Genomic DNA, 227,876 nt, shown 5'->3' with positions numbered 1-227,876 from the left:
TCAAGGATCATCAGAAAGAAGATATCTAAGGTAAAACTATTAAAAACTAGCCGCGTTTCGTCTAGCACACCTTCATTCTCTCCACGACTGCGCGCGTTCCCTAAACTCAAACTTAACGTAAGAATCAGCACAGTCGGTGATTGTTGTAAAATGCAGTCTTTACTGTTGCTAAATTGCAGTAAATGTTTGAAAATTATTATCAACGTTTAAAACGTTGAAAGCACAATAATCCGCGCAAGAGACGTTGTTCCTCAGGCTGAATTGCGGCGCGCGCTTCAAAACGGATCGCAAATAGACAAACAAATTAGGCTACACGTTGGGCTTCAGGTGCACGTCCAAAAGATCAAATACACACAATAGTATGTTAAAATGACCGGACTAGACTGTGTTTAGCTACTTAAATGCAGTTTATATCGGAAGTGTACATGAACAGCTGGGAGAAAATCCGATGTGTGTTAATATCTATTGTCTTAAAGTGACAGCAGTCACCTTCTGACAATTATGCCATCAGTGTTAATCAAACAACAAAATGCAAAGAGAAAATTACTCACAGCACTTCTTCTGAATATAGTTAGCTTTAATGAGAGTTAAATCTATTAATTTATACTGTGAAAACCATGCAGTGTTATTTTACATTTGGTTACTTTACTTAGATTTCTTTTATAGGCTAGGTCTATATTACTTACATGAACACAAGAACAAATGAAAGCACTTTATTTAATTTGTGTCTTTGTTTTATTGTATTTGGCAGTTTGTTTCTTTGTTCATGTTCTTACTGTATCTTATATAAAACACCAAAAATGCCAGACACTATATAATATAAAGCAAAGTTAATTCAGATTATTTTATATATATATATATATATATATATATATATATATTATATATCAAAAAGTACCGATAAGAATACCGTTAAAGTACCGGATCGATAAGCAGTATCGGTAAGAGTAGTAATACCGTTAAATCCTTAACGATACCCATCCCTAATCATAACACAATAATACAAACAATAATCAATCAACTTCTAATATCTCTAAAATATTGAAGTCCAAAATATAAGTATTATTATAGGAAAATGTTAGTAACAATCTTATCAAACCTTAGTATAATCTTAATAAAAGTTTAGTAATCTTAATCCAATCCAAATATAATGTTAATCAAAAGTTTATGTTGAGCCACTATCGAGAGATGTCAAATAGTGACTGAAAATACAGAGGAAGCAGGGCCCTTCTTTATACCCAAAACCAGACATCATTAAACCACAAAAGCTATTAAAGTGAATCAAAAATAATACAGCTGTCTCTGCACTTCACAAGTACAAAGTACAGTCTGACAAAGGATTAGATGGACAAACGAGGTATCCGTTCTTCTTTTCGTGGAAATCAAATACATCTGTGAAGACAAAGACCTATTATAATACATTTTGGCCCTTGTACTGGTTACGTGCGTCTACTTTTTCCTTTCAGAAGATATTTGTACTTTAACACTCTAGCATTTGCATATGCCAAAAGGAGCTTCCAGAAAGTGTGTACGTGTGCAGCAAACTTAGAAAAACATACCAGTCAGGAATGAAGCCCTTAACAGACTTTTTCATAAAAGAAACCGTGCACATTTACCATAAAATCTTAAAACAATAACTGATTATAATATTATTGATTAAATTATTGATCATGGACTTTTTCATTTTGAATCTTCACTCAAAAATATATTATTTCTATAAAAATCTGATTGAAATGTAAAAACATAAACATTAATCATAAACATTAATCTTCTCTTCGCCCGCATCAAAAACCCAGACCTGAACCGCACTGAACCCTTCCAGGAAACACATCAACTGACTGTCAAGCCCCTTACCCAACATCACAAGTTGCAACATGCAAAGATGCCCTAGAATTTGGTTATTATTGCCTGGAAGGGCAACATGTGGAACCTCATGACCTCATGTAGTGACAGCTTTATAGCCACTGGGGGGCGCAATGTTGTGTGGCTGCAAGCGTGGGTGAGGTGGGGGGGGGGGTCTTTTAGATTTGTTTTCTCATTAGCCTTCAGGCAACAAAAAAGCAGCTACTTATGACTACTAACTGTTTTTCTGAAAATAATATTCAGAAAATATTTTCCAGTGTGGAAAATAATATTCTTAATATTCAATATTAAGATTGGAAAATCTTAAAAAAAAAAAAAAAAAAAATCTTTTCCAACAGTTCAGGTACATTATGTCTAATATGTAGGCCTATACACTAGCGTTCAAAAAGTTGGGGTCAGCAAAATTTCATAATCAACATGTATGCAATAAATCAAAAGTGTTAATAAAGACAGTGTTAAAATAAGTTATATTACAAACAAAAATGCTGTTCTTTCGAGCTTTCTATTTATTAAAAATCCTGGGAAATATATCACAGTTGCAACATATGAAGCAGCACAACTTTTTTCAACATTGATAATCAGAAATGTTTCTTGAGCTGCAAATCAGCATTTTAGAAAGATTTCTGAAGGATCATGTGACACTGAAGACTGGAGTAATGATGCTAAAAAATTCAGCTTTGCATAACTAAGTTACATTTTAAAATATATTTAAATAGAAATACTTTTTTTCACATGTCCATCAGATATATTCTCAAATCAACTGTTTCTTTCTTGACCATACATTTCTTCTATACCTACAGGACTGTTCTTATAAAAGCATTGTATAACCCCATTTTGTTACGGCCTGGTTGCAACAGAGATGAAACTGGATTCAAGTGCAGCAGTCTTTATTGCAAAGAAAATCAAACTAACAGAAATACTCAGGTTTCTCAGGAAGATGAAAACAAGAACAAGGACAACCAGCCCAAAGTAACACATACACAGTACAAGGGTACACATAGACATAGACAGGGTACAGACGACAGACACTGAACAGGACTAAACAACACCGGGCTTAAATACACAGCAAACAAGAGAGGGTAAATTAACAAGACACACCTGAACCAAACTAACTCAATCAGTAACCAAGGATGCAAACAGGCAGGGGACAGACGAAGTCTGAACTACAGTCAAACCAAAAATTATTCAGACACTAGATATAATTTTTTATATTTTTTACTAGTGGGTGCAGGACACTATAGTTCATTTATGTAAGTGAGGATAACAAAATAAAGTAAATTGTGACATATGATACCCAAAACTTGGACTACCAGTAAAATTGATAAAAAATTTGGAACCAAAAATTATTGGTTTAACTGTAATTAACACAGAGACAGCAAAACACTAGAACAGAACTACACACACAAATCAAAACACATGAACACGTGACCTCCACCTCTCAGCAGGCACTTCCTCGTGCCATAATGCATCCGATGGGTGGGGCGGCTTTGGAAGAACAGGACACCTCCAGGGCAGTGCCAGCAGTTCAAGGAGCCAGAGTGGCGCCGACAGTTCAGGGATCCAGGGAGATGCAGACAGCACAAGGACCCAAAGAGTGCAGGCAGCTTAGGGACGGCCTCCTTGGCCGTGTATGGGAGAACGGGCAGCTCAGGGAATCAGGGAGGATCGGCCTCCCTGGCCTTAATCCTGAAGCTGGGCTTGGCCACTGTGGCTGGGGATGTATAGTGTATAAAGTAAAACATTTTCTTGGGAGGAGCTATGAGGTTGTGAACCAGAGCAGACTCTGGAGTGGGCTCAGGGGCTGGAGCTGACACTGGAGCAGACTCGGGCTGGAGTCATCACTGGAGAGCATTCTGGAGCGGGCTCAGGGGCTGGAGCCGGGTCTGGAGCCAACACTGGAGCAGACTCAGGGGTTCGAGCTGACACTGGAGCAGACTCAGGGGCTGGAGTGGATGTATGTGTGGCCCCTGCCAGAGCCATTATGGAGAGTGCAATGCCCTCTGGGCTGAGTTCTGGGGCCGTAGCGGACACTGGAGAGCATTCTGGAGCAAACTCTGAAGAACACACTGGAATGAACTCTGGAGAACATAGTGGAGCGGACTCTGAAGAACATAGTGGAGCGGACTCTGAAGAACATACTGGAGAGGACTCTAGACTGAACTCAGGGGCTGGAGCCATCACTGGATCTCTGGAACAAACTCTGGAGCGTGCTTGGGATTCGGGGACCAGAGAGGAAAAGATTTCATCAGAGCCCCTCAGATGGAAACAATAGCAGGATCCACCACTTTCGCTCCCAGGTCGGCAGTGTTTGAAAACCATCTTTCTGGCTCGTGGGAGGACTGGAATTGGATCAGGGAATGGAGCGGGATCTTGGAATGACTTTATACAGAGGTAAACGTATTCCCTCCAAGTGTAGCCTCTCATCTCTGGTAAGTCCAATTTTTGGTCACCCTGTGCACCAACCCAATAGATGGTCTTTAGGCTGGTATCATCCAGTTTTGAGAACTCATCCAACTTACAGAATCTGAGGGAGTATTCTCGGAGAGGAAGTCAATGAATGTCAATGAAGGTTGCTGCTAAATCCATTGTTCAGTTTAGGTTCTATCATTCTGTCACGGTCTGGTTGCAGCAGAGAAGAAACAGGATTCAAGTGGTAGTTATGTTACATATGAAACTGAAGCTTCAAAAAATGAATCAAAACACATGAATGTGAACCATTTTCAGAAAAGTTTGGACATTTTGTAAAATGAAATAAAATAAAGAATCTGTGATTTGTTAATTCTCTTTAACTTTTATTTAACTGACAAAAGTTTTCACTGACCAACTTAAGTGTATTTTGTAAATATAAACAAATTTAGATTTTGATGGCTGCAACACACTCCAAAAAGTTGGGACAAAGTCATGTTTACGACTGTGTCACATCACCTTTGCTTTTAATTACACTTTTTAATTTTTCAGGAATTGAGGATACTGTTGTATTTTTGCAAGTGTAATTTTTACCCAATCTTGGCTGATGCAAGACAGCTGTCAACAGTCCGTGGTCTTCATTGTCTGATTCTCCTTTTCATGATGGGCCATAAATTTTCAATAATAGACAGATCTGGACTGCAGGCATGTGCAGAATGAGGCCTGGCATTGTCTTGCTTCCCAGGAAAGACATCTTCTTCATGGGAGTATATGTCTCTGTACAATCCCAATATATGCCTCCATGTCAGTGATTCCTTCACACATATGCAAGTCATGCAGTTGCACTGATTCACGCCAGTACCATGACAGATGTTTGCTTTTGCTCCTGTCACTGATAAAAGTCTGGATAGTCCTTTTCATCTTTAGGACTGAGAATGCAATGTCTGTTTTTCTCAAAAATAAGCTGAAACGTGAACTCATCTGACCACAGCACACTTTCCACTGTGTTTTAGACCATCTGAGATGAGCTCGGGCACAGAGAACTTGCCACCATCTCTGCAGAGAATCGATGTATAGCTTTCTCCTTGCGTAACAGAGATTCAAGTTTCATTTCTTGATGCAGAAGCAGACTATGTTTTCAGACTGTCAAAGGATTAGTTCACCCAAAAATGAAATAATAACTAATAAAAAATGAATAGTGACTTTTTTTTTTAACAATTTCTTCTCTCACCTGTCATTCTCCTCACTGTTGATGTAGTGAATGCAGTGCAGCGCTTCGTGTTCTGCATCTGGATTTCCTGAATCTTTTCACAATATTATGTATAGTAGATGGTGAAAAAACTAAATACTTTGCAATCTTGCATTAAGAAATGTGATTTTTGAACTGTTTGACAATTCTTTCATGAAATTTGGCAAAAAGTGGTGAGCCAATGACCCATCTTTGCTTGCAAAGACTGAGCCATTGGTGGATGTCCCTTTTATACCCAAACACGATACCCTCACCTATATTACTAATTCACCTGCTTACTGTGGACGGTTTCAAAACCGTTTAGTGTGAAAACACTGGAAAACTTTTCTTTCTACTTTTGTCAGAAAAAGTTTGAGAGAATTAAGAAATCACAGATTCTTGATTTGATTGCATTTTACAAAATGTCCCAATGGAGTTGTAATTTCTGATCATGCACCAGTTGAGCTGGAGCTTCAGATTCCATATCAACCACCTAAACATTGCCAATGACATCTTAATCTGAGTCTCCTTACTGACAAGGATTTTATTGACTTTATCTCTTCCAATACATCCAGTTTTTCCAGAAATTAACTCAACACCGGGCATGTCATATACCCAGAAATGCTATTTGCATGGTCTAATACTTTCTTATTCCTCTCATAAAACCCGAGAGGAAGAGACATGTTTAGAAACTGTCTGATTCTGAAATGGATACCCAATATATTTCAGATCCATCCCTCTTTTGAAATTTTTGATAAACAGCCATTTTTACAAACAGAATACAATATATTATCAATCAACGAGGCAGAAAAAATGATTTTGTTGACTCAGCACAGGGTTTATGAGCCTAGTGATTAGACAGGGAGATTGCTTGCTTTACCAGATTCATGAGGCTGAAGTCTCTCGCATGATATCCACCACTTAGACTTCAGTCAGGAGCCATCACTGTGGACTTCAAAGAAATAATATTCACAATTCAAAAAGTACACCTCGGAATCCCCACCCAGACCTCCCATATGGACACTTTTCTAAATGGTATTTTCCACCATTAATAAGGAGTCATGTTGCCCTAGAGCAGAGGTCTCCAAACTCAGTCCAGGAGGGCCACTGTCCTACAAAGTTTAGCTCCAACCAGCTCCAACACACCTGCTTGAAAGTTTACTGCATGCCTAGTGAGACCTTGATCAGGTGTGTTTAATTGGGGTTGGAGTTAAACTTTGCAGGACAGCAGCCCTCCAGGACCAAGTTTGGAGACCTCTTCTCTAAAGAAAGATATTCAAATTGAAGAAATTGGGGAATCTATTGCCTCTATGAAATCTGGCAAGGCCCCATGCAGGGCCAGAAGGTTTATCGGCTAAATTCTGTAAGGTATTTTCAAATTTGCTATGCCCAATTTTGCATTTAGTTTTTCAGAAAGTCTTCAGAACTGCACCTTTAGCCTTTATCAAGCAAATATTTCATTGGTTCTAAAGAAAGACAAGAATCCTCTATAATGAATTGTGATTATAAACTTTTAGCCAAACTGCTGTCCCTTCAACTTGAGAACTTTAGTGGCAAATAACGTTAACCATTCAAACTGGTTTTATTCGGGATATTCTTTCGTTAATACAGTGGTGTGAAAAAGTGCTTGCCCCCTTCCTGATTTTTTTTTTTTGTTTTGCGTGTTTGTCACACTTTAATGTTTCAGATCATCAAACAAATTTAAATATGAATCAAAGATAAGTAAATACATAAGTAAACACAACATGCAGTTTTTAAATGAAGGTTTTTATTATGAATGGAAAACAAAATCCAAACCCACATGGCCCTCTGTGAAAAAGTGCTTGCCCCCTAAACCTAATAACTGGTTGGGCCACCCTTAGCAGCAACAACTGCAATCAAGCATTTGCGATAACTTGCAATGAGTCTGTTACAGCACTGTGGAGGAATTTTGGCCCACTGATCTTTGCAGAATTGTTGTAATTCAGCCACATTGGAGGGTTTTCGAGCATGAAACGCTTTTTTAAGGTCATGCCACAGCATCTCAATAGGATTGAGGTCAGGACTTTGACTAAGCCCCTCCAAAGTCTTCATTTTGTTTTTCTTCAGCCACATGCTGGTGTGTTTTGGATTATTGTCCTGCTGCAGAACCCAAGTTCACTTCAGCTTGAGGTCACGAACAGATGGCCGGACATTGTCCTTCAGGAGTTTTTGGTAGACAGCAGAATTCATGGTTCCATTTATCACAGCAAGTTTTCCAGGTCCTAAAGCAGCAAAACAGCCCCAGACCATCACACTACCACCACCATATTTTACTGTTGGTATGATGTTCTTTTTCTGAAATGCTGTGTTACTTTTACGCCAGATGTAATGGGACACACACCTTCCAAAAAGTTCAACTTTTGTCTCGTCAGTCCACAGAGTATTTTCCTAAAAGTCTCGGGGATCATCAAGATGTTTCCTGGCAAAACTGAGACGAGCCTTTATATTCTTTTTGCTCAGCAGTGGTTTTCATCTTGGAACTCTGCCATGCAGGCCATTTTTGCCCAGTCTCTTTCTTATGGTGGGGTCATGAACACTGACCTTAACTGAGGCAAGTGAGGCCTGCAGTTCTTTGGATGTTGTTGTGGGATCTTTTGTGACCTCTTGGACAAGTCGTCGCTGTGCTCTTGGGGTAATTTTGGTCAGCCGGCCATTTCTGGGAAGATTCACCACTGTTCCATGATTTTCGCCATTTGTGGATAATGGCTCTCACTGTGGTTCGCTAGAGTCCCAAAGCTTTAGAAATGGCTTTATAACCTTTTCCAGACTGATAGATCTCAATTACTTTCCTTCTCATTTGTTCCTGAATTTCTTTGGATCTCAACATGATGTGTAGCTTTTGAGGATCTTTTGGTCCACTTTGTCAGGCAGGTCCTATTTAAGTGATTTCTTGATTGCGAACAGGTGTGGGAGTAATCAGGCCTGGGTGTGGCTAAAGAAACTGAACTCAGGTGTGATAAACCACAGTTATATTTTAACAGCAGGGGGCAAGCACTTTTTCACACAGGGCCATGTGGGTTTGGATTTTGTTTTCCCTTCATAATAAAACCCTTCATTTAAAAACTGCATGTTCGTTTATTTGTGTTATCTTTGATTCATGTTTAAATTTGTTTGATGATCTGAAACATTAAAGTATGACAAACATGCAAAAAAAAAAAAAAAAAAAAAAAAAAAAAATCAGGAAGGGGGCAAGCACTTTTTCACACCACTGTATTAGGTGTCTTTTTAATATTTTGTATTGTCCCCATTCAAACAATCCAGAAGTTGTATTGTTACTTGACGCTGAAAAGGCATTTGACTGTGTTGAATGGAACTATTTATTTCAGGTTTTAGGAAAATTTGTATTTGGCCCTATTGTATTTGTCTATTTGCAGCGTTTCAAACTGCAACAGGGCACAACACAGGGCTATCCTATCTTTCCACTATTATTTGAGATAGCTATTGAGCCCCTCACTATCGCCCTACAGGTCAGTGGTATATTTCATACAGGTATTGTGTAGAAGGTTTTTCTATATGCAAGCGATCTTTTATTTTTTCATCTGATCCTCTTCAATTCCTCAAACCCTTTCAATTCTAGAATCTTTTAGTGTTGAACTTTTATTAAAGTGAATGCTCACATTGAATGCTTCTTCCATTCAGATTTCATATTCAAACTTTCCATTCAAGGTTGTTAGCAATCGTTTTAATTATTTGGGGGTCCAGGTCACCCGAAAACACCTGACTTGTTGTAAGGCCAACTTTACAGCATGACTTGCCACTTCCAATGGGTTCTGGAAGCTACTTCTTGCTCCCTGGCAACTTTAACATCCATCCTATGTGCACCCACTCCCTTTAAGCCGACACTTTAGTTAAAAACTTTGCTGTTAAACATTCAAAAAAGACCTAGTCTCAGCTTCATCTCATAAGGACTTTAGTTTTACAGCATACGTACCTTTTTTGCTCGATGGGGCCTTAGTTCATGGCTTAGTTACAGTTGGCCAACTATATAGATAATACATTTGCATCCTTTATTTAACTTCAAGAGAAATTTGACTTACCCAGCTCTCACTTAGATACTTTTAGATATGGAACTTTATAAGCAGTTTCCTAATTTCCCCTTGTTGCCGCCTCAGAATATTCTTGAGGATATATTAGAACATCATGAATCCATGAATGGGGCGACCTTAAATCTTAGAGATCTTACAAGGCTACATAAGCATAAGCAGCCATACAAACCACCACTTCCCAGCCTTTTCCTCACCAACGCAAGATCCATCGCAAATAAAATGGATGAATTGAGACTACTGGCTGCAACAAACTTTGCCGGCAGGGAGTGTTGCATTTTCTCATTACTGAAACCTGATTACATTCATCCATTCTGGATTCACGGTACAACGTCATGATAGGACCAGTGACTCCGGTAAAAGCAGGGGAGGGGGACTATGTGTGTACGTTCATAACAACTGGTGAACTAACATATTGACTGTAACCACTGCTCCCCGGACCTGGCGTGTGTGACTATTAAATGCAGGTCTTTTTACCTTCCGATGGAGTTTACTGTGGTCATGATAACTGTCGTATAAATTCCACCGGATGCTAACGCTAACTTGGCTCTCGGACACTTGTATAGCAGCATTAGCTTACAGCAGAGCATGTTTCCTGACGCCGTGCACATAATTGCGGGGGATTTCAATCATGCAGATTTTAAAGCAGATTCACCATTTTAGTTTTTAATGTTCATAAATTTCAGCAACACGTAAAGTGCGCTACCAGAGGAGCTAACATACTGGACAAGGTCTATACTAACATAAAACTGGGCTACAGAGCTATACCATTACCACACCTGGGTCGGTCTGACCTTATGTCCCTGCTCTTAATCCCGGCATACACCCCCCTCAGGAAAACTGCTCTTACCACCTCTAGGACTGTTAAAACCTGGCCAGATGGAGCCTCTCAGCAGATGCAGGACTGCTTTGACAGAACCAAGTGGGATATTTTTGAAGTGTTTACAGATACTGTCTTGTGTTACATAAAGAACTGCACATACATTGTCACAGTGGACAAACACATCCGGGCCTATCCCAATCGGAAACCCTAGATGAACAGGGAGGTCCAGTGGCTGCTAAAGCAAAGAAACATTGCCTTTAGGTCTGGCGACAGGGCTCTCTATAGCACGGCCTGAGTCAATCTGAAAAGAGGCATCAGAAGAGCCAAGGTTGACTACAGGAAGAGGATTGATGACCATCTGGACAACAACCATGGATCGCGGAAGTGGGGGGGCTGCCCAGGCCTGGGTTACTTTTTGAGATCTGGTACAAATATGGCATATACAAAAAATAAATAAATAAATAAATAAATAAATAAATAAATATATATAAAATATACAGTGGGTACGGAAAGTATTCAGACCCCCTTAAATTTTCCACTCTTTGTTATATTGCAGCCATTTGCTAAAATCAGCACCCCATATTGACAGAAAATCACAGAATTGTTGACATTTTTGAAGATTTATTAAGTCTTTTTGGGAAAGATGCAACAAGTTTTTCACACCTGGATTTGGGGATCCTCTGCCATTCCTCCTTGCAGATCCTCTCCAGTTCTGTCAGGATGGATGGTAAACGTTGGTGGACAGCCATTTTTAGGTCTCTCCAGAGATGCTCAATTGGGTTTAAGTCAGGGCTCTGGCTGGGCCATTCAAGAACAGTCACGGAGTTGTTGTGAAGCCACTTCTTCGTTATTTTAGCTGTGTGCTTAGGGTCATTGTCTTGTTGGAAGGTAAACCTTCGGCCCAGTCTGAGGTCCTGAGCACTCTGGAGAAGGTTTTCGTCCAGGATATCCCTTCATCTTTCCCTCGATTGCAACTAGTCGTCCTGTCCATGCAGCTGTTGGGACTGTACTGGACAGGTGATGAGCAGTGCCTGGTTTTCTCCACACATACCACTTAGAATTAAGGCCAAAAAGTTCTGTCTTGGTCTCATCAGACCAGAGAATATTATTTCTCACCATCTTGGAGTCCTTCAGGTGTTTTTTAGCAAACTCCATGCGGGCTTTCATGTGTCTTGCACTGAGGAGAGGCTTCCGTCGGGCCACTCTGCCATAAAGCCCCGACTAGTGGAGGGCTGCGGTGATGGTTGACTTTCTACAACTTTCTCCCATCTCCTGACTGCATCTCTGGAGCTCAGCCACAGTGGTCTTTGGGTTCTTCTTTACCTCTCTCACCAAGGCTCTTCTCCCCCGATAGCTCAGTTTGGCCAGATGGCCAGCTCTAGGAAGGGTTCTGGTCGTCCCAAACGTCTTCCATTTAAGGATTATGGAGGCTACTGTGCTCTTAGGAACCTTACGTGCAGCAGAATTTTTTTTTGTAACCTTGATTTTTTTGTAACCTTAATGCCAATTCATCATGTTAATTGAGAAAGAGGCACTTATGATTTAGAACAAACAATTATAAGCAAATTATATACGTCTGAAGAACTTACCAGTAACACAAAGAGGACAAAGAACACATAGGAGAAAAAGTATATTGGTCCAAGTACCCTGTTTGCCCTGTCAATGGCATCATAATCGAAATCTCCAAGGATGATTCGAAACTGTGTGAAACTGCAGAGTGGAGAAATAAAGAAAAAAAAATTAACAGTAACACTTTACAATAAGGTTCATTACTTAAACATTAGTTAATGTATTAACTTTCATGAACTAACCATGAGCAATACATTTGTTACTGTATTTACTAATCTTCGTTAACGTTAGTTAATGAAAATGCAGTTCATTGTTTATGTTAGTTCACAGTGCACAAACTAATGTTAACAAGATGTATGTATTAGTAAATGTTAGTAATGTAATGTATTAGTAATGTATTAGTAATTAGTAATGTATTAGTAAATGTTGAAATTAACATTAACAAAGATTAAGAAATGCTGTTCATTATTAGTTCATGTTAACTAATGTAGTTAAATAATGTTAATGAATGAACCTTATCCATAAAAGATTTTATGTATCAATTTTTTTATTGAAATTATAGTTTTATCAGAAATTAATGTTTTGACTGCCTTAAGAATAAATTATGATATATAATATGATAAAAAAAGATCTGTGCCTTGCCACAATTCTGTCTCTGAGCTCTTCAGGCAGTTCCTTTGACCTCATGATTCTCATTTGCTCTGACATGCACTGTGGCTTTCCTAATCAAGTCCAGTCAGCATAATCAAACACAGCTGGACTCAAATGAAGGTGTAGAATCATCTCAAGGATGATCAGAAGAAATGGACAGCACCTGAGTTAAAAATGTGAGTGTCACATCAAAGGGTCTGAATACTTAGGACCATGTGATATTTCAGTTTTTCTTTTTTAATAAATCTGCAAAAATTGCATTTTCTGTCAATATGGGGTGCTGTGTGTACATTAATGAGGAAAAAAATGAACTTAAATGACTTTAGAAAATGGCTGCAATATAACAAAGAGTGAAAAATTTAAGGGGGTCTGAATACTTTCCGTACCCACTGTATATATATATATATATATATATATATATATATATATATATATATATATATACACATATACACACACACACATGCACATATATATCAAAAATAAAGCATATAATATATACCTTGCATCAAACATATACTCGTATTACTAGTGTTTTTAATGTTAAAGTGTACGTTAATAAACATAAAAAAATAGGTAAAGCGCCATTGGTTCATTCAGCCCACGCTCGTTTAAGAGCCACCAATCAGCGTGTATGTTTTGTCTAGAATGAGTCAAGCCATTTATATGCTATTTCAGTTTTCCCGTGGTTGTAAATTATAATTGCGCTGAAATATGAAGAGACATCGGCCAATTTCTGATTAATTTATAAGTAAGCAGACCAGGGACACTAATCCAACAAATGACAGCTCTGTTAACCCTTCGACTTCTGAGGATGCAGTTCATCTGGATGCCACATCTATCCCGGTTGATCTCCCTCACTTGACTCCAACTATCTTGTCTATTCCTACAACCAGCAGGGCCGAAATCCACTGCTCAGGTGAGTGCTGCAGGGATCTTTCAAGATCTAATCAACCTATAAATCCTACTGTACTGAGTCAAACTACAAAGATACAGGGAACCGGCTCTGCACAAAAAAACCCCAAAAACGGTCAGTTCAACCACAATGGCTTTTGGTCAATCAATGGACTGGCACTAAATAAGAAATTTGAACCTGAATTTGCCATGCAAGGTTTCCATAATTAGAAACATGCTTTAATGTCATTCAGGGAACATACAAAAAGCAAACATCATAGAGAATGTCTGGCTCAGACTTTTGTCTCACAGCAACCTAGTGTGGCAGTACAGCTAGACTCCCAGTTAAAAGCAAAGCAGAGATTCTGTCAAGAGATGCTAACAAAACAACTAACCTCTCTCAGCTTTCTGATGGGCCAAGGCATTGCTATAGATCAGGGATGGGGAACGTTGATCCTGGAGGGTCATTGTCCTGCAGAGTTTAGCTCCAACCCTAATTAAACATGCCTGAAAGCTAATCAAGGTCTTCAGGACTACTAAAGTTACAGGCAGGTGAGTGTTTTTTTCAGGGTTGGAGCTAAACTCTGCAGGACAATGGCCCTCCAGGATCAACGTTCCCCACCCCTGCTATAGATGGTCAGGAAAGCGGTAACTTTTACAAGTTAATGTTGCTCAGGTCTGATGACTGCTCTGACATTAAACGCTGGCTCAGTGAGAAGAATTATATGTTCCATGACATAATCAACGAGATGATGAATATAATTTCACTCGATGTACTACGAACGGTTTTGTCTCCCATTCGTGACGGCTTTTATGCAATACTCGCGGATGAAACTAAAGACATTTCCAACAAAGAACAACTTGTGACTTCGCTTCGCTGGGTGGACGACACATACAAAATTCGAGGGGATTTCATAGGACTTTTTGATTTGCCAAAAATCGATGCTCACACAATTTTCAGTGTAATTAATGACATTTTGATCCGCTGCAATACAATGTCCGATTTGTGCAGAGGACAGGCATACGACGGCGCAACGAACATGTCCGGTCACCTGAGAGGCATCGCTGCAAGCTTTAAAGAGCGCAATCCCGCGGCTCTACATGTGCATTGTTTAGCGCGTTGCTTAAATATATGCCTTCAAGACACTGGGAAAAAATGTAAGCTGATACGAGATGCAGTGGATATTGTGCAAGAAGTGATTCACTTGATCAAACAGTCTCCAAAACGAAATCATGCATTCAAAGCATTAAAAAAGGAAATAAGACCCAACACTCAAAACCTGAGAACCTCTGTCCAACGCGATGGACTGCACACACTGCTGCAGTGAAATCAACCATTGACAATTATTCTGTTCTGGTAACCCTAACGACAGAAATCACAGAAGAATCCCATGATGAATGTGATAGGAAAGCTGCAGGCATTTTGGTCCACCTACAAAGATTTAACACATATTTCGGTATGCGTCTTACTTACATGATTTCCTCTCCAACCGAACCGTTATCCAAGACATTACAAACAACTGACGTGACACTACAAGATGCTCAAACTGCAGTTGCGATCACACAAAGTTTTATTCAACGGCAAAGGTCTCATGATGTTTTTTTACATCAGTGACAGAGGCATCCAAGGATTTGACAGAAGCTCCCAGGTTGCCAAGGCAACAGAAACTGCCTCAAAACCTTGGCGGAAACAACAATGAGCATGAATTTCAAAGTCCTTCATAATATTTCAGACAACAGTATTTTGAGGACTTGGACTTAATTGTGAACTTGGTCGTCGTTTTGATCAGAAAGACTTTAAGGTTGTGGTGGACTTGGAGAAACTCCTTTTCACAGCTTCCTCTGGGGAAGAGATGACTCTCCAGCCTTTTATAACATATTTGTACGCAGCGGATTTTGATTTTGAGAATTTATGTGCACAGTTGAGCATGTTGCCAGACATTATCAAGGCGGCCGGCATTCAAGATAAGTCTGGAATATCAGTAAGGTTCATCAGTGAGGCTATGAATACTGTCTCTGGTTTGAAAACATTACTATCAGAAGTGCACAAACTACTGAAACTGTTTTTCACAATTTCTGTCACAACAGTATCAGCTGAAAGATCATTCTCAACACTAAGGCTACATCTACACGAAGCCGGAGCTTACCCTATCCGATCTTTTTTTTCCCCTCATCTCAAGAAATATCTGCGTCCACACGCAACCACTGAAACGACTCAAAACGATGTAGTATACATGCCAGACCATCATGTGGCACTGTAATTCTGCCACAGAGATACACTTAAAGCAGCGAATAAGACTTGGAGCATGGGCATAAACCTTGCGCACTGTATACAAACTATAGTAAAGCTTAGAAATAACACTTTATTTTGGCTCAGTAGCTTCTGCAGCACGAACACAAACATCTAGAGTTTGCTATTGTTGTTGTTGCTGTTTTGTGCTGTTAGTGGCATCTGACTAGGGTCGACACGTGGGGTGATGACATCATCGTTGCACAAAATATATGGATTGGGTGTCCACGAAAACACAAAGACAGTGTTTTCAGATTTATCCACTCTGGGACCCGGTTTCAAAAAATAGCAGTTTCACCTTCTGAAAACGCCGGATCCGTGTGGAGGAAAGCCTATCCCATACAAAATTTGCGCGTAGACATGATTATCGTTGCAGAAGAATTCATCCAGCGTAATGAGAGATGCAGACTATTTTTTTGGGAAGTTTGAGGAGCGCTAAGAAAGTCTTAATATATTTTGTAACATTTTCACAAGTAGGCCTATTGCTTTTGTTGTGATAGTTAGATTTGCTGCTATGCGTGATAATGCAATATGTATAGTGGGTTAAAATTAGGGCCCCCCTTTCTTTTGATACGTTCCATGATCCATGACAGCAACAACAGCAGGCAGGGGTGGCAGGCAGTTCAGCATCTCACCAACTTCAGGTCCGGCCTCGGAGCTGCTGAGGGTGACGCCTCGCTGGCAGAGGAGCTGAACCTCGTCTTTGCCCGCTTTGAGGTGGAATCACATGATACAGCCATACAGCAATATATAAAAGTTCACCCTCTCTGTGAAGCATGAGGTGTGGCACACATTGAGGGCCATCAACCCCAGAAAGGCTGCAGGCCCTGATGGTATCTCAGGACGTGTTCTGAAAGACTGTGCAGACCAGTTGGCTGGGATCTTTACTAGAATCTTTAACAAGTCCCTATCCCTGTCTGTTGTACCACCATGCCTTAAATCGTCCACTATAGTCCCTCTATATTCACCCCTGTGGTGAAGTGCTTCGAAAAACTGGTAGACAAATTCTATCATTTCTACCCCCCATCTTTGATCCACATCAGTTTGCCTACAGGGCAAATAGGTGCACGGGGGACGCTGTAGCTCTTCACACTGTGTTGACCCACCTGGAACTACGCTCGGCTCCTCTTTGTGGACTACAGCTCTGCGTTCAACACCATCCTCCCCCACACACTGGTGTGTAAATTGTTGGACCTGGGTCTGCCAAACTCCACATGTCTTTGGATCAAAGACTTCCTGACAGGACGCACACAGAGGGTCAGAGCAGGCCCCCACAGCTCCCCCCAGGGCTATGTGTTAAGCCCCCTGCTCTACACCTATGACTGCACACCTTTCCACTCCAGCAACACCTTCATCAAATTTGGATCTCAGGGGGTGATGAGACGGCCTACCTGGACGATGTGAAGCGGCTGTCAGTGTGGTGCAGAGACAACCTGATCCTAAACACATCAAAGACAAAGGAGTTAGTCATTGATTTCAGGAGGAAAAAAACAGACATTCAATCCATATTCATTGACGGGGACAGTGTGGAGAGGGTCACAGACTTCTGTTTCCTGGTAGTTTGTATTGAGAAGGACCTGACCTGGGGCATGAACACCACAGAATTAGTGAAGAAGGCACAGCAGAGACTCTACTTTCTGAGAGTCCTTAAGAAGAACAACATCGCCCAGAGTCTGCTGGTTTCCTTCTACTGCTCCACCACAGATAGAGAGTATTCTCACTTACTGCCTCTGCATGTGGTTTTCCAGCTGCACTGCGGTGTACAAAAAACAGCTTCAGAGGGTCATCAGGACTGCAGAGGAAATCATCGGGTGCCCTCTCCCAACCTTGGAGGATCTACACTGTTCCCGCTGCCTCAAAAGAGCTTACAGCATCATAAAGGACACATCTCATCCAGGTCACTCTTTTCAATCTGCTGCCATCAGGCAGAAGGTACAGATCCATTAAAACAAGGACAAACTGACTCAAAAACAGTTTTTATCCAATAGCTGTACAAGCTCTAAATACCACCTAACATAATGTTACATTATATATGTAAGAAGGGATTTTGCAATCATATGTTCCAGTTTCACTGTGCAATAAGGTTTTCACCCCTTGCTATAGGGGCTCTGTGACATTCTGATGTGTAATATACTCTTTTTCCAAAAATATTTATATTTCTTTCTATTCTGCACATTCTATACATATCCATTTTTTATTTTTATTTTACATTGCACTGGTTTACTGTATATATGTCATATTTGCACTGGTTACATTTGTTTAAATTGTACATTTTCATATGTGTGTGCACTTTTGAATGAGACTAAATTTCGTTGTACTGATGACAATAAAGTAATAAATTAAATTAAATGAATTAGCAACTTAACTGCACTCTTTTTGGCCATGTTCCAAATTGTCTTTACCAGAATCTGTCATACTAACCACACTGCAGGCTGATAGTGTAGCTTTAGCATTCATTAGCTAGATGACTCATTCTCATGAAATGGAAGTCAGTAGTTCCCCCCTACCTATCGCCAATGGGTTTTTGACTCTCAACACGCTTTTAAAATGTAAAAGTTTAGATTATGTTTCTTTGTCATTGCAAATCTGTTTTTGAGAGTTTGGTGCCCTTTCCTGGAATAATTACTCAATTTATAATATAGGAAACAAGACATATAATGACTTATAATGCTCTTGTCCTCATACCTGGGTGGTGTGTGTGGTTGATAAAAGTGAGATTTGAAACACCTTGAATGAGTCTGAAACAAGGTGCATAGCTTATTTAGAGAGGCATTTATTTAATATTTATAAATGTATACATTTTCCAACAAAATCAAAGCATTTTTCATAAAAAGGGAGGGAAGACGTTTACATTTATACATTTAGAAGATGCTTTTATCCAAAGCAACTTACAAAAGAACAAAGAACTCATCAAAGAGCCAACAACCGCTGTACAATGTCAGGTTTATTAGACAACTAGATTAGGAAACCAGCAAAAGAAGAGTAGAAATGCATATTTTACTACTATACAATACATATAAGTAAATATAGTCACCAAGTAAAAGAGCAGCTCTTGGTCACAAAACATATCTGATGAATCCTGGTCTGGAGAAGTAGTATTCACATCAGTCAGTCCATCAAACATGGCACTGCAGGAGCTTCTCACCATTATTTACTTCATCCGATATGGACTTTCCATTATTAGGATAATAAAACCATGACAGTTTATGATGACTTGAATGAATGGAAATGAATAGACATATCTTCATTTAAATCACATTTGAGACATGTGCAAAGTCTATAAGGAGGTGTGTTTCTCCACACTGGTCGTCAACCATGCAATCCATACCCTGCTCCCTTAATCAGACTCTAATTTAGGGCATGTAAGAGATTTTGGGTGTATATATCAGCAGATACTCACAGTCATGTAATGATCTAATGCAGTCATCTCATTTTGTTCTCTGCTTCAGTTTCAACTTCAGGTGTTCCGGGTTTATTCTTGTAATGACATTAACTAACTAAGCAGGATTCAAAGAAAAATATCCAAAAGATATCCAGGGTTCCTACACATTTTGACTAACAAATTTCCATGACTTTTCCAATTATATAGAACAACCACTTACCTGGCGAATTCCACAGTGACTGTTTTTTCTTACTGATTCTGATTCCAGGAGACATAGACACCAAGATGATTACATTTGGATATGGATGGAGGAAGAAACAGATGGACATAATCAAGAAAGGTTAACATGAATGTAGATCACATTAAAATGGACATCGACCCCTGGTTTCCTAGACCAGGCTTAAGCCTAGTCCCAGACTAAAATGCATGTTTGAGCTGGTTTAAGTGAAAGTAACTTGCACTGATATATCTTAAAATATGTCAGTACCATTGTTTTGTCTCAAGATGCACACCAGTAATGTTTTTTTCCCTAAGGCGCATTTATAAAAGCTACTTAAATGTCCTTATTAAACTAAGCCCTGTCCTCTAACCCTAAGACCTGTGAAACCAGGCCCAGACTTTTAAATCAATGACTACAAACAGACTTTACCGATAACATCAAGAAAAAAATAAGCAGGCACCACCCTGTGTGAACTTCTCTCTAGTCTAGCGGCGTTAAGAGGCTTGATGTGTGTCAATTATCTCATGTAGTCTGTGATGGAAATTTCTTTGATGGAGAAAAATTTCACATCATTTTAAGTGTAGTGAAGGGGGGTTTATGGGAGATCGGAAATCTTATGATTCTTTTGTTAGTTTGCTCAATCCCCGTTTCATGTTCTTAAAGGGATAGTTTACCCCAAAATGAAAATTCTGTCATTAATTACTCACCCTCATGTGGTCCCACACCCTTAAGACCTTCGTTCATCTTCGGAACACAAATTAAGATATTTGATGAAATTCAAGTGTTGCTGAAGCACATATCAACCTAGCAACGTCATTGCACCTTTTGAGGTCCAGAAAGGAATTAAAGAAATCGTTAAAATAGTCCATGTGACTGCAGTGTTTCAACCTTAACGTCTTATGTCTTTGAAACCTTTCTGTATTCAATGATGTTGCTGCCTATGTGTGGTTCAGACCCTTGGATTTCATCAAAAATATATTAATTTGTGTTTTGAAGATACTAAACAAAGGTCTTACAGGTTTGAAACGACATGAGGGTGAGTACTTGATTTTTGGTGAACTAACCCTTTAACAGTTACATGCTTGTATTGAAGTCTGAAATGCTGAAATATATGGTCATTAAGCAGTCTATAACTTGTTTTATGATTAAGCAGTCTAGACATTTTGTGATTAACGATGGGAAGTGATCATCTGTTATTTTTATATATCCTATAAATGTGGGTGCATTTCTCTGTTCAAGAAGTTGCTTTGTTTCCATGGCTAAGCAGACTCCTGGCAGTTTCTCCAAATTTAGTATTATTTTTCTTTTAAAAGTATTTACAATCTTTATGTTGGAATGTAAATACCATAAAAGCTCAACAAGTACGCAATATCAACAATGAGTGAAACCAATCACTAGTACAGATTTTAGCACAAAATTAAAAACAACCCCCTGTGGTACACATACCATTTGGATTTCACTGACCTAAAGCATTAGAAATCGTTGGCACTATTGAGAGACTACTTTTCTAACAGACCCAGAGTGATTTGTGGAATGCATTTAATTATTGTAAAATGTGTTAAATGGAGCTGATGCTTCCAGGTAGCTAAATTTACATTACATATAAAATTAAAAAAAAAAAAAATCATGCAAGGGGAGGTATAGGTAACTTTCTTGAAAATCACATGTGTATGATACAAAGCAAAGTTCACTCCTTACCAAAAGACAACAGTAAGGTAAGGTGATTAAATTGTCTCGTCTTTATTTGTCATTAAACTAAATGTATAAAACAGAACAAGTAAAAACTCAAACAAGTAAAAGTCTAACATTCTTGCAAAATATTTCTGTAATTTGTATGTATCGAAAAGAAATCTGATTTACTTTAATTCGACATAAGCTGTATAACAATACATTCTGAAGTTACAAAAAACAAAAACATCAACAAAAGACATGGCACTGTACAAGTTGACAGCTGCAATAGCTGAACAAAACAAAGGACCATTTAAGGAATTTCCTCATCTCAAACTGATGGGTTAGATGTCTCTGTCTTATTAGTTTCACGCTCCCATTTCTCCAAAAAAGCCTGTAGGTTGAGATTGAAGATATCAATGCCCTTCCCAGAGAGGTGAACCCCATCTGGTCTGTAGTGTCCCAAAGTGGGTTTTATGTTGCTGTGGCTCAAAGCAGAGCCACCCAGTTCCGGCATCATTTTTTGTATGCTGTCATTAATGGCCATACGAATGATGTCCATTTCTTTGCTATCTTCTGTACCCCTCCAGGACTGTCGTGAAAGGATGCTGGACCACACCAGCAGGCACTGGGGGAATATGCTCTTCAATGAGGTCATATCTTTCTTCACAGTCTCAAAAAAGGCTTCTGGAGCAGTTGTGCTTATGTCATTTCCACCCAAGTGGATTATAAGCACATCAGGTTTGGGCCAGTTGTCTTTGAGCTGGTGCAGCAAAGGTACAAGCTGTTGCCACGTCATGCCCTGCACGCCCTTCCACCAGATGCGCACACAGTTTGGGTGCATGCCCAACTGCACTCCATACTCAGGGGAAGTAGCCCTCTTCTCAGCCCAAAACACAAGAGAGTGGCCACATATCCACACATTCTTTATCTCACTGGGGGAACTTTTACCTGTAAATATGTTACAATATAGGGTGTACATTAACCTCAATAGGCTTGATCAAGTGAACATTTGTTTTTGTTTTTTTTTAAAAAGATGGTCCATAATCTAACATCATTTCAAGACCTACCAAGGGATATTTATAACAGAAGACCTGTTCCTAATCCTGACAATCCTCATCTAATTTTGGCAAATAAGTTGACAAACAATAAAGAGATGTAAAGTATCATTTATCTTATCTGCCATCTGATCTGCATCTATTGTTTTGCGAGAACACACGTCTACACTGGAAGCGACTGGGTCGAGTCGGCTTGAGATTGTCTAATCTAGAAGCAGTGTTGAAGCTGATGCCCCAACTATGCACTAAATCATGGGTAAACCAACAACAAAAAATTGACTTAGCATGAGATATTTTAGAATAGCAATTTGTTTTACATAATGCTACTTTTGATACAACTGCATTTACATATGGAAAGAAATCAACAAACCACAACTTTGAAGTAAAGGTGAGTTCACATTAGCAAAATTTCGCAGCTCACACAGAAGTCACTTTCAAACCAAGAAGCTTTCTGCGAAATTTGTGGAAATACTTCACCTTCACCTGATCATGTGGATTCCTATTGAAATTACTGTATTTCACCGGCAAAAATTCTCAAAGCAATGGTACATGCGGGTGCACCCTAAAATAAATGCACTGCAAAAACTTTTAGACATTATAATAATGATTTTAAATAACACAAAAAAATATAGTGTTAAAAGTGAAGAAAAAAAAAAGGAAAGAGAAACAGGGCAACTGTCAACGGAAAGTGCACCCCAACATGCGTTAACAGAGACTTCCGGTGTAGACACGGAATATATTCCAACCAATCTACTTCTAATGCGCACATCCAGTGTAGAGAAAGTTTCCAGCTTGCTCTCTGAAAAAAATCAAATACTTTAAAACATAAAACCACTATTTAAAAAAAACTACTACCATTGTTTTCACAAATTCATCAAGATTCTAATTTTATAGTCTGCTATTAAAAAAAGAATCCAATCATTTCAACCATGGATCCCAGAATGCGTCAAGCCATTATAACACTATTTCAGTTTTTCCTGGTGTGAATAAAAATCCAACAAATGACGACTCTACTAACCCCTGACTTCTGATGATGTAGTTCATCTGGATGCCACATCTAGCACCTATTTGCATTTTGACAAGTATTGATTTTGTTGTGATAGTAGGATAGTAGGGCTGGGACAATACATCGAATCTCCATACGAAGAATCTGGAGTGATTCTCTCTCAGATCGATTCTGAGCTTATTTTCTAAACAGCAGATGGCACTACTTTATGTGCTTTAGAAACACTCGTATACTGCCTGCTTCCAATTTCTTTACACACACTACTTAAACCTAGAATAATCATTCATAAATTTCGAAAAGGTTGAAGGGAATTACAAATCTTGCATCATAAAAGCATTCTGAGCCAAGGTGCAAGTATATTTAACCACTTACATGACAAGCGCTGTCCAGCATTCTTCTTCATGACAGTTTGAGAGTGAGCGGTTAAAAACTAGCCTAGAGCGCCATCTGGTGTTAAAACTAAGCTCAGAATTGATTAGAGAGCGAGAAAAAAAAAAAAAAATCAATCCAGATTTCTTGTATTGTTCGAGAATCGATGTATCGTCCCAGCACTATAAGATAGCTATGCTAATTTATGTTAGATGTGTATACGATAATGCCATAAAATTGTCTTGTTCTGGCGGGTTAAAATTATTATTCCCAGATCTCCAAAGTACTGTTTCCTAAACTCATGACAAAGGACTAGGTTAGGGCTAAGTACATCATGATCTCATACTGTCCCCAATATCATCTAAGAACTACCTGAACTACCTGAAGTTTTCTTGGGAATAAAAGTACTGGTCTGGATGACTAATTTTTTTGCAAGACAAGACTTAGAAAATAAAAAATAAAAAATAAACTATGCAGGTAATTACATCTGAAGCTCAATAAATAATAAAGAAGTCAATAAATGCCTGAACCTAAAGACTGGAAATACTAATACCTGTAGCTGAATTCCGATTTTGTCCACGTGCTCGCTGGGCTTCCATTTGCTGCTCTTTCTTCAGCTTCATTCTCTGGTTAAACTGTTCAAGCTGCCCAGAGCACAATTATATAAGAACAAAACTCTCACTGACAAAATTGTGCTAAAACAATCAGCAGATTCATCACAGGTTCCAAATGTTACAGGTGCCTTTATAAGCTGAAGACAATTAGCTCAATACAACATTGTCCTTGAATAGCTTCCGATATTTGCCACATCACAGAATTACAAAGTACGACATGAGTATAAAATTAACTATAACATGGATATTAAGGATCACCGAACAAAGGATTCCACATGTGAGAAGTTTGAAGAAAGATGTCATACCCGTTTCTTCTGCTTAGCCTTGATGTCGTCTTCTGTAATGGTAGCAACCTGTTTACTCTTGGCTTCCTCCGATGTACTTTTTGCTTGATTGTCCTCTGTAGGCTCTATGCTAACAAGTGCCCTGGCAGGCCCTGCATTAACTGTTTCAACTGTCTGGACTGTTTCTATTGTTTTGAGGCATCTAACAGGCTTTGTTGGGACTTGCTTAGCTGCTTTGTTATCGTAGGAAGCGCCCATTGAGGAGAGGTGGAGAGGGTTGTGAGTAGGTGGAGGACCATAAGAATATGGCATGGAGAGGTGAGGCGGCACACAATATGGATTGGCCATTTGTGCAGTGTACGAACCATAAGTAGCCATCATTTGCGGAGGCAATGCTTGGAGACCACTAGCATAACCTAGATTAGGGGATGGAGGTACAGTGCCATAAGGGTACAGACCAGGGGCCACACCCCAGAACTGCTGATCACTGCTTTGATATTGTGAATATTGTGAAGCTGAAAAGGTGGGAACATTGGAAGTTTGGGCATACTGGGAACTATCTGGTTGAACTGTGGTTAAACCGGTCACTGGTTGGAACGAAACTTGAGAAGCTGCGGTCAGCTCAGATGAAGTTTTGAAAGGATCTTGTTCGTCTATTGCTGGTTTCAAATTCACTACAGTTCTCTTAATGCTAGTTAGGTCTACTTCTTCCACTTTGGTCTGGTCTTTATATTTTACAGAGTCCTTATAGCTCATGTAAACCTTGCGATTCGAGGACTGAGCTGGGGAAACAGATCGGACACCTTCAGAGTCTGAGGAATCTGCCCTACTACTACTACCCCTGTGCTCAGATTGGCTCACTGATCGCTCCCTTCTTTGGTCAAAGGAGTGAGAAGATGCACTATGAGGTTTTCTCATCTTGCCATACAACCGCTCTTGTGTCCTGTCTGCTAATTTGCTAACTTCTGCTGTGTCTAGTTGAAGTCCTATTGTCTGAAGAAGACTCTGAATCTTTTCAAAGTTCTCTGACTTTCTGTCTTTATCTTCATTGCTTTCTTCAGACTGCTGACGAGCTAAGCTTTTGTCAAAACTACTATCAGGCATCTCTCTGTCCTCTACACAAGAAAGCAGGACATTTGGATTGACTTTCTGGTACTCAACAGACTGACTACGCTCCCTATACAGATTGTGATCAGTGTAATGTTCGTGCTCTGTTGCATATGGATCAGTACCCTCTTCATACTGATTCCATTGCTCAGAAAACCGATTTGGATCTTTATGCATGCTCCAATTTTCTGAAACCATTGGATGCCCATATGGACTTTTCTTTTCAGCTTTCGCAGTAGGGTCTACACCATACTTCATTCCAACAAGTTGAGAAAAGCCACTACCATCTTGAACAGCTCTTTCATGAGGCAAGAGGTCATCTTTGATAGGGTCATTCAAACGGGTTTCAATCTTCACAGCGTGTTTAACTCGTTCTGGGCCAGAATGTTTACCCATAAAGGAAGGCGGATCATTGTCTTCATCTTCCTTAAAAGGATCATATATCTCATCCATGAAGGGTATGTTTCTATCTAATTGTGGTTGAGTGGGTTTCTTGGTGTTCATTGAAGCCAGATCCTTTCTTGCCTCTTGAAACAATGAGTTAACGACACTGGTGTCAGCCTTGTTCAGAGCACTAAGGAAGCGTTCCATTTGAGTTGTAACACTGCGATTTTGACCTGATGGTGAAGTCTGACTCGTGGAAGGGTTACTGCTATGGGGATGGTCATGAGGCTGGCGAGATGTTGCCCTCTGTTGGTCATCATGAGAATTGTTACCTTTGGACAAGTTGGAAGATTTCTGGTCATGCAAAGACATTGAACTGGAGGCTTGTGCGAGTGGCTTTGGGATTGCTAACTTGTTAAAAGGAGGCGATCCAGTCACTTGTGAGGCTGCTGAAGACTCATTTATGAACTGCTTGAAAAAGGCAAAAGTACTATGATGAATGGGCTGTGGATTTAGGGACCTGTTAAATGGTGAAGCTGTTGGCATCTGAGAAAGTATCTTTGCAAAAGTAGAATCATCCTGACATGGTTGACCATATTCATCAACTGAGGTTGTGTCACTCTGCAAAGATACAAATAATAATACAAATAAAAAAAATACAAATAATTTTTTCACAAATTGTGTTGTGACAGGTAGCTTTTCCTTAAAACATCATGCTCGCTCTGGCTTCCGATAGTGCTTTTCCACCATTGAGCCAAAAGGTTACTGCTGATGAATCACACCAGTTTCCATTGAGGTGTACGTGACCTGCCATGATTTTGCACATCACTAAAGCTTTTCCACCAACATGTTTCTCCTGTGAAGAGTACAGTTGGCTAAACATGTTGAAAAGTTAATACATGGAATGGTTTGCAATGGTACCATTCTGAGCCGGGTTGGAAATGCTGCTGGTACCAAACTCATCATGCTCAGAACTGTTTAGCCAGATGGTGGAAAAGCGCTTCAAAAGTACTTTTTAAATCAGAGCTTGAAATCAGAGCACCATAGCTGGTGGGATGCATAACCTGGCAAACTACCAGCAACTATTCAGCTACCATGTCAGCTACGTCACCACCTTAAGCCGTTTTTTTTCCACCAAGGAGTGCTAATCTTTATAATATCCTTTACAATGAACAAACCTGAGAGCTGTGAATCTCTGAGCGTTTCTTCAAAATGGACTTTTTCGGTTGAACATCAGGTTTTATTTCAGAGCTCCATAAGTTCCCTTTAGACATTACAAATTTGTCATCTGTGTGCGTGTCAAACTCATATTCCGCTTCCACTTCTGGCACTTCCTGAACAACTTTGACCTTCTGTTCCAAGGCAAATATCGCTCTTTTGCGTGCTATGGACTCACTGAGTTCTTCTAATTGCTTCTTTTTTCTAATCAATTCTGGATCCTCAATCTGAGGTAAAGATATCTTCTCAGACCATGCAGTGTTCAAAGTCCTCTCAGAATTACTTTCAAATGTAGAGCAGCCAGGTGTATTTGAGCCAAAAGCACTAGTCTGTTGACGGTATCCTATATCCATCTCTTGACTCTCACTCTTTATAAATGGAGCAGTAGTTTCCTTGCTTGCAGAAGCCTTAAAGAATATAAGAGAGACAGTGAGATGCAAGAGAAATTAAGATACAAAACAAAAGCTAGGAGTCCAAGTAAAAAACAAACCTGAGATTGAGGATCAGTGTGAGGTTCAGACTGTTTCTTCAAGATGGACTTCACCGGTTTTAGGTCAGGCATCCACACATTTTCACGATGTACATGTTGATAATCAAAAGTTGTAACTCCACTTTTTCCCTCTACCTCAACCCCAGGTTCAATTTTCTTTGCATTCTGCTCCATAGCAACAATAGCTTTCTTGCGTGCAATCATCTCGTTGAGTTCCATTAGCTCTCTCTTTTTTCTCAATAATTCTTCATCTACATTATCAGGGCTTTTAGCTCTGTTTTTGTTGCTGGAATCTTTACTACTGCTTTGTTTTGCATAGCGATCATATCTGTCGGCTGGGCTGCGGCTTCTCTTCCTGGCACTTTGGGTGCTCCTTTCTCTGCTTCTGCTGCGACTGCAACTCCGTCGGTATCTCTCCGAGCGCTCTTTGCTACGACTGCGACTGCGTTTGTGCCTGTATCGACTGTCCCTCCTCTCACGGCTGGAACTTCGGTATCTGTTGTGGTAGCTCCTGCTTCTGTCTCGGCTCCGGCTTCTGCTGCGACTATATCTGCGTCTGCCACTTTCTCTGCTTCTGCTCCTGCTTCGACTATACCTACGTCGACTATTTTCCCTGCTTCTGCTCCGCGCTCTATCACCTTTAGATGTGGTCCTTTCTTGTTTAATTTCACTTTGCTTCTTCAGATCTTTTACAGATGACAAAGATGGAGATGCCTTGTCTTTTCCCTTGTTTGGCTTGCTAAAGATCAAGAAATTGTTAAGACAAATCGCATAAAAATGTATTAAATGTTACAACACATGGACAACATAATATTTAAAAAAAATAAAACTGAAAAGTGGAAGATCTACAATGGAAAACCTTAAATATACATTCTATATAGATAACTAGCAAAATTAAATGTAATTAATTACAATACACAAGTATTGAATTAAATGTTTAAACAACTTTTTTTATTGGAAATACTTAATATGTAAACTATATATACAGAATTACAGAAGATAAAAGTAAAGCTGATGAAATGGCGAATTAGTTTTGAGGCACATTTCTCCATTGTGACCAAACATTTCACTTCTACCCATCTATGACAAAAAGGAGACTTATTGTTTTACTGTCAGACTTATTCTCAATGTAACTATGTTCTAATGAAGTACTCCTTTAGAACAACTGTGCACTAATGGGCTAAACTGACCTACTTACTCATGATTTACTTACTCTACATCCATCGATTCACTGCTTTTGTCCTCTGTTTTGACCTCTGCCTTGATTTGTTCTTTTGGATCCTTCAGCAATTTGATGGTCATTTTCTTCTGCAGGCAGCCAAGCAAATGCGGTAGAACTCACATTTAGGGATCAACCAAACCATGGAAAGTTACTAAACTGATAAACCATATATTGTATAAACTAGGGGTTGCACTGACTAGTCGATTCGTTCTGATACTAGTCATTATTCTGCCACATGAACTGGGATCTTTGCCAATTAGTAGTGGATCTACTTGAGTTGCGCTTATTCCTTACATGGTGACAGCAAGAGGAAGATTAACCTGTCACAGACAAATATATTTTAGAATCAAGCAAAAGTGAAAACAATGAACCCTGATCATTCATAAAGTACCAAACACATAAGATGGTCTTTGTTTAAATAAGCCAAAATTATTGCGAACTACACTGAAGCTACCCGTGTTGCACAGAGGCTAAAAGAAACTAAGCAACGTGTTTTTGACCACTGATGCTGCACAGTGTATTTTGATTCATTAGGTATTGACCCACCAATTTTTTTTGGATGACTAGTAAAATGAGTAGTCATGCAAACCCTAGTATATAAATCTTTCAACAACAACAAAACAAAAAAACTCATGTACTGCACCTTCTCTTTTACCCCAAAAGCCTCTAATTTTGGTGCCGATGTGAAGACACTTTCATTCAGTCTCCTTATTCTAACAGCGTGATTTCCCCCTTCAGCTGCTTCATTCTTCAAAAAGTATAGCAATTAGATCAAAAACTGGATTGACAGATCAGTATCCAAAATGTATCCTTTACTTTTCCAGCAAAAGCCAGAACTACAAGTAACAAAATACTGGGCAGGAAAAAATTTAGTAGTTACAAAAAGTCCATGAACAAAATTTGTTACTGTAATAACAGTAATAATGTAATACAGCAGAAGTCATGATGTTTCAGCGGCTGAGAACTTACCGGTACTAACGTAAATTCAACCTTCTCATACAAAGTGAGTTTGGTGTCCTCCATAACCTCATTTATGTCAAAAAATAGCTGCGGGTCCTGTTGTGTCTTGATGAACCCAAAATTATCATCCAGCTTTACAACAAGCCCCTAATAGATAAAAGCATGTCATAAGCAAAATTAAATCTTGAATTAGAAATATCTAATATCATATTTTAAAGATTAGCTGTGGCAAAACACAGCATCTGTTCCTCACTGGTTCTGGTTCTTTGGCAAATGCTAAAATGTAGGGATGCACCAAAATTTAAAATTACAAAAATGCCATTACCTTCATTTTTGGTTTTGTGGTGAAAAAGAAAATAGGCCAAAATATTTGCCAAAAATATGAACAATAATCATTGCTTTCACAGATCTCATTTCAGAAACTGACATGGAGAGGAAAAAAAGCATGCACAAGAAATTATTTTACATTGGACAGTTTAAATCCCAGAGCTACTGAAAAAGAGCTCATGTTTACATGTGTACACAGTCTGATATGTGAATTCAAACAACAAGTGTGATTCGTTCAATCACACTGTTGAGGGTCTATGAGAAATATCATTCAAACGTCTGTTTAGCTACAATGCTCAAATCTTCAAAAAATGCACTGTAAAAACACACTGATGACCTTCAAAGAGCCAGTACCCGGTACTACTGGTACTGCAGAAAGGCAGACATCATTACATCTTTACATTTTTTAATATTGACATGGTACCAAAATATAAGTACGTTTGAAAACACTAGTCTGAGATGCCGGAGATGTTGAAGCAAGCAAAGAATCTGCGATCATTAAAGGTCCCGTTTTTCGTGGTTTTTTGAAGCTTTGATTGTGTTTATTTGTTATTTTATTTTGTTATTTTGTTTCGCGTGTAAAAAAACACAGTATTTTTCACATAATTTACTTATCTGTATACCGCTGTTTCCACTGTCATAAAAACGGGCTGATGACTTCCTTGTTCTATGAAGTCCCTCCTTCAGAAATACGTAACGAGTTCTGATTGTGCCAGCGGTTCCTGTGTTGTGATTCGACAGCAGCTTAGCGCTCCTTGCCCGGAAAGGTCACGCCTCTTACCATAACGTGGAGATGCACGCGCTCAGTGTTATTGTAAACATGTCTTTAATTTTACCCTATCAATTTGAGCCGGAATCAGACCCGGTGATTGGACTGCGGGATGAAAATAACAGCGTTTCGACGACATGGCGACAAACACACTCTACAAACGCAACTCGTGTATTCCTGTGGGCGGAGGTTAGTCAAAAAACTGTTTTAGTGACGTCATTAAAGAAGGAAGTAGAGGGATGTAGTCCAAACTGGCCGTTCGATGTAGGCGACTTCTGTTAAATAAAATATCTCGCTTGGCATTGAACTTTGAGCTTTAAAATTTTACAGATTTTATTTATACTCTAACAACAACATTACACACTAACTAAAGTTTGAAACATGGGATCACGAAGAACGGGACCTTTAAAAATCTCAGGGTGTTTTCTGAGGTGGGTAGAGGTGTAACCCTGGCCAAATCTTCCTATGGACCTCTATCATCAATGATGTCCTCATAATAGCGATTAGCTACATCAGTCTGTGTATTATAACTCAGATTCACTGCCTCTGAAAAGTGCTTTGTGTGCGAGTACAGCGCTATTCACATGCAACTAATTACTATTAACCATGGACACATTGAGACTGGTCAACGAGTAAAACGAGTGAACAAATTAATAAATTGTGGGAACAAATTCTTAAAGGATTAGTTCACTTTAAAATGAAAATTAACCCAAGCTTAACTCACCCCCAAACCATTCTAGGTGTATATGACTTTCTTCGTTCTGATGAACACAATCAGAGTTATATTAATAAATATCCTGACTAGGGATGTCAATTTACACAAATTCCCATGATCAATCGTCGTTTAAATTAACGATCAATTAATCGATTAATCGTCAGCCTTAATACTGCAATATGCATCAACTGCAGTGGCTTATAGTCAACAGCATGACAGGGTGTGCAAATGCTGCTTAAAATGCCATGTTCCTCACCAAATGAATGAGAAGGGTTTTAATCTAATTAAAGGGCTAGTAGGATTGTAAAATTAGTTGATGTGATTGATCATTCATTAAATTACTTGCTGCCTCAGATGCGTGCTTGTCAGAATGTGTACTCCTATTGTGGATGCAAACCCAATGAATTCACAACGATTTGTTAAAATAGTGTTCTCATTAATGTTATGTAATATGACAGTCCCGATCATAGTTATTATTAGTTGTGCATTGATGTTTGAGCTGCGCATGCTGATGCACTGAATGAACACCGGTAAACTGTAAGCTGAAGGTGATCACGGCACGCGTTCTTAACCAAATGCATCCAACATGAGATAAATCAGATATAGATAGGCCTTCACAAAATAAACAATATTACAACTTACATTTGCACAAAACAAAAGGCTGCGAATGCACACGCAAATTACAGTCATGATGAAGGTGCAACTCTAGCTGTAAAATGGTCTGAAACATAACTCCAGCTTTATAATGGCAGTGAATGGGGCAACAAGCTTGAAGCTTAAGAAAGTGCATCCATCCATCATAAACGTACTCCACACGGCTCCGGGGGGTTAATATGGGCCTTCAGAAGGTGTAGGAAGTAGCGTAAGCGTTTTAAAAAGTGAGAGTTTTACACTTTCTTCATAAGTTGAATACAGAAGGCGTAGGACGTAGTGTAAGTGTTTTGAACTGCGAGAGTTTTAAACTTTGTAAGTTGAATATGGAAGATGGTCTGGCGGAAGCTAGATATTTTATTTTTAGTAAATTATGGGGTAATTTTCATTTTAAAGTGAACTAATCTTTTAATTTGTGGCCACAATTGAACTACAATGAGTGAATGAATTAAAAAATCATGGGAACGAATTTTCAAGTCAAAATGTTTGATACACACTGCTATAATAGCTTGAAAAAATAATTCTATCTTTCGTAGAACTGATAGTTACTCCAAAGCATAATTAAAAAAAGTTATGATCTTAATTTCAGTGCATTCCCTACACCCTGTTTGCTATCAATTAATGGAACTTCTTTGCCTATAACTATAATGTCCTAATATTATAACCAATGATGCAACTATGCAAGCCTAGGGATACTTTCATCTTTTAAAAAGCTAGATGCACCATGCTAACCTAAGACCAAATGTGCGTCTCAATCAGCTCCCTGGTTCAATAGCCTGATTAGGGCACTGATAAGGGAGTTGGCCACATTTATGCAATATACTGATTCACGACCTAGGAAGCTAGGGAGCTGATTGAGAAGCAGGGCAAGATATGGTACAGCTGCTAATCAACTCTTGTGCCTACTTCAAAACAACTACCTAAATGTTGTATAAACTTAACATCTTGTGCCAAATCACCATGGATAAAAACAATATAAAAACACCCACTATCTTTCGTTGCTCTTCAGAGTCTGTCTGGAAAGTTTCTGGCAGGATCTCTACATTGACAGCCCACTCCTCCTTGGTTACGTTGTTGGTGGAAATGTTGAACTGGACCTTGTCACCGATCATCATGGTGGCCTTTGTGATCATGTCACCTGACCTAAACGATAACCGTTTCTCAGTGCCCTCCACTGTGGTGACCAGAAGGCCCAAAGGGAGCTCTTGCTTGTCCATCTGCTAAAAAAATAAATAAATAATAATAATATAAAAAAAATAATAATAGGAACACAACTGCTATAAAAAAAAAATAATGCCATGATCAAGGTATAAAAAAGACGACATTAAAACCTCCCACACTGGTTCTATAAATAATTACAAAACGTTCCATGAATCTCTTCAATGCAACATGCAGAGCTCAAGGGACTTTCCAAAAACCCTCTAATGCTCTCAAAACTACTAGACTAACAAAACAGCATTTTTTTTTTTACATGCATTTCTGGATGAATGCATCTCTCCATGCATTACATTCTCATTTTGTTGTGAATGAGCACTCAGTTCTGAAAACAGCAGCTTGTCCCTGAAGGGAGGATGTGTCACAAAGAGGGATGATTTGTTTATCATTCACAGAATATGTTCATGTTTATGTTTTATACATATATATATCATTTACATACATGCGTGTGAATCAATATTTTTGGAAAAATGTACTTCTTAATGTATGTTGTTTTCTTTTTCTTTCTCTTATGTTTCAAGCCTAATCTGCTTTCGGTAGCCAAATGCTGTGAGAAACAACTAGTGAATAATACTCCTTTCTGTAGTCAAGGTCAAGGTCTTGGAAGAGTCTAGGGAGCCAGATAAAATGCTTCCAAATACAAAAACATTTACGTACACAAGGTAGTAGGGCTGGGTTTAAAAAAAAAAAAAAAAAAAGAACATTTTTTATTTTTTATTTTAATCAATTCTCATTTTGAAGAAATGATATTGAGTCTCCAATCCCAAGAATCAATATTTCAGTCTATGCCGTTTTCAGTGAACGAACAGAGTTTTGTAGCGCACATCCCATCCAATAAATCGCAATAAGCTTTGTTACTTCCAGAAATCCTACACATTTTCAATTTCAAAATTCCATACTTTTCCAGACTCAAATTTCCAAACCTCTCTAGATGTCCCAGACCCTATTTAAACAGTTCATTATACAGTATTATATCTGGTATATAGTAAAATCTAGGGCTGCAAGTTTTATCGCACAATATGAAAAATAACATTGAACTTAAACGCGATTATCGCTTAAACGTGACTATGAAATTGCAAAGGCTATATTTCAGAAAACTGAATAGGGGAAACAGTCTGGAAACACAAATATTTTTCCATACTCTATTTTCCTTTTTTTCCAGACCTGGAAAAAACAATCAAATTACATACTTTTCCAGACTTTTCCAAACTGCGTAGGAACCCTGTACTTCTGATATGAAACAAAGTCTCAGATTTCAAATTCTGTCCATTTTAAGTAAATACCATTTTGATGCTATTCATTGTGGCGTGACAGATTGCTGTAGCGCCTCAGTTCAAGCGATGCAGCAGCACAAAGTGCACGTGAACTGATCGTCTAAGAGATCAACTCGTTAGTCATCACCCGACCACTATAATGAGATTGATTCATTAAATAATAACCTTTAATGTTAACGTGATGTACCAACTGGGGTTCCCTGCATAGTTTACAGCATTTTTTTTTTCTTGAGGAAATTTGCCATGTACTGTACCTGATAGGCACCAATTAAGCAATACTGAATCAAAAGATCGTAATCGAAATCAAATCGAATTGTGAAATTTGTGTCAATACCCAGCTCTATAAGGTAGGCATATTATTGGAAGTCATTGAAGACCAAGATGGATGAAGATGAACTGGAAGTGGTAAAAGAATGTGGGAGGCCTTATGGTAAAATCTATCCAAATCTATCACCTATTCATGCGGTTTTAGAGATTTAAGATTTAAAGAGTGATATAACAACATTACGTTATTCCTTATCTGATTCTTACTCCAGAACAAAATTTAAATATATTTTTTTAAAAAGTAAATAGTTAAATAAGCTACTTTTTTCCCCCTTCAGTTTCTTGTGTACAGGTTGCGTGATTGTGAAAGCCTACCTCCTTTTCTTGGGTTGGGCTTTTCTTTGGGGCGATTTTGGCAATCATCCCCTCATATTTCTCACTGCTTACATCGGAGAAAGCTGACTCTTGAGAACCAGCCTCCATGGTCACAGGCCTCCACTGCAGATGAAGTGTGAATGTGATTTAGAAGAAAGTGAAAGTTTTAATGAGCACAACAATTTCCTAAAGTTATCTACAACAAGGACAACTATGAGCCTTTTATTAGTCTAAAATACCTTGTCTTTGCCAGGTGTGCCAGATGCGTTGTCCTTTAAGCCAGAAATATTTTCAGTGCCTCTTGCTTGTTGATTAAAGGTCACAGAGCCCTCAGGCAGCTTTTTGAGTCGGACAGCCTTCTTTGTGTCATTCACCTTCAACACACAGCATTTGTATGTTATGAAGCTTTGAATACAATCAAAAACAAAGCCAAAGTGTCGTACTGGTGAAACAAAGAGCCTAATAATTTCACTCACAGTCAAAACCGTGAGCTCCACTTCATCCATGACATTCAGCTCATCATCTGATAAATGGTCAGCAGCAGAAGCCGTCAGGTTATTATGGTTCTTTGTCATGATTGTCAGGGTTCCATCGCTCTTGTTCATGACCACACCCTGTGATTAAAAAATTATACATTTATTATGTTTTCAGAAGAAAATTTAAGTAGTGTTTGTCTGTGCAAAACTCAGGGCCATGATGCTAGGGTGTTCTGGGTGTTAACCAGGCTGACACTAATGTCTTTTTAATACTGTGGTCTCTAGACATGGCTTAGGTCTCTCCTTCAATGTAAATCTACATAACATCACATTTTTATTCTCTGCTAGACTAATATGGTAAGCCTGACCACCACAGAAAAGTAAAGTACACACATCTCCTCAACAAGCTAGATGATTTAGGATCATTCATGTCTAGCACAAAGGTGCAGGATGATACTTACACTGCCGGTTAGGGCTGCAACAAATGATTATTTTGATAATCGATTAATCTAACGATTATTGGAGCGATTAATCAACTAATCATTGATTAATCAGTATGCTTTGTTCGATTATTTAACAATTAGTTAAAATATTGGGTTATACTTTAACTAATAAATAAAACAAGGAAATCACTTCAGCTTTTGAAAGTGTTTTTTTTTTTTTTTTATTCGTTAAACTGGTACTGTTTTATTAAGACTGGGAACTTTTTTAATAAGTAAAAATATCCAATATGTAATATTGTGCATATTCTTTTGGAAATTCTACTCTCACCTGGATAAGATTAAAGAGGCATTTGAATTATACTACAAATCCCTATATTCACAACAGACACAGGTAAATATTGATTCAATTAAAACATTTTTAGACCCTCTCGACCTTCTTTCTATTGGACGGCATCAAAATAACCTTTTAACGAAAGAAATTACACAGGAGAAACTAGATAAGGCATTAATTAATCTTAAGAATACTAAAATGCCTGGTAATGATGGTTTGCCTTCAGAGTGGTTCAAAACATTTAAAAGAGATTTCACCACTTCTTATTTCATCATTTAATTGGACCCTTAAAGAAGCAGTTATTCCTCCTTCTTGGAGAGAAGTGATTATCTCAATTATACCCAAAGAAGGAAAGGACAAAACCCTGTGTAGTTCATATAGACCAATATCAGTTTTGAATGTAGACTACAAGTTATTTGCCTCCATTTTAGTGAAAAGACTTGAGACATTTCTGCCTGATTTGATAGATGTAAATCAAACAGGGTTTATTAGAAGACATCAGACTCATGATAATATTAGAAGAACGCTTCATAACCTTAATTGTATGAAGCTTTGTGTTAATACTTTGAAAAAGTTCATAAATAAAGGTATAGAAAAAAATAAGAATGCTTCATATAATACAACAAATCCAAAAAGATCATACTAAAGCAACTTTAGTTAGCTTGGACGCGGAAAAGGCACTTGATTGTGTGAATTGGGTATATTTATTTCAGGTTCTACTGAGGTTTGGCTTTTCAGAAAACTCAGTTAGAAGTTTCCAATCCCTGTATTTCAGACCCAAAGCTAGGATTAAAATAAATGGTGGCCTTACTAAAAAGATCAACTTGTAAAGGGGAACACGACAGGGATGTCCCCTTTCTCCCTTGTTATTTGCAATTTATATTCAGCCTCTGGCCCAGGCAATAAGGGAAAGTAACACAATTGGAGGGATTATTGTCAATAAAGTAGAACATAAAATAGCGTTATATGCAACGATGTGTTAATTTATCTTTCTAATCCAGGCATATCACTTCTTAAGCTATTTGATTCTCTTGAAGAGTATGGATGGTTCTCAGCGTATAAACTAAACAAAGAAAACTCAAACATTGTGATTTGGTTTCAATACAATAAAAGAACTTAGACAAAGATTAAATATTAATTGGAATCAAAAATCAATTAAGTATCTGGGTGTATGTTTAACTCAAGATTTAACAAAGTTATATAAAATTAACTACAATATAATCAATAGAAAAATTAAAGAAGATCTTAAGCGTTGGTCTTCTCTACCACACCTGGATTTTAATTCAAGAATTGAAAGTATAAAAATAAACATACCCCCGAGACTGTTACATCTCTTCCAATCTCTCCCTGTGGAAATACCACCTAAGCAGTTTCAAGAATGGGATAAACAAATCTCGAGATTCATTTGGAATGGAAGCAAACCAAGAATTAGATATAAATCATTGCAACTGGATAAAAGTAAGGGTGGCATGTCACTCCCCAATTTGAAAGATTATTATTATGCCGCCCAGCTGAGACCATTGATGTGTTGATGTGATTTAAAGGTGGAGACGAAGTGGAAGGAAATAGAAAATTAGTTTCAAGGGATACCAGTTCAAGCTCTAATAGGTAAAAAAAAATCTAATTTTCAAAACCAAAACCAATATGTTAATCCATTAACACAATTTACTTTAAATATGGTGGTTTACTATGGTAAAGGAACTTCACTTGGAGAAACAAATCAGGATTTTGAATTGGGTGGCGTACAATCCAGATTTTAAACCAGGGACAATGGATCATAGGTTTACGCAATATATTTATTTAGGAATTTCTGCACTATGTACAATTATAAACAATGGTAATATGGAGAGTTTTCAAACTTTAAAAGACAAGTTTGGTCTTGTAAATCAAGACCTATTTAGATATTTACAGGTTCGTCAGTATTATTTGAAAGAAATAAAGGACAATGCTGAGATTAATCAGATTGTGCAGGTTATCATACAGGCATATAAGAAAGGTACAAGTAAGACTGTATCCAAACTATATAAAGTGATAAGTAATTCAAGGAATCATTCAATAGAATATATAAGATTAAAATGGGAAAAAGAGGTTGGCATTTCCTTATTACCTGATCAATGGAATAAAATATGCACTATTCCACATACCTCAACAAGCTCAAGAATATGGCGTGAGTTTTGTTGGAAAAATCTGACTCGTTTATCATCACACCAAGACTTAAGGAATTACAAACAAGAACCTCTCACCCATGCTGGAGGAGCTGTGGGGTAGAAAAACCCCATCATACACATATTTTTTGGCAATGTCCAAAGATGAATGGTTTTTGGGAAGCTGTATGCTCTACTATTAATAGTTGTCACAGTTCCTGTGTGTCCCGGACTCCATTTCCCATAATCCTCCTGTTCTCCACACCTGCACTCACTTCCCTTGTCTTCTCCCCATCATCACGGATCACCTGCACCTGGACTTCATCATCACTCCCTTTATAATGGACTCACTCCCTTCACTCCTCGTCTGTTCTTATGTTTGCATATGTGTTTGGTTGTTGTATTACTCCTTCGTGTTAATAAATACCCTTTGTTTGTGCAAGTCCGTGAACGCCTTTTCTCTGCAGCACCAAACTGTAACAGAAGAACAGACCAAAACCGACTGGATTTCCACAAACCAAGGATGGATTTTCTCATTCATTTCTCCGAGGCTCCTGCTCCTCCTATGCCTCCCACTCCAATGTCAGTGGCGGATCGGCTCATTGGACTGTTGCAGTTTGGACGTTCGCTGGAGAGGTATGTGGAGGAGTTTGTTGAGTTATCTTATTTGACAAACTGGTCAGATGCTTGTTTAATCGCCCTGTTTCTGGATGGACTGGATGAGAGCACTATCCTTTCTAATGAACCTGACGATTATGTTTCCTTAAACGATACTATTAATTTAATCTTGTATTTAAATGACTCCAAATTCGTTGTTGAAGAGGTTCAGGATTATAAGTGCAAATCTCGTCCAGTCCTCCCCGAAACACGGGTGGCCTGGCCAGTTTGTCAAGCTCCGGCTTCCTCCACATGCCCCTCCAGTGAATTGTTCCCCTGTGTCCTGCTGGACCCTCATACCTCCGCTGGGGCCAGAGGGCCAAAGAAGAGGAGGAGGAAAAAGAAGCCGGCCAGTCTCAAACCCGCTCCAGTCTCCACCGCCAAGAAAGCCTCTCCAATCCCCGCTGAGCCCGCTCCAGTTCCTGTGGGGGTTTTAATAGTGTTTGAGGGGATGGACTGGACCCCTCTTCAAGCCGCCGAGCCCACAGCTCCAGTCTCTGCCTCCGAGCCCGCAGCTCCAGTCTCTGCCTCCGAGCCCGCAGCTCCAGTCTCTGCCTCCGAGCCCGCAGCTCCAGTCTCTGCCTCCGAGCCCGCAGCTCCAGTCTCTGCCTCCGAGCCCGCAGCTCCAGTCTCTGCCTCCGAGCCCGCAGCTCCAGTCTCTGCCTCCGAGCCCGCAGCTCCAGTCTCTGCCTCCGAGCCCGCAGCTCCAGTCTCTGCCGCCGAGCCCTCTGCTCCAACCACTACCACTGCCCACGAGCCCACTCCAGCCCATGCATCCACTCCATGCCACGGACCAATTAAGCATTCCCTAAACCTCCCCACGTCTCCTGACCCGCCATGGCAACCCTCGTCTCCAGACCCACCACGGCCTGCTGCAGCTCCTGACCCTCCATGGCCGCCCACGGCCCCTGACCCGCCATGGCTCATGGATCCACCCTGGAGACCTCCACTCCAGTCCGCTCCTCTCCCTGCACCTGCATGAGGTCTCCAGGGCGCCCACCCCGCGCGCCTACCAGGAGGGGGAGGTACTGTCAGAGTTCCCGTGTGTCCCAGACTCCATTTCCCATAATCCTCCTGTTCTCCACACCTGCACGCACTTCCCTCGTCTTCTCCCCATCATCACGGATCACCTGCACCTGGACTCCATCACTCCCTTTATAATGGACTCACTCCCTTCACTCCTCCTCTGTTCTTATGTTGGCATATGTGTTTGGTCGTTATATTACTCCTTCGTGTTAATAAATACCCTTTGTTTGTGGAAGTCCGTGAATGCCTCTTCTCTGCAGCACCAAACCGTAACAATAGTGTTTTCACTCTACATATACCAAAATCATTTTCTGTTTTATATTTGGGAGATATTCCAGATGAGGTTGGACAAGGTGACAAATATTTAAGATTTTACTGGCAACAAGTAAAAAGGCAATAACCCGAAAATGGTACAAAGTAGACCCACCTACGAGAGAAGACTGGCTTCAAATAGTAACAGAGGTTAGAGAAATAGAAAAAAAAAAAAAAAATCACATATACTTCGGCTACAAATGAAAATCTTTGAGAGCAAATGGTGGAAATGGTTAATATGTTCCTCTGTGGTTTAGATGATTGTGTATATAAATGTTTACAGATATAAGGTTCTGGTGAAATGACTAAAAGGTTTACATATACTTTATGACAACCTTTTGATGTTCCTTAAGGTTTATATGTAATGTATGGCAACCTTTGTAACACCCTTGCTTTTCCCTTTTTTTTTTTTTTTTTCTCCTTTCCATTTGGGTTCTTCTGTTCTCAGTAACAAAAAAATAATAAGTATTAAAAGAAAATGCTCCTCTCTAGATTCTTTCTTTTTTTTATGACTATACTTTTTGAAGTTCATTCATATAGTTCGTGCTGTAACAGCAGAAAAGAGGAGATAATAATAGGTTCACCTGCCGCTTGACCTGAGGTGCTACAGTGATCTGTCACTACACATTAAAGAGTGCCAAAACCACATGTATTGTTTGAATCTCGTAATAAAATTGACAGAATTTAAAAGCTGAGACTTTGTTTCATATCAAAAGTAACCTGATCTGTCTTATCTGTCGGCACGTTGTCTGTCCTCTTTGCTCTGCGATGTATCTTTCACTGCGTGAGAAAATGGACGTGTGGCGTGAGAACAGTGAGTATGAATGAGAGTTTGTGGCCCTGCATGACAACATTTATTGTAGTTATGCTAAATGTTATGTTTGTTATGTTTAATGCCATGTTAAACTCCCACATTTTACGAGTTCGACTTTGTTTGCACTATGCACTCCGAAACACTGTGTCTTCTTCTATTGGATTCGATCCGGGAGAGTTCAATTTGCAGTATTGCGCTACAGCGCCCCGCGTTATTATAGACCATTAAATAGGTCATTCGAGATGAAAAGACTATTCGACAGCAAAAATATTTGTCGACAATTTTTTACTGTCAACAATGTCGACTAATCATTTCAGCCCTATCGCATACAATGATATACAAAATAATTTAAAAAATTTAATTTGTACCAGCTGGTTAGGACAAAAACTCTGAATAACATGGAAAAGACACCCTTTATCACCAGACATGTCACGTCACGACTGGTTAAGAAATGGTGTTAGGGTGAATAAAAACATAGCACAAATTTACATGTAACAACAAAAGGAAAAAAGCCAAACAAATATACACGTGTTTACCTTATGAACCCTACTATGCTTGGCACAGTAAAACAATCTATATATTATATATACACAATACACTCAACGCTTCATTTAGATTTAATGTCATGGTTCAACACATTTCCTCTTGCTCTCAAGTTAACTCTAACTTCCTGTTTTCAATTTGCTCTCAGTAGCATGTGTTGTCGAGTAAGACACAGACACCTACACAGACATTCACACTATTAATAGACACACACACTATTTTCCTTTAAAAATGTCAATGTTACTGTGGTCCAAACAGACGCCTCTAAAACCTTTGCCATTCCTTACACGGGCATTTAAGTAGAACATTTTTCAGCATCATACAGATACAGAGACAATGCTCAATTTGTTCAGTATGGATTTTCCTGGATAAAATAAAAAGTAATGAGCAATTACAAGTGCACAGTGAGCATATATAATTCAACAGTCCTACACTGTCACAGACAAACCTAGAAAAAAGGTCAGTGGGATATGATGGGATACTTACCATCTCCCTGATTTCTTTGGTGAGCTGAAAAGTGTCTGGTGTTTTAGGTTTGATGTTTGTGGCTCTTTGTTCCTTGGTAATAACATTTGTCAGCAACTGGAACTCCACACGATCATACAGTAGCAGAGTTATATCGGTGTCCGCTTTTCCAAAGGGCAGTTTAATGGGATCCGTAGAGATAATGGTCCTGATGCAGCCAGGATTAACTTCCTTGACATTGCCCTAATCAAATACATAAAGAAAAAGATTTTTAATGCTTCACTCACATACTTCATGTTTTATAACAACTCTATTAGGGGTGTAACGTTTCGGTAAATAATAAAAAAATAAATAAAAAAATTGAACGGTTCATCTTAAATCTGACGACGCATCTATAATATGGTTTGTTGAAAATAATGCGTAAAACAGACCGAGTACGGCTAATGTATGTTTCTGAAGACGGATACGGATTCTGGCTTCCAACAGTGATCAACAAAACATGGACAAAAGAGAACCATATTGAAACTGAGACCCTAAAACCGTGATAAAAACCAAAGCATAAGTAATTTGAACTGTTACACCCCTAAACTATACAACAGGACATTGTTACCATGACACATTAAAGCAGTGGCTCTCAAAGCAACCCCTGTGGTACACGAAAATTATTTTGTCTATCGACATGAAATTCATAACTCTTTGTCGGCAGAGTCTGAGGTGATACGATTCGGTTTTGGTGAAAATTGGACGAATGGTCTAGAAGGAGTTCGAAAAAGTAGGTTTTGAAAGAAACTCAAAAACGGCAGACAGGAAGTTTGGCCAAATATGGCAAAATATGTTCTCGGCATGACCCAAGGAATCTATTGAGAGCATTTCATTAAAATAGACTAAGTTAATCAAAAGTTGTTAGCTTTTTTGTAAATTTCATTATAACTTTTCACCGCAAGGTGGCCCTGCCCTGAAACTTTTTGAGTACTGTCAGGGCATAGTGCCGAAGACACATAGTGAGTTTCGTAGCAATGCGATAATATGTTCATAAAATACAGCATTTTATGGCTAAATTCAAAATGGCTAGCGCAAAATGGCTGATATGGGTTGGATATCATTTGAGATGGATATCACTCGACTCATCATGATGCCCCGATTCTAACAAGACCATTTTTATGCTTTTTGGACAAATCGTTCCGAAGTTATAAGCCAAAAAACAAAAACAAAAAGTTTTTTGTATCTCCAGACCAGTAGGTGGCGCTATGCCGAAATGCAGCATGTTACCTCAAGACAGTGCTATATAGAATTTGTTTGCAGATATTTCAAAAATGGTTTGACAAATCGACTTGAATTCCACTTTTTCCCCCCACTTTTTGTCAGCATGGTCTGAAGATAATCTGGTTATTTTCAATTTTCATGAAAATCGGAGCAATAGCCTAGCAGGAATTCGAAAAAGTAGGTTTTTCAGAAAATTCAAAATTACAGGGAAATTTTCATGATGGAAAATGATCACGTCATAGGGTGCAATCTAATCATCTTGTGCTAAGAAATCATAGGAAAAAAAGAATTGTTTCTAACCCTTATGAGTCAAAAGATGGACAGGTGGTGGCGCAAGAGGCATTAAGTTAGAGACTCCAAATTTGCTATGGTGACAGTTCAGACTGTCCTCTATCTGTGTGCTAAATCTCACAAATTTTTACCATACGGTTCTATGGGCTGCCATAGACTTACAGAGCGGAAGAAGAATAATAATAACACCACCAAATATTACAACAGATGCCTACACACCTTCAGTGCTTGGCCCCTAATTAAATCTGTTAATCTATATAATATTATATAATATAATATGTCTATATAATATAATATGTATCTATATAATATATAATGATCGCGTCTCTTCAGAAAACTTGGATTAAACTGCTCGATTTATTTTATAATCTCTTTTGGCATTTTGGGTAATAGACTTCCAATGGAGGGAAAGAAATCTTTCAGATTTCATTAAAAACATCTTTATTTGTGTTTTGAAGATGAACAAAAGTCTTAATGGGTTTAGAACAACATGAGGGTGAGTAAATGATGACAGAATTTTCATTTTTAAGTGAACTATCCCTTTAAGTATAATGTATGTCATTATGGACAGATGGAACAACTTGATAGATGAAATTAAATTTAAACTAGTGAAATTTCTAAAACTACAACAACCCTGGCCTTGATGAACTTCTACTGCATGTTGTTGAAGGAATTAAAACATTCAGACATTCTCAATCCTTTCTTATCTAACTCACCAAGGCCAGCAGCAGTCAGTCACCCACACACACACACATACATGCACAAGAGAGAAAAAAACTGGCCTGTTCAGCACATTTGTTAATTTATGAATACACTGTTAAAAAAAGATTGTACATGAGGTGATGACAGTTGATATGAGTACTGCTTCAATATGTTAATTGATATTACTTATAATTGATGTACTTGTTAAAGTCATTTTGTCCCTGAAGTTGTGATTGTGGGTCGAGGCTGCTTAGAGTTCCCACTCACTGTTTCTGCTTTTCACTCAAGGCCAACACACACACACACACACACATACACACACACATACACACACACATACACACCTGCAGAACTCCCTCAATGCTCAGCACTCTAACACTTCCTCCCCTGAAAAGCTCTCATATTTCTATTCTCAGTACACAAGTGCATTAATATTGAATAGTGAGATTAATACTTTTATTAGATGGTTTACTTTTATCTATCTTTACTAGGGATGTCAATTTACATAAATTCCCATAATCGATCATTGCTAAAATTAACCAACAATTAATCGTTAACCTTAACCTCTTTAATCTGAAGCGAGGGGTGCTACTAAAGGTATCATGTTACTTAACCACTTACATAACAAAACAGGTGTCGTTTTAAAGCTTAGAAGCTTGACTTTACAGTGAATATAGGGAATGTGACCAACACTTATCAAGTGCTTTTAAATTTGCTGACATATTAAAAGTGCTCTACTTTCATAGTGGGGAAAAAATAACCGCTTTACATGAAAATGTGATCTGTAAAATCCTTGTACATAAAATCCATGTCATATATCGTTGAAAACGTCTCAAATAGAAGAATACAAGCTTATTTGTTTCAGTTAGAGACCAAACTATTCCAAGTATCTGTATGAAATATTGCCGCTGACGCACATGTTGTAAACAGTATAAACATGATGCTTTTGTGCCACGTTTATTCATGATTAATAATGCATTGCATAATTTGTGCTTATACAAACATAACCACGAGTGAATCGCATTCAATTAATATAAATGGAAAATTTTTTTGTTTGCAATTTCAAGTATTTACATAAGGCAAGTGCGCTATGAAACTGACAGTTGTTTAAACAGATTTTGTAATGACTAGTCAACTAGTCTAAAATTAAGAAACCAGTAACAAATTAGAACATTGTGTGTACATGTGATTCATTTAAAATACTTAATTTATTATTTCAGTATCCAAATATGATAAATCCCACAGAAAAAAGGGTTTATATTTGTGACATGCTGTCTTTGCATTTGATCACTGCACATTATAAACAAGACAAAAATTAGCTGAACAATCATTAGCCAATACAAACATATTTATAGGAAACATATGACAATGAATAGACAGGACCAATAAGCAAAACTAATCACTTATTCTAAAAAGAATATCAAGTATAAGTTAGCCGAGTCCGACATATAACAAGGGGTTGTGTTAACGGTAAAGCATCCGTCATTTAATGAATTTAAATAACACGGATGGATAATACAAAATGCTTTCTGACACTGACAGAAAAAACACAAGCATGAACAAAATTTAAAATTTTACAATTACCTTCTCTCTCTCTGTGTGTATGTGTGTGTGTGTGTGTGTGTGTGTGTGTGTGTGTGTGTGTGTGTGTGTGTGTGTGTGTGTGTGTGTGTGTGTGTGTGTTTACAAGTGTTTGTGAGAGTGTTCGCGCAGCACTGAGACAACGGTACTTTTTAATCCATAAGTAACTAATGTGCTAGTTTTCATTCAAAATAAATATGTAACATAATTAGGTACTTTAGTAAACAATAACAATCCATGCTTTAACTTAATTCAATATTTCAACTTTTCAACTTTCCACATTGGTGTGTGTGAGACGTGTGTAGGTAGCTGCTCAACGCTGCTGCCTGCCTGCTGTCTGACCTACGCTCGGAGCTTCGTGGAGTTTATCCTAAATCCTTCTCTTTATTCCTATTCACATAATATAACTTTCTTATTTTTCACTAGATTACTTAACCTATTGCATAGTATTACTAAACGGAACGATTTATTACTAGCAATCCACCAGCGTAATCACCTAGTGTTAGCCATAGCCTGCTAGCTACCGTCTACTTTCTTTTTTCCTCTAAACCAACCTTCCTTGTCGATTTAATGGCGGATTTATCAGATGTATGTTATTCTGATCTGTCCTCGCCAGATCGGGAAGCTGTGGAGACGTTGCTGCCCGGCATTCATCGATCCACCGCGAGGTACAGCGTCCCGCACATCACCCTTGCCCCAGGCACCGGCAAGTGACCGAGACATCCAGCCAGCGAGTCCCGTGTGCGTTGCAGTTTTTCGGACGGCGTTCATCAAACACACGGTCAGTCATGTCCGACGATTATCATGTGTATTAAATGCAACATGTACAGCTTAGCTCTTTCTGTCAGCAGTGAGACTTACACATGTGATAAATGCAGGGATATTGTCAGGCTGACAGAGAGAATCTCAGAATTAGAGACACGCATCCAAACTTTAATTGAGGATAGTGAGAATGAAAGGGCCTTAGATACTGCTTTGGATGCGACTAGCCTAGTAAACACTGCACATTCGGTTCCGGTTGTAGAAGCCACGCAGCAGGCTAACTGGGTGACTGTGAGGCGGCATAATGGCAAGAACAAACACCACTCTTCCGTTCCGATTAGAACATCAAACAGGTTCTCCCCACTCAGTGACGCACCCACTGAGAATCCTGTTGAAAGTGCCCAAGTTATTGGCGATTCTATTACACGGAACGTGAAAATAGAGACACCAGCCACCATAGTCACATGTTTGCCGGGGGCCAGAGCACCTGACATCAAAGCAAATTTAAAAGTGCTGGCTAATGCTAAACGTAAATATTCTAAAATCATTATCCACGTCGGCACAAATGATGTTCGACTTCGCCAGTCGGAGATCACTAAAATTAACATTAAAGAGGTGTGTGAACTCACAAATTCAATGTCAGCAGAAGTAATTTGTTCTGGCCCTCTTCCTGTTCGTCGGAGTGATGAGATAGTTAGCAGGTTATCATCACTCAATGGCTGGCTGTCTAAGTGGTGTCCGCAGAATAATATAGGTTTCATAGACAATTGGAAAAGCTTTTGGGGCAGACCTGATCTGTTGAAAAGAGATGGTATTCATCCCTCCCGGGATGGTGCTGCTCTTCTATCTAGAAATTTGGCAAATAGTCTTAGAGCTGAAACATGACAAACCAGGGCCCAGATCAGGACGCAGACAAACTGGCTAAACCGACCGTCTGCTAGCCGCCTCACATCACAGAACTCAAATAATTCACAGCACATAGAAACTCTTTCACCTAGATATTATCACATAGAGACTGTGTCTGTACCTCGAACTAGTAAATACAAAAAACTTCCGAAACCTTTTAAGGGTAAAAATTTAATTGATGTTCAAAAAATGAAAATCACAGATAAATCAGATAAACAAATGATAAAGCTTGGGTTACTGAATATTAGATCTATTTCTTCAAAAGCACTTATTGTAAATGAAATTATCACAGATAATAAACTAGACTTGCTGTGTTTGACAGAAACCTGGCTAAAACCAGACGATTACATTACTTTAAATGAGTCTAGTCCTCAAGGTTATGATTATCGACACAATCCTCGACAGAAAGGCAAAGGGGGAGGTGTTGCTGTAATTTATAGTAATATATTCAGAATCATTCAAAAGAATTTCAAATATAATTCCTTTGAAGTGATGGTGCTTTATGTAACATTATGTGAGTTGACATTTGTGCTGGCTACTGTATACAGGCCACCAGGGCACCATAATGACTTTATCAAAGAATTTGCTGATTTTATATCAGAGTTAGTACTGGCTGCGGATAAAGTCCTTGTTGTTGGTGATTTTAATATCCATGTAGATAATAATAAAGACGCATTTGGATTGGCATTTGCAGACATTTTAAACTCTATTGGAGTTAGACAACACGTGTCAGGACCCACTCATTGTCGTAATCATACCCTAGATCTAATACTGTCGCATGGAATTGATATTGATGCTGTTGAAATTCTACAGCAGAGCGATGATATATCAGATCATTATTTAGTCTCGTGTATAATACAATTAGCCAAGGCTACAAAACCACCACCCAGCCATAAATATCGTAGAACCATCACGTCTACCACTAAAGATTGCTTTATAAATAATCTCCCCGAGCAGTTTCATCGCCTTAGTATACCTGACAACTTAGAAGAACTCGATGCTGCAACAGAAACTATTGGCTCTCTCTTTTCCAGCACATTAGATGCAGTCGCTCCTTTACGTCTAAAGAAGATTAAGGAAACTAATCCAACGCCGTGGTATGATGAGCACACTCGGGCTCTAAAACGAGCTGTGAGAAAAGCTGAACGTAGTTGGAAGAAAACAAAACTAGAAGTTTTTCGCCTTTCGTGGAAAGAAAAAATGATTGAGTACAGAACGACTATAAGAAATACTAGATCTACTTATTTTTCAAATCTCTTAATAGAAAACAAACATAATCCTAGGTATTTATTTGACACAGTGGCTAAATTAACTAGAAACAGAGATTCAACTGCTGACGTTTCCATAGAGCACAGCAGTAATGACTTTATGAACTTCTTTACTTGCAAGATAGATAATATTAGAGAGAAAATTAAAAACATGCAACCGTCCACAGTTTCGCTTCAGACAGTGCACTGTAGTGTCCCTGAGGTAAAACTAGAATCATTCGCCGCTATAGGAGAGGAAGAATTATCTAAACTTATCAAATCATCAAAATCCACGACATGTATGTTAGACCCAATGCCGACTAAACTACTGAAAGAAATGCTTCCAGAGGTCGTAGGTCCACTTCTTGATATAATTAATTCATCCTTAACACTAGGATACGTGCCAAAAACCTTTAAGCAGGCTATTATTAAACCTCTTATTAAAAAACCTCAACTAGATCCGAGAGATTTAGTAAATTACAGGCCAATCTCGAATCTACCTTTTCTGTCAAAGATACTAGAAAAGGCAGTTTCAACACAACTGTGCTCCTTTTTAGAAAGAAATGGAATCTGTGAGGATTTCCAGTCAGGATTTAGACCATACCATAGTACTGAGACTGCTCTCGTTAGAGTTACAAACGATCTACTCTTATCATCCGATCGTGGCTGTATTTCTCTATTAGTGTTATTAGATCTCAGTGCTGCTTTTGACACTATCGATCACAACATTCTTTTAAAAAGACTTGAAAACTATATTGGCATTAGTGGAATTGCTTTGGCATGGTTCAAATCGTACTTATCTGACCGTTATCAGTCTGTAGTAGTTAATGAAGAGATGTCGTATCGATCACAAGTTCAATATGGAGTACCACAAGGCTCAGTACTAGGACCGTTGCTTTTCACTCTGTAATTAGATAATTAGGAAGCATGGTGTTAGTTTTCACTGCTACGCTGACGATACTCAGCTCTATATTTCCTCGCGCCCTGACGAAACCTACAAATTCACAAAACTAACAGAATGCATAGCTGACATTAAAAACTGGATGACAAGAAATTTCTTATTATTAAATTCAGAAAAAACTGATATCCTAATCTTTGGACCAAAAACTTCCTCACGAAAAAACCTTGAATACTCTCTAACACTTGACGGGTGCTCCATTAAACCTTCGTCCTCAGTTAGGAACCTGGGTGTGCTCTTCGATACCAATCTTTCATTTGAAAGTCATGTTTCTAGTATCTGTAAAACCGCCTTCTTCCATCTAAAAAATATATCTAAATTACGACATATGCTCTCAATGACAAATGCGGAACAGTTGGTTCATGCATTCATGACCTCAAGACTAGATTATTGTAACGCTCTACTGGGTGGTTGTTCTGCTCGGCTTTTAAACAGACTACAGTTGGTCCAAAATGCGGCAGCTAGAGTTCTTACTAGAACCAGAAAGTATGACCATATTAGCCCAGTTCTGTCAACATTACATTGGCTCCCTATTAAACATCGTATAGATTTTAAAATCTTGCTACTTACTTATAAAGCTCTAAATGGTTTAGCTCCCCAGTACCTAAGTGAGCTCTTAATGCATTATAGTCCTTCACGTTTATTGCGATCTCAGAATTCAGGCCAGTTGATAATACCCAGAATATCAAAATCAACTGAAGGCGGCAGATCCTTTTCCTATTTAGCACCTAAACTCTGGAACAATCTTCCTAGCATTGTTCGGGAAGCAGACACACTCTGTCAGTTTAAATCTAGACTAAAAACACATCTCTTTGCTCTTGCATACACATAACACATTATCAATACATTAACATTTTTCAAATCCGTTAAAGGATTGTTACGCTGCAATAATTAGGTCGGCCGGAACCGAGAACATTTCCTATAACACTAGATATACCTGTACATCAGAATAAGAATGGCATCTACGCTAATATCTGTCTCTCTGCTTATCCTGAGGTTTGCCGGGTGCTGGATCCAGGCCGTATCCAGATCAGATGGAGAACCTGTGTCTGGACCTGACTACAACGTAGCCCAGGAGACAATGGGCCTACAGATCCAGTTCTGGCTGCATCTATAATTCAGATTTTTAATCCCCGTATCCGCTTACATATATTTATATATAATCTATTTTTAATCTCTAGAATAAAAATGTATAATTCAGATTTTGATCTCCATATCCATTTACATATATTATATATATCTTCCAAGGGGTTTTTTCCCTCCTAGGACTTTTTTCCCCAGTGTTAACACGCTGGGTTTTTCTCCTAGGGGGTTTTTTCCACCCCTGGGAGTCAGCCGACATTGGCTTAATGTAGCACCATCTTGTATACGTTACATATTACCACGCTTGTTTGTACAGCTTATTTTTAACCACTTCCCTTTTTTCTGTGCTTCTAATATGTAAAGCTGCTTTGAAACAATTACCAATTGTAAAAGCGCTATATAAATAAATTTGACTTGACTTGACATCCACCCCAACCTGTTTAAAGTCAATTCTGAGAATTCTTTCTAAACACTTTATAAATGTTACAAATGTATTGCTGAAACACATTACAAAGTCTGTGAATTGTGTAATGCTTAATTGTGAAGTTAGAGCGTTAAACAGTTTTTCACCAAGTCTCTGCTCAGGATTTTTTGGGCGGAGCTAAAACGGGGGTCTGATGACGCACTTGGACCCCGAGCATAGCCCCTCCCCTAACACTATATAACTGTCGATGACGCACCGAGCGTGGCGCCGCCTCTAACTCTACAGCGGTTCACTCGCTCAATCTCAAGTGTCATTACAGTTATACAGCCCTTTGCACATTTAGCTAGTAATGCCTTCGTCACGCAAATGCATATTACATGGTTGTTTTAATATACAATATGCTCGGTCTCCTTATTTAAATTTCCTAAAACGATGATATGAAGGATTCTAAAGTGATCGTTCTACACCGGATAATTTTACAAACTTTCATCAGACAGCTGGGATTCACAGATAATCCGCTGTTTTTGGTGAATGTGACTGTACAGACCCCGCCTCGGCCTTCCTACCGTCCCACCGATAACCGATGATATATGGGGCCGGACAGAGTCTCTCCCGCCCCGGCCTTCAGCCTCCCGTCTCGCGGCGCCGTCATTTGTCGACTCGACAACAGTCGGCAGTTCGTGCCCACCAATGAGTGTAAGTTGCTGAGTTTGCTTATGTTATAATTAGTAGGTAGTCCACAGTAACTCTACTAAAATTTGCAACCCTCTAAAAATGATTCTTTTTATATGCATCAGTATGTTTGACTCATTAGACAAGTAAGTTGAGGCTGCAGCTCTCGCGAGTGGGTGTGGTTTCAGTGCCGACAGCGGACACGCCCCCAGCGTTTGAGAGCAGAGAGCGCTGCCTATTTTTTCGAGATTTTGATAACTTATTTCATTTACTTGCAGATTTTTTTAATCATTTAAATTTGGCTGGGTGGTTAATAACACATTTTTCTGCGGTGTGACAAACTCAGAACACATACTTTAAAATGACTTTACAGAGACTTTAAAAAGTACCATGACTACTGTACTGTCCTCAGTAAGACAGCGGGAGTGGATAGGGGGTAGAGCGGGATTTTGTGTTGCTGTCGATTTGCAGTCTTTTTTTAATGATAGGCCCAACACATTTGTCAATCATCCTCGCTTGCTATTTGGGGAATGAACACAGCACTATGATTGGTCGAACTCTTCTTCTTTTTGATTTGAGTACTGCGCTTACAAAGGCATCACCAGGTTTTTGCATAGTTTAGAGTGACAAATTGTACCAGCGTACCTTGAGGTCAAATGCATACCCACTATGCAAAATGAGTACAGGTTGGTAGGTCTACTTTTTGAAAACGACGCTTCAAATAATGACTGTATCGTTTGCATTGTTTTGCCACTAGGTGGCAACAAATGAATGTTAAAAATGTGTTTGTCATCGAATCATTTATTCAAGAGAATGTAGTACTGTAATGTATGATCATGCTTCTAATCTTCTAAGCATAAAACGAAAGCAGATGGTGACCCTTAGATACCATGGATAGATAACTTGCCCCATCTTCCATTTCTTGATTGGACAAAAAGTACTAATGTGACTTTTACTCACATCAGGAAGGGTTGTGATAACTACGCCTTCATACACCGTACTGTCAATGTCATCTGTTCCTCCTGGTGCCACTTTCACGTCAACTGCACATTCTTTTCCCTGACATTACAAGCAGTTTTAAGTACAAAAATTAGAACATTTTCAACACACTAAATGCTTCAAATGAATTCTGGTATTTTATCACATATATAAACACTTACCAGATTTTTCACTACTGTGAAATGCACTTTAACCCCAGGCACCAAGTGAGCTCGGTTTCCAAAAAAGGCATCAAAAACAAAAGAGAATTTCTTCAAATCCTCCCGTTCAATGAAACCACAATTATTCTGAGGGGAAATGAAAAACAGTGCTATCAAAATGTTTGATAATCAAAAAGCAAGAAATAAATTCATTTAAATAAACGTAGCACAAGAGTCATTTTAAATGGTTTTAAATGTTACTCAGAAAATAATGGATTAAAAAAAAAGCATCCTAAAACATATAATTCCAGTCCTGACTTCTGATTGGTCAGCAAAGATTTTCAGCTGGAAGGTACTAAACTAAACCCAACGTGATAAGATTCCGTCCACACCACATGACAATATTCAACATTATTCAAAATACATAATCAGAGACTTATACAATATTTGTCATGTAATATATTTTTTTGTGGTTACAGAGTTCATAGTTTGGATGTTCTTGTTTCCTTTAACAGGTAAATTATGCATTGCTTTCATTACGGCTATTAACATCATGCACAATGATACTAAAATTAAACCATTTTAATATAATACAAAACGTGTTTTGTGTTGCATATTGCCTGTCACAGCGGGTTAGGACAAAAACTCAGCGCGGTTTAGCATCCCATCTGGTAAGACACACTGACATGTTCACCACATTATTCATTATTAATGTTACACTAATAACTTACAATATCATTAATACTTACGCCAATAAATGAAATGACTCCCAATGAGCGTCCACGAGGAGTGCTGAAACAAAAACACATATGGCAGTTTACTTCTTCAGTTTACAACCTCTCCTCTCTCAGAACCACTGTCAATTTTCCAGCAAAAAAAAAGTATGACTATAAATTACTTTGCAGATATATTCTTGAATGTTGATATCTTTGATGCCATTGATTTAGGAGGTTCAGTCTTTGCCGGCTGATCTTTTTTCTTCGGAGGTTGGGGTGGAAATGCTTTTCCAGGAGGAGGCATGCTCTGAAATAAAAAGCACTGCATTTCCACAAGCTCATACAAACAAAAGCAATAATTTAGCACTGAATTGAATACAAGAGTGAACTTACAACGGCATTGAACACCTCAGGTGGTGGCTGCACTGGACCCGGGCCCCGGAAATCTAGTGGAGGTCCAGCAAACCCTCCTCTCTCTCCAAATGCATGATTGCCCTTATTTACATGAAACAAAAAAAATATTTGCTTAATTCTACATTAAAGTCAACTAGAAAATAAAATTGACAACTGTTTTTAATGGAATATTGCAGTGTTTATTATAAATGATTAGTCTGTGACCATATGTTTGGGTTGCTTAAGTTAAAATGTTCATCTGGGACTGGGTCATGTGCCATTTCACCATATTTGTAACGCAAGTCATTTATAAGCCTACGCAAACAGGATAATACATCAATTTCTAAATATGCAAATTGTTGTTCATCGCGATTTCAAAATAATAGTTTAAACCCTCGCTCTGAGTTGAAGTTGCCAAATATTAAGGATTAAGTGGACATTTTAATTAAATGTTGTTTGGCCAATAATAAACAAGGATCTGATCTGCTGTAAAGTGTAACAACAACAATCACTAGGCCATTGGCACCCTCTGTAGGCATTTGTTGTTATACATAATGTACATAAGTTGATTACATTTATATTATGCATATTATATAATGTATTTTAACAGTGTTGTTCAATAAAACCATACAATTATTTGCTTTCGATACTTTATTTGAAGCAATTATTATTGCCTCATTGTTATGCATTTTAAGTCATTTTAAAGGCTACTGTTCACTTAAAAACTGTTCACTGTCTATTTACAAAAAAAAAACATGATCCGATTAATTGTCAAAATAATTGAATGATTTACCGAAATAATTGTTAGTCACAGACTAAGATTAGTTAAAACATTTCAAAATGCACCTGCGTTGTTTTGCGTTTTGTGACTTTCAGTCGAATAAAATACTTTTTCCAGTCATACATTTCATCATTGAAGATTTCTTAAAAATATTGTAAAAATATTGTCTTGTTTTCGTGGATGCACTCATGTATCATCTTGTCTCGAGAGCTAATTTGTTACACCCCTTGTGGGCATCATTATATCTTAAAAACTCACGTGACCTCATAATCTTTAATCAAAATAACTTCCCTTCCCTCTTGTAGCAACATCTCTTCTCTGATTAAGTGTTTAATGGCATGAGGGCGACAAATAGCAAACCACAACCATCAATGATCCAATCAATCCCTAATGGACAAAAAGTCCCGCCCCATGTTTTTTTCTTGTTTTTTCACTCTGATATCTGTCACAACAGGGAAGAAAAGAACTTCAGTTTCATGCCAACTTTAAGCTATTTTAAAATCTCAGTACCAGTGTTGGGGAAAGTTACTTTTAAAAGTAATGTATTACAAAATTGCGTTACTCCCTTAAAAAAAAAAAAGTAATTAGGTTAATTAGTTATTTTTTATGTAAAGTTGCGTTACTTTTTCTCTTCTTAGCTGGGCTTGCTTGCTTGTTTTTTAATACATTATATTTATAAGTTTACATATTTACATTACATGATTTAACATATTTAATTATTGCAGGTTTGCATAATATTCTGAGTTTGCACTTCATTGTTTTTATTCATTTTGACGAATACAAACTAACTTAATCGACATATTTATAATATAGACTTTTCCATACTTAAATATAGTTGCATTTTAAATTTTAGATTGAGTGTTCCTCACATGTCACATTACATAATCATATTTGGAGGTCCATGCAGTGGCATATAAAAGATTGAAAACCCCTGGGCTAAATAACTATTCTGAAAAACTCTTTCTGAAGTCATTCAGTAACTTTGTGTGAATCGTTAAAGAAACTTAAGCATTAAAGGGATAGTTCTCCCAAAAATGAAAATAATGTCAGAATTTACTTACCCTGAAGTTGTTCCAAACCTGTATGAATTTCTTTCTTCTGCTGAACCCAAAAGGAGATATTTTGAAGAATGTCTGTAACCAAACAACTGATGGACCCAAGTTTACTTCCATAGTATTTTTTTTTTTTTTTTTTTCCATGGGTCCATCAACTGTTTTCTTGAAAAGGCCAAAGTCTAACTGAGCCTACTCTTTCTACTTTGGAGAACATCACACTAAACTGTTTGAAAGGAAGAGGTCAGTTTGTTGCTAAATCTAAAGAATCATTTAAGGATAGACTTCAAGCATGGCGGTCTGATCTGCAGGCTGAAATAACTGAGGAAGAATGGCAAACAGCATGCTTGGAAGCCCAAACTCAGACAATGAACACCCACTTGAGATTGCTTCAGTATAAATGGTTAAAGGTGTTATAGAGGATGTTTTCGACGACTGAGAAACCAAAGACTGTTAGTGAGTTTTTGAAATGAGCGCATGCAGAAGAACAACCCCCCCTCCTTCACAGCTCATTTCAAGGGAACGCCTCCCAAAACTCGTGCACGAGTATTGGAACACGAGTGTTTGTTTACCACCTGCATTCGCTGTGTCTGTTAGTGGATTCATTATGTCGGACTCACCGCAGGTAACTCATAATCTGCAGTTGTTACTCCTGACAAAAACATTGCATGCAGCGCCTGAGGAAAGTTACTGGAGCGCGCACGTCTCTCACAAGGAACGTAATGGCAGTGATTGACAAGCCAGATTGGCTGATGTTTTTAAGGCCCTACCTCGTGCACAGATGATGTATATTGATGTTATTACTTTCAGTGCACCTAATAGTCTTTTATCAGTTAGTAAAGACAGTTTCAAGTAATACTGCAAAAATGTATAAAACAAAACATCCTCTATAACACCTCTAAGTAGACAATATATTACTCCAGTTAAATTACATCATTTCAACCCTAATATTCCTGATATGTGTTATAAATGTAAACAAGAGAAGGGAACTTTATTGCACTAAAGTTAATTGCTTTTGGGTTAAAATATTGAATATCATAAGCCAAATCATTGGTAAAAGAACTCCTCTTGATCCAAAGCTGTGTATATTGCATATCTGCCCTCTGAATTTTAAAATCACCAAACATGAGCGATTATTGTTGATTCTCTATTTGCTAGAAGCTAAACATGTAATAGCGTGTACTTGGAAAAAAGAAGAAAGTCCTAGCGTGTCTCAATGAATAAAGGGGATGACCTCACACCTTGCTTTATAAAAGGTTACCTATTTTCTGAAAAAAAAAAAAAAAAAAAAACTTTATACCTTTTGGTCCATCTGGAAAGAGTTCTATGACTTTTTGGAGAGTCTAGATGGTGACTCCTTTGTGAAATTGATGGACATTGAGAGTACAGAGACAAATATGTTATTGCTGTTTTTTTTTTTTTGTTGTTGTTGTTTTTGTTTGGTTTTTTTAGTCTTTTTTTTTTACTATTATTAGTAGTTTAAAAGGTACAATATGTAATAATTTTGTCCGCTAGAGGTCGCTAGAAGCCCATTCAAAACAAAGGCGTAGCTTGATGACGCCAAGTTTGAGTGCGGAATCTTGGGACATGTGGTCTCCATCTCAACAGACGGTGCAAAAGAATAGGGATTGGAGTTGGGAAGAACTCATGTTCATGGATTAGATTATTAACGATACTGTAGTATGAAACAGAGCAGGAGCGAGTGTTGTGGAAGCTGAACGAGGAGCTGGAGCGATTGCGCAACACGCCTCACGAGCAGCAGAACTTTTATTATAACACAGTCGCCGGCACCGCTTCTGCTTTTACGGTTATGAGTATGAGGTAACGCAGCTCTGTTTATCATATTAGATACATTCGAGTGTGTTGATGTTATAACTTTACTCTGTGCGTTCTCTCGGCGGCTGCTGTGAGAAACTGTTACACACTGCAGGAGATCGATTTTAGAATATCATATTAAATGCTGGATGGCTTGTGTTGATAAATGTCATGCAATTAATTTTAAAACGTATTGTATGATGGAGAAAATTCTGTATTACTGTTACTAAAAATAAAGCTGCATCTGATTATGGTATGTTAGCTACTTGACAAAAGTGTTTTTCCTCTGAGGCATGGTAAAGCATGTTAAATCGAAAAAAAGACTAAATGTGTTGAGCTATATAACAATAATTAGTTTTCTGTCTATAAATATATCAAAACAGTTGTTCCCTTGTCTATTAAAACATGTAATATATTAAAGCATCTTTGGTGTTTTCATGGTTTCTACAAAATAAAACCGGAAACCAAGGGTAGTGCGGGTATGACGCAATTGACAGGCGACTCCTCACACGTCCCGGAGCCTTGGTTAAAATTGCAATTTTCTCACGATTTACAAATAGTTGGAAAAATCTGGGATATTTTAAGTACTTAAGTGAACAAAATATATAACACTGGCCTAGTGGTTTTTGGATATTTTACTGCAAAAATATTACATATTGCACCTTTAATTTCTTCTTCCTTTATTTGATCTATTTATAATAGAAAATGTAAAATGTTGTTTAAACGTGTTATAATTTTTGATAAATAAAATGGTTAAAAAAACCTGTTTTCTTCAAAATATCATCTTTGGTGTTCAGCAGAAGAAAGAAATTCAGGTTTGGAACAACTTGAGGATGAGTAAATGACAGAATTTTCATTTTTGGGTGAACTATCCCTTTAATGATTCGATCACAATCTGAATCAGAATCCAGATCCAAACACTTGGTTTACATTATTACGAAGTGATTGACCCAACAGCAGCTAGCGCGACAGTGTTAAACCACATTTCGAGACAAAAACATCAATGACAAATAAGGACGATCAAAACTTACATGTACATCCATCTGTGGCACAAAATGCGGGTCTCTTGGACCATACTGCTCCATTTGGTCGAATCCAGGGTTCATCCTGTGGAAACCCGGACCGCCTTCAAACTCAGACGGGTGGAAGTTCGGGGGTCTTCCCATAAACTCAGACGGGCAGAAGTCTGGAGGTCGTTCACAAAACTCTGGAGAACGGAAACGCGGTCCACATTCAAGCTCTGGATGGTAAAACCGCGGTTCTGGTGGTCTGTTCCCAAACTCTGAATGATGCTGGAAACGTGGATCAGGACCATCAAAAGGAGGGCGGAACTCATGTCTGTCAGGATAATCCATCGGGTGGAAAGGCTCATCGTGCATCATGAATCCCTGTGTTTCATGCATAAACCGTCTATCCCCCTCCATGTTATCCATCATCATCATTCTGGGGTTTGGGGGCCCGAAGTCGCAATGGGGCCCAGGAAACCTCTGTCCAGGTGGGCCCATGGGGCGGACAGGAGCAGGACCGCGAAAACCGCCGTGAGAAGGAGGAGGGGGTCTGGGTGGAGGAGGTCCTGGTGCTGCGGGACGCATGCCATGCTGTGGTCCAGGTGTTGGAGCATTCCCATTTCCTTTCGAACGCTTACGGTTTTTCCCCATTTTCCGACAGTTGGTGACTACTGAACTGCTCAGTGACGCACAGCAGCCACAAGTTGCTCAGTGAGCGGCTAGCGGGCCAGACGAACCGTGTCACCACCGCGTTAATTTGCGCACATAACCATTCAGATATAATACTGTTTACGCCGCTTCGACGCAAACTATTAAAATAATAAAACTGTTTTAATACATTTGATTTGAGTTATGAGCCACTCACTTGACGCAAACTACGTTCAACTATCCGCTGCACGCGCGCACTCACTTCACCATCACCATGAGCACAAACAATCCAAATGGCCAGCGGATGTGACGCAGCAGATTCAAAATAAGAGTGCATAAATAAACAAGAAAGTCATTATAACTCTACAGTATTGACAAAACCAAAGTTAATTTTAAATGGTCTTGAACTGATTGATAAAAAATGCAAGAACAAACATATTTATACTATTTTCCAAAAACAAAATAAAATAACACCTAGAGGAAAACTCTATTATTGATCATATTAATTGGAAGGCTGCTTGGTTAATCCCCTTTAAATATTATATCAATAACAAAACTAAAGAAATACATTTTAAAATTTTACATACCATCTACTCTGTTAAATCAATAATTTCAAGATACTCTGATATTGATGATTTGCTCCTTTTGCAAAAATGAGAAAGAAGTGTTAACACATTAATTTTTTGATTGTAAAATTACCCAACATTTTTGGAAGGAAATGGCAGAATTTATTTTTAATCTAGTAAATGATAAATACTGTTTTTCTTGAAAGGATATTATTGTGTACTATGAAAACAATGTTAACAAAGGTCTTGAATACATTGTTAACTTACTCATATTGCCGGCAAAATTTTATAGGCCTATACATAAACAAAAATGCTTAAATTCATCCCCAATGTTTAAGGTATTTTAGTGGAATTTGATTGTTTTATATCTTCTCTGAAATTGTTAAAAAACAAAAAAGTCATTAACATGCTTAAAATATTATGATTTTATTTTCGGATCCCTTGTTACTAATTAATGTCGCATTTTGTATTGCATTGCATTGTATTGTCTTATGCTATGTTTGTAAAATTGTTCTATTTTCATTAAAAAAAAATAAACAAGAAAGTAGTAATGTAAAACTGACTCTCATTTTGTTAACAAAAATATTATTTTAATGGGTAATTTAACGACTTTCACCTCCATGGGAAATGTGCTTTTGTTCAATAGATTAGTTAAGTTTCTTCTGTTCACTATTGAACCATACTTTCCTTATTGTTTGATTTGCAATCATTTATATAGTTTAAATATAGCTTAAATATGTTTTTTTTTTTTAATTCTGAATATTAATTTTAAATAGAGTTTATTTTCGTTAAACATTTTTTTTCTTCATAACTCCATGTGGTTACTATGATGGTGACACATGCAGAATCCAGCCACCAAAACGACTATGAAATCATTGTCTTCTTCAGTTTTTGTGACAGTTTAGAGATGGATACTAACTCATATGCTGTAAGTGACAATTACCTGCGCTATAAAGCACCATTTTAAAAGGGAATATGCAATATATAGACAGTAAATTTATTACTAGGAGTTAAGCAGCCCTGGTCTGGCAAGTGAAGGGGAGAAATTATAAAAGGTTTAGAATCATTTAAGGAATATGTGGAAGTGATATGGTGAAACAAGACCAGTTTTGGGCAAGCTACTTAGAAATTATAGCTTTAGCTTACTACTTCACAAAAATTGTCTCAGAGAAAATAAATATTTCAATATAAGTTACATGATTGACAAAAGTTTGTTATATTTAAGCCTTTAGGCAAAAAGGCAGATGTAATCAGACTGAATGCATGAGTGCCATACAGTTCAACATCTCCAAAAGACGTGTTTTTACAATCAAAGAAAATAATCATTATACCATAATGATGATGATGATACTTTAATATATGCCATGCTACTCAATAGTCAGCAAATTCATGTACCATGCTATTTACATATTGAGGACTCAGAGTAATACTAATTTAAACATACATATAGCTACAATTATCAGGGTCCAAGCACCATGTGGTCTTCAGGTGTCTCTAAGGAATTATTACATTAAATTATATTGAAAGAGATAAATAATGTTGTCTCTTCGTTTTAATTAGACAGCAATACTTTCAGCTGTAAGTAAATGTTTTAAATGTCATGGCATGCCCCTATATAATACAATAATTTATCTATAAATATATAATTTTCATTCAGGGGACCTACACTATCAGTACACCTGATAAGAAGTCTGTGTACAAAAGGGGTTCCAAAAGGGGCTTTCACTGTGATGCCATGGAACCATTTTGGGTTCCTCAAAGAACCTTTCTGTGAACAGTTCTTAAAGAACAATTTTTTCTTAAAATCTGAAGAATCTTTGGAAAGACTCCATGGATGTTAAAGGTTCTTCATGGAACCATCGATGCCAATAAAGAACCTGTGTTTTTAAGAATGTATGTGTAATGAAATTTGTAATAGCAAAGACATTGCAATATTTATTCATTTTACAGACCTGTAGAAAACTTACTTCAAATAAGTAGAAAAAATACTTTCCCTTATTCAAGTACTATAACTAAATTTTGCCCTGATTTGACAATATTCAATCTTGTGGAACAGCAAATATTCAGTGACTCCTGCTGACATGATCTGAGGCTTTAACAGTCTTGCAGTTTTTCATACATCACTTCAAACTTGATGTTCACACATGAACCTGTTTGTGATGTTCACTGAGTTATTGAAACTGGTTCATAAATCATCACACATTTTAATCTTACAAAACATGAATTAAAATAGCCTAAATATTTAATCAAGAAAATCTGCCCTTTGGGAATCTGTTTGTAGTATTACTTTATTTTTGTAAACTCAACTTTAAAAAAACACAAGCTTGTTCTGTTTGAATCTGCAGGGTTAATTATCTTTTTTGAGCATTATCTCAGGTAGAGTTCATTAAGAGACACGCCCTAATTTGACACCTATATAAATGAAGATCAGGTGGGTGGTTTGGTGTGGCTGTGGAGGTGATTTCTTTTAAAAAGGCAACAGTTAATAACTTTTGGAAGCTTAGTTTGTGTTTTATATTTCCAGAGTTTAAACGCTCTGAATTAGTTCCTACTTGCTGTGATACTTGAGCACAATGGTGAGTTTATTGATTGTCATCTTCACTGTGGTACTGCTTAACTACTTCATTGCAGTTGTGATTATTGTTTGTGCTTGTTTTGGTCAAACCAGAGGGAGTGCATCTCCATACATATTGGTCAAGCAGGTATCCAGATGGGTAACTCTTGCTGGGAGCTGTATTGTTTGGAGCATGGCTTCCAGCCAGATGGGACCATCGTTGGTGATGGAAGCTCATTGGCTGACTCCTCTTTTGGCACTTTCTTCAGTGAAACTGGTGCTGGGAAGTATGTTCCTCGTGCAGTGTTTATTGATCTGGAGCCGACAGTTGTTGGTGAGACTGAACTCAATTCAGGCTTTTTATCTTTATTCATATTCAAGACTCCTACTGCTTTGTCCATTGTAGCTTTATATTATCTCTTTGATTTGAAATGCAGATGAGATCCGTAATGGACACTATCGACAGCTGTACCACCCTGAGCAGCTCATCAGTGGCAAGGAGGATGCTGCCAATAATTATGCTCGTGGTCACTATACCATTGGCAAAGAGATCGTAGACTCTGTGCTCGATCGGATGCGCAAAATGGTGAGTTGAGCAATGGTGAGCACTACTAATGTCCACTACAAATGAACTAGTAGTGCAAAGTAGAACTTTGCCATTGCACAATATTCATTAGATAAAATGTTCTTCACACTACTTTTTTTTTTTTTTTTTTTTTTTTCTAAGAGCTATTCACTGAAAAGTTCTTGGGGAACCCAGAATGGTTTTTCTGTGGCATTTATTGTGGACATTTGACCCTTTAAAGTCCTTTGCAGGATTACTGGCTGTATTTAAAAACCCACCTCTCCCTCTGATTCCTCTCTAGGCGGACCAGTGCACCGGTTTGCAGGGGTTCCTGATCTTCCACAGTTTTGGTGGAGGAACAGGCTCTGGTTTCACATCTCTGCTGATGGAGCGACTGTCTGTCGACTACGGTAAAAAGTCGAAGTTGGAGTTCTCTGTGTATCCTGCCCCTCAAGTCAGCACAGCTGTGGTTGAGCCCTACAACTCGATCCTTACGACCCACACCACTCTCGAGCACTCGGACTGCTCCTTCATGGTTGATAATGAAGCCATCTTTGACATCTGTAAACGAAACCTCGATATCGAGCGTCCCTCATACACTAACCTGAACAGGCTCATCGCCCAGATCGTGTCCTCCATTACGGCGTCACTGCGCTTTGACGGTGCGCTAAACGTTGACCTCACAGAGTTCCAGACCAACCTGGTCCCGTACCCTCGCATTCACTTTCCATTGGTCACCTACTCCCCCATCATTTCGGCCGAAAAGGCCTACCATGAGCAGCTCTCTGTACCGGAAATCACAAATGCCTGCTTTGAGCCAGCAAACCAGATGGTGAAGTGTGACCCTCGCCGTGGAAAGGTACATGGCCTGTTGTTTGCTTTACCGTGGTGACGTGGTTCCAAAAGACGTCAACGCCGCCATAGCCAACATCAAGACACGGCGCTCCATCCAGTTTGTAGACTGGTGTCCCACTGGTTTTAAGGTGGGAATCAACTACCAGCCGCCGACCGTCGTGCCAGGAGGGGATCTGGCCAAAGTGCAGAGAGCTGTCTGCATGCTAAGCAACACCACCGCCATTGCAGAGGCATGGGGTCGCCTGGACCACAAGTTCGACCTGATGTATGCCAAGAGGGCTTTTGTTCACTGGTATGTGGGTGAAGGGATGGAGGAAGGGGAGTTCTCGGAGGCTCGGGAAGACATGGCTGCCTTAGAGAAAGACTATGAGGAGGTTGGTGCTGATTCCACTGAAGACTGTGGGGAGGATGAAGAAGAATATTGAAGATGATAAATGTACTTGTAATCTGAGTAAATAAAACTTAAGCATTTGAAAACTTTTTGGTTCTGTGACTAGTTTCGCCTTCATAACCTTGCTCAAATGTGGTTTAGTTGGGGTTGATTGTGTCCTTGGGCATTTAGGGATCATTTGAGCCACAGTTCAGCTGAAATTTCATTTCGGAGTAGCGAAGGATTCATGTGAGATTGGTTTGGTTTAAACACAATTACTAATGTAACAATCACTCGCTTGCTTATGGTGTCTAACTGCTTCAAACAGCCTCTGTAAAATGTGAACGATTCCAAAAATATGCTCAAATTTAAGGTAAACCCTAAATTTACTATGCTGGAAGAGACAAAAAGGTGCATGATATTTGTAAGACTTATGAAACTGATCAGTGTAACTTGAAGCTTGCTGGATACTATGGAGGCCAAGATAACTGAAGACATCTAAATTGCTCCTACAGTGCTGCAGTATCATTATCAGGGCCTGTCTTGAAACTGTCCATAATTCCACAAATGGCATGAGTATCCAAATGCAGAAACCAAATGTTTAAATGTTTCCAAGTTACCAAATCCAATACTAGAGTAAAAGTCTTAGGCCTGGTTTCACAGACAGGGCTTTGATTAAGCTAGAATTAGGCCTTCATTCAATTGGCTTTTAATGTGCCTTAGAAAAAGTGGGTCAATACCACTGTTTTGTCTCTAAATGTACATTAGTAAGTTTTGTCCATGCAAGTTCCCTTCAGTTAAAATGGCTCAAACATGCATTTTTGTCTGGAACTAGGCTTAAGCCTTGTCTTTGAAACCAGGGGTTAGAGTATCTGATTTTAATAGTATTTCCCCCAGTTTTACAGATGAGGCTCAAACCTAGTCTTGTAGCCAATCAGCAGTAAGGGGTGTATCCACTTATGATGGGGGAGGAGAGAGTAAGCAAGAGGAAGATTTGGGTTGCATTCCAGTTTGTTTTTTAAATGCCCTTCCCTTGCTAACTTCCCTCAGTCTCTTTGGCTGCTTCTGAAAACCTAGGTAGCTGTCTTGCTGCCTCGCTGTCTTATAAGAGAATGACTTGTATGGCAGCGTTTATGCATGAAGGCACCTCATGAAACTGATTTCGGACAGACTTCTGAGGCAGCCTAACAGTTTAATGATCTATAGCAATATAGCGTGAGCTTTGGTGAGAACTAAACAAATATTTAATTATTACAGTAGTAATTTTTCAATAGAAATGATATCAAAATTGGAATATGTTGGTCAAAATCGTACATTTATACACAAACTGAGCAGCAAATGCAACTTTCGGATGCCATCTTTATGTTTCTAGCTCAACTGTCACAGAATGGAAAGCACAGGATTGTGGGATATCAAAGGCAGCTAAGGATACATCCATGCTTCCTTCAAAAATCGATTTTAGGAAGGTATCTCATGAGACAGGAAGTGAAGCTAACATTGGATTCGGACGTGCCTTGATGCCTTACTACCTTGAAATGTGTCCTCAGAAGGCAGCAATTTCCAGTTTTCAGACGCAGCCTTTGACTCGGATGTACGTCATTGCTTACGTTGCACGAGTGCCCACTACTGGTGGAACCTTTGCAATGGGCTGAACTGGAACGTCCTAAGCCCGTGATCACTTGGAATCCGCAATGGAGCTGATTTATTATTTTTTCCCCTTACAAAATTGTTTAATACAGCATTCTATATGTATATGTGTGTTTTAAATGTTTAAAAAAATATATCATAGAGTTGTTTGTGGTGGGGTAAATTAAACGCCATATGCTGTGACGTCATAATCGTGTTGCATTGTGGGTTATGGAGCTGCCTGAAGTGTACATGTGAAGTAGCCTCGCTCCCTCAGTTAAAATCGAGGGAGCGAGGGTCTGTCTATATAAACTTCCCTCGTCCACTTCACGAAGTGGAATGCACTTCAAAATGGTGGCAGGGATTCCCCCAAGGGGAAGTGTTTAGGGAAGTTTACAGGTGCGTGTCTAAAACTGGAGTGGAACGCAGCCTTGTAGAAAGAGAGGTGGCGAAGATATTACCAAAGAGGAAAAGTTAGAGGAATATAATTAGAAGAAGGGCTACAATCAGGCAAGAGCCAGGATCCTTCATATTTGTTGTGGACAATGAGTGGGCCTTGAATTCAAAAAAGTTGAGATCCATTGGTCTTGAGCAGATGTGTGCAAAGTTTGTTGAAGATCTGAGGAGGAGTTTGAAATAGGAACTTCTCCCAGGCAGTTTCTAGATAATTACAATGGCAGATACATTTTATATAAGAACATAAAAATGAGATATGCACTTGTTATTCAGGCAAAGATTCTGAAGAAACAAGAATTTTGATGCAATCATGTGGATGTGGCGTTATTAGCGAATACATAAAGTTGCATATCCCACCACTTTGTGGACAGTTTTCTCAAAAATTGGTACACATACTTGTTTACACAAGATGTACAATGATATTAATTTTATAGCAGTAGTAGATTATTCAGGTTTAACGTCATTAGCAGCTTAAATTTGACTGGCTGTTGTCTGACATTTTTTTTCATCTTCATTGATTATACAATTACGGCATTGTTGTATTGCCACCTATATGTGCAATTATAATGCCACTTGGTGTGCATCCTTAGAATGTCCTGTGGTCTATGTGTATTACATTTTGTCAAGGTTGGATGCTGCGTTCAGGAGATATACGTCAATTTGTGAAAAACAAGCAACGCTAGGCCGTTTAATTCACTAATGACTTTTTAATGCTTCAACAAATCTAAAAGCTTTTGTCACCACTATCCCTATCTGCTGTGTGCTCAATTAGGTGAAGATAAGGTCAAAAGCCTAGGACAAGTTTGAAAAGGCAAGCTGGTGATTGAATTTGAGTTATTTAACTACCCCACAAAGTATTAAGCCTGATTTGACAATCAATCTTGTGGAACAGCAAATATTCAGTGATTCCTGCAAGCTTGATCTGAGGCTTTAACAGTCTTGCAATCATTCATACACCACATCAAACTCACACATGATTAATCTGTTTGTGATATTCACTGAGTGAATGAAACTGGTTCATAACACATTTTAATCTTACAAAAAACATTAATTCAATAGCCTAAATCTTAATTCAAGAAAATCTGCCCTTTGGGGATCTGCTTGTAGTATTATGATAAAAAGTTTAATTTTTTTAAACTCAACTTTAAAAACACAAGCTTGTTCTGTTTGAATCTGCAGGGTTAATTATCTTTTTTGAGCATTATCTCAGGTAGAGTTCATTAAGAGACACGCCCTAATTTGACACCTATATAAATGAAGATCAGGTGGGTGGTTTGGTGTGGCTGTGGAGGTGATTTCTTTTAAAAAGGCAACAGTTAATAACTTTTGGAAGCTTAGTTTTATATTTCCAGAGTTTAAACGCTCTGAATTAGTTCCTACTTGCTGTGATACTTGAGCACAATGGTGAGTTTATTGATTGTTATCTTCACTGTGGTACTGCTTAACTACTTCATTGCAGTTGTGATTATTGTTTGTGCTTGTTTTGGTCAAACCAGAGGGAGTGCATCTCCATACATATTGGTCAAGCAGGTATCCAGATGGGTAACTCTTGCTGGGAGCTGTATTGTTTGGAGCATGGCTTCCAGCCAGATGGGACCATCGTTAGTGATGCAAGCTCAGTGGCTGACTCCTCTTTTGGCACTTTCTTCAGTGAAACTGGTGCTGGGAAGTATGTTCCTCGTGCAATGTTTATTGATCTGGAGCCGACAGTTGTTGGTAAGACTGAACTCAATTCAGGCTTTTTATCTTTATTCATATTCAAGACTCTTGTTGCTTTGTCCATTGTAGCTTTATATTCTTATCTCTTTTATTTGAAATGCAGATGAGATCCGTAATGGACACTATCGACAGCTGTACCACCCTGAGCAGCTCATCAGTGGCAAGGAGGATGCTGCCAATAATTATGCTCGTGGTCACTATACCATTGGCAAAGAGATCGTAGACTCTGTGCTCGATCGGATGCGCAAAATGGTGAGTTGAGCAATGGTGAGCACTGCTAATGTCCACTACAAATGAACTAGTAGTGCAAAGTAGAACTTTGCCATTGCACAATATTCATTAGATAAAATGTTCTTCACACTTAACTTTTTTTTTTTTTTTTTTTTCTCTAAGAGCTATTACCAGAAAAGTTCTTGGGGAACCCAGAATGGTTTTTCTGTGGCATTTATTGTGGACATTTGACCCTTTAAAGTCCTTTGCAGGATTACTGGCTGTATTTAAAAACCCACCTCTCCCTCTGATTCCTCTCTAGGCGGACCAGTGCACCGGTTTGCAGGGGTTCCTGATCTTCCACAGTTTTGGTGGAGGAACAGGCTCTGGTTTCACATCTCTGCTGATGGAGCGACTGTCTGTCGACTACGGTAAAAAGTCGAAGTTGGAGTTCTCTGTGTATCCTGCCCCTCAAGTCAGCACAGCTGTGGTTGAGCCCTACAACTCGATCCTTACGACCCACACCACTCTCGAGCACTCGGACTGCTCCTTCATGGTGGATAACGAAGCCATCTTTGACATCTGTAAGCGAAACCTCGATATCGAGCGTCCCTCATACACTAACCTGAACAGGCTCATCGCCCAGATCGTGTCCTCCATTACGGCATCACTGCGCTTTGACGGTGCGTTAAACGTTGACCTCACGGAGTTCCAGACCAACCTGGTCCCGTACCCTCGCATTCACTTTCCATTGGTCACCTACTCCCCCATCATTTCGGCCGAAAAGGCCTACCATGAGCAGCTCTCTGTACCGGAAATCACAAATGCCTGCTTTGAGCCAGCAAACCAGATGGTGAAGTGTGACCCTCGCCGTGGAAAATACATGGCCTGCTGTTTGCTTTACCGTGGTGACGTGGTTCCAAAAGACGTCAACGCCGCCATAGCCAACATCAAGACACGGCGCTCCATCCAGTTTGTAGACTGGTGTCCCACTGGTTTTAAGGTGGGAATCAACTACCAGCCGCCCACCGTTGTGCCAGGAGGGGGATCTGACCAAAGTGCAGAGAGCTGTCTGCATGCTAAGCAACACCACCGCCATTGCAGAGGCATGGGGTCGCCTGGACCACAAGTTCGACCTGATGTATGCCAAGAGGGCTTTTGTTCACTGGTATGTGGGTGAAGGGATGGAGGAAGGGGAGTTCTCGGAGGCGCGGGAAGACATGGCTGCCTTGGAGAAAGACTATGAGGAGGTTGGTGCTGATTCCACGGAGGACTGTGGGGAGGATGAAGAAGAATACTGAAGATGATGAATGTACTTATGAGTAAATAAACTTGATGAATTAGAACTCTTGATTGTTGATTGTGTCTTTGGGCATTTAGGGAACATAATTGAGCCACAGTTCAGCTGTAATCACATTTCAGAGTGGTGAGGGCTTCATTATGTGTGAGCTCTGTTTTAAGTGTAACTCCTGATGTAACCATCACTCACTTGCATATGGTTTCTAATTGCTTCAAACAGCCTCTTTGTAAAATGTGACCCAATTCCAAAAATATGCTTAAGTTTATCTACCTTAATTTTCCAATGCTGGAAGAGGAAAAACTGCATGATAGTTGTAGATATGTAATTAACATCAGTAACTTTGAGCTTGCTAGATACTAAGGGGGCCAAAATAACTGAAGAAATCTAAATGGCTCCTACAGTGCTGCAGTCTCATTGTCAGGGGCCATCTTAAAACACTTAATCCCTGTTTACGCCTGGTATTTAGATGTTTTGGTCGATCGGACAAGAAGTGCAGTGTGCATCTCGAGACAAAACAATGGCTCTAACATTTTAAAATGTCAGTGCAAGTTACTTTCAGTTAAAACAACTTCATGCATTTTAGTCTAGGACTAGCTTAAGCCTTGTCTGTGAAACCGGGGAAAATCTCATACTTCTGAGGGTCCTGCAGCAGAGCAACTGGCATTGAGAAGAATGGAAACTAATGAATGGCTTTCTGCAGGTATTACAGACCTCTTGCTCCATCATAGTTTCCATGCTAGTACAGATCCTGCATTAACGCCCTCCGATCAAAATGCAGGGGGCTTGATGGTTTTGTAGTCTGACCTACTTCTAGGGGACATTCACCAAGCATGCTTTCTGGAATTAAAGATAATTAAGTGGCATGCAAAAAAACAAAGGTAGGTCAGTTCCTCCTATGATTTCCTCCTCACTACTAAAAGATGTCTGGGAGCTTTTCTTTGGCTAATTTTGCACACTGTATTGCATGGAAAAAAAAACCCCTCTACACTCAATTTGAAGAAAAGCATTTATTTTGTGAGCTGAAGTTGAGTAACTTGAGTTAAGTTGAACAGAGAAAACATTTCAGAAGATGGACAGTATATGAATATATAGGTTTATCTCAATTCAAAATTGGACTTTGGATGATATTTTATATCTCCATCTCTATACAAGTGAACATAAACATGTCCAAAGAATTAAAATTATTTCTTTTTTTTTTGAGGAAAAAACAAAGCGATAACTGTATGTTTTGCTTAGCAAATAATGCGACAAGCTACAATACTTTTAAATATTTATTGCCATTACTGCATCTTAATGAGACAGGCTAAAGGAAATTTTTGAGTTTGTAGGGTTCTGGTGCTTGACAATCAGCAGGTAGTTAAAGCACCATCCTTGTCATGGACTGTTGTCTGACAGACTAGTCATTTTTCATGCAGCCCTTAAACATGGATGCTGATGTTTTTCTCTTTTCAAAATCTTTGCAAATATTTCCAAATTCAAATGCTTACAATCATTCAAATGGTGATCAACCAACTTAATGTCATATATGAAGGCATTTAAAGAAATTTAAAATAGAATAAAGGCAAGTTTTCTTTTGGTATTCAAACTAAATCCACAATGCCGACACCTTTGACCAGATTAAAAAAAAAAAAAAAAAAAACTGCTTTCTTAACGTTTACACATCCCTTCTTTTTCAATTTTTTACCAAAAAATGTCATTTGTTAATAACAAAACTATGAACATTTTCAAAAAAATATCACCTCTACAATATAACATCAATAATTAAGATCCTTCATTGAACTTAGTGGAGTACCCTCATCAGCCATGAACGAACTTACAATTTTGTAAGATAAAGAAACTGTAGCATAAACCTAAATAAACATGAAATACCACTTTTGGTGTAACAACCAATTTATGCTAGGGTTCAAAGTAGGTGCTAAGTGCGAAGCAAAGACCACGCTACAGAGAAACTTACTCGAAACTCTGGATTCTGACAACAAATATTCGCTTTTTTTCGTTCTTATATGGGTGTGGTATTTGTAGTGTCTACTTTTACATTAGTAGGCATTCGGTAAGCATTGTGTATCACTCTCAGGGTCACTTAGTCAAAAGGGCTGAAGTCCCTCTCTAAGTTTTCAGATTCATCGTCATCAGAAAAGAAGTCGTCGTCATCAATGTCTTCCTCATCGTAATCCTCGTGCCATTCAGGAACGTATTCATCGTCATACTCGTCATCCTCCTCTGCTTCATCGCCGGGGTCCTCGTTGTTGTTGTTGTCGGAGTCTCCGGACTCAGAGCCTCCATCTGATTTGGACCTGAAATTATATATATATATATTTTTTTAAAGAACCTGCATGTGCCAGTGGTGTTTCTCTGTAAATGTTTGGTGGCTCACTCTTTGTTGGCGTCTGTGTGGTTAGCCAGATTAGAGGCCTGCGCCGTCTCCTGGTCTGACCCAGTCTTGGACTGGTATCCCACACGGAAGTCCTGCAAATAAAGATAATTTTCAGAGATGGTCAAATGTGTTGCTTCGAAGGCATTTAATGAACAAGTTCATGTTTAAGCCTAAAAAAGTACACAAGTGAGAATATGTAGGAGTAGATTTACCTGAGTGGAGTGCTGGAGGATGGCCACAAGACGCTCCTGAATTCGGCGAATAAGCTCTAGGCCGGTATTAAGGTGTTCGGGTTTTAGGAGTCGGACACAGGATGCAAGATCAGTGCACTGCAGCAGGGTCTCCTCTGAAACCAAAATGTACATTTATTCACTTCAGAACTTAATTTGCGTCAACTCCGTCATTAAAAAGCATGATATTTTAATTTGATCCATCCAACAACAGTCTTCAATTATGTATTAATGGTGTTCAGTAAAGGAGCTAAGTGAAAAAAATAAATTCTCAACTTTTTGTCTTGGGTTAGAGTTATTATGAACAATCCAGTTCCTAAATTCCTTAACTCTCCAACCTCCTTTTTAATATTAAACATATATAACCAATGTTCTTCGGTAAATACATGATATCAAGTAGTTCAGTTGATGTTTTAATATTTTAACACAATGAACTGAAAAAAGAATAAGACAGTTCTTTAAAAATGAAAAAAACCTTCACCTGACAATGTTAAAAACTGACTGTGTTGACAAAGGTCCAGCTGGGGCCAGATATACAGTATATGTAAATAGAATCAATTTTTTGAGAGCACTTGTCAACCATCAGACATACAGGTGCTGGTCATACAATTAGAATATCATCAAAAAGTTGATTTATTTCACTAATTCCATTCAAAAAGTGAAACTTGTATATTATATTCATTCATTACACACAGACTGATATATTTCAAATGTTTATTTCTTTTAATTTTGATGATTATAACTGACAACTAAGGAAAATCCCAAATTCAGTATCTCAGAAAATTGGAATATTACTTAAAGGTGCTAAAGAGGATGTTTTGTTTTATACATTTTTGCAATATTACTTGAAACTGTCTTTACTAACTGATAAAAGACTATTTATTAGGTGCACTGAAAGGAATAATATTAATATACATCATCTGTGCACTAGGTAGAGCCTTAAAAACATCAGCCGATCATCGCGTAAACGATTGGCCCTCTGGCTTGTCAATCACTGCCGTGACGTTCCTTGTGAGAGACGTGCGCGGATTGGCTCTCTGGCTTGTCAATCACTACCATGACGTTCCTTGTGAGAGACGAGCGCGGCTGCGCGCTCCAGTAACTTTCCACACTCCACAGGCGCCGCATGCAATGTTTTTTGTCAGGAGACAGGAGTAACAACTGCAGATTATGAGTTACCTGCGGTGAGTCCGACATAATGAATCCACAAACAGACACAGCGAATGCCGGTGGTAAACACTCGTGTTCCAATACTCGTGCACGAGTTTTGGGAGGCGTTCCTTTGAAATGCGCTGTGAAGGAGGGGGGCTGTTCTTACGCATGCGCTCATTTCAAAAACTCAGTAACAGTCTTTGGATTCTTAGTCGACGAAAAAATCCTCTTTAGCACCTTTAAGACCAATACAAAGAAAGGACTTTTAGAAATCTTGGCCAACTGAAAAGTATGAACATGAAAAGTATGAGCATGTACAGCACTCAGTACTTAGTTGGGGCTCCTTTTGCCTGAATTACTGCAGCAATGTGGCGTGGCATGGAGTCGATCAGTCTGAGGCACTGCTCAGGTGTTATGAGAGCCCAGGTTGCTCTGATAGTGGCCTTCAGCTCTTCTGCATTGTTGGGTCTGGCATATCGCATCTTCCTCTTCACAATACCCCATAGATTTTCTACGGGGTTAAGGTCAGGCGAGTTTGCTGGCCAATTAAACTTTACTTTCATCAGAGAACATAACTTTGGACCACTCAGCAGCAGTCCAGTCCTTTTTGTCTTTAGCCCAGGCGAGATGCTTCTGTCTGTTGTTGAAGAGTAGCTTGACACAAGGAATGCGACAGCTGAAACCCATGACTTGCATACGTCTGTGCGTAGTGGTTCTTGAAGCACTGACTCCAGCTGCAGTCCACTCTTTGTGAATCTCCCTCACATTTTTGAATGGGTTTTGTTTCACAATCCTCTCCAGGGTGCGGTTATCCCTATTGCTTGTACACTTTTTTTCTACCACATCTTTTCCTTCCCTTCGCCTCTCTATTAATGTGCTTGGACACAGAGCTCTGTGAACAGCCAGCCTCTTTTGCAATGACCTTTTGTGTCTTGCCCTCCTTGTGCAAGGTGCAAATGGACGTCTTTTGGACAACTGTCAAGTCAGCAGTCTTCCCCATGATTGTGTAGCCTACAGAACTAGACTGAGAGACCCTTTAAAAGGCCTTTGCAGGTGTTTTGAGTTAATTAGCTGATTAGAGTGTGGCACCAGGTGTCTTCAATATTGAACCTTTTCACAATATTCTAATTTTCTGAGATACTGAATTTGGGATTTTCCTTAGTTGTTAGTTATAATCATCAAAATTAAAAGAAATAAACATTTGAAATATATCAGTCTGTGTGTAATGAATGAATATAATATACAAGTTTCACTTTTTGAATGGAATAAGTGAAATAAATCAACTTTTTGATGATATTCTAATTATATGACCAGCACCTGTATAACCTGACGGAGTTGAGAAAATTTAATTTTTTTTCCACCTTAACCACATGTTGTACAGTGGAGCAATTTTGTTTTCTTTCTCAGTTGTAGCTGCCTTAATAAACATCAAAAATGCCAAGATTTATTCCACAACTATTTACAGAAACGATTACACCGGGATGACGGAGTTGACATGTTAAAGCTGTGACCGCAGAGACTTCAACATTGTTTGTTTAAAATATAAAATAAATATATAAAACTTTCAGGACTATGTCCTACTGTGAGATCCACAATGAGCAGGAAAAAGGAAAGGGGTCCTCAGAGTTGAAGATGAACATTACAATGCTTGATTTATTCAGAATTATAAAAAATCCTGACAAAGTTGATGCAAAGTGAGGACACAACTTTGATAGGCATTTTTTTATGGAAAATATAATTCAAGACTTACGTTTTGTATTGTTTGATATATGACAGATCTCTGCCTTTCAATTTAAATGTATATTTTTGAATTTGTTGCATTTTTAAACACTTTGTTTGGCAATTTTACATTGTGACCTCATGCTGAGGACAGGTTAAATTACATGTATTTTCCAAGTATAGAGCATGTATTTAAATAATACTAACAAAATTATTTAAAAATAAAAGCAATGAATGTCCTGAGTATCCAGATTTCCTTTAGATGTAACATTTAAAGTATTTTTATTTTGATGAATTTATTTATTTTTAACATAAAGAGGGCTTTTGTGTGTAGGACATGTTTTGTCCCTTATCTCAAGAATCAGTTAATTAATTATATTCAAAGTAAAATTAAAATAAATAAATGCAATATGATCTGCTATATTCAGTGTCTGAAAGCTTCTCACAGCAAATGCAGCAAACTCCATCATTGTATGCGCTGCGAGTTTAATGCACATTTAGGAATGCAACGTGTGATGCAATGACTGATTGTCAGAATGCAGAGTGAGCTTTCCCTAACACCCACCAAGAAGGATCTGCAGGGCGTTAGTATGAAGGTCCAGAGCTTCTGTCTGTTGCTCCATCACATCCATCTTCTCAGTGTCCTGGTTGTAATAGCTGTATACACACGAGTACGCCAGCACCTACATGACAAATTACACAAATACAACCATAAGGATAAAGAAAACAACTGAAAATATCGAAATAAATTAAAGCCATTTAAGATTCTCACCTTTCGAGCTTGGGCGAGAATCTTGCAGGCGTCAATCACAAATGTCAAAGACTTCATCTGTAAAGCTTCATTTATAGAAAACACCTTGTTCTCCAGGTTGATTGCAAAGTCCTGCGGAAAGCAATAGACAGATACTTACTAAACTTGTATAGAATTTTGAAAGTTTGAAATGAATGTGACGAACGGCTCCAACAAACCTTGGCTTGGTTATGAAATGTGCATCTCTCATTGTAGTCTTGGAACTTCTTCTCTTGCCTTGCAGCTTTACTCACCTGTGATTGCATATTAAGAGATACAGAGAACTTTTAGTGATGGGCCGAGAAGTCTGAATATTTACAATATGCAAATATTTAAAATCAGTGTCTGATTTTAAACCTAGGTGGCTTTACGTCCAGCGCTTCCAGGTTCCTTAATTTTATTTATAAGTTGAAATTGTAAATTAAAAAAAAATTAGTTTCATTGCGATGGTTTCTCTATATAAGACTCTTATTCCTCATCTGGGATCATGTAGAACGCTTTGAAGCTGCAATGAAACTAATTTTGACCTAATTTTCAACCGTTTGGGCTCCATTGAAGTCCACTATATGGAGAAAAATCCTGGAATGTTTTCATCAAAAACCTTAATTTCTTTTCGACTGAAGAAAGAAAGACATGAACATCTTGGATGACATGGGGGTGAGTAAATTATCAGGAAATTTTAATTAGAAAATGAACTAATCCTTTAAGGACTGTCTGTAAGTTTTCCTACTTTGTCTTCTCTCTTTTCCTGTCTTTACTTTCGCTTTTGTATATATGTGTATTCTTTGTGTATATTTAGCCGTATAGCCCATGTATTCGTAGTTTCATATATTAAATCCATTATATTCATGCTCGATTGTTTCTGTTGCTCATTCAGAAAATCAAGTCACGTTTACATTTCGATTTTGCAAACTGATTTACACTTTAATGCTAGAATAGGAAGTTATTTCTCATGGCCAGAGGAATAATCTTCTTTTATAACAGTCGATGAGGAAAACTGATAGTTTGCTGGGCAAACTAAACCAGTCTTTCTAAATTAACTATTAAACTAGAACTAATCCTGAACCATATATGTAATTAATTATAATCCGTTGTAATTAATTCACAATATATGTGCATAATTCCCTTTTTGGTCGATTTATATTATAATTGATCATAACCCATAATTTGAATGAATGAATGAATTAATTAATTTGTTGTAATTCGTTACAAACGTCACGATGTAATACCTCCAGTAGGAGCTGGTCGAACATGCTGACGTCAACCGTTTCTGAGGCTTCTCTGCATTTATTCATGACAAAAAGCTCATTCAATCCAATCACTGCGTTGTAGTATTAATAAGATTATAATTGCGGTATTATGCATGAGGAAGTATCACTTTTCTTGCTTCTGTCTCAATTGTTGTCATTCAGAGACATGGGTTGTAAAGGTGCTCGTTTTCTCAGTTCTACAACACAAAAATGCATTTTCCTGCAACGTGACCAGAGCAGAAGTTTGGGTGCATGTGGTTTGTTTTGCTGTGATCTACCAGCATGAATGCAAAATATGTTTCGCATGAGATGGACATTATAGTGGAGAATTCAAAATGTCACAAAAGTGCTGTTCATGACACTTCAAGTTGAACCACTGTAGTCACGTCAGCTTTTTTAACGATGTCTTTAGTACCTTTCTAGACCTTGAATGTATTGATTATATTGCTGCCTATGGACGAGAATATACCTCTCAGATTTAATCAAAAATATCTTAAATTGTGTTCCCTTTAGATGAACGAAGGTCTTACAGGTGTGGAATGACATGAGGGTGAGTAATTAATGACAGAAATTTCATTTTTGTGTGAACTAACAAACTCCTTAACTCAGAGGGACAAGAATGATTTAACTGCAACCTTATTTCACATGTACATCTACAAGATCATATTGCAATATGTCTATTGAAGATACTTACCATGGCTGAGCAGTTATAATAATCTTTATGTGTTGGCTTCCATGGCTTCAGACATCTCCAGCAAAATCCATGATTACATTTGGCACATGTCATACTACATAGAGATAGATATAAGATATAAATTTAGCAGTAAAGTTAACTGTTGCATAGTTCTTAGTTCAAACTAGACAAATAATACACATTCTCTGAAATGACAATTTCTTTATAAACAAAACTTTTTTTTAAGTGCACATTTAAGGGTACAACAAAAAGTAGTGTAGTTCAAAAAAGTAAACAAAGAAAACAGACATCTTCAAGCATTCTATAGTGGTAGTGATGAAACGGATTAAGCATGTACACTCACTGTAGGCAACCCTCATTCTTCTCAATCTGTGCCTGGCAGCTGGGGCATCGCTTGGATATAAGTTTGGCCAGGTGTTTACTCTGTGCTTCCATACTCATCCCCTCATAATAGCCTCCATCATCCATCCACTGAGACATGTGACTGCAGCTGGCTGGGTAGTGCGCCTGATGATTGGACGAGAGAGATTATTGAGGTGTGAGTACAGATTACGCAGCACAAACACAGACGTTAATCTCAATCATTTCATAAAACCATGGCTTACTTTTAAAGCTTATTGGGTGTATCTTCCAATACTCATGTAACCTCCTTGTAATTTCCATTATTCACTGTGGAAGATTTCTATTTCTATCTATTTAAATTAATAAAGTATAATCAATGTGAATATAAACAATTTATGTTACAAAATTTTTAAAATATTATAGCTTTATTTAACGGTGTACAGTGGGTACGGAAAGTATTCAGACCCCCTTAAATTTTTCACTCTTTGTTATATTGCAGCCATTTGCTAAAATCATTTAAGTTCATTTTTTTCCCCTCATTAATGTACACACAGCACCCCATATTGACAGAAAAACACAGAATTGTTGACATTTTTGCAGATTTATTAAAAAAAGAAAAACTGAAATATCACATGGTCCTAAGTATTCAGACCCTTTGCTGTGACTAGTGATCGACCGATGTATCGGTTTACCGATATTTTTCCCGATATTTAAGCATTTTTCCATAATCGGGTATCGGTTTTGTAATATCGGATTCGCCGATTTATGGCGCCATCTTGTGGCCGTTTTGAGATTTCCGCCATTGCAGCCCGGGCGTCTGAGGAGATCAGTCAACAACTCAGTGCACAGGTAAAGTATATGTTCTACTTGGTTTGCTTTAATTAATCAACTTTATTTAACATAACAGACATGCACAAATGAGATCTGAGACATTAATTCCTGATATAGTTAATTTATGCAGCTTGTTTCTAAACAATTGAGACGAACTCATTGAGTCACATAGTGTAATTCGTCATGTCCTGCCCCAATAAAGACGTAACTTTACATGAATTAAATAAAACAGACATGAATGAGTGCATGTTGAAAATAAAAGCGCTGAATTTAATTCTCTATCTGTTGTATTTGCTCACCATTAGTCTAGAAGAAAAAGTTCGTTCATATTGCTTAGCAACTGACGGATGATCAGGAGGCTTAAGCACGGCCACTGAATGAAACTTTTGACAAGATTATCTTGTTTAAACACCCTAGATTATATTATCATTTACTATATAACAATTATTTCGCTAATACACATATAAATATAGCCTACCGCTTTGTGGAAATTAATTATTTATTATCTCCATGCGTGATCGCAGTTGATTAAGTTATAGTCAAACAGCACTTTGTCAGTTGGCATTTCATGATTTAACGTTAGATTAAATTTAGGTCATAAAATGCCAACTGACAAGTAAGGAGGGAGTGATTTGTTATAAATAAAATGGTTTGTTCAGCTCATTTGTGTTGTAATAATTGTCAAAAACAGAAGTATAACAGTAAATAAATATCGGTTCTGCATATCGGTTATCGGGTAAATAAACATGCAAATAATTGGTATCGGTATCGGTTATAAAAAATCAATATCGGTCGATCACTAGCTGTGACACTCATATATTTAACTCAGGTGCTGTCCATTTCTTCTGATCATCCTTGAGATGGTTCTACACCTTCATTTGAGTCCAGCTGTGTTTGATTATACTGATTCGGACTTGATTAGGAAAGCCACACACCTGTCTATATAAGCCCTTACAGCTCACAGTGCATGTCAGAGCAAATGAGAATCATGAGGTCAAAGGAACTGCCTGAAGAGCTCAGAGACAGAATTGTGGCAAGGCACAGATCTGGCCAAGGTTACAAAAAAATTTCTGCTGCACTTAAGGTTCCTAAGAGCACAGTGGCCTCCATAATCCTTAAATGGAAGACGTTTGGGACGACCAGAACCCTTCCTAGAGCTGGCCGTCCGGCCAAACTGAGCTATCGGGGGAGAAGAGCCTTGGAGAGAGAGGTAAAGAAGAACCCAAAGATCACTGTGGCTGAGCTCCAGAGATGCAGTCGGGAGACGGGAGAAAGTTGTAGAAAGTCAACCATCACTGCAGCCCTCCACCAGTTGGGGCTTTATGGCAGAGTGGCCCGACGGAAGCCTTCCAACAAGACAATGACCCTAAGCACACAGCTAAAATAACAAAGGAGTGGCTTCACAACAACTCCTGTGACTGTTCTTGAATGGCCCAGCCAGAAGCCCTGACTTAAACCCAATTGAGCATCTCTGTAGAGACCTAAAAATGGCTGTCCAACAAACGTTAACCATCCAACCTGACAGAACTGGAGAGGATCTGCAAGGAGGAATGGCAGAGGATCCCCAAACCCAGGTGTGAAATACTTGTTGCATCTTTCCCAAAAAGACTCATGGCTGCATTAGATCAAAAGGGTGCTTCTACTAAATACTGAGCAAAGGGTCTGAATACTTAGGACCATGTGATATTTCAGTTTTTCTTTTTTAATAAATCTGCAAAAATGTCAACAATTCTGTGTTTTTCTGTCAATATGGGGTGCTGTGTGTACATTAATGAGGAAAAAAAATGAACTTAAATGATTTTAGCAAATGGCTGCAATTATAACAAAGAGTGAAATACTTTCCGTACCCACTGTATGTTGAGGGCTATAAGAGAATGGAATGTTCTCAAATAAAATGAGTTGCTATTAATAAAAAACATGAGATAATCTTGTGCTGATATGTGATGATAAACTGATGACTCTTTGTGCTACCATCATATGAGAAAACATGTGATGAACTGAGATGACACATAAGCAGATCACCTCTGGGAAGTTACAGCTGAAACAGGAAGACCAGCAGCACTTGGAGCAGGTGCCCATGCTACCAATGTTCTCCTTGCACAGGATCTGGTCACAGCCCTGAGGGTTGGTACACCAGGTCAGGTTGGAGCAGCACTCCACGAAGCCTCGCAGAAGGGCGCTGTCATACTGCAGGAAAAAGCACAGGATACAAACTCATTCTCAGGTCCCTCAACCCACTGAGTGAGTATGTGTTGACACTGCACATACTTTGGCAATGGTGTCCTTATCAGTGAGGATGTTGTTGAAGAACTTTGAGGTCGGCTGAGCCCGACAGTCTGTGATTGGACAGTCGCAGTTCATGACCAGATTCTGTTCAATACGAGCAGTGAGGTACTCCTGCCAGCAGGACTAATGGGAAACAGAAATGGCATGACAATAACTTTAAATGCACAGTTCAGCATAGTGTCACAAACGTTGACCAATACTAGGGGTGTGACTAGATCTCCCTGATGCATGCAACTATATCCCATTATGAAAGCTATCTTAAATTGTTATTCATTTTTATTCATACTGTTTTTATTTCTATGATCAATTTGTGGAAAAAGTTGTAGAAGCTCATAAATCATGTACAGTTCTAAGGTCTGAAGAGACTCATATGAAGTCATACAGGAGAGAAGCCAGTTAGTTGAGTTTGTGACATCATCATTGTGAAATCATTTTACAGTGCTTGAGTATTTTTGTCTTTTACTGCATATGATAATTCATACTCAAAAGTAGAACTGAAATTACATTTATTACAAGATGATTAGTTAAACATTTCAAATTTTTCTAGTCATGTATTTCATCGAGGATTTCTTAAAAATACTGTGTAAAAATCTTGTCTCGTCTTGTTCTCGTGAACTTAATCTCGTGACCAGAAATATTTGTGATCTACTTGCACTAAACAGAATCAAATGCTTCATTAAATGAGAATATCCCTCCCTCTAATACTACCTGCAACCGACTAGCAATTGCATCTAGAAAATCATGCTTCATAGCTTTACATAAAATATAGGCACTGGCTTTTATTTTTTTTTAAACCGAGTTTCGGGTTGGTAAGATTTTTCTAATGTTTTTGAAAGAACTCTCATATGCTCACCAAGGCTGCATTTATATGAACAAAACAGTAAAACCGTAATATTCTGAATTATTATTACAATTTAAAATTGCTGTTTTCTATTTGAATATATAGTTTAAAATGTAATTTATTCTTGTGATCAAAGCTGAATTTTCAGCATCATTACTCCAGTCTTCAGCGTCACATGATCCTTCAGAAATCATTCTAATATACCGATTTGATTCTCAAGAAACATTTCTCATTATCATCATGTTGAAAACAATTGTGCTGCATAATACTTTTATGGAAACTGTGATTCATTTTTGTCATGAATACAAAGTTATAAAAGCAGCATTTATTTGAAAAAGAAATCTTTTGTAACATTATAAATGTATTTACTGTCACATTTGATCAGTTTAATGCATCCTTGCTGACTAAAAGTATTAATTTCTTCAAAAATAAATAAATAAACAAATAATCATACTGCCCCCAAACTTTTGTACAGTAGTGTATTCTGGGAAGGTTTTAACCCCACACTCACCCTGCAGCAGTAATGCATGCAGCAGAGCATGGGAGGGGGGTCACTCTCTTTGGCCTGGGAAAGGCACACGGGACATTGGGCCACAGGGCCTGGGGCCGGCTGGGGGTTGCGGATCTTGAGGCCAGCAGCCAGGACCAGGGCGTCTGGGTCGTCAGTGTACCGCTGGATCAACAAATCCACGTTCCATTTGCAGTGCATGAGCAGGTGCTCGGCCCGGTCCAAATCCAGGCTCAGGGTTCCCGCCACCTGCTGAACAGTGCGTTGCATCAGCTGCTTGACCTCCTCTTGAGTCATTGTGCGACCCATGGAGAACAGCACAGCCTCCAGCACGCCGTCCTCCGTATGCTGCGGGGGAACTATAAGGCCTCCCAGGCTGCAGAGGGAGATATACACACACACACACACACACAAAATGTCATTATGTGGACTTGTGGGATATAGCATTGCAGACTTTCTCAGGGAAGGGCATTTTGATTCTTAACAGCAGGCCCAGACAGAATCTGCAGACCTTTCCACATTAGCAGTGCTGATTTTAGGTGAGTTTAAGTCTGTGGAATGGATTTAGACATGGAAACTAATGGTACGAAGTAGTACAACATGGAATAAGATGGAAATTAATAGTACTAGACTTTCATTGGTAGCTGAAAGAATGACTAGTTTTTAATTCTGTGGAACTCTGCAGTGCTGTTCCATGTGGACTTACTCATCAATATTTATTACTATAAAATCTACAACATTTATTGAACATTTATCCTGAGCAAATATAGATTTTAAATTTTTGATATACAGCAGTTTATAATAAAGGTACCAAAATAATTATTCCTCTGTATAAATGTATAAATATAATTTGTTTATTTTGAAAATAATAATAATAATATAAGATTTAAAATTAATATACAAATTACATTTAGGGATAAAAACTCTTTTAGGCAAGTATGAATTTGTGAATTACATAACACTGAATCATACACCTAAATCTTGAAATAAAATTATTCATTTCTTTTTACATAGAATAAATGAGCAACAAACATGATTCAAAATTTAAAATGTCTTTATTTTTTATGTATTAAACATAAATGCCTTAAATCACCTTTTTCAACACATCTAGCATATCTATGCTAAAATTCTGTGCTGAAGAAACATAAGTATTAAATTTTAAAAAAAAAGTGGACAAAAAAAAGAACAATTTCCTAGTAGACAGACTCCTTAAGGGATAGTTCACCCAAAACCGAATCACTTCCTCATTCAGATGTTGTTCCAAAGCCATTAGACTTCTGTTCAAATATCCTTAAGTGTTTTGAAGATGAAGCCTTTATACATGAACATTAATTAACACACAAAGCAAACTGAATATGGCTAATGGAAGTGCAAACACTCTTGGTTTGACATGCAACAACCAATGAGGTTTTGCATGTTGTCACTCAAATACAGTTGAGCTGCAACTGGCCATGTTTGATGTGATCTATGTATGTGCATTGATCAATGATTATATGTGAATTAATCTGCATCTCTTCAGAAGATTTGGATTAAACCACTTGATTAATATGATGTCCTTCTGTACTTTTTAATACATGAAAGTTTTGGTTGTGTGGACTTTCAATGGTGGGACAAAAGGATGAGATAATATTAAAAACATCTTCATTTGTGTTCCGAAGATGAACGAAAGTCTTATGGGAGAACAAACCGAAGGGTGAGTAAATGACAAAATGGTTAAACTAACCCTTCAACTACGGCACAGGCAGGAAATGAGCCGCCTCCAATTTATAACGGAACTGAATTTCAGTCCACTGATGATCACAAATGTTAGTGCTATTAACAACAAGAAAAAGAGCATCTCTTAAGGCATTCCATTGGCTGACGCCAGTATTCACACCGACCCATGAGGAATGGACCAGCTCTGTCTTTGCGTAGGTCAAAGTTAGTGCAACTGCAGATGTTAAACCAGATCAAAACAGATAAAGTAAAAACAAGCAGCAAACCACTTCCTGTGCCAAAGTGAAAATCCTGCCTCGCAAAGACTGTTCCGAAAACCATTGAGCTGCCTTGCTGTCTGCTGCTGACGTAGGCAGCTACCTTCTATGGCACACAAAATCTCTTGAATGATTTGGATGCTCTACATGCACAGCAGCTCCACATATCCCACAAACAGCTCTCTGCATGGGACACAACTGATTCCAAGAGTGCTTGATGTTAGTTAACGACAAAACATTGTTATTCATGCTGCATATCTTCCTAATAGCATCACAAGCGCATCTAGGTAGGCAGCTCACTAGGTTTTGGAACGGAGCAGCACACACAGGAAATTTAAGGAGCTTACAACAAAAAAAAGAAACAGGACAGACAAGCTATTTGCCCCGACGAGAGCAACTGTTTGACATCAGTGCATCTCTCGTTTCAGAAAAAGAAGAGCCCTGAGAGGGGAAAAACTTCAATGAAAGCCACGTTCTTTGCCTCCTTTCTTGCACGCGGGTCTAGGGTTCAAGGGTTAAGGGTCATCTGCACACCTGGTGTCGGCCTTGCTGCCGCCGCTGCTTGCAGAGCTTTTTTTCCCGTCAATCTTAAAGGAGAACTGCGCCTGGCCCTTTCTAGGTGTGGACGGGTCCTCCATCAAGAACTCCACGATGTGTGGGCTGTCCTCGTTGCGTCGAAGGTAGCCTTTGTTGATGACATGCATGATGCAGGACAGCACGTCAGTAGTGCTGCAGCTGAAGCGAACCGTGGCGCGAGTCCGACTCGCCTCCTGCTTCTGACACCTGTCCAACACCTGCAACAGCACAAGAAACACGCAAAAAGCACAAAAACTCTCATCTTCAGTTACACGCGTGTGGTTTGTTTTCAATGATCACATTTGTTCATAATTAATAAAATCAAAAGAAAATTATATATAATTATATTTTCCATAAAAAAACAAAAGTCTACTTTCAGGATTATTAGATCTGAATGACGACAATTTTCATGAAAATTACCATTTATTTATTTCACAAAATATTCTTTCAGTGTAAAAATTAGTTAAATCTAGGGGTGTGACAAGATCTCGTGCCACGAGATCTTACAATATTAAGATTTCTCTTTGAGGTGAAAAGCTGCCTTGCAATATCGCCATGGGGTGAGGGTGAAATTAGCATAGAATATACCACTGCTATGTTTACATTACATTACGGTGCCCACATCGGCACCGCCTCCACTGTCGTTTTTTGCTTTTTTATAGAAATAAAAAACATTTAATTCATTTGGATAACGGTCGTTTCAATTGTAAACATCTGCTCTGCTTTTCCAGCACGAGCTGCAGTCTCGCACACAGTGCAGCAGGAATCACAGTTCACTGATCACGTGACAAGAGTAAGGCGAGATGACTGACAAGACCATGGTGGAGGATTCGTTTGAGCAATAGAGCTTAAGTGTCTGATAAATGTCTTATCTTGTAGAATGCGCACTCAGCATTGTCGCTCCCTATACACAGAGTACATGCGATCACGAATGTGAACGTAAAACGCGAGCTCCCTGATGCACGCAAATTAGGCTAAATACAATAGCCTGTCTTCCAATATCATACCAAATCTTAAGCTAGGCTGTGTAGTTGTAACCACCTCTTTGCTCTGGTTTGCACTTTGAAATATTGAGAGAGTACTTTGATTTTGGTTGCACTAATTGTTTTCACTTGAGCTTACTTCAATTTTTCCAGTCATGAATTTTGTCATTGAGGATTTCTTAAAAATACTGTGCAAAAACCTTCTCGTTCTCGTAAACCCACTCTCGTGTCTCGTAGCTAAGTGTCTTGTCACACCCCTATTTTAATCGGCATCAAAAGCACTACAACAAATGCTATCTATTTTTAAATAATTTACTTTCTTTTTGTATTACAGTAATGAGAAATTGGAGGACAATGCTTAAATGCCATGAAAATGATGACTACCAAAATTAAGAGTAATAAAATAGGCCTCATGCAAAACGTAGTACCTATTGATTTTGGGATGAGCTATGATCTGGACATGATCCTAACAGGTTTGTGAGTATTGTATCAAATCTTTAACAATTTTTTTTATTAATTCAAAAGGCTGACTATAGGTCATGCACTCTTTTGCAGATCCATACTTTACCTTAAACACCAAATTGTCAATATGCATCTCCTTCTCATTCTTCATGATCTGCACAATGAGACAGTAGACGTAGTTCCTCTTCCTCTCTAGTGTGAGCGCAGCATCTTCATCCACATTCAGGTAGGTCTGCTTGGGAAGCAGGTAATGGTAACCGTTTCTCTCGGAGCTCAGCGAGAGGGACTTCTTGTTCAATCTCAGGACCCCTGAAAAGTTAATCACAGCGTTTTTTCCAATTAGATTCAAAAGCATTGTTTTAATTCTGAATTCAATACTCTGAACTGAAAGACTCAATTCAGTTGATTTAGAACTTCATTATTGAACTTCAAATCGGCTGCTGAAAATTCAATTTTGACCACAGGAATAATTTATTTTTAAAAGTATTAAAATAGAAAATGGTTATTTTAAACTGTAATAATATTTCACAATAGTGTTGTCTAAAGTACCGGTACTTCGGTACCAAGTCGGTACTGAAATTTTGAAATTGTGACGATACCAGCATTTCTGTAGTACCGGGAGTACCGAGTATCCGGATATATTCGGTACCCACTGATAGGGCTGTGCCCGTATTTACGTGAATATGACACGAGTGAAACACAAAGCATTGTTTACAAAAGAAATAGGCTAATAGGTTAGCAATTAAATGTGACATTGCAGCCATGGAAACATTTTTTTTTTTCATGCCAAATGAGAGAGGTACACGAATCCATAAATTTAAGCTTTGTTGAGGTTTTGAATTCTGTTTTGTGAATCACGATCTGGTCACCCTATAGAGAATTTAACAATATTTCATTAGTTATTTCACTGAACATGGACATGTTTCTGTTCCTAAATCTTCACTCACGCAGGTGATTATTAAACCTTTCTTCATTTCGTTCACTTTTAGGCCTATTATATTTGCATTCTTTACCGTGGTAAAGTAGAAGAAACACCGTAGGACAGAAAACTTTATGCTTGCATGTCGGTTTCTATTTAACACAGTTTGCGCTTGTTATTAGATGTTATAAGGTGCGTCAAGTTTATTTGTATAGCGCGTTTCACACACGCCAGTGATTTTTAGTAGGGCCCTATGAAATCCGTTTTATTTTTTCCCAAATTCTGTTTTATTTTTTCCCAAATTCCATTTTAATTTTTCTGGATTCCGTTTTTTCCGTTTTTTTTATTTTTTGACTCCATTTTAATGGTTAAATTAAATTTTAGTAATCAAAAAGCATGTCTAATTAATTGAAAAAATGAATCTTGTCCAATTTACCAACAACTTAATAAAAGTTTAACAAAAAAATAAATAAATTTAGGGCCCCATGATAAACGTTTTATTCTTTCCCCTCAAATTTTATTTTTACCAAATTCTGTTTTCTGTATTCCATTTTAATGGTTTAATCCATTTTAATAATCAAAAAGCATGTCTAATTAATTGAATTCTTAAAAACAACAATATTTATTTATAAAATTTATTTATTTATTAATATATTTTTATTATTTTTTTTTCAGAAGTTCTGTTGTGTATTTAAATTTTTCTGGCAATCAAATGAATGCATACCATTTATTTTATCTTTTAATCATGAAATTAAACTTTTTTGTCAAACAATGTGCTGCACAACAGAGCTTTACTGTTAAAATTAAAACATGGAAGAAACACAGATTATTTTTAAAAATATATTTTAATAATTAAATATATAAATATCTAAATTCTACTGTTCAACAGTAATATATTTCTGTCAAGTTAAATCGAACTTTTATTTTGACGGTTTGCCTAGAGCTTGGAGTTTGTCTGTGTTTATGACGGTAGTTTTCTCAACTGAAGCGGTTAAATGCTGATGAAGTGACTTTCAGAGCGGCTCTGGAGATGAATTCGTGAGGCGACAGAGGATGAAAACACTGCGAGCGTTGAATGTGCTTCAGCGTGCGTGCGCCCCGCGCGAGTGTGTGTGAGGTAAGTGAAACTGCGCTTCCGCATCATTCATTTCAGAGTCACACAGGCATGCAGGATTCATGTTTAAATAGTCTTTTTGCAGTTTAATATTCAGACACTAGTCTATATCGCGATTTAATTTAAGTGTACTGACCTGCTTTTCATTCATTCATCAAAAATTTGACAAATTCCGTGACATTCTGCGTTATATAGTAAAATTCCGTTTTTATGAATGGATTCCGCGATTCCGGAAACTAAAATAGGGCCCTATTTTAGTTTCGCTTTCTCTGGCAGCGCAAATCAAAACTCGTTTTTCAGACCGTTTAGTGTTAGTTGCTTGTAACATTAGGAGATAACATGAAGATATTATAAAAGAGATGTTCTCTTTCCTGCTCATGTCCCACACCCCTCTCAAAACGCAGAGCGGTAAGCTATATGACGCATCTTTGTGTGGAAATAAAAAAATATTATTTAAAAAAAAACAATATTTAACCACCTTATCATTTAGATTACCATTATTTAGATAAAATAGTTCCAACAGATTTTCCTGTGGTACTGAAATTGGTACCAAGAACTATAAAATATTTATGGTATTGGTAGTGACTACTGGAATTTTGGTACCGTGACAACATTTCACAATATTACTGTTTTAACAGTATTTTTGATCAAATAAAATGCAGCTTTGGTGAGAATAAGAGACTTAAAATAACTAAAAAATACATTCTAAACTGGTGAACTGTAGTGTATATGATTCCTAAAAATACTTTCCCTTTTGTATCCTAAGCAAGAAAATGAAGAATCATATTTAAAAATCAAGGGAGGATTTTTATTTGATGTTCTCACCTTTCATGGGGTCCTGGCTACAGTCGGTGTGAGTGAGAACCCCCTTCTCTGCAGTGAGAGGTTTGAGGGCATGGCTCAGCATAGCAGGGGAGAGACCCGTGGCCTGCTGCAGCATCTCCACACTCACATCCTGCAGAAAAGGAAGAAAGTGAACAATTCTGAAGCTAGTTCATATTAAGATTCAATCATGTCCAGGTTTGTATTGATTTTGAAAGAATACCTCATGTTGGTTGAACTGTAGCAGGATGTACATCTGCAGTGTGGAAACGTAGAGAGTGCAGGAGCCATACTGAAGCTCTGCATGGCCAAGCCACGTCCACTGCAGCCGGCGTGGCTTACTGTGGGTCAAGCTATACATGCGCTGACCTACAGGACAGACATAGAGATTAACATTCAAACTACAACAGAATCATGGTGATGTCCTACCAACTGTATCATGCGTATTGCAAGAGATTACATATCAGTACAGTGGAATTTCAACTAACCGTTGGTGTAAAACTCAGTGAATTCAGCCAGGTAATTGCAGAGTTGAGCAGGGAAGTGTTTGCTGGGGTTCTCGAGGTAGCAAGGAGCTGACACAACCCAGCAACGTGGGGACAACACCAACACTTTCACGTCACTCTCTTCCTCGGGTTCAGCTACATCTTCATCCATCATCTGATCAAAACATGATGAACAACAAAATGCACTATTAAAATAACTATTTAAAAGGACCAAGTAATTCTAGAACAGGGATGGGCAAATTCAGTCCCTGAGGGCCACTGTCCTACAGAGTAGAGGGCTGAATTGGGATTGGGATCCCGCAGGTCCCTTTCTTGTAAAATATGCAGTGTAATCGGTAACACCGGTGTTGTCACAAGTGTAGCGTCTGCACAGGATCAGATTAGCAAGTCAACTATAAATTTCGTTACATTTTTAACTTCTTGAACTTTGTTTATAAATCTCACATTGGCTCCGGCCTGGCTGACATTAACAGCCCACTCGACACATTTTATGGCCGTGTCGATGGACCACCAGCACCCACAAATCTCTCCCTTGTGACTTCAAACGATTGCGATCAATGCAGATCGAATTACACTAAGCCATGTGTCCACATTCCAGACGTCGTCAAACTCCAATACACGTACACACACACACACAGAAGAACATACCAGGACTCTCTTTAAGTCACATTCATTAAAATATGATTAAAATGTAATCCTGTAAGTCTGTATTTCAGTTTTAAGCATGTATTTCATTTAAGTTACGACTATAGTTGTGTGAGTTATACCCCAAACCTTTATATGCGAGTGTAAGAGTGCATCTCTGTCTTTATATCTTTTTCACCTGGTCATGTATAGTCTTAAATGAATCCTCTCGGGATGCTTTAACCATGTATGTTCTGTTACGATACCATGCATTAGTCTATTTCTAAGCTCTTTTGGAGTAAAAGTTACCAATTCTGAAACCATCATAAATAATGCAAATTGAGCCGCAAGACAAGACGAAGAACTTTTCCCTCCTCAAAATCCACGCTGGTCATTGGCTGTTCACCCAAGGAGGCGTTTTGGTCTGCTTTACCCTTTAATGCTAGAATAGGAAGTTATTTCCAGAGGAATAATCTCCTTTTCTAATAGTCGATAAGGAAAACTGATAGTTTGCTGGACAAACTAGACTAGTCTTTCTAAATTAACTATTAAACTAGAACTAATCCTGAACCATATATGTATTAATTACAATCCGTTGTAATTAATTCACAATATATGTGCATAATTCGTTTTTGGTCGATTTATATTATAATTGATCATAACATGTTATGATTTAAAAAAAAAAAAAAAAAAAAAGTAAAAAAAAAAAAATTGTTTTTATATATATATATATATATATATATATATATATATATATATATATATATATATATATATATATATATAAAAATATACAATTATATACATATATATATATATTTTTTTTTTTCTTTTTTTCTCCACCCATAATTTGAGCTAATTAATTAATTAATTGTAATTCATTACACAAGTTTATAAATCGGTGGAAAAATAATCACAGCACATCCCTGAGTAGCTGATAAATACCTAGAATGCGAGATCGGCTATTTCTTTTCTTTTCTTTTTTCAGCAGAACCCCCAGCACCCCTGCTTCCCGTGGTAATGCTCACAGTTAAAATGTCATTCACTGTGTTTTGGATAAAAATTATTATAGAAATAAATGACAGAAATGCTATTTTGCTTGCTTTTAAAGTAAATGATTACTTTAAAAAAAAATTTAAAGTAATGATATAGATGTAGGGTATAAACAACTGCATTTATCTTCCTTTGTTAATTATGTAGAACAAAAGGTGTGAAAATTAAGTTCATGAACAATGTTTGTAACCAACCACAAAGGTTAATTAGAGGGAGCACGGGGGTGACGTGGTGGTGTTAAAACCAGATGCAGAGGTAAAACAAATGAAGGCTACAATGAAGATGGGGAAAAGCGCTAGAAGAAGAACAGCGCAACAGCATAGGTGACAGCGGAAGGATGATTAAACAGGATTTACAGAGGCCGATACTCCAACAGGAAGATTGGATCATACAAGAAAAAAAAAAAAAAAAAAGAGTTGATGGATGAAATGGAATTCCCCAAAAAGAAGTATAAGTAATCTGAGGAGTGAAACACTCCTTAGATCAGGGGTGTCAAACATACGGACGACGACAGTGTCCAATCCAGCCCAGGGGATGATTTGAACAATAATAGAAAACAGTGATGCATCAGTCGACCGGCCATAAATCAAAACAGATTTATTCTGGACTTGCACACAAACTGCTTTGCAATCATTTCCCAAAATGTCATTTGTGTGGGAATATTACGAAGTCTGTAAACAGGATGTTAACACAGGCCAGAAACAGGACACGCTAAAGACTGATGCAAAAGAGAGAAAAGATTGTACAGGCACAGAAAGCTCACTGTTCATGAAATACAGGAAGAAAAATATAAAATATTGAAATGGGGGTAGGAAAGGAAACTGTCTTCAGAATAGTTTTGATGGCATGTTCTTGCCCTCTTACCTCTGTATACAGTAGTGTTTATAAGCGCAGCGCTGCTATGTGTACTGCGGTAAATAAGGAAACGATATATTGCCGCAATTCCATAAGTGCCACCGACTGTCAGAGAGTGAATTTCATTTTCATTCAGTCCAACTGCTGTTTTTGTTTTATGCAGGTGTCTTCTAGCATAATTATTGCATAATTTCACAAAACAAAAGTCAGATCTTTCAGTTTTGGCTTTAAATCTTGAAATTATTCAAACTAATTTAAATAAAAAAATAACTGCTCATCCTACATGTGTGTAACATCTTTGTTTGCATCATTATTAAAATGTAGTGGTTGCCTCTAATTTCAAATGGCTGGCTACATAATTTTAAGGCCAGTTTGGCCTGTTATAGAGCATATAAAACAACAAATAAATTTGCTTTAAAAAAAAAATTTAAAATATCGGCAACCGGAATTTACTTGTAAACAATTGGAATCAGCCATGAAAAATCATAATTAGGCATAATGTAATAGTCTTTTCACTATAAAACGGCAGTTTTCACAGAGTAGCGTTTTTATAGCTTTGTTAATCTGTAGTTTGTACGGTTAATATTAATGTAGGCTAATTTTCAGTGCACTAAGGTAATTCGGCCCACGCATGGTTAAATTTTTTCCCATCAGGCCCTCAACCTAAAATGAATTTGACACCCTTGCCTTGCATTAAGCATGAAGGACACCTGAAACCCTAACGAGGGACGCTCAACATTGCTGATTAAAGGCTAGATTATTAAGATTTTTAGCTTAAGCTGATTTTAAGTTATTTTATCTTGCATTAAATGCTTTGTATTGTAACCAATAAAATAAATATTTTTATTGTTACAAAAGCCGTCTGTGAGACTTTACTTATAAAACTACAAACTGAGCGTCAAAAAAGAACAACCACAAAGGGGGTCTTTTACGTCATTCCTGAAGGACATCAACCTGATGGCTGGTGAGTACTTTATGGTTTAGGCTAGATTTGACTAACCCTACCTTACCTGAATAATAAAAAGGGTTAAAGGTGTAGGATAAAAGGTCACACCGAATAACAGCTTAAATAACGCTCTGACATTAAATTTCTCTATACTATACGTCGTACTGTTTGCAATGAATTTCTTGAATAAATGTCTCAATTACAGTAGGCCTATAGAAAACAGTTATGATATTTATGGCTTTAAAGCAATATTTTATAAAGTAGTAGGCTATAAATAAATGTGACTTGACTGGATAGTGCCGAATTGCAGAGCTTGTGCAAACATATCCACATCACAATGATCAGATGACTAGAAAAAAATGAATCTTTGCAAACTCAGTTTCTCTACACTCCCTTTCAATTTCTTCTCCTTCGTTCTTAACTTTGATGTTTACTGTGCATTTAGGGTATGTATAAGGTTCGCAACTTAATTAAAATAATATTTGAACCCATCGCTTACTTCACATATTCCAGCATATTACTAAGAGCATTCTAGGTTGGACGAGTGGACTAAGCGAGCTGAGTGGAATCTTCAGAAATGCACTCAGCGCTCTGGAGGAAATATTATTAATCCGCTCCACTCTGGTAGAGATTGCAAGACTTTTGCAGACAAACTGGGTGTGTCCAATAAGGAAGACATGCAAAATGTGCAGTGGTGGGGGGTCCCTAGGACAGGTTTGAGAAGCATTGTTCTAGAAGAAAGTATGGAAGCTCGTTTCCACCACAGAATAAAAAAGCACTCACAATTTTTTCTAGCAATTGTGAGTTCAGACTATAAAACTCACCACTCTGAGTTAATATCTCACAAGTCTGAGAAAAAAAGTCATAAATACAGCACATAAACTCACAATTGTAAAAAATAGTGGGAATTGTGAGATGAAGAGTCGCACTTACTTTTTTTTATTTTATGGAAACATACTTCCAGAAAGTCTCTCGGCATCATGCTAACATTTAAAGTCTGTGTAAAGACAATTCAGAAATTTGTTTCTAAAGACATTCTAGAAATGTATAGCTGAAAACACGTTATAAAGACTGTGAAATATGTAGTACTGAATTGTTGAGTTAGACCATTAAACAGTTTTTCACCATTTTGGTGTTCATGATTTTTTGGGCAGGCCTGAAATCAGGGCTCGATGATGCAATGGAGCCGCTGAGCATAGCCCTGCCCCTAACACTAATATCTAAAGTATATTAGCATCAGTGGCCCGCCCGCTCAATTTACTGTTATTATCGTTAGTTACTACAGCCTACATTTTGCTAGCTATGCCTTCGTCACGTAAATGCATATTACCTGGTTTTGACGATTTACAAAACAGCTTGGTCTCATTTAAATTTCATAAAACGACGATATCAAGAAGAGCTGGATTCATTTTGTGAAGAGCCACCTTGATGGAGAGCAGAGGATCAGCTGATCAGTGATAATTTTACACCGGATAGTTTTACAAACTGGGATTCACTGATAATCCGCCGTTACTGGTGATGGGGCCAAACCGACTATCTCCCACTTCAGCCTTCATCCTCCTGTCCCGTCGACAACTGGTGCCACAGTTAGCAGTATGTGCCCACCAATGAGTTTACAACGTTGACAGTGGACACGCCCCCAAGCATTTGAGAGCAGAGAATATTAATAAGATTTTGATAACTTATTTTGTTTACTTGGTGTTTTTTATCATTCAAATTTGGCTGGGTGGTTAATACATTTTTCAGTGGTATGACAAACTCAGAACACATACTTAAATATTGCTTTACACGGACTTTAAATCATCACTATAGCAACTGTAAAGTTATATGAACATAATCTGACACTGACTCTCTCAGCCAGCGATACAATATTTGCCGATTCCTCACTCTTGCATAATATTATTTTATTAGTCACCTCCTCAAAGTTCTCCAGATTTTTGTCCAGCTGCTGTAGACGGTAAAGATGAAACTCCTGTTGAAGCTCCTCAGATTCACTGAGATTGGTCAGCATCTGTTGTGGAAACCGGTTTGGAAAGCAGGTTCCGATCTGCTCAACCACGGCACTCTCTAACCACACCTTCCCCTGACCCAACAACCGATCACCCAGATAGTACCTGTACACAGAGGAAGAAAACGTGAAAACGGGGTGAAAAGAACCACATTAATAGCCTGCATTTTCCCAGAGGAATGATTAATTCATCAAAAATTATAAAAAGGTAGCAAAATATTTCAAAAATACACTATATTGACAAAAGTTTTGGGACGCCTGCCTTTACATGCACATGAACTTTAATGATGTCCCATTTTTAATCCGTAGGGTTTAATATGGAGTTGGCCCACCCTTTGCATCTATTACAGCTAAAGGCTTTCCACAAGGTTTAGGAGTATGTTTATGGGAATTTTTGACCATTCTTCTAGAAGCTAATTTGTGAGGTCAGGCAGTGATGTTGGCGAGAAGGACTGGCTGGCAGTCTCCGCTCTAATTCATCCCAAAGGTGTTCTATCGGGTTGAGGTCAGGACTTTGTGCAGACCAGTCAAGTTCCTCCACACCAAACTCGCTCATCCATGTCTTTATGGACCTTGCTTTGTGCACTGGTGCGCAGTCATGTTGGAACAGGAAGGGGCCATCCCCAAACTGTTCCCACAAAGTTGGTAGCATGAAATTGTCCAAAATGTCTTAGTATGCTGAAGCATTAAGTGTTCCTTTCACTGGAACTAAGGGCTAAGCCCAACCCCTGCAAAACAACCCCACACCATAATCCCCCTCCACCAAACTTTACACTTGGCACAATGCAGTCAGGCAAGTATCGTTCTCCTGGCAACCGTCAAACCCAGACTCATCCATCGGATTGCCAGACAGAGAAGCGTGATTTGTCACTCCAGAGAACACGTCTCCACTGCTCTAGAGTCCAGTGGCGGTGTGCTTTACACCACTGCATCCGACACTTTGCATTGCACTTGGTGATGCAGCTGCTCGGCCATGGAAATGCTTTCCTGTAGCTCAGTGGTTAGAGCATGGCACTAGCAATGCCAAGGTCATGGGTTCGATCCCAGGGATTGCACATACTCAGATACAAATGTATAGTATAATGCAATGTAAGTCGCTTTGGATAAAAGCGTCTGCCAAATGCATAAATGTAAATGTAAATCCATTCCATGAAGTTCTCTACACACTGTTCTTGAGCTAATCTGAAGGCCACACAAAATTTGGAGGTCTGTAGCTATTGACTCTGCAGAAAGTTGGCGACTCCTGAGCACTGTGTGCCTCAACACGCGCTGACCCCGCTTTTACGTGGCCTACCACTTCGTGGCTGAGTTGCTGTTGTTCCCGATTGCTTCCACTTTGTTATGATACCACTAACAGTTGACCGTGGAATATTTAGTAGTGAGGAAATTTTACAAATGGACTTATTGCTCAGGTGGCAACCTATCACAGTAACATGTTTGAATTCACTGAGCTCCTGAGAGCGACCCATTCTTTCACAAATGTTTGTAGAAGCAGTCTGCATGCCTAGGTACTTGATTTATACACCTGTGGCCATGGAAGTGATTGAAACACCTGAATTCAATGATTTGGAGGGGTGTCCCAATACTTTTGGCAATATAGTGTAGTTTTAGTAATATTGCTCAGCCCTAGCAGCTGTTCTCACACCTGTAAAAATGCTCAAAGGTGTTGGCCAGCTCCAAACCAGAAAGGAACAGCATGGGCTCCAGGAACTGCTGTAGCTGGTTCAAGGTGTCCACATTCCCAGAGTCCACTCCACTTTCCTGGATCATTTTGTCAATGTATTGCGCAAACCGTTCACTCACCTTCAAGTGAGTTATTAAATACAAAAAAAAAAAAAAGTTCAAATTCTCATTGCAATGCAAAACATATTATATGGTCCAAAAATAGTCTTTAATATAAAAATATTAAATGTAATATATAAAATATTAATGTAAAAGAATAACAAACATAATTTCATGACATTCTCGCAAGTATTCCCTGTTGACTCACGTGCATAGCGGTGAGAATGGAGAGCTGGAGCAAGGCAGCAGAAAAGCCCTGGCGAAGCGCAAGCACAAAGGCCGTGTGCTGGCCAAAAAGTTCCTCCATCGCATTCTTTAGCCGTAGGAACATACCTCTGTAACGCTCCACGAAGTCAGAGAGGCTGCATGTCGAATCTAGGAAACACTTTACCTGGAAAGCGGCAAACAAAATTACATCAGAATTATAGGAATTGATAGACATGATCTGCTTTAGGTACAGTTAATTTTAGGTTGAGACACACAGATGGACATCAACATCTTTTTATTCAAGTAACCCAAAACACGCACATGTGTAATTTGTGCTGTAGAGCTCTGCAGTAAATTCCACACATTTTTACAGGATTAGTCACTTGCATGTTGAAGTATTTTGACTTTCTACTCTTTCACCTACCAAATAAAAGTGTAGTAGCTCCTTTTAACACAATTTTCCAAAGTTAAAATAAATGTCTAACCTGTCGCTGAACGACACCCTGCCAGCACAGAGCGATGCCTGCGATGCTGCTAGCATTCTTCACTTTTGGTTTGGTAGAGGATGAAGATGAGCTTACTGCATTCGTTTCCTTATTCTTTCCCTCTTTACCATCTGTAACACAATGAAAGCACATAAATACTCTTGACAAGTTATTGCAAATGTCAAAAGCATGTTCACACACATAAAATGGCTACCAACCAAACCTCAGCCAACGTAATATGCCAGAAATTAGGGCTGCACAATTAAGTGAAGTGACACTCAAAATCATAATATGGGTGTGTGATTGTTATAATACAAAAGGCTGATGTTTAATTAAACCTTTGGTCAGCATTTGCTGCGTACTTCAAAGTGAACGGGGGGCATTTGTTTGTGTCTACTACACACTTTCTAAGCATTATCTAACTGGGAGGTGGAAAGTTTGGTTTCACTTTTAAAACTACAAGTCTAATGTAATGTAATGACACAGGACTGGAGAAACAGAGGAGGTGACTATGTGATTTGGAACGACGAGACCAACTAAAGACGAGTCAACTAAAAATAGGAAAAGGATTGGTAAAAAAAAAATACAACTAAATAATAATCAATATTATATTACAACAAAATAATATTCAAGTGGACTAGATTTAAAAAAAATAAAAAACAAAAACAGACTAATGTGGACCAAATATAGATCTTTAAGTTTTGGTTTTAATGTGAATGCAAAGAAAGCTGGGTTCTTGTAACAAGGACTGGCAGCAGAACTTGGGCAAAATAGGACTCATTTTGGAGATAAATGAGGATTGCTAATTTGCAGTATCTGAACACACATGTGATCATGAAAGCTACTGTTTAAATATAGTTCATGCTTTTTTTCCATCATATCTTGATATCCAAGCAACAAATACATGAGATGTTTTAGTATTGCAGTTCAAATTGTGAATTGCAATATTTTTAGTGGATTATCTTTAACAAATTGTGCAGCTCTACCAGCAATTCAATAGGAAGCCAGAGGAATTAAAAAAAAAAATCAAATAAAAAGACAGCAGAACTCAATAATAATAAAAGAGTTAATTTATAAATAAATTAAATAAATAATAAAAGGCATTTTGTCATGGTTAGTTTGAAGTTGAGCTGAGCAGATGGATGGGGTGCTGCAAAATACATAAAATGAAGTCAAAGAAAAAAAACAACATTAGCTTCTACACTATTACTTACTCTTTAAATCTCTGCTTCTGTTGATACCTTCTGAAAACAAGAAAAATACCTTGAAATACAGAAGCTTTCATTTAACACAATCCACAGAAGGTGGTTTAAAAATATCACACCTGTTCTCTGGATTACCAGAAAAGACTTACAAGACAGGACCACCAAATATACAAATATGTCTCATTCATATAAAAGTGCCCTGCAGTAGTGGTACTCCAGTCTCTAGAAGGAACTATTGTGTTTTTTGTTGTAGTTTTGAAGCCACTCACTGGATTTGATGGGAGGTTTGAGCTCTTCTGTATCAACTGTGCTGGTGTCCACATGAACAAGCAAATGAGTGAGACGCCGCACACGGGAGTTGAAGATGGAGGCTGAGCTCTTGCATCTCTTGGAGGATTCAGCGTTCTCTAAATACTCATTCATCAACCAAGACAGAGGGCTGAGAGTAGAAGTCTCTGTTATAAAGAAGAAGATAAGAAATTTAAAGGAGACCTATTATGCTTTTTTACATTTACAATTTTCTTTAGTGTGTAATGTTGTTGTTTGAGCATGGAAAAAGGTCTGGAAAGTTACAAAGCACAAAGGGAGTTATTCTTTATATCACCGTTTCTAAACTCCCTGAAAATTTCCTGAAACACGTTCAAAGTGGTTGACCAATGACACACTGACAGCCAACCAATCAGAGCACATTACAGAAAAAGGGCTTCATAGAGACAACAATGCTCCAACAATGTAAAATATTTGAAAAATATAAATATATTTTTTGGACATTCAAGCATGAAAACTTATTCTAGTAGACCCCAAGAACAAAATCAAGACTTTGTAAAATAGCATAACAGGTCCCCTTTAATTCAAATCATACTTGAAAATAACATTTATTGCACACAAAACTGGAGACACCAGATTGATACAAGCACATTTGAGAAGAGTGACAGCATTATTTGAATAACTTTTTTTTTCAGCGTCAATATATTATTATGGCATAATGTATTTCACATTAACCCTTCCCTGAACAGTATGGAAAAACAAAACAAAAGCTGTGGTTTGTCACTTTTTATATATGAAGACTTCAGATGCAAAGGCCTCTAAGTGCTATCTGAAATTTTCTGTTAAAATGAACATTTTTAATCAAGCTCCTATGTTTAGTTTCAGTAATTTCATTTTAAATGGAAATTAGGTCCTTTTCATTGCAATTAAAGTGAAATAACTGAACCTAAACATACAAGCTTGATAAAAATGCTCATTTTATAAGAACATTTCAGATGCCACTTTTTGCATCTGAAGTCTTCATATCCATTAGACCATCTCTTCCTGTGAAGTAGGAAATACTTGGCCAGAAGAAAATCGGACCAGACTTTGGTCAGGTAACTGAAGTTTACCAGAGATAGTGATGCTCTGTACAATGGGGGTGATGAGAGCTTCCCAGCAGGTCCGGCCTAAAGCCTCTGCAGCCTCAGCATCAGGCAGGAAACGGTCAGCAAACATCTGCTCATGTTTCAGGGCGCTGTTTAACCTAAAGACCAGAGAGAGATGCACAGAAATATCAGAGGTTTTCATAAAATGCAGCCGTAAGAACATCTTCCATCCTTTTAATTCTGCTCTATAAATGAAATACAGCTATGGCAGCAGGTCTCACTTGTTAAAAAGCTGCAGCAGCTGGTTCTTGTCCTCCAGGATCTCCTGGCACCAGGTGTGAGCTTTTGTAGTATAGAAGAGATAAGTGCGGCAGCATAGCTGCTCCTTAAACACTGGCCAGAATGTGGGCTTAGGCCCCAGAACCTCAAACCCATGCACTCGTGTATCAATACCACCCTGTTGACAGAAGAAAAAAAAACATCATGTAAGAGAGGCAGAATAAAGAGCATCTCAGGCTTTATGTAGAACTTCAGGCAAGTTCAGTCACATTTCATTCAATATGTCTGACCTGTTGACATCTTTTGACTCTGATCTGAATGATGGGCCAGAAACGGGTCATATTCTCCAGCAAAACCACATGGCTGGCGGAGGGTGCCACATTTACCTGTTTAACACACACAGACAAGCATCATCTTAATGCGCAGTGTGCAATCATCACCTCTGTAAGATGAATGAGAAGGGCTTTCTCACAGTGTTGATTTCAGTATTGATGTTTGTGGGATCATCTCCTCCTAGAACTACAATACGAGCTGGCATGTAACTTGAGTCCTCACTGGCTACAAGCACAGTCAATTGCCTGCGAATTAAGAAAATGATAAAGAATTTTCATCAGTTGCAGTGACAGAAATTAATGTTTGCTGAAATTAGGCCAAAAAAGTTTACCTTGTTACCTTGTTCTACCTTGTTTTTTGAACTGTTCTATAAAATCAAAATTATATCTGCAGTCATGCTGATATTCAGGAAAAACAACACTTTTGCTCATGTGATTTTTGCTTGACTATATCATATTTTATTAATATAAATCTCATATAGGGAAATTTTGTTGCCCCTTTATATTGAATTTGAGGCATTTTATTAATTTTGGTGGCATTTTTTGACATTAAAATGTCACTGAAATAAAAAGTGGCTAAGCCAGCATACCTGATGACCACCCCTTTATGCATGTAAATGTTGATAAAGTGGGAGCCAGTACAGCCGTTAGATTCCCAGTAGGTTTTGGGGTTTTTGTCTGTCAGCTTGTTAGCTCGGTGATGATTAGAGGAGACCTCCACCTTCTCCCAGCATTTGTCCTCTTTCAGTTCCACACTGGAGCCTGGAGAACATCACACAAATTCAACTAAATCCCAGGAAATTGGGATAGTTATACCTAAACTGTAACTAGTAACATAACATGACTATATTTAAATGAATATAATCAGCCAAGAAGAAAATCATTGTTCCCACAATATCATATCATTCAAATTTATTTAGTTTTTAGCATGTGCAAAAACAGATGTTAGGCAGAATGTCAGATCTTTTCTTTTCCATACAACAATGTGGATGGTGATTTCACACACAAAGCTATCTTCTGATTTCAGAAAACTTAAAATTCACGAAAAAACTGAAATATCAACACATATTTTCTCCCATATTGTGACGTACATCCATGTGTAACAGATGAGAAAAGAAAAAGAAAAAAAAAAGTAGGCCAGGGTCTTGGTTCTACCCATTGGTTGTTGATTAGGCTTTGAGATGAAGTCTATTGTGAAAGGGCAGTCTTAGGCTGGGCTGTGTAGTTGTAACCATCTCTTAGTTCTGTTAGCCTGGTAATACCAGACTCTGCTACTTCACTTTGCTTCGTAGACAGAGTCTGGAATGGCATAATAGAGAAGTGTTTTCTCTCTCGCTAGGGGACGCTTGTCTGAAGTTTAAAATCATTGGTTACCCGTAAGCCAATCAGATACGTTTAGTTATGACGTATGTTATCCGCCTGTACAGCCGCATCGAAGCACAGACATCATGCATCGAACTCAAATCTATGATTGAACTTCCACTGTAAACCTGTTGTAAACACATGATGATGTGAGCGAAATACCGGAGTGAACATGGCTGTAAACGACTTTTGCAGATTATGCGAAGTTAATGCATCCCGAAGTTTGCATCCCGTGTCTCGTTTCCCATTTCCGCGGTCGTTTCGGTTTTCGATTTCTCTAACCTACAATGTAAAACTCGGCGCTTAGCATCTACGTCACGGCTCTCAGCCCGCCCTCTGTTCGTTGATTGGCCCGGCTGTTTCCAGACCGGTGGCAAACACAAAGCTCTGACGCTGTATCAGACTGAGTACAGAAGCGAAATGAAATTGAGCGGAAGTAGGAAGTCTGACGTAGTCAGGCTATAGTTCTGTATCATGCTTGAAGAAAAATTTCGTCTCTATTTGCTCTTTGAATATGGCTGCACTTATTGTTTGCACTTAAGTCAGTCAATCTCATGTCTCGTCTTGTGAGCTACCTGTCTCTTCACAACCCTAATAAATATGCATGAATGAATCTTTAACAATAAAATCTATAACATGCTTTTACAAAATAGATGCAAGATTTTATGGCATTTTTTCTTAGTATATATATATATATATATATATATATATATATATATATATATATATATATATATATATATATAAAAACCACAGAACTGTCTTTTGTATAAAAAGCACAGCTTAAACTTTCTGCCGAACTTCATGTGTTTCATGGAAGAAAGAAATTAATGAAGTTGGAAAGACATGAGTGACTAAATGAGTGAATAAATGATTTCCATTTTCGGTGAACTATTGCTTCAATGATTACACTTTACATCAGTTAGTGTTTTATGAACAAACCTTGGCACAAGTTCCGCAGGAACACATCAAAGAATGGAATATTGATGGGCTGATGGCTGCGACGATGCTCTTCAATCTGACCAAGGACCATCTAAAGATATTGAAATGAAGTATGTAATTAAAGAACATCAAGTAAATGTCTATTATTTACACTGATAGTCTAACAAACCATAAAGCATGTCCTCATTATTGACCATGTAATAACATGCTGTTTATGTAAACACCTTCTAAAGAACAAGTCTGTTCGAGGTCAGGTTAACCAGAAACCAGCGTAATTATATAGGGCTTCCTTAGTCTAATTGGTAGACTGGTTGTTCAGGCAACTCACCAACTAATCAATTTTGCAAATATCTATTTTTGAAAAGGCCCACTTTATACCTGTATACACCCCGCCAGCACACTGGTGGTCATTTTCTTGTAGAGGCTGGCGTACTTCTCACAGTCAGTGATCAGGTCTCGCAGCTCCGTGACCATGAGGAGGCTGGTGCTGTGTTTGTCCAGGGCTTTGAGAAGAGCCTCTTTGGTGCCCAGCCGGCACATCACAACAGCATAGTCTTTATTCAAAGACGCAAGTCGATACAAGAAGCGGATGAACTGCTGTACGACCTAAATGAGGATAAAGAGTCATGAAATACAACCATTATGAAATTATGATCTTATAGGGTAAAATGAAGAAAAGTACCTCTCTGTCACTGACAAAGGCTGTCATAGATGACAGGCAAGGCTCAATACTCTCATGCCACGGCAACAGATCCTCTTGGTAGTTATCCAAAAACTTGTTCAAAATCCTGTTGAGTATAATAAACGAGTTACTAGCACTGGCAAATAGAGCAATATCATCACTACAGTAATCAGTCACTACAGTCCAACTTTCTTGTGTGAAACATAGAAAGATAAATGTAAAAAAAAAAAAAAAAAAAAAAAGTACCGTTTACTTTTTTCATGTAATTAATAGGCAAGGTTATTAATTAATGACAAAAATATTATTTTTATTTTAAACTATTCCTTGAAATAAATGGCAAAATGGCCAATACTGGTCATAAATAGTTATGATAAAACAAAATTGACAAAATTGAACTAAAATGCAATCAAAGGAAAAAATTCTACAGTATATATGAAAATAAGCCTATTTTGCAAGACTTACGATTTTTGTAATGTCAAAAAACGCAAAAGACATGCTCTATTTTTTTAAAAAGTAAAATACTTACATATGTTAATATTTGTACTGCCTTGAAAATTTTACTTTTATTATTTATTAATTTTAAAAAAAGAATTGTATTGTAAAAAGCATTATTTCTACTGTAATGCAATAAAAAGTTACAGTACTGCAAAAATGAGAATCTAAATGACAGTAATGGAAACCGTTCTCTTAATTAGGGTTGGGTATCCTTTAGCACATTTTAGCGATACCTATTCTGCTTATCGATTCCCAGTTTGATTGTAATAAGGTAAAAAGAGTTAAACATTTAGATATCAAACATATTTATTTTGTCTCATTTTGCAAAACATTGTGTTGCAGCTGAATATCATGAACAAAAATCAGCAGCCTACAGAACATTTAAATTAAATTTTGAATACGGTTTTAACAAAAATACCACAGCAAAAGCAATTAGACCAAATAATAAAAATTTCAAACATTATTAAAGACAAGTAAAGAGTTCAGGTAGAGAAATTAAAATCAAATGTAAAATAACACTGTCCTTTTATATATATATATATATATATATATATATATATATATATATATATATATATATATATATATATATATATATATATATATATATATATATATATATATATATATATATATATATATATATATATATATAGATATATATAGAGAGAGAGAGACAGAAAGAGAGATGAATCCTTATTAAAGTTACAAAAATGTATTCAGTCAAGATCAGTGAGTGATTTTCTTTGTCTTTTGTTGTTTGATTACCATTTAGCACACAGACGGCAGCAGGTTTATTAGGCTGCTGTCACTTTAAGGCTTTATGCACGGATCCAATGTACTGATACACATGTTCTTTCTCAACTGTTTACGCTTACTTTAGACATAACCGTACACATTTACAAGAATATTTTGACAATTTTGTGTGTTCAAGCACAAGAAGACGTGAAAGAGAACTCAATTTAGTATTCCCGCATTAGAGTGCACACTGAAAACAGCGTGCAAGTGCCGAAAGGAGTTCTCTTTCACGTCGTCTTGCTCTTGAATGGTTTGAAATTGCATTAAAATGCGCACACAGCAATCAATAAGTGGACTCAAGTCTTATCGAATCCATGGCGTTTGGAAATTTGGAACCACTTCTAAAATGGAACTGGTTCTCGATACTCAACACTACTCTTAATGCAAAATGTTTAAAAAAACATTTGATTTCAGGGTGAAATGTGAACATATTTTGTGAGTGTATCTACCTCAAAGTAGATTGAAATATCTGTTATCTATTACCTAATTATATTTAAGACAAAGACTCACCTAAGGATGGAAAGCTGTACAGCCCGATCTGCTCTGTGCTGGTCCAGGAGGCGGATGAGGTCCTGGAAGGTGTCTCTGCTGCGAGTTACTTCGTTTCTCTCTTCCTCCAGTTGGGAGGCGTCGTCGCAGAGCAGCTGCTCCAGGGTCAGTATTACCTCTTTTGTGGCTGGCATTTCCTTCAGACTCACCACCAACATCTTTAGCTCTGTGTCCTTAAAGTCATGCTCTTCTTGAGACTCTACAGAGGCAAACAGTGCTGCATGTTACTTTAAACAAGGCAATTTGAGGTACAAACATTTGTATCCCAAGTCAAGAGTGAATGTTTATGGTTTTATTAACATACTGCTTATTACAGGGCCATGGTAATCATTGTTTTAGAGACAACTATGTATTTTGGCCCAATGCCTTCATTAACCTCCCACTGTTCAAATCATTCCCACATTCCTGGTTAATTATGCTATGATGGTAATTATTAGTTGTATGTTAGCAGGGTTTGGGATTTTTCAAAAGCATCTAAAAGCAATTAAATTTGGCAAGCAGTTACAATACTGCATGATGATACCCTTTTTCTCCAGTTTGTGGACCATGGAGATGTGGTTGAGGGCTATGATGGCCAGCATGCTGTGTTGATTCTGAGCAGAAAGGCACTTCTTCAGCGTGGCACTGACATTGCAGGCGACTAGCTGCTCCGCCAGGCTCTTGTGGCTGGAAATCAACATGATGATGACCAGCAGCCCGTTCCGCACAGACAAACCACAACTGCATAAATCACAGTAGAAAAAGTGAATTCAGTGAATTCAGTCAATTATGGTACATCTAAAACAGACTTAAAACCTCTTACCCTGCTGTGCCGAGCATGAGGTCAATGGCAGAAGGGATGGCACATAGGAGTCCTTTGGAACCTTCCGGTGTAGCAGAGCCTATGCTTGCAAAAATTTCCAGCATCATCTGAGTGCCAGACTCAGAAAGGGGCAGACACGCAAGCACACTGCGGGGGTCGTGTTTACTGGCACCTGTGATGACCTTCAGAGTCTGGGAGAGAAAAATTAATATTCGTCAGGCACTCTGAAGATTCAATACTTCTGTATCCATAAATATTTATTTGCAGTGTACTGACAATGTGCTTCAAAAAGATTCTGCTCAATAGATATGAGAATCGTAAGGAAAGTAATGATTCTGTCTCTGATTCCACTCAACCAGGGTGTAGTTTGCAGGGGGGATGGGGGGGTAACCCCACCCAATAACCAAAACAAGCAAGTTTATTTATAGCCTACTGTGGTTAATGGAAACATAGAATCAGGCTATTAATTATTAATTAATTAATATACATCACATGTTCAGAGCTTTTATAAGCACTAAGCACTATTCCCGTATGAACTGAACGGACAATTATCTGAAGCCCGGTTGCATGAGTAGCGTGTGAATCACCATACTCTGCGCGCGTTCACTAGCACGCTCCAAAAGTGTGATAAGATTTGCGCTAGCCGTTCATATTGTGACACAGATGATAAAATGTGTGACCCATTTGAATTCTATTGAAAATGTACCACTTTAAAACGATATGGAGAAAGTCAAATGTGATCTAGAACAACCTCATAAACTAAAAAGACTGATGAAAAGGGGAGAAAACATCATTTAGAAAGCTTTTTAAACTACTCACCACCTTTGCTAGAATTTATCAAGTTCTATTGTATTTACTGTGGTTAATTTTGACTAACTTGACTAAATTTATAATAGATAATCTGTTAAAGGAATAGATCTTTCATTGAAGATTTATATTACAGCTGTGGCATGTTGTAGCCATAATTTCTAAATGTTTATGTTCCTATTTTTCATTACAAATGCTACAGACAAAAGAAATAAAAAAAGTTAATGTTGGCCTAAGCATCAATGGTCTTACCTGTAATTATATCCTTATTGTAACAAATGCTATAGTTAATTACAAGAACTGTGTTACTTTTTCGTAAGGGCAAGTAGAAGTTAGAATCAAGAGGACCTTCTTGAATTATTGACTAAACAATTAGTTTTCTCCATATGTAAAATGTGTTCTGGCAACAATGACAGATATTAGGAAAAACCTGGCTTTCAAATATTCCAAGATATGACAGGAAATTAACATTTACAATATAAGCAAATTTTAAGTCAAGTAAATAAAATAAAATAAAATACATCATATCCTATGTAACAAGTAATTGTTAACTAGGCTATTACTTTATTTCAGTTATGTTATCAACACATGTGTGGATGATACCACAAGACCATTTTGCAAAAATAAATAAGCCAGTGATTATAGTTTATAAAGTTTTAAATATGTATATTTTTCTTGCAAAAACCCATCGCTTTGCTTCGCTTCAGGCCTTTATTAACCCAATGGAGCCGTTTGGATTACAATTATGATGGATGGATGCGCTTTTTGGGGATTCAAAAACTCAATGCAATTACAAGCTGGGAAGAGCCAGGATATTATTTAATATAACTCCGATTGTGTTCGGCTGAAAGAAGAAAGTCATATACACCTAGGATCGCTTAAGGGTGAGTAAATTATGGGACAATTTTCATTTTTGGGTGAACTATTTCTTTAAAGCTAAACAAACTACTGGCGTGTGGAAAAGGTACTATACAAATAAACTTGGGTTCACATACTGCTCACATTTGTAACAAACTGAAATGTGTGCACGATATTAAATGCATTATAGCAGCATGTTTCAGATTAACTTAAGTGCAAGATGTGCAGGGCCAATCTGCCATATACATATAGTTATAATGAGAACACCACTGTAATAGAATGTTGTAAAATCTAAAATGCTTTAGTTGCCCGTGTCTCTGCGTGTTGTGACGGGAAGAGCACATTCAAAATGGGAGTTACACATTCTGACTAGCGCGTCAAGTTCACATGTGCATTCACATACTTTTGTGCAGATGTTGTAATATTACTTTTATGTAGTATATATCTTAATAATCTCATATAAGATGCATCAAGTTGAGTTTATTAACTCGCTAGCAAACCGGTGTTCATTCACTCTTCAGCATCAGCTCAAAGGGCAATGCCCAACATTAATGATTTGGAACAATCATATTCATTTAGATGTTTCTTTTTCAAAAACATTAAGATTCATTATTAATTATAAGAATTATTTTCTCGTCATATTTTCATGAGCGGTATGTTAAAATAAATTAATTATTGTCATGACGCAGAGTTCTAAAAGAATGCATGAACAATGAAATTCTATTCAGGCAGAACATAACTCATGTCCCTGAAGGCAAAAGAACATGTCACAAGAATCCTCACTCACCGCCAGTGCAATCTGCTGCACCTGTATACAAGTAGGATACTCCTGCATGCAGCACAGGATGGCTTTAACGCCGCCCTCTGTAGCGAAGGAGACCCTCCACTCATATTTCAGCATAAGACTGCGGGTCAGAAGCAGCGCAATGACAGCGTTCTGCTTGGGCTGACTGCCAATCATCTCCACCAACATCTTTAAGACTTTGTCACTGTAAAAAGAAAAATAAGTTATTTTAAATACTTTTTAGTGATATAAACTAATAAAAGTTATTCTACATTACTGTTTATGGAACGTAATGCATTACGCATTGCATGTAGACAATGGACCCTTTTCAAAATGTTCTTAGTTAAAGGGTTAGTTCACCCAAAAATGAAAATTATGTCATTAATGAATCACCCTCATGTCGTTCCAAACCCGTAAGACCTCCGTTCATCTTCGGAACACAGTTTAAGATATTTTAGATTTAGTCCGACAGCTTTCTGTCCCTCCATTTTCGATGCTTCAAAAACTTCTAACTAACCCACTGATGTCACATGGACTACTTTGATGATGTTTTTATTACCTTTCTGGACATGGACAGTATACCGTACCTACTAGGGATGCCACAATTCTCAATATAATATTGAACCGTTCGGTACGACATCCACGGTTCAATACACGCTTGTGAATTGCGGTTTTTTCGGTTTTACGTTTAAATAATTTATGTGCGTTTTATTTCTCTCCGAATTGACTGTTTGTGTGTGCCTGTAAGTCTACGAGTACTCCTCCCCGCGAGTAAATATTCAATCACTATGCTCTAAAGTTAGGGGGCACTAAACCATCATTCCACACTTTAACATGGCGAGCGGCGGGGAAGTGAGGCTACAGTACGAGGAAGCGCCGGCGTCTTTCAAATCCGTGGTGTGGAGACATTTCGGTTTTGCCGTTGAGTATAATCAAAGACTATAGAATAACACAAGACGCGTCACTCGTATTGTTTTGAATGGGAGAAAGTGAAACGCGCAATATGGTGGAATAAGTCCCGCCTTCTAAATAAGAGCCAATCGCTGACTGATAAAGTCATTGCGTCACTGCAGCGGCCGTTAGAAGCACTGGTTTCTATAGAAACAGCCAGACGAGTGTCTCCGAAATGAGGCACAAGAGACGCGCATTTAGGTCTGCGCATGCGCATTAGCTTGATCGAGCCTGAAAAGTACAGATTTTTTGTCATGATTCCAGCGTTTGAGAAAAAAAATTAAATAAAATGAGGCAGTTGTTGTCAGATTTTATTGGTGATTTCAAATATTAAATTTAATCGAAAGCTTGGTAAACAGCTTTGAAGAATTTGTTTGTACAGTTTGTACATGGGCTACCAACAGCTGTGAGATGTCAGTGTTAATTTTAAAATAAAAAATTATTTGATATTATACAATACACTAGAAACTAGTGGACTTTTCTTTGCTTTTAAATAAAATAAAGGAGTATTGCAATAAATCGTTTTTACTTTTTCTACTAACCTCTTACTGTTCCTATTGCCTAAGCATAGAATAACAAACTGAACCGAACCGAACCGAAAACCGTGGTTAAAAAACCGAGGTATGTATTGAACCGTGGGCTAACTGTATTGTTGCATCCCTAGTACCTACACTTTCAATGGAGGGACAGAAAGCTCTGACTAAATCTAAAATATCTTAAACTGTGTTCCGAAGATGAACGGAGGTCTTACGGGTTTGGAACAACATGAGGGTGAGTCATTAATGACATAATTTTCATTTTTGGGTGAACTAACCCTTTCTGATTGAATTCTGACTTTTTCCTCAGAATAGGACTTTATAACTTGCAAGTGCGAGTTTATATCCCACAATTCTGACTTTATAATTTGCGAGTCATAATTTTGAGATAAAAAGTTGCAATTATCTTATAAATTGTTTTATTCTGAAGCAGAAACAAGCTCTCATAATAATTATACTGTAAGAACACCCTAAAATAAAGTGTACCTTTAAAAAATAAAATAAAATTAGTATTATATTATGCATTAAATAGCACACACACACACAAAAAAAAAAAAAAAATTGTACAATACAATTATTTCTAATGCAATGGTAAAGGTGTAAACATTATTGTGGGCTTTTTTTTTTTGCTACTGGAGCAAATGCATTTCCTGTTCACTACTATATAAGTTCACCCAACTACGACTTCCGCTTCAGAGAACCCCGGAAATGTGAAAAGGGTCCATTTCATTAATGAAAAAAGGAGTGATCTATGAGTATATTAAAACGCTATGGGTAAAACTACTCATTACTTTCAAAACATAAGCTCATTAGGAACGGTAAATTTTAATATGATATGTATAGAATTATGTTGTATATTATATAAGGTGCCGTAAAAAGAAAAATGTTATCTTAGCACATTTAATGAAGTTTAAGTTTTTTTAACACTTTTTTAAAAACATTTTTTAATTAAAATGTTATACCGAAAGTCATTCAATTGCAGTTCAAAAAATTATAAATAAGAAAACACAGAACTGAGAGTTGTGGTATTTATGGTCTGGAAGTCCCACCGGATAGTTTGTGCCGAGTCTGATCTGAGGGTGCTTCTCTCCTGAGGTCCCTCTTCCTCTAGAATCTTACTGATGACTTTCATGCCAGCCAGCTGCAGTCCGGAGTCTGAGCTGCTCTTCTTCATGATGTCCACGACCTCCCCCATCTTCTCTAGACAGCTCTTCTTACCCTGCACCTTTGGACTGTTGAACACTGCAGTGAACAGCAACACAACAAGAAACACTTGCTTAGAGGGAGAAATGTACATCTACTTGTTCTTGAGCACTACTTTTACCCAATAAATCAAAGAAATTTAGATGAGACGGATAAGAAACACCACTGGATGTGGCTTTATTTTGTTTACCAACAGGGCCTAAAACTAACGTTTTGCCACACCTGTCAATGGCCGGTGACTTAAGAAAATTTACCAGCCATAAATATTTTTTTTTTACCGGCCATGAAACATGAAACATTTTATACAGTGAAAACTACACAGTTATTTTGCATTTTAATACTTTATTCAATTTCTGTACCATTTCTTACCTACTACTGTTAGACCTACCTGAAAAACTTCAAGCATTATTTTTCATTTGTATCTTTGTTCTATTTATTTGTTTGTTTACTTGCCTTTAATAATGTTTGAACTTTTGGCAGGGCAAGTAAAAATAAGAACCACTGAAGCCCAATAGATAAAAATCCTTAGCGTTGAGCCATGCAAGTTTTTGTCTGCCTTGGGCAAATATATCTACTGCAGCATAAATGGTATATCTCCACTGTTGGACACGTTTCTACTGTCACAGGGTGTGTACGGTCATATTAAAAATATTCTATTCACAGAAATTCATCATTTTGAACAAAAAAAAGAAAAAGAAAAAAGTTCCACTAACAGTCACATTCAAAAAGCAACAACAAAAGGCTCGAAACAAAGACTTGCCTTTCATCTTCTCCTCCAGGTCGTCGGGATACTTGGTGTCATCTTCACTGGGAAGTTCACTTTCTGTCTCGCTGCCTGTGTCTGCTGGGATCTCTTTCTTAGCTTTCTTGGACACAGAGCCCATGATGCAGGAAGAGGCTGAGGAGGAAGAGGAGGCTGTGGCCGAAGATAACGACGAAGACGACGAAGCTCCTTGTCCTCCAAGCGAGCTATCCATCAGCATTTCCTCATCCTCAAGGCCGGCACCTCCACAGCTCAGGTAGTGCTTGATGAAAGTGTGGGAGCAGAGCAGGTCGCCCAGACAGGAGGCCTGCAAATTCTGTTTCAGGTAGTGGAGGACTTTCCGTGCGACCTCACCCGTGATGGACAGCTGGATGAGAGTCGACTCATCAAGTTCTACCATCTAACAGATACCAAGAGAAAGTCGAAGAGAAAGCATGAAACAAATTCATTTAGTAACGGGAATTACAGTCATTGCCTGGTTCATTTTAAACATTATATAAGCTGTCAATCGATTAAAAACAAAACACAAAAACAAAAAATCGTGATAAAAAAAATTGGAATTATTCCCCCGGTTTCACAGACAAGGCTTAAGCTAGTCTCAGACTAAAATGCATGTTTGAGCTGTTTTAACTGAAAGCAACATGCACTAACATATCTTAAAATATGTCAGTGCCATTATTCTGTCTCAAGATGCACACCAGTAATGTTTCTTTTTAGGGTACATTTATAAAAGCTAATTAAATGTCTTAATTGAACTAAGGCCTAATCCTGGCTTAGTCTAGCCCTGTCTGTGAAACCGGGCCTTTATTATTTTTATATTGTAATAACTTCACAGTTACTCTCCAAATTAATGTAGAAACAACTTAAAGACAGTATATTTAAATACTTGTTTAATTGCATCTTTTTATGAATGAAGGCCAGTATTACTTCTATGTCTCTATGAAATTGATTTTTTTTTTAAACCTTTCAGTTATTGTTGAATGTCTATCAATTTCAACATTAGGCTTTAAAAAATAACTTTGAATTTAAGTGAACTTAAAAACAATCTTCACATAAACTCATTATAATAAATGTCATTTACCTGTGGCCTTCCTGGAAATATACAGAAATTGAATAAAGTTATCGAACGCTTTACAGTCTTTACTACATAAATTATAAATTAATAGATAGATTAAACTTTAATCCTTATTAAAGCTACAATTTTCTCTGTTACCTTTGTTCTTTGATTAACATTAATGACAGACATCACAGCAGCTGGTTTATTAGGCTGCTTTGACTTTAAGAGCTGCCACAGCCGAACATGATTCTCACAACTCTTTAAGGTCTTTTAAGACGCTATTTATTCGTTTAAGACTGCTCTTATGAGGATACCCGACAAAACTGGCATTTTCACATAATTTGGTGTGGTGTTGTTTGTTCAAGGGAGAAAGTGCTCGATACTGGCACGCATCTTTATGTGCACAAGTCGGGTGTGTGTCACAGACACTATATTCAGACAGCACATTCTTGTTTGCCTCATGGTGCTTGAATGGTTAAAAGTATTTGCGTGAAAAAAAAACGTGATCATATAATGTAACGCTAGCCAAATTAAGACGGAAAAAAACGGATGCCGTGTTAATTGCATTAAATATTTTTAATGTGTTAAACTGAAAAAATTAATTTTGACTTAGTTAAAAAAATAACTAATTTTCACAGCCCTAATATATATAATGTTTTCAATGTTTTGAAAAGTCTCTTCTGCTCACCAAGGCTGCATGAATAAAACAAACAGCACTTATTTGAACATTATACATTAACATTAACATTATAAATGTCTTTACTGTCACTTTTGATCAATTTAATACATCCTTGCTAAATAATACATATTAGAATAAAACTTATATAATCATTGCTTTTAGTATTTTTCCCCCCCAAATCAAAATGAGGTTGGCTTGCATTACAGTAATGAGAATCTTCACTGTCAATACAATAAATATATATATTTCTCTCCCTTTCTTTTGATTTTAGGGCTAAATATGACATTATTTTGAGAGGTTTCATGAGATTCACATTTTGGATGATTTTTCTTTGTTTTAAATTTTTCTAAATCCTAAACCTTTGTAGAGGGGACACTCGGGGCACTGAATGGCACTGTATTTATTTTTTACATAGACTAAGAGCAGTGAGTACCGGTTCATCAAGGCTCTGTCGCAGGATGTTGTTGATCTCCTGCTGCTGCTTGGGTTCCAACTTCTTGATGAAAAAGAGCACTTCCCACCATTCAGCACGGCTCAGGGTGCCTGCGTCATTCTGGGAGCCCTCCATCAGGTAAGGCAATGTGTACAGTCCACCGGGGGGCTTTGAGAAGAACGTCTGACTCACTGTCATGTTCACAAACACAGAAGAGAACACTGGTCTCATATAAAGAGATGGATACACATATAAGGCAAACACAATCATTTGGTAGAGTGTGAGAGTCCTTGATGACTAAGCCTTACCAGTAGTGAGTTTGAGTGTCTCTGTGAGGGAGGAGGCCTTTTCCTGCGTCTCTTTCTCAGCCTGTCCTCCACTGCCATTGCCCAGAATTTCAATCATATGCCAGTGCACCCAGTAGGTCCTGGAGAGGGAGTTCCAGTACACCTGCAAAAGCCAAAACATGACAGGATTTAAATAACATAAAAAGGGTCTGAATTGCTTTTCTTTTTAAGCAAATGGACAAGGAACGGATTATGCTGATGAATGCTTCAACTTTAGATAATGTTCATTGGCAAACTCAAAAGGTCAAAGTAAGAGAAGTTTAATTTTCTATTCATTTGATCTGAGGTTTGCATTTTTTCAACTCGTACTTTCCCTGGAAAATGAACCAATGACCACTGCATGGTTAGTGCCTTGCTCTACTTTTTGAGCAAGTTACGTTAACTTCGATAGCAGGGTTGAATGGTTGAGCTTGATGAATGCAGATGTTTGAGCGTTAATACAGGTTTGATTAAATATTAGCAAAGACTTTAGATATACAAAGATGGTGCACTCATATTACTATGAATGGGAGAAAGTACAAAGCGTAATATGGCAGAATAAGTCCCGCCTTCTAAATAAGAGTGCAAAAAATGTCACGATTTGAGCATTTGAAAAAATTTATGAGACGATTGTTGGGTCAGATTTCATTGGTGATTTTAAATATGAAATTTAATCATAAGCTTGCTAAATAGCTTTGGAGAATTTGATGTTTCCCCATTCAAAGAGATGACATGACTGAAATAGCTGCCTGAGAGGCGTTTCAAAGATGGCCGTCGAGTGAAACGACTTACCAGAACTGCACCCCAGTCAGCGCTGGAAGCAATATTTTTGATAAACTCACGACAAGACGAGTTGAAACTTTTAACTATTTGCAAATGAATATGGATTGCAACATTCTAGCACCATGTCTACACCGGTCAGGGACGTGGACTCAAAGCGAATGTACCAAATCTATTTGTCCTGCTGTCGGACAAATGCATGGAGTACGTCAGAAATAGAACGGAGCATCAGTTTACTTTCAGTGACTTGAGAGTAAATGGACCACTGATTATAACAGGTTACAATCTATATCATTTATATATACATTCACATGTAGCAGGACCTATATCGCATTTGTCAGCCACAATACATCATTGAGACAGTCTCATTTCAGAAAAGCAACCATTACCAGGGCTCCAGCTTACATTTGACAGGAGCAGCACCAGTGCCACTAAGTTCTACAGATGGTGGCACCAGCACCTGATTTGGTAGTGCTGAGGGGATTTTGAATCATTAAGGTAATTTAATCATAGAATTACTATTGTTTTGCATTACGTGGAGTTAATAATAATATGTTTATTTCTTGGAATTGCACATTTGACAGTAAAGCACTGAGCTTGAGTTGAGAGGCAGATAAAATTAACTTACGTGTTCTGACAACGGAAGTGATGTCTCACACTCATTGAAGTATATGCGCGAGACATCACTTCCTTTGTAAGAGCGCGATCAGACCTCACTAACCGAGTGCTGAACGCAGATGGACATAGTGGTGTATTAGAGGTAAAAAATTATAATAATTATTATCATTTAAAATAAATACTGTTCGGTTTCTCGCACAAACTGATCGTTTCGTGTCTTAGGACATCAATGTGCAGTCATGAGCCGCAGGGTTTAATTTGGATTTGTCTATACATGTTTTTTGACTCTTATAAATTGTGTTACCATTGACACGCATTATACAACTGCCAGACCGCAACAGTTGGAGTTAACCCTCTGGAGTCTGAGGCTGATTTGGGGCTTGGAGAAGTTTTGACATGCCCTGACATTTGTGCTTTTTTCAGTTGTTCATAAACATATAAATGACAAAAGTGTCATTACACTGTATTCAGCACAAACTAGGCTACAATAATATGTGAGGAACATGTATGTACATGTTTGTATTTTTGAAGGAATAATGTTTATGCGTGGTTATTGAAAAAACAAAAAACTTAAGTCACTGAAATAAGGGCAAAAAAAGTATATTAAATCTGTGTTCACAAGACTTTTGGGTATTGGAGGTTGTAGACTAGAGTTTTTGCTTCAGAATTATGTAAAAATTATGCTGCCTACTCCTTCATATAAAACAATATATTGATTTAGTTTTTGTAAGACACTTTTTGTCAAGAAAAACGGTATGCTTGGAGGCGTGAATCTGCATGAATAATGGGCCATTTACACCTGAGAAGACAAAAGAATCACATAATAATGACCTGAAATGACTTGCATATTAATGAGGCCTTTCAGTCAGGTAAGCTGTGAAAAAAACCCTCTGTAATAATGTCTCAGCTCATCATAAACAGCAATACTGTGAAATATTATTACAATTTAAAATAATGGTATTCTATTATATTCTTTAAAATATTATGTATTCCTGTGATGCAAAGTGTCTGAACAATTATGTTACCTCTATGGCATTTCATATAGGCTTTTAGCTTAAAAGCATGCACATTTGGACAAATATTGATGGATTCTTATATATTTATGTCAATTTTCTATACTAAGAAGTAATATTTATTGTCATCACTATGAGTGCTGGATACTGTGTTTTCAATTCATACTTGTAGCCGGAGGGCGCTCTCTGTACACCTTTAGGCCACAAATTCATATAAAGAAGAAAAGGAACTAGGAACTAACGGCATGTCTTCTAGAGATCGCTAACCATTGCTTTAACATCCAAATAAACACTTTTCAAGACAATAAATACACGATTGAGACGATGAATGCATGTATTGCCTCTGAATTTGCATCTGAATAGCGCTGGCTCCGTGGGCGTGGCCGCATTAGCGGGTAATGAGCTGAATCACAGACTTCTGACATGGCTCTCTTTTCATACAGATTACATAAACACAGAATGTTTGTTTTCGATTTGACTTGCACGATTTAAAACCTGACATTTCAACGTTTCTTTAGACGTAAGTGTCATTTTTTTGTCATTAGTATTCATAAGTTACAGTTCATTTTCTGAGAACTATCAGATTGGACTTCGTTCAGAGGGAGAGGAGAGATCACGCATCATGTTAGTTTTCTTTATTTTACAAAAAGCACAACATTGTGTTTTTACTCTGAGTGTACACAAATAAAAGAAGACATTCTATAGTTTCAATTGATATATTACTTATGTCTCTATGACAAGAAATGACGGAGTATTTTAAGTCTGTTTTGCTGATATGTGAAAAAAAATCCTGCAAAACGCGCCGGCGCGTTTTCAGACCTCAGGGAGTTAAAAATCATCATTTGTGTTCTACTGAAGAAACAAAGTCACCTACATCTTGGATGCCCTGGGGGTAAGCAGATAAACATCAAATTTTCATTTTTGGGTGAACTATCCCTTTAAGCAACATCTAATCTCCTTTGTGTTTTATTTAATGACCACTAGGAGGTGCTCGAGGCATAGGTCTTCCTTGATTGGTTTTCCCGGAAGAGATATGTTGAAAATGAAAGTAAAAGAGTTACGCATGTTCGTTGCATTTTATCGTGAAATTAGACTTATGTGTCTTTATTAAAATCAACACATTAACAATTTATCTTGAGTCTAATTGTAATGTTATTTTTTTATTACTTGGCCCGCCCGATCTGCCTATATATCTGCGATCCTTGCATCACTAAAACACTCACACAAGCCAAGTAGCGTTAGCATTGGCTGAACAACACTGCGGACAAATCTGCATGATCAAAAACTTCCATGATTGTGTTTTTCCTTCAAATAACAAGTCAAGAGAATGAACAATGCAAATCAAGGAAGGAATTTCATTTCAATATTATTATAAGATAACCAATTGGGCAGGGTGGTGATACATTTTGGTAGCCTGACTGGATGACACACATGGAACAACATTCAATTTTATAATGGTTGCTTTTCTGAAATGAGACAAGCTCAAAAACGAATGCAGATGACAAATGTGGCCTCCAGAGGGAGCAGCCTTCAAAATGAGACCCAGAAGGGTGTAAAACCTGGCAATTTGGACTTCTTGCAAAACCATCTTGCCGTCTAGCATCCAGACACGATAAAGACTAAACAAACCAGATATTTAAGGTTAATCCTTCTCTCATTTTTCTTGCTTTTGTTTTCCATTGGAATTATTCATAAGAATCCAAATTATATGCTGATTGGCTGCTGTTTATGATTAGCAACCTAACTGAAGTTTGAATGTTAAATTTAATGTTTTATTTGTTTAACACTCATAAATATAATATCTATTCACAAGGCTTTTTTTGTTCCCTGGGAAACAATTGATAATGATATTCCATCTAGGGCTGGGCGATGTATCGAATGCTTTTGTCTACGGCTCTGTCTATTAAATGCCTCTCCATTTGAAAGCAGGTGATGGCGATTTAGCGGTAATCAGGGAACCGGCTTTACTGAAGAAATACGCGTGACAAAAGCATTCGATACATCGCCCAGCCCTAATTCCATCTGTCCAGTCATGCTTTTTTAAATGATAATAATTATTATTTATATTTAACAATAACTGTAATTATTATAAACTGAATAATAATCACTATTATTATTCAAGGAAGACAAATAGCCTACATTTTATTTGATAAGGTAACTGAATAATGAATAGGACATAGGTTCAAAAGGGTTGAGGACCACTGGTCTAGTGGACATGATAAAAACAACGGAGAAGTGTGTGAACAGCCCCTAATAATGCACATTTCTAATTTTAGTGAAACTTAAATCAGTCTAATAACTGACAAATATATAACCACAAAAGTTGTTGTTAAAATTAAAAAAAAAAAAAAAAGTTTATATAAAAAGGTGCCAAACTTTGACATTGCCACAGACAAATTTAATGGCCTGGATAGTATACACTGGATGTGAGAAACATAAAGTGTTTGATATTTTTTGAGTTTCATGCTTTCACAGAGCACTAACCTGGACCGGCGGTGAGCCGTCATTACTGTAGCGAAACTCTCCTTCATCCCCAGCACTGACTTCCTCATAGTCCTCCAGCATACGGACCATCATGCCACTCTTTAGATTGTCCTGCACATACTCCACATATGCTGAACGTGAAGTGAAGTCAGAACGTGTCTTGAAACCATTTGTCGTTTTCTTCTTCTTTGGTGGGGTGACTGCAGCCATCGCTGTAGCAACCATGATGGAAGGCGAAGCGGAGAAGCGTGGCTGAAAGATGGAGCGGACGGCGTGTTTCTGGATTTCATTATTTATTTCCTCCAACCCTCTGCAAGTGCTCGTGGAGGTGAAGGGCAGCTGCCTGTTACGGTCCCAGCCCATGACACGCACCAGCTCCGAGATGAGGTTGGCCATGGCCATGGTGAACTCGAACTCCCGCTGCACACGTGCGTGCTCTGATTGGTAGGCTGCCGTGGAGGAGGAGGGGCCAACATCCTGACGATCGTAGGTGGACTCCACTCCTGCCGTGTTGAGCTTGTCCATCAATGATGTGACGCACAAGTAACGCTTCACCAGAGAGAAAAGCAGCTTGCCTGGAATCTAAAATAGACAAACCCAATTTGGTACACTGTTACACATGAACATTAGTACAGGGTCAATGAAAACTAAAGACTTAGTTTAAGTTTTAAGATAAAGAAAAGGAAAAATCCTTCAAATTTCAATTTATAAAAAAGAAAAAGAAAGAAAGAAATCAATCAAATACTTATAATATTTAAACAAAACTGTTTCACTGTTTTTTTTCCCTAAGAAATAAATAATAATAAAATATTATGCCAAACTATTTTGCTTTTCAATTTCATCCCATTGAGGCCTTTTACCCCATAATTATAATACCAGGACATTTTTAATGCATGTATGTAAATGTATTTTTAAATAAATATATAGATCCAGACAAAATGAAAGAAAAAAAAAAATGAAGAGTTTCATGTCATTAATCCACAAGTAATAATATGAAATTAAATTATTACAGCCTAACTGTAAAATTACAATACTAATATTTATGGCTGTGCTCATTCGCGCTTGAATATCTATACACCATAAAATCTGGTGAAATACAATACTCTTTTTTTTTTTTTTTTTTTTTTTTTACAATTATCTTATATAGCCTAGCCGTTTTTAATAGGATGGACAGTTGAAGGAATCTTCCCTTGTTATACTTAAATATAGCTATTGCTTCTTCTTAGCCTACTAATGTGTTTCCTGCAAGTATTCTATCTGAAGCACACAACTGCATGAGCTTGTATTTTGGGTTAAGCTGTGTTGCTTTGACATTGTGGAAAATAGAATAATAGAAACAAAATGTATTAGCCTTTTTAACCATTATTATCAATCTAAATTAATCTACTGTGAAATATAGGAGCTTGTTAAAACTCAAACGTGAGATTTTACTGGGATGGTGTGTTCTTTATTTATTACAATTCGTTCATTTATTTTTCGTTCTTCTTTTATTTAACCTACCCTTTACTGTGTCAGTAATTGCTGTGCTGCCAATTTCTGATTTGGGAGCATTATTTAGTGATGGCTGATTTCAAAACACTGCTTCAGGAAGCTTCGGAGCATAAATGAATCAGTGTATCGAATCATGATTCAGATCGCGTGTCAAATCGCGTGACTTTGGCGCTCCGAACAGCAGATTCGATACACTGATTCATTTATGATCCGATGCTTCTTGAAGCAGTGTTTTGAAATCGGCCATCACTAAATAAGTCGTTATTTTGGTTTTTTTGGCGCTCCAAAAATATTCTCGCCAAAAATATTAAATTTGAACCAATTAAATATGTTTTTAGTACATTAATGGATCTTGACAGAGGAAATGTCATTGCTCCCTATGGAGGCCTCACAGAGCTATCGGATTTCAACTAAAATATCTTAATTTGTGTTCTGAAGATTAACAAAGGTTTTATGGGTGTGGAACGACATGAGGGTGAGTAATAAATGACAGAATTTTCATTTTTGGGCGAACTAACCCTTTAAGCCTAAATGTAAAATAACACTGTAGTGTAATCACTGTATAAATTAAATACAGATAAATCTTTGTTAAAGATGTGTTTTGCTGTTTGATTAACAATGACCTGGCAGCAGGTATTTATAAGTTGCTGTCACTTTAAGACCGAATGCACGGATCCAATATACCATGACACACATCCAATTTCTTCTTAACTCTTTATGTTTACTTAAGACATAACTGACTGTGTTTATGGGAATTACTTGCCGAGACTGGTATTTTGACATAATTATGTGTACGTTTGTTCAAACACATGAAGATGCAAAAGTGGACTCAATTCACTGTTAAACACGCCTTTGTGCGCACAGTCCGATAACAGCACGCAAGTACCGAATTTATGTGAAAATTAGCAATTAATCAGCGAAACACATTTGTGCCGAACTACGATCCATTTAACCCCTAGCATAGAGCAGAATATTGAGTGGAGCATCACAACACACAGTGATAATGGCTAGAGAAAGAGTAAAACCTGAGCGCTGAACATTGAGGGGTGGGGTGGCATATATTTGCAGCTCCTATTTTCAGACGTCTGCCTCTTTCAGCCAAAAACTGAAAATGTTGTATTTGGCCGATAATTTTCAGCGGCCAAAATTTCGATGCACCCCTAGTTAGTTAACCTTGAGCATGGACAGGGTGTGTCTACCATCCAGCAGCTCCTGCAGAAATTAGAGTATCGATGAGATCTCGCAAGATAGAGGGTCTATATCCCGGGCTAAACACCGGCCAGAAAAAGAATAGATCATTTTTGGGCATACAGGCGACTGGTAGAAGGTGCCCTTGCCTCAGAGATCATGTTCGTGACCTTCCAGGAAAGGCATGAACGCTCCTGTCAAGAGGCCATAGATGGAGGCTGCACAACTTGGGTTGGGGTGCCAAACTGTTCTGCCAGAGTGGTGCAACAAGTAAAACTGAGTGTCTGTCCTCCCCGATTCGGCTTATGACCAGAGGGAGCAGAGCAGAGCGGAGGAAAGGCATAAAGGCACAGAGAAATCCACCGGTGGGCTAATGCATCTTTTTCTTTTGTGAAGAAAATGGGGCAATGGGAGTTTTTTTTCCAATGCAAAGAGGTCCATCTCTGCTTGCCCGGAAATGCTCCAGATCATGCAAATCGTCTGGGGGTGGAGTCTCCACCCCTCCGGAGGCAGTTAATTCCGGGACAGCATATCTGCAACCGTGTTCATGGAGCCCGAGCAAAGATTGCACTATGCTCAAAAGAGGGGGCATGCCAACTTGTTCAGCGGGCAAGACCAGAGACCCCCATGGCAGTTTATATAGGCTACCACGGTCATGCTGTCCGGTCGGACCAGGACATGGTGCCCTCCGATTTCTGACTGGAACTCTTTGAAGGCCAGAAGTACTAGCATAATTTCCAGGCAGCTGAAATGCCAGTTCATCATCAGTTCCATCCAGGAGCCGAAGGCTGGCCTGTCGTCGCACAAGGCGTCCCAAATAATCTTGGAGGCGTCCGTCACGACTACTTTCCTTCTGGATCCTGAGCCCAGTTCTACCCCCAACTGATACAAATGGGGTCATTTCCAGGGGACCAATGCTTTGATACAACCATGTGTAACCCTGAGAATCATGGGACATGAGCCTTCAACCAGTGTTGTAGTGGCTGCATATTTGTAATAGGCCCAAAAGAACTACTGAGGAGGCTGCTGCCATGAGGCCCAGTAGATTCTGAAACATTTTCAGGGGAAGGCTTTCCCCGATTCTGAATGACGCCACTAGCCTCTGAATTTTCAGAGAGTGAAAATCCAGGCAAAATCCAGGTCCGCATTTGGGCCGAGTCGAAGACTGCCCTCAGGAATGAGATACGTTGGCTCCGGTCCAGGCAAGCAATACACTCGGGTGCTTATCCGAGGGAAACGGGGGAGCCTTGCATGAGCCACACTTGTGGAGTGACATTTTGCAACAAACATCTCTCAAATTTGCGCTTTTAAAAATCATAAAAAATCTGCTCTTTGAAGAGTTGTCGGATAGCTGCAGAGAAGCGCTGAGTCAGCTGCAGCTGATGAACTCCATTAATCCGCTGCTTGAGGCTTGTTTCAATGGCGAGCAGAAAGGCCTCTATCATCTTCTTCGGAGGAGATGATCTTCTCACTGAAGGAGAAAATTTCTGAAGAAAATGGCTTTCAAAGTGACTTAAATACGCTGTCGGGCCCGCTAGTTTTAGCAGGCTCAAAAACGAATTGTCTGTGCAGGTACACAGACGCAGTCGCGTCCGCGCGTCTTTCAAAGTATACTAAACCAAGGATGCGCGCGGATGACAAAGTTCGACACATGTGCAGTGCAATTTTTTCTATACTATTACCAGACAACCGGACATTCGCTGGGCAGGATTGGGGAAGAAAAATAGTGCAGCCACCATTGCAACATAGTTCAGAAGATACACCAAGAGAACAGGAATGAAAAACGATGGAGAACTCATGCTTTTGAGTTTACTCATCTTATTTTTTAATCGTTCTTCACACACTCTTCTTCGACGACTGCACATTGCGCTCAGTATTGTGCGTATTGCCACCTAGTGGACTCTTCTTTCCTGCTTGCGCATGCGCTGTTGCACGCGCACCGTCCACGCAGTCTCGAAATTTGAACGGGGACGGCTGAAGTATACCCGGGGCTTTAGGCTTCAGTATTCTGTTTTCTGTATTCTTTATGGGGAGTTTTCCCCATACATGTCAGCTATTGACGCAATGCAAGTGAACTGTATTGAAAAGGAACTTGTTTTGTCAAATTATTTATTCATTTATTTTTTTGGTGTGTATTATTTACCAGAGCATTATGCTGTTTGCTTAGCAACATTAAATTCTATTGCAATCAATTGTGTGTTGCATCTTGTGCACTTCATGGAAGAAGCATCACTATTTCAAGTCGCACGAGTTGCTGTCAATAATTAATCAATTTCAGTTAGGATTCTGTCTTAGAAGGAAGTTGCCCATGTAGACAGACAGCAGTAGGGCTTCACGATTTATCGCGATTAAATCGCATGCGATTTGGCAAAGGCTGCGATTATTTAATGCACAGCTTGTCAGAGCTGTACGGCTCTGTGATCAGTAGTAAATGCTTCTCCATCTGAAAGCCAGAGGGCACTCATGCGCAGAAACCCAAAATATGCCCTGCCGCAGAAGATAACAAGCATCATATTGCTGTAGCTGAATAAACAGAAGATTTAAACGCTTCAATTATCTAAACATGACTAATAAACACACAACTGCCTTATTCTGTGTAAGAAGCCAAATCATCTCACAGAAGGATGTTCAACTGTCGTTATGAAGTGAGTTGAGTAAAAACATGTTATTAAATGTTGTCTTTTGTTGGACAAGATGTTAATAAATGCTTCTCATGTCTGAAAGATGTTTGACGCGTGTTGGTTTTACATCATAAGCGACTCAAACTCGCAGTGCTTTCAGATGGATTAGCATTTAGAGCCATACTTCATTGACAAGCTGCGCATAAAAGAAAAATAATCGCAGCCTTTGTGATTTCATAATTGCACTAAGAATTGCGTTTAAGCAATAATCACATTTAAGTTCAATGTTATTTTTCGTATCGTGTGATAATTCATGCAGCCCTAGACAGCAGGCAATCAGGTACCTCACTGGGTTTTGGACTTATTTTCAGACAAGAGTGGAAAGGAAGATGAGCACCTGGGGAAGATGGATGCCCTCAAAGGAGATGCCATGCTCCTCAGAAGAGGTGGTCTCTGCAAAAAGCTCCAGCAGGGTGTAGCGGTTATCAAAGTCCATGTGCTGCTCGATGCCATCCTGCTGGCTGAGGGACAGGAGCACATAGGCACGACTCCCTGTAAGTCAAACAATATAATCTTAAATCAATGCAGCATTTATTTATTTTTTATTTTTTAAATTTGAATTTTTTTTTTTGAAATTTTATCTTTATTTACTTTTGTTACACATTTGGCAGGCACTTTTATTCTAAGCAACTAACACTGCATTACAGGTATACATTTTGTTAATTCAATCATTCTCTGAGAATCAAATCCCTGAACATCCATTAGAGTATATGTAATATCACAATGATTGTAATCCAGTTTTAATATGGCAATTGAGTTTCTTGAAGAAGGTATCAATAAACTAACTACTGAACTTTCATTATTATTGCTATAGTGAAATTGATCTCACTAATAATAATAATAATAATAATCAACAACAAATACAAAAACAATAGAGTTGAATGCACCATTATAAGCCTAATGGAACAAACATAAGCCTCTAACAACCAGAGACAATTCAAAGAAACTTTGCAAATCAATAGAATAAAGTGGCAAAACAAAAGAAAACAATATCACTATGTTTTGGAAAAAATGGGTATGCCACATCAGTCTGGGTATATTTCCATCACTTGTTTTTCCCCCATTATAAACAAATAGGTAAAAAAGAGACCTTGTTTTTCATATATTCATGGATAAAAATAAAAAATAAAAATAAAAATAGATTCAATACATGATTTACACATGGCTGGGCTGTTTCATCTGATGGGTGAAAAAGTCTTGATAAAAAATAATAACGTTTGACCACTGTTGTCCAGAGTAATTAGTCTTGTTTAATACTTCTTCAAAGCGTTTGATTAACTGGTGTAAAGCAACTGAATAAAAGATAGGCTAGGTATGATGACGCAAAACATAGTAGTCAGACAAATAACAGAAAAACATCCATATCTCACCAACAGCAAAATGACTTGACAAGCAACTTTAGTGCTGATTCTTCACTATTCTCAGAAACCCCTTTCTGCAAAAACGTACATTCTTCAACAAAGTATGGTCTGCTTAAGGGTGCAAAGTTTCAGTATAGTACAGAACACTGTAGTAACACCACTTCCTTAATTTTACAACGTACAAGAAATAACATGTGGGCCACTAGTCAAAGTAATTTTGATCTCCTAACATGCAGCGTCATTTATAAGAAAACTGAAATGTGTAAAAACTAAAGCACTATCTAAACATTGCTCTGTTTGTTTGAGCAGTCTGGCAATCCAACTTCTGGCTCAACCACAGGCCTGGATTTTGGGTTGGGACTAGCTTTTTTACAACCAATGGCAGACAGGAAATTTACTAACTAGGGAATACACACACACATACAAAGAGGGACCTTTTTCTACAAATATAAATATTAAACATATACAAATCTAGCTAATATCTCATGTATATTGTGTTACTAATCACGTTTACAGGGTGAACCCAACTTAACATGAGCCACATGCCTGTGGCCTCCTCCTCATATGCCTCACCCTAATCAGAGGAACTAGAGATGAATAAGTATATCCTGTGAATAAGAGTGAAAAGAATGAGGAGGAGGAAGAACTGGAAAGCCCCCCTTCGTAAGGAGTCCATTACCACATTTCCCGTTTCCAAAAAGAAAAAAAAAAGAAAAGAAAAAAAGTAAAAGTAACAGACTTTGCCTCTCCAAGTCAATCGAACCCATGCTAAAAAAATACAGTTTTATCTCATCTACTCCAATTGGATCCTTTTAGACACTGCAAACAGCCAATGCTGAGAGCGCTGAGACAGCCACTGTTTCTGCTCGTCACTGATGACTCACAATACCCAATATCTCATAGCACACTGACGGGAAGCTGTGGCTTCAAACTTGTGCTGTAATCTAGAGTGAGTCTTTACTTAAGGGTTCACATTAGGCTTTGCGCTCCATTCACCACAATCCATATGCACATGACTGTGGGAGAACAGCATGCGTGTAAAACTTTCAAACTTGTAGAGCGAAATGACTTGACAAATAAAGGATCTAAAAGACAGATTGTCCTCTTGGCTTATAATCAAACATGGAGGACACTCCTTGTTTTAGCAGTTTTGCATCAATACAAGGAAAAAAAAAAGGAATACAAGTCAAATGATTTACATTAAAGAAAGTACATTTAACACTCTGAACATACTTACAATTTTACTCCGTTATAATATTTTTATGCTTATATGATTTATTTAAACCAAGGAGCAAGACAAAACATATCCTGTTTTTGTCATATTCATTAATCAAAAATATTTTTATATGCTTATAATTTTACATGCTTAATATCCGGTGTTACTACAAGAATAAGAGGAATTACATAGCCATATTATTTACAACATTAACAAATAAATAATAAATATTCAGTTTCATAAGCTTAAGCACTTTTTGTTTTTAGTTTGTTTCAAAATGTTTATGTATAATATTATTTATAGACGTGATTACAGAAATCTATTTCCACTGTATATATAATCCACATTTAGCATTGGAGGAAGGCGACATGCACATAAACTTCAATGGAAACAAATTTGCTGAATGAATTCAACTAGGCAAGGAAGAGCTGCTTTTTCGCAAACAGCTGTCTTTGTTTGGAATAGACTTTGCTTCAAGTCAATATTGAACAAATGCAAACTGGCTTAGTTTTTACATCCTGTTAAATAATTGTAAAGAAATACTTAAAGGTTGTTACTGATGAAATTCAATGGTTGTAATGCAATGATGCAAATAATGCAATATTAGACAAAATATTAAGAGAACGTTATTCCTAATTACTAGACTATTTAAAATAAAACTTTACATTAAAACTTTTTAGTTTTTGTACAATAATAAGTATTACCAGTAGTTCAAGGAAATTATTTTCATTCAAGGGAAATACCCTAGGAAGTGAGAGTTTTACTTTAAACCTCTGGAAACAGCAACTACAATATGGTTCCTCAGATGCAGCATGAGATCACAACCAACAGACATGAGATCGCTTAGAGATTGCCAAAAGTAATGATGATGCACTAGGTTCTACAGAATGTAGCATCACGTCAGCACCTGATTTGGTAGCGCTGGGGGGTATAAATCATAAGTTAATTTAATCATATTACTATAGTTTTGCATTAGTAAGTGCAGTTACTAATAATATTACATGTTTACTTATTGGAAATTTGACAGTAAAGCACTGAGCTTGAATTGAGATGCAGATCATTTTTATTTTATCTAAAATTATTTAAAAACTTATTAACAACAGTAACATGCAAAAACCTATTTTTATAGGGAAAAAATATTCTACTCATATTAAATGTACCATACTGAACTGACCGACAGGTTCAGTGATTATAAAAGGAGCGCTCTTTACTTGCTTGCTGTGTAATTCAGTCAATTTGAAGAAAAGCTTTTGTTTTTCATGAAACTTTATGACTTTTCTAACTTTTCCATATATTATGGAGTGGAAATGGCTAATAAGCCAATGAGTGCTCCTCTGCTGCCATGTACTGGTTATAGTGGTAATTTCATGTCTTCGTTTGCCACGAAGCATTAGTTTTCCATCATCTTTTAACCTTTAGTTTTACAAATCACATTAAAAATAACATTAAATAAAGCTTTGAAGTGTTGGAAAAAGTGTGAAGCACTTTAAAAAGTCCTTGAATTTCACTCTCAAAAGTTTACATGAACCATGAAATGAATGATGTTAAAACATTCAACTATTTCTGCGATCATGGTTAAAGCTAGCATTACTATATTAAATTCATGGTGAATGTTGGTGATTTTTTTGTGGACTGGAGAGCCTTAACTTGTTCAATCATGGCTCAATATTTCTTTTGGTTTCCACGTCAGCGCTGTTTGATCTGATACCTGTAGTTTATTACAGAGAATACCTCGCAGAATTTGAATGCTTTCCACTAGATCTCACTACCATGTTAATTCTGTGGCAAATTCAAATGCTTCGATTGAGTTTGGTACGTGAGAGCCTGTTCTGAGCTCGCGCTGCGTTGCGCTGTTCATTACTGTCCGTGCTGCACAGCTCAAACGAGTAACGCGGTTTTGTTCCGCTTTCGTTTCATTTGCTGTTTGATGTTTCTTATATGCATTATGTGCAACAGAAATGGTAGCTCTCAGCAGTTGGGCAACGTGGTGGTCGTAACAGTGTGACCTCTAACAAAATTTAGTCATACCCGCAGGAAAAAAGGTCGCAGTCTGGAGCCCTGCGATGAGTTAAACACAGAAACCAGACTGCAGAATGCAGGACTTACCCGCATCGTGAGAAGCTAAGGCTCGCAACATCTTGCCGGCACTGCGTCTGGTCTGTCGCTCCTTGTTGCAGAGCAGTTCCATGAGCAGGTCGAGAGCACCGGTCTCCTTGAAGACTCCTACAAGAGAGCCGATACTGGCATAGGCGCTCAGCACGTGGATAGTGTGCGTGATGCTTATACCGAAGTCGCTGTTCTTGGCCATTTGCTTCCGGGCACGGCGGACAAGATTCTTCACGTCATCTTTCATGTCCAACAGTTCTCCCTCATCAAAGGTGACGTCTGGGGGGAACTGGCCACTGGGCCGCTCCTCTTCCTCCAGCAGAGGCCTCTGGGAGTCAGCCTTGCGCTTGCCAAGCAGAGTGGGGCAGTTGGCGTACACATCTTCTGTGGACATCCACATGAGGATGCTCTCAGTCTTGCTTTCTCCTGAAGTGGAACCGCTAGAGCCACCGCCACCGGAACTACTTCCGCCACCGCCGCTCGCCTCATTGCTGCAGCCTGAACTGCTGCTATCATCTACAGCCAGCAGGCTCCAGCGAATCAGATACTCCGTCTGGCCGTCGTGAGTCCTCCTCTGACGGATAAGCTCCTCTGGGTATGCCTGCAGCTTCGGGCCCAGCTGAACCAGAAGGTTGCCATTGCGGCGCTCACCCACCATGGTAGCTGAGAATAAAAGTTAAAAGAGTGATTTAATATCTATATATATTTATTATGATGCCATGCACAAACTAAATGAAGAAGAGCACTTAATAAATAAAATCACTGTATATATTGCATAGACATCCAAATATTCTGTCATTATTACTCACCCTCATGTTGTTACAAACCAATGAGATTTTTGTTCATCTTTGAACAACAAACAAAGATATTTTTAGCTAAATCTAAGAGATTTCTGTCCCTCTAATGAAAGTACATTTAACCAGAACTTTGATGCTTCAAAAATTTGAAAATAGTTTGTAAAAAATAGACAGAATGATTTAATATTATAAAACAGATCTATTTTAAGCTTTTATCCAAATATAAACATTGATAGAGCGCATCAATGGCAAACAGAAGGTCAACCGTAACAAGTGTGATCTCTACTGCTTTATGAAGTTTTTGAAATTTTAGTGGAATTGACTTTGAATGAGGAAAAGAAATCTCACAGGTTTCATTAAAATACCTCCATTTCTTTTTTTAAATGATGACAGAATTATAATTTCTGGATGAACTAACCCTTTAAGACCTGAAAAGTTCGACAAAAGCATTAAAGGGTTAGTTCACCCCAAAATTAAATTTCTGCCATTAATTACTCACCCTCATGTTGTTCCTAACCTGTAAGACTTTCGTTCCTCTTCGAAACACAAATTAAGATGTTTTTAATGAAAATGGAGAGATTTCTGTCCCTCCATTGACAGCTACGCAAATGACACTTTGACGCTTCAAAAAGTTCATAAAGAGATCGTAAAACTAATCCATATGAATTGAGCGGCTTAGACCGCTTTATATTAGTTTTATGATCTCTTTATGAACTTTTTGAAGCGTCAAAGTGTCAGTTTTGTAGCTGTCAATGGAGGGACAGAAACCTCTCAGATTTCATTAAAAAGATCTTCATTTGTGATCTGAAGATGAACGAAGGTCTTACAGGTTTGGAACAACATGAGGGTGAGTAATTAATGACAGAATTTTCATTTTTGGATGAACTAACACTAAATTTTCAAGACAGGATTAAAGTGTTGGGATGTTTCTGTAATACATTCATGATCAAGTGTCATTAAATTAACATTTTACTCACTCACCCTCATACTGATCCAAACTCACAAGACTTTCATTCATCTTCACATGAGGGTGAATAAATTATGACAGAATTTTCATTTTTGGGTGAACTAACCCTTTAAGACCTGAAAATTCAAGCTACATAGGACAGAACTAAAGGGTTGGGATGTTTCTGAAATACGTCCTCATTATACAACATTTCCAAAACCGAAAGTGTTATATTAAAGGGATATTTCACCCTAAAATTTGCTAACGTTAACCCAGCATCGACCGTTATTGTCGCAAACAAAGTTCAAAGTTGTATTTACACAGTTTACATGTCACATGTCCAGCTGCTGTCAGTGCGCTAGCGACGGTGCTAAACAGCGGCATCCGGGCCTGACGTGGGGGTTTGACTCGCGCTCCCAGGAGGTTTCACCAACACCAGCCTACTTGGCCTGCTCTGTACTCACCTAAAGTAGTTTAAACCCTTCAAGCCGCCCTGCTTTTTCTCCTGTAATGCGGTAAAAGCCACGAGCTGAGCTAAACAAGTGCGCATTAGCGCTAACATCAACACTGCGAGCAGGCAACGTAACGCGACACGTCAAACCGAAACGCGTACAGACAACAAAGCTATATAATGTACAAGAAGCGAGAATCAGCTCCGTGCGTTATAATTAGAGCGTTCTAGTTAGTTGCGCCGCGTCGCTAGCAGGATACATATGGTGCAACTAGCTGTCAATGCGGCCTCTGTGTTAAAAAGACATAAAAAGACCTCACTCAGCTCCAAAACTCCGCTTTGACTCACCTCCGGTGTTGCAGGGCCTCCCCTCCTTCTCGACTTTCCCCCTGGGTGGATGGAGTTTTCTTCTCCGTGGTAGCGTATCGTTGCCCAGCCTGAAGTCGTTTTTGCTGCCTGTTGTACAGTTAAGTGTAGTCTAGCGCTACTTCCTGTGGAACAGGTACGAATTCTGCTCGCGTATGCGCCAACGTCTGGGTGCAGAAACGCATTACTGCCATCTGCTGGCGTGGAGGAGCTACAGTTGTCGCCGCCTACTTACTATTCCTTATAGTGTGTGTAAATAATTTTATCAGTGTTTTATTATGCTCAAACATTTCACAACATCATATTTCGATGGATTTTATGCTTTTTGAAGGTCATTGTAGGTCAGCTTGTACTGCACACATGTTGATGGCACATGAAAAAAAAATATTCCACATCATTTTTTGGTTTATTTGGGAACATTTTATGATTAAAAAAAAAAAAAAAAATTTGCCCCCACCCTCCCCCAACCCCCAAATATTGTACAGAATCATAGAGAAAATTATCATCAAAATCAATTAAAAAAAAAAAAAAAAAATCTAAAAATCATTAAGTAAAAAGGGAAAAAACACTTGAAAGACATTGATATGTTGAATTTGATACATGCATAGGTCTGTATCATGTAGTGTGCTATGCCATATAATGTACTTCATGTAATAAGATTTCACTCTGTACGAAACTTCAAAAAGCAGTTCTTCTCTGCTGTGAAATAGTGGTGCATGTTACAATTTTTGCACATCACTTTGGGTGTTCCTGCACACCCAGGAACCCTGCATCTTCCCTTCTTACATTATGGCCAATGCGATATTGTCCAAAACATCCTCGAAAAGTACCCCTTTTTGCACAACGTTGCCCTGAGGCAACAAAAAGAGAAACTGAATTTCTGAACATGCAAAATAAAAAAAACTTCATAAAACCTGACAAAAGGCTTCTCTACACCTTCATACACACACATATTTTTTTTATGTACAGTTCATGTCATTTTAAATAAGATTACTAAAGCAAATAATATTGCCTTCTTCTCACACCATGTGCTCCTGTGACCATGTGTCAGAACAGGATGTCCCACCTTTAAATGGTGCTTGATAGTGAGTCCCACACCTTACTGAACTGTTCTTTGGTACTTTCTCAACCTTTCTAATTGGTTGTAATCATTTAAAGAAAAATGTACAAAACATAGGACTTAAGAAAACTTTCCGTTGCCTGAAGGCAATGCTGTGCTGTAGAGGGTTAAGTCAGCATGAAATCAAAATAGACATTTTTTGTGAAATACTGCAGTATTTATTATGAATGATTTATTCCGTGTCAAATTTAATTCATGTGACACCATAATCTTTAATCAAAATAACTTTCCCTCCCTCTTGTAGCGACTTCTGTTCTCTGATGACGTGTTTGCTGCCACGAGGGCGGGACCACCTGTCACTCACATGAGGTCCATGATCCAATCAGTTTCCGAATTATTAAAATCAAGCCCCGCCCTACATTTATTCTTGTTTGAGAAGCGTTTCACACTGATAATGATCAAAATCGAGCAAATCACCTTTAACTTGGCACGTCATATAACGATTGTATCAATTCATTACACCAGTAGGTGGCGACAAGTGACTGTTAAAAATGTATTTGTCATTGAATCATTCATTCAAGAAATTCGTTAAAAAACGCTGATTCATCCAGTAATGAAATAAGTGAAATATTTAAGAGTGAGTCATTGAATCATTAATTGAAACCGATTTTTTTTAAAAATAATTAATTCAATTAATTAAATATTTTTTAAATAGACTGCCGCAATTTACAATTTGTCAGAAGAAATTCTAGTACATTACTTTTCTTTTCTTTTTTTTTGGGGGGTTAGTTAATTCCGTATTGTGTGAGAATCGTGATCTATATTTTAAACAAATCATGATTCTCAATTTATCCACAATCGTGCATCTGCATGGTGATTTAATTGCATTTAATAAATTAAAATTTCAATAAAACATTTGCTCTAGGTTTGTAAAAGGTGTTTTATGTGTGTTTGGCCTTGGTTTTTATTGCATTTACATGGTTTTGGGGTAAGGGTTGTTACATTCCAGACACACGCTGCGAATGGTAGACTAATAACAGACTAAAGCTGGCTGACCAATCAGAGCAGACTGCACAGCAAAACCCCCAGAGTTAAATCAACTCTGCTCAGATTACATATGGTCCCTCTATATATACTGTTAAAGTAACACTGAAGCAGAGTTAAAGTTAATGAGATAATTAAGTTATGATTGAGCATTAGTGATGAACACCTGCTGTTAACAAGCAGAATCACTGAAGAGAAACACAGTAACTACAAATGACTTCCAGCCACAGCCTTAGATGAAATCAACTGAAGATAAAAGACATTAAATCTCTCAAGATCTGATTAAACAACTCCACAAACAACATATTATCTTTAACTCTGCTTCAGTGTTATTTTAACTCTATGTAAAGAGGGACCATATGTTCTCTGATCAGAGTTGATTTAACTCTGGGGATTTTGCTATGTGGGCTTGTCGGAAGGCGTGTTTTATAGAAATCGAAACAGAGTGGGTTCAGACCGAGGGTGAAAACAGGTGCTGCAGCATTGTAAAATTATTATTATTATTATTGAACATTAAATCATGTAAACCTATTCTAGTAGACCCCCTAAACAAAATTAGGAACTTGTAAATGAGCATAATAGGGGCCCTTTATTGCTGAGACATTACTTTTTGTAAATATTAAAAATTTGTATCTGTACCTTTATTACAAATAATACAGTAGGCCTACCTACTGTAAATATTAGCCTGGTGTTTGTATAAAAATATATAGAAACGCTTTTTAAATTGTCAAAATTGTGTAGGGGGGAAATTATGTAATTTTTATTTTGACTCATTCTGGACCGATTACACAGTTGCATCTACATACCAGATTGTCTTGAAATTTTTAAACACTAGATGGCACTGTTGCAATTGTCAGCTTGTGAAAAAAGTCAGCAAAAACAACTCCTAACCTGCAGTGGTCCATTTTACAGCAGATCAGTTTAGTTTTATGAACTGTGATGCAAGAATCAAATCTTATCTTGCTTAATATTATGCTGCTAAAATTAATGCTATACAGTTCAGAGCATCAGCTTGTCAAATTTAGTAGGGCTTTAAACAAATTTGCAAATCTATTTTCTTCAGGGGATCTATATTCCAACTTTATGTTGAATCAACTGTTCAGTGTTTTCCTTCAACATTATTTTCATTAGTTGTGTTTGATAATACGTGAGACTATTACTATTGCCCAAATAAGGATCTGGAATAAGATTGAGCGACTAACACTAAGCCACAGCATCCAGCATCAGTGCAGTGATTTTTACACAAGCAATTATCACTCACTTCAGAAAAAAATATGTTTCTATTGCTAATACAGACTGGTTCTGTTTTACAGATTCTATTTAATTTGTCAATTAAAGCAGTTACCTATTTTATATTTATAAAATAGACTAACCTATGCAAAGAACCTATATGACCTTATAGGCCATTTATGCTTTATAAATAAAAATGCATTTTTCAAAGACCTATGAGGAGAAATTACATCCTTCAGCACTATAGAAAACCAGCATGTGAAATCAGTAAATAATGTATCTTTCATTCTCGATCACTAAAAAATAAAACACTAAAACTATAGTAGGCCTAAGTTTTTGAAACACATGCCAAATATGCAATCCATTGATGTAGAAAGCATTAAACAATTTCTTTGCATTTGTCTCAGCCTTTTTGGATTGAGGCACACAGATGGATAAAACAAATAACTGGACTATAAAGATAAATCTTTTGTTATAAATAGATTTTTTAAAACATCACTCCAACTCCATATATTATATTAACCCTATATTTTATATAACATCATGCCTATAACCTTTTATTTTTATTTCTGTTATTTATTTGTTTGTCTATATGAACATGTTATAATTTGATCTCAGTGTGTAATGGAATTTGTTTTAAAGAGTTAGTTTACCCAAAAATGTAATTTCTGTCATTAATTACTCACCCTCATGGTGTCCCATAAGACCTTCGTTCATCTTCGGAACACATTTATTATCAATACCAGATAAGTAGCTTGTGAGTCGGTTATCGATATATTGATACTCTAGTATCGATGTGCTCATCCCTAATGTACTGTAATAACAGCTATGGTGGGAGTTTACCATTTTTGCTTAAAGGCACAATATGTAATTTTTTGCCACTAGAGGTCGCTTATTCAAAACAAAGGCGTAGCTTGATGACGTCTTGATTTTGCGGAATCACGGGATGTGTTATCTTCACGTCTACGGATGAGGTTATTAACTTTACTGTGGTATGAAGCAGAGCAGGACCGAGTGATCTACGAGCAACAAAGAAGGTCGCTGGAGCGTTTGCTACTGAGAGACGAGCATGACAAACATCTTGAGAGCAGCGGAGCTTTTATTATGCCACAGTCGCCGTTTCTGCTTCTTCCTGTCAAGCATATGTGGGGTAAAGCAGTGCTGTTTTATCATATTAGATACATTTGAGTGTGTTGAAAGTTGTTATAACGTTAATCTGTGTGTTCACTTAAAGGTGTTACAGAGGATGTTTTGTTTTATACATTTTTGCAATATTACTTGAAACTGTCTTTACTAACTGATGAAAGACTATTTATTAGGTGCACTGAAAGGAATAATATTAATATACATCATCTGTGCACGAGATAGGGACTTAAAAACATCAGCCAATCGCGTAAACGATTGGCCCTCTGGCTTGTCAATCACTGCCATTGTGAGAGACGTGCGCGGATTGGCCCTCTGGCTTGCGCGCTGCGCTGTGCGCTCTAGTAACTTTCCACACTCCGCATGCAATGTTTTTGTCAGGAGACAGGAGTAACAACTGCAGATTATGAGTCACCTGCGGCGAGTCCGACATAATGAATCCACGGCTTTAGGTCGCGCACACACTTAACGATTGTAAGGCCGATTATGAATGTAAATTGATACTTATGACTGATCGCGCTGAAACGCGTCCAGTCAGAGCCAGTTGCGTTCAGTCTGCGATTACAGTCGGTGTTCAAATTCCTTGTGAAAGTACATAAATCTGCTTCAGGAGCAGGAAACAATCGCTGTATGTTGAGCTCAGTCAGAATGTTTTAGCTAGTCGTTAACTGTGTGCCCGGCTTAATAACACAGCGAATGCCGGTAGTAAACAAACACTGAAGGAGGGGGGTTGTTCTTCCGCATGCGCTCATTTCAAAAACTCAGTCGACGAAAACATCCTCTGTATCACCTTTAATACACACTGCAGTAACCTAAATTGTTATTAGGCATGGTAAAACATGGTAGCTACTCACTGTAAATCAAGAAAACAGGATTTAAACAATAAGACTTAGGGTATGGGGACAACGCCCCCTTGGGGTAAAACGCTTTTTTTCCTGTTACTGTTTTTCCCAAAATAACCACTAGATTGAGTCAAGATACATTTTTGTTGTTGCTATGGACTCCGTTGACGAGTGATGTAAAAGTATTTACTGTGAAGCTTTCACTGGCAACATGAAAGAAAACAGATTTCACGGTAAGTGATCCCATTTTCAGCAGTAAGAAAACAAGTGATGTTTTGTAGAACATCACAGTTATATATAATATGATAACAGTAAGGCCTGTAGTTAGGAAGTACATGTAATTTAAGGAAATATTTATATTTTTATATATCATAATTACTGTAGCCTAGTTACTCTGTTCTAAACATCAAATCCTTTGTTTTCCATCAAATGTAATCTAACTAGGTGGTTGAATAAAAATATTTGGACTTTATATTTAAATATTACCTCAAGTTAGCATCAGCTAGCTAATTAGCTAGCATCAGCTAACAATACTTTTCAAATAGACTATAATAATTTTGTAATTCATAATTATTGGTTATGGTTTAGACTTCATTACTAATTTAGTTTATTTAGTTGTGTTGGTTATAATAGTAGTAGATTTTGCTGTAAATGTGGGGTAAAACGACCCCTTGATACACATTTATTTTTTGCTAAAACATAACATGAAAACTCTGGACATTTTTCATGGACATTTTATAAATTATGTAATTGTCACTAAATCTATGATAACTATTCTGGACACATTTTTGTTCAATAGAAATAATTTACAAAGTCCTTAAGGGGGCGTTTTCCCCCACTTTACCCTACTGTGTTGAGATAAATAACATGATTAGTTTTCTGTCGATGAATGCATCCATCCAAACAGTTGCTCACCTGTCTAATAAAACACACAATATATTAAAGCGTCTTTGGTACAATATGTAATATTTTTGCAGTAAAATATCCAAAAACCACTAGGCCAGTGTTATATATTTTGTTCACTTGAGTACTTACAATATCCCAAATGTTTGCAACTATTTGTAAATCGTGAGAAAATTGCAATTTTAACCAAGGCTCCGGGACGTGTGAGGAGTCGCCTGTCAGTTGCGTCATACCCGCGTTACCCTCGGTTTCCGGTTTTATTTTGTAGAAATCATGGAAACATCAAAGACGCTTTAAAATATTACACATTTTAATTGACAAGGGAACAACTGTTTTGACATATTTATAGACAGAAAACGAATTATTGTTATGTAGCTCAACACGTTTAGTCTTATTGTTTAAATCTAATTTTCTTGATTTTTTGCGAGTACCATGCTTTACCATGCCTCAGAGAAAAACACTATTTTGTCAAGTAGCTAACATAGCATAATCAGATGCAGCTTTATTTTTAGTAACATTAATACAGAATTTTCTCCATCATACAGTACGTTTTAAAATTAATTGCATGCCATTTATCAATACAAGCCATCCAGCATTTAATATGATATTCTAAAATCGATCTCCTGCAGTGTGTAACAGTTTCTCACAGCAGCCACCAAGCGAACGCTCAGAGTAACGTTATAACATAATTTTCAACACACTCAGATGTATCTAATATGATAAACAGAGCTGTGTTACTTCATACTCATGACTGGAGAAGCGGCGCCGGCGACTGTGTCATAATAAAAGTTCTGCTGCTCGTGAGGTGTGTGTTGCGCAATCGCTCCAGTGGCCTCGTTCAGCTCCCACAACACTCGCTCCTGCTCTGCTTCATACTACAGTAACGTTAATAATCACATTCATGAACATGAGTTCTTCCTAACTCCAATCCCTATTCTTTTGCACCGTCCGTTGAGATGGAGACCACATGTCCCAAGATTCCGCTCTAAAACTTAGCGTCATCAAGCTACACCTTTGTTTTGAATAGGCTTCTAGCGACCTCTAGCGGTTAAAATTATTACATATTGTACCTTTAAAGGGATAGTTCACCCAAAAATGAAAATTTTATGTTTATCTGCTTACCCCCAGGGCATCCAAGATGTAGGTGACTTTGTTTCTTCAGTAGAACACAAATTATGATTTTTAACTGCAACCGTTGCCGTCTGTCAGACAAATAATAGCAGTCGATGGGAACTTCATCTATAAGACCAAATAAAACTTGCTTAGACAAATCCAAATTAAACCCTGTGGCTCGTGAAGACACATTGATGTCCTAAGACACAAAACGATCGGTTTGTGTGAGAAACCGAACAGTATTTATATCATTTTTTACCTCTAATACACTACAATGTCCAACTCCGTTCAGCTTCCGGTTGGTGAGGTCTGATCGCGCTCTGACAACGAGAGTGATGTCTGACACTCATTGAAGTATAAGCGCGAGACATCACTTCCGTCATCAGAACGCGTTTTTTGACCTCACTAACCGGAAGCTGAACGGAGTTGGACATAGTGGTGTATTAGAGGTAAAAAATTATACAAATACTGTTCGGTTTCTCGCACAAACCGATCGTTTCGTGTCTTAGGACATCAATGTGTCGTCACGAGCCGCAGGGTTTAATTTGGATTTGTCTAAACAAGTTTTATTTACTGTTACAGTAGAAGTTCCCATCCACTGCTATTATTTGACTGACAGACGGCAGCGGTTGCAGTTAAAAATCATAATTTGCGTTCGACTGAAGAAACAAAGTAATCTACATCTTGGATGCACTGGGGGTAAGCAGATAAACATCAAATTTTCATTTTTGGGTGAACTATCCCTTTAAATCCAAAAATCTTACATACTGTGCCTTTAATAATATAGTTTAAAAACTTCTTGTACTGTGAATAGTCACTCAACTGCTGGCCAATACAACACCCTTTAGCTGTCACTATGTTCATAATATAACCATATAATACAAATGTTACCTAATTTAAACTCGAATTAAATAAATAAATACATATAGGCTTGTCTCTGTCCTGACTCATGTCAGTTGCGATCTTTAGGACCCAGGGGAACTCGAGCTCATCCATATAAAGACCGCAGATGAGGGGAGAGCAAGTGCATTATAGTGCTTGGACATCAACAATCTCAGCGTGTCGTTTCGCTTTTTAACTAGTCTTACCGCAGTCGTATTAAAACGGCTGGCAAGATGCAGTATAATCGACATCGTGTCCGTATGAAAGGTTTTTGCTGCTGATTTTTTTTTTCCACATTCTTAATAGATGACTTTTCGCAACGGGGACAAAAACCGGACACTTTGGACTTTTATTAATCACTCTGCTCCAAAAATAACATTGTGAAAGGATACACGAGCATTTCACCGGAGATTATTCGTCGTTCAGACGAACGTTTACTGACTGCTATACCAGCTCACCTTGCAAGGTAAGTTACCAGTCTGATCACGAACTTGTACAGCAAATGAATGATTGCACCAAGATGACATCAGTGCATCACAGGCTTTCTGAAGCCTGGCAACAGAAACCTTTCTCCTTGTCTGTTGTTTGTCTCAATTCACCCTTGATCTCTCTCTTGCACTGGTGCATTTTACGCATATAGGACCACACGGCAGAGATCACTTGATGCGCAGGTTGATTGATTAATGACTGTAGCAGATCAAATACTCTCATATATTTTGATCTGCTACAGTAATTAATCATAATGAGAGATGGTGTGGATCATACTCATTAAATAATTAAACTTGCATTTATGTGGTCAGTTATGTTGGTTATGACATATTTACAAGTCATTACATTTATGACATATTTACAAATCATCTAATCATGTTTTTTTTGTGTGTGTGTGTGTGTGTGTGTGTGTGTGTGTGTCAGTCGGATTGGTCTTCATGAACAGCTGCCGGACACAGAGCTGTTTTTGTTTGTTATGAATGTTCAGAATTGACTTGTCTTGCAGACTTGCAGCGCTTTTATTTGCTTAAGATTCATGTTTTGGTTTGAGAACATGATTTTGTAGTTATGAAATGAAATTTAATTAAGTGTTTTAGAAATAATAGTTCAAATCCAAACAAACTGTATTAATGAAAACGTAGTGAATTATGCAGATAACCAAGTGTTCCATTATAGGGAGGGAAAAAATGGATTTAAAAATGTAATTTCAAGTGCTTTTCATGCTAATAAAAATAATAATCAAGCTCACCACACTAGCAAGAGTGCTGTTGTACTGAATAATCACGGCCTTGTGCTGTGATTTCTGCACAACAGCGCCATGGAGTTTAACTAATAATAATATAACCACTACTTAGTGTTAACTACACATGACATTTGAAGCAGAAATATTGCTGGGCATATATTAGTGCTGCTGCAAAGCTTCACCTCTAATGTACAAAAATCATACATGGCTCTTAAATATAAAAATAATAAATAATACACCAAACTCTGTTTCAGTGTATTATAGGCAGAATTAGACAGAATTAAAGGGTTCACCCAAAAATGAAAATTCTGTCATTAATGACTCACCCTCACGTCGTTCCACATTCGTAAGATATTTGTTCATCTTCGGAACACAAATTAAGATCTTTTTGCATGTTGGAGATTAATATTTTGTAAATTAAAATGATAAATTGTGTGTTTTTGCCCAAACAAAGTGTACTCGTCACTTCTGAGGTTAAACCATTGGAGTCACATGGATTACTTTAATGATGTCTTTTCTACCTTTCTTGGGATTTGGTGGTTGTGTAGCCTGTCAATGGAGAGACAGAAATCTCTCAGATTTCATCAGAAATATCTTCATTTGTATTCAGAAGATGAACAAAAGCCTTACGGGTTTGGAATAACATGAGGGTTAGTCATTTTCGGGTGAACTAACCCTTTAAGGCCGTACTGAAGATGGAGCGGTTTGACCTATCAAGAGAAAGGGCCGTTTCAATGCCGCCCACATGTCTGAATGAAATAGCAAAGCCATTAACCAATTTGTAAACCACAAAAGAAAAATGAAGTGAGCCAAAATATAATTTTCCGAAACAACGGAAAAAAAAAAAAATGGGACACCTTTTAACAATGGGACACCTTAAGAAAAATGTGCTTTTCACTACTCCCATAGTGTATTCTGAAAGCATTGGAGATCCCAAAATAATTTAATACAGATTTACAGTAATAACAATAAATGATAATTTATTAAATGATATGATTAATATCATATTTTTAAACATGTTGGTTTCATTATAAATATGGTGATTATCTCTGAGGTGGTTTATGATATAATATTTATCATCTGATTCTAAACATGTCATGTCAGCAAATGGAAAAGTCAGCAGCTCTTTATTATCATGTTAATTATTAGGGGTGGGAATCTTTAGTCACCTCACGATCCGATCCAAAACCATTCTTGATCTACTTTTTTTTCTTATTAAGTAGTTTACCGACTTAAAAACATTAAAATCCTTACATTTACATAGCCTATACTTACATAAGTAATTATAATAAGGCCTAGTTTTTAAAATAATTACAAATTGAAAAAAAATAATAATAATTAAAACAATTGCAGGCTATTTTAAGAATTTTAAACTAATAACTTCAAAACATACAAGCAAGTAGCAAATAAAGAGGAGCAACGAAACATAATACAAGCAGAGTGCTTTCAGTGTTTAAGATTATCTGAATGTTTTCTTTCTCATGTTTACTGTCATTTGTTACATCATAGACAGCTGGAGATAAGTTGCATTAACGCACGGATCTCTTTTGAAATATAATAAGTAATGCGGTTTTTCCTGTCCATTTAATCCCTTAAGATTTAACTGTGTTTAGACTACATTAATTTTGCGTCATAAAACCATTTTGAGACGCATATACATTAAACCACTCACATGGAGTCGCGCACAGCCGCATGTGCGAGCACTCTTCACAAACAAAGCGTCAGCAAAATTGAAAGCAGCCTTCTGTTAATGAGTTTCGTATTTTAAATATGTAAGTCCACTGCATTCCACAGCATTTGTAAAGAAAATACCGACGGGCGAGACCGCGCAATGCACAGCAACATCAAACAAAGCGCGCGTCTCTCACAGTGCATCCTGTGCAGTGAAGTCCGCGAATGTCGTTGTATAATTCACTTCAACCTTTCCGAACTTTATGAAAGAATATTTTACGGAAGGTTCGAGTGGTGTATGTGTGTGAGGAATTGGAAGCAAGCAGAATCCGGGTGTTTCTAAAGCACACTCAGAGTCATCGCGCATCTGAATAAAAACGTTTCATAAAGGTATGAATCGATTCTGAAATTCTCAGAATCGCTGGAGAGAGAATCGCGATGCATCGATGGATCGATTTTTTTTCTCCCACCCCTATTAATTATTTATTGTTCTTTTGTTCCAACAGCAGGTGTGCATATTACCCTAAATACCATACTTTTACATATTCTTCTGTTATTGAAAAACTGTTGCTTTGATTACCTTGAACAAAACTGAAAATCATTTTAGACCTTTGTCTAAAAAAAAATAATTCAATCATTTTAGCAATTCTCATTTGCTACATAAAATCTACAACATTTTTAAAAATTAAAATAGCACAGAATTTTAACTTTGTGCTGCTGTCCGCGATGGTGTCATGGATCAGCCAAATTTCCACATGCATCTTGAAAAGCGAATGTTTTGGAAAGTGCTGCGGCACGTTTTTATGCCATTTAGTGGTTTAGAGGGAAATAAAATCAAATGCGCCTTTTACCCCGGTGTGCCTTTAGCCCCGTTGTACTTTATATCAAATGTGTAACCAACTGTTTTTTTTTTTTTTAAGATTGGAGGGACATGTTTATTACCCAACTCAATCAGTAATCAAATGTTTTTGAAATCGATTCACAACCCTAGAAAACATGGAGTTACTCACTTTCAGAAACCTGCTCCTTATATCTGTTCAAAAGTCTACTGACAAGAATTTGTGAATTTTGTTGAACAATCTTTTTTTTTTTTTTTTTGAAAGTTCAAGTTTTTAAGTAATTTAGATGCGGGGTTAGCATTTTTACGTTTTAAAAAAACTTGATATTACAGTCAGCAATATGTTATTAGGACACACAGTGCTAGAGCCTTTATATAAACAGGTCACGTGCTGCGTTTGTCCAGTCGTGTCCAGTCCGCAGATATGCAGATAAGGACTTTAACCAGGAATTAAGGAATGCGCAGTGTGAAACAGTAGCTTATAAATACCCAGGATTAACTTTCAACCCTGGGTATATTATGAGCAGTGTGAAACGTGAATAAAGATAACCCAGGATTCCATTTACCAGGGGTTTAGAATGACCCAGGGTTAACTATTTCAAGTGTGAAAAGCCCTTAAGAGGCTTATACCAGACTAACATGGTTTGTTTGAATTATGCATTTGATACAATATTCAACCTTTGTGGGATTTTCTATGGCCGACACCGACATCTATAAGGCAGGGTGGCTGATATAATATACAATTAAGTATCAGAAAATGAAAAGAAAGCTTATCTTACACAACATTTACTCAAACTTCACTAAAACAAAAACAGAAAATGTTTATTATCAATTGACAAAGCTGTCAGTAGAATTTGGAACTGACAAGCATAAACACTTTCGTCTGAAAACAGCAAAATATTGTACAATTAAATGGCCTGGCCGATACATCAGTCTATCTCTAGTGTTTAATGTTTTATTCCTGGAGTCTTTAATGTGGTATTGATGTTTTCACGCTAGCCCTGTTAAACTGATGCATGTTTCCTTGGAGGGAATCCAGTGCTCTTTAGCGTATCTAAAAAAAACTGTAAACAGTGTAAAATCTGAGGGACAAAGTGCTGAGATCAGGTATTAGAGTTCCTACACTTTACAGTACCACCGAAGCATCTAAATGCGTACAGGACACTGCTGATGGTGTGATGGATTTTTCTGTGCTCATGGCAGAAGACTCTAAATCAGATTAGGATGCTATGCACCCATTAGGTGCCCCCAGCAATGGACACAGCTTTTATTCGGCACACTGCTGAACTTAGCAGAAAACAAAGTTTGTGTATGCGGCAACCTGGCTGTAGGGTTTTAGATAATGCGGTGGTGCAGAGCTCTGCAAATTGATGGCCTAGACGTGAATTTTATAAGAGCAACCAACATTCAAATGATTGAGAAACAACAGTACAGGGATATTTTGAGAGTTCAGAGGAAAAAACAAAGAAAGTTGGTATTGAAGACTATACTAATCTCTGACAGTCTGAGAACATCAGAAATTTGTCTATCATCATGGTCATGAATTTTCTGTTTCATCTGTAAAATTAATTATAAAAAATATTACGTTTAGTTTGGTCTAAATTTTCGCTATTAAAATATTTAATTCTTTTTCAATTCAGAGTTTTTTTTATTATTATTTTGAATCTCACAAAGAATTATGCTTTGCCTCAAAACATTTTTTTGTGAGTTCAAATTGTATAAATAAAATGAAGCCTGATTTAACACTATTAAAAAAATTAATATCATTAAACGTTTCATAATAGTTAAGCACATTTTCAGCTAAAGTCTCATTACATACACACACACACACATATATATACAGTGCTCAGCATAGATGAGTACACCCCCTTTGAAAAGTAACATTTTAAACAATATCTCAATAAACACAAAAACAATTTCCAAAATGTTTACAAGACTAAGTTTAATATAACATATGTTTAACTTATAACATTAAAGTAAAGTTAATAATATAACTTAGAGAACAAATTTTTCAGTTTTACTCAAATTAGGGTGATGCAAAAATGAGTACACCCCACTGATAGTCTCTGGAGCAAAGCTAAATTTTAGACTACAAATGTCTAATTTAACAAGAATTCAACCACAGGTGAGTCTAATTATTCATTACTCAGGTATCCAGCAGACAGTTGACTATAAAAGGGTGTTAAAACTTCCCATTTCATGCTGTCAGCAATGGCACCACATGGAAGAGAAATGTCACAAGACCTGAGAAAGAAAATAATTTCTTTACACCAGAAAGGTGAAGGCTACACCCAGGTGAACAAAAAAGTACATTTCTATAATATACTTAAAGTGCTCTATTTTCGTGAACTAATTTTGTACTTAATATACTAAAAATTCTCCTTTAGTACTTCTTAAGATCATCTTAAGAACATCTAAGTGTACTCAACTGTGCTATTTTGAGACAGCATGAAATATTAACTAAAATGTGCTTTTAATATACTATCTCTGTATTTAAAAAATGTATTGAGATACCAGCTAAATACATAAAGCCCAGGCATAAAAAAGCCCACCTAGAGTTTGCCAGGGCCCATGCTGACAAAGATATGAAGACTACTGGGACTCTATACTCTGGAGTGATGAGACTAAGATAAATGTTTTTTGGAACTGATGGCTTCAAAACTGTATGGCATCGCAAAGGTGAGGAATACAAAGAAAAATGCATGGTGCCTCCAGTGAAACATGGAGGTGGTAGCGTCCTTATGTGGGGCTGCATGAGTGCTGCAACATGAATTCACAGATGTACTTCTCTATACTGAAAGAGAAGATGCTACCATCACTCCGTGCCCTTGGTCGTCCTGCTCTTTTCCAACATGACAATGATCATAAGCACACATCTAAGGCCACTGTTGGATTTCTGAACCCAATCAAACACCTAAGGGGGATTCTGAAGAGACAAGTTGAGCATCACTCTCCATCCAGCATCCAGTCTCTAAAAGAGATCATTTTTGAAGAATGGAAAAAGATAATGTTGCAAAATGTCACCAACTTGTTCATTCCATGCCTAGAAGACTTGGTGCTGTCATTAAAAATCATTGAGGCCATACAAAGTACTATGTGGGGTGTACTCATTTTTGCATCACCCTAATTTGAGTAAAACTGGAAAATGTGTAATCTAAGTTATATTATTAATCTTACTTTCATGTTATAAGTTAAACAGATGTTATATTAAACTTAGTCTTGTCAACATTTTGGAAATTGTTTGTGTTCATTGAGATATTGTTTAAAATGTTACTTTTCAAAGGGGGTGCACTCATTTACGCTGAGCACTGTATTTGTAATGCCTGCAATTGTCATTGGGGATACTCATTAGATTGTTGTTGGTGTACTTCCACTTTTTACTTTTATTTTATTTTATTTACGCAACCGGATGACATTTAAATCTTTTACTATATGGCACAAGCTGATTGGTTCCTGTCGCATCTGCATGCAATAAGCTTGCTGCTCAACATTCATATAGCTGGTTATCGTTTACTATAGCAGTTTGCAGTGTGCTTTACAGTTCCTCTGAAACCCTCCACCTTCCCCAGCTCCACCTGTATAGGCCTACGGTAATTTTATATATGCTATTTGTGCAGCAGCACTATGTCTTACATGCTCACAGCAGCGTATCAGTGTTTGTATTGGCAGTAGCAAGTCCCTGTACTTGCTCTGCAGCAGCAGCAATATTCTACAACAGCAATAATCAACAGCAGCAGCAATATTAGCAGCAGCGTAGCAGATCTATTCTGCCAAGACCAAATACATTAACATTGTCATATCATTACCATGATAAAAAACTTCAGAGAGTTGTCATGATAGAAATAGTCTTAATTTTTTTTTTTTTTTATGAGCCAAATATAATTACAGTTTTCTTTCTCTTGATTCTGGGGTGAAATATGATGCAGACATGCTCTTGACAGGTTTTGTGAGATGCATCCATTCACCAGTATTCATTATTCCATTAAACGTTGACATTTGTCGATGTGTGTGACATCAAATTCTTCCATCACAGTTTTATAACCATTGGTGATATGGATTCTTGCAGGCGAAAGGGGAGTCACTCTTGAACCTCATGCCTCCACAAAGCCATTCATGAGGCAAGCCTTCCTCCACACCAACAGACCAGCATGGAGAAAGGGGCCCGAACACGACTAGAAACAGGAGTGGCAGATGAGAAAGACCATCTTACTCAAGGGAAGACCCCATTAGCAGGGAGTGCAGATTTGGGACATGAATGCTGCAAACGTAATGGTTTGATCAATACACACAACTTAATGGTGGAGACTAAAGAAGGACTAGTGTCAGTCTATTCTGCTCCACAGTACCAGGGCCATGTGGTGTCCAAGGACAAAAATGGAACACCGGATAGTAGAGGACCCCCACAGTTGCTCAACCCTAGCGCCCTTCCCCAGGCTATAGACCCTTACTACAGGCCCAACCTCATTCTCTACCCTGAGAGTGTGTTGAGAGCATGGGGAGAGGGAGGGGACTGCTGTGAGACCACCTTCATTGAGGAAATGACCCCTGCCTCGTCTGGCTCATCTGTCACAAAAGATGGAATTCTGTTCACTGACAGCAGGATTCTGGATCTCTCTATGGAAGACGCCAAGATCCAGACACTCTCCTATGATGTAGATGACGATGATGATGAATTTCAAGAACTAGAGGTGAGAGATTGCATACTATTACACTTTTAAATACAGTTACTCACCCTCATGTCATTCCAAACCTGTATGACTTCCTTTCTTCTTAAAATGAAAGTCAACGATAGGGCTGCACAATTTGGGGGAAAATGTCTAATTGGATTTTTCTGATTTAAAAAAAAAAAAAAAAAGCTCTATGATTGGTGTGCTTTTTGTAGGTCTGCACAATTTGCCCAAAACGTTTGTGATGTATCAAAGTAACTATAATAATAATAATTATTATAATTAATGCTATTTTTATTATGATTATTTTTCTCACTAAATAAAATCAAAGAACATAAGAACTATTACTATTGTAATATTTTACTATAAAAAAAATGGAGTATTTAAGAAAAATCGTTTCAGCATATTATTGTGATATTTTTTTGTGGAGGTATTGTATTGATACACAAACATATTTTCAGGGATATTTTCAGGGAGTGAATTTCGGCTCATGATTGCGAGTATTGTGCATAATTTTACCCTAAGATCCTCACTTATAATCAGTGGTGGGGGTAATGCATTACAAGTAATGTGTGTTATGTAATCAGATTACTTTTTATAAGTAATTAATAAAGTAATGCATTACTTTTAAATTAACAACAAAATATCTGACTTACTTTTTCAAAAAAGTAACTCAGGTTACTTTGTTTTCCCATTTATTGACTGACGCCTCTTCTGTCCCCATGTTGAGAGAAATCGGGAGTCAGGCACTGTGTGTAAACAAGATGGTTATTGTAGTTCTAGACTAAATGTGAGGATGCATTTACTCATCTCACTTGCACAAAAACAGATTCAGTTTTCCTCAAAATGAATAAAAACAGTGAAATGTAAACGCCGAATATTACACAAACCTGCAATAATTAAATATGTTAAATATTAAAAATCTACTTTATGTATTTAATCTCACTTTATTTACCAAGTCTTGGTTACTGACCTTTGATGATCCAATTCAACCATATTCATAAGGAAAAATGACTTTAGATAAACATCACTTCCTTTTCTCTCTCTCTCTCTCTCTCTCTCTCTCTTTTTTTTTTTTTTTTGTTTAAAGGTGCAATATGTAATATTTTCTGTCCGCTAGAGGCCTATTTAAAACAACACAGCTCTGTTTATCATATTGGATACATTTGAGTGTGTTGAAAAAGTTATAATGTTACTCTGTGCGTTCACTCGGCGGCTGCTGTGAGACACTGTTACACACTGCAGTAAGATAGATCGATTTCTTAACCGCTCAGTCCATGTTTACATGTTAATTAAACATGTTAATTCAACATGCAAATGCACGCCAGCTGCATGCTGCGATCATGCAACTAAACTTTTACTCGCAATTAGAATCATTATATCAATTACATAATTACGACAGTGTATGCCAGGCTTTAGTAAGGCTGTTCTTTGTAAAACTGCTTAAAAAAATATTTATTGTAAAAGCAAATGCATTGAATTGTGTGAAAAAAAAAAAAAAATTGATGACTGTAATTTCTATTATAAATATGTCTAAAATACAAGGAAGGAAAATATTGAACAAGGAAGAGATGAAGGAGATGGATGTGAAATGAACAGACTGAGAACTTTATCTTATTAGATAAAACAGATGTGGACAAAGTCTTCCTTTGGGGATATTTGCAGTTGAAAAAAATGTAATGTTTTTATGTTATCGCAACACTCACTCAGCATGTCACAAAATATTTGAAATCACAATAATATCATATTTTGGCTTAAGTATTATGATAATATCATATTGTGGGGCCTCTGGCAATTCCCACCCCTACTGCAAACTGATAAATACCAATGCTTGCAAGGGAGATAATGAGTAGGTTTTTTAATGATAGGCAAGAGGAATTGAAGCACCAACTTTGAAGTTTGCACGACCGTACAAAGCCTTGAGGGGGGCCAATGCGCATTACCAGAAGTTCTGTGATTACATAATCATATACGTCACTTTTTTGCATGCGCACCCTTACACATAAACCAGGGTTTTCAATACTGCCTACGGAGGCAGCTCAGTAGGTTTTGGAACAAAGCCAACTGTTTGCTAAACTGGATTTTTAGTCTTTTCAAATAATTTATGCATCACACAAATGTTTTGTTTGTCATCCTTACCCATGTGAACCATTCTTTTGTCCAATGCTGTAAGGAAGGTGTAAGCTCTGTCTTTGCCCCTAATTTAACACCATCCTGTCATATGGTGCTGCTGATCTTTGCAAGAGCATGTGTCTGGAGCTCTTGCCAGATGACTGGTAGAGAGAGTGGCTGATCAGAAGGGTGTAGAGAGCGTAAAGAGAGCTGGTCTGGACAGCCAGTTTCCTGCTGCTGCCCGCCTGTTTGTGCCACCTGTTCTGAGGCCGATGCGCAGCTTCACAGAGCCCTGCGCAAGTGGGCACTGCAGAGCACAGCCAAACATGCAGATGTGTTGTGTTGTCTCTCATCAAGTTCACTTTGTTGTCAATTACGTGACCTCCAAAAAAAGCCTCATCTATTCGTGCAGTGAACAGATTAAAAATTTAAATTATGTGTTTTTGTGTGTGCAGTGTTGCTGTTTAAGCATGAAAATGTACAAAGCACAAAGTCACTCCAAAGGGAGTTATTCTCAATATCAGTAAGCATTGATTTTCCAGGTTTTCCTTCAGGAACGAACACATTACAATATTCCTGCCCAAGGCATATGGAAAAAAGGGGGGCGGAGTTAGTAGTGTGTTGTCGCCATGTCTAACCCTGCGAAATGGAAATGGAAATTCGGCAGGGCTCATCCTTATGCCCTAATCCCTTCAAAGGGTTTACCCTTGGGAGTGAGAGCTTCAAAGGGATGAAGGGTGTAGGGGTCAAAAAAACTATTTTTTTTGGAATGCACTTCTACGTCATCTTAACGAGTCAATCGAGGAGGAGTAGATTTTGCAAGCTGCGCCCTTTGTTTAACGTTAGTTTATTTATTTTTGGTTTATCGTACCATATTGTATATTGTGTCTATGTATTTTAAAAATTTGAATGGACTGATAAACGGAGCTGTTAAGTATTTTTGTTGAAGTACAATGTCATTTTGACCATAATAATATACCAAATCTAACTCGTATAAATATTACAGTAGTATAGAAAAATATTATATATACATTTATAGGTAAAATCGAACTCTGAGCCTCCTGTACCCATTCTGTGACGCCAAACTTCACTGTGCAAAGGATCATGGGGGCCCGAAGTGTCCATCAGTTGTACCCTTCGGTTTGGAACGACCCTTCGATATGGCGGCCATGATTGTTTTCACTCCGAAGTGCCCTTCGGAGGGCGATATATCCCATACTGCCAATACAAACTCTATGCATTATCAATCATATTTGATGATAGTGGTCCTGACAGAACTTGCGGTTATGGTAAGGTACATGACCGCTCGAAGCGGTTGACCAATCACAACATACTGGTCCAGCCGACCAATTAGAGCACATTGCGTTTTTTCGGAAGGAGGGGCTTCATAGAGAAAGGAACTAAATAGAGCGTTACTGACAGACTGAGAAGAGAGGTGCTGAAATAATGTAAAATATGTAAAAGTAATGTGTTTTTTCAACATTCAAGCATGAAAATCTATTCTAGTAGACTCCAAAAACTAAATCAAGACTTTGTAGGGCATACACTGCAAAAAATGCTTTTCTTATTTAGTAGTTTGGTCTTGTTTCCAGTCTAAATATCTAAAAGTTCTTAAATCCAGATGCTTTTATTATAAGTAAAATGAGATAAGAGATATTTTTTCTTGTTTGCTGGGAAAAAAAAATCAAAATGAAGTGAGTTTTTGCATAAAACAAGCAAAATTATCTCCCAATGAGATAATTTTTCTTACCTCCATTGGCAGATAATTTTGCTTGTTTTATGCAAAAACTCTATTTAGATTTAGATTTATTTTAAATTTAGATTTTTTTCCCCCCAGAAAACAAGAAAAAATATCCAATGTCATTTTACTTATTTAGTAAAAGCATTCGGATTTAAGAAATTATAGATATTTGGACTGGAAACAAGACAAAAATACTAAGTAAGAAGAGCATTTTTTGCAGTATCGGAAATAAAGGCCATTTATCATAACATGAATATAATGATCTGTGTCTGCCAGAATTTTAAAAAAGAGCTGTTTGAAGATTAAAAATTTGCCCTTTGTCTTCTATGGAAAAATAACATTGTACAGGGTACATGTAAACTTTAAAGTGGCTGTGTCTGCAGTGTGGCCTATATCTTTTACATTTTAATGGAAAATTTTACTCACTCCAGATTCTTTTTTTATAAATTCTCATGGAATATGAATTTAGAGAAAAAAGTCACAGCATGTGACTTTTGCTTGCAGCATATTGTGATAGCTCAATTATAGCTGAGTAAACTGCATAAACCTCTACAGACACTTTATCTCTTTTGGGTATTTCATAATCAGCTAATCAAAAATGTAATTTATGGAGAGATTAATCAGTGAAACGTGGGGAATGAAAATCTGATTGCATTGTCCTGAATAAAAACATCACATCATACAGCACAGGACAGCATGCACAGCCACTCCGATGACTCATGTAACACTTTCACTTATTTCTTTCACAAGTGCATAGCTGTTTTTTTTTTTTAAAGGAATTTATATCTGCTGCTTCCTTACCTGCAGAGAGAACTCTATCACGCCTACTTTCATAATCACAGCCTTTAGAATAGGCTCTGGCCTTTTTGAAATCCAATTTGGAATCAAATTAATGGAACACTTGACATTCCTATTATGCAGACACACTTCTCAATCAGTTGCACCATTACGTCCTTGCTTCATATGACACGCTGTTTGGAAGAAGATGTGCCAGGTTATCAGAGTAACTTGCCACTTCACAGCTAAAGCCAATTTGAGCAAATGAGATCTTGCAAGATGTGTACTGAAGTTTGTCGATGAGGCTGGACTGCAACTTGGCTGTTTGTTCTAGTATTTATTAAAAATTGTGATAAAAAAGCTCCAGGTTTGCTGTGCTTGTTTTGTTGGTGTAATGCTAGGGGAAACAAAGGAGGAACTAGAAAACCAGAGAAAACACCCATGTAAGGACGAGACTCGACAAGGAACACAAGAAACACTGGAGTATAAATACTAAATGGGTAATAGGCAAACAAAACACACCTGGGAATGATTGATCACAGACCTAATCAAGTATAAAAACTACAAAATGGCACACAGGACAGGAAACAGGAAAAGAAACAGGGTAAAATGCAAACTAAAAGTCCAATAAACAAAAGACAAAACAAAAGAGCCCCATGGCAGAGCAGAAGACCACCACCCCAGAGTAGATGGGACTGAAGATCCCCTTGTTGGAGCAGAAGACCACCACGGTGAATCGGGTGGTGCTAGGGACCACCACGGTGGATCAGATGACCACCACGACGGAGCAGGCGGAACTGTAACAGAGAGCACAGAGAGGTTACAAAAGGCCTCTGTGGCCAATACAGGACAAGCAGAGAGTTTATAGACAAGCCTCCGTGACTGTGTCAGAGCAGACAGAGATTCAGGACGGCTTCCTCTGCCATTACCAGACAGGCACAGAGTTCATAGATGACCTCTATGGTCATGTCAGGGAAGACAGAAATTTCATGGATGACCTCCAAGGTTGTATCAGAGAAGGCAGAGAGTTCAGTGACAGTTTCCTTGGCCGTAACAAGACAGGGCGAGGGTTCACTAGCAGATACAGCCACCTCAGGAAGAGTTGTAGCAGACACCGCCACTAGAGAAGCTGTAGATGTGTGTGCAGCCAAAACACATAAGCTGGCTACTGCCATTACAGGAAGTGCAGCCAATAGCAGTAGGACCTCCGGGACCACTGGACGTGGAAGAGCTGAGACCACCAGACTTGACCAACAGACTTGGATGTGCTGAGACCACCGGGCTTGTATTCGCTGAGACCATTGGACCAAAGACTGACAACAACTGACAAGGATGTTGTCTGTTTTTTTTATGATTTCCATATGAAGCTACAAATGTACTGCAGCTTAGTAAAAATATATAGTAATAATAATAAAAAATGTCAACATGATGCTGCATTTACAATCTTTTTTACTTCTATCATATGACATACTTCAAAGTGAAATATAATTTTCTAGTAGAAAACAATGACTTTTTCCTACTGTTAATTGATTGGTCATGGGAATTACATAGAAGTGTGAAGTCAGTCTGAGTACAATCTGGGACCGGATTCACAAAAGTCTTACAGGAAGTGCAATTCTTTAAAAAAAAAAAGAAAATCTGCACTTGGTGTCCTGTTTTTTATTTTAAATCATTATTTTTAAAGAGCCTGTCTCAAAATTGAGCTGTTACCTTCATTTGTGTTCCCTTTTTTTGTGTTCTCTCTCTAGAACTAATGTGTCCTGTGTCCCTGTCAGTCACTTCGATGTGGTGTTGAATACTGACACTAGGGGTCGCACTTAAGAGCCCCAAACATCTCTAATACTTCAGAAAATGCCAGTGAGAATTGGCGAGTGGAATTTGCATGCTCCACTCTCCCAGACATAAGGTATAAAAGGAGCTGGCCTGCATCCACTCATTCATATTTGTTCTTCGGAGCCTAGTGGATGTCAACAAAGACAGACGCTTATTTTCATTCACCTCTACTGGCTGGTGTTATGGCGCATTGCAACAGTCTCTCCACCCCATGCGCAGATAAGTGTAGTGAGAGCTTCTCCTAGGTGCTTCAGCTTAAAAGAGCAAAGCACAGAAGGAGAGTGTATTTTTAAAGATGCATTTCCACCTGTGTGTTTCTGGATGCAGTTGATACCAGTCATCCTCAGGCAGGCACGATCTCTGCCTCAAGTGTTTAGGTTGTATCCACGCTGAGAAAGCTTTCGTGGATGGTTCATGTCCTTATTGTGAGAACATGGCCATGGCAATGTTACGATTGCGTCTCTCCTTTTTGGTTAGTGCGGGAGTCACCTCAGCCGCTCCCCATGCTGGTCCTTCTAGCCACAACGGCTAGCGCTGAGGGTGATATGAGAACAACAACGGGAGTGTTTCCGCTGGGTCAATCCCCATTGGCCTACCATTCCTCATCGCGCCTGGTGGAGCTTCCCGACGAGTTTGAAGTTGTGTCATGATGCACCTGATTTCTCATTCTCGTGGCTCCGGATGAGGATGAGCTATTGATAGTAGCATCAGAGGGCAGGCCAGTGCCTTCCAAAACAGAAGACTCGGCTGGACTCCCACCCTCGGGTATGGTGGCCCAGTCTGAGTATGACAGAGAGTTGGAGGCCATGTTTGCAACGGGCTGACCGTAACTTAAAATTGCGAGCTCGTCCCGAATTTCTACATGTATAAGTAAGCTTGTGCAGCCTGCAGCCCAGAAATAATAGACATGAGCCCCTCACTTCATCATGTCTGGCCACAGGACACACAACCTCTCACAGGTCAGCATGGCGAGTTCCGAGGACTCAAAGCTTCTTCACCCGCCACTAACTGGATTTTAGTTTGGGTTCACGGCATGAGGTAGGTGTTCCAGTACACCCACAACCACGGGATTGGGATACACAACTTCCCGATAGTGGCCAACGCTCCGCTGCCCCACTGCAGGTATGTCAAACACAGTTGTTCCCATCGCATTGGCTTATCAAGACAATTAGACTTGGCTATGCATTTCAGCTAGCCAGGTTCCCACCTAGGTTCAATGGCTTCCTCTTTACCTCTGGGGCGGGCAAAGACACCCCTGTTCTGCATTCAGAAATTGCAGTCCTATTAGCGAAGGGCACAAAAAAGCCTGTCCCTCCAGCCGAGATGAAGCAGAGTTTCTACAGCCAATCCTAGATCTGCGAGTTCTGAATCTGGCCCTGCACAGGCTCTCGTTTAAGATGTTGATGCAGAAGCATATTCTGGCATGCATTCACCAACAGGATTAGTTTGCAGGAATATATCTGAAGGACGCATACTTTCATGTCTCGATCTTGCCTCGACACAGACTGTTCCCTCGGTTTGCCTTCAAGGGTCAGGCATATCAGTACAAGGTCCTCCCCTTTGGGCTGTCCCTGTCTCCTCGCGTCTTCACGAAAGTTGCAGCGGCTGCCCTTGACCCGCTAAGGGAGGTGGGCATTCTCAATTATCTTGACTGGCTGATTCTAGTTTACTTGAGATCTATGTGCACACAAGGACCTGGCGCTCATGCACCTCAGCTGATTGGGGCTTCAGGTCAACTGGGAAAGAGCAAGCTCTCTCCAGTGCCGAGCATCTGTTTTCTCAGTTAAACTCACTATAGAGGCACATCTCACGAACAAGCATGCCCAGCTAGTGTTGAATTACCTAAATTAGAGGAAAAACAACGGTCCCACTGAAACAATTTCAGATGCTCCTTGGGCATGTGGTGTCCTCGCCGGTGGAAATGCCACCCAGATTGATGCATATGAGACTTCTTCAATACTGCAATCAGACTCGAATCGCATGGGCATGGCACCATGGTAAGCATTGTGTGGCTATCATGCCGATCTGCCGCTGTATGTTCAGCCCTTGGACAGACCTTGCATTTCTATGGGCAGGTGTTCACCTAGAACAAGTGTCCAGGCATGTTGTTGTCACAAAAGATGTGTCCAAGTCAGGCTGCCTGATGGGCACGCAGCCTTGGGCTCCTGGAAAGGACTTTGACTGCGTTGGCATATCAATTGCATAGGTGCCCATATGTAGTGATTCCCAGATTGTAAACCCATATGATACATTGTCTATGATATGGTTTCCCTGACAGTAAACCCATGTCTTCCCCCAGGCAGAGCCCCATCTATGCCTCCAGTCACTGTGTTTGTAGTAGTTCCCCCCTTTTCAGGTAGGCAGAGATTTTTCCATGTGTGGTAGATCCCGGGTGTAAGTCCATGTGATGTATTCTCCACATAATAACCTCCACTTCAGGTTGTGGTCTCCGTAGTGTGGTTTTTTCCATCTGGGAGGTTGAGGTTTTTATCAACGCTCTGGTCTCCATCAGCTGTAGAATTTTCCTTAATAAAAAAAAGAAAAAGAAAAAGAAGAACAGAAAAGGTCAAAGAAGTCCGGCTTAAGGGTATTCCTATTAGAAGTACTGTCCTTTCAGTCCCCTGAGTGGTACGAAGGACTACGCGGCTTACGTGGGACGTTTGGTAGGTTACAATGTCATGAGTGCACTTGCCGACATATGCATCGCCAGAACCTCGTAACTCAGTTCAGCAGTTGTGCTGTTTTCTATAGAGACACCTAGTGTCAGCATTCAACACCATGCCGAAGTAACTGACAGATGGGGAATGTCTTGGTTACTGTTGTAACCTCCATTCCCTCATGGAGGGAACAAGACGTGGTGTCCATCCTGCCACAATGCTGAACTACCCACTAGATGGCCATCACACAAATCTCCTCAGCACAAACCTGAATGAGTGGATGCACACTAGCTCCTTTTATACCCATATGTCTGGTGGAGTGGTGCATGCAAATTCCTTTTCTGAAGTATCAGAGGTGTTTGGGGCTCCCAAGTGTGATCCCTAGTGTCCCACTTAGTGACTCCTAGTAACCCCAGCATTTGACACCACGTCGCTTTCACTCCATCAGGGAAAGGAGGTTACAACAGCAACCAAGACGTTATGGGGACAAAATTTCTCCACAAAGATGGCAATGTAGGAACTTTTTTGGTCCCCATGAGAAAAACAGCATATAAATCATACTAAGTGATGTTTTTTGAAAATCTAAAAATGCAGAAAGTTTTCTATGATGGGTAGGTTTAGGGGTAGGGGTAGGGTTAGGGGAATAATTGGAAGGTATAAAAATCATTATGTCTATGGAAAGACCCATAAAACATGGAAACCCAACGCATGTGTGTGTGTGCTACTAGAGTAATCTCTGCAGGTTGGTAGATCTCCAGGAACAGGGTTGAGCACCATTGGTTTATATTATCGATCATTGGTGTCACTTCAGAGAGCTTGTGCACATCCCTAGTATAAATATGTATTATATGTAGCATGTTAAAAACAGCTTGTAAATGTGTCACGCAACATTTACTTCAGAAATTAAATTACCATAGCCCAATAGTTAGCTAGAAAAATGAATTCTAGAAAGGAGCATATGCTAAATATATGCACTATATTACATATTCATTATATTTTTACCTAACCTGTTCTTCAATACTTAAATCCATCATGAAATCACATTTTTATGACAGCGACTATGTAAATGTTTATAGTTCAAAAAATGAATTGGGCTAGAAATATAATTTTATCATTAATAAGTTATTATTATAATACTATTTTTATATATGTTATAATGCTATAAACTACCTTATGTGCAATTTAAATATTTGTATACAAATCAGTTGTTAATTTTAACCCTAAGCTACATACAACCAACAAGACCAAATACTACATACTACAAAAAGACCAGGTACATTAAGCAAGTAGTAGGGTCGATTTTAACCTTATGCTATAAAAGTCCTCCACATGCTAAATTTGTTACAATATTGATAATGGTCCCTGGCCCCCTTTAAAAATGACTATCTTAGAATTCCTACAGCCTTGTTAGCACTATTATTCCACTTTTTTGATCTTCTTTTTCTCTGAAAAGAAGGACAGAGATGTGAAATGGAGAGAGGTTGATGAAAAGCCTCTTCATCATCTGATTCATTTAGTGTTTTGTGTGTTTTCTGCAGAGTGAGTACTCAAGTGACTCAGAGAGTGAAGACAATTTCCTCCTGATGCCTCCGAGGGACCACCTGGGCCTCAGTGTTTTCTCCATGCTCTGCTGTTTCTGGCCCCTGGGAATTGCAGCTTTCTACCTGTCTCACGAGGTGAGAAGCTCTCAACAACTAACTAATATGCCAACATAAATGCCAAGAATAAGTTACATTTATTAATAATAATAATATTAATAATAATAAATTAATAATATAGTCAATTAGCCCTACTATACACTCCAAAAGGTGTTTTTTTTTTTTTGTAGCAATGCCGTAGAAGAGCCATCATTTTGGGCTACACAAAGAACCTTTCTGTTTTCAAGTCAAATGTTAATCATTTTAATTATTTAATAATCTAAACCTTTTCCACTGTAAAGAACCTTTTGTGCAATGGAATGTTAAAGGTGCCCTAGATTCAAAAATTGAATTTACCTCGGCATAGTTGAATAACAAGAGTTCAGTACATGGAAAAGACATACAGTGAGTCTCAAACTCCATTGTTTCCTCCTTCTTATATAAATCTCATTTGTTTAAATGACCTCCGAGGAACAGGCGAATCTCAACATAATACCGACTGTTACGTAACCGTCGAGGTGTACGCCCCCAATATTTGCATATGCCAGCCCATGTTCAAGGCATTACACAAGGGCAGCCAGTATTAACGTCTGGATCTGTGCACAGCTGAATCAACAGACTAGGTAAGCAAGCAAGGACAACAGGAAAAATGGCAGATGGAGCAATAATAACTGACATGATCCATGATAACATGATATTTTTAGTGATGTTTGTAAATTGTCTTTCTAAATGTTTTGTTAGCATGTTGCTAATGTACTGTTAAATGTGGTTAAAGTTACCATTGTTTTTTACTGTATTCACAGAGACAAGCCTACCGTTATTTTCATTTTTTAAACACTTGCAGTCTGTATAATGCATAAACACAACTTCATTCTTTATTTATAAATCTCTAGTTAGTATTTTCACCCCATAATGGCGGCCGCACTACCGGAGCGCCATCTAGTGGCTGTTACCCAAAAAGTATCAAAGTGTCGCCTCTTGGGTTCTATACTCTTTGTGTGTGGTCACAAGTGTGTGTACAGTATAATGCTTATTTTACACCATAATTTAGAGTCTGAATGTTCTGTTGTATAGTAAAGCAGTAAGCCACAAGAGGCCATGAGTTAAGGCTTGTTCACACCAAAGATGATAAAGATAAAGTTCTAAATATCATTTTAAATATATAAGAATAGCAGAGTCCACACCACAACTGTAATGATAACGTCACAGAGAAACGATATCCTTGGAAGCACTTGCAGAATTATTTTTTTTCGGTTGATGAATGTTAAAAACTTTGACAGCCAATCAGAATCCACCTGACCTTAAAAAGCTTGAGCGTTTAAAGAGACAAATGACAAAACTTCAGTGCGTGCTTGGAATAAACTGGTATGGACACAAATATAGTCATTTTGTTATAGTTATCTTTGTAGTTATCCTTCTTGGTGTTTTACAATGGTTATTAAATTATTTTATGTTGCAACTTTTTTGGAGAAGTTGTTAGCCAGGTAAGATTGCTTTTTGTGCACTTTTTTCCTGGGAGAATGCAGTTCACCCTGAAAACAGAGTTGCATCCATTGTACTTAATTTTTGTATTGAAATGCATTTGTACGGTGATATTAATAATAAACAACAACACAGGTGATAATTATTAATATTGCTCCAATTGTTATTACTATCGTTCACTTTCACCATACTTGTACCCTATTATGCTGGGTGCTCCTGTGCTTTGGAAACAAAGACTTAGGGCAGTCTGTTTAGCAGCTAAACAGTAAATTTCCAAAACTCAAGGTGCAAGCTTCAGGGTAAAGCCAGGCATTAGGCTACACTTTGAACATTTTAAAACAAATATCCATTTATGTAATCTGATGTATGCTGCAGGACAGAAGATGGAGAATTCCCCGGGTTTGCCACATTGTTTCCTAAAGGTGACTATAGTATGCTGCAGTGTCAAATGTATTTATAGCTTACTGCAATGCTCTTGAGAGGAGAGAGATTGCTTACAGAAAGTGTGCTGAGAGAGGGAGAGGTCATTTGCCTCTGAAGGGAAAGTACAGTGAAGTGGTAATTGCAGAATTTTCATGTATTCCCCCTTCTTATTAAACACTTAGTCAAAGCATTAATTCAAAACAGGAAAATTATGGATATGGTAGTGTTCATCTCTCTCATTGTTTGTAACAAAAAAAAATTGCTTAAAGAAAATTAAGCCTTTTTTTTTTGACATTATTTTTATGACTATTAAATAGGGCTGGTACAATACATCGAATCTCAATTGGCGATATACGAAGAATCTGGGGCGATTTTGATATTTTCGGAACGTAGAATGTACCTTTTTTAAGTACCTACTCAAGAGAGGATGTGATTTCGGACACAAGACTGGAATCATGGTTTGTGTAGGAAGTAAGACTGGAATTACTGACGACTCGTTTCAGGCAGTTCAGAATCGGTTCTTTCTTTTGGGAGACAAAAACTCCATTTATCTGCACTTTGATCTTTGAAACTTTGCAGACATTTACATTCACAAACATGTATATTATACACTACATGAAAGGTAATATCTGAAAAGTATAATAGACTCACTTTAATGGCCGTCAAACAGCCCTCATTTTCTTGAAGAAAAACATAATTTCTTTTGATTTTGGACTGAAATATGTCCTGGACATGGGTTTTGTGAGAGTCGTTATGTGTTTAAACTTTCAGTGTTCATATGTGACGCTGACTTTAAAAGCAGTTTATGGCCCCATCTCTCTCTGTCTTTTGCTCTGTTTCTCTCTGTCTTTCTCTTTCATGCGATACATCACGACTCAACACCCACAGCTCTCTAATTCTCTGCCTGAAAAATAGAAATCCTTTCTCAGCCTGGTTCTTAAAATCTAAGCCTACACCAAAATCATTTCACTGCAATCCTTCTACAATCCCTGTCAACAGATTCAATTTTTTTTTTTGGAATGTTTTATCATGTAAAAATGTCACAACTAATTGTTTTCAAAATGTGATTGCGCACCATGTAAGTAGAAATATTTGAATAGATGTGTTAAAAGATGCTAGATGAGTAAATTTAAGACATGAAATTATGCTTCAGTTTTGTAAATGCATTATCTACACATTAATCCAGGCGGTTAAAATAAATGAATTTACTTGGGGGTTTTGTGTAAGAGTGTGTCATGGAAAAAGCAATTTCATGTGAGTTGTGAAACTTCTCAGACAAAGTTAGCGCACGGTTTTCAAAATGAATCACAGTTTTGCACTTGATTTCAGCTGCAGAGCTTTTACATGGTGTATTTTATATAGTGATATCCTTTAGAGCAATTACTCAGCAATCGATAGAACACAAACTCCAGTTACACAATGTAAGTCTGACACATCAAATCAACATTTCCTAACTAAAATCCTTAGATAAAACTCAAATGTGAGAAAACAACCTCACAAATCCAGGATACAATGAAATTTCCATGTTATAAAAGCAGTTCATTAATAATTTCTAAAATATATTAATGTATAGGCATGAAACAGCTTCATAAACAGTCTTTTCAACTACACAGTATCATTATTTCTGTCTTACAATAATTCAAATTATCACAGAAATACTGGGATAAAAGTATAAAGTTCGGATATGTCTACAGATGTATATAGAGTAAATATTTTTGGAGCAACCTTTATACTTGCATCATCTTTCGAAAGTGACTTGACGCTTTAAATAAAGATTGTATCAATTAAATCGTTACACCAGTAGGTGGTGACAAGTGAATGTTAAAAAATATATTTGTCAATGAATCATTTATTCATTGAATCATTACATATTTGTTCAAAACAGCAGATTCGTCCTGTAATGAAACAAGTATTATGAGTGAGCCATTGAATCATTCATTCAAACCGATTTGTAAAAAATAAATAAATAAATAATTAAATAGACTAAGGCAATAAAAATGTTGTTATAACCTCTATTTAATTCTGTTATTTTGTTTAGTTGTCTATTCAGAATCGTGATTCTCAATTTACTGTGAATTGTGCATCTCTAATCTGTATAGACACAAACTCTTGGCTACAGAAAGATATTAAACATTTTCATTGTTATTCCCTCCCAAAGGGATCATTTAAAACAAAAAAGTCAAATTCACCTTTTGTAACCAAATGGCACATTTTGTCACACTGTATATGTGCTAACTTGCAAAGAAAATGTATAAAAATATCAAAGCAGTTAGGGCCAATTAATAATGTACTTAATAAATCGTAATGTATACAATAATGCCAGCGTATAAAATGTGACAACTTACCCTGACCTAACAATTCTGAAAAAGCTTTCAGTTAAAATACCTTCATTATAAAATTTACTCTTGTCTGAATGTATTTATTATTATTATTGTTAAGTTTCAAATATTACAAAAATATGGTATTGGAATTTTAGTTTGGAGGACAGAGTTCACAAAAACATTCAAACAATTTATACCATTCTTAATAATAGTTTGAGTAATTTTTGCATCAACCTTAGATATAGATCTTGGGTGGCAACTAGCCCTGGCCTCGCTTTTATGGTTTTTCTCTCTCTCTGCTTTAGACTACAGGTGTACTTTAAAGAAAATGTTTAAATTGCACTTTTTACAGCAATTAAAATAACATCATTGTTTTGAATTCAGAATTGTGCGTGTGTGTTGAAGGCTCAGTGTAATATGGTCAGTTTGAATGGTCATGTATTATACATCTAGTGTTGCTCCAGGACCTTTCATCTCACCGGGTTTGGCGAGAAGCTAATGGATGGGCGATGTGTAAGTCATCCTCCAGTGGGACATTCTGTGTGAATGAACCAGGCGTGATGTGCCTAGAGGAAGGCCAAAGCAGCTTCTTTGAACAGCTCTTTTTTTCTGTTCTCTTTCAATGGCATCATTTTTAAAAGGTTATTGCTGTCTGCTGATATAATTGCATAGAGATTTAATCAGACATCTAAAGCATTTGACGTAACTACAAGTCGTATTAAATAAGAATGAATTTTGACCACTTACAGCGTCCTTTTATTTTCATGCGGTGTCTGCAATGTTTTAGCTCTCAATTCACTTAAGGAATTATGAAAATCAGGTAACTGTGCAAGCACTCAAAATGTAGTGCTTAATACAGTTTGTATGGCACAATGTCCCATGTTGCATGTTGTTCTGTGTCACGCTGGTGTCAATGAGCAGGCAAAACAGTGGATCAAAATGCAGGAAAAGTTTAATAAATGACATAGAAAACACTAAAGGCTGGAACACACCAAGCCGACGGTCGGCCGTCGGGCAGTTTTTCTTTGTCGGCCGACTAAGTTTTCTCAGTGTGTTCCGCACCGTCGGCTGAAGTTGGTCCTCGTCGGCCTTTTTTTCGGCCGATTCGAAATGTTGAATCGCCGTTGGAGCTCGTCGGGCCGTCGGGCCATCTGATGATTCTGATTGGCTGTTCAGCTACTGCCGCCTGCTGTTTCGGAAAGGCATTTCATCTCACGCAGGCGCAGAACTGACGTGCTGCTTGGCCGTCGGCTGTTTAGCGTCGGTTTGGTGTGGCAGGGCAACTTTGGACACAGACGCTGCCGACGTGAGCCAACCCCACAGTCTGCTTTCGTCTCCGCTAGTTCGTCGGCGTCGGCTTGGTGTGTTCTGGCCTTAAGAACAGCGACACAGAAGGAAACCACACATAACACCTACAATGACCAAATGCCTACAAATGAAACACAAGCACTACATAAACAGGGAAGACTAGCGTAACAAGATAACAAGGGGATGAGGTAAATGGAAACACCTGGGAAACCTAATCAACATGAAAAACTACGAAAAACTACAAAACATGACATAAGACAGGAAATAACTAATGTGTCCACAAACACGGAATACATGACAGAGGGAATACATGACATTCTGAGTGCAAGATTGTGGAGGATACCATACTTTACTGAGACTTTACAGCTCCAGCTCTGTAATCCAGGATCATAACTCTGAAAGTACACTTGTCTGCACCACACATCTGGATATATTCTTATTTATAAAATTACCATGATCAGTAGAAAATGTATACAAATGTCACTTTTAAAAAAACATTTTTCAGTCTTTATTTCTAAACCGTGAACAAAACCAACCAGGTTTTTTTATTATTGGACTTTCTTCAGTATTATGGGTAGTGTAGTTGTTTGCCTGGAATTTGGCTATTTTTTTTTTTTTTTTTTATATATATAGGTGCCCTAGAATCAAAAACTGAATTTACCTTGGCATAGTTGAATAACAAGAGTTCAGTACATGGAAAAGACATACATTGAGTTTCAAACTCCATTGCTTCCTTCTTCTTATGTAAATCTCATTTGTTTAAAAGACCTCAACATAACACCGACTGTTACGTAACAGTCGGGATCATTAATATGAGCGCCCCCAATATTTGCATATGCCAGCCCATGTTCAAGGCATTACACAAGGGCAGCCAGTATTAACGTCTGAATGTGCACAGCTGAATCATCAGACTAGGTAAGCAAGCAAGAACAATAGCGAAAAATGGCAGATGGAGCAATAATAACTGACATGATCCATGACAACATGATATTTTTAGTGATATTTGTAAATTGTCTTTCTAAATGTTTTGTTAGCATGTTGCTAATGTACTGTTAAATGTGGTTAAAGTTACCATTGTTTATTACTGTATTCACGGAGACAAGAGTCGTCGTTATTTTCATTTTTTAAACACTTGCAGTCTGTATAATTCATAAACAGAACTTCATTCTTTATAAATCTCTCCAACAGTGTGTAATGTTAGCTTTAGCCACGGAGCATAGCCTCAAACTCATTCAGAATCAAATGTAAACATCCAAATAAATACTATACATACATGATCCGATGTATGCAAGCAGCATGCATGACGAACATCTTGTAAAGATCCATTTGAGGGTTATATTAGCTGTGTGAACTTTGTTTATGCACTGTATAACTGCACTTATAGTCGAGAGCTCGGGGGGGCAGGGAGCGAGAGATTTAAAGGGGCCGCGCCACTTAATCGGTGCATAGTTAATGATGCCCCAAAATAGGCAGTTAAAAAAATTTATTTTGAGCTGAAACTTCACAGACACATTCAGGGGTCACCTTAGACTTATATTACATCTTGTGAAAGAACGTTCTACGGCACCTTTAAGATTAAGCTAAAATTATACTGGCTTGAGGTAGGTCTGTCTAAAAAGTTTATACAGAATTATTAAGAATCAACTTTGTTATAGAGAAAGTGTATGGCATTTTTACTTCCTGAAGCTGACTGTTGCATTCTAAAGTGTACAGAATCTCCGGATTAAAACACAGGCAAAGAAGAAGCAGAAACAAGTGATAGAAGCATTGTTTACACACATGTAAGCTAACTTGATCTTCAAACATTTCGCAGCATATAAATCAAAACTGCCTAATGTTACTGAATGAAATGTGTCAACATCACAAAGAGGTATAGGACTGTAAAGCTTTGGTGTTGATGGATTCAATCTACACAGTCTATGATTTAATCATCGTTCTGAATCTGATTTTTGTTTATGAATCTTGCACATTCACAGAGCATAGCACACAACGTTAATAGCAACTGATGTAAATAGTTTCGTAAAAGACACAATATATATATATATATACAGTCATGCTCAAAATTATTCATACCCTTGGTAAATATGAACAAATAAGGCTGTGAAAATAAATGTGCATCGTTAATACATTTGATCTTTTATTTAAAAAATCTACAAAAATCCAACCTTTCATTGGAGAATAATAATTTTAAATGGGGAGAAAATCTCATTATGAGAGAAATGTTTTTCTATAATACACACTGCTCACAATTAATCATACCCTTTTATTCAATACTTTTTGCAACCTCCTTTTGCCAAGAGAACAGCTCTGAGTCTTCTTCTATAATGCCTGATGAGTTTGGAGAACACCTGACAAGAGATCAGAGACCATTCCTTCATACAGAATCTCTCCAGATCGTTCAGATTCCAGCTCCATGTTGGTGCTTCTTCTCTTCAGTTCACTTCACTCATTTTCTTTAGGGTTCAGGTCAGGGGACTGGGATGGTCATGGCAGAAGCTTGGTTTTGTGTTCAGTGACCCATTTTTGTGTTGGTTTTGATGTTTGTTTTGGATCATTGTCCTAATGGAAGATCCAATCACGACCCATTATATGACTTCTAACAGGGACAGTCAGGTTTTGATTTTTTATCTGTTGGTATTTGATAGAATCCATGAAACCATGTATCTGAACAAGATGTGCAGGACCTCCAGCAGAAAAATAAGCCCACAACATTAAAGATCCAGCAGTATATTTCATTGTACGCATGGGGTACTTTTTACCGCTGTGTGCACCAAACCCATCTTAAGTGTTTGCTGCTAAAAAAACTAAATTTTTTGCTTCATCTGACCATAGAACGTTTGAAAAGTAACTGACACTACTGAAACTTCAAACAGGATGGGTTCTATGGTCAGATGAAACAAAAAATTTGCTTTTTTAACAGCAAACACTCAAGATGGGTTTGGTGCACACAGGGGTAAAAAGTACCCCATGTGTACAAAGAAATATACTGCTGGATCTTTAATGTTGTGGGCTTATTTTTCTGCTGGAGGTCCTGCACATCTTGTTCAGATACATGGTTTCATGGATTCTATCAAATACCAACAGATAAAAAATCAAAACCTGACTGTCCCTGTTAGAAGTCATATAATGGGTCGTGATTGGATCTTCCATCAGGACAATGATCCAAAACAAACATCAAAACCAACACAAAAATGGGTCACTGAACACAAAACCAAGCTTCTGCCATGACCATTCCAGTCCCCTGACCTGAGCCCTAAAGAAAATGAGTGGAGTGAACTGAAGAGAAGAAGCACCAACATGGAGCTGGAATCTGATGGATCAGGAGAGATTCTGTATGAAGGAATGGTCTCTGATCTCTTGTCAGGTGTTCTCCAAACTCATCAGGCATTATAGAAGAAGACTCAGAGCTGTTAACTTGGCAAAAGGAGGTTGCAAAAAGTATTGAATAAAAGTGTATGATTAATTGTGAGTAGTGTGTATAAGAGAAAAAAATTTCTCTCATAATGAGATTTTCCCCCCATTTAAAATTATTTTCCATTGAAAGGTTGGATTTTTGTAGATATTTTAAATAAAAGATCAAAAGTATTAACGGTGCAGATTTATTTTCACAGCCGTCTTTGGTCATATTTACCAAGGGTATGAATAATTTTGAGCATAGAATTTGGACTGCAGTACCCATTTCCACCATTAGCTGTCAATATTACATACTGCCCCTTTAAGATTTATGTTTTCAGCCGGTTATGACAAACATTTAATTTGAAAGAAATTAACATATTTAAGAACTATGAATTCATTAAACTTTTCAGTACATGCTTCCTTTCCATGGAAAAATGTTTGACATGTCTGGCTGAAAACATAAATCTTAAAGGTGCAGTATGTAATATTGACAGCTAATGGTTGAAATGGGTCCTGCAGTCCAAATTCAAAATATTGGAGAGAGTTTTTCCCCTCCTCAGACTCAACGCTCACACGGGTTGCCAGATTGAGGACATGCAACAGAGTGCAGTTGACAATAGAAAGCGAAGAGCCTTACACTGCAAGTTGATCATCTAATGTATACGTTTGCAATGTTTTATTGCTGATGCTTTTTAGGTCGGGTAGAATCTGCGATTTCTGACCCAGTTCATTTGCTGGCTTCCATGGCTGCAATACGCTGTGTTTTCCACCAACTGGCAACCTGGGATGTCAAAATACTATTGGGTAAACTGTCTGGCAGTGGGCGGGATCACACAGACCAAAACAAAAACAAACATTCCGACACAGAACACACATTTCAAAGTAGAATAACGGGTTGTTGCATTGTTTTTCGGAGAAACAAGTATGTAAACTTAGAATGTTTCCTAAATCTCTGCAAACATGGTATTTTTATGCTTTAGTACGGTCAATAAAAATTACATACGGCACCTTTAAAGGTTTGAAGTGACAGTACTATTGGTCTAAATTGCAGCTTTCTTAGAAACATGTCTAGGCTTTTTCTTTGAGAATTCTCCAAATATTTTTCCAGTTAATGCAATCTAATTGATTAACTTTTTTTCAGTTGGGGAGACTGTTCCTATTCTGCTCAGAGACCCTTAAACATCTTTTTTGTTTGTCATTTAATATTCATTTTTCCTCAGTGATATTGCTCGCAAACAATGCACAAATTATAATTGTTTTGTGTGGGTTTGTGGTTTTATTTCACTGGTTACAATTGCATTGTGTATTGGGGGATGCATTTTTATGTTCAGTTTCCCAGTGATTGCCTCCATGTAAATTTCCATGTTTTTCACCAAAGTAAGTAATCAATTCTGAATTTTAAAATGATTTTATATTGGATAAAATTGTAATGTATGATGAATTAAATTACACATCTCATCACATTTATTTGTGCCTTACGACATGCTAAACAATAACAAGTAATATGATTTACAACAGATTGTGATTTAAAAAGGGGGAGAATATTATTCAATTTCAATATTTAATAAATAAAAAATAAATTAAATTGTTATGGTTGTGAATATGTAGTAGCCATTAGACTGCATCATGATCCTTAATACAAATTTCCATATTTACCAGCACCGCTCATGCATCACGTGAAAACACTGTCTTATCAGATATATTACGATCAAATTATAATTTCAGATGAATTGTCCTTATTAGACCTTAAACCATGAGCAATTATTAAATCTGGGCAGGCCAGTGAATGCTGTTCCTATTCTGTCCTGAAACTGAACTATGTCACAATCTGTTTTTGCTAAGCTTGTGTGCATAATCTGATTCATTGCTTTTAGAGCGTGTTCTAACACAAACACAATAAGCTCCTTATGTAATGGTTTGGCGAGAGAGAGAGTGCGAGTGTGGGCCTTGTAGAACATAAGCTTTGAATAAAATATCTTTTTTTAACAATGGGTGGATGCCTTCAACAAAATGGTTATCATTTCTTCAGCAACACCGTGGGTGCTCTGTGCTCAGATCACCGCAGAGATTCACATAAGCCCACTTCCACAAGTCAATATGCATTTGTGCTGTAGATGATGCTTATGCAGGAATTTCACATATTAATATTGCAGGAAATATATTCTGCGCAGCAGGGGCGTTTCCTCCGAGGAGGCAAGGGAGGCAGTGCCTCTTTCAAAAAAATGGATGAGAAAATCCATTTTACAAAAATAAAACAATACAAATATTACAAAATGTGAGAATAAAAAGTGTGTAAATAACTTGTTTCTCTAAAGTAACATTGTCCAACAGCGACACCAGCAGGTAAAATTACAGCAGGAGACCGTATCTCTCTTGCCTCCCCTGAACCCATTGTGTTTTAACAGACCCCCTAAAGTGTGTGGTGGTTTTTTGGTGGGGTAATTGAGAATGAATGGTGTAAGGGCAGCTGACAACATGGGAAAGTCCGCATGACAGCTTGGAGAGACAGCTGACAGGAGGGAACAGACCCCACTGGGGCTGTCAGGGGCTAGCTACCCAAGGCAGCAGTCCCCAATGCTAGTTCAGTTAGTTGGAGGCATCCACAAAATGCTACAGACAATCAACGAAAGAAAATACCCCTGGAGCCTGCGAAAGCGAGGGCGCAAGATGGCTCATTTATTGATAACACGGTTACAGACCCAAGTACGGAAACAACTATACTCCACAATAGCAGCAAAATGCAAGCTCCAGGTGTGTATTTGTAGTTGGGAGAAAATAACATCAGAGAAGGGCTTGATAATCCCCCAAGGGAGGAAAAGGTGCTTGAGAGAGCAGAGGCAAGGGCCTCGCATTGACCAGTACTTCTTACGAGGCAACCGGTCAAATCAGTCGAGTGAAGCACAGCAACGGGACACAAACCAAAGCTCGCAGAGCATCAGCACCCCTGTTACTGGAGAGAAAGTTACAAGCACAGAAATGGCGGTTGAGGAGCCCGTGCAACTACACAGACCTCCAAGCGAGAAAAAGATTGAAGGCCGCAAACCTGGTGTGAAGTGGCCCAAAGCTGTCAACAAAAAAGAATGGGAAACAATCAACAGTGGCCTAACTCAAATCTTGGAGCAACAAGTAGGCACAGTAGCAGAAAGGCTTGAAAGGATGGGCAGAATAATTTACAACTATGGAGAAGAGCGCTTCAGAGTGGAAAAAGGGAGAAGTGGAAAAAAATTACCAACCCAAACCAAGTCCAGAAGGCAGCAAGAGATAGAGAGGCTAGTCAAAGAAAGAAGACATGAAAAACAGTGGAAAAGAGCCTCTGACGTTGAGAGAGAAGGTCTCATGCCACTTCAAGTGGATATTAAGAATTGGCTGGCGACTTCACGAAGGGCAGAGAACTTGAGGAAACGGTGCAGGAACAAAGAACATGTAATAACACGTTTCTATAAAGACCCCTTCAGTTTCGCCAAAGACGACTTTGCAAAGGAAAAAAGCGGAACCTTGAAAACATCAAGGCAGGAATTGGAGAAACACCTGGAAAACGTCCATCATGACACGAAAAGGCATGAGCAGATAGTCATTCCACCTGACATGCCCGCCTATTCAACCTGGACACTAGCCCTCCAAAATGGAAAGAGGTAGAAAATACGGTCCGGCGAGCAAGAGCAGCATCTGCTCTGGGGCCTAACGGAGTACCATACAAGCTTTATAAGAATGCACTAGATATCCTACGCTTTCTGTGGAGGCTTATGAGGGTAGTTTGGCAGAAGCAAAGAATACCCAAGGCTTGGCAAAGAGCTGGTGGTGTGCCAATACCAAAAGAAAAGGCCGCATCAGAAATCAGTATGATCTGGCATCAGATTCAAGCAGCCAAGAAGGACAAGAGAGACCTACATGTGGTTTTCCTCGACCTGGTCAATGCTCTTGGCTCAATTCCCCATAATCTTCTCTGGAAATCTTTCAACTTCTTCCACGTACCAAAACATATAACAACACTGGTCAAGACCTACTTCCAAGACTTACAATTGTGCTTTACAACAGCCGATTTCACCACAACATGGCAGTGCTTGGAAGTAGGCATCATGGCAGGCTGCACAGTGTCACCTCTGGTTTTCACAATGGTCATGGAAGTCATTATCAGGGCCTCAAAATGGTGGGCGGGGAATGAACCAGGGCAGGGCTCCATCTTCCACCTATCAGAGCAAATACGGACGACATGACAACTCTGATTACTACGGAAGCATGCACCAAGCGGCTGCTTGGAAAGCTGCAGGAGAACATCAAGTGGGCCCGAATTAAAATTAAGCCAGGTAAATCTCAAAGCATCTCCATTGTCAAGGGGGTGCTTAGAGACACAAGCTTTTGCATCGGGGATGACCTAATACCAACAATATATGAGCAGCCTGTCAAAAGCCTAGGCAGATGGTACAACTCAAGCCTTAAGGACAAAGAGCAGGTGCAACAACTAAGGCTAGAGATTGTTAATGGCCTGGACATTATCAATAAGACTCTACTAGGGACACCAAAGTTTATCCAGTTGAAGTTGGATGCAGAGGATTTGTGGCATCATCTATCATCAGACTGTTGAGAGAACTTGGAATCGACGGTCAGGCTTAGAGAAAGACCATTAGAGAAGTCTCAGAGATGGCAGAAAGAAGTAGCCAGTGGATTTGGCTCAAGCGGAATGACCCAAGTAAATCAACAACATAAATAATTCAATAACGCCCACCTGTCAACCTTTCAGCAAACTGCAGACTTCTGTAACAGGGTGAATTTCGGGAGCAAGGGACACAAGCTGAGGATTGATCATCCTGCAGCGGGCCACCCTTGTAGAGAGTGTATAGTGTTGAAAGGCCAAAACACCCAATGACACAAGGGCACTCTACTGATGATGTGTCCCATGCCCAATTGACCCGAAATGGTACTTAGACAAAGATTTACCTGCCATACAACTCGGAAAATCCCCACCAGTTGATTGTTTACCATTCCCAGCAATAAGGTGCATCTCAAAAAAAGTGTTCACCAACTATTGGCACAAGAGACAGCTTTTAACATCTTGTCCTGTGTTTTTTTTTATTCTGGGGTTAATGGGAAGACTAATTAAAAAGTAAGTAAACAACTCAGCCACTATTACTGCTTTATGTCACATCAAAATCAAACATGAAATGGCCTGAGAACATGATTACTGTGGTGGTTTTTTAGTGAGCAATCACAGTCAGCTTGGTGAAATTAAAGGTATCGCTTTGTGTCTGTGACCAGTGTTTACTGAGCTTGTTGACTGATGACTGATGATTACTTTTTAAAGTAATTTTGTTTCTGTATTTTTAAGATATATTTTTATATTAACATAGGCCTATTTTAATGACAGTATATTTATTGAACAAAAAATGAATTCTTTTATTTATCAAAATAAACAGAAAATAGTGCAAACTTTGCTAAAGTGATTCTTTTGAACAAGTATTAACCTAGACATTATTAACACATATTATTTTAGCTAAAGTATTTGTATGAATACGGTGTGCCTTTTACCCCATGCTGGGGGGTAAAAGGCCTCCTCACCACCTCATACATTTATAATATTTTATACAAAATTAACCACTTTTATGATTTATTTTCACACAAAATCTGTTGCTCCATCAATGTTCAATACAAACATATATTTTTTCCTGCAATCATACACTTTGAGAGTAGTGAAAAGCAAATTTTTTCTTAAGGTGTGCCTTTAGCCCAATTGTACCCTAATATATATATATATATTATTACTGCCTTTATTTATTTTGGAATAAATGTAAAAATCCTCAGTTTTTTTGATGTTACATATATATATATAACATCAAAAAAACGGAGACTTTGCCTCCTCATTTCAGAACACCACTGCATGCTGCTGCGCAGTAAGATTTTGATATAATCACTGATACGACAAAGTGAGCGATTGTCGTGTCTCATTTAGTTTCTTTTTAATTTTCTTTTTTATCTTCTGTGTCATTGCTCTATTGTTAATTAGTCTTTACTTTGATTTGATGGTAATTAATTATGCATGTCTAAATTGAAGCAGTAATTAGGCTACTAAGTACAGTCCTTCATCTGTACGGAACAATAGGCTGATAATCATGTTTGCACACTGACTGTGCACATTATCAGCAGGGGAGGAAGAATACATGAACTACTTTGCAAATCAAAGTTCAAATACAGCATGACTAAGGATGCATTAAAGGATGCAATAGATGCATTAAAAATACTGGAGATTATACAAGGCTCAACAATAAAGATATTTTTTCTGGCTTCCACAGGTCAGATGTTCAGATTTTCTACTTGCTGTAGATGGATGAATGGATGGAGTGTTACATCCTCCAGTGCCCCATGATTTCCATCAGAGGGCACTCCTCCTGACTCCTTTCCCATAACGCATTGCCACCTGTGTGTCATTAGTTTGTTAATGTTGGCCTAAATAACTTCCCCTCCCTCTTGCAGCAACATCTCTTCTCTGATGTACTGGCTCGAGGGCAGGGCAATCTGTCACTCACATGAGATCCACCAATTGCAAACCACAATAATCCAATCAATTCCTGATGGACAAAATCAAGTCCCATCCTACATTTTTTTCTTGTCTAAGAAGCTGTTTCACTTAGATATACATCACAATAGGGAAGAAAAGTCTATTGCACAACAATAAAGCAGTGTACATGTTGGCATGAGACTAGTATGATAGAATTGCTTGCTGACCTTGACTGTGTAAACTTATATATCCAGTCTTTCAATTCATGTCATGAGCATAAATTCAGCAACTTTCAAGGATAGCAGATAAGGCTGGTTGACATGGAAAAAACTCCAGCCAAAAGTAATATAGTGCTTTTACAAAAATACAAGCATGACATTTCTGCTTTTAAGCTCTCCAGAAATTTGGCCTAATTTACTTCCATTTTAAGTTCATTATTGTAAAAAAAAAAAAATTCAGAATGTCTTTCTCTGGTAATTAACATTGTCACAAACGCTATCATAATATCTTACGTTGAACCTGGAACATCATGATTACAGGTGACTAGTAAATGCATTCATTATACATTTAAAAGGTATTGCATTTTGAATGTGTATTTTAAATTATTTCCTCAGATTGCCACTAATATACACTAGTTTCTCTAACATTTGCCTCACTGAGCAAAAAGAACGGACAGCCTGTAAGGCACCGAGTAAAAGTGCTTGTGCTGGTGAACTGTGACATTTCCAGAGGCCTAAGAACATTTAAGATAGAGGCCAGGAAAACAAATGAATAACTGAACCGAAGATAACAACATACTGCTTTGCTGCTTGGACTGTAGGGCTAAAATTTATGCCCTGACAGTAAGCGTTACAAAAAATCATGCTAACTCAGTTTGTATTTCAAGCCCAAGGGGAAGTCTCTATAGCAGACACTCATGTGTACCAATGAGGGCTCAAAGCTCACCAGTGGACTGTTTGCTTTTCAAACAATGCATCATGATAATGTCAGTGACAGTTTTATTAGATGAAGTCTTCTGTGATGGATTTAGTGAATTCTGAATGAATAAAAACAGGAATAAAGTGTGCTCAACCCTGCTGAACATGACATAACAGCTTTGATTTATATATCACGAGGCTCTTGTTGTGCACAAACTGTAAATGAAATTGAAACACGAAGGCTTCCCTTCTGAAAAAGATTGCTGAGTAGGTGCAGAGGTGTGTTCTGAGTAGGGGTGGGATCAGAGGGTACCACACGATACGATACGATCACGATAAAGTGTGCAGAAACGCGATGAGCCGCCTGGCAGAAGCCCCTCTCATGACGCGAATTCACATCTGTTGTGAAGTGAATTTCACGCCCGAATGAAGCGAGTAATCTCAAAATGTTCAAGCATCCAATATTCACGCAAGTCGTGTTTGGTGTGAACGCCCCATAAGGCAGGGTGTCCTGTCCTGCTCCTGGAGGGCCACTGTCCTGCAGAGTGTAGCTCCAACCCCAATTAAACACACCTGAACCAGCTAATCAAGGTCTGACTAGGTGAACTAGAAACTTCCAGACAGGTGTGTCGAGGAAAGTCGGAGTTAAACTCTGCAGGACAGTGGCCCTCCCGGACCGAGTCTGGACACCCCTGGTCTAAGGTGTTTTTGGTGGTTACTAGGTGGCTGCTTACAGGCCTAACGAGTCAAGAGAGTTCACACCAAAGTCTCATTGGTCTCTAAATATGGCTTGGATCCCTCCTTCAGTGTAAGTCTACAGCAGTGGTCGCCAACCCATCGATCGTGATCGACTGATAGATCTTTGTCATTGTCCCAGTAACTCCCGAAAATAACAGAAATATGAGTACAAAAATACATTACATTTCTAAAGCCTTTGTACTGTATTTTTGTATTTATTTTTCTGTTATTTTCGGGATCTACTGGGACAGTGATAAAGGTACTGTAAATAGCCGACATCATGCCTGAGTCTGTAAATGGCTGTTAACAGAGGCCAGAGACGCTGAAGATGGACGCAAAGAGGAAAAAGTTCTGTAGAGGCAGAGCAGCTCACTGTTCACGATGCTCGAAATATAGGAAGAAAATATGAATATTGAATTGGGGGTGAGGGCTTGAATGTAACTCTGAAGAGAACTTACTGGTTGCGTCCGAAATCGCATACTGTTGAGTAGGTACTACATTTGAATTTAAATTGACTTCATGACCGTTGAAAAAGTATGTTCTATATAGTACGAATGCGTGTAGTATGAATGAATTCGGACGTACTACATCCGCTATGTTTTGTCTGTCACATGACCTACCAGCGTCAGTTACGTCCCTTCAACTCCATTCACAAATCCTCTCCCGTGGCCTCATGGGATAGTAAAGTGTCCATCGTATGCGCACTTCAGAATCTCTACGGAAGTAGTAAGACATCCGGGTATTTTTCGCCTACTGTTTTTCGAATACTATGAATTCGGACATAGTACTCTGTACGCACACTGTTTTTCGCGTACTATATAGTAGAGTAGTATTCGATTTCGGACGCAGCGTCTGTCTTCAGAAAAGTTTCGATGGCAATGGCATTTTATTGTCCTCTTTCATTCCTGTCTTTCATAAAGGTCAAGGTCAGGAATCTTGGGCTTAAAAAGGTCGGTGACCACTGGTCTACAGGATTTGTTCTTGGATGTTTTGTCTTTCTCCAGGCTGAAATCATGTCTGATTGCTTAGAAAAGTAATAGCACACAATTTGAAGTATCAGAATCATAGCACAGATGGTGTTGGACCAGTATGTGCCAAAATGTAATACTTGGGTTATTCGAAGTTTTACAACATGGTATATCTATTTGCCAGGTGTTATTAAATGTATAAGAGGCTTAAATGTATTACAAATCTAAAAATTATTAAATTATTAAGAACACAGCAAAAAAACATTCCACTCACAAAATTAAATCACCTTCATGTTTTGCCAGCTATTACAAGAGTTTGTAGCAAAGCTTTGTAAAGGACAGTCAAGTAACATGTGATTATTGGAAAACTATGCAATTTCTCATCAATTTAACACCATCTTTTAATTTATTTCTTTGGCTATTTTCGTATTCCATTAACATATTCCCATGCCTGTCTGCAGCATGTTCCCATGCTGTGGGGAGCACTGATATCTTGCAGTAATCTCAAGAGGCCCAGAAGTAGGCAGAATGCATAAATTTTACAGCTGCCCTGTCAATGACCACTTTCACAGGAAGCTAGTGGATCTTCCAGACGGGAGAAACTGTCTCATGGGTTAATTATGCCTGTGAAATCTTTGTAAAGAGCTCCTTGTACAATTTCTCAGTTCCTGTCCAGTAGACTTACTCGACTAATTCTTTTGCTCTTTCAATCATCTCCTTTTACTGTATCAGCTCAGAAACATTGCCTTGGCTTGAACTTGACATGAAAAAAGGGTTAATTCACCCCAAAATGAAAATTCTGCCATTAATTACCCACTCTTGTGTCGTTCCAAACCCATAAGACTTTTGTTCATTTTCGGAATACAAATGAAGATCTTTTTGATGAAATTTGAGAGATTTCTGTTCCTCCATTGATTGCCTTTGCAACTATCACTTTGACGCTTCAAAAAGTTCATAAAGAGATTGTAAAACTAATCCATATGAATTGAGCGGTTTAGTGCATGTTTTCGGAAGAGATCGATTTCTGAGGATGATTGCTTTTTATGATAAACAGATTTAATTTAGGCTTTTACTCACATAAACATAGATCAAACGTGCTGCGTAACCAATGAGGTTCATTTTCATGTGTTATGCAGCACATTCAAGCTTCTGGAAGAGGTTTGTTTTTGTGCGTCATTCAGGTTAGGTTGAGCTTCTGCTTATATTCTGCTTATAAAAGTTTGGGCTAAGTAAGGTTTTTTGTTTGTTTGTTTTGATAGAAATTACTTTTATTCAGCATGGATGGATTAAACTGATCAGAAGTGACAGTAAAGAGATTTACATTGTTACAACAATTTTAGCACATTTTACACATTTTAGCAATACAGTGATAACATTAATAACCGTGAACATTTTCGTCTCTATAATCGTAATATGAAATTGTCATATCGTTTCATCTCTATTTCTTAATAATGCTCTCATTTTTGCTAGTCTGAATCACACTACCTTGATACCATCCAGGCAAAAAGAAATGCACATGTGAGCATGAATAGAATAATTTTCTACCTCAGGATGCAGTTAGTCAGAAGTAGCTGAATTATGATCGGCTGCTAAATGTGAGGGCAATTTCAATACGACCCGATTAGCATCATCAGGTTATTGTGGGCCGAACTGTTTGATGGATGTTGGCAAAGATGAAAGACACAAGCCTACAGACAGACAGTCCACCTTTTCTCTGTATGCAATTACAACCATTATGCAATAAATCAATGTAATAGTTGGCGAAATAACTCTGAGAGATCAGGTAGGAGGGTAGGAGCGTCTGTAAGTGAGCAGAGAAGGAAAACAACGTGGCAGCGGGGTGTTGAGATGTAAATGAATTCATCAGAAATATCTGTCCTTAATCTTGGCAACGTTTCCTGGACTTCAAAGGCTGCGAGCCCCCGCAGGAGAGCTCTGAGTCATGCAGCACTTATTATTTATGCACTTTACCAGATCTGTCAGTCAGCTGTTGGAGAAGGGCCAATTAATAATTTCTCTGTTTTCTTTCTCTTTGCATCTCTTATGTGATCATAGCTCATTCTTACTGCAAACCTTTCCAAAACATGTCAACATGTGCTATTTTTGTCTTTGTTCTCCCTCCCTCATGCAGACTAACAAAGCGGTGACTAAAGGGGACTTTCACCACGCCAGCTCCAGCTCCAGACGAGCGCTCTTCCTCGCCGTACTGTCCATCACCATCGGGACGGGCATCTACGTGGGTGTGGCTGTGGCCCTTATCGCATACCTCTCCAAAAACAATCACTTGTAGCCTTCTCATGCCCAAACCACTCTTTCGTTTCAGCAGTCAGATAAAGACTGGATCACTTTGGGATCAGCTTTTTGAGAGAATGCCCAGAGGTCACAGTATGGGACTCACCAGCAATGTGTTCCACTCCTGCACTTTTAAAAGTCATTCCCATTCCCATTTCAATGGGAACATAATCGTTTGTGTAAATGTCCTGATCACCTTTCTGCATTTTCATGTGACCGTGCCACCACCACTTTTATTTTTGCGCTCAATGTTTGTGCAAGTGCAAATCTAATGCTAATGCTAGGTGGTTTTGCCAAATTAAAGTCAATATGAAATCAAAAGGGACCTGATTTACTTTCTTAATGCATGTTCCTGCTCATATTGTGCACATTTTTCCAAAGAAATCTTTCATCAAAATTTAATCATTTGCTATGCCACTGGAACAACTTTCCTTTTTGTCATCAGATAGCATTGGATAATGGATGGCCGATCCAATAAATTCCCACCAGATGAAATTGGGCTGGTTGCACCAGCTGTGTCTAAGTTACAAGTTAGCTTAATAACAAATAATTAGGCACTAAATTACAGCTTACACACTACTAAATATATTTTGTTGCACCATTAAATTTAGTTGAAACATAACTCTATGTATAAACTAAATATTTATGGAAGCCTCTGACCAGGATTAACAGTCGGAATAAAACAGCAGATTGATTGAATTGCAGTGGATGCCAAGGCGGCAAATGCCAAGGGTGATCTGAGGATTGCAATGGAAGTGTTTCCACTGGGTGAATCCCCACAGGCATCCCATTCCTCAGCATGCTTGTTCCGCCCAGTTGAGTTCATGGATGAGTTAGGCAGTTCACCTCAGGGTGAATTTAATTTCTCAAGCGTGGCTCGTGAAGAGGATGAACTGTCGATCGCAGCATTGAAGGGTTGGATTCTGCCTTTGGAAGTGCATGGCTCACCTATAGGCCCCCACCATCTGGTGTGATGGCCCAGGCTGAGGCTGATGCTGAGTTTGCTGCCGTGAATATTAGGCTAACGTGGAATCCTCCACCCTGTCTTGAGCTTTCGCGGTTGGATGATTGGTTTCTGGGCTTCAGTGCTCAGTGCCTTTCTTCCCGGAAGTACACCAGGGGATCACATAGTCATGGAAGGCACCTTTCACTAACAGAACATGGTTCTCAGGTTCTTCCTCCGTCACTACACTCAATGGCGGGGTGGTCAGGGGGTACTCAGAGGTTGAGCTGCCACCTGGAGGAAACATCTGAGGCTCCCTTCCAGGTCCTGTAAGTTTACCTTGTGAATGACAGTGAGGGCTTACAGTGCTGCTAGACAGGCCGAATGCAGGAGCTGCACTTGCCGACCAATTCTGCCTTATGGGTGACAGAGGTCACGGTGCAGGCTCTGGGTTGGGCATTGTCCACCTAGGAGTGCCATCTATGGCTTAACCTTGCCAAGATGCTGAGAAAGTGCACTTTCTTGATGATCCCTTCTCCCAAAGTGGCCTCTATGGCGACATTGTTAGCATCAGTTATCAGCAGTGAAGATGCAGACAGAAGCAATCAGACACATCTTGCCCCGGCACGACTTGGCTGCCACCTACAGGTCTCCGCTCTGCCATCCCAGAGGCTGTCTTCCTCAATCGAGGTTCTTCTGCAGGAAGGTGATGCATTCTTCAGGTCTATCAGCTAGTGAACTTGCAAGCACTCCCTTGGGTTCGAGGCAGACACAGCCTTATCTCTGAATTGTCTAGTGCGTGCCCTGCGCATTTATTTGGACTGCACAGAAAGCTTTAGATGCTCTGATCAGCTCTTTGTCTGATTCAGGGAACAGCAGAAGGGGAAGGCTGTCTCCAAACAGAGGATTTCCCACCAAATTGTGGATGCTATTTCTTTGGCATAACAAGCCCAGGGCATGCCATGTCCCAAATTTGGCGGACACTGTCTCGGCTCCTCAGCACAAACCTGAATACGTGGAGCAAGCCATCTCCTTTTATACCCGTATGTCTGGGAGAGTGGCATGCAAATTCCACTTGCCAATTCACTACATCGACACAATGTCTCATTTCCCTCCATCAGAGAATGGAAGTAACAATACTCAGCCTCTAGTGTGGACTTTATGTTCCAAGATCTTACGAACAGCTGGTGCAACCCTACCCAAATCCCTACTTTTTTTTTTCTTGTTGAATTTTGTTTCACTCGGATACAAGATTATAGTAAAATGTAAAGAAAAATGGGCTGTGAACAGCATTTCATCTTGACTTTAATATTGGTTTGTCGCAAATACAGTATTTGGTATACAGATCTAACCTGTCAAAAGATCCAGACAAGATCTGAATCAGTATCTGAACAATCAGTGACTTTCTCAAATGTTTTTTGGATTATGTGAAGCATCTATCTGAAGTGCCACAGTGCTTTCAAGCCTTTTTAAGAGCTACTGAATCTTAAGGTCTGTGACACACAAAGGGGCATTTTCAACACTCTTTTGATATTACAGACACAAAATGAACATAAAGCCATATAGATGGGTTGCTCAAGCCTGCGTTTTAACTTTTTTCGGAATGTATGGGTGAAGTCATTCTTGTGGGGCTGTAACATTCACTATTAACTACTCTGTAATTAAGTCCTAAGGCTTTCAGTTTATACATGTCAATCTATGAAGCTGTAAATGCCTCCGCTGTCAAATTTTCTCCCATACTTTGGGAAACACCTCTTGCCAGCAAGCTCATGCTAATTAAATGTGGTCTTTTCATTCAATCATGGTGCCGGTGTGTTCATCTGATTTGGACCATTTGATCTCGGAACGTCTTTTATGTTATGTTAATGTCTTTTATGTTTATGATGAAGTGTTATAAAAAAAAAAATGAAGGTTCACATACAGACAAACAGATAGAAACCCAGATTTTTCAAGAAGTGCATCTTATTTAATCTTGAGAAGTTCATGCTGTGGATTAAACTACCAGCCCTCATTCACAAATGTACATGTTCACAGAAACACCAATAAGAACACATTTTTACACTGCATTTGCTCCAACAATACAAACCTAACATTACCTCAGTTATGTATTGATTCATGTAATAGTTGAAGTGACAATTGTTACAGATTTTACATTAGCATAGTGAATATTTTATAGAAACATTAAGAAGAGTTCTGTTCAGTTACAGTTAAGGGTGGAACGGTTCAGATTACTCACGGTTCGGTTTTTATCATGGTTTTAGGGTCATGGTTTTAGGGTCATGGTTTCGGTACGGTTCAGTATGTGCTATGTTCAGTTAAAAAACAGGACAATTGTCAAATAAAGATAAAGAAAATAAAAACAAATAATCTAACTACAAGAAACAGCAGAAAAAAATACATTAGAGCTAAAATACAAATAAAATAAACAATGCTTTACAGGTTTTTCAGCTATCTAACAGTAGCTTTCAGGTACAGAAATTGAATAAAGTAATCAAATATAAAATTCTTTGAATACTTAAATAAAGATGAAACATTATTGAAGTTACAAAAGCTATTCTATCAAGAGAGATTTCTTCATCTTTTGTCGTTTGATTAACATTAAAAGCACAGAGAGCAGGAATATTAGACTGCTGTCCCTTTAAGACAATTCAAAGATCCAGTACACTGATACTGATGCACATGCGTTGTTTGCCTCGTTTTTCTCTTAAGATATAACCTACTATGTTTGTTAGGATACTTGCTAAGATGGCATGTTGACAATTTTTGTGTGAATTTGTCCGTTTAGGTGCAAGACTTGAAAGAGAATTTGCACGAGAGCATTGGCGCTGTGACACGGCTATCCGTGTACATGCTTCGGATAGCTGTGTCACAGCGCGCAAATTCTCTTTCAAGTCTTGAACCTAAACGGACAATTCACACAAAAATTATGTCAACATGCCCATCTTATGAGTGTACTGTGTACGCGCTTCAGATGAGTGCACACAAATCTCCTCACAGTGCGCGCGAGTTCTCTTTCGCGTCTTACAGATGAATGTTTAAATTGGCAAGGTTTAAATGAGTTTAGTTTAAACACAGATAGCGTGAGATGTTAATGTCTCACCTGCACTCGTGTGCTATCAACACCCGAGTGATGATGGCGTAAATGACCATAGAGCATTCGCCACGTTATTGAACATTTGTTTACAAAGAGTACACAGTTTACAAAGAGTAAACAAAGAGTAAACCAAGTTTTGTCCATGTTCTTTTGATCATCGCTGTTGTAATGTATTGGGAAACCAGAATGCATATCCATCGACTGAAACATACATTAGTCAAATCCGTCTGTCTGTTTCGATTTTTTTTTTTTTTTTTTTTTTTTACCAAGAACCGTTCCACCCCTAGTTACAGTAGTTCCTTGACAACATGAAATCATGAGTGGACGAACCAGCAGAACCTCAAGAAGCCATACATGAAGAATTTGTCCAGAAGATTGACATTGTGAACAACAGTATTTTATGATTTGTACAAACCCGATTCCAAAAAAAGTTTGGACACTGTACAAATTGTGAATAAAAAAGGAATGCAATAATTTACAAATCTCATAAACATAAATTTTATTCACAATAGAATATAGATAACATATCAAATGTTGAAAGTGAGACATTTTGAAATGTCACGCCAAATATTGGCTCATTTTGGATTTCATGAGAGCTACACATTCCAAAAAAGTTGGGACAGGTAGCAATAAGAGGCCGGAAAAGTTAAATGTACATATAAGGAACAGCTGGAGGAACAATTTGCAACTTATTAGGTCAATTGGCAACATGATTGGGTATAAAAAGAGTCTCTCAGAGTGGCAGTGTCTCTCAGAAGTCAAGATGGGCAGAGGATCACCAATTCCCCCAATGCTGCGGCGAAAAATAGTGGAGCAATATCAGAAAGGAGTTTCTCAGAGAAAAATTGAAAAGAGTTTGAAGTTATCATCATCTAGAGTGCATAATATCATCCAAAGATTCAGAGAATCTGGAACAATCTCTGTGCTTAAGGGTCAAGGCTGGAAAACCATACTGGATGCCCGTGATCTTGGGGCCCTTAGACGACACTGCATCACATACAGGAATGCTACTGTAATGGAAATCACAACATGGGCTCAGGAATACTTCCAGAAAACATTGTCGGTGAACACAATCCACCGTGCCATTCGCCGTTGCCGGCTAAAACTCTATAGGTCAAAAAAGAAGCCATATCTAAACATGATCCAGAAGCGCAGGCGTTTTCTCTGGGCCAAGGCTCATTTAAAATGGACTGTGGCAAAGTGGAAAACTTTTCTGTGGTCAGATGAATCAAAGTTAGAAGTTCTTTTTGGAAAACTGGGACGCCATGTCATCCGGACTAAAGAGGACAAGGACAACCCAAGTTGTTATCAGCGCTCAGCTCAGAAGCCTGCATCTCTGATGGTATGGGGTTGCATGAGTGCGTGTGGCATGGGCAGCTTACACATCTGGAAAGGCACCATCAATGCTGAAAGGTATATCCAAGTTCTAGAACAACATATGCTCCCATCCAGACATTGTCTCTTTCAAGGAAGACCTTGCATTTTCCAACATGACAATGCCAGACCACATACTGCATCAATTACAACATCATGGCTGCGTAGAAGAAGGATCCAGGTACTGAAATGGCCAGCCTGCAGTCCAGATCTCTCACCCATAGAAAACATTTAGTGCATCATAAAGAGGAAGATGCGACAAAGAAGACCTAAGACAGTTGAGCAACTAGAAGCCTGTATTAGACAAGAATGGAACAACATTCCTATTCTTAAACTTGAGCAACTTGTCTCCTCAGTCCCCAGACGTTTGCAGACTGTTATAAAAAGAAGAGGGGATGCCACACAGTGGTAAACATGGCCTTGTCCCAACTTTTTTGAAATGTGTTGATGCCTTGAAATTTAAAAGCAACTTATTTTTCCCTTAAAATGATACATTTTCTCAGTTTAAACATTTGATATGTAATCTATGTTGTATTCTGAATAAAATATTGCAATTTGAAACTTCCACATCATTGCATTCTGTTTTTATTCACAATTTGTACAGTGTCCCAACTTTTTTGGAATCAGGTTTGTAGTTCTGATTATTGACATCTTATTGGAATGTCAAAGAAAGTTATGTTAATTTATGTTAAAGTGAGTAAGGTTAAATTTAGATTAAGAATTATGATTAAGTTACATGAAGTTTAGGGTAAATTTAACTTAAAGGGTTAGTTCACCCTAACATGAAAATTCTGTCACTCACCCTCATGTTGTTCCAAACCTGTAAGACTTTCGTTCATCTTCAGAGCACAAATTAATATGTTTTTAATGAAATCTGAGCGATTTCTGACCCTCCATTGACAGCTACACAACTACCACTTTGACGCTTCAAAAAGTTCGTAAAGGGATCGTAAAACTAATCCATTTGAATTGAGCCATTTAGTCCAAATTTTCTGAAGAGACACGATCAGATTGAATTTAGTCTTTTATTCACATATAAACATTCATCAACGCACACATCAGTTATTATGATAAATGGAAGCTCAAGCATGATCGCTTGACATGCAAGAACCAGTGAGGTTCATTCCTGTGTTACGCAGCATGTTTGAGCTTCTGCAGGAGATTTGTTCTCATTTGTCAAGCAGGTTCAATTGAGCTTATGTTTATGTTTGCTGATCAGTGTTTATATGTGAATAAAAGCCAAAATTCAGTCTGATCGTGTCTCTTCAGAAAATTTGGACTAAATGGCTCAATTCATATGGATTAGTTTTACAATTTCTTTATGAACTTTTTGATGCATCAAAGTGGTAGTTGCATGGACTGTCAATGGAGGGACAGAAAGCTCTCAGATTTCATTAAAAAGATATTTATTTGTATTCCAAAGATCAATGAAAGTCTTACGGGTTTGGAACGATATGAGGGTGAGTAAATGAAGACAGAATTTTCATTTTTGCGTGAACTATCCCCTTTAAGATAAATGTGGAAAATGTTATAGAAAAACATTTCAGTGTTTTAAAGATAGTAGGAAAAAATAAGAGCACAATGAGCAAAACAACCAAACTTTCAGCATCAGCAGATGTTGTTCTCTATAATCAAATATTGTATTAGCACACACACACATTTTGAGGGTGATTAAAAGAAGACAGAATTTGCAATTTATGGTAAATTCGTCCTTTAAATGTAGACAGCTAGACCTGCCACATGACTCTATCCTGAAGTTTTCATTCCACTGTTCCCATGGGCTGGCTAAATAACTAATCACCTGTGCATATTTCATAAAAGAAGATATATCTCCACAGTTTGCCAGAGATATTAGCTAACCTGATTCATGCATTTTACATGCAGGATGCCTGAGGTTAGGATCTCAAATTATATATAGTTTGCATAAACAAAAGTTGGCAGCTTGTTAAATACTGGTTCCTAATTAAAGGTAGAGTCATGTTGTCTGTACAGGATGCCCATCTAGAAGTAATTAACCTTGTAAAGCCTGACATATATAAAATAATCTTGAATAAAAGAAAAAATCTTTTTTAATGTATCAGTGTATATATAAAGTGTTTATAACACATTGTCTTGTTCAAGAAATCAGTTTGAGATGATTTGAGCTTTGTGACATGGTGCGTTATCCTGTTGGAAGTAGACATCAAAAGATGAAACACTGTGGTCATAAAGGGATGGACATTGTCAGCAACAATACTCAGGTAGGCTGTGGCATTTAAATGATGCTCAATTGGTACTCAATAAGGTTCCCAAAGTGTGCCAAGAAAATATCCATCACACCATTACACCACCAGCAGTATGATATATATGTATATATCAATCAGCCACCTACAGTACAGCAGACTACTTGCATTAAATGCATATACACCGATCAGGCGTAACATTATGACCACTGACAGGTGAAGTGAATAACACTGATTATCTCTTCATCACGGGCAAGCATAAGGATTTGAGCAAGTTTGACAAGGGCCAAATTGTGATTGCTAGACGATTGGGTCAGAGCATCTCCAAAACTGCAGCTCTTGTGGGGTGTTCCCGGTCTGCAGTGGTCAGTATCTATCAAAAGTGTCCAAGGAAGGAACAGTGAACTGGCGACTGGTGAACAAGGCTCATTGATGCACTTGGGGAGTGAAGGCTGGTCCGTGTGGTTCGATCCAACAGACGAGCTACTGTAGCTCAAACTGCTCAAGAAGTTAAGGCTGGTTCTGATAGAAAGGTGTCAGAATACACAGTGCATCACAGTTTGTTGCGTATGGAGCTGCATAGCTGCAGACCAGTCAGGGTGACCATGCTGACCCCTGTCCACTGCCGAAAGAGCCAACAGTGGGTACATGTGGCCTTTTTCAGCAGGATAATGCACCCTGCCACAAAAGTGGTTCAGGAATATTTTGAGGAGCACAACAAAGAGTTTGAGGTGTTGACTTGGCCTCCAAATTGCCCAGATCTCAATCCAATCGAGCATCTGTGGGATGTACTGAACAAACAAGTCCGATCCATGGAGGCTCCACCTCACAACTTACAGGACTTAAAAGATCTGCTGCTAACATCTTGGTGTCAGATACCACAGCACACCTTCAGGGGTCTAGTGGAGTCCATGCCTCAACGAGTCAGGGCTGTTTTGGCAGCAAAAGTTGGACCAACACAATATTAGGAAGGGGGTCATAATGTTATGCCTGATCGGTGTAAATATCAGTTGTCACTCTATATTTCCTTAAAATATTTATTAGTAAGATGATATTTAAATGTATAGTTTTATGATCAAAACTCTGTAGTTTTTATTGTGGGCAAAAACATATTATGCAATGTAATACAATAATAATTGACCCTTCAAAAAGACCCGCCCCCCTTAGTTACTGTTGCTTTGTCCGACAAGCCATGGCGCTGTCACGCCACACAGAGTGAAAAATACATCACGGAGCAAAGAGGACACTGACAACACGTCGACAGACAAGACAGAGCAGGTTACTTATAATATTAAACAAAGTCCCAGCTTTCAAACTGTGTAATTTAAGAAATTCGAACAATAAAAACCATTTTGTGGCTCTTTAATATGTCATGACAGATCGCTGTAGTGCCTCAGCTTAAGCAGCTCGTGAACCGATCATCTCTTCCTATTAGTTCATTTATAGCATCAAATAAACATGAACGAACATGAGAAGGAATGTTGTTTCAAATGCGGAAAGACATCAATACACAGCATTTTTCAAGTTCAAGTCCACCGAGGTTAATCTTCTAACTCCTGTCTGCTGTTACGTGTGCTGTGTATCAAAGCACGACGAAGACGAAGATGACGATTAGCAATACTTTAATGAGACACAGTAGATTCCAAACAGGGTTACAACAGCATTAACACATGGAGACAACAACGAGAACGGACAAGGAGTGAAGGAGAACACAGGGTATATATACATGTGACTGACAAAGGAACTAAACAAGGTGATGGGATGATTAACAAGACACAGGTGGATCAAATGAACTAATGAACAGAATGGGGAAACTAGGTCACAGGGGAAGACTGAAACATGAGGTTCTGTAACAGTTCGCCCCCTCCCGGATAGGCGCGTCCTCGCGTCGTAAGAGTCCAGAGGAGGGAGGGAGGGGGTTCTGGAGGAGGGCGTGGTAAAAAAAAACAAAAGAAAAAAGAGTCCATGGAAAACAACAAAGACAGTCCAAGGGGGAGTGGAGGGTGGGAGGAGCCAGGGGGAAGCCAGGAGCAGGAGGAGCCAGATGTTACCCCAGAAGCCAGCCAGGGCGAGGCCCCAGGGTAGAGTCGCAGGTGGGAGGAGCCATGGTGGAGTCAGCTTGAGGGCAGACGACACCCTGGGTACAACCACCGGAGATTCAGCTGAAGACCCAGATGGAACTGCAGAGCCGACGAGCCCACGCGCAGCCGATGGTCCTGGAGACCGAGGAGGAGCCATGGTGACAAGCGTCCGAGGAGGAGGCAGACATCCAGAGGGCAGAGGCTGAGCCGGTGGGACCGAGGATGTAGGCGGAGCTGGAGGGAAGGAGGAGCCAGACGGAACCGTAGGTGCAGGCAGGTGGACGACTGACCAAGGCGAAGCCGGAAAGACGAGGGAGCCCGGAGAAGCCGTATGGCCGATGGTGTCCGGTGGAGCCGAGGGAGGGAGGAGCCAGGGTGACACCAAAGTGTCGACGGGCCGAGGTGGAGCAGGGGGCGTGGAGGCTGGAAGTGGAGGCAGGGGATCCTCTTGAATGGATGGAGTGGAGGGCCTGAAGATGCTTGACATCCCCACCTGGCATGTGGGAGATGTCAAGCGGCTGAAGGGCAGAAATGGTGGGGCTGAGGAACTGGCTGACAAACTGGGTGATGGAGGAGGCGGGAGAGGGAGGCTGGGTGGGCAAACAGGGAACTCAGGAGACGTAGGAGAACTGGAGAACGCTGGAGAATGGTCCTCAGGAAGCTCAGGAGATTGATTAAAAACAGGAGAATGGGAAGTCACCTCTCCGAAAAAATCTATTAAATCATCCATAAAAATGTCTTTCAGTTCCTCAAGATATTTACCAGTGTTAGTCAGTTCAACCTTCGTGGCAGCATTGTGGGTGGAGCTTTCCTCCCAGCCCTCGAGCTCCACGAGTACTCCCTCAGCTTCGCATGATGTAACCGGCTCGCGCAACTGGTCAGACCCTTGCTGTGAGGTTGGCTCCGGGGCGATGGTACCGTCCAACCTTGTCCTCGGTCCTGGCTCATCCATCGCGGCAAGCTGGCCTCCTCGGTCTGCGGTGGGCACGTGAAACATCTCCGTTGCGACGTTCGTCGGTGGTGACTGACTGGCTTCTGGTAGTGGAGTGGGGCTGGCGGCGAAGTCATCCTCTGCGGGGCCGATGGTGACAGGTGAGTCGTTACTCACCAGCACCCACTCCACAAGTGCGGCGAAGTCCTTCCGAGGACCGCTCTCTGGGAGGCATGCCCGGGACTGCTCGCTAAGGCTGGAGATGTAGTACACGCAGAGCGAGCGGTCAGGATAGTGTGTGAGGCACGCCAACTCCAAAAAATCCAAGGTGTGCGATTCCAGGGAGCGGCCCCTCTGCTCCAGGCATAAGAGGGCAACAGCAGGATCCATGGTGATGGAAAAAGGGGAAAAAAGTAACAAAAAGAAAATCGCCGCAAAAAACTGTTTCGGTCCGTTCTTCTGTTACGTGTGCTGTGTATCAAAGCACGACGAAGACAAAGATGACGATTAGCAATACTTTAATGAGACACAGTAGATTCCAAACAGGGTTACAACAGCATTAACACGTGGAGACAACAACGAGAACGGACAAGAAGTGAAGGAGAACACAGGGTATATATACATGTGACTGACAAAGGAACTAAAAAAGGTGATGGGATGATTAACAAGACACAGGTGGATCAAATGAACTAATGAACAGAACGGGGAAACTAGGTCACAGGGGAAGACTGAAACATGAGGTTCTGTAACATTTGCTTTGTCGGACAAAATGGCAGATTCAGCGTTATGATTGGTTAGATCGCTTGTCAATCAGGGTCAATTGAGAGATGAACAGATAAACATCATCTTGAAATATTACTAACAATATACAATTTTATTAAAATCATAAACGTTTTTACAAGACACGTGTACCACGAACTGAAGGAGGACATTTTTAGAATTACACTAAAAGACCTTTTACTTGCTAAAAAAGCATAAACTCAATCAGAAGGCATGTAGGAGATTGTGTTGAACAGGTTTTTCAACAAAGTTTTGATCATGTTGATAATTTAGAGGCCTCATGTCACGGAGCAACCCCGTGATCATGTTTGGACTATGCACATACACCATATCTAACACACACATACATTGTTGCAGCATTAACATTGTCTGTTTATTGACACTGATATCATGCATATGCAGACTTGTGCAATGTTTTTGAATGTTTGAATGTATAGTGTTTTATGTGTTTAAGATATGAGGGGGTACAATGTGCATTTGTTTGTTAGGTGTAGTGGATGTACAATGTGTTAGCATTAGCTTTGCTCAATCATTGTTAGCATGAATAACCACAATACACATGTGTCTGATTTTTAATTTTTTATTTAAGATGGGCTTACACAGTATAACAAATATAACTTACCTGCTTGTAAAACACCAGTGATCAAACCTGTATTGTTTTAAAAGTAGAGTATTTAAACGTGGTGGATGTGCCTTCTGAATGGGAGAAACCATGTTGGGATGATGTCATAGGGGGGTTTATAATATTCCTGTAAAACAAGGTTTATCTTTGTTAAATCATTTGTTAAATTGTTATATTGTGTTATAGTGTCATTTAAATACAGATAGATGTTGTTTTATATGCATAAGTGGATAAGAAGTGCATATGTAAGAAAGTACAACTTACCTGTAGAATGGTACACTCCAGGGTGTGGCCTAGACTACAAAATGGCTGCCAGAGGTAGCACATGTTGAGTAGAGTGAAATTGAATCTAGAGGGTCAGGTTGGTTGTGTGGAGTTGAAGTGAATCAAAGCAATAGGAGCTTCTGTTCACGAAAGTTTGTTATTCAAACTACTAACTGCTGTTGTGACTACATTCCCACAAAGAACTTGTAAATAGTTTTTCTCAACATTTATTTATTTTTTTTTTTTTTGTTGTTGTTGTTGTTTGTTTGTTTTTTTCTCTCGCTGTGGGATTTGCACTGTCTGCACAATAAATACACCTCAACTGGGATTTCCTGTCGCCATGGTCTTATTATGCTTCTGATCGCGAGTGCAATCGCTAACAGATGTTGTCAGAAGTGGGATTAAGAGGCCAAAATAGACCAAAATGCCGCCCAAAACAAGAGGACAGCAGACGGTGAACTTGGATGTTGAGGATGGACAGCAAGCAGCAAGTGGAACTACAGAGGGAAGTGCGCAACCGGCTTCCGAACCTCCAGCAACCACAGAAGGGGCAGCCCTCACCGCATTAGCGGGTATGTTTCAAACTTTCTTGCAGTATCAGAAGGAGAGAGATGAGAGACAAGAAAGGGACATGGCTCGACGAGAACAACAGTTTAAAGTACTTACTCATCAGGTCACGCAGATGCAGATGGATGTTGAGCGAACCAGGTATGGAGCTACCACTGCGGACCACTCAGCCTCTCGGGGATCAGCTCCGGTGCCACAGTTGCCGAAGCTGCAAGAGGATGATGATATTGAGCAGTACTTAACCACTTTTAAAAGAATGGCAGAAGTGTATTTGTGGCCGAAGGAGGACTGGGCTATTCATTTGATTCCTCTACTCACGGGGAAAGCGAGGAGTGCATTTGTTGCAATGTCACCAGCACTATCTTTGGACTATGATAGAGTCAAGGAAGTGATTCTCAAGAAATATGAAATCAGCGCTGAGACATATCGGCTGAGATTTCGTTCTCTCGATACACCAGTTGACGAATCCCCAATGGAATTATATGTTCGGCTGAAGGATTTATTCTCCAAATGGGTGCGACTAGAAACAAGCAGCAAAATGGACATGTTGGAGACGCTGGTACTAGAGCAGTACATGCGGGTGTTGTACCCGGAGGTAAGAACTTGGGTGAAGGAGCAAAATCCAGTAACTGCAGGAGAGGCAGCTAGCTTGGTTGAGGCCTACATCACAGCGAGGAAGGTTTCCTCTGGGACATTTCGGTATGCTGGAAGCCTACCATCTAACAGAGGTAAGTCTGTGGGGTTCGGGGGTAGTTCGTACTCTCAATTGCAAACCCAGATTATAAAACCCACCCACCCTAAACCCAAACCACCTGTAACAATGTCAGACAAAAAGGATGTGGTTTGTTATAATTGTGCAGAACCAGGTCATACTAGTCCACATTGTCCTTTGAGAAAGCCTAAGTCAGCTCGACTATGTTATATACTGACCCCTACATTAGTGCCCAAAATAAACAACGAACCTACCGTTTCTGTATTACTAAATGGTAAGCCAGTAACAGCCTTGGTAGACACCGGTTGTGCTCAAACTTTAGTGCAGGCGCAATATGTTCCAAGAGATTCCTGGATTGAGGGTACAGTTACAGTATGTTGTGTACATGGGGATAAGTCAGAATTGCCTACTGCTGAGGTATACATTGAGATTAATGAGCAGCCGTACCTGATGAGAGTAGGAATTACTTCAACTTTACCTTATCCAGTTTTGCTAGGTACAGACATGCCTATATTAGCGGACTTGGTGCAGGAAACTGCATGGTGTGGCGTTGTTACTAGAGCACAGGCTCAAAACTTGACTCAGTTATCACAGCTCCAAGATTTTGCACAGAACACCCTTCAGGAAATGCCGTTCTTTACTGATGAGATAGTAGGTGAAACCAAGTCAAGTAAAGAAGAAAGGCTAGAAAAGAGAAGAAAATGGGTAGCCGATGTAATGAATACCTCAGAGCAGTTGAATGTTGAACTGGAAGAACCAGAAGTTGATGAATTGGACGTGAGCATATCTAATGATATAGCTAAGCTGCAGACAGAAGATGTAACATTGGCAGATTGCTTCCACAAAATTACTGAAGGGACTGCTGTGAATTTGTTGAATGCTGAAATGTTTGTGATTAAGCAAGGTCTCCTTTACAGACAGTCTAAAGAAGATGGTACACAGCTGGTGGTGCCAAAACTTTACCGCAGGGAAGTGGTTGAACTTGGTCATTCTAGTCCTTGGTCAGGTCATTTGGGGTTCATGAAGACCTTAATGAGGATAGCTAAAAGGTTCTATTGGCCTGGTATGTACAGCGAGATAAAGGATTACTGTAAAGCTTGTCCTGAATGTCAGTTGGCAACAGGCAGAACACCCAGCGTAGCACCGCTTGTACCCATTCCTGCAGTCAGTATTCCATTTGAAAGAATAGGTGTTGATGTTGTGGGACCTGTGGAAAGAAGTCAGAAAGGGAACAGATTTATTTTGGTAATTTGCGATTACGCAACCAGATACCCTGAAGCTTATCCTATGAGGGAAGTTACCGCAAATCAGGTTGCAACCGCTCTTCTGCATTTCTTCTCACATGTAGGAATACCTAAAGAAATACTGACTGATCAGGGCACCAATTTTATGAGTCATACTTTACATCAGGTTTATCAATTGCTGGGTATTAAGAGAGTGCGTACTACTCCATACCACCCCCAGACTGATGGTCTTGTCGAAAGATTTAACCAAACACTGAAAAGCATGTTGAACAAGTTTGTGTCCGAGACTGGCAAAAACTGGGATAAATGGTTACCCTATCTCTTAATTGCCTATCGAGAAGTTCCTCAAGCAACTACTGGATTTTCGCCTTTCGAACTGCTGTTTGCTCATCAAGTCAGAGGTCCACTGGATGTGTTGAGAGACAGTTGGGAAGACAACAACAAGTTGCGTAAACAGAACATACTCTCGTATGTGCTTAAAATGAGAGAAAAGTTACAGCAAACTACCACCATAGCTCAAGAGAATCTGCGACAGGCACAGCTTAAACAGAAAGCTTGGTATGACAAGAAGTCTAGAGCAAGAACATTTCAACCAGGGGAGCAAGTATTGTTGCTACTTCCAACATCAGACAACAAACTTCTAGCGAAATGGCAAGGGCCATACCAGGTAAAAAGGAAAGTTGGTTCGGTGACTTATGAGATTGAAATTCCATCGAGACATCAACCTTTGCAGATCTTCCACATTAACATGCTGAAAAAGTGGCATGAACAAGCTTCCCAGCCAAAGATGACAGCAAACGCTGTTAAGGAACTGCTGGTGAGAGCGGTTCAGGAGGAGGATGAAGTGGAGGAGCAGTACTTACCTGTTCAGCAGGACGACTGTTCCTTGGATTTGCAACATTTGAATGCGGAACAGAGGGGACAACTGCTGGAGAGCATCCCTCACCAACTATTCCTGAAAACACCAGGTAAAACAGACCTTGTCCAACATCACATTTACCTAAAAGACAATAAACCAATACATCAACGTGTTTACAGAGTTCCAGAGAAATTAGTAGTCACCATGAAGCAGGAGATTGAGACAATGCTGAAAATGGAAATCATAGAACCTTCTTCCAGCGAGTGGAATAATCCCATCGTACTAGTTCCAAAGAAGGATGGAACACTGAGATTCTGCTTGGACTTCAGAAAACTCAATGCAGTGAGTAAATTTGACCCATACCCCATGCCCAGAGTTGATGACTTAATAGAAAAACTTGGTAGTGCAAAATTTCTCACAACATTGGACTTATGCAAAGGCTATTGGCAGATACCGTTAAGCTCAGACAGCAGAGAGTTGACAGCCTTTAAAACGCCTTTTGGACACTACCATTTCCGGGTCTTACCTTTCGGGCTTCACGGAGCACCTGCTACCTTTCAGAGAATGATCGATCAGATTCTCCGGGGAACTGAGAAGTTTGCAGCTGCATACCTGGATGACATAGTCATTTACAGTGAAACATGGGAGGAGCATCTACAGCATCTGACAGAGGTACTGGCAAGAATAAAATCAGCAGGACTTCCCATTCGCCCGGACAAGTGTGCTATTGCCAAAAAGGAAACTATGTACCTGGGATATAAACTAGGACATGGAGTTATTCGTCCTCAACTCGGTAAGATTGAAGCCATCAAGCATGCCGAGCGACCTACTACAAAGAAGCAGGTACGATCTTTCCTGGGCCTAGCTGGATGGTATAGACGTTTCATTCCTCACTTCTCTGCAAGAGCTGTAGCTCTCACTAACCTTACAAAGAAGGATAAACCCAATAAGATTGATTGGACTACAGAGTGTGAAAGTGCTTTCAAGGATTTGAAAGATGCATTATGCAAGGAACCTGTTCTACAGAGTCCAAACTTTGGTCAGGCGTTTACAGTACAGACTGATGCTTCAGAGTTCGGTCTGGGAGCTGTACTTCTGCAAGGACAACCTGGTGAGTTGCAACCCATTGCCTACATTAGCAGGAAACTTCTTCCAAGAGAATCCAGATATTCGACGGTAGAAAAAGAATGTTTAGCTGTGAAATGGGCTTTGGATTCCTTTAGATACTATCTGTTGGGCAGAAAGTTCACCCTAGAGACTGATCATCGGGCTTTAGCTTGGCTGGGCCGCATGAGGGACACTAATGCCCGTATTACACGTTGGTTTTTAGCTATACAACCCTTTGACTTTGAGGTGTTATATCGGACTGGTCCTGAGAACTATGCGGCTGACTTTCTCTCTAGGACACCACAGGGGGTGTCAAAGGGAAGGGGGAGGAAATGTCACGGAGCAACCCCGTGATCATGTTTGGACTATGCACATACACCATATCTAACACACATACATTGTTGCAGCATTAACATTGTCTGTTTATTGACACTGATATCATGCATATGCAGACTTGTGCAATGTTTTTGAATGTTTGAATGTATAGTGTTTTATGTGTTTAAGATATGAGGGGGTACAATGTGCAGTTGTTTGTTAGGTGTAGTGGATGTACAATGTGTTAACATTAGCATTGCTCAATCATTGTTAGCATGAATAACCACAATACACATGTGTCTGATTTTTAATTTTTTATTTAAGATGGGCTTACACAGTATAACAAATATAACTTACCTGCTTGTAAAACACCAGTGATCAAACCTGTATTGTTTTAAACATATTCAAAGTATTTAAACATGGTGGATGTGCCTTCTGAATGGGAGAAACCATGTTGGGATGATGTCATAGGGGGGTTTATAATATTCCTGTAAAACAAGGTTTATCTTTGTTAAATCATTTGTTAAATTGTTATATTGTGTTATAGTGTCATTTAAATACAGATAGATGTTGTTTTATATGCATAAGTGGATAAGAAGTGCATATGTAAGAAAGTACAACTTACCTGTAGAATGGTACACTCCAGGGTGTGGCCTAGACTACAAAATGGCTGCCAGAGGTAGCACATGTTGAGTAGAGTGAAATTGAATCTAGAGGGTCAGGTTGGTTGTGTGGAGTTGAAGTGAATCAAAGCAATAGGAGCTTCTGTTCACGAAAGTTTGTTATTCAAACTACTAACTGCTGTTGTGACTACATTCCCACAAAGAACTTGTAAATATTTTTTTCTCAACATTTATTTATTTTACTTTTTTGTTGTTGTTGTTTGGTTTTTTTTTTTTCTCTTGCTGTGGGATTTGCACTGTCTGCACAATAAATACACCTCAACTGGGATTTCCTGTCGCCATGGTCTTATTATGCCTCTGATCGCGAGTGCAATCGCTAACACCTCATAAGGTGTTTATAGGGTTAATAAAGATCTTAGCATTAATGGTAACACTTTACTTGAAGGGGTGTGCATAAGACTGACATGACACCTTCATAATCTTGACATAACACGTGTCATGAATATGAAGGAGGTTTTATGCATGTTTATGACAACTGTCATTAAATGTCATTCGCTCAATTATGTCATTTTTAATGCAAAGATGACATTGTTTGAGATGTCTTTGTTACGACAACTTGACATAAACCAACACATCATAACCTGTCAGTGTCTTTGTCATGACAACTTGACATTAGCAAAACATCATAACCTGTCATAAACATGACAGCAGATTAATTATCAAACTTAAAAAACTACTTAGCTTTATGGGTTAACATTACATTACATTATTTTGGTAACACTTCAGTATAGGGAACACATATATAAACGATTAACTATGACTTTTCCCTCAATAAACTCTTAATTTACTGCTTATTATAGTTAATTGTTAGGTTTAGGTATTGGGTAGGATTAAGAATGTAGAATAAGATCATGCAGAATAAGGCATTAATATGTGCTTTATAAGTACTAATAAACAGCCAATATTTTAGCCATATGAATGCTAATAGTAATAAACAACTAGTTAAAAGACCCTAAAATAAAGTGTTACCATTGTTTTATAACAGTGTCATCTTTTTTACGAAATTTGAAATTGTCTATTATCTGACCTTCTGTTGGAGGAAACTTAAAAAAACAAAAAACAAAAACAAAAAAAACATGAAATGAAAAATATTCATGACGCTGTTATAAAATTATTTGTCAGAGTATTGTCACTTAATGACATTTTAATGACAAGTTCAATTTGTACCACTGTACTTGAGCTCAAGATACATATTCATGACACTGTTATAATGGCCTCATGACAGCCAATGTCAAAACCAACCACATGACAGTTTAATGCAATGTTAACCCATAAAGCTAAATGATGTCAAGTTGTCATGACAAAGACACTGACAGGTTATGATGTATTGGTTTATGTCAAGTTGTCATAACTCTGACATCTCAAACAATGTCATCTTTGCATTAAAAATGACATAATTGAGCGAATGACACTTAATGACAGTTGTCATAAACATTCATAAAACCTCCTTCATATTCATGACATGTGTCATGTCATGATTATGAAGGTGTCATGTCAGTCTTATGCACACCCCTTCAAGTAAAGTGTTACCGCATTAATTATTACCCTTGGACAGAAAGACAGGATAAGAGCGCACTAAAGCGGGTCGGTGGGTTTATAACAATTCAGTGAGAGTGCTTGTAATTTAATTAATCTAAAAACTTGGATGTAAGAGAGTCACTAAATCAATGTGGTCTTTGCCTGGTCTAGGTAAATATTAAGGGTTTTTTCGGTCCTAGTTCATAGTTTTAGGAGCATGTTGCTTGATTCATTTGAAGGGCTGACTCTCTCAGCAGCATCTGTTACTGCTGATGAGATGAGTCATTGGATGGGAAGTTCACATCTGCAGTTTTCCACCAGCAGAGGAGGAAAGCACAACACAGGATTATATCTCAAATAAACGTAATTAAACGACTAGTGGTATACTGCTTTTGATCAGTTCAGCATCTTCTGGTTTAAATTCTGGTTTAAAATCTGGTTCAAATAATTGATTCTAAGTACATTATATTTTCAGCAAGGAAGCATTAAATTGCTCATAAGTGACAGTGAAAGCGTTTATTGAAATAGAAATAGAATTTATTTGAAATAGAAGTTTTTTGTAACATTATGAATGTCTTAACACACAATTTAATTAGTCCTTGCTGATTCAGCATTCATCACATGTTCAGCTTTGCATCACAATAATAAATTACATTTGAAAATATATTCAAATAGAAAACAGTTATTTCAAATTGTGATAACATTTCACAATATTAGTATTACAGGTGAGGTGCCCTCTCCGCTTCCTCCAGATCAACAGAGAACTACACACCTGCAGTTCATCACACACACTATTTAACCAGGCACACACACACACACACACACACACACACACACACACACACACACACACACACAACATTGCAAAGTCTTGATTTGCTAAGGTGGTCAATTCTGAGCGTTTCTTTTGTGGACTTTGTGGACTGTGTTTGATCTTGGACTGTTTACTGTTGTTTGATTCTCTGCTGGATTGTGATTGCAAGCCGCCTGCCCATGATCTTTTGGACTGTGTATGTTTGCCGCATGCCTTGACCCAAGCCTGTCCCTGTTTACGATTCTGTTTTGCCTTCTCTATTGACACTGCTGTGTCTCGACACTGTACTGTTTGACTCTGACCAAAATAAAGCTGTATTTTTCATCACATAAATGCAGCATTGGTGAGTATAAGAGACTTTCAGAGGTAGATAAGGCACAATTTCAGTATAGACAGATGTTTTTGCAAATTTTGTCTGCACATTCATTTCCTTCCTGTGTTTTTCAAGCTACTTTTTAAAAGTAAAATGTTACAATAATCCACCAATCCATGCTGTGAAACAGCAAATATTGTTCGGTTGTTATTCATAGCACAATCATATGCATTTATACTGCTACTACTGTTCTGTTAAAAGGGTTAAATGACATCTGGGCGTAAGAGTGCAATTAGCCTAATGCACAGTTGTTCTATGTTTACGATCATTTGCTGAGATGTGATCTCAAGAGCTTTAATAATGTTAGGTTTGTATGTGTTTACTGCATTTGTGGGTTTTAGTTAATCTCTCTTCTGCTACACCAAATAATTAGGTTGCAACATAATACCTGTTGTACACCATGGCTTGGGGGTGGATGCAGATTTGTAAACACTGTGGCTTTCAGTCTCATAATTGGCAGACTGAAATGACTTGTGGCCTTATCAGACTGTCCAATGCCACAATGAATTTATTATTCAAATGAGCACCTGAACATTGGAAAAACACATTTCACCTGAGGGTATTATTGGAAAAAATAAGTCATGTTCTTCTTGGATTATGTGAGGTGCATATCAATGAAGCTGGTCAAATTTTTGGACCTTCTCAACAGCAGTGCTTGCAGGATGTTCTTTACCACATATTTGTTCTTTAAATGACAGGTTACATACAATACTCACATACTACTCTTACAGTTTTTACAGTATATAGCTTATAATGTCCATAGAATAAGATTTATTTGGAATATTGGGTTACACTTTATTTTAAGGTCCTTGTTAAAGTGTAATTATACAATTAAGAAGGGTAACATGGGGGAAGATGCCCCCTTAAGAACAATGTGGATTTACCTTTTAACTTTAACATATTTAGATATGAGTTTTTCATGTGCTGGATGATGATGATCAGCTAATGTGTTATTATAGGAAATAAATAGAAACATTTGCTAATTTAGTTATAGCACAAAATATCAAATATAAAAAGTTCGCCTCCTACTTTACTATAGGTTTAGGGTTAGGATTCGCATTTGCATCATGTAATTATGTGTAATTTACTTTTGAAAGTGCACTTGTGGTGTATTTCAAATCTTAGTATATTTTTAAGAAATTGTATTTGCAGATATATAAAATTAATCAAAATAAAAGGGCACTTAAGTGTACTGAAAGAGAGTACATTTTCATGATTGCTTAACACTTGATTACATTTTAAAAAGTTCTTGTCAGTCCATTCTTGACTGTACGCTTTAACCATATTTCAAAGACAATAAAAGTAATTATGAATTTGCATTTAAAGATGTACTTAAGTGGACAAAAACACTCTAAAGTTGAGCTAATTAATTAATAAATAATAAATTAATAATAAAGACAATGGAGGGAGGAGCCAGGGAGGAGGCGACAGAAAGAGGAGCCAGAGGACAACCCAGAGCAGATACAGGACAAAAGCTCACGGCAGAACCGATGGAGGGAGGAGCAATGATGAAGCCAGGAGCCTGACAGATAAGAGGTGAAGACATGATCAGAGGAGATCAGACAGACAGAGGAGACATAGACCCAGGGAGACATTGAAAGGCCTGGAGGCTGATGGTGGAGCTGCAGGTGGGTGTGACCAAGGTGGAGACAGAGCTTGGCAGACCTGGGTGGAGTCGGTGCGACTGAGGATGATGGTGGAACAAGAGGGAAGGAGGAACCCGGTGGAGCCAGAGGGGTGTAGGGTTGAGGCGCAGCTGGAGATCCAGAAGTCAGAAGCAGAGCCATAGACCAAGGTGGAGCCAGAGGGAAGAGGGAGTCCGGCGGAGACTGAGGGATGACAGACCATGGTGGAGCCAAGCAAGCAGAGCCCTGCACGGGCCACAAATCTATATATTCTCTATATATTCAAACAAGCAGGCATGTCTTCGACTGCTCGTTGAGGATGGTATTGTAAAAACGCATAGCAAGAGATTGGGGTAATGGGTGAGGCAAGCCAGATGTAAGAAGTCCCTCGTATGATCCTCAAGGGAGAAATCTGCCTGCTCAAAGAAAAGCAGACGAATAGCAGTTAAATCCATATCTTACTTTTCTTCTGCTGCTTAATCTAATCGGGTTCACGTGTAGCTGAATCCAAAAGAGATGCGTGATGAAGAATGAAAATGAACCAAGAGACTTTAATAAACAGCGATAACACACTACACATCTAACATAACTTTAACGTGGAACAATGAACAGAAGAATCAGAGAGCTTATATACACAGGATGATAATCAAAGAAACAGGGAACAGGTGTGTAACTAATCAGAAACCATGGTAACAAATAACGAACGTGAACTCAGGCCAAACAGTGGCAGGAAAAACAATAGGCTTGTTCGAGATGCATTGGCGATTGGATTGCAAACGTCTCCTTATGCTTTTGAATCCCTCTTGCGGTACTTTGATATCATATGCCGATCGCTCTGTGCAGCGCCGATGCATCTCGAACAAGCCTCATGCAAACTAAACTAAACATAACAATGAAACTCTTAAACTAAACAAGACATGATAATGTCCATCATTATCATGACCATGACACTAATTGCATTTAATATACATTATTATATTATAATTATATTTATATTATTTCTGTAATAGGTATGCTAAAAGTGTACTTCTTTTCACAAGGGCAGCAACATATGAATAGTATTCCTCACACAAAGTGCACAAGAGACTTGATGAATTGATTTCAATAGAGTATGGGTTTATCATGTTAAGTAATAAGCACACTAAGTAGCGAGCACAAATATGTAAAAAAGTCAGCTTTGAATTTGAACTATATTTAACTATAGTTTTTAGAATATTTCTTCATCCACCATCTTAGATTTGCTCATAACTCATTAATGAAAACATACAATGCTGTGTTATTCCTGCAGCCCATCCTTTGGAACAGCCTCAGGATTGCATATACAATGTCTTAAAATGGTGCCCATGTAGGCAGCTCACTAGGATTTAGGACAGACCCATGAACTCTTATCCAACCTGTGTATACTGCAGAGAAAAGATTCAACAATCATTTCTGTGATTTGAACAAAAATACAGCTAAATAAGTTACTCACAGAAAAATGAAAAATGAAAACTGTTGGCACATTCATCACAGTGGCAAGGCGTTGTGTTGAAGTGTCTGGCTAAGAAATCATTGCTACAGTCTTTCCTCCAGGGCCATTAATTAGAAATGAACAGCGATTGAGTTTCCCCTGCACACAAACACTGGCCTTACACAGCCTAGAGACTAAAACCTTCCCTTCTGCAGAACCAGCTGTTTCTCACTCTTGCATGCCCCAGATGGATGGACGTTAGTATTTATTTCAAATAAAATGCAATACATAGAATGTATTTCAAATGTAAAATACAACTACTGCAAAATGTATGGGATGTACTGTTACAGTTAAAATTAAAGCTGCAAGCAGCGATGAAAGTGCCCTCGCGCCCGGGCTCACCGTCACCCGCTGGCCTTAGGAATACAGGAGAATTATAACAAAATCATTTCAAAGTGACACATTTATAGTGCATATACACTTTATGAGCACATGTGTTCCCTGGGATTGAACCTACGATCACATGATTGCATATTGTTATATATTGCAATGCTCTACCAATTGAGCTACGCGAAACCGAAATATGACGCAGATAAAAGGGAACAATGCATTAAAATGAAAGTGTCTTGTTGTTGATAGGGGAGCAACTTCAGCAAACGCTGCTATGGGTCATACTTCATGAATTAAAATGAAAGTGTCCTGTTGTCGATAGGGGCGCAACTTTAGTAAACGCTCCTATGGGTCGTATTTCAGGGAAGTGACAAACAACCTATATAGGCGTATTGGTTGGAAAACATGTTGCTTATCACACATGTGAAGTTTGGGGCAGATCGGACACTGTATGCCTGAGTTACAACAGCCTCCTCTTTCATGGTGAAACATCAGACTATGTCAGTCGCCACGGACACGCCCTTCAATGAAAACTCAAGATCTTTGCAATTTAACATCGATAAGGCCTTAAGATTAGACTGACCATATATGATGTGCTTCTGGTTTAATCTCTATGAGGAGTTAATCACAGTGTAAAACATGACATTTCCTGTTACCCACAGGTGGTGCTATGACTGTAACTGAATATTGGCATGTAGATGTCTTCAGGTCAGGACTTTAATAAAACATGTGAAGTTTGGGACAGATCGGACATTGTATGCCCGGAGTTACAGCAACTTCCTGTTTCCTGGCGAAACATCAAAATATTTGTCAGGCTGCCACGGACACACCCTTCAGCGAAAACTCAAGATCTTCGCAATTTAGATTAGAAGAGAGATTAGATAAGATTAGACTGACCAAATATGATGTTGATCTGATTAAAGCTCTAGGAGGAGTTTAAGAACAATGTCTGGAAAATTTTGCAGAGAAAATTCAAAATATCTCACTTCCTGTCACTTCCTGATTTTGCACCCAGGGACTTTGACTGAGCAATTACAATAGGGTCCTCACACCATCGGTGCTTGGGCACCTTTATAATGATATGCTAGATGATCTATAACGGTCAATTCTGCGCTGCTGCAATAGACCTTATATAGCCCCACCCCTTTTCTTACAGTTTGTATTTCCACAGCATAAAGGTAAGATCTTACGGATTTATGAATGAAACACTTGCTTTAAAATCTTCCCAGTCTACTGACATTTGTTATGGCATCCGTTTCAAACATTGATAACTTTCGCCCACTCTTCAATAAGTAAATCCACTTACTCTTCGACAGTGACACCATAGAAGTCTACAGAGCTACCACAAAAACAGAAGTTCATTTTTATTCAATTTTACGATGGCTGTGCACTTGTTTCACTGGCGCATAAGGTCTATAGAACATGTAAAACTGACGTCACACCGTGTTGAGTTCTGGGTAACTGTCTTGTTTAGATGCCATATTAGGAGGATCGTGCCTTATTGCTAGTGAGTTTAAGGCAGTGTTTTGATTTTCTGTTGTGATTATGAAAAATTCGCCATTGTAGGTCATTCATGCTGCATCGAGAATTGCCATAGTAATTCATATCATCGACATGCAGGGAAAAATGGGGCAATGTCATACGTTTTTGTTTAAAAAACAGGTAAGTGAAGTAATGAATTGCAAATACTTACTGTAATTAAGTAGTTTTTATCAGAAATTGTACTTTAAGTTTAAAAATAGTTTATTTTTATTTGAGCACATTTTAAGTGATTTATCTATACTTTTACTCCACTATTTTCCCTGTTTGTGATCGTTACATGCTTGTTTTAATTATATTTTTATTGATCAGCGTGCACAAGATGGCACCTGTGAGCTTCGGTGATGCGAGTGTGTGCATGTTTACTTGGCGGAAACCCCTGCAGAAGGGCCAGGACACATGCCCACGATGGAGTCGAGGGAGGGAGAAGCCATGGGAGAGCCTCTGCAGGCGAGACCAGGGAGATACTAGGACGGTGTAGGTTCAACGGCCTTGGGTGGAGCTGAAATTGGCTCTTTTTAATCTCTCTCTATTTAACCCACCTCTGGTATGTGATGCTGAAGTCTCACATGAGTTTCTAAAGGTTTTTTTGTATTCTTTTCACTGTTCTGAACATTGATATTATGAAATCTGATCAGATGTTGTTGGCTACTAATTGGTCATCATGGCCTGATTCACTCTTCCTTGTCTAATCTCCGATTAATTATTTAATATTGTGTTAGTTATTAATTTCACATTGTTTATTGTAGCCCTACAATACTACTGCATAAAATCCTGCAATGCTTTGATATTTTGAAAGATTTTATAAAGTCATTATGCAGTAAATATTTTGACAGATTCATGTAGACATCAAGAATCAGCATATAAATCTCAGTAATGGTGACAGTCGAAAAAATATTCAGAACAGATCAACTCTGAACATCACAAAACAAGCTTTTTGTTGATTGTCAGCATTGTTGAGATTCATACGCTGTTTCTTGATGTCTCTGTGCATCTAAAAGGCACAGCTCAAAACATTTTCTGTATAATGACTTTCAAAAAAAATCAGAATATCTGTTTGTCACAACACTGATGCCTTATCACGAGACTGATGTAAATAATGTGAAATTAGAGTTAATATACTCAGAGATTTCTACATGATGATTATATCACGAATAAGTAGACCAACTAAAGCAAACACTGATCTCCATAACGGTGGCATTAAACTTTACTATTTTCAATAAAACATCAACATCTAAACCTCTGTTAATTCTCAATAAGAACTTTTGTGTGAAATAAATAAAGTCAAACCGAACGTTCTAATCACACCTGTGTGATCGTATCAAATGTAAAAATATTATTAGTTTTTGTCTTCTGGAAGCAAAAATTTTGTCTTTTGGCTCAAAAGTCTGTTTCTGTCTGTTCTCAAATGCAGATCCTGTGCATTTGTAATGGTGAATACGAATAGGCTTACAACATTATATGCAACATGAATATCAAACTTTTTTATTTTACATAATTTTCAGACCCTGTTCCACTCTTGCTGGGACCCCCTGTAGCTCTCGTACAATTTGAACTCCATCAATCTCAGGATTCATATAAACAATCCTGAGCTGAAGATCACAATGAAGACCCAAATGCTCCTGACTCACTGTCTTGTCTGCTGAGGCACAGTACCTATCAGCACTCATCATCCTCGATGAAGAAACTTATTTGTGCCTCTGGGTCGCTCATGAGGGTTGTCGTGCATGTCAGCGCCAATCATACTAAAATCTCAGTACTAACATAACGGATTGTTTTTTTTGTTAACCTGACCGAGGAAAAAGATGCTTGCATTACTGTGTTTCATCAGTATAAGGGTGTTTCTTCAATTATGGCTACCTTTGGCCCTGTAGGATTTCAGAAAATAAAATCCCTTAAAGGATTAGTTCACTTTAAAATGAAAATTACCCCAAGATTTACTCACCCTCAAGCGTAAGTGCTTTGAATTGCGAGAGGCGTTACACTTTCTTCGTAAGTGGAATACAGAAGGCGGTGTGGCGGAAACTAGATATTTTAATTTAATTATTTTACTTTATAACTTGTTAAATATGGATATTTTTCTTACACAAACGCATCGCTTTGCTTCAGAAGGCCTTTATTAACCCCCTGGAGCCATGTGGAGTACGTTTATGATGGATGGATGCACTTTCTTCAGCTTCATAGTCGTTGGACCCGCTCACTGCCACTATAACTCAACTTAATTCAGCTTTATTTATATAGCACCAATAAAAACAACATTTGTTGACCAGGGTGCTGTACAGTATAACAAACTAACACCATGTACACCATAAATTACAGCGCAAAACAAACCAGACACAGCACACATCAACGTCAATTAAAAGCCAGCGAAAAAAATATGGGTTTTGAGTATTGTAGAGGCAGTTCTAATAAAAACAGGTAAACTATTCCAGAGTTTTGGTGCAGCAACAGCAAAGGCTCGGTCTCCTCTTGATTTCAGTCTAGCCCGAGGAATGTTTAACTGTCTCTGGTTGGAAGACCTAAGAGACCTTCTAGGATTATGAACAGATAGTAAATCATTAATATATACCGGAGCTAGACCGTTCAGAGCTTTAAAAACCAGCAACAAAACTTTAAAATCAATTCTGTAATGAATTAGCACTATAACGAAACGAAATAGCACTATAAAGCTTAGATGCGTCAGGATATTTATTAATATTTCTCCAATTGTGTTCAACAGACAGAAGAAAGTCATATACACCTAGGATGGCTTGAGGGTGAGTAAAGCTTGGGGTAATTTTCATTTTAAAGTGAGCTAATCATTTAAAAGGGCTATGGCCACGTACACACTGCAGCTAAATTCAGTTGTCAGTTCACCTTTTAGTGCTAAATCCTGTTCTGTACACACACAGTTCAGTAATTTACGGGAGTGACAACTGCATTCTACAACCGGATTAACTCCTGAAAAATGCAGGTAGTGACAACCACATTTACAAAAATTCTACACTGTGTGTATGGAACTGAACTGGGGTGCATTTCCCAAAAGCAACTATGGTTGCAAGTTCCATTGATCTCTGTTGGTAATGATGGAACTTGTGACCATAGTTGCTGGCTATAATATTTTTCACACCTCCCCTAGCAGTTGAAATTTTGCATTGTAATTGTATTGTTTGTTTTGACTTTTTATCTATAAAAAAAGTGTGTGCAAGAAATCACAGGAAAAGTGGTACGAGCCTTGACTAATTCTTGTTGCCAGATCTTGCTAGAGAAACAGCAAACAAGAACAAGTCCACAATAAACTGAAATAAATCCAAATGCATTATGCTGAAAATAAGACGACCCGCACCTACTCACTCCAACTCCATAAACTTGATCGCTTTATTAGACAAGTTTAAACAGCAACCCTGAAAATGCTTATAATAAGTGGACATGGCAACACTGCAAGAGCATACTTAGTGAAGCAGCCTTTCCAAGCAAAAGCAAAACACAATGCCTCCGTCGACTGAGCTTTAATTGAAATTGTTAAACATAACTAATCTTTTGTCATTGGCTGTAATATTACTTTGGTCAGAATAGCGGATTCAAAACACGACAGACCCCATATCGTTGCTATGGTTACCATGGTGTCAATCATCACAGTTTCGGGGGGGAATCGTGTTCTGTACATACATGGAACGATTTAAATGTGGTTGTCACTCCTGAAACTTTACAGTGTGTATGTGGCCTATATGTAGAATTCAGAAACCCTTGTAATTAGTGACACCGGTGGCTGTTAAATTAACTGCAGTGTGAGTGATCACACGTAACATACAAGAGACTGAACATGATTCAAGGCCCGATATACTCATGGTGAAGTTATTTTTCGTTGTTTGCTTAGAACTAAAAAGAAGTTAGAAATACCTATGCAATATACTGTTAACGAACATCCATGACATTTTTCTTTGCATGACACATTGACATTACAGTAGAGAATAGCTCTTTCGGCATTATCCTGAACATTGTATAAGCATTCATTTCATGTGTTATTGTAGTTGACCTTGTTGAATCATTACAGAATAACATTGTTTATGTCACTGTAACTGTGAAACAGCAAAATTTTATATTTTAGTGTGTGTTGTGCTGTGCTTTGCTGACGTTAATGGACTCCATCTTTAACGCTAAGGTCAGGGTATACTTCATTTTTCAGCGTTCCCCTCCGTCTCATGCACAGTTGAGAGCATGAGCCTTTCAAAGTATACTCCTTTGGCTCTGAGCACAGAAAGACTCCCGTGCACACTATCTAGTGTACTTTGTTTTCAAGCGCACAAGTCACTCGCACATGCGCTGATGTACACGAACACACAAATTGGGTGGCGGACATCAGCAGACCCTCCTGATGACGAAAATTACATCACACGAACCGTCACGGACCACGGACAGCCGAAGTATACTATATCACATCCTTTTGATTTTCCAGGAAAAAACGTCCTGAGTCCTTCCTATAAAAATCAGTCTACAGGCTTTCGTAGACAACCTTGGAAGTCGGGAAAGGTCTCGTTCTTTAGGTTTCGTTACAAGCTGTTCACACATTGGCAATAAAAAAAGTGATTAATAAATGAAAATAGCCCCTTTAGTGCACTTTTCAAACTGAATTAATTATTTTTCCCTCCCCCCTTTTTTAACATTCATCTGAACTTTATTCAGATGTCATTTCCATTTATGCCATTTCCAATATCTCATATCACTTTTTATTCAGAACTTGAATAATCCTGTGTCCTGTTTAAGGCTAATTTTATAGCTATACAATTAAAAACTATCCTAAGTATAATTTAGTATAATTAATATATACATTTTTATAGTTTAATTAGAAATAATGCCACAGAATTTTATTTTTTATGAATTTCCACATGTCCCATATTTTAGCGCAAGTGTGCTTTTCACTAATCGGTAAGTATAAAAACTTTCAGAAAATCTTTATTAGCAACATACTTATAGGTTGAGGTGTAAAAAAACAACAACTGAGAGACAGACATACTAAAATTTACCATTTTTGTACTACAAATATTTAAATGCTTTGTTTATTCCACTTTTCATATTTTAAAGGTGCCATCGAATGAAAAATTGAATTTACCTTGGCATAGTTGCATAACAAGAGTTCAGTACATGGAAATGACATACAGTGAGTCTCAAACGCCATTGTTTCCTCCTTCTTATGTAAAACTAATTTGTTTAAAAGACCTCTGAAGAACAGGCGAATCTCAACATAACAGTCGGGATAATATGTACGCCCTCAATATTTGCATATGCCAGCTCATGTTCAAGGCATTAGACAACGGCAAAATGTCTGGATGTGCACAGCTGAATCATCAGACTAGGTAAGTAAGCAAGAACAACAGCGAAAAATGGCAGATGGAGCAATAATAACAGACATGATCCATGATTGCATGATATTTTTAGTGATATTTGTAAATTGTTTTTCTAAATGTTTTGTTAGCATGTTGCTAATGTACTGTTAAATGTGGTTAAAGTTACCATCGTTTCTTACTGTATTCACGGAGACAAGAGAGCCATCGCTATTTTCATTATTGAATACTTGCAGACTGTATAATTCATAAACACAACTTCATTCTTTATAAATCTCTCCAACAGTGTGTAATGTTAATTTTAGCCCGTTAGCCATGGAGCACAGCCACAAACTCATTCAGAATCAAATGTAAACATCCAAATAAATACTATACTCACAGGAATCGATGCATGTATGCAGAATGAATGACAAACACTTTGTAAAGATCCATTTTGAGGGTTATATTAGCTGTGTGAACTTTGTTTATGCTGGTTAAGGCAGTCGAGAGCTCATGGGCGGGGGAGCGCGAGATTTAAAGGGGCCGTGCGCTGAATCGGTGCATACAGGTGCTGGTCATATAATTAGAATATTGTAAAAAAGTTTTTTTATTGTAAATTATTTTAAAAAAATGAAACTTTCATTTATACTAGATTCCCTACATGTAAAGTAAAACATTTCAAAAGTTTTTTTTTTTTTTTTTTTTAATTTGTTGATTAGAGTGTACAGCTCATGAAAGTCCAAAATCCAGTATCTCAAAATATTAGAATATTTACATTTGAGTTTCATTAAATGACCATCCCTACAGTATAAATTCCGGGTATCTCTTGTTCTTTGAAACCACACTAATGGGGAAGACTGCTGACTTGGCAATGGTCCAGGAGACAATCATTGACACCCTCCACAAAGAGAGTAAGTCACAGATGGTCATTACTGAATGGGGTGGCTGTTTACAGAGTGATGTATCAAAGCATATTAAATGCAAAGTTGACTAGAAGGAAGAAATTGGGTAGGCAAAGGTGCACAAGCAACAGGGATGACCACAAGCTTGAGAATACTTTCAAGTAAAGCCAATTCAAACACTTGGGAGAGCTTCACAATGAGTAGAATGAAGCCGGAGTCAGCGCATCAAGAGTCACCACACTCAGACATCTTCAGGAAAAGGACTACCAAGCCACTTCTGAAACAGAAACAACGTCAGAAGCATCTTACCTGGGCTAAGGAGAAAAAGAACTGGACAGTGAACAGTGGTCAAAAGTCCTCTTTTCAGATAAAAGTAAATTTTGCATTTCATGTTGAAATCATGGTCCCAGAGTCTGAAGGAAGACTGGAGAGGCACAGAATCCAAGCTGCTTGAAGTCTAGTTTGAAGTTTCTGAAGTCAGTAATGATTTGGGGCAGCTGTGACGTCTGCTGGTGTTGGTCCATTGTGTTTTATCAAGTGCAAAGTCAATGCAGCCATCTTCCAGGAGATTTTGGAGCACTTTATGCTTCCATCTGCTGACAAGCTTTATGGAGATGCTGATTTCCTTTTCCAGCAGGACTTTAGCACCTGCCCACAGTGCAAAAACCACTTCCAAGTGGTTTGCTGACCATGACATTACTGTGCTTTATTGGCCAGCCAACATGCCTGACCCCTGAATCTATGGGATATTTTCAAGAGAAAGATGAGAAACAGTCGATCCAACAATATATAAATGATCTGAAGGCTCAATAGTGCCTCAGCAGTGCCACAGGCTGATCACTTCCATGCCACACTTCACTGATGCTGTAATTTGTGCTAGGAGCAAGTCATTTGCTGTAATATGTGCTGCTGACCAAGTATTGAGTGTACAAATGAAAATACTTTAAAGAACTTGAACTTTTCTGTTTTGCAAATCCATTTTTTGATTGATCTTAGGAAATATTCTAATATTTTGAGATACTGGATTTTGGACTTTCATGAGCTGTATGCTCTAATCATCAAAATAAAAAAAATAAAAAAAAAAAGGTTGAAATGTAGGGAATCTAGAATATATGAAAGTTTCTTTTTTTTAAATAATTTAAAAAATCAAAAAAAAAAAAAAAAATCTATGGGGTATTTTGAGCTGAAACTTCACAGACACGTTCAGGGGACACCTTAGACTTATATTACATCTTGTTAAAACTGGTTCTAGGGCACCTTTAAGAATAAAAGTCTGGGTCATTGACAAGGTTAATACAATAAACAACAAATTAATAAAGGCACAAAAATTTTATTTAATGTGACCTTTACATTGCAAAAAGAGAAACAATGAAATTTGTTTTTGTCATTTTTAATAAAAATAAACCCATAACACAAAAGTATAGTTGAAGAAATGCCCATAGAGCATGAATTCTGTCCAACATGAATTAAAAAAACAAACAAACAGTCAGGTGCTTGATAATCATTTTACCAAGAAGTCAAATGTTAAATCAGTGGTTCTGTTAACAGTTTAAATTTTGGGTCTATGCAGGTCATGCATAAGATATGACTCCCAACATAAAATATGACTCTTGAAGCAAAATCAGATACAAAAACTAGCAGTCCAAGTCATAGAGGTCCAGTGTTTAATATTTATAGGACGGCTCTAGTGGCGGGTGTCTGATGTAGAGTGTACGAGAGATGATTTACTGAGGAAATGAGCTTTACCTGATGCCATGATGCACAAACCAACAACAAACAGCCACTGAAAGGATGGAGGGGCCGTGCTCATTTAAAAAGAAGAAAGACAGAATAAATCACGCTTTAAAAGGACATTTAATGCAGTCAAATGCAAATCAATCTCATCCAGCAATGGGCTTTTAATTATTACGCAAATGCTGGACACACCGGGATGTAACATCACAGAGGGCATGACAGGATGCCTCGGCTTCTCAAGTCAGTTGGGGCTCACGTTTGTGCCTATGTAGATAAATGGTGTATGATGTCTTTTTTTTTTTACTTGCAATGTGGGGTAGTTGAAACAAAACAAACAACAAACAAATAAAAAATCAATTATGCAACATAAATGTATAAAGCAAAATACAAGCAGCATGAATTTCCATGCTGGAAAAGAAAGATGCTTTCTCTGCAAACAGTTTCTGAGATGAAATGTGGTCTATGAGAACAAATGATTTTTTAAAACATCTCAACACAAGCTTCTCACACATATCCCTTCTAATATGTATCTCCACTCAAAAGGACTCCACAATCAATCAAAGCAGACAGCAGGGTGACCTTCACTTTGACAACTGACTTTGAAAGCAGATGTGCTTAGGAAAAAAATGGCAACTGAATATGAAGGGATACAGTGACTAGGGGGTGGAAGAGAACAAAAGATGGGATAGAGAATGTAAAAAAAAATTAATATGAGGGGGAGGTACTGGGAGAAGAGGGGGCCTCAAGATACTGTGTCTCTCTTTGGTGTTGAGCCTACACTAATTCCTCAAAGCCTCAAAGAGAATGAGAGTACAAGCATTTTGTTCTGACCTACATTCAAAGAAAAGAACAGCAGCTTTAGTCCATAAGAGCTTGTTTTTCAGAGACGCAAGCTCAGAAATTACACAAAAATGTTGTTGAAGTGGTTGATTTCTAATATTTAACTGAATGGTAATTTATTATGTATATTTTACCACTGCTGTCAGAGAGATTCTACTTATGTTGTATTTACCAGTCTCTTAAACAAAAATACATTACACAATTTTCCAAAAAAAAAAAAAAACCATTTAAATCAAATAAATTCATATAATGGGTACTTTCACACTAGACCTTTTTTTTTTTTTGCTTCCATTTGATGTCATTTTGCTTCATTTAGCTGGTGTGAAAGTGGATTTCTGAATGTTGTTATAATAGAATGTCTGATATAAATGAATATAATATAAACAATGTCAATAAAATAAAACAGATTCTGATTCTAGATTCTAGAATATCAGATTCTGCAATATTCTATAGGGCTGGGACCAGGGGCAGTTCTAGGATTTGATCTTCAGGGGGGCTCAGCCCAAGAGACCCTCGCCTAAATTTGGCCTCTTTAAATCGGCACCACTATATTACTATATAGTAGGTCAAAAATAGCCTACCAGTACTTAAATTGGCACTATGTCTATCTATCTATCCATCTATCTATCTATCTACACTATATTGCCAAAAGTTTTGGGACACCTGCCTTTACATGCACATGAATTTTAAATAACATCCCATTCTTAATCCTTTAATATGGAGTTGGCCCACCCTTTGCAGCTATAACAGCTTCAGCTCTTCTGGGAAGGCTTTCCACAAGGTTTAGGAGTATGTTGATGGGAATTTTTGACCATTCTTCTAGAAGCACATTTGTGAGGTCAGGCAGTGATTTTGGCGAGAAGGCCTGGCTCACAGTCTCCGCTCTAATTCATCCCAAAGGTGTTGGGTTGAGGTCAGGACTGTTTTACTACAAGGACTGCACTGGTGCGCAGTCATGTTGGATCAGGAAGGGGTCATCCCCAAACTGTTCCCACAAAGTTGGCAGCATGAAATTGTCCAAAATGTCTTGGTATGCTGAAGCATTAAGAGCATTTTTCACTGGAACTAAGGGCCAAACCCAACCCCTGAAAAACAACCCCACACCATAATCCCCCTCCACCAAACTTTACACTTGGCACAATGCAGTCAGGCAAGTACCGTTCTCCTGGCAACAGCCAAACCCAGATTCGTCCATCGGATTGCCAGACAGAGAAGCGTGATTCGTCACTCCAGAGAACACATCTCCACTGCTCTAGAGTCCAGTGGCGGCGTGTTTTACACCACTGCATCCGACGCATTTCACTTGGTGATGTAAGGCTTGGATGCAGCTGCTCGGCCATGGAAACCCATTCCGTGATGTTCTCTACGCACTGTTCTTGAGCTAATCTGAAGGCCACACGAAGTTTGGAGGTCTGTAGCTATTGACTCTGCAGAAAGTTGGCGACTTCTGTGCACTGTGCGCCTCAGCATGTGCTGACCCCGCTCTGTGATTTTACGTGGCCTACCATTTCATGGCTGAGTTGCTGTTGTTCCCAATTGCTTCCACTTTGTTATGATACCACTAACCGTTGACCGTGGAATATTTAGTAGTGAGGAAATTTCACGAATGGACTTATTGCGCAGGTGGCAACCTATCACGGTACCACGCTTGAATTCACTGAGCTCCTGAGAGCGACCCAATCTTTCACAAATGTTTGTAGAAGCAGTCTGCATGCCTAGGTGCTTGATTTTATACACATGTGGCCATGGAAGTGATTGGAACACCTGAATTCAATGATTTGGAGGGGTGTCCCAATACTTTTGGCAATATAGTGTATATATGTAAATGCACACACCTGAAGCACAGCATGGCTTAAAATTATGAATGTTTAAACTGATAATACTTAACACGTGAAAACAATAAAGTTTTGAGGAAGCGGTACTAGCCAGATCATTCAGATTATAGTGTTAGGGGGGCTGCCTGAAGCCCACCTAAAAACGGCTTAGAACCGCCCCTGGCTGGGACAATACATCGAATCTCGATTCGCGACACAATGAATCTGAAGTGATTCCACAGACTGTAAAAAGAGCGATTCTGATTTATCACGATTCTCTCTCGAATCGATTCTGAGCTTAGTTTTTTTAACAGCAGATGGCACTACTATACATGCTTTAGAAACACTCATTCACTGCCTGCTTCCAGTTCCTTTAAGGCCGGAACACACCAAGCCGACGGTCGACCGTCGGGCAGTTTTTGTTTGTCGGCCGACTAAGTTTTCTCAGTGTGTTCCGCACCGTCGGCAGAAGTTGGTCCTTGTTGGCTTTTTTTCGGCCAATTCAACATGTTGAATCGGCCGAAAAAAAGCCAACAAGGACCAACTTCTGCCGACGGTGCCGACCCCGCAGTCTGCTTTTGTCGCCACTAGTTCGTCGGCATTGGCTTGGTATGTTCCTGCCTTTACACACCACTTAAAGCGGAACTCAGTAAGATTTGCGAAGCTCCCCTTACAGTTTCCTTCAGTGAATCACACTGTCGTAAATACTCCAAGCGCAGCTCTGGACTACAACGACTACAACGCTCACCAGCGCAGTAGTTTTGCAAATACAGTACAAGAAAGAGGAGGTGGGTAATTTGCAAATACAGTACACTCGATGGAGGTGGGTAATTTTCGAAATTGTCTTACAAAGTCATAATATATACATTGTTTTTGAATTACCGTAAAGCATTTTGTCGCTCTCACATGTACGTGAACATGAGGCGAGATTGTTTCGGGTCGGTGCAGCTCAACTTGCAAGTGCTGTATTCTGGCGTAGACATGCCAGATGGGGTTAGTGCTCGCCTCAAACACACCACTACAAGTCAATTAAACATCGTAAGGACTTAGAAAACTATTTATGAAGGTAAAAAAAGTTACTTAGTTCTGCTTTAAACCTAAAATAATCATTCATAAAGTTTGAAAAGGTTGAAGCAAATTACAAATCATTCACAAAGCATTCAGAGCCGAGGTACAAGTATATTTAACCACTTACAGTCTTCTTCATGAGCATTTGAGAGTGTGCGGTTAAAAACTAGCCTAGAGCGCCATCTGCTGTTAAAACTAAGGTCAGAATCAATTAGAGAGAAAATATCAGGATCAATCCAGATTCCTTGTATCTGTGACAGATGTTAAGGTTGAACCACTGTACTCACATGAACTGTTTTACATGTTTTAGTAGCTTTCTGGGCATTGAAAAAGGAAATGATCTTGCTGGAAATGCAGGGCTCACTGAGCCATCGGATTTTATCAAAAATATCTTAATTTGTGTTCTGAAGATGAACGAAGGTGTCACGCTGTGTCTCTGTTGATCTTCCTGAGCCCAGTCAAGTCACAGCTGATCTTCTTGAGCCAAGTCAAGTCACAGTTGATCTTCCTGAGCAAAGACAAGCCACAGTTCATCTTCCTGAGCTCAGTCAAGTCACAGTTCATCTTCATGAGCAAAGTCAAGTCACAATTGATCTTCATGAGCAAAGTCAAGTCACAGCTGATCGCCCAGAGCCACGTCACGTCTCTGCTGATCGCCCAGAGTCACGTCACGTCTCTGCTGATCGCCCAGAGTCACGTCACATCTCCGCTGATCGCCCAGAGTCATGTCACATCTCTGGATCTGTCCGAGAGTGGAGAGGATTGTTGTCCAGTGTGGACGATCCAGTGTGGACGATCCACCGCTTCGCCCTCAAGCCCGCCGGTTGCTACGCACTCAAGTCCGCCAGTGTCTACAGACAAGATGGCTGCTCCGCCAGTGTCTACAGACAAGATGGCCGCTCCGCCAGTGTCTACGGACAAGATGGCCGCTTTGCCGGTGTCAGTGTCTCCGGACAAAATGACCACCCTGCCAGTGTCTACGGACAAGATGACCGCCCTGCCAGTGTCTATGGACAAGATGACCACCCTGCCAGTGTCTACGGACAAGATGGTAGCACCAGAACCCGAGTCAGCTCCAGACTCCGCACCAGAGCCCGAGTCAGCTCCAGACTCCGCACCAGAGCCGAGTCCGAGACAGCTCCAGACTCCGCACCAGAGCCCGAGTCAGTTCCAGACTCTTCACCAGAGCCCGAGTCCGAGACAGCTCCAGTCTCTGCTCCAGAACCCGAGTCCGAGACAGCTCCAGACTCCGCACCATACCTGTGTGGGGGGGGGGGGACTTGTGGGTGGGGCTTCCGAACTGCAATGGCTGCCCGAGGCACCCGACCTGCCCTGCCCTAGAGTCCCTGGACCTGCCCTGGAGACCTCCTTACCTGTCTGTACATACACCCTCTCCTGCCAGTAGGTCTCCAGGGTACCCACCCCCCTCCCTGGTTGTTCCATCCATGGTGCGAGGACACGCCTTCCGGGAGGGGGACATTCTGTCACATTCCCAGTCATACCCGGACTACATTTCCCACAATCCGCCCTGGCAATCACCTGCACTCACTTCACAAATCAGTAATCACCTCACCCAGCTGCAACACATTATGTACACTATTTAAGCCACTCACATCATGTCATACTTTGCGAGGTCTTGTTAACTCTAGTTACATTTCTGAGCGTCACTTATCTTGTCTGTCTGATTCTGATCCTGTCTGTTCCCCGTGTATGAATCTCTGCCGCCTGCCCTTTGGACCTTTTGGACTGTTTATCGTTTCCTGGTTTTGTAAATGATATCTGCCTGCCCTGATTCATTGCCTGTTCCTCGACTATGATTCTGCCTGCTCTCTGCCATACCTGTTTGCCACTGTTTGACCATTGCCTGTTTTACTACAAACTCTGTTTAATAAAAGCTTGCAGATGGATCTTACCCTGAGTCCCGCCTCGTTACAGAAGGTCTTATGGGTGTGGAACGACATGAGGCTGAGTAATTAATGACAGAATTTTCATTTTTGAGTGAACTAACCCTTTAATGAAACCTGTGTGATTTCTGTCCCTCCACTGAAAGTCCATTCCACCACTTTGATGATTCATGAAGTTCATAAAAACATTGTAAAAGTAATCCATATGAATTGAGTGGTTTAATCCAAGTCTTCTTCACTTTATATGATGAAGAGATTTAATTTAGCCTTTTATTCACATAAACATTTATCAATGCACATACAAAGAGCAAATCAATTCTGTCCGACTGCAGCTCTTGCCTGGCGTGTGAAAATAAACCTCAATACAATCACGTTTAAGCTTCTGTGTTTACAGCATTTGAATTGCTCTATGTATGTGTGTTAATCAGAGTTCATACGTGAGGAGGTAAGAATTGAACTTTGGTTCAACCATCAAGCCAAATGTGCTATATAAAAGGAAAACAGGCCCTTAGTGTCCAAACATGGACACTAATCTTAGTGTCCATGTTTGTCTCAATGGAATTATAGCTCACCATGTTCATTTGTTCAGGGAGATCAAAAAAGCAAGCTTGGAAGCAAGCATGGAGATGATATAAATCACAAATTACTGGACGATACCTCTTGTACCTGCCGTACATGGTGTCAGTCATATTACAGGAATTATTTCAGCTCTTGTAAATAATCACCCTTGAGTAAAGAGGGTTGGAAAAACGTCATATTTCAAATTCCATTTTTAGCATCAAGTGCTGTCCCTGAGCATCACATCAGGGACCCAACATAGCACTGATCCTACCTGCTTTGAGATCCTGCTTGTACGTTATGCGTTATTCATAGAATATGACAGTCATAGGAGAGAAGAAATGGTCCAAGCCTCAGACTGCACATTGACTGACTCGTACACTCAGTGGATTGTTTCCCTTGATGTCACTTGGCTTTGGTTTCTGCAAAGATTTAGGAGATTCTACTGAATCTATACAGAATGAGGGAAGTCATGGAAGGATTACGTCTTGATGAAATCAAGAAATCATCATCATTGCAAGCTACACTTTACATTCTAATGGGAAATATCATTTAGAGTAATGGCAGAATAATGGAGAATAACGGCCCTGCCCACAAGAAGTGTAATCAGTGCAATCAAGTTTTTGTTTTGGCCATAAAATTGTACTGCGAAAGGAGACAGTTTTGATAATCTACGACAATATTTAATGTTGTTTTAACAATGTGCGATCTAACATTATCGAGTAAGTAGGCCTACCTCACTTTGCAAAAAAACAATCAAAAACATGCCTAGAGAGTCAATGCATACACTGTGATATAGCCTTTTAGGTTTAGGTTAGACTGCATGTGCGCATTTAGAGTGATTCTATTTGGATACGTTCAGACTGTCAGTCCAAATTTTTGTGCATATGTGCATAAAAAAAATAATTTGCGGTTAATTTGTAGTTTTTACAAATCCATTTTGAGCTACATTTATGTGTGGTTTGAAATTCAAAATCGAGGGGGTGAGGTTCTGTCCAAATGAACATCCCTTTTTCCACTTAATGAAGTTAAGCACACGTCAAAATGGCGGCAGGGATTCCCCCGAGGGGAAGTGCTTAGGGAAGTTTGCAAGTATATGTCTAAAAGTGGAGTTAAATGCAGCCCTAAAGAAAGTCAAATGTTTAGCCATTTGAATGAATTGTTTGACTCAATGAAGTCACTCATTAACAGTGACTTGCCACCCTACTGGCAGTTTTAGTTTCATATTTAAAGTTTCTTTTCAATTTTCATATATCAATATTCAACATTTTATTTTTAAAACAACACATTATTTATGCATAAATTTTATACTAACTGCAGGTTAAATGCCTTTATGTCACCTCTGAGCTGCATTAAACAGTCCGTGTAAATACATCTAAATGCCACTTCAGATGCAGCTTCTGTCTCCTCTGCATTGCAAAGATGGATTTTGATTATACTGATTTCATTTTATTGGTATAGTGTCTTATTATTCCAATTGAATTTGTTGATTAAATGTAATAATTTGACATAAAAGATGATGCATAGGCTACATTTAATTAAGTAAGAATGTTGAAAATGTAACATTTGAAACAATCAGTAAACATTTGACCATGACCCAAATAAGACATTACGTGGCAAAACATTTGATCCTGCATACCAGTGTAATTCCAAAAATGATAAACATTTATGCCGCAAACATATAAATGGCACTTGGATGTGGTTTCTGTGCTTATGCTTTGGCAATCTAACCAGAACATCATTAGCTTGTAATGCTGGAGGAGGGATGCATGTAAGAGCGAAGGCTGATTCAGCACATGTTCACAACAGGTTTCTTGAAATTCACCTGGAGTCTTCATTATCTGAGATTATTCCAAACTTTTGACTGGTAGTGTACATTAGTGATGATGCCTACAAATTTGTTAACACTGACAGAGAATGCAAAAGATAAAAATCCTACAATAAGAGAACAAAGGCTTTGAGAAATATCTCCTTCAGGTTATACACTAGCTGCCGCAGATGCTGATTTTCAGCATACACCCAGGTGCATAAAAGTCATCTCAGTTTAATAGATTATCATTGTGGATGTCTAGATTTTGAGTAGATGCCTCTCAGACTCCAGCGTCCTGGGATTTGTTGTAAAACATTCATCCAGCATCATTTCTCACTGAACTGTTGCTAGGTTACCTTCTACACAGTGGAACAGTCTGTCCGTTTAAACGGGTGAGAAATGTAGATCTGCATTTTTGTTCTAAAAGGGTTAAAGTTCATTGTGCAGATGTGGCAATCCTGAAGAGCCATGATAAGGTAATGTTTTTCTCTTAATACACACAGAGCATACTCGTTTTTAATACTATTTAAAGCAGTAATCAAATTTAAACATCATTTTAAGTCTTTTTGGTAAAACTACCAGGATAATTTTTCCTTGATGCAACATGTTGCATGTTAAAGCTGTAGTCCGTAACTTTTTTTGGTTAAAGCTGCCGTAGGTAACTTTTGTAAAAAAATATTTTTTACATATTTGTTAAACCTGACATTATGTCCTGACAGTAGAATATGAGACAGATAATCTGTGAAAAAATCAAGCTCCTCTAGCTCCTCCCAGTGGTCCTATTGCCATTTGCAGAAATACACCGCTCCCGGTAAGAAACAACCAATCAGAGCCAGGAGGAGTGTCTTAGCAGTGTCAATCAATCAAGCTCGCGTGCGCGCTGATCACACTCCTCTCATGCACAGTGTACAGGCGTCAAATTCAAGATTACCGGTGTGCCGCAGCTTTGCTTATGGCGAAATAAAACGATGTTATATGCAAAGGACCACCCTGAAATCTACAAGAAACCATGCCATACATAATTTGTCAGTCCTGTTTTGAAATTATCTTAGTTGTGTAGTTCTTAAAAAATTAAACAAATCAAGCAGGGATACTTACTTGTCAAGCAGAAATGTGGCTGACTCTGCATCGGTTTTTAATCCGTTCAGGACACGTAGCTCCCTCCACCTCGGAAAAGCCGCTTCGATATTTACCCTCGTTTTATTTCGGGCTCTATCTAATTCTTTCTTTTTGGCTTTTTTATCATCGTCATCTGTCTTTTTCCTTTTACCCGTCTTTATTTTATGAGCAGGTGCCACTCGAGGAATTGACAGTTTGGATTGTTTTTCCGCCATAAGCAAAGCTGCGGCACACCGGTAATCTTGAAGCCTGTATGCGCTGGCGCTGTGCATGGGAGGGGTGAGATCAGCGCGCACGCGAGCTTGATTGATTGACACTGCTAAGACACTCCTCCTGGCTCTGATTGGTTGTTTCTTACCGGGAGCGGTGTATTTCTGCAAATGGCAATCCATGGGTTTCATGTGACGTCACTGTATTCTATCGCCGCCATATTTGTGACCGGTCAGAGCTGCGCGCTCTGTTTAAGTCTATGGTGACAGCAGCTACAACTACCAGAGGAAGGCCAACGAAAAGCTCTCAGAAGGTTCACAACAAATTTACAATATGTCTGGGATATGTGGTGCTGTTAGCCGTTTCAACAGTCCTCAGAACTACAAATTTATTTGATCCCAAAGGAGTTAGATCGGCAGAATTATTGGCTTCATTCAGAAAGGACCATACCACTGGCAGCCAAACAGCAATGCACAACATTAATAACTGCTGGGACTGTCATTTACATAACATTATAATTGTATACAATATTGTATTAAAATATTGTGAATTCTAGTTGCTGTGTTTCGGCGTGTTATTACAGGATGAACAAATTCACGACGCGAGCTGACTATAGTTCAAATACATGCGTGCATGATTTTGTGCAAATATAAGTTGTAATTTTATGTCTATCTTGTATAAATATATATGAATTACCCTATATAGGATGTGTTCCGTTGAGTTAATTAACTTAAAGCGCTTCATTTTACGGATGTTCATTCAGCGCGTGCAGCTCAAATAATCAAAATGAGATGATTTGAGAAAAAAATCTGTTATTGTTCGTGATCCTTATTAATCAAACCACGTGTTGCTGAATATAATACGAGAACAATATAAGAGCTAGTTATTAAAAATAATGCATCATTTAAAAAAAAAAATATGAAAGTTTTAATATTACTGTAAACATTTTAATGACTTAATCATTGCTGTTTGAGCTGCGCACGCTGAAGCTGAAGAGAATAAAAACCCGTAAACAAAGTTAATTAACTCAACGGAACACATCCTATATAAAATAATCCAGATATTAATACAAAATAAAAATAATATTACAACTTATATTTGCACAAAATCATGCACGCATGTACTTGAACTAAGTAATGTAGTCAGCTCGTATCGTTAATTTGTTCATCCTGTAATAACACGCCGAAACACAGCAACTAGAATTCACAATATTTTAATACAACATTGTATACAATTATAATGTTATGTAAATGACAGTCCCAGCAATTATTAATGTTGTGCATTGCTGTTTGGCTGCCAGTGGTACGGTCCTTTCTGAATGAAGCCAATAATTCCGCCGATCTAACTCCTTTGGGATCAAATAAATTTGTAGTTCTGACGACTGTTGAAACGGCTAACAGCACCACATATCCCAGACATATTGTAAATTTGTTGTGAACCTTCTGAGAGTGTTTCATTGGCCTTCCTCTGGTAGTTGTAGCTGCTGTCACCATAGACTTAAACAGAGCGCACAGCTCTGACCGGTCACAAATATGGCGGCGGGCATAGCGGAAGTGACGTCTTTGAAACCCATGGATAGGACCACTGGGAGGAGCCAGAGGAGCTTGATTTTTCACAGATTATCTGTCTCATATTCTACTGTCAGGACATTATGTCAGGTTTAACAAATATGTAAAAAAATTTTTTTTACAAAAGTTACCTACAGCAGCTTTAAAAATGATCCAAAATCAATTTTTGAGCAAATGCATAACCAGCCAGTGTTCAAAACTATCTCCTTACCTTAGCCCGATTCACAATGGTAAGCTTGTAATAATGTTTCCTAATCTGAATGGTACTGGTGGCTTTCCTCAGGGAATTTGAGCATGTTCGCTGTTCGTCTTTGCATCGTCACATCTGTTTACATAAAGAGTGAGTCCCAGCTAGTAGGCTATATCACATGTGAGGATCTTATACAGTCCATGGTGAGGATGCTGAAGGTGGCGAATCATTTATAGCCTTTTCTCACAGCAGCTGCAATAATTAAACAATTTTGATGGCAGATTAGACTGTACAGAAACTGAAATCTACAGGTAACACTAATACACACTAAATACATGTAGTTATGCAATGCTGATGTTGTTAACATTAATAGTTTGAGAACAAAGTATAATAATAATAATAATAATAATAATAATAATAATATGCATGGTTTGATGTGATATGAGCCAAGCGATCGTTAGATTAATCACCATTGGCAGCACGATTTATTGTAATGCTTATTTTTTCTCAGTTGGTCAGAACAAAAGTGGAAGATTTATTACTTGTTCAGATTTTCTGGTGAAAATTCTTATTTTGGTCATACTTCCAAGATTACAATCTGTGATTACAAAATACAGTATCCACCGGTGCGGTGAGCGACAGCAAACATTCTCCTCAAAACATTAGATTCATCTGCGCTGAGGAGCCGTGCCGCTGCACAATCCATGTAAAGATGATAATTCCTCAAATAACTGCAATTGCAGGTTTTCAAACAGAGATGGCAACAAAGAGTCAAAACTTACAGACCACAGCTTTAAATCAATTTAAACTGATTATATAAATAACTAATCTGTAGGCAAAAATGGTCCGTTTAAATTGATTAAAAGGGTTAGTTCACCCAAAAATTCTGTCATCATTTACTCACCCTCATGTCGTTCCAAACCTGTAAGACTTTTGTTAATCTTCAGAACAACAAACGAAGATATTTTTAATGACATCTGAGAGATTTCTGTCCCTCCATCGACAGCTACACAACTACCACTTTGATGCTTCAGTTCATAAAGAGATCGTAAAACTAATTCATATGAATTCAACAGTTTAGTCCAAGTTTTCTGAAGACACTTAATTTGCGTATATGATGATTTAATTTTAGGCTTTATTCACATATAAACATTGATCAGCGAACATAAACAGAAGCTCAACCGAACCTGCTGATGCATGAGAACAAACCTCTCGTGGAAAACGTGCCGCATAACACACGAGAATGAACCTCACTGGTTCTCACATGTGAAACGATCATGCTTGAGCTTCCGTTTACCACAACTGATGTATGAGCTGATGAATGTTTATATGTGAATAAAAGCCTAAATTAAAATCATATAAAGCAATTGTGTCTCTTCATAAAATTTGGAATAAACCGCTCAATTCATATGGATTAGTTTTACAATCTCTTTATGAACTGAGCATCAAAGTGTCAGTTGTATACAGCATAAATGAGTACACCCCCTCTGTAAAGTTTGGAATAGATTGGTTCAGGAATGTGCTACCAGGATGGTGTGTCCATTAAAACACAGTGGATCTAGTACTCAGTCCATGATCTTTATTTGACATTTGGTGGCATAGGAATCGAACCATGGCAACATGAGTTTCAGACAGAGTTGTATGATGTCTAAAAACCAAAACAATAAAGAACAAACAAGTCTTAGATACAATTAACAATATAACTCAAACAAATTATATAATCCAATTAGCACAACAAAACAGTTTAGCAATCAAATGAGCACTAATGCATATGAATTAAATCACATAAAACTCAAACATACATAAGGGAAGGGAAGGAGGGTGTGTGTGTGTGTGGCGGGGTTGCATCCTGTAGATGTTGTGAAGGCAAGGCGTTGTCCTATGCTATTCCTTTAAGATCTTCTCTCCAGATGAGTTTTATTGCTTTATTACAGGATGCTTGATCTCTGTTTTTGTCTGAGCAGGAAAATCAAGTCTTACACTAGTGCTTAGTACGCCCTCAATAATTTTGAATATACTGCTCTGTCCCTTCTTGGCACGGAGTGTACAAGTTCATGACAAATTGTCACATCTGTTCTGTTTAACTCCTGGATGATGAGCTCCTTAAACGCCCTGATCTTTAATGGGGATTGTTGCTCAACTCGTCTCTACAGAATCCCCCACAGGCGCTCAAGAGTGTTAAGATTGAGTGCAATACATGTCCACAGAAGGTTTTTCACCTTGAGCGAATGCATATCCTCATTGTCATGTTGAAAAAATGCCCAACAATGCAGGGAATGAGGAAAGGGTAACATCTTCTGTTTCAAGTTTGTATATTAAATTACACAGTAGTGTGGGAATCCATGACAGCATTGATAAAGCATAACTCCCTCACAC

At 38.5% G+C, this 227,876-nt stretch overlaps 3 protein-coding genes, 1 long non-coding RNA gene and 2 pseudogenes across 11 annotated transcripts; 4 read left to right on the top strand and 2 right to left on the bottom strand.

The window, feature by feature from the left end:
- Positions 1–17,888: 17,888 nt before the first annotated feature.
- si:dkeyp-121d4.3 lies at positions 17,889–60,328 on the bottom strand. 5 transcript variants are annotated; one of them, XM_048205529.1, is made up of 19 exons: positions 59,388–60,327; positions 54,709–54,810; positions 54,498–54,622; positions 54,349–54,391; positions 53,621–53,746; positions 53,421–53,519; positions 42,593–42,814; positions 35,837–35,974; positions 35,600–35,734; positions 35,361–35,483; positions 33,222–33,452; positions 29,780–29,917; positions 29,454–29,558; positions 28,802–28,896; positions 27,589–28,327; positions 27,059–27,505; positions 24,411–26,501; positions 24,045–24,135; positions 17,889–19,428 (listed from the first exon to the last, which is right to left on the bottom strand). In XM_048205529.1, the coding sequence occupies exons 1-19, from the start codon at positions 60,012–60,014 to the stop codon at positions 19,370–19,372; spliced, it is 5,736 nt and encodes a 1,911-aa protein (XP_048061486.1). In that variant the 5' UTR covers positions 60,015–60,327; the 3' UTR covers positions 17,889–19,369. The 5 variants fall into 5 exon arrangements, with proteins under 5 accessions (XP_048061486.1, XP_048061481.1, XP_048061483.1 ...); XM_048205524.1 differs by lacking the exon at positions 17,889–19,428 and adding an exon at positions 21,107–22,009; XM_048205526.1 differs by lacking the exon at positions 17,889–19,428 and adding an exon at positions 21,107–22,009 and having other exon boundaries at positions 33,222–33,449.
- A 2,669-nt stretch (positions 60,329–62,997) lies between these two features.
- On the top strand, positions 62,998–65,028 carry LOC125277199 (annotated as a pseudogene).
- Positions 65,029–68,256: 3,228 nt separating this feature from the next.
- Positions 68,257–70,283, top strand: LOC125277197 (annotated as a pseudogene).
- Positions 70,284–71,224: 941 nt separating this feature from the next.
- On the bottom strand, positions 71,225–133,400 carry LOC125277195 (cullin-9). 3 transcript variants are annotated; one of them, XM_048205521.1, is made up of 42 exons: positions 133,243–133,400; positions 130,701–131,363; positions 126,355–126,509; positions 120,658–121,239; positions 115,745–115,886; positions 115,437–115,627; positions 113,265–113,667; positions 112,351–112,543; positions 109,818–110,019; positions 107,366–107,556; positions 107,087–107,283; positions 106,525–106,762; positions 104,722–104,827; positions 104,418–104,645; positions 104,040–104,130; positions 102,326–102,497; positions 101,876–101,981; positions 101,694–101,789; positions 101,406–101,581; positions 101,149–101,282; positions 100,039–100,224; positions 99,779–99,808; positions 98,565–98,695; positions 98,081–98,263; positions 97,736–97,893; positions 95,998–96,196; positions 90,587–90,758; positions 90,322–90,467; positions 90,102–90,231; positions 87,350–87,552; positions 85,757–86,016; positions 83,253–83,625; positions 81,883–82,023; positions 81,637–81,801; positions 78,785–78,948; positions 78,442–78,535; positions 76,677–76,751; positions 76,480–76,590; positions 76,273–76,390; positions 72,819–72,952; positions 72,607–72,698; positions 71,225–72,526 (listed from the first exon to the last, which is right to left on the bottom strand). In XM_048205521.1, exons 2-42 carry the CDS (start codon positions 131,356–131,358, stop codon positions 72,313–72,315), a joined length of 7,740 nt encoding a protein of 2,579 aa, XP_048061478.1. In that variant the 5' UTR covers positions 131,359–131,363; positions 133,243–133,400; the 3' UTR covers positions 71,225–72,312. The 3 variants fall into 3 exon arrangements, with proteins under 3 accessions (XP_048061478.1, XP_048061479.1, XP_048061480.1); XM_048205522.1 differs by having other exon boundaries at positions 99,779–99,805; XM_048205523.1 differs by lacking the exon at positions 99,779–99,808.
- Positions 133,401–138,462: 5,062 nt separating this feature from the next.
- On the top strand, positions 138,463–183,718 carry LOC125277194 (synapse differentiation-inducing gene protein 1). 2 transcript variants are annotated; one of them, XM_048205520.1, is made up of 5 exons: positions 138,463–138,812; positions 141,784–141,943; positions 149,284–149,905; positions 160,543–160,680; positions 180,816–183,718. In XM_048205520.1, exons 3-5 carry the CDS (start codon positions 149,366–149,368, stop codon positions 180,972–180,974), a joined length of 837 nt encoding a protein of 278 aa, XP_048061477.1. In that variant the 5' UTR covers positions 138,463–138,812; positions 141,784–141,943; positions 149,284–149,365; the 3' UTR covers positions 180,975–183,718. The 2 variants fall into 2 exon arrangements, with proteins under 2 accessions (XP_048061477.1, XP_048061476.1); XM_048205519.1 differs by lacking the exon at positions 138,463–138,812 and having other exon boundaries at positions 141,293–141,943.
- Positions 183,719–200,342: 16,624 nt separating this feature from the next.
- On the top strand, positions 200,343–207,777 carry LOC125277192. The gene is made up of 3 exons (XR_007186840.1): positions 200,343–201,449; positions 206,511–206,606; positions 206,796–207,777. It is a non-coding gene; the product is annotated as an uncharacterized LOC125277192 (long non-coding RNA).
- The last annotated feature ends 20,099 nt before the right edge of the window (positions 207,778–227,876 follow it).

Source organism: Megalobrama amblycephala, linkage group LG10, assembly GCF_018812025.1.
Source record: "Megalobrama amblycephala isolate DHTTF-2021 linkage group LG10, ASM1881202v1, whole genome shotgun sequence".
Classification (NCBI taxonomy): Eukaryota; Metazoa; Chordata; class Actinopteri; order Cypriniformes; family Xenocyprididae; genus Megalobrama; species Megalobrama amblycephala.
This window is presented reverse-complemented; position numbering and strand designations above follow the sequence as displayed.

Excerpts from the sequence above, each read along its gene's own strand:
- LOC125277195 (XM_048205521.1), bottom strand. The coding sequence starts at position 131,358 with ATGGTGGGTGAGCGCCGCAATGGCAACCTTCTGGTTCAGCTGGGCCCG. Across the intron at positions 98,696-99,778 it reads CAGAAGCAGAGATTTAAAGA|ATGGTAAAGAGGGAAAGAAT; the intron begins GTAAGTAATAGT and ends ATTGTGTTACAG. Across the intron at positions 72,527-72,606 it reads CACACAGACGCCAACAAAGA|GTCCAAATCAGATGGAGGCT; the intron begins GTGAGCCACCAA and ends ATATAATTTCAG.
- si:dkeyp-121d4.3 (XM_048205524.1), bottom strand. The coding sequence starts at position 60,014 with ATGGGGAAAAACCGTAAGCGTTCGAAAGGAAATGGGAATGCTCCAACA. Across the intron at positions 42,815-53,420 it reads TTATCACAACCCTTCCTGAT|GGCAATGTCAAGGAAGTTAA; the intron begins GTGAGTAAAAGT and ends GTATTTGATTAG. Across the intron at positions 35,975-42,592 it reads CCAAAGAAATCAGGGAGATG|GGTGTGGTCATGAACAAGAG; the intron begins GTAAGTATCCCA and ends TTTTAATCACAG.
- LOC125277194 (XM_048205520.1), top strand. The coding sequence starts at position 149,366 with ATGGAGAAAGGGGCCCGAACACGACTAGAAACAGGAGTGGCAGATGAG. Across the intron at positions 149,906-160,542 it reads ATGAATTTCAAGAACTAGAG|AGTGAGTACTCAAGTGACTC; the intron begins GTGAGAGATTGC and ends TGTTTTCTGCAG. Across the intron at positions 160,681-180,815 it reads CTTTCTACCTGTCTCACGAG|ACTAACAAAGCGGTGACTAA; the intron begins GTGAGAAGCTCT and ends TCCCTCATGCAG.